The 288,358-nt window shown below is 37.3% G+C and overlaps 14 protein-coding genes and 2 long non-coding RNA genes across 27 annotated transcripts in view; 3 read left to right on the top strand and 13 right to left on the bottom strand.

Annotated features, from left to right (window-relative positions):
- LOC141436871 (uncharacterized) overlaps positions 1 to 144 on the bottom strand; it is a 6,529-nt gene extending 6,385 nt beyond the window's left edge. The window contains exon 1 of the mRNA XM_074099964.1: positions 28 to 144. The gene's annotated coding sequence lies outside the window, so the exon portion shown is untranslated. The remainder of the gene's footprint in view (positions 1 to 27) is intronic.
- Positions 145 to 818: 674 nt separating this feature from the next.
- On the bottom strand, positions 819 to 5,304 carry LOC141436763 (uncharacterized). 2 transcript variants are annotated; one of them, XM_074099798.1, is made up of 6 exons: positions 5,057 to 5,304; positions 4,616 to 4,707; positions 4,209 to 4,333; positions 2,845 to 2,982; positions 1,727 to 1,808; positions 819 to 1,304 (listed from the first exon to the last, which is right to left on the bottom strand). In XM_074099798.1, exons 2-6 carry the CDS (start codon positions 4,663 to 4,665, stop codon positions 1,154 to 1,156), a joined length of 546 nt encoding a protein of 181 aa, XP_073955899.1. In that variant the 5' UTR covers positions 4,666 to 4,707; positions 5,057 to 5,304; the 3' UTR covers positions 819 to 1,153. The 2 variants fall into 2 exon arrangements, with proteins under 2 accessions (XP_073955899.1, XP_073955900.1); XM_074099799.1 differs by having other exon boundaries at positions 5,130 to 5,304.
- A 12,240-nt stretch (positions 5,305 to 17,544) lies between these two features.
- LOC141436931 (uncharacterized) lies at positions 17,545 to 29,911 on the bottom strand. Its single transcript, XM_074100065.1, has 10 exons — positions 29,677 to 29,911; positions 29,269 to 29,366; positions 28,394 to 28,579; positions 26,886 to 27,000; positions 26,520 to 26,592; positions 25,485 to 25,632; positions 21,880 to 22,015; positions 21,331 to 21,483; positions 20,251 to 20,411; positions 17,545 to 19,526 (listed from the first exon to the last, which is right to left on the bottom strand). The coding sequence occupies exons 1-10, from the start codon at positions 29,764 to 29,766 to the stop codon at positions 19,346 to 19,348; spliced, it is 1,341 nt and encodes a 446-aa protein (XP_073956166.1). The 5' UTR covers positions 29,767 to 29,911; the 3' UTR covers positions 17,545 to 19,345.
- A 1,453-nt stretch (positions 29,912 to 31,364) lies between these two features.
- Positions 31,365 to 46,414, bottom strand: LOC141437226 (uncharacterized). Its single transcript, XM_074100481.1, has 13 exons — positions 46,240 to 46,414; positions 45,654 to 46,103; positions 45,255 to 45,388; positions 42,917 to 43,041; positions 40,182 to 40,373; positions 39,371 to 39,485; positions 38,853 to 38,913; positions 37,395 to 37,506; positions 36,193 to 36,331; positions 35,386 to 35,514; positions 34,259 to 34,419; positions 32,796 to 32,935; positions 31,365 to 31,764 (listed from the first exon to the last, which is right to left on the bottom strand). Exons 1-13 carry the CDS (start codon positions 46,346 to 46,348, stop codon positions 31,424 to 31,426), a joined length of 2,208 nt encoding a protein of 735 aa, XP_073956582.1. The 5' UTR covers positions 46,349 to 46,414; the 3' UTR covers positions 31,365 to 31,423.
- A 29-nt stretch (positions 46,415 to 46,443) lies between these two features.
- Positions 46,444 to 54,020, top strand: LOC141436909 (uncharacterized). Its single transcript, XM_074100027.1, has 11 exons — positions 46,444 to 46,628; positions 46,704 to 46,771; positions 47,117 to 47,226; positions 47,306 to 47,539; positions 48,638 to 48,752; positions 48,910 to 48,967; positions 49,938 to 50,061; positions 50,134 to 50,269; positions 50,963 to 51,109; positions 52,273 to 52,418; positions 52,585 to 54,020. The coding sequence occupies exons 1-11, from the start codon at positions 46,523 to 46,525 to the stop codon at positions 53,963 to 53,965; spliced, it is 2,625 nt and encodes an 874-aa protein (XP_073956128.1). The 5' UTR covers positions 46,444 to 46,522; the 3' UTR covers positions 53,966 to 54,020.
- Positions 54,021 to 57,197: 3,177 nt separating this feature from the next.
- LOC141437225 (uncharacterized) lies at positions 57,198 to 73,627 on the bottom strand. Its single transcript, XM_074100480.1, has 7 exons — positions 73,532 to 73,627; positions 66,511 to 66,625; positions 66,077 to 66,244; positions 65,389 to 65,513; positions 64,567 to 64,704; positions 58,571 to 58,758; positions 57,198 to 57,500 (listed from the first exon to the last, which is right to left on the bottom strand). The coding sequence occupies exons 3-7, from the start codon at positions 66,124 to 66,126 to the stop codon at positions 57,198 to 57,200; spliced, it is 804 nt and encodes a 267-aa protein (XP_073956581.1). The 5' UTR covers positions 66,127 to 66,244; positions 66,511 to 66,625; positions 73,532 to 73,627.
- Positions 73,628 to 77,606: 3,979 nt separating this feature from the next.
- Positions 77,607 to 200,427, top strand: LOC141437335 (uncharacterized). The gene is made up of 4 exons (XM_074100620.1): positions 77,607 to 77,763; positions 154,434 to 154,668; positions 196,634 to 196,852; positions 198,444 to 200,427. The coding sequence occupies exons 2-4, from the start codon at positions 154,540 to 154,542 to the stop codon at positions 199,548 to 199,550; spliced, it is 1,455 nt and encodes a 484-aa protein (XP_073956721.1). The 5' UTR covers positions 77,607 to 77,763; positions 154,434 to 154,539; the 3' UTR covers positions 199,551 to 200,427.
- LOC141436955 (uncharacterized) lies at positions 170,818 to 178,628 on the bottom strand. Of its 5 annotated transcripts, none has more exons than XM_074100105.1 (8): positions 178,534 to 178,628; positions 176,302 to 176,402; positions 175,022 to 175,146; positions 174,640 to 174,759; positions 173,258 to 173,442; positions 172,532 to 172,651; positions 172,013 to 172,458; positions 170,818 to 171,678 (listed from the first exon to the last, which is right to left on the bottom strand). In XM_074100105.1, the coding sequence occupies exons 2-8, from the start codon at positions 176,349 to 176,351 to the stop codon at positions 171,438 to 171,440; spliced, it is 1,287 nt and encodes a 428-aa protein (XP_073956206.1). In that variant the 5' UTR covers positions 176,352 to 176,402; positions 178,534 to 178,628; the 3' UTR covers positions 170,818 to 171,437. The 5 variants fall into 5 exon arrangements, with proteins under 5 accessions (XP_073956206.1, XP_073956202.1, XP_073956205.1 ...); XM_074100101.1 differs by lacking the exon at positions 178,534 to 178,628 and adding an exon at positions 178,362 to 178,523; XM_074100104.1 differs by lacking the exon at positions 178,534 to 178,628 and adding an exon at positions 177,942 to 178,027.
- A 24,799-nt stretch (positions 200,428 to 225,226) lies between the features above and the next one.
- Positions 225,227 to 230,259, bottom strand: LOC141437272 (uncharacterized). The gene is made up of 5 exons (XR_012452370.1): positions 230,169 to 230,259; positions 229,191 to 229,335; positions 227,676 to 227,927; positions 226,300 to 226,443; positions 225,227 to 225,594 (listed from the first exon to the last, which is right to left on the bottom strand). It is a non-coding gene; the product is annotated as an uncharacterized lncRNA (long non-coding RNA).
- Positions 230,260 to 231,861: 1,602 nt separating this feature from the next.
- Positions 231,862 to 236,346, bottom strand: LOC141436963 (uncharacterized). Of its 4 annotated transcripts, none has more exons than XR_012452350.1 (3): positions 236,109 to 236,346; positions 235,853 to 236,028; positions 231,862 to 232,487 (listed from the first exon to the last, which is right to left on the bottom strand). XR_012452350.1 is itself a non-coding variant. In XM_074100111.1 (3 exons), exons 1-3 carry the CDS (start codon positions 236,159 to 236,161, stop codon positions 231,886 to 231,888), a joined length of 786 nt encoding a protein of 261 aa, XP_073956212.1. In that variant the 5' UTR covers positions 236,162 to 236,346; the 3' UTR covers positions 231,862 to 231,885. The 4 variants fall into 4 exon arrangements, 2 of the variants coding, with proteins under 2 accessions (XP_073956212.1, XP_073956213.1); XM_074100111.1 differs by having other exon boundaries at positions 235,898 to 236,028; XM_074100112.1 differs by having other exon boundaries at positions 235,905 to 236,028.
- Positions 236,347 to 241,318: 4,972 nt separating this feature from the next.
- LOC141437223 (uncharacterized) lies at positions 241,319 to 243,497 on the bottom strand. Its single transcript, XM_074100479.1, has 3 exons — positions 243,284 to 243,497; positions 243,069 to 243,199; positions 241,319 to 241,920 (listed from the first exon to the last, which is right to left on the bottom strand). The coding sequence occupies exons 1-3, from the start codon at positions 243,334 to 243,336 to the stop codon at positions 241,319 to 241,321; spliced, it is 786 nt and encodes a 261-aa protein (XP_073956580.1). The 5' UTR covers positions 243,337 to 243,497.
- A 1,852-nt stretch (positions 243,498 to 245,349) lies between these two features.
- Positions 245,350 to 248,677, bottom strand: LOC141437222 (uncharacterized). Its single transcript, XM_074100478.1, has 3 exons — positions 248,456 to 248,677; positions 247,336 to 247,466; positions 245,350 to 245,984 (listed from the first exon to the last, which is right to left on the bottom strand). Exons 1-3 carry the CDS (start codon positions 248,506 to 248,508, stop codon positions 245,350 to 245,352), a joined length of 819 nt encoding a protein of 272 aa, XP_073956579.1. The 5' UTR covers positions 248,509 to 248,677.
- Positions 248,678 to 253,022: 4,345 nt separating this feature from the next.
- Positions 253,023 to 259,096, bottom strand: LOC141437334 (uncharacterized). 2 transcript variants are annotated; one of them, XR_012452377.1, is made up of 4 exons: positions 258,821 to 259,096; positions 256,705 to 256,808; positions 254,180 to 254,286; positions 253,023 to 253,230 (listed from the first exon to the last, which is right to left on the bottom strand). It is a non-coding gene; the product is annotated as an uncharacterized lncRNA (long non-coding RNA). The 2 variants fall into 2 exon arrangements; XR_012452376.1 differs by having other exon boundaries at positions 256,671 to 256,808; positions 258,821 to 259,095.
- A 1,295-nt stretch (positions 259,097 to 260,391) lies between these two features.
- On the bottom strand, positions 260,392 to 263,547 carry LOC141436946 (uncharacterized). The gene is made up of 3 exons (XM_074100091.1): positions 263,377 to 263,547; positions 262,248 to 262,378; positions 260,392 to 261,024 (listed from the first exon to the last, which is right to left on the bottom strand). Exons 1-3 carry the CDS (start codon positions 263,427 to 263,429, stop codon positions 260,432 to 260,434), a joined length of 777 nt encoding a protein of 258 aa, XP_073956192.1. The 5' UTR covers positions 263,430 to 263,547; the 3' UTR covers positions 260,392 to 260,431.
- Positions 262,049 to 273,677, top strand: LOC141436948 (uncharacterized). Of its 3 annotated transcripts, none has more exons than XM_074100094.1 (3): positions 262,049 to 262,111; positions 272,828 to 272,958; positions 273,389 to 273,677. In XM_074100094.1, exons 1-3 carry the CDS (start codon positions 262,065 to 262,067, stop codon positions 273,598 to 273,600), a joined length of 390 nt encoding a protein of 129 aa, XP_073956195.1. In that variant the 5' UTR covers positions 262,049 to 262,064; the 3' UTR covers positions 273,601 to 273,677. The 3 variants fall into 3 exon arrangements, with proteins under 3 accessions (XP_073956195.1, XP_073956194.1, XP_073956196.1); XM_074100093.1 differs by lacking the exon at positions 262,049 to 262,111 and adding an exon at positions 271,070 to 271,192; XM_074100095.1 differs by lacking the exon at positions 262,049 to 262,111 and adding an exon at positions 271,745 to 271,895.
- Positions 267,594 to 270,793, bottom strand: LOC141436947 (uncharacterized). Its single transcript, XM_074100092.1, has 3 exons — positions 270,597 to 270,793; positions 268,698 to 268,828; positions 267,594 to 267,861 (listed from the first exon to the last, which is right to left on the bottom strand). The coding sequence occupies exons 1-3, from the start codon at positions 270,683 to 270,685 to the stop codon at positions 267,629 to 267,631; spliced, it is 453 nt and encodes a 150-aa protein (XP_073956193.1). The 5' UTR covers positions 270,686 to 270,793; the 3' UTR covers positions 267,594 to 267,628.
- Positions 273,678 to 288,358: the final 14,681 nt, after the last annotated feature.

Raw genomic sequence — 288,358 nt, 5'->3', positions numbered from 1 at the left:
TAGTTAGCAAACATTGGCTGAGCTCACCTTTAAAACACGTAAAATAATGATATAAATAAACACAAATACCAATTCGCTGTAAATAAGAAGCAACAACGCTTATGTACACACAATATTGCTATTGTCTAATCTGATGTCTTCTGATTCATGTCTGATTCCTTCAAATAAAATTGATACTGGCAGCTGCGACAAGTTTTTCTAAAAAGGTAGGGAATAGTAGGGTCGCCTGCAAAGAGTATATTGAACCTAGTATAAAAATAGTATTGTACAACAAGAGCATAAAACGAACCATTTTACCTGAGGCGTTCATATAATCACCCAAGCCGGTACGGCGAGGGTAGATAGACACGTCGAGGGAAAAATGGGTTTAATGCTCGAGTTTTACACTCTGCTTTTCACTTCGATTTAGAGAAAATTAAATACCAACAGGGCAAACAAATTTGTTTACCTACTATGTATCCAATATGTATCTTTTATTTTTCATGCATTGCTATAATTATAAACTTTTAGTTTGCAAGGTTTTATTCATTTATTTTGATTGATTTGATTGATTTTTAGTTTTACAACATAAAATAAAAATTATTAAAAAAGTTTCTACATATTTTTTTTATAATTTTTGATTTATATAAAAATAAAAATCGATCAAAAAGAATAAAATAAATAAATAAAACTAAAAGTGCTAAAAATATATGATTTTTTTGATCGATTTTTATCGATCGTGTCTGACAAACGTTAGACAATCGGCCTCTGTTATACCTACGTCTTCCTGGACTTCGTGGTTATCATATCAATGTATTCCGTGAGATAAAAGACCGTACTAAAACATTTTCTTTATTTCAGGCTATAAAAAACCAATAAATAACGATGTATAAATAAAACAATCGTATAAAAATAAGTATAAAAATAAAGTTGTACACAAAAACATCACTTATTAACCCGGTTGAGGTATCTAAAACAGTCATGTTGGCTATAATTTATAACTGTATCTATTACTGTATTCTATAGATATTTTTTTTTAAGAGCAATAGTGAAGTGTCGACCTGTATGATGAATGACGTAACAGTAATTCCTTCAAGAAAATCATACTCTATACTACATAGTAAGATAGAGACTACAGCGATTCACTTAGGCAAACATGTTTATCATTGTTTTTTCATCCAGTAATAACAGGGAAAGCCAGAAAATCTTTGATTGGTCTCAGGAACGGTTCGACAGTTGTAATGTTCTTGGAGCGACGGAATCGTCCAATTAGTTGTTCGGCCAGTTTCTTTTCGTGGGGCATCAAAGTGGGCTGCGCTGGCGGTCTGTAAGGATTAAGATTCCTTGTCAGTTGTCACACTGGTGATTTGCGGACGAGTTACCGTGGGCTATACCATTATCAGCTCCTCCGGGACCACAATGAGTAGATTTAACGTAGCTCTACCCTTTACTACTACCTTCCTGTGTAGAAACGTTAACGTAGAACGTAGAAGTTGAAAGCGAGGAGAGCGCGTAACGATTTCGCCGCGAGAACGTAACGTTTCGTCACAACTGCGTGACGACTTCGCAAAGGATTTCGCCATGAGCGCGCAGCGAATTTGTACCGCGCTCGCTACGAAATTAGAATTTCGTAGGGAACTACTTAGCCTACGACCGCAGAATATATTGCTACGATCACCCTACGACCTATTGTGGCGGTGACAGCTAATAATGCGTCTAAGTTTATAGGTAAGAATGCAGCACGAACCTTTCAGTTTCCAAAACTACAATTGGAGTTTGTTTTTGTTCTAAAAATATCTTCTCTTCCTGATTTCTGTTGCGGTAAACCTCTGAAAAAATGGGGTCAATTATAAAATATATTTGTTTAAAATTGCATAGGTAGTAAATTTATCCTACCTGCTCATATAATAAATGCGAAAGTTTGTGAATAATAATGTGAGTGTTGTTAGGTAAGTACCTACGGTCACGAGCGTTGATTTGGGACCCATTTTGTGAAAAAATCCTTTGAATTGTCATATAAAATGACAGATATTCGATTTTAAGTGGGTCCCAAATTAACGCTCGGGATTTGCGCTTTGGATGAAATTTGGATTAGGTAGCTGGAATAATACATGGGCTACTTTTTATCCCGTTATGTCCACGGGAGGTACCCGTGTTTCAACATGGATGTTAAGTCTCAAAATCTTAAGATTTCCGCAAAATCAAGAGACATGAATTTTTGTATGGGACGATAGTCTACAGTTCATTCCCATATTCCATGGGAATGGGATAAAATCTAGAAATTTTAATCGTTGGGTTTAAATTATAGAGTCATGCAATTTGGCACTGTTATTTTTAATGCCAATTCAGTGAAAACCACGACGTAATTTTTGGAAATTCATGCTAGAACGGCTCGAAGAACTTGGATGCAATTTGGTAAGTATGTAGGTAGCTAGACGTTTGAAATGACACATAGGCTACTATTTATCCCGATATTCCCACGGGATCAGGATAAATCCTAAAAAATTCAACCGCTCGGATTACTTAGAGATTATTAGGCGTGTTTTATGTGCTTAGTTAACCCTTAATAAAAAGTTAGAGGCGATATAGCGACCACATGCATTGAGTTGGAAATTGAAACTTATTGACTTCACAATACGTCACAATTTCTATTGTAATTATTGAAAATACTTTAAAAATATCCTTTGTGAGGTAGTATGCTCCAATAAATGAGGCCTTATTAAGAGTTAATGAAACACACGATGTAATTTTTGGGGTTTCCCATGTGAATATAGAAAAACTGGAGTTCAGTCCAATTGCCGGATTTAATGGTTTAAGTGTGCAAAACCGCGGGTAAATTCTAGTGTTAAAGTAAAGTGTAGGTACCGAGTATAGGTTTCGGGGGGTGGTCCACTGCAGATCTGTTTACTGCGACCAATCTGACCACCGGTTTAGACTCCATCTCGTCCGGGCCGTCGCCACCGGACCGCCTTTTATTAGGCGACGGTGTAGATCTAGACACCACTAGAAAAAAAAGTACAGATTATAGTGAATAATGTATTTCCACTGGAAAAGTCGGACCTCAATCGGAATATGACGGCAGACGAATTATCAATGAATTATTATATTAAGTAAATGAGTGACTTTCATACCCAACAATATTGGAACTTTATTCATCATCATCATCATCATTAGCCGGAAGACGTCCACTGCTGAACAAAGGCCTTCCCCTTAGAACGCCACAAAGAACGACAACTCGCCACTTACATCCACCTAGTGGGAGGCCTGACAACAGCTCGTTTTTCGGTTCGCGGTCGCCACTCGAGAACTTTTCTCCCCCAACGGTTATCTGTCCAGTGCTGGCCCGCCCAATGCCATATTTTTACAGCTCAGTCGGTGACTTTAGACAGTTCTTCGACCAATTTCCGTCTCCGGATTCCATCGCGCAAAGAAACTCCAAGCATAGCTCTCTCCATATAGTATATTTAGGTCGTTGCGTGACCATGAGCCTCATCTCCAAGAACTTTACGTAGATAGGTTAGGTACCTATTATTTAGTGTCCAATCTCAAATTGAAAAAGCACGACAAATACGACTTTTTTCGATAAAATACGATGGAAATCATTAAGTAGGGTAAATCGTCAATTTTTTATTATTTCACTGGATGGCTTTACTGGCCATCTTTCAATAACTGACCACCTTGCACTAAAAATGAATTTGAATTCTGGTCACTTATAAACAGAGTTAATTTTTAGTAGGTATAAGGTGTCAATTACTCCAACTTATACTAAAATTAATTCTGGTACCATCAGCCAAATAAGTGGTCTATCAATTTTTAAACAAGTGAATATGTCCCTAAAGTCGAACTTTCAAGTTGACAGACACGTCTATTGGCATTATTGTTTTATGACATGCAAACGATTATCAACTTTAGGGTGGTAGACCACATATTAGGCTGATGGTAGGTACCTATGAATAGAATTCATTTTTAGTATAAAGTAGCCAGTTATTGAAAGGTGACCAGTAATTGTCAATTTACCCTATGTTTATACACTACACTTATGTTAAAGTCCCATCGGAACATTTTCGCACAAAGTTAAATATCGTCACTACTTTAAAAAAAACCCGTACCTCAAAATAGATAATTTTCTGAGTGAACTTTATGAACATTGTGTCAAGGTTCAATTTTGTTAACATATTGATTTTAGATACGAGATTTTTTCAAAGTAGTGACGATAAATTGGCACTTACTGGCAAATGAAGCGAGTTCTTTCTGTGCATAATGATAACCTACTGAAATACCGTAGACCATCAAAATTAGGATTGTGAACATTAACAGCATTAATAGAAAAGCGCAGCAAGTCCATGTTAGAACCCTGAAATAAAGAAGTGTGTACTATCTTGATGACTTTTTGAATAGTATTACCTAATCCAGAGCCCTTAGTGTAAGTTTTCGGTTACAAAATACGTCTCGATCGCGTTCGCGTTATAATCTCGATTTGTATGCAAACACCAACAGCGTCTCTAGCGGAACGTTTGCGATGTTCGTGTTTCCATACAAATACACATTGAGACGTATTTTGTAACCGAAAACTTACACTAAGTGTACTGAATGTTCATATAAAAGTTAGTACTATGATAAAATATTTTTTTCATACCTTTCCATGCAAAACGTGAGAGTGCAGAATATAGACTGTATCATACCCATTTTTCAAGATAGTTATTAGGTACTATGAAGTTGCAAATATGTCTGTAAAAAAATATATATATATATATCTTTGAATTTTCAAAAATGAACAAAAATATTTAATAGAATAACATGGCCAGAGGCGTATTTAGAGATTTAGGGCCTCGGGCCAGCGGTGCTACTACGAAATTCGAAGTTCGTATCGTACCGTCGTCCCTCTCAACTCAATAATAGCGTTAGCGGGATAGCACGATAGATATATAGGTAGAGGGGCAGTTAGCTTTGCCGCCGCGACATTAAAAAACCTGCAATAGGTGGCTTCACCGCCCTTCGCAGCCTGCTGCCCCGGGCCATTGCCCTCTTTGGCCTAGGGTAAATGCCCAGCTAGGTAATGCTTAATATAAATATTTACCTTTGTCACTCTTCCAATCGGTAGTTGTGAAACTGAGCAAGTCCTAGGGGCAGCGTGCAGCAACTTCACTCACCATTTAGAATTTCTTACGACTATAAAATAAGGCTAGCCAGCAATAGACCCGCTAAGACCTCATGTATAAATAAAAACTAGGCCAAATTCGATAGTAGTCACATGAAGCAACAAATTAAAGTAAAAATATACTTGTACATCTAACCGGGGCAAAGTGTGAATGTATTTTGACAGTGTCAATCAGTAAAAAGAATTTGATGCTTGTCTATGCAACTTGTGTGAATGACTATGAATAACATAAATGAAAACTTCAACCAAACCCCTGCATCAACATATAAAAGTTAAACAAGTCCAGATGTCATGGTCATCATGTTTAAATATGATAATATGACAGTTTTGTATGAACCAGCACGTAGTAAGTTGTTGTGGTATTACGGTGGCCAGGATAGAAACATAAAGATAAAATTAGATAACCATGTTAAAAGGACAAGAGAAAACCCACTTAGATCTACTTAAATTTACTCAGGTTGGAGTGTGGGTGGGCAGGTACTTACTTAATAATTGTATTTACAGTCACCATCAAAAGTATCACACTTTGTCGTTTTAACACATTTGTCAAATTTGTATTTTAATCAAAGGTGTTAAGTACGTTGCGGTAAATCGAGTTACAAAAATACAGGTATTTTTATGCTGAACCAAAATCAACACACATTTAGTGAGACATCTCGGAACTCCCGCGCAGTTTCAGCATGTACCATTCATTTCAATTCCGTACTCATTCGCCAGCTCGATTGCACATAATTAATCCATTCGACCCCGGATTCAACCCAGCAAGAGGATTCGAGGATCTTGGATGAAAGGAACGCAATCGGCAAGAGCCACCGACAGCAGCACAGTGATTTGGTGAGGCGAACCAACCTAGTTACCGCGACCGTGTTCAATATTAGTTGTGAACCGTATTAAAAAAAAAAAAAAAAAAAAAACATTCTTTCAAAAAAGTCATTTTTGCGTCTGCCTGCCATTGACTTCCAGGACTGGTTGCCAATCCAGTATCCGAGTCATCCACAGGTACAGCCGAGCACTGTGGTACCATTTAAGCATATTTACTGTGAGTAACTTTGATTCCTACCTACTTTAAAATGACCCAAAGTGATAGCCCAGGCCATTTATTTAATTCCGAATTAAAAAATGAAGACGAGATATTGCGAGAACTTATTAAAAAACGAGGTTCTATTAAAGGTAGATTAACTAAATTTAAAAAATATATCGAGTCATTTCAAGGTCAGTCGTTGTCCGCTAATCAAAGCGCAGAAATAAAGCTTCGCATGCATGCTGTGATGAGCCTTTATGCTGAATTTAATAAGATTCAAAACAGAATAGAAGAAGTTCTTCCAGAAACACAATTAAGCATCCAGCTTGATATTCGTGATGGCATTGAAACAGAGTATTACAGCATGATGGCTCAAACGCAGTGTATGGTGATGAGTGATACTAGCAGTGCTAATCCACCCGTTAATCAAGTGTTGCAAAACGTTAAGTTACCAACGATATCGCTACCTCCTTCGACGGCGCATATGAGCACTGGCTTAGAGTTCCGAGACACTTATTTATCACTAGTACACAACAGCAAAGAAATCACAATTCAAAAATTTCACTACCTCAAATCATCACTAAAAGGCATGCAAAATTAGTTATTGATTCGCTTGAGTTCTCGACTGATAACTATGACATTGCGTGGGAATTGTTGCTTACTAGATATAACAACAGCAGGTTGCTTGTTCACAATCATTTAAAGTCCTTGTTTTCCATACAATCACTGCCTAGGGAATCACCAGTACTGATTAGAAAACTTATAGATACGGTCTTAAAAAATATACGCGCACTTAAAGTTCTCGGTGAGCCTACAGACTCATGGGACACCCTTATTATTTATATGGTCGTATCTAAGCTTGATTTAGCCACCGAGCGCGAATGGGAGCAACAAAAGGGTTCACTGTTATCGAAATCAGCTGATTCAAAACTTAAACTAGACGATTTATTTAACTATTTGCGAGACAGGGCAGACGTACTAGATACTTTGAACGTTACGCACAGTAGGATCACACACGAACATAAAAAAAATACTAATAACGCGCAGTCTTTTTCGAAGATTCACTGTAATTTTGTAACCGAAAAACAAAACGCTAAAGCACCGCAAAACGCTAAGCGACACTTTAAATTGTGTTCAATGTGTGCCGCTAAACATCCGTTATATTCATGCCAGTTATTCCTAAACTTGAACCTGCACGATAGAATAAAATTTGTTGCCGATAAACAACTGTGCGAAAATTGTTTACGAGTAGGACACACCGCAAACATGTGTAGGTACGGACCTTGTAGGAAATGCGACAAGAAGCACAACTCGATTATTCATCGCGACGAACCTGATACGAATATTCAGGATAATCGTAGTTGTGACTCTGATTTATCTAACAATAAGTCCGCGCTTAATCAATCTCAGGCACATACTGGCGGCCCTAGTGGCTATACAATAACAACTCATGCTCAAATAGAATCGAATCCGGTAATTACATTTAAAGACGTCCAATGCGCGCAGTCGTCAGCGATGCAACCGGTTTTGTTATCAACTGCAGTAGTCGAAATTGCTGACAGTGCTGGATTCTATCATAAAGCCCGCGCTATACTAGACAGCGGAAGCGAACGCTGCATTATAACTCAATCGCTTTGCGATAAATTAAATACGCATTTATTACAGTCCACCCAGCGAATAAAGGGCGTCGGAGGTTCTGTATCACAATGTACGCGAACTTGTGATATTAAAATTAAATCTATAATTGGCACTTATAATTCGCGCATTAAGTGTCTCGTATTGCCGCATATAACCTCCGCGTTACCTTCTGTTGCTATGCTAAGCGAGCAATTCCGTATACCGCACGGAATTTCTTTGGCAGATCCTAATTTCTATGAAAGTCAACCGATAGACCTACTGTTAGGTGCAGATATATTTTGGGATTTGCTGTTAGATGGAAAAGTACGTTTAAGTAACGGCCCGATCCTTCAAAATACGCAACTAGGATGGATTATATCTGGTCCTTTACATAATAATAAAAAGACCGGGAAAAATATTCATTGCAATTTTATGCGAACTATAGACGAGCAGGTTTCTGTAGACGAACAATTACGTAAATTTTGGGAGCTTGAAGACTTGCCAAATAGCCACCAGCCAAGCGAGTTATCGCGCAGTGAGGACGAGCGCCTTTGTGAACGCATGTTTCTACAATCCACAAAGCGGCTCGACGATGGTCGTTTCTGTGTGCACATTCCTTTTAAACACTCTCCTAGCAACTTAGGTGATACGCGTAAACAAGCCGAACGGCGTTTCTTCGCTTTAGAAAAACGATTAGAACGCCTCCCAAATTATAAAAAAATGTATAGTGATTTTATAAAAGAATATTGCACTTTAGGACATATGGTATGCATTGATAATAATAATTACGGAACCCCTCATTATTTTATACCGCATCACGGGGTATTTCGTGAACACTCTGCCACTACTCCTTTACGTGTTGTGTTCGACGCCAGCATGCCATCTTCGTCAGGGCAATCGCTTAACGATCTACAACTTATAGGGCCGCCAATACAGGGTGATTTGTTATCAATCTTGTTGCGCTTTCGAGAAAGTAGGTACGTTGCTTGTGCGGATATAGAGAAGATGTACCGCCAAGTACTAGTAAATGAGCAACAACGAGATTTACAGTTAATTTTGTGGCGTGACAATATCACCGATCCGTTGCGCGTTTATAAATTAAATACCGTGACGTATGGTACCGCCTCTGCGCCTTATTTAAGTTGTCGATGCCTAAAGCAATTAGCGCAAGAATGCAGTGACCTTGAGGTAGCTCGCATAATTAGGGAGGATTTTTACGTTGATGACCTAATTTGTGGTCACTCTAGTAAAGATGAATTAAAACAAATTTGCCGTAAGATTTCTAAAATATTGCAGGCAGGCTGTTTTCCATTGCGTAAATGGATATTTAATTTTGATTTTGGCGAATTTAAAACGACCATCGACGCTAAAAAGGATTTATCATTAGGTGATAATATTCATAATAAAACATTAGGGCTTGGCTGGCATAACCGCGATGATGACTTATTTTATTGTACTAAAATTAAGATGGAGTCGAAACCGATTACTAAACGTATCATATTATCGGGGTCATCCCAAATTTTCGATCCGCTTGGACTATTAAGCCCGACTATTATGATTGCAAAAGTATTGTTGCAAAAACTTTGGCTTTTGAAGTTGGACTGGGACGAACCAGTACCAAATAACATCGCGCAGGTTTGGAATCGCTTCGTCCAAAGTCTGGACAACCTTCATGTAGTTCGTGTACCGCGGCTAGTGGTGGGTGACAACCCTAAGCACCTGGAACTACATATCTTTACCGATAGCTCTCTGACTGCATATGGGGCATGCGCTTACATCCGATCTATTGATAATGATGACGTCGTAACCGTTAGATTGTTATGTTCCAAGGGAAAAGTCGCACCAATTAAACCGGTCAGTATCCCAAGATTGGAATTGTGCGGCGCTGTAGTAGGAGCTCGACTATACAGTAAAATTATTAATTCATCGCGCAGTAATTTCACCAAAGTCTTATTTTGGACAGATTCGACAATAGTTTTAGGTTGGCTGCGCATGCCTCCTAATTTGCTTAAAACTTTTGTTCAGAATAGGACAGCGGAGATTCACGAGTTGACAAAAAATAATCCATGGCGTCACGTGCGGAGTGAATGTAACCCGGCTGATTTTATATCGCGAGGACAGAATCTTGACGCCCTTTATGCCTCAAAGTTATGGTGGAATGGGCCGCAATTCTTATTAGATAGTAATTTAGACTTTTGTACCGACTCAACATTCAACAGCGACGTAGAATTACCTGAATTAAAATCGAGTACTACGCGCGGTTTACTATCTCGTCAAGAATCTGAAAACTGGTTTCCATTCGATCGATTTTCGCAGTATAATCGCATGAAGCGTGCCGCGGCATTTGTGTTAAGATTTGTTTATAACGCGCGTAACAAACTAAACAAGCGCACCGGTGCACTGAGCGTTGGCGAATTAAATGAGTCCGAGTTGTTACTCGCTAAGATGGCGCAGTATGAGTCATATAAAGACGTACATGAATCTTTATCTAAAAAGCGATCAGTAAAGGGTAAACATGCTAGTTTGACAAAATTAAATTTATTTCTAGATAATAAAAACCTGATAAGAGTGGGAGGGCGTTTAGAAAATAGTATTCATTTTAGTTATGAGAAAAAACACCCTCTTTTAATTTCCGCTAAACATCATTTTGCACTGTTACTATTTCGTTACGAGCATTTGCGATTATTGCACGCGCCGCCACAACTATTGTTATTTCGAATCAGGGAGGCCTGGTGGCCCGTAGGAGCGAGGGACCTGGCGCGGCAGGTCGTGCACGCCTGCGTCACGTGCAAGCGGCTGCGCAGCGAGACTCTGACGCCTATCATGGGCAACCTGCCCCAGGAACGCCTGGAGCCAGGTTATCCGTTTCTTTTTTGTGGCGTCGATTATGCGGGTCCAGTGCTCATATTAAACCGTAAAGGAAAGGGCGCAAAAACAGTTAAGTCGTATATTTGTTTATTTATATGTTTTGCAACACGCGCGGTTCATTTAGAGTTGGTCAGTGACCTCACTTCTGATGCTTATTTACTTGCTTTGAAGCGATTTATCTCACGTCGAGGAAAACCAGCAAAGATTTTCAGCGACAACGGAAAAAACTTTGTTGGGCTAAAAAATGACTTCGATAAATTTATTTCTAGTATTTCAGGTGATATTAAACATTACGCAATATCTCAAAATATCGAATTTCAAATGAATCCGCCTTATGCAAGCCATTTCGGGGGATATCATGAGTCAGGGATCAAATCCTGTAAACACCACTTGCGACGAGTGGTAGGCAACGCACATTTGACTTTTGAAGAGCTCAGTACAGCTTTAACTCAGATTGAAGCCGTTCTGAACTCCAGGCCGTTAACGGCAATGTCAACGGATCCGAATGATTTTTTACCATTGAGCCCGGCGCATTTCTTGGTTGGCCGTCCATTAACTTCACCTGTGTGTGCTGACCTGCAACATGTTCCTGAACACCGCCTCACGCGCTATCAAAGAGTAGAACAGATCCGCCAACACTTTTGGACTCGCTGGTCGAGGGAGTACGTGCCGGAGCTGCAATCAAGATCCAAGTGGAGGTTCCAGACAGATGATCTCAAAGAAAATATGCTTGTCATCATCAAAGAAGACCATTTGCCGCCACTTAAATGGAGCTTAGGACGCATAATTAAAACTTATACGGGCAAAGACGGCGTCTCAAGAGTAGCCGACATTAGGACGTCTACAGGCACAGTGAGACGCGCATTCTCGAAGATATGTCCTCTTCTTCAAGCCGACGATGAACAACTACATTAATACCTACTGTTCAATTGGAAAGCAGGCATTCCAAGGCCGGGAGTATGTCTATGCAACTTGTGTGAATGACTGTACACAATGATACGCAAAAATGCATATTGCAACAAGCGACGCCTACCGTACACATATCACGACATCGGGAACCAATCAGCTTCAATATCACGTCATTTCTGGCTGCTCTGATTGGTCAAGACTCTCGGCGAGAGGGGTGCGCACCACCGCTCGGCATTCGCCTTTACCTTACAGCGCCGATGCGCACGCATTTTTAATACCTTTTCTTTTTACTTTTAAAAAGCTCTGTAAATTTATATCGAGTTAGAATTAAACTATATTGTCCTGAAAAAAACAAGCTCACTTATTGCTGCTAACCCGCCTGCAAGCCGAACCCATTCATCCAGCTCTACGCCGCAACAATGCTTGTTGCAGGCCAGTGTTAATAAAATATAAATAACATAAAAATTGAAAACTTCTGACCAAGGGCACCCTCAACATATAAAAGTTAAACAAGTCCAGATGTCATGGTCATCATGTTTAAATATGATAATACTAGATGAAAACCCGGCTTCGCTCGGGTAAAATGTACTCATAATAAATATGTTTAAAAAACATTTTTTGCCAGTGTAAAGACTGTTGTACTTATCAAAAAATCTGACGTATATTCCCAGCCTTAATATTATCACAAACGTACTTTCACAGCTAACCTACGTATCGGTATTTCACTATTATAGTAGATATTTCTCCTAAATCTTATTTGCCCAAATAACTATGATGTCTCTGTCTCATAATCAAAGAAATTAGACCTACAATCTGTACGATCGATCTGATGAAAATCGACGAATCGTACCGTGTGTGGGGCCCTTAAGAGGTCACAATGGAGAACGAAATGCAAACCTCTGACACCTGTGACACGTGATGACGTGACACTAACGCCACTTTGATGTGATGACTTTGATTGACATGTTTACTTCGCAACGCCATTATATACTTAGTAATTTATTCAAGTTTATATTGAAAATACTCGATAATCCGAATTTTCCGCCTACAAGTTGTCGACTCGGATTGACTAATTTTTTACGCTCTTCAATTTGATGTGCATTTCGTTCGAGTCTACCGTACCCCTTGACGAAATTATTAATATAGACTAGATGAAAACCCGGCTTCGCTCGGGTAAAATGTAGACTCATAATAATATGTTTGAAAAAATTTTTTGCCAGTAAAGACTGTCGTACTTATCGAAAAATCTGACGTATATTCCCAGCCTTAATTATTATCACAAACACTTTAACGGCTAACCTACGTATCGGTATTTCACCAGTAGATATTTCTCCTAAATCTTATTTGCCCAAATAACTACGTAGTCAGTCCCAAAGTTCTGTCACAAATGAAAATAATGATAAAAACAAAAGTACCAATCAGTTTTTAATAAATTATATACCAATTTAAAGTACATTTAATAAAAAAATAAATTTAAGTACTTAAAATTATTCAAAATGACTTCCTTTGTTTTTAATACAGGCCCTTAATCGGCGCAGCCAGTCGTCTATCGCAGCACGCACCATTTTCATGTCTATTTCAGCGACTGCTTTTCTTAAAGATGACTTCAGGCTCTCCAAATTTTTATGGGGTTTAGCACAGACCTTCCCCTATAAGACCTGCCAAATTTAAAAGTCCAGAGGATTAAGGTTCGGACTGGAGGAAGGCCAATCTTCGTGTCTTATAAAGTCGATTTTTTGACGGCCAAACCAGGCTTGAGTGGTCTTGGCTTTGTGTGCTGGCGCAGAATCCTGCTGGAACACAAAATTATGACCTGAAAATAGCGTGTTGGACAGATCTTTGACATGCTTATCCAAAACCGTCTCTTGGTACACTTCCGCACTGATTTTGACCCCTTTTTCGCAAAAATGAACCTCAGTTGGCCCGTAATAAGATCAGAGAATACTCTTCAGAGCTCCTAGCGTACACTCTATCATTATGTTTATTGTACTTCTCTTCAATATCGAAAATCTTTTCGTCTGTAAAGAGGATATCACGGTGTCGATTTTTCGCGTACCGCTTTAACAACTTCCGGGATCTTTTAAACCTTATTGTTTTTAGACGGGCATTAAGTAAGTGCCCTCTCTATTTTTTGTATGCTCGCAGACTAAGATCTTCGTTTAAAACCTTTTTGACGGTTTTTCTACTGACACCCATCTGCAAAGCCATCAACTTCTGTTTTCGGACAGGATTTCTTGCTATGCGTGCCTTGATCGCTTTGATCACTGCTGGTGTTTGTACGGAGCGAGGCCGGCCAATTCTTTTCTTGTCCTCAACACTGGAGACTTCATTGTACCTGTCAATCGTACGGTACACAAACCTAAGCGTTATATTTACATTTTTGAGCAACTTGAAAATGGTACTTGGCGAGTGCCCACAGCGGTGCAATGCTAAAACAGCTATTCGGTTTTCTTTCAACGTCCACTCCATCGTGAGAAATTGCAGCGAATGACTGTTTATTGTTTTAAAATAATTGACAAACATTCAAAAATGGAATTCAATCAAATTTTCTTAAAATCATGTTTTAAATTTAAAAATAATGTGCCAGTGACAGAACTTTGGGACCGACTACGTATGTCTGTCTCATAATCAAAGAAATTAGACCTAAAGGGCCCCATATAAGGTACGATCCGTCTGTACGATCGATCTGATGAAAATCGACGAATCGTACCGTGTGTGGGGCCCTTAAAAGGTCACAATGGAGAACGAAATGCAAACCTGTGACACGTGATGACGTGACACTCACGCCACTTTGATGTGATGACTTTGACATGTTTACTTCGCAACGCCATTATATATACTCAGTAATTAATTCCATTTTTTATTGAAAATACTCGCTAAATCCGAATTTTCTACCTACAAGTTGTCGACTCGGAACAAACGTCAACAACTGAAGATAGTTATAGTTGAAGGTAGTTGGTGATAGTTTTGAGTTTTGATAAGATCCATTCAAGTTTTCCGGCAAGACGTTTCGTTTTACACAGTCACATGAGTCACAGTTCTTTGTAATGGATACTTTTTTGGCGTGACGCACGCGATGTGTTGAAGGCGAGCCGTATCTAAGAGCTAGCTAGTATGAAACGGAACGTTTATTAACTACCCAAGATGGCGACTGCGGTTTGTTTGTCAGTGCCATTAGAATTTAACGAAATTCTCCATAATCCGAATTTTGCGGATATATGTTGTCGACTCGGATCGACTAATTTTTTACGCTCTTCAATTTGATGTGCATTTCGTTCGAGTCTACCGTACCCCTGGACGAAATTATTAATATAGATGACAGTTTTGTATGAACCAGCACGTAGTAAGTTGTTGTGGTATTACGGAATTACGCAAGGTGGCCAGGATAGAAACATAAAGATAAAATTAGATAACCATGTTAAAAGGACAAGAGAAAACCCACTTAGATCTACTTAAATTTACTCAGATTGGAGTGTGTAGGTGGGTAGGTACTTACTTAATAATTGTATTGTACAGTCACCATCAAAAGTATCACTTTTTTACTTTGTCGTTTTAACACATTTGTCAAATTTGTATGGTTTAATCAAAGGTGTTAAGTACGTTGCGGTAAATCGACAATGTACAAAAATATGCAGGTATTTTTTATGCTGACCGTACCAATTACTCGTATCAACACACATTTAGTGAGACATCTCGGAACTCCCTCATAAAATTCAATTCCGTACTCATTTAGGTAAGGTGCTTTGGGGTAATTCTGTAAACGGGGTTTTTCCATTTATTTAAAATTTCTCCTAAACGTGTCGATGTTTAACCACTGGCAGCACTTAAATAGACGCCCTATTTACCGCTCCTCGCGTCTCTCCAGATGATGCGAGGCGCTGACATCGGTTGGACGTGCAATATATATTTTTTTGGGTCGAGTGCATTTTCGTGCCAAAAAATTAAATACGAAATAACCCCAACACCGCTATCTCTAAAACCTGATAAGTTACAAGATTGAACTATTAATGTTATGACAAATAATCGTTTTTTGCGAATGACTGTGTCAGTCTAAAAGGCCTAGATATAGTTTAAAAAAAATCCCGAATTACCCCTTTAGGGGTTATTCCAGTGAAGTGATTCCCAAAATAACCCCAGCTTACTTTAGTATGGTAATTGTCTGAGGTATTCAAACTTTCAACTTTTCAAGATTTAGATTTTTTTATTTGTGGTGTAAGGGGGCCAACCTCCATCTATGGACCCCAAGCCAACCTTACCTGCCCGTGGTGCACCCTGCCGTCTAACAGACTGGGCTCTGGCAGCTGGCTGATTGCGGCATAGCGCAGCCAAAATCGGCACAGTTAAGTCCCCGGGCCTCGGATGGGCTGCAGCATCGGCGGTGCAATAAACTGTGCCCTACGATCGCCAACTCGCATGCCCAGTGTGGAGATTATGGGCAAACTCCTACCCGAATGAAGCGCACGGCAAAGAGATGGCCCCCAGTTCCCGGTCGCCCCGCTATTCCTTGCCATAGTAGCGTTCATAGTAACGGCGGGGCAGAGGATGCTAAGAATCCCGGGCGATCCAAGGCTACCTAAATAAACTGACCCTGGCTACGTAGAACGGACGGACTTTTAGGACTCTTCTAGCGCAATTGGAAGTGGAGCTGGAGAACATAAGGTGGCATATTCAGGAGTTAAGTGAAGTACATAGAGAGGGAGAGGGCACCATCATCTTAGACTCGGGCCACCTTCTGTACTTCCGCGAGGATGATCAAACATCACAGGGTGGTGTACGGTTCCTTGTTAATAGGTCCCTCTCTAACAACATTAAAGAGATCTCCAGTGTGTCGAACAGGGTAGCGTACCTGATACTTTGGCTATCAAAACGATTTAAACGATGTAGCATGAAGTTTATTTAGTTGCTTGCATACTTGCTTCTTTGAAATGATTATGGTTCACGCGAGCGAAGCATGCTCACTTGCAAGCTTGCTTAAATGTTTGCTTGCATACTTGCTTGCTTGCATACTTGCTTGCAAGCTAGCTTAAATGATTGCTTAAATGCTTGCTAGCATGCTTGCTTGATTGCTTGCTTCATTGAAATATTTATGGTTCACGCGTGCGTAGCCGCGGGTAAAAGCTAGTTCAAAATATGAAAGTGACATGGCATTTCTAATTGTTTTATATACTTACTAGTATATTCCCGCGGCTTCACTCCTCTCCCCCTGTTCTGCTATTCGGGGCGGAGACAAACTCTACAATCCACACATCAAAGATCATAATAATCTGTCCAGCTGTTCTCGAGTAATAAATGGTGTAACTAATCCAGCTTTGTTCTATAATGTATGTAGATTTAATATTCCTTTGCGGCAAATTTTGAGAACCACATTGCGGTTGTGGGGTTATTTCGGAATACAGAGATTGAAAAAATCTGTAACTATGGATATTACTAACGAAATAAAAAATAAAAATGAATGGGGTAATTTCAGCCTAAAAAGAAATATGAACCTTGATCCAAATTATAATAAAGTCCACCTTTCAATAACACGCATAATAACCCCGCTATATTCCGAAATAGCCCCTGTGCAAAAAAAATAAGTAACTAGTTTTTGAATACCAATATTTCCATAAATCGATCATATTTTAAAAACTTTTTTATATAGTATATAAGATCGATTAGTGGAAACGACAGAAATATCCTAAGACTTCAAATATAATGTACCAACTCGGAGTAATTAACGAAATTACAAACGTCATGTCAACTCATCAAAAATCCACGTGGAATTACCCCAAAGCACCTTACTAATAATGCTTCAGCTCGATTGCACATAATAATATATTGAGCGCAGTGGTGTTATTTGTTTACCGTAAGATGTTAACACATGGCAACAATTTAGGATGTCACGTAGTCTCCCCTTCATTTATTTCTAATATTTTATCCTGTGAATGTGAGATTTGGGCGTTACAATGCTTACACTTACTGTGCAATAAAACAAAATATTACTAAACTTCGTACTTATTTATTATTCAACAATGTGTAAATTACAACAGTCTTCAAAAGGTTAAGGCACTCACAACCTATAAATACAAAATATTTTTTATGAAATAAATAAGTTCTTCGATTTTGACTTTTCACATTCTTTAGGATAACAACAATGAAAAAAGGAGGGTTTTCTTCGAGCGCTAGTATTGTAAGATAAGATAAGATAAGATAATATATTCATAACATCACAATAAGAGTGATTTTTTACGAAATATAAATTCAGGGTGTTCATACTTTGTTGGAATTAAATTACAGACTCAAGGTAGGTATGGACAACCTCAATTAAATAAGATTTATTAAAAAAATGTCAATGAGTTATATTAACATAATAATAATAACAATTGTAAGTAAAAGATAATATCAAAGAATATCAGCGTAGAAATAACTACATAAAATATGTTGGTAATACACAGAAACTACAAAAATAGGATTAAAGTGTTTAGCTAGATCGTCAATTCCTCCTAAAACATTTTTTACAATAATTTACATTATTTATAATTACCGAATTAAATATATGCTTTAGTAAAATATATTATTTTACATACAATAAATACACTCTGGACTGCATAAAATTGAGCTTAATATTAAAATTATGTAAATGTTAGGTTACAATGAGTAAACTTACAGCGTGTCTCACTGCGGCAGTCAAGTCAGAGCAGTACAATATGTAGCTTTTGCGCTTAATTGGGACCGTGCACGACGACAGCGCCACATGGCAGTGGCAATTATGGGCATTATATTTTATTGTCGAACGAGAAATAAGTAAACATCAAAATAATTTCAATGATATCATTGATATCTTATAATATTAATCTATATAAAGCAGCGTTTCCACCAATAACGTGCGGGGATGTGTCGCGAGGGATGTGTGTTTCAATAAACAACAGGAACGCTTCATTTACACATCCTCGCACAGCACATCTCTGGTGGAAACGCTGCTTTACACAATACGGTATTTGACTATTTTGTATATGTTTTATAAATATAATAAATATATATAAAACTACACAATGCCTGTTATCGAATAGAAAAACAATTTTTAAACTACCTTTACAAATAACAAAGGTTTGAAATTCAAGATTAGGCAGAGAAAGACATACTGGCATGTGACGTCACACGCCAGTACCGCCATACTTGCTGCACATCACCCACGAAATTCTTCTTGCAGCAATTATCCACCTACATATTTCATTGTTTTTGTTTAAACCATATTTTTGGAAATCTGTAGAATTTGCAGTCACTATTATTGTTAGTGTTTCTACAATTCATAACAACACTTCCAGTTTTACCATATTTATCTTAAAAACAACCAATGTTTACAATAAACTACGAACAATTACTTTGCTCACCCGCGACTTTCGCTTTTTATTTGCGGATAAGCAAAGTAATAGTTTATAGTTCATTGTCATGGACCTCCGCAAAGTAACGCCTGATTCAATAAATTAATCGATGTTTACTGCAAAACCAAAAAATCTGACAGTTCACGGCAGCACCATTGGTTTTGCTTTTAGGCTTAAGTCGCGTTTTCACTTAGTGTTCGGAACAGTTCTGAGCGAGCAATCGTTCGTTCGTTCGGTACATGGAAACAGATGTTTGCTTTTTACATTTTTTTAAGCGTACATCGGCAGAACAGCAAACATTTGCTCAAAACAAAATGTTTGTTTAGAGTCTAAGTGAAAACGCGGCTTTAGCGAGCGCTGTGATCGTTTCAGCTCCACCCGCTTTGCACGGTTCCAACAGTCTACTCGACTCCTAGATTTAGTGGTCCATGGTCACTGGGCATGGAGCATGTCCCAGAGCGGTAACTCGGCCAGCGCCGTGTGCAGTTCGTGCTGCAGCTGGGCGGCCACCGCGGGCGCCGCGTGCTGGGCGGCCGCGCCGCGCGCCCACGCCGCCGCCTCCCGCGCCACGCCCGACAGCGGGCCCAGCCCTGTCACGTGCAGGTCCATACCCCTGCGAAAACCAATCAAACACAATAAGTTTTGTTCAAAATTTCATTTTTAACACAAGTTTTTTTTGCCGACTGTACTTTTTGTTGACTACATTTGCATTGTCATCTAAACTACATTTTTAGCCACATTTAAAGTCGATGCTGTTAACCATTGAGGAGTTCCCTCCTGCGGAGTCGATCCCGGCTGGAACACAAGGATGTCACGACCAGATTATTGTATTGTCACTAGATTTAACGGCCAACACTATGCTGAGCTGGGACCGCTTCGCGAGTTCGCATATTGTTGTTTTTTCGTTCTTTAATGTATTTTTATTATGTTTTGTGCGAATAGCGAATAAATATTTCTATTTCTATTTCTATTTATGAGTGAGCCAAATTTCAAGTCAATCCGACCACTGGAAGTGACCCACTTCCAGGATCAGCTCGTTGCTGCCGCAGCCCGCCGCCAGCCGCCCGCTGCACGACGCGCCCCGCGCCTTGATGCGGTCTCGCAGTAGCCCCCCAGTGGCCAGCCAGCCTAGCCTGTGTACTCACTCCAGGGCCAGCACTCTCAGGTCGTCCAGCTGCGCGTAGGGCTCCCAGCGCGCGAGCCCCACGGTGAGCGCCAGCCGCAGCTCGTTGCCGCCGCAGCCCGCCGCCAGCCGCCCGCTGCACGACGCGCCCCGCGCCTTGATGCGGTCTCGCAGTAGCCCCCCAGTGGCCAGCCAGCCTAGCCTGTGTACTCACTCCAGGGCCAGCACTCTCAGGTCGTCCAGCTGCGCGTAGGGCTCCCAGCGCGCGAGCCCCACGGTGAGCGCCAGCCGCAGCTCGTTGCCGCCGCAGCCCGCCGCCAGCCGCCCGCTGCACGACGCGCCCAGCGCCTTGATGCGGTACTCATCGTAGCCGAGCTGAACAAAAGTTTTATTCTACGACTGTGCTTCCACCAAAGATGTGCGAGGATGTGTTGCGAGTAAGTTATTAATTTACCTATCCTCGCACAGCACAGCTCTAGTGGAAACAGCTGAGCGGAACGAGGAACCTTTTATCATACGCCTCATCCAACGTTATGCAAATACTACGACACCCTTGGGGCCTTTATTCATATAACATTGTACACGGTAATTATTATTTAATATATGCATAGGATATACTAGGACATATAAACATGTGCCTGAACTAGGATTCCCTGTGTTTCAGGCTAAATAGATCAAAATGTTTATCTTAATTATTCACAACGCAGAATTTAATACAATTAGGTTCATAATAGTGTAATTTACTAGTTATTATGAACCTAATTGTATTAAATTCTGCGTTGTGAATAATTAAGATAAACATTTTGATCTATTTAGCCTGAAACACAGGGAATCCTAGTTCACTAATAGTAGTGATACGACTAGGTATTTTACTTAGCAATAGCGATTTAAATAAATCTATGATAAACGTTATTTCACAACAGTCAATAACTTCTCTGTATCTTCATATGACATGTTTTGTAGGGCTGTTCGGAGTGCTCTCTAGCATTTAACATAGCTAAGCGGATAAAAATCTAGCTTAGAATAGAGAAACAATAAAAATATAAAGGAATGTTTATTTTTATTCGACTGCGCGACGCAAAAAACGGTAATGTGTTTACAGCCTATGTACAAGTATGTAGCTGGTTAGTGAGTGCACTGCGGCTGGCCTTTATTAATCCATTGGTTTCGTGGCTTCACAGTAGTGGACAGCAGAGATCATTTTCAATATGCAGTTTGTTTGCGCGAGATTATGACCGATTTTAATAAGAAGTTTAAAAAACTTAATTCTACATATTTGTTTTCAAGAAGTAACCTGTAGGTCTTTGATGGCCACGGTGACGCTGAAGCTGGTCCGCATCGGGTCGGGCCGCGAGACACTGACGTCACACACTCTGTTCACGGTCGCTAGGTTCTTTACCCAGCCCGCGTCGGTTTCAAACCGCCCGATGAACGATGTTGACCCTATCTGAGTAAAAAAAATGGAACATAAAGTATCTTATGGCTTAACCAGGTTTTTGCGTAATAGAATAACAAACATCCACACATAGAATACTAACATATTAAACTTTCTCATTTATAGCATTAGTAATACTAAAACAAGTAAACAGCAAGTATCTATTGTCTTTGGCAATTAAAGCGACTCAACCCAAAAGCTTGAATTCTTTTTAAACAGACTCTGCACTGAGTCAGATCTGCCTGGCCCTATACTGCGAAGTGCAAAATTCGAACTTCGTATCTTGCCGTCTCGCTGACGTTTATATTATTTAATACGAGAGTGAGAGGAACGGCACGCGCAGAGGGCGGCGGCGAACTTCGATTTACGTAGTAGCCCCCCAGCAGTGGAAGGTGGGGTGGGAGTTACCTTGTGCATGAATGTGGCGTGGAGCGGCGGCAGCTCCAGCACCTCGCGTCGCGTCTGCAGCAGCGTGCGCCGCATGTTGATGAGGACCATGTCTATCACCTTATTCCCATTCGCCGCCAGCTTGCTCACCATTTCACTGGAAATGTCGAGTTATAGTTAAGCTCTTGGGGCTGCCCCGATTCTTCAGCGCATCGGGGATATTCGCGCAAGCTCGTACAGCCACCTTCATTAATATACTGAGCGGAAAAAAATCTGGCCCTCAAATGTATGCAGAATCGGTAATTTTGTATGAAGGGTGGGCCAAATTTTGTGCCGCTACGTATATCTGCCTCAGCGGATCGTGTAAAAATATCTGGCACGTCCTACCGGCTTTAGAAATAGAGTCGGATCAGATATTTATGCACGCTTTGTTGTGTAAGATTACGTGCTGGTGACTGTACGGACGACTTTTATGTTAACTATAGCAAGAATCGCCTCGCTGCTTTGCAGAGTGCCAGCTCCAACCACATCCTGACCACTGTAATGGGCAGGTATAGCTCACTTATCACGAAGCCCTTCAAGCATGTGATGACCGTGTGAGATTTTAGTAACTTTTAATACAGTCGCGTTCATAAACTTGCGCTTGCTTCTAAGCCGTTAACAATAGAGTCGTGTTCAGATATTATTGATCAAATTTTTGCTCACAAGTTTATAAACTCGACTGTAGCAGTAAAACCTAATTGACTTTAGTTAATAAGTTTTGTAAATTAAAAATTATGGACCTCTTAGTAGTCTGAAATAAAATTCTTATATTATTATTGCTAAGACAGTGTTGGAGAACTGATTTTTAGGACTCAGGCTCACAATCGCAATTCTCATAAAACGATTTAGGTACTGTTATTGAGTACAAATGGAAAATCGGCAACTCGAATTGATACGTCCAAGCAGAAAAATTACAATTTGAAATAACTACAACAAGCAGAAAAATTACGATTTCAAATAACAATAAATACTACACAACAATAAGGAAAACTGTTCAATTATTCCATTCAACAAAAAAAAGCAAAGCGTAAAATAAAGCAAAGTAGTAAAGTAGTTTTTAAACAAGATAACCTTCAATTAAGTAGCTAACTTCATCAAATTACAAGTATATCGGCCAGAAGCGACCTAAAACAAGTTACCAGTTCGCAAGTTACCAATTTGGCTGATTGAATAAATTATTGACGCTCAATTAACCACTTAATTGTACTCATAATGGACCGCTATTGTTTCAGACCACCCTTTTTGGTGGGCAACATTTCTGATATAATTAAAAACTTATCAGTAGACGTCCAAATGTGTATAGTACAGTCACCAGCACCAATATCTGACACCACAAAGCGTGCATAAATATCTGATTTACGTTACGACTCTATTTCTAGGGCTGGTAGAATGTGTCAGATATTTTGGCACGCTCCACTGTGGCAGATATCAATGCAGATTGGAAACATTTTTAACTTTTCTTTTAAAGTTAGGGAAGTTATTATTATAAACTAGCTTTTGCCCGCGACTTCGTCCGCGTGGAATAATAAAAGTTTGGAAAGTATTTAATTTATTTAGGATAACTATTCTGCCAATAATAACACATAGAAACTTCCACAGTTTACTGAAAATAAACTATTTGAATACATTGCTATAAATATAAACTATTTATTTTTGTTCTTCCGTCCATCCATACATCCATGTTCTTTGGTAAAACAAAAATATTTTGCGAGTAGCCACATTTTAGCAATATGACGTGTATTATACACTTACAACACAAAAGGACTCATTATTATTCTTCATACTGAACTCTTGACACCTTACGTCCTTTATTGTAAGCTAGGAGGGTAGGATTATAATTAACTAAGGCATTTTTACTAAGCATAGCGACACATATTTTCGATAAACATACTTATAGTAAATTTGTTTGGAATTCCTTAAAAACTATCATCCCCATATTTTCAAGTAGGTAAATAGGTCGAAATTTGAAAAGCGCCGGAAAAAATGTTTTTTAGGCTCCGTAGCTCAAGAGGAAAAAATAGAACCCTTATAGGATCACCTTGCTTACCGTCCTTCCGTCTGTCTGTCAAGATCCTCTATCTCGTAAACGCGCGGAGTATCGGTATCGAATTGAGATTATTTGAGATTAAAACCCTAAACTCAGGTCAATAGTCCCGAAAGCTGTGAAAAAATGAAACTTCTAAGTCAAGGCAATCAAAAGCTACAGTCATTAAAATGTGTGTCCATACAAATCGCCTTAACAGAAGAAGTTATAGAGCACTTCCGGCTGTCCTAGGAACTTGGTTTTTTTTTTCCATAAAGGTAGCTTGCTATAGCACAATAAATAAGAAAAATCTGAAAATCATAATTTTTCATGTCTGACTGTCTAAAGTCAATAAGCCATCTATAATGACCCCACATTGCGTACATTTTGCTATGAGTTTAAAGGGCACTGCATCATCTCCTCTGCTAACATGCCCTCGCCGGTAAAATTTTCAAAAACGCTTGAACAAATGTCTATTTATTTCTTATAATGTCCAAATGCCAAGTTTCACAAACCATCAATTTATCTTCAACAATGACGATCTTCCATATAAAGTCTGCAATACCCCTGGTGTTGCAGATGTTTATGGGCGGTAGTGATCTCTTACCATCAGGAGACCCACTTGCTCGTTTGCCATCCAGTCGAATTAAAAAAAAAGTTTCATCACCTATTTCACCCCCGCACAGGAAGAATTTTAAAAAACGCGCGAACAAATATCTATTTATCTCTTATAACGTGCCCAAATGCCAAGTTTCATAAAGAACCATCGATTTATATTCGATAATAACGACCTTCCATATAAACTTTTATCCCCTCACAGGTAGAATTTTCAAAAAATCTCAAACAAATATCGATTTATTTCTTATTAAGGGCCTAAATACCAAATTTCATCGTTTTATCTTCGACGGCGACGAACTTTCACCATATTAACTTTCATCCCCTATTTCAACCCCTTAAAGCCTTTTTTTCGCGATAAAAGATAGCCTATGTTCTTTCCCAAGGTCTATTCTATCTCTGTACCAAATTTCATCAAAATCGGTTCAGCGGTTTAGGCGTGAAAGCGTAACAGACAGACAGACAGACAGACAGACAGACAGAGTTACTTTCGCATTTATAATATTAGTATGGATTATTGTTTAGTCGCAGCTACGCACTCTTACCATTATAAAAGCAGTAGTTGAATCGAAATTTCGGAATTTTATAATTTCCATGGGATATCTCTATAATTTACATCGTGGATGAAATCGATCGAGCTTAAATTCTTCAAAAATTGGCCACTTGGCAACCCAGGCGGTTGAATTTTCATTTTTGGCGCTATGCGCAGCTAACTCGCTGCCCGCTAGCAGCGATATCAGTGCGCGCTCGCCTTAGTTTCAACTCGTCTGCAAATTGCCAGTGTGATAAGGGCCTGATAGCGACGACAGGCAGCGGCAGGAACAGCTCCCTGCGAGCTCACCTGTAAGCCTCCAGCAGACTGGGGTTGCAGCCCACCAGCTCTGACACGTTAGCAGTCTGCCGCAGCAGCGCAAACAGAGGCAGGGACAGTTCCCTGCGAGCTCACCTGTAAGCCTCCAGCAGACTGGGGTTGCAGCCCACCAGCTCGGACACGCTGGCAGTCTGCCGCAGCGCGCGCGCCAACTGCCGCTGCAGTCTCTGCCGCAGAAGCGCGAACAGCGGTAGCGATACCGCCGCCGACAAAGGCAGATCATCTGATAGCAACAACTGCTAATTATAGGTGCAATCATTAAATAACATTATAAATCTGTTAAAAAATACCTTGTTAAGTTTCTTGTCGTTTTTTTTCAACAGAGGTTTTTCCGAACCGAAATAAACCTAAAATAAGCAACTTAAAAGTTTTTTTAACATACTAATGTATGTATATTACAACAATTTCTGTAAATTTTTATCACAAAACGTAGGTAATATCAAGGTTAGACAGAGATTTCAAATAAAAGCACCAATGGTATTTCGACCATTGTAGTTTTGGGTAGTCAACCGCGTCATTACTAAGTACCTACTTTCTTTTTCCACCAGTTTAGTTACTTTTACAAAATGTTACATTCCGTGGAAGTAGGTTGACTTTTAATACCGTGTTAGTGAGTAAGTAGATAATCGTGGCCTTCTGTATGACAATGAAGCAATTTGCCTTTATTGTTATCACTAAAAGAAGCTACACCTGTTATCTGTTCTGACATTAACCTACCTATTTATTAACAAATACTTAGCGTTGTTATACATAGCAAAGGTCAATAAACAATTAAAAGTTTCCAGAATATTCAAAAATTTAAAAATCGAAGCAAAAATCCTTTCTTATTTTACGTTTCGGGCATGTTTGTAAAGCTTAGTTTAGACCTGCAAGAAAAAATAAAAAGTCGCACAAGGAAATGTTAAATATAGACATGTTTTGTATTAAAACGCCAAGAAGATTCTGGAAATTATAGTTTTTTTAAGTCAGCAGATTAATTGTTTCGAACAATTCAAAAGAATACTTATGCGACGATTGGGTACATACATAAGTTTCTCAAAATTCAGATGTTATCGACACAATGTATAAACGGTGCTTTTAAAAAAAATAATACTTTATATGATAAAATACCTATGTGTTTCGCCAATTGTTCTGTGGTGATAAATTCGTATCCTCCGTTTTTTTGCGGCGAAGGCCACGACAGCTGCAACAAGACAACAATAGTTACTTTCTCCACAGCAAGAAACACCGCCAGACACCGACATTTACTGCTTACGTATGTTCTTGAAAACATTATTATTTTTTATGCGACTTTAATTAGAAAATTTATTTTGTGCCGGGTATAAGAAAAAGGAATAGACAAGAAAAAAATCAGCACAACTTTACGTACACGTTTTTTTAATTTATTGTAAGATCTTCCTGCTCAACTTTAGGAGACAAAATAAAATAAAGATCGTGGGTGGTGGGGTGTGGTTCATGGGTAAAGCTTATTCTCACCTTGATAAGGACTTCATCGTGTGTGAACTCTGTCCCGGGGTTGATATACGAGAAGGCATCGTCGTCCAGCGTCAGGCCGACGCTCACATCGGCCGTCACGTTCGACAACGATATGCTATAAATATATACTTCTATTTGCTTATCGTATAGTTATCTACCAGCACCAATATCTGACACAACAAAGCGCGTATAAAATATCTGATAGATACAACTCTATTTGTAGGGCCGGTAGGATGGGTCAGATATTTATCTTTGCACACTAAGCTGTGGCAGATATTACCTACTGCTCTCCACGGGTGCAACTTTGAAAAAAAGAGGGGGAAAAAACAAAGATAATTTACAGGCAAAGGCAAATTTCACACTTTGCACCTTACTTTCCCCAAAACTATACCCGCACAGAGCTAGCTCGCGACGCTAGTTATATATGTCGCAGGGAAATGGCCAAAACCAATTGAACAAATCTCTAAGGGACATGACCAAATCACGCAGGATGTTAAAATGGCGTTTAGTGGAATGGCGAAATCAGCCAATTAAGATAATTCGTTTTTTCATTTCACCTGATTTGTTGAGTGATTTAATAAAATTCCTGAAACACGTCAGTGAGTTGACGAAAGGAACTTGCAAAGTTACTTGTTATATCGTTTTACTTTTTTCTCTAAAATACTTAGGCAATGCATTGCAATGTATTATGTTTAATGAGAATATTCTACATTGTTATTAAATAGTTGAAAATTGTTGTTGTTTTCGATATACTGCTCTAAATTACCTGCTCCCGTAATTAGCACAGACCTATAATTATTAAATAGCATAAATACATTTAAAATGTTTGAGACATTTGGCATCAAGTTTTAATCATGTTAAATTTTTTTTTTTAATGAATTCAAAGAAAGATAATTGTATGACAGTTATAACAAAAATCAACTTCAAGGTGCTGCCACACAGATAGTATTTTACCTCAAATTTTTATGTGACCAAAAGGGCAGTTTAACCACTCAATTTTCCAAATTGGTTCATAAATCACAGTTCTGAGGTATCAAACATAAAAAATGTATAGCAGAATTGAGAAAATCTTCTTTTTTTCAAGTAGGTTAAAGCATACAAATTAAATAATGACACCACTTTTTATAAAATCGCCAATTTTTCCATAAAAAATATTTGAATATACAAACAATTTTGTGTGAAAAATTATCTCCTGTTTAATCTAAGTATATAATAAATAAACTAGCTCATGCCCGCGACTTCGTCTGCGCGGATCTGGGTTATCGCGTGGGCGCTCTCTACCGGAATAAAAGGTATTCTATGCTAATAATCCTTGGAGTTCAAACTATCTCTATACCAAATTTCATTAAAATCGGTTCAGTGGTTACGACATAAAAGTGCCACCAACAGACAGACAGACAGAGTTACTTTCGCATTTATATATTAGTAGGGAAGTAGGGACTAGTATTGATTTACCATCACACTTTTTTGCTCACTAAAAATATATAATTGAACAAAAATCAACTCACACTAAATGTCCCTCTGACAAGACTGGGACAAGGTTATAAAGGTTCTCGTTGAATGCACTGTACAGGCCTTTGACATTGACATCCCCAAGAGAACACCGCAGGCTCAGCATCATAGACTTGAGATCCAGAGACACACCTTGCATGTGGAATGTTGGTGCTTTCATCAGCTCCAGTGCTGTTAAATTGCTGAAAAATACATCTTGATTATTTGAGATAAAGAGTAAAAGATAAAAAGTAAACTTCATAAGTCCTGACTTTTTTTAACATGCAAGGACTTATGAGGTTATACTATTTTGTAAGTTTAAATGTCTACAACTTTTTGATATTTATTTTTATCTTGTTATTATAACTTGTAAGTACATTGTTGTTGTTGATTAGAACAAAACATTTCAAACAGTAATGTACTTTAGTCAAGTGTGGCAGAAAACACCTCTTATTACGCTTGACATTAATAATGTCAGTAGTATATACAAAAAAGGTTGGTGTTTGATCACACTAAGAGTGAACTTTGGTGGGCCCTAAGAAGTGGCAGAAAATTAAAAGGACACCATTATAGGCATAGACAAACAACTATTTTCTTTTATGGAAAATTACTACACCTAACCTGAACCAAAGTAATCTCTAAAGTATAAAAGTATATTGAAAATACAAACTGAAATATAGATGCACAGAAATACCAGAAAAATAAGACCAGCACTGGGAATCGAACCCAGGTTCTCGGTATTCCGTACTGCATGCTATACCGCTACACCACTGCTGGTCAAACCGTAAAAGTAATAATTTGGAATTGAAATAAAAAATACAAAAAGATTCCAGAAAACCAATCTTACAAAAGTAAAGTTTAAAGTAATCTTATTAGACAACAACTAACTCACACTTGTGTGTTCTTAGCAAAGTATGAAGTATCTTCCAATGTATCTCGTATGATCTGTTCGCCATTTTTCGACTGTTGCAACAGTACATTTGTGAAGCTCTGAAATAAATTATACCGCATAGAAATAGATACAGGTGGGGAACAATAAATTTTCCACCTGGGTTAGAAAGAAATGACGTGTAACTTATATTGACTTTAATACGGGGCTTCCTTTAATTTTTCAAGTCATAAACATGTAATAGGATTATAAACAGAGGCATTACATAGAAGTGGCAGTATTAAAATTGAAAAACACATAAAATGATTACGTCTACATTTAAGAAAGGAGACAAGGGCCTATATATATATGGTGAAGCCAAAAGAAGCAGTAGTAAACCAACTATTGGTACAAATAATTTAAGATATTTACTCTTTTGATAACATTCTGCAGGTCAGGTTGAACTTTTGTCAGTAAATCGTCCAGTTCCTTTGCGATATCCACGGTTTCTTCTTCTGCCATTTTGTCGTGTACATGCCCCTATTTCTTGTGTCACATACGATTTATTAGATAAATAATAAATAATATTTTCATCGTCGAGAGTTTAGAAACATATTGTACGTTTGACTGAGGTGGATTGACACTACGTACGTTGACTTGACAGTAACTTGTTGAGTTGTCAGTGTCAGCTGGCTGTCACTGAATGGAATGTCATAATTTCGTTTTGTTCGTTGGCTACGCGTAAATCTAAATAATTAAGGGGCTGTTTGACCATCCATTGATTAGTGTTAACTGACGGTTAAATGTGATGACGTCTCCGTCTATTCGAACAAAACAAATCGAGACGGCATCACATTTAACCGTCAGTTAGCACTAATCAATGAATGGTGAAACCGCCCCTTAATCTTGCATTTAAACTGAGTAATAAAAACTTTGTAAATATAAAGGTAAAACGTACAAAACGTTGACTGTTTTAGGGAATTTTTATTTTTATTTTGTTTTTGTTTGTGCTTGCGACGCGTGTAAGCGCAAAAGTAGAGTTGAAATTAAATGCGAGCATTATTTTCTAGACACTGTCATCTTTTTGAATGAAAGTGTTTGAACACGGCAACAACTTTGTTTGAAACCGATTGCCACTAAGCATAAAAATTGAAGTTGAATGTTTTGAAAATAATTAACAAAAAAAAATACAAACATTGGAACATAGATCCTCCTCCTTTTTTGAAGTCAGTTAATAATTAGTTCCTCTTCCAGCCAATTTGTATTTTTTATTGTTGGCCTACTACTTAGTCCGACTCTACTCCTTTCCATCTAGGAAGAGAAAAATAGGGCATTACCTTAGGCCCTTATCTTATTATTGATTGGAGATTAAAGAAAGTGAAGGAAATTCTCATACCTACACCGCAAAAGAACTAAAACCTTTATTTAGTAGAACAAAGCGATCAACCAACTTAGAAAAGTAAAACACCCCGACTTTTTAATTTTAAAGTTCAATATCTCAAAAACGGCTGAACAGATTTGGATGAAACTAGTCACCGCAAGGAAACTTGCTTTCAGGTAAAAAACGCATCGAAGTCGGTTTAGTCGGTCCATCCGTTTAATAGCTACGATGCCACAGATAGACAGACATTGGCATTACATTTATAGCACCGACCTTTTGTGTCGGCGTTTAAAAATATAACTGGGTAGTTTTACGAGCTTTCCAACCGCTATTAGTTTCCTGTCGCTATATTGAAGAAATGAGAGACCGTAAGCAAGAAATTTTATTGAATTGTAATATTGTACCTCATGCACACCATTCGTTTTATAAAATCTTTCCATTCTACTTGACTCATTTCTTCAGTATAAGCGACAGGAAACCGATAGCGGTTCAAACGCTCGTAGAACTACCCAATTATTTATATCTTAGGTAGAAAATTTAAGTAGCTACTTAAATTTTTATAAGTAACCTACTTAAATTTTTTCGTGATTGTAATATTTCTCGCTCTCGGTAATAAAATTATTATCACTCAATCAATTTGAAAATCCTCAAGTTTTAAGGTGGTAGGTGGGTGTTTACCAAGTAATACCAAGTAGCTGTTCTTATTGATGTAACTAAAACGGTAAAATAAAACGAGCAATTATTGATGGTATTCCTTACAAGATATTTTATTTGCTGAATCAAAAATCAAATTAAATGCTACCCAGTTCTTCTTTCACCTTTATTCAGTCTGGTTAACGAAAATTTCTGGTTTATTTCAAGTTTCATTTTTTCACTTTTTTTATCCTCGTCTTTTGCAGGAAACTCCAATTCTATACTTTCTTTTTTGTCAACAACGTAATCTTCAGGTATATTCTGTGCTGCTGTGTAATCTGCTGCCTGCTTATCGTCATTATCAGTTGCATCAGTGACCTGTTCAGGTTCAGAATTAGTGACATCGCCACCATCATCTGCTGGTCCATTCTCATTTTTAGACTCAACTGATTCGGAATCGTCAATGGTTTTGTATTTCGGATCATCTTTACCAATTAGATGCGTATCTTGAGACAAAATAAAATTAAGTTAATATACTTAGGTACACGAAACATATACGTTACGTAAAACGAAAATAGAAATATATTAGCCAAAGTTTACACGTAGGTAGTCATCAGATTACTTCTTAGTTAGGCACAGTTGCCTACAAAGAGATCGATACGGCTAAAATTACAATAACCTAACCTACTTAACTTATAATAGTTGAAAAACCTCCCGTTGTCATTTCAAAGTTCAATATCACAAAAACGGCTGACCATGAAACATAGCCAAGGACCGCCGCAGGAAAACTCGCTTTCACATAAAAAAACCGCATCGGAATCGGTTCATCCTTTCGAGAGCTACGATGCCGCAGATAGACAGCAGACAGACAGACATTGGCGGTAAACTTATAACACCCCACTTTTTGCGCGGATGATTAATATCACCCCTTTTTTTGCATCGGAGTTTAAAAAGCCTGATACCAAATACCGTACCTATTAACAGAAAAATTACTGATTTACGATAAAATACTTTCAGAACGCATTCATTAATTTTATATTTAAAACACATTTTTATATTAATCTCATGAAATAATTAACAATATATGGTAAACGTTCGAGTGCTCGTCACTGTCCCAATAGTTGGCATCTTCAATCTTATGTCAAGAGCACTCGGACGTTTACCTTAGGTAAGAACATTAATTCTGAGAAGTAACTCTACTCGGGATTTCGGTGATTGTCCAGAGAGTAGAAACAAGTTGTATAGCCAGCCCGACGCTGAATATTCAGTAGGTATGCAGTATTTACTTTTTTTACAAAAAAAATGCACTGTTGGGGTGTAGCAAATTTTAAATTAATTAACTATATACCTACATAATATATTATGCCACGTTAAACAAATTTATTTTTTAGGAAGACGTTTACATATTAACTAACACTTGTAATTAATGATAAGTAAGGTACACCTGTTCGTAACACATGTGCGGCAATAAATTATTTCATTTCATTTCGTTAGCTATATCCAAATTAAACTAAATATAAGTAAAGAAAATACTCACGACAACGGGCCAAGGAGTCGAGTTGCTGCATGTAGTGCATCAGTGTACTGCTCATAATTGACGAGATTTGGTTTTCCAGGATGTGTTTATACTTCGCTATATACCTGTTGGCAGGCCCTTCCACCACCAGCGACCGTGCTCTGCAAATTATCCAAATGTCTTATAATTATAATCATCATAATTATAATAACGAACTAAAACAGCTTTGCTCACCCACGACCTTAATGATAGCTACGTTTATGTAAGAAATGTATTCATGCAGTTTCTCCACCTCCACACTGTAAGAACACACAAATCACACAAACCCATCTATCACCACCACCACACTAACTGACGCGTTTCGAACTCAACCAGAGCTCATCTTCAGAGCAACAGCTGTTAGACTCGATATTAGTCTATGTAAACGTAACTAATCATAAGGTCGCGGGTGACCAAAGTATTTGTTCCTTGCTATGGACCTCCGCCAAGTAGGTAACGCCTGATTTAATAAATTGTCTTATAATAAGTTCATGGGTTATCATTCAAGATCCACATACTTTTTTTTGGGATTAATGGTCCTTTTGCTTTCGTTTACTTGTTTTTGGGTTTTTTAATTTTTGAGATATTTATGCTTAGCTATCCATTTCACATTTTTACTGATTCCGGGTTCTAGTGGCCGTTGTGTTTAATGTTGACTTTTTTATATGACAGGGGGAAAACGAGCAAGGCGGATGACCTGATGAAAAGCAATCACCGCTAAACATGGATACCTATTAAAATCGGTCCATCCGTTTGGGAGTTACGATGCCACAGACAAACAAACAGACATTGGTGTCGAACTTATAACACCCCTCTTTTTGCGTCAGGGTTAAAAATGTGTTAAATTTGAGTGCGCGCGTGCGTAGACCTCGTGTTCGCTAAAACAGGCCCTATGCCACGAAGTGCAAAACTCGAACTTCGTATGTTGCCGTCCCGCTGACGCTTATGTCATTTAATACGCGAGTGAAAGGGATGGTGCGATACGAACTTCGATTTGCGAGTTTCGTAGTAGCCCATCAGCTCAGCGCAATACTTAGATAGCCTGTGCCTTTTAATCCTTTAATTCCCACAAGATCGGGACATGATCCCAAAATTTCAGTTGCTTGGGTTAGAGATGTGAAATTTGACGTGGGTGTTTTTGCAACGTTGATGAAAACATCGATCCACGTTATTTTTGCGAAATTCCGGAATTCTTATAACTGCTAGATCTTAGAACGATTTTCGCGTGCAAAGTCGCGGGGGGAAGACTAGTTGTCCAACTCAGATCACAAATCTAACGTTACCTGCATTAGATCGAAGCCTAGCCCTATACGAAGTGCAAAATTCGAACTTCATATCTTGCCGTCCCGCTGACGCTTTTATTATTTAATACGAGAGTGAGAGGGACGGTACGATACGAACTTCGATTTTCGAATTTCAGAGTAGCCTCCCTGTGGTGGTCATACTTATCGAAGGGTGCCATCAAAACGTAATGCATGTCGAGGGTAGGAGAGTCCCTCACTGTCTTGAGGGCCAGGCGGGCAGTCAGCTCGTCTACATCCAGGACCAGCATCCCGAAGAGCGGCGGCAGTCCAGTACGAAGAAACATGTTGTATTTATATTCCACCTGTGAAACAGTTTCGCTTACATTTTTTTTTATTATGAGATTTTTATTTTTTATTAATAGTAGTATTACGAGCAAGCGGGTCATCTGATGTGAAATGATCACCACTACCCATGAGTATCAACTTCTCAAGGAGAGGCATTGGTCCGTTGCCAGCCTTTTAAGAAAGTATAAGCCCTTTTCTTGAAACCCCGATTTCATAGTTGTCCGAAAAAATTGCTGACGGAAGTTGACTCCACAATTTCACTGGACTTGGCAGAAAGTGCCGAAGGAAACGCATAGTGGTAGACCGCCATTCATCGAGATGGTGTCGATGACATTTTCGAAAGGTACGGAGGTCAAGGAAGGATTCAATGGGGATCAACAAAAGACTAACCTAAGCACCCCGCAGAGCCTAACGGGAGAATGCATGCCTCTCCCGGCTTTCCAGCAAATGGCTGTAGCAAAAATACTTGAGTAGATAAGAAAGCCCTCGAACCCTCTCCTCCTCGTAGAAAGCTCCACGGAGTTGGGGACGTCTAACAGTCACCCATAATCCATAATGGATTATTCCGGACCGCACTCCCCCATCTCCTATAAAGCACCTCATATAGCATTTTAAAACTAAAAAGAAATAATAAACAGCAAGGACCTAGTGACTTTCGCCCTTACTTAACCCCCCCCCCCTAAAATGGTCAGAACCTAGAATTTATGCAGGTTTGATAATAAGCGTGATGCTTTTGACTTTGTGGATATCCATCTGCCACGTCTGATTCTATAAGTTATCTATTTCTTTCAAGCCACCTTTTCTGCAAGCGACTTTTTTCACCTTCCATCTTGCTTTCTGCCAAGTTTCTTGCCGCGCATTCTTCTTGGCAATGATGGTCTTTCCGAAAGCGCTGGTAGTTTAAAAAAGTGACATGTAAGAGAACCCTTTGTAGCGTACGTCCTGAATAAAAGTTTTGATTTTATTTTTCATTTTTTTAATACCTTCAGGGTGCTGAAGCCCACTATAGTATCGAGGTGGCGAACATTTGCTCTGTCAAGTTTTCCTGTTGTCACGGAGCGTCGGAAAATAGTGTCCAAACCACGGATGATGCCGTCATACAGTGTTATCTCCTAAATTACAGAGAAAGGAAACATGTAATGGGGTCAAGTAGGTAAAAGTCCGTTAGGTACAGTCGCGCGCGAAGGATTGTTCAGTCACTTAATACTATTCTTAATTTAGCTGTGCAATAAATAAAATAAAAACCGTTTATTTCAGACGATGAGAACCATATTATGATAGTTATAAAGGTACTGGTAAGGTATGGTAATGCTACTCTGGTTTATTAATCACAATATTTACTACAAATAGGTACCTATGTATAACTTGGCTAAATTATGAACTGTGGCGAGTGGCTCAACCATCCCGGTTCGCCATGGTACCTAGATGATCAAAGTTGCCTTAAAAGCATTTATGTGCTTTGCTAAGCGTTGCAAAGGCTAGACGAGATTGACAGTCATCGCCAAGCATGCTTGTCATGTATCAACGCTCATGTTATCTCAATCGCTCATGTATTTAGTTTAAGTATGCTTGAAAAAAAGGCAAAATAACATATTTTTTATCAAGCATTAACAATTACACAGTTTGCTTGTCGAGACATCAAACTTCTGTCTAAGCGGTCAAAATTTGTCGTAGGTACCTATAAACTTTTAGGGCACTGTGTGAAAGTTAAGTGAACACTATAATGTGTGTTTGAATATGGACAAAAATAGTACATAATTGGGTGCGGATTGTAAAGAGACACAACATACCATTTCATTGACGCTGTATATCTTGAAGTCAGGGATCATGATGCTGGAAGAGTTCACTTGCCTCAACCGTTTACGCACTCCCTTTATGACGCTGTCTGCGAAACGATTTCTAATCATTGTCTTCGCGTTTTCATACGCTCTGTAGAAAAACAGCTCTATTTACTTTAAGTAATCTACTAACTATTAACTACACGTTTAATTTACATTAGCCATGTAATATTTATATTTTTGGTCACCCTATGAAATACAGGGTAGATAAAAATAGGGTAGGCAGAAAATTCGAAGTCGATTTATTCAACTCCGTTCAATACACGGAGTCACTTAAACGTATCCGTTAGAAAATACTGAGATACAGTATGTATATAGGTATACTGTATGTACAGTACAGTACAAGATACAGTGGTAACTTAAATAGTGAATATACGAGTATGTACTATCTTAAACAAAAGGTGGGTAATCAATCAATTTTGTTGATAAATAAATAAATAGTCGGGACACTTGACACCAATTGACCTAGTCCCAAACTTAACGAAGCTATGGGTACTACGTAGGCAACGGATAAACATACTTATATAGATAAATACATACGTTTATATCATTTTAAATACGCAAGACCCGAGAACAAACATTCGTATTATTCATACAAATATCTGCCCCAGCCGGGAATCGAACCCGGGACCTCAAGCTTCGTAGTCAGGTTCGCTAACCACTTGGCCATCCGGTCGTCAAAAATGTCGGTCGTTCGGTGATGCTCACGTTTATTTAGTTTTAAAATTCGGAATTCATTAAAAATGGCTTAGCTTTCGCCGTCTTCTTCAGTGGCGAGTGGCGTTACTCAGGTAAGCGGGAGTCCCGGTAGTGTGGCGCGTTGAGCGGACAGATGACGCGGTTAACTTAGGCGCGGTTATTAGTAAATCCATACTATATATATTTACTATACTATATTATATTAATATTATAAATGCGAAAGTGTGTTTGTATGTTTGTGTGTTTGTCCATCTTTCAAGCCGTAACGGAGCGACGGATCAACGTGATTTTTGGCATAGAGATAGTTTATGGGTCCGAGAGTGACATAGGCTACTTTTTATCCCGGAAAAATGCACAGTTCCCGAGGGAACAGCGCGCGATAACCGAATATCACGCGGGCGGAACCGCGGGCAAAAGCTAGTACATTAATATAAAAGTAAAATTAACTAACTCACTGATTTTGTGAATTCACACCAGTTCCAGGCAAATCGAAGTAAATAAGGAAGTCATTGAAATAGTCCTTCAGCCAATGGTCCAGGTCGTTCTGCATCCTTAGTAGATACGGATCTGGTCAAAACAATGATACATAACATATTATATACTTATGCGTCATCATCATTATCATTATCCTCATTTTATATTGTACGTCCAACTTCTGGCAAGGCTTGAAATGGGTTCAAAAGATTTAGTACCGGTATGTTCCGTCTCGTGCATACATTTATTTTACTTGGGATGTATAATGTAAGTTCAAGATTTGATTGGGCCAGATTTTACGTCCAGACTAGACTATAATATAAAAGTGAACCGCCAGTACGAGACGAAAAAAACGAGACAGAGCAGGATGGCGCTCTACAACACCATTTTGACACGTTTCTCCCAAACAACGCATTATTTCTCTGGAATTTTAAAGCAATTCGATTCTTTGATTCCCAAGGGGGAATCGCGAAAAACTTTAGAAAATATGATATTGGTTGTGTACATTTTGTATATTAAGCAAAATAAAATCACAAGTTCAAGGCAAAAACGTGCGATCTATTATCTATGCCAGTGTTGCCATTCAGGGAAAGAGAAACCTATTCATTATCCTGCATTGCAGTCTGTAAAGCTCTTTACCCATTCATTGCCGCGCGCCAGATTACGCTGGGCTTAGAGTCACGAAATTTGGTATGTAGATAATTGGAAGTCTGAAATAACAGATATGCTACTTTTATTCCAATATTCCACGGGATAGTTGTTCTTAACACAACACCTTAATGAAGATTACGATATAAATTTTGGGATTTCCCACAGGAATTTTGTAAAATCCCGGAATTTCAACTGTAACTACCAGATGGAATAGTTTACGCGTGCGAAGCCGCGGTTAAACTCTAGTAATATTATATTAGCCTATGTTTCTTTTCTAAACTTTGGTTTGTTGGTAAAAACTACCCAAATCAAATAATGAACATTGCATTCCAAGTGAAATAAATGCGTTGTGTAAATAATTGTACCTATTGTATTGTATAACTCTTTACTGTAACATAAAACATATGAAAATTACAGTTGACAAGAGATAGAGATGTACAAAGGCGAACTTATCCCTTAAAGGGGTCTCTTTCAGTTAGCCTTTGAACCTTTGAATTGTCTGTTTAAAAATAATTAATATTAGATATTAAGTAATAAATATTGTGGTAAGTATAGTATCGAGAAACAAGAAATTGTTATCTAAATTAATTTTAGAATGTTGCATGTTCTTGTAAATAAAATTTTAGAATTTTCTACACATCATATATATGTAGTCTTAATATTAGTGGCTCTCACTTCATATTTATGTTTATTATTATTATCATAATCACGTCATGCGTACGAAACGCGACGTCCGCCAAGTAGCAATGACTATAGACATGTTTTATTACATGCTCGTTTGTACTTACATATATTTGGTATATCTAATTTAACAGTCGTCATTGAAGCCGTGTTGTTTTCTTTCATATACTGAAAAAGACGAAATATTAAACGGCGCAAAAACGCGTATACAAGGTGTTTTAAATGTATCTGGAATATTTAAGCAGCTTGTTGAGTTTTCTCACTCAAAACTCCTGGAAAAGTCATAGGGATTTTTGATTTAAATCACCATCATCATCAGCTCGAAGACTTCGACTGCTGAACAAAGAGGAAGGCCCCTTAGAACACCACAATGAATGACAACTCATTACTTGCATACATACTGACATACAGCATATGTTTCGGCATATGTACGCAGTTCCAAAAATGGGTTTAAATTCGCAAATAAAACACTAGTCTGAAACCGCTCTACAGCGGTTCATTATTTCCATACGTAATCAAATCCGTGAGTGATAGTAGTCAGAGTACCAATTTACCCCGAACCAAATTGGGAATAATATGATAGTTATGAAACTATGTTTAGATAATTAGATGTTTAACGAATTACGCGCATAAGTATTCTCCGAGGCATCAGTTCCGAGATCACGTGCTCGACGTACAGTCTATCGTCGATTAAGCGATACCTGCCCTCCACGTTGTACTCGACGTCCTTTAGCAAGAACCTGTAAAGACATCATACTGTATATGACAGAGAGCAAGAATAAGCAGTACGATAGGTTATAACGTAATAACAACAAGGGACTACAGGAAATTTTGGCGAAGCACAATAAAATATAGTTTTTCGTAGAAATACTATGAAATACTACTTATAAGTACATACTATTTTTGCCAGCGCTATAAACAATACATTGATACGGGATCCTCGAAGAGCGAGTTAGAATGAGGGCTATCGTTTTTTGTCTTTCTAGATGGCGCCACTGTTGCGTGAGGTTTTTAAGTGTGGCTTTCAAAGTCTGTTATTATGGGCGTGAAAACAAAGTTTAAATAAAAATCATATTTAATACACCTTTAAACCGTACCATAAAAATATAGAGCAACCACGTGTTACGTAGTCGCGTTTTGTACGGAAAAAAGGGAGGACAAAAGTTTCCGAAAGACAAAACTGTCTCAAAACACAGACATTTATTGCCCCGTAACGCATAATTAGCATAATTAATTTCAGGTAATGAAAAATATTCACAAAATCATTCTAATTATAAATAAACCCGCGTAGCTCACCCAAAAACTATGAGATTTGACATTTCGGAGACCTCACGCTACACTAGCGCCTCTAGCGGCGAATTCATACGCGATAGCCCTCATTGGACTGGGCTGGCATATTTACATTATACTCGTATTATACACTTCTCTAAACTTACTCGAGTTCTCCGTATGTTGGAGTATAGTATAACGTGGAAGGCGAGCTGTAGGTGATGGCACGTTCATAGTCTCCCATCAGATGAAGGTCGTTGAGGGAGAAGCGTAGCGTCACCAACATGTTGCTCAGATCGTTTTGAAGGAAGTTGATGCGGAAATGCGTGTTGTTACGAAGCTTCATGCGGTGGAAAAACCTAAAAAGTCAATCAGGCATTATATTCATGAAGGTCCCTGAATCAAAACATATCATACAAAGATGTGACCCCCGTGGCGTGCAGTGCAGAGCCTACCCTCATGGCAGCGCTAGAGTACTGCTGGTGCTAGCGGGTGCGTGCGAGTGAAGCTACTGGCGCTGCCTGCCCTCACTGCACGCCACAGTGACCTATACCCTTAGTGTAAGTTTTCGGTTACAAAATACGTCTCGATCGCGTTCGCGTTAAAATCTCAATTTGTATGGAAACACGAACATCGCAAACGTTCCGCTAGAGGCGCTGTTCGTGTTTCCATATACATTGTTTTTTTTTCTCGCATTCAAAGTGAAAAGTAGAGTGTTTAACGCGACACTAAACAACCATAATGACACTCGAACTATAGCCACCTTCGCTCTGCTCGGGTGGCTAAACATCTCGTGTCATTATGGCTTGTTTCAGTCCCTTGTTGAACAATCTACTATTTTATTATCAGAAGGAGGAAAAAGAGAATACGGGTCAGTCATCTGATGGCGTGGTCTAATAAGTACTTATATTGCAAATGCGAAGATTGTAAATGAACAGGTATTTATTATCAACCCACGGCGTTTCATAATGAATTCCCTTGTCAAGAAAATGTGGCAATAACTTTTTCTCTGAAAAGGTTCTACAGTGGATCACGCACGACTCAGTTTCTTCGACAGCACCTAATTGCCTTTAGGCTACTTACTTAAGAGGCCTGCATGACTGGAATGTAATGGCTTGACCCAATTTTTTATCGCTCATCATAGGCATTCCTGCGCGCGCCTAATTTCGTCCGCCGGGTTTGATTGCCTACCATTTACGTTAACGAGATTACTATTGAATCCTATGAATGCTTTAGGTTTTAACGAATTGAGTAGTAGGCTATACATAGTTCACTGAAGAAGAATTTCAGCAATAAGAATATTGCGGCAAAAAGAATAAAGTTTTACAAGGGTAGAGTAGTATCTTTTGTAATTACATGATTACAGAATGCGGGCTAGCGCCAACAGCATCTTAAATGTGCTGGAGACAGGGTGGACTGTCTTTATATAGGCAACAATTTTATTTTAAATAAAAAATGTATATAAAACACTTTAGTTACAGAATTAAGTATCGCTCCCCCACACTCTGTTTTTATTTTATAGTAGCTTTTGCCCGCGACTCTGTCTGTGAAGAATTCGTTTATCACTCCCCGCGGGAATTGTGCGATTTTCCCGGATAAAACTATCCTTTGTTATTTCCAGGATATACAATTATCTTCATAGGTCTTCTAAATTGGTTCAGCAGTTTAAGCGTGACGAGGCGACATACAGTCAGAGTTGCCTGCGCATTTATAATATTAGTTTTTTTATTAATTGAAATAAATTTCACTGATCTATCGTTTTTTTTACCAAACACATTTAAACTGCCTCAAAACTTAACAACTCTTTGTAAAAATTGTACTAAGAGGTTTTCCTATTTCCCCATTCGATGTATACTCTTTCAAATAATTATTTGAGACAGGAACGAAGACCCTTACTAAAGTATTAATGACCACACAGATATTCATTTCGATTCTTGTTCGCAGCATTACTTGTAAATGAATTTGAATAAAGACGTTATCTGTCTCGGGGCCATTTCCGTCCCGAAAAAAGGTTTCTTATGACCGAGACCTCTCGCTCTCAACCTTATCTTGTTTCAATTGGGGGGCGATGTTGCTATCGATTAGTGTTACACAAAATATGGCCCACGCATTAACATTTACAATACCATTTTGGTGGACCATCAGACCAAACAAAAATAGATATGGAATAATTACGTAACGCGAACATTGCAAGTTATTATAAAAGCTTGACAAAGTCTTAAATAACGTCCAAATAATTATATTAAATATTATATGGTATTAACTAGCGATACGCGCCGGTTTGGCACGGACACAATTAACTGAAACTTACAGCGGCTTTAAGATCGCTGGTGAGCAAAGTAATTGTTTCAGTTTTTTTTTAGTTTTTTTGTATTTGTTGTCAGTTTATTGCAATACGGTATTTGACAACTCCTGATTTTGCCATATCTTAATATTATTATGCAAATATAGATACACAGATAGTGTTTAGCGAAGAGAAAATATAAATCGGTTGAAAATTGGATTTATAGTGATTTTTTGAAAAATCTATATACCTGTCTTTTTCTCAAACGCTTTTCTCTATGCAGCAAGTATGGCGGTACTGGCGTGTGACGTCACATGCCAGTATGTCTTTCTCTGTCTAATCTTGAAGTATCAAACCTTTATAACTTTGTTATTTGGAAAGGTAGTTTAAAAATTATTTTTCTATTCGATAACAGGCATTGTGTAGTTTTAATTTATAAAACATATACAAAATAGTCAAATACCGTATTGCAGAATGAATTTGAGAGGCTATTTGCTGTACGTTAGCTTAAAAGTTTTTAGTTTCTATTCGTAGAATTACTCTCAAATACTCTCTATTTATTTATGCAGATAAGTGTTTTAGATTGATGCTTATATTTGTATCCTTTTCAGATCTTACAGGACAGATTGAGGCATCCGCAACATGCAGTGACCACCGAGGTTGAGCCCGGCCGGGATCAAGTTAGAGTCGCCGCCGAAGTTCTGCAGCGCGCGCTCCGCTATCGCCCTTGTATTTAACATCGCCTGTATAATTATTAACATAATTTTAATAACATAAAAAGAGCAAGCAGGTTACTTGGTGGTAAAGTCCAACACACTCCAGACGACGGGTCCGGGTCGGAAGAGGGCCCGCGACGGGCGTATTTACATAGCGGTATATGGACGACATCATACCGATGGCGGGCGCGGGTCGTGTATCGCGCTGCCTCTTTTCAAAGGATGCCGCGTGCGACGGTTTTCGAAATTTGTTTCGTGTTTATATCGAAGCGCTGATCCGACCCGTACCCCTACCATGAGTTTACAGTGACCGTACTCGATAGCGACGGCGTAAATTATTTGTAGAGGCGCTGTACAATTCTCCATACAAATAATTTACGCCGTCGCTATTGAGTACGGTCACTGTAAACCCATGGTAGTGGTACCGGGTAATTATTTGAGGTGTAAGATAAATGTTACAGAAATATAAACACACATTTTGATGTGGTCTGTTTTATTTTTAACATAAGGATATGTACCGATAAGATGCTTTATATTATAAGAGATCGATAAAGTTTATTTTGGTTAAAAAAAGCAAAAATCCAATTTTAACGGTAACGAAAATGAGCACCGAGACCACGAAAAAGAACATTTTGTTTATTTTAAAATCTTATAATTGTACTATTTGAATGAAAATCCGATCATAATGAGAAAAAGAATAAGCATTATTTAATTAATCAGGTATCAACAGAAATAGACAATCGATATCTATATAAAAAAATAATTAAAACTTGACCACGAAAATGACGACTACAAATTGTCATTTTTGTAACCTTTTAAATACTATCTAGAAATTATTTAATTAAAGTAAGATTAATAACTTCAACTCACAAACCAAAACAGCTTTCAATACCTTCCCCCCGTGGTCTACGGTAGACCCGAACGAAATTATGTTACAACGAAACAACACAACAAAATGCTCCTCTAAATGACGAAGTTTTTTTTTAATATTTAGATATATACATTTCACACGTATATTCAGGGCAAAATAATTCTTGAACCTCTCGCCAGTTAACAAAATTGGCGTCGCACTGGTCATAATTCCTATAACCACACCTGGAGCAAATGTTGTTGACGGTCAACCATTCTTCATTTAAATCAATTAAATCAATAACGGCATAACCGGTTACACTGTAAAAAGCAGAAAATTCTATAAAAAGTGTTCTGTATTTTTTCTACTTGTAGGGAAATCATCTTTTCGTGTCTTTAATCAGTTTCGTAACCCATAGGACCACGAAATGATGACCACGAAATTGAAAAGTTCTTACTTTCGCGGCTCTGCAGTAAATATCCTATAGGTTTGAAGCAAATGAAATCAATATTGAATAACTTAACTGCAAATCACACAGCACCAGTAAAACATTATATTTATTTACCCAATACTCACCAAGTCGCAACCGTAACGAAAATGACGCTCGATCTTTGACGCAAATCTAACTTGAACCTTTATTACATTAATTATAGATAAATAATTATGGCTTGCGATAAACATATACGTCATATTTACGCAGTCTTATTTTCAAAGTTGCTTATAGTTAAAAAAAAATTTACAGGAGGTTTGACCTCTTTTTTTGTTTAAAATATTACTTAATAAGTTGGCTACGAAAATGACGGTGTATTTTGGAACAACGGGAAATGTAGAAAAAAATAGTCTTATCAATGTTAATTTTTTTATGTTGCATGAATGGTATATCAATTATGAACATTCAATCCATTTTTAAACAGCAAGTTTTTCTATACCTTGTATTTTTTACAATACTACAAAGTAGTTAATCCGAATGACCACGTAACTGACTTTTTGCAGAAAAATTTAAATTGTGGAAAAAAAGATAAAATAGAATAAAATGTATTTACCACAAGTTTCAGTGATAATATCTTAAGCAACTTAAAAACAATAAACGATATATTTCTAATTTTATAACTGAAAAATTTGAGTCTGAACACAATTGAACCTCTCGAAATAATAACCCTAACCGCTCTGTGTGAATACTGCACGCGGTTCACGCACGGAAGCCTCCCGACCGGCACAGCTCTCTGTGTGACCCATATAACCAGTAATAACTCCAAGTATTCTGAAATATCTTCTAATTGCGCATGCGCCCTACCATAGCTATAGTTATAGGTGACATTGTATGTAACAAAACTATGGTTTGTGATCATTATTCTAATTTATTCATTATCTTCTTTTATAGGTCCTTTACTACAAGGGTCATCTGAATTAGAACTTCGTAGTAGCCCCCAGGACGGACTAAGGGCATATCGGCTTCGAGTGCCAAGCACGCGACTATGCATATCGGCTCGGCTAGTAATTTACGTAGCTTTAGCAAGAACTTTACTAACGGAAAACGATTCCAATTCTTATTTCCATTCAAAAACGTGCTCCAGAACGTTCCATTCGAACATAATCCAAACGAAATATTTTTTTTCGGTATTATCTGCTTCGTACTACTAGGTACTTCGTACTAATAGGTACCGAAGCTGTTGAGGTTGAGGACTAACTTTAATCAGGTAATACCTATTTTGCGCGGCGAACTTAACTTGAGAATAGGCTATATGACAATAAATATCTTTAAACCTAAACCAAGTAAGTAATGACTTACCATCTAACTTGTCCATTTTTATGAAATGCGCATGTGCTTCTATCGGGAACCAGCAATTGCCTGTTCTTTCGCGATTCACCTTTTCGTCATCTGCTACATGGTTCTCTTCATCTTCTGATACGATAGCACCTTCTGCTGATTTCCCATCTTTTTTTTCTATATCTGGTGCAGATAATTCACCATCGTTGTCCATTTTGTCCGGTACAGATTCATTTTCTAATACGGTAGCACCTTCTGCTGATTTCCCATCTTTTTTATCTATTTCTGGTGCAGATGATTCACCATCTTTGTCCATTTTGTCAGGTACAGGTGATTCATCTTCTAATACGGTAGCACCTTCTGCTGATTTCCCATCTTTGTCTGTTGCATTTTGTGTCATTGTGTCTTTATCTCCTTTATCTACACTTTCTACCTCTGAAAGTAAAACTGGCTTCCCTTGAACAGTATTATCTAAAAAAAAATAACTTATTGAACACTAACTATTAGTATGTTCTATTTTTCTAAATCGGTTTAGATTAGTCTTAGTCTAGACTTAGTCTCTTTTAGTTTATACTTAGTCAGCAAGTACCTTATGAAATTAACATACCAGTGTCATCAATTCGCCTGTGTAAATATTTACATTGAACTAAATGTATGCAACTAAAAATAAAAATCCAAAACTTAACATTTCTGTACTTCATGGCTGTTTCGAACATTATTTCTTTTCCAAATCGAAAAGCTGTGTTGAATATCCTATTACTTCTTATCGAAAATTGATTGTAAAAATATTTCCCGAACTCAAAGTAATTAACTTCGCCTCGTTATCAAATGTGTAGTTTATTTTGAATATCCGATTATTTTGAGACATGTCAGAATAAAGTAACTTAATCATGGTGAAAATTCTGGAATCGTTCTTAGTAACAGTGTTTTTAGTAATAATTGAAATTTACTGTTCAAAACCCATAGGAAATATATTATCAGAATATTATGAAAGCGGTTTGTTTGACTTCTTTAGTAATAAGCTAGTGATTTTTACAAATGATATATTAACTAAACATATAAAATTTTCAGATACAATAAAGTCATTTAAAGAAGAATGGGTGAAATATAAAAAACCTTTTGAGAATGCAATAATGACGGTAATTATTGAACGGCAGTGAAATCTTCTTATTTTATCATTTTGTACAAATTAATACCTACAAGCAATTATTGTTTTAAAAAGTGTCAAAACGTTACTATATGGCTTAGATATGTTATTACACAAATTATACAGTCGCTAAATAATTTGATAAAAACGTTTGCACGTGAACCTCGTGATATGATTGTTTTTTTTATCGAGTCTCCAAATGTACTTATTATGTAGTTATTACCTTGCATATATCCTACTGCTCAATTATAACCTATCTATGTACTAATGGATAACTACCAGGTATTTCTAGATACGGGTTTCAACTCATATTTTGTTTTACATTTATTAATTTCAGAACATCAAGGAAAACTATGGCGCCAAGAGTATGAACATCTACATAAAACATGCTCGGCATACTCTTAAAATCACAAGAGGATTTTATCTTTCTGACAACATTGTACATGTGTTAGTGAACTCTATTTTGTCAATTTTTACTACACTGAAACTTGATTGCAAATATAATGAAGTATGTTGGAAATTGCAGTCTTTTCTCCGACATGATACTGAGGGATTGGCCAAACTTGATCATGCCAGAAGTCTCTTTGTCGCTGCCTGGCAACTTGGTAAAGGTTGAGGCAACTGTTGGGAAGATGTTTGTGGACACAGTTTACAGAATGATGAGGAATGAGTCAGCTGTGTTGTACTCCGAAGCTGAGCTTGACGAGGCAAAACATTCGCCTTTCAGTCTCCAACAGGTTCAGTCTACGGGGAAGTTGACGTGAGTTCTATATTATGAGGGGTGTTTTTATGCTTCGCCTTGCATAAGCACGGGTCAACTATCACAGCTCAATCAAAAGGGTTGGCCAACTTAACTTAATACTGTGCCTTTTGTAATACTACGATTTCTGTTGTAGGGAAGTCTGTTTTCTTGAACGTCGAAACAAAATATTGTTAAATACAAGGCTTCAATTTCTTGCCTGCCACTTCTCTACTAATTTAACCTAAAATCATAAAACGTATAGCAGAAGATACAAATGATAGACATGATAGTACATGTATAGTGCCCGGCCGCTAAGAAGTCAGTCCTGACACATTGCACAACTATGAAGTTCCTGATTATTGTTAATGTCAACCATTTAAAACAATGCTATACTTACTACTCTGTCGCACGCAACAAGTAAGCATTACATGTTTGTCTATGATTCATATTGTTTATATTTAGAAACTTCATAGTTGTGCGTTGTACAGTCATCAGCACCAATATCTGACACAACAAGCGTACATAAATATCTGATACGACTCTATTTCTAGGGCCGGAAGGACGTGCCAGATATTTTTGCACGCTCCGCTGTGGCAGATATTAATGCTGGTGACTGTACAATGTGGATTGACTTATTAGCGGCCGGGCACTTGTAGTAACGTCCGCTTTCCCTTATAGTACAGGACTTACGTCATCGAGTACCACAAAGGGATAGTTATAGGCTTACTCACCCCAAAGTTACGTAAAAATCACCAAGTCTGCTCAACTTCCATTGGCTGGGTTGATAGGTATATTCATACGGTTTTTTTTGGTTAAAATTACTCGAAGGTACACTTCGTCGCAGTACCCGAACGCGGATAGCACCCAGCGGTTGACCAGACAATAGAGAGTTGAGTATAATAATTCAATTTATTTGGGAAGAAAACTTTCAAATATTGTGTTATAAAAGGATTATTATTAATTCTATTTAATATGCATTGGGCATATTAAATAGAACTAAATTTTTCTTCTCGAGTAAATCGAATTAAGTACATATATCAAACGTAGCATTATACCAGATTTTACAGTTACATCTCTAAGCTGCATACTTTTGCTACATATATTTAACTTTTTCAGCATAATTGCTGAAGACTGTTTTCTATCAGGATTTTCTATAGTGACATTTTTTGGGAATTCAGTGTCCCTGGGGCACAGTTCGTTCCGTCTCGTCGACTGCAAGTTCACTGTGGAGGTAATTGGTGATATATTTTTAATTTTATTTTTACTTTACCGAGGAAAACCACAGGAAAACACACAGCTACAATCATACATATAGTTAATAGATGCAATAAATAATGATAAATGTTAATGAGTGAAGTAGGATTTCAATTTATTCTTTTTCGCCACAGATATCTTCTGATGTTGGAACTCCGCCTGTAATAGCGCCATATTTTCCTAAAGGGCCAGGTATAATCGTATTTTTAACTTGAAATAGTTTATTGTAAAGTTGAAACTTTTCATCATCAGATTCATCAAGTTCTCTGCAAAGAATTATAGGTGCCTATTATGTCCGGCCGCCGACATTCTGCGTATTCTTCCATTCCTGCAACATAAGTCAGAGCATCAGCCCACTATCGCTACTATGTGGAAGGGACTTTTAGCACTTCGTTTACTAATACTGCCTTCTTAAGGCAAAAGGCGGTATCTTAAAAAAAACTGAGTTTCGTGTGGTAAAAGGCATTTAGTCCTTGTCAAGCGGGCGGCCTGTCAACACTGCGGACGCGGCGGCCATACTGCTATTTTCATTCTGAAATTAGCTTCGAGTGCGTTGGTTGGGTATTCGCGTGTTCGCGGGTATTCTGTTTTATACAGTAAATCATCATCCCAGCCTATACACGTCCCACTGCTGGGCACAGGCCTCCTCTCAGAACAAGAGACAGTAAATAATTATTTAAAATGGTTATTTTTCGGTAAAAGTAATGAGCGGCCCGAATTTGTAATGTAACTAACTTTTTTATATAAGTTGTCGGCATATAGACTGTAAACCGTATCATACTCGTAACTCGTAATAGCACCATCCCCGTTCAAAAACATGCAAAGGATATTTTATTGTGAATTACTATGAATTGCAGACAAAGCACGGTTCGACATATAGTGCACATACTAAGTACCTAATATGCGACGTTGCTTGGCGGTTGCAGGTAGCGGCACACATTAGTACACCGTCGCTAAATCCAAATTTGTCCATCTGTGGACGTTAGAATGGGGACACCTATGGTGTGCCACTCCGTTTAGTAGTTCCTACTGCTCGACGGTGTACAAATGCATATGATCCCTGAGTGAAGACAGTAATTATTTTGTCTGTGCTGAGACGGTTACGGTGATGGTATGGTACGCTGTAGTGAGCAAACACTTTAAAAAAGTTATTTATTAACAGGCAAGCAGATCGAGAGTCTCTTGTCACAGCCAATTCACGACGAGATGGTGCAGAACCTTCAAGGAGCTATATACAGTTACATCAACACATCTGTCGTCTTTGGCAAAGAGCTGCCTAAATATAAGTACGGATGTGGAATTTAATGCATTTCTGTTACATTTTATTTGAACTTAACCAACTTTGATCAATCGTACAGATTCAACCAGCAAAAATTGTTTAAGAAAACTTCGAACTATATGAGCAGTCTTTGCGATAAGTTGAACAGCTTGACATTAAAATCACAAAAAGGCACCATAGCACTGAACGATTTCGAGGATCATATGGAAAAGAAGGTACCTGTGTAGGGCGATTATTCGAGCGTTTCAATCGTCTCATTTTTCTGGATACTTTTCCGTTAAAAAATACCGAATATTTTGATACAGTTTTTTAGTTATCTGGTAGAAATACAGGAACTTAATTCGTAAAATTTTGACCAAAGTGAACAAAAAATTAGGCGGTCAAAACGTTCGAATAATCGCCATGTAATAGTTTTAAACTCATCATCATCATCACCAGCCGGAAGACGTCCACTGCTGAACAAAGGCCTCCCCCTTAGAATGCCACAATGAACTACAACTCGCCACTTACATCCACCGGTTGCCCGCAACTCCCACGATGTTGTCAGTCCACCTAGCGGGAGGTCTGCCAACGCTCGTTTTAAATTATTCACCGTAAATTGCATTGCACATACGTATATTTTTTACGGGATATCTTTTTAGACCGCGATAAAGTTTAATAAGCTTTGTATATTTCGAAGAACGAAAGTAGGTACCTTTACTTTGATTGTATTTCTCTCTATACTTTTTCTTTTTTTTATATCTTTTAGTTCTCTTTTGGTATCGGTACAGTAAAGTTCGAGTGCTTTCTTGCACACATAGTATGGCTTTAAAACTTTTGAAATAGTGTGAGCTACTAGTAGCTAGCGACGGTGTTTATTCTCACGCAACGATCGCGTGAACGATAGACTAATTAAAAACATATTTCAGACTGACGAAAAACAATCGACAACTTACATCTCGCTGAAAGAATTGAAGTTGTATGGACTGGATAGTGCGTACGCGTCGCGCGATGGCGGCTCGTTTGAAGCTTCTCAGCTCAGTATAGCCGATTGCATCCGATTCCACTCTTTGCAGGTACTAATATACAGAACTAACAATCAAAAGTATACCTGATGTTATCGTGTGCATAGATATATCCTACTAATATCATAAATGTGAAAGTTTGTGAAGATGTTTGGATGTTTGTTACTCAATCACGCAGTAACAGCTAAACGGATTTACATGAAACTTGGCATACAGATAGACAAAGACCTGTATTCAGACATAAGATACTTGATATCCCGGTAATGTATTCCCGTGGGATAATATTTTAAGTTTAAACAAGAATAGAGGGCACTGTCCGAGAACGGTGACCAACGGTGACGTACCGTACTTCTCAAGGTGTCGTGTTTACTTCGTTTGCAATCTAAATAGGACATTTATTTATTGCGTTGCCATGGTAACAAGAATCGTGTAAGTAAACCAACACTCTCATCTATGAAGTAAACGGTGGGTTAAGGCTAGTTTATATAATATATTAAAAGAGGTAGCAGAGGTAAGAGGTAGGTTCTAGAAAATGTCTTGATAGTTGTGAATTATTAGTTGATATTTTGCCTCTAAATTACTATCATTCCGAGTTTAAGAATTGTTTGTTTAACTTTTACAGATATAGAACGAAAACAAACATCAAGGGGGTGCCTATACACGAATCATATTGTTTATAGCTGTACTTTAATCTAATACCTTTAAACGAGCAATTCTTGTATATATATTTCGAGGATCTCGGAAATCTCTCGAAATTTGGCATGTAGGGGTTTTCGGGGATGAAAAATTGATCTAGCTTGGTCTTATCTCTGGGAAAACGCTTGTTATCGAGTTTTAGCCCGAGCAAAGCTCGGTCGCCCAGGTACTGAACTTAAATAGGTACAGTAGTTATCAGCACCGATATCTGACACAACAAACGTGCATAAATATCAGATACAACTGAATATCTACGGCCGGTCGAACGTTTCAGATATATTTGCATGCTCCGCCCTGTGGCAGATATTAATGCAGGTGACTGTACTTAGACCCGAGTGGCTGTCAGGTGCAGCATCTAAATATTAGATTAAAAGATATATCTTAACGTATCGCGTTCGCGTCCAAACGTATGAAAACGATTTTTTAGCCCATCTAGATTATCATTAACCACAATTAATAAGTATGATACAAAAGCAAACAAGGAAACCATTTAGTTTCAATAATTTACTCCATTTCAGGTGAGAGGCATAGCTTCCTATGACAACGGAACCCAATACACGCATAACTTTGCTGTGGAATTAGCAGACCTTACAGTAAATATCGTAGTTAATATAGAAAAAAGGGGGTCTAATTCAGTTCATAAATTTGATGTTGTTTTCGGAAGGTAAGCATTTTAAAAGTTAATTTTAGTAATTAATTAATTTGTCTAATGATAATAATAATATAAACAATAGGTATCTTTTATCTTACATTAAATACGATACACATACTTAAATACTAATTTGCAGATAAGTTACTTATAAGAGATGTTTTGATGTTTTATTTTCAAGGACTTTTGATTTTTCTATTTTACCATGGGAGACCGGTAGTCATGAGAGACTTTGGTATCAAGCGCTTGTAAGCGGGTATATAATTAGTGAAGTCCCAGCACGCATTACAGAACATTTATCAGGCGTGCTGACTCCTGCAGCAAACGACGATGAAGAGGACTTGAAATTAAATGAGAAAAACTCGCAGTCTGAGGAAAAAATAAAAAAAGTTAAAATACCAAACGATGACGATGTTAATACTGATGTAGCTAAGGAAGAGTTTCCTGTAAAATCAATAGAGGAACCAAATGCTCGAAGCGAGAATGAAAATGAAAATCAACCCTCAGGCAACCCAGCTGATACGACATTAGACAGTAATACATCAGCCGAATCAAAAGAAAAATTATCAAATAAAACTCAGGAAAGTGATATTGGAGTTATGGTTACAGCTCCTGAAGCTCTTCTTGTGAGTGACTATATAACAGATAAACAAGGTTTGGCTGGTGGTAAGGCAGATGCCATTTTAGATTCTGATTTTTTCTCTGACGAAAAAGGAAAAAAGACATTATTCTCTGGTATTGAGGCTGAAGAAACCAATAAAGAAAATTTGGCTGGTGATAAGACGGATGACGTTTTAGATAAAGACTTTTTTTCTGATAACGAAAGAAAAAAACCTTTATTCTCTGGTATTGAGGCTGAAGAAACAAATAAAGAAAATTTGGCTGGTGATAAGACAGATGACGTTTTAGACAAAGACTTTTTTTCTGATAATGAAGGAAAAAAACCTTTATTCTCTGGTATTGAGGCTGAAGAAACAAATAAAGAAAATTTGGCTGGTGATAAGACAGATGATGTTTTAGATAAAAATTTATTTTCTGATGGTGAAGGAAAAATAGCTTTCTTCTCTGATGATGATAAAAAGTTCATCTCTGATGGTGATGGACAGAAACATTTTGTTAAATCTGAAAATGATGAGGAGAAAGATTCTGTCAAATCAGAGGACAACGTAAATAATAATTCTGAAACGACAAACAATAAAGAAGACAAACACATTTATATATTTGCGTCGTCTGAAAACGGCAGAGATAAAGATGATGATATTTCGGAACAAGCAGATCAGCAGTCTGTACCTATTGAAAGAACTGGTAAAAACAATCATGGAACCGCGCAGAATGAGACCGTGAACAGGAAAAGGCCAACAAAAAAAATACACAAGCTCAACAAAAAAGAAAAAAATAACCTAAAAATGACGTTAAGAAGGAATCCAAGGGCTAATACAACTACAGTACACCGTCGAATGATAACAACGCAGAGCGTTAAACATCTTCAGGCATCCAGACATCACAATAAAACAAGGTCCCTTCAAAATGAGGTGCACATGTCGGACAACGAAATACGTTGAAACTGAAATACTTGGTGATTACTTATGGATTAATAAATATAATTTTATTGCCTTATTTTCATATTATTTCACCGACTTCGACTCAAAACAAAAGAGGTCTGTATTTTTAGGGTTCTGTAGTCAACTAGGAACCCTTATAGTTTCGCCATGTCTGTCCGTCTGTCTGTCTGTCTGTCCGCGGCTATGCTCATAGACCTAGAAAGCTGTAATCACGCCTTTGAAGGCACGAGATGCTAAACAACTTTACAGCCGAGCGAAACACACAATTTTTCACCTCAAGACAGCGAGAAAAATGTAGATGGAAGAAAATAAATTGAACACTCTCATAAATCAGTTTCAGGTTATGCTAGCTAGCTTATGCTTACAATATAAATACATACAAAAAATGTCATTAATGACTACATACATGATCAGGATAGGTAATCGAAACGAAAGATCGGTTTTCTTTTTCATTTGAATCTTCAGGAAAACGAAGTAAGCCGACGAGTCCCGAGGGACATTATTTATATATTTATTGACATAAAAGAAATACAATCATAATATATAATATATATATATATATATAATATATATATATATATATATATATATATATATATATATATATAATTATATATTTATATATATATATATATATATATATAAATGCGAAAGTAACTCTGTCTGTCTGTCTGTCTGTCTGTCTGTTACCCTTTCACGTCGAAACCACTGAACCGATTTTGATGAAATTTGGTATATAGGTAGTTTGAACCCCAAGGATCGACATAGGATACCTTTTATTCCGGTAGAGGGCGCCACCGCGCGATAACCTAGATCCGCGCAGACGTAGTCGCGGGCATAAGCTAGTTTATTATAAATTGTCTTTAATATGCCATGAATAATAAATTATTTATATACTTGGCATCGTTAAACCACATCACGCATTGATATTCTAGTTGTACTGTACGATATACAAATTATTATTTTATTGTGTACGTTCTGTCTTAGGTCTCTAGGTTGGCAACGCATCTGCAGCACCAGGGGGGTGTTGCAGATGTTTATGGGCGGTGGTGATCTTTTACCATCAGGAGACCCACTTGCTCGTTTGCCATCCAGTCGAATAAAAGAAATGTCAACCCCACCCTGGATTCGAACTCGAGACCTCCAATCATCATCTACTTAAAATATTTCAAATGTGATACGGATACAATAAATCATCAATTTTTTTCAAAAGGTTTTATTATTATTAAAGAAACATATTATTCAAAATACGCCGTAACTGGACAGACCACATTTGTGATAGTGCAGAATCAATAGAAACTCATCATGAGTTTTTTCTTCGTAAAGGTTATTACTTATCTATTATTAAGAAACATATTAACTTAAAAATAGCCATGCGAAAGCTGGAATCGACACACATTTGTGAAGAAGATGAGTATGCAATTCATGAATTCGACAAATATGAAATGATGTCGGCGGATTTTCAATTAGTTTATTGGAATAGAGACCACTCGTCGTTCGTCACCAACGAGATGTGGATGAGTTCATTCAGAGTGGATGAAGCTGGGGCCTATGAGCGTATTCCTTTCGCCCAGTGCCGACAACGGACTATATACTTTGTCATTCAAAATTCAAATGCATTATGACACTTTATGTTGTAAAATTCACATTCAAATACAACTAACTAATACACCATACATGGCATGACGAATTATTAAAAATTGGATAAACTTTTAAAATTCACTATAATTATAGTACAAAATTTCCAATCCAAATGGATGTATGGCAAACGAGCAAGTGGGTTTTTAAGAGATCAAATAAATTCTGCTTTTTAGATTGCGACAAATAGCACAGTGAAACAATTTTTCCATGTTTTTCATATTAAAAATTGATTTTTTAAAATTTAGATGAATTGATTTAGTTTTTATAACATTAAAGATTATGATACGAAGTTTTGGCGAATGATTACCTCGGTCTAGAGAAGATTTTAATCGTTAGAGCATAGCGTTTTAGGAGTACTAAACGAGGATTTACGAGATGAGAAGTGACCTTTTTTTGATGTGCGTTTCAATACTACCCTTCCTAAAGGCGTCAAAAAACGTAGTCTCTCCAGTTCTGTCCTTGTAAAGGTTTTTCTGAAAGATCTCCCATTATAAATTTCGATGACACACTATCATGACTTAAATTAATACCTACTTAGTTACTAATGTAAAATGTTTAAAAAGCAGCGAAATTATCCACTGAATGAAAACAATGAGGGTTTTGTGACAGACCACTTGGCACTTGTATCGTGAGGTCTATATTTGCGTCACGTTCGTGATTAGCAGAGATCGGAATTTTCGCGGCATTTTTGATCTGTCATAGTGACTTCTCACTTATCGACTTCCGATATTCAATATCGATATATCGATACGATACCCAACATGTTCAAAAAGATTAAAAGTAGAGGTCAACAATAGACGGTTTTCTCTTTGAAGAACGATCCCTTCCTTTCTTTCCTTCCTTTTTTATCTTTTGAGCAGTCGAAAATGTGAACAATGAATAGTTAAGAATTTCTAATTTAATAATTCAATTTCATATTTAAAGTCTGTTGTAGTGCTAATAAGTGTTCCATTAGTGTCTTTATAAAAGATATTAAGATTATTATTTCACGATAATAATCATTATCGTATCATATTAAATGATATTGTGACGGATAACTCACGTCTTAAATCTAGATTAGCTCGACATGTTTCGGGTTATTTCGTAGCCCTTCTTCTCAGGAGCACGCGACTCGGCGGCGACGAAGAGCGGTGGCGCGCAGTGCGCGTGTCGCGTGCTCCTAAGAAGAAGGGCTACGAAATAGCCCGAAACATGTCAAGCTAAACTCGATTTAAGACGTGAGTTATCCGTTACAATAAGAGTATCATTTAATATGAGTGAAAATTATCGATATCATTTAGGTAGATTCGATAAGTGAGAAGTCACTATGACAGATCAAAAATGCCGTGTAAATTCCGATCTCTGGTGATTAGCTAAATAATTAAATGAGCCAATCGCAAGCAAGACGAACGGATCTCTCGATACGACCGCCATCTAAATCAAAGCCAACGAAACGAGATAAATTTTATTATGTGATGAGACAAAAAGGACAGAAGTATACTATTAATGACGTATCAGATAAAGATGAAGTATCGTTGGCTTCGCTTTAGCGATATTTCACCTGTCAAAAAACCTTCATTGATAATCACCTTTTTTGAAACCGGATAAAAACTCACGGAGCCTGTTTCCGATCAGCGATAGCGCTTAGTTCAGGTTGGGGCACGGTGGCCCTGTAGTCGTCTTCGTACGTCGATCTCTCTGGCACATTGGATACTCTGTAGAAGAACTCGTCGTGCTCCCTCACACCTTCCAGAGGCCGAAGGTGGCTGGGAGTGCTGCTGGCGTCTGTATCCACGGGCTCGAATTTCCTCATTATGATTTCTGAAGATCCCGACTTCCACACTGTCGTTTGGATAAATGGAGGAGGTGATGCGGTTATACGCCGTTTCGGTGGTGAAGTGAGAAGGTAGTACCCCTGTAGAGTTAGAAAATGTGTAGGAAAATATTACGCTTATAAAACTTGAGTGTATCTTTTAAACGAGAAGGAGAATGAAAATAACAACTAATTGACCAGTCGTAAATGTCAGCTCAGATAAGTCTGGACAATCAGATTTTTTCATTGAAATTCAATTATTTTCGTAATTCCTTCATCTTTACGGATTTTAAAATATTTTTTTAATAATTTTTACCTATGGCTTTGGGTCAACAAGATACTTATAAGGAGACAATTTGAAGACTGTAGCTTAAACCACATATTGGCTGTAAAATCTGTGTGATAGACCGACAGACGGATGGGCACGTGATTGACAGAAATAGGGTTCTGTTTTGACCCTTAGGGTATGGAACATCATCATCATATTAGCCATAGGACGTCCAATGTAGAACATAGGCCGAGTTGCATCGGTTGGAAGCGGCCTGCAGCCACCGTGAACCCGAAGCTTTAACCAGGTCATCCGTACGCCGTGCTTGCCGATCCGCAGTTTCTATTCGAGAACTTTTCGGTCCCCATCTGTCCGTACTATACAGGGTGGAAAGTTGACATGGGGCAGCAACTGGGTTAAGACACTAACAATAGTTAAAATGTTCGGTTTTTAGTTCTCTACATACTGTTTAATTTTCTTTAAACATAAAGGATTCATATTCGTAAAAAAACAACATGCGAAAGTTTCACTTTGTAAATTAGTACCCTACAAACTGTATGGAAAAAGTTTTCTATGATTTGTGGGTGTTCTAGTACTCTAACCTTAGTTGGTATCAAAGAGTGTTTTAATCCTTGATAGAAATGGGACCCATTGGCATAAAAAAAGTCAAATCTGTCGATTTCTCGCTGACTGTACATTTTATCAAAAATCTGTGAATGTCGATTGTCATCACTCAAAAAGTTAGTAAATGTCTCCTACGAGCATTTTCGCGTAGCAGCAAGAGCTCTAGTAGCTGACCTTGCTGCCCCATCTCAAGTTTCCACCCTCTATGGCCAAAATTGTAAAGCTAATTGGCACAAACATAATTAAACAAATACATAAAAAATAATGAGAGGTAACTTACAGCCCCGGGCGTTGGCATCTCGGCTTGTATGTCTTGTTCGTACGCCCCGGGCTGGTCGGCGTACTTGGTTAGTTTTTCGGCGTATTGCTGTGTGTCTTTGGCTTTGCTCCACGACCTGCCCAGCGGCTTGGGCCTGCTCCGTAGCACGTTCTGGTTGGCCTCGGCGGTCCCATTCACCGCTGAATTGTCTGTAAAGAATAGCGTTTTACGTTTTTGGAAGCGCGTGTATACGCGTACAGGCCCTATACTACGAAGTGCAAAATTCGAACTTCGTGTCTTGCCGTCCCGCTGACGCTAATATTATTTAGTACGAGAGAGAGTGAGACGGTACGATACGAACGTCGATTTTCGAATTTCGTAGTAGCCCACCCAGGTGCGGTTGTATTTTCTTCGAGCGTTGACGCGAGCGGTAACATGTCCTATCAGACTAGACTAGCGTTTTACAGGCGCGTATAATATCTTTCATGAAAGCACGAGTAAGTGCGCGTGTATATAGGTGCGAATGGCGAAACGGTCACGCAAAAAACGCTAGTCTGCCGTCTAACCGTCCACATTGAAACGTATATAAATTTTTTGCAGGTGGTAGGACCTTGTGCAAGGTCCGCCCGGATTGCTACCACCATCTTGTTCGCTAATCCTGCAGTGCTTGAACTGGTGTTTCGGCGTGGATAGTAAGACAGCCGGTGAAATTACTGACACGTGAGGTATCCCATCTTAGGCCTCTAGGTTGGCAACGCGTTATCTCTTATGTTAGATTATATAGAATACTCAGTAGTTTTAAGTAACCTTTGTAAACCAGTATGTCATGAATTTATGTTCATACGTTCCAATATTTTTCTCACAATAAAGTTAATAAATGAAATACTGGTTATTTTGACAATAATGTAAAAGGAATGAAGTTAATTTAATATTTCTTTAATTTACACATCGTTGATATTATTATAAAAATAATTAATTGAATATTTGTTTAAATAACTTGCTTATATTAACTAAATGAGAGAACTGTCAAGGCAGAGCTCCCTTGGCGGGAGTTGAAGAAAGACGAGGTTCATTTTGTAATTCTTACTTGAAAAATAATAATGCCATGTTAATGTATGTATGCAGTTTTATTTAACTAGAAGAGAGTTTTCACTTACAAAGCGTTCGACTCGGTGAAGTGGCCAACGTTGTGGAAAACACTACTGGACATGGGCACAACACAACACCTCGTGCACCTGCTCAGGGAGGTCTACGAGGGAGGTACAGCTTCAGTGCGGATAGATGACCTCATCTCGGATAGCTTTCATCCCAGTGCAGGCGTGCGACAGGGATGCATAATATCACCTTTACTTTTTAATATCTACACCGAACTTTTGATGCGAATTACGCTTGAGAATTGGACTGATGGTGTGGCGATTGGCGGATATAAGATTGCGAACTTGCGATACGCAGATGACACAACCTTGTTTGCGAGTAGTGCTGAGCTTATGGAGGAATTACTTCTCAAAATGGAGCACGTAAGCCTTACGTTTGGATTGAGGATAAACCGTTCCAAGACCAAGGTTATGATCGTGGATCACGTCAATGATAATTCGCCTGAAATCACACAGATTGCGAACTGCGACGTGGTTCAGACTTACATATACATATCTTGGGGCTTTGATTTTAAACACGCCGGCGGCTGCGTGGATTATGTGAAACAACGTTTGGCCATTACCAGAACTGCAATGGAGAAGTTAAGGAAAGTGTGGAGGAATCGCAACATTAACAAAGCCACCAAAGTCAGGCTCGTGCTAACACCGATATTCCCCATTTTTCTTTACGCGGCAGAGACTTGGACAATGCGCGAATTAAAGGAGTAAAGTGGATGCTCTAGAGATGTGGTGCTGGAGGGGTGAACCAGGTCGCGCGGCAAATCACCTATGCGCTGGACTGATCAAGTGAAGGCCGCTGTAGGAAATGGCGTATCTGACTGTGCCAGACAGTCTGCCAACAGAAGGAGAGCTGTGTCCGCCTCTACCACCGACGCGGACGCCTCAACGTGACCACGACCGCTCTGTCAAGAGCAAGAGCGACACTGTAAAGAAGAAGAAGACTGATGCATGTCATTTACATATTTGTGTGAAGTTTATTCAAATAGTATACACAGATATTTTTATTTACTCACATAATCCATTCGTGCCACCTCATGTGAATCGTTTTGTACTCACGTTACTATATTACTTGTACATAGTGTGTATACACAGAGTATGTATACAAAGAGTAAAGTATTCTAAAAAAATGAAATAGTTGTTGACCCTCCTATATTGGATATTTGTGGGGCTTTGTGGAGGAACCGGGGTTTATTCTCGGATGCCCTCTCCTAAATCCGGTCCTGAAATCAGGTCTCGCCCCACTCCTTGTAATATGATGATGTCACATAGATTTCATGTGGCTAATTCTACAGCTCTCCGTTTTGATGTATGCGGTATCTAATTGACGGATGACAATTAGTAACGCAGCCTTAGTACATTGTGGAAAAGCAGCCGAACAGTTGGTAGTCTGAAAGGTCGAGTGGGATACATTCAATATGATAGAGGATAGAATTATGATGCAAGGACAGTTAAAGCTTCAGGACCAATTTTTGAAATCACCTCTTTCTAATATCATCATCATCATCATCCCAGCCTATACACGTCCCACTGCTGGGCACAGGCCTCTTCTCAGAACAAGAGGGCTTGGGCCATAGTTCCCACGCGGGCCCAGTGCGGATTGGGAACTTCACACACACCATTGAATTGCTTCGCAGGTTTGTGCAGGTTTCCTCACGATGTTTTCCGTCACCTCAAAGCTCGTGGTAAATTTCAAATGTAACTCCGCACATGAATTTCGAAAAACTCAGAGGTGCGAGCCGGGGTTTGAACCCAGGACCCTCTGCTTGAGAGGCGATAGGTCAAACCACTAGGCCACCACGGCTTCTAATATCATAAAATGATGAAAATTTAGGATCTACCTACTTTATTTGCTATAAGCTCAATGGACAATGGTCGAAATATTTCGACTAATTTTTTATAGAATACATTTTACTCAGAAATGCTACGCGGGATCGATTGATTCTAAAATAAACCTAAACCAATCTGTAGATTATACGATAAAAAAGTTCCGCCTCCGAAAATTGCGTTATATTACATAAAACATTTACATACATTTTGACCAGGGATATAATATTTTAGGGTGCTGCGGACGGGATTCGAACAGTACCTACTCGTGCTTAAAATCTAGCTAGACCATACCGGAGAATCCGACGAACCATCCGAAAATCGTGATCGCTTGCATAAATCAATAGTGGTCTTTGATGCCATCTATCGCAACTATCACGAGTTATGATAGGTACCTACGATTGAAATTGGTTGGAACGGCGTAATAAATGGTGTACCTCATCTATATTTCCAATACTATTTGTTTTACCAAAAATAATAAAAAAAGAGAAGTTTTTAAAGCTAAGTACATATTTGAAATCCTTTCGAATACATGTTGTAGGGTCGGTTGTTCTAGATGACAATACAGTCGGCAAGTGTGAGTTTATGAATGGATTATCATTTATCTACATAACAAAGGTTTTCTCTTCCAGTTCTTTTTGTTATATCAAAATTTCGGAGTAGACTATGAAATATGCGAATCACAAATAGACCCTACGCTACGAAGTTTATAACGTTGGAAACTTGCTGCATTTTAATTTTGACTTGCTAATTATCATGTATTAAAACTTGGTCCCCTTTTTTGTCTTTTTTCGTGTAACTAGATTATATTAAACTAGAGAAAAATTAGAAATGCCACTATGTCCCATACAAAAAATTCTACTCCGTCACATTTTGTCTACTGACCTACAGACGCTTACGCGTATCGGTAATTTGTTACTTAACTAGACCTAATTTAGTACGAGTTAGGAAAAGTTTAAGAGCAGATGCGGTTTATTAACTAGTGTTCGATCAAAGTTTCGGTTTGGATTTCGGCCTGTTTCGGTATAATCATGATATGCTGAAGATTCGGTTTCAGCCTAAAAATAACTGAACCTTTCGGCCACTTACAGAAACTTACAGCATTGCACGTGCGGATCACATTGACATGAGATTTGCATATTTTGAAATCAAAAAGTACCTGTATATTAATATATATTATGACGTTGTCAGCCTCAGTTTAGTAAAGAAAAAAGATTTACAAAATTTTACTCAGTTTTCCCACAATTTCACATTTTAACCGACTTCAAAAAAAAAGGAGGAGGTAATTCGGTTGTATTATTTGTTTATGTTTGTTACCTCAGAACTCCGACATTTATGAAATGATTTGAATTTTTTTATCGTTAGGAACAGTGGTTAGGAATAGATTCAATTAGGTCCCATAAGCACCAAATCAGGATCTGATGATTGGATCCTAAGGAAATCGAGGGAACTCTTCAAATATTGTAGGGACACCTACAGTAATTTGGATATATTCCATAGTAGCTCGTGCATATTGCTCTTGAAAATAATTATTTACTGAAGTGGAACTGATGATGAAGACCACGTTCGCCCAACGGAGCTACCACTTAAATAACAAATAGGCACTTCACGGGTTGAGTTTCAATTACTTTAACACAGTTGCTAAGCAATTTATGCTCATCGTAATGGGTATGGTAAAATGAAATGGGCGGTGAGGTGAAGCACCAGGACTTCTAAATAATGAACGTCTCTGCATTGGAAAAAGCAATCATTCGTAAAAGGTGACGAGGAGTTGACATTAAACTATTGTATCTTAGATTATTTACACTAAAAAGTGAAAAAAAAAAACAATTATAACCCAAAATTTAACCGACTACAAAAAACCATGAAAATAATTTTCTACCAGTACGAAGCCGGTGCCTCGGCACAAGCCAGCAGGAGTGATTGAGGTAGACGACTATAAGCCCACTTCTGTTGGCTCGTGGATTGTTTTCCATCAGGTGATTCACCTGCTCGTTTGCCCTATCATATAAAAAAAGTCAAACGTGAACCCAATAACGTGGCTTTCCGTTCGAGTTTTCCTTGACAAGAAACCGGTTCAAACCGGTCCAAAGAATTGGTTCGAAACATGTCGGGCATAGCTCGGTTATTAACCCGTTTATCCTTATTAATTTATAATTGTGTCTGCGTCTCATGGTAGTTTGAATTCAAAGATTAACCATTTATATTCAACGTCAATGTGGGAAGTCTTAGGAAAGTTATTTGTTAGTACGCCAGCTAGACGCACACACACACACATATACACTCGTCGTATTTTTCTACATATAAAAGGGCAAAAGGTTTTTGCTTACAATAAAAGGATCGACGTCCCCATCTCAACCGGATGAGTTCTAAAAAGGAGTTCGAACGTTCGTAAGTTATTCTTTTTAACTTTCTACCTTGAGCTATGACTTACGAGTTGGCTATTTCAGTGTACTTAACCATCCCGCCGTTTTTTTATTGAAAAATACTTTTATAAAATAAGTAACAACACGTAGCAAATAAATTATGGTGTGACGTAGTCAGTTATATAGTTATACATATATGCAAGGTGTAACTATTTAAGGTTTACTTTTTATACTAAAAACGGTACCGATGTTAAATCCAGTATGTGACCTTAATCTCCTGTTGTGGCAACAGTTAATACTGGAATTAATGTAATATTTTAAATAAATAAATAAAAAGCACATGTCCATAGTTATGTAAATTGTCCATTGTCTAAAATGTCTATTAGTATGTAAAATCGCGTGCGTGCCTGCGTTCGTGACGGCGTGCGTGCGTGCGTGTGTGCGATGTAGTTTTTGAGAATTCCCACGGGAATTTTTGTTTTTTACTTCTTCAATCTAGAATGCTGCACAGATTTCGATGAACTTGAACATCTGGAATAATACATACCTACGCTACTTTTTATCTCGATATTCCCACGGGAATTTTGTAAAATCCCAAAATTTTAATTCAACTTCTGTATTTATTTACGCGAGCAAAGCCGCAGGTAAATAATAGTTAATCCATAATCCTTACCGTCTCCTTCAAAGCCGTCGTTCTGACGACGCAGCGATGCATGAGCGGAACCACCAGATGTGTCCGGCGCTGTGTCCCCTCCCGATAATGGGTTCTTTCCAAATTGGCCGCGACGCATGTATACAGTCACATCCGACTCTGCGAATAAACATCCATTTATGTAAACTGTTGGTTCTGAAACTGAGAGTAAAGGTAAACGTCCATTGATCCGCATCGTACGCTTCGGACGTATCGGATTCGTTGCTTTGAAAGAAGGAAAGAAAACATTTATTTGTATAGAAATGTGCGATCCGTACCTACGGTGCGGGTCAGTGGACGCACTTGTAAGACTCTACACAAATAATACTACAGTCCGTTTGATGCGATACGTCCGAAGCATACGTTGCGAATCAGTGGACGCTGATACGATGCGAATCAGTGGACGCGGTGGTGCGTATGAATTGTAACCACAACGCACGAGCCGAGCGAGCGACGCAAGCGTTCCACGGCAGCGGCCGGCGAAGTGCCAGAAACGATATGGCGGCGTTTCATGATATGCCAGGAATTTCATGATCTGCCTAAACGTCACTAGGGAAATCGTTAAACGGTGAGTTTTGAACGATATGGTGGATGTCCCTTAGCCAATTCATGAAATGCGCCATTTCATGATATGCCTAGGAATTTCGTGATCCGGCGGATTTTACTATCGGCCGCCGACAGATATATGTAAATCGGAAGTTGATAAGTGAGAAGTCATTATGACAGCTCAAAAGTGCCCCGAAAATTCCGGCCTATGTTGGTATGGAATTTGGAAAAGATAGTAAATAAAAAAATGGTACTGACTGCCAAAGGTGAGCCACTCCGCCATGCAGTAGTTGTAGCCGTACGCTACCCCGGCGCCGCAGGCGATCACCATGCCTAAGCATATTATGCATCCCAACCAGCAGGTCAGAAGAAATGTTATCCCCCTGAAAACAAAAATGTGGTCTGACAAATGAGTTCTAGTTGAGAAGTCGTGAAGCGCCGGCGTTAGAAAGATGTCCTCCCACTCTTTCCGTGGGCGCCGTAGAAACCGACCGAAATATAATACCAGAACATGGACAGCAGCGTCTTCTTGACAACCTTACATCCTATAGTACGCTCGCCAACGCGCTTGCTATACTATGTTACTTAACGTTGACGTTTCATGTGTTAGGTACCTGTTTTTTTACATCTCATAATTTAGTGATGTGCCACAACCGGTGATCAACGAAAAGTTTTGGTCGGTAGGTATGTACCTATGTATAAAATGTCTTAAGTAGATAGCTGGATGTCTGAAATAACACATAGGCTACTTTTATTCCAATATTCCCACGGGATCTTAACACAACACCCCAATGAAGATTACGATATAAATTTTGGGATTTCCCACAGGAATTTTGTAAAATCCTGGAATTTCAACTGTAACTACTACCAGATAGTTTACGCGTGCGAAGCCGCGGGTAAACTCTAGTATATAATAATTAGGATTAATATCTTCGGATTCATTTACCTTTGAAAGAAATCTAGTACCCAACCGAAGCAGCTGCAAATGTAGCACATGCCAGCACGAAGGCTCTAACATGGGTCTTCAAAAGTCGCTTAAGTAGTAAATTATCTTGTTTCTTTATTTGCAGTTAAACCGTTTGTGCAAGTCGTGTTAAAAGCATGAACAGGGGGCCTGAAAGAAAAGAAAACAGTTTTAACTTCCCTTATACTATGGACAGACACAAGCTCTAGCAGTTTTTGGTGGATATGTACGTTATAAAATCATACTTTTAATGAGTGACCCAGAAGACATTGTCATGAACTCATGAGCCATGACCCACTTTTAAGTGCAGCTCGTTGCCATCGCAATGTCTCTTGGGTCATTAATTAAAAGTATGATTTACTTATTCCATGGATGCATTTTTAATACGTGTTTATTTTGTTATAGCCATTAATTACCTGTAAATTCTTTGCGTCCCGCGGGTATAGCTAGTACCACTAGAGTTCAGGTCACGCACACAACGGTGTACTGCCTTTTCGGCGAAATACAGCCTTGGCCAAAAGTATTAGCACCCTATAAAAAATATTAACCTTATTATTAAAAATTAATTATCTATTTAATATGCCCAAAAAAAAGAGAACTTACGCGTACAAATGCCATTGGTGAATATACACAACAAAGTAAGTTCTCTTTTATATTTTTTTGCAAGCAGCAAAAACGATTATATTTTACTGGCTTATGTGTTCAAGTTCGATGCAAGCAAACCAGAACCGATTTAAAAAAAAGGGTTTATTTTTTTTTATTACAGTTTTTGTTTTATTGCGAACCAGCAAACCAGCATGCCATTTATTGTGTATAAAACTACTTATGTGTATTTACTAATAATGTTTAAATGTTATATACAATTTGGATGCTTTTGGCCAAGGTTGTATGTTTAGCCAAATTTCACTTAGCAACCAACCTATCGCCGCAGTTTCTTTTGGTAAACCGATCGTTGGCATTGGAACTTTATTTCGCACCATTTTATATTGCAAAATTTTACTTCATCACACTTTCATGCGGCAAATAATTATGTAGCAAATGATTGGCTTAGGCAAATATCGAATAACCTTTGTCCAATTTTATACATTGCATTTATTTATTGTCACTCATGAGCGAGCGAAGCGAGCGAGCAAGACGGGACTTGGATAGGTCAGGTTCAGAAGGCTAAGTTAGCCGTTGACGTTATGTATTTTTTTGTAACAAAACAAACGGAAAAAAATAATGGCGTGCTTGCTTGTTTGCTTAAGGTATGTCAATAAATTGGTACATTTGACGAAAACATAAATGACATCCTAAAAAAATCCCAATTAATAATTTGCATAGTAATAATTTATCAAATCATTACTTGGGAAATGATATCAGGGCAGACGTTGAGTTGGGAAATAACATTTCGCCTAAATAAAAATATGGCATACATAATTTGGGAGCTAATAATAATTTGCTACATAATTTTCGCTGAAACATTTTCGCAGGTAAATTAATTAGTAGGTAAAGTAATTACTAACATAGCTTTTAAGTGAAAATTTACTAACGCTTATTATAGACTCTCTCTGCAATAAACTGTTTTTTTACCCACAAGAACATTGTCATGACAGTGGGATTTTGGCATTCACTCATTCATATTTAATTTATTCTCCTTTTATGCAATCAATTATTCATGTAGCTCTGTGCGTAATTATTCAGTTGAACTCTCGTGGCATGCCCGGGATAAAGAATAGGCAATAATATATTCGAAAAGTGCAGTTTACATCAAAAAAAAAAGTGTGTAAGTAATTCCAGAGATGACCTTAGAGACGAACTAGGTAAGTTTAGATATGTCTATACATATTGTAAAGTACTAGCTGTTACCCGCGACTCCGTCCGCGTCGAATTCGTTATCGCTATCTCGCGGGAACTATGCAATTTTCCGGGATAAAAACGATCCAATTTCCTTCCCGGGACTCAAACTTCTGTACACCGAACTTCATATAAATCGGTGCACACTTTTAAACTTTCCCATTTATAATATTAGTGGGGTCTGAGAACAACGACGCTAAGGTTACGTTTCCACGGAGCGAGAGAAATGAAGCAAAGCCTTACAGAATCAACCAATCATAACATATTATAATTATATTCATCATCATATCAGCTGCAGGATCCATTGTTGGACATAGGCCCCCACTTGGGGGGGGGGGGACTCGCCCTGCTCGGGAAGTGGGTTAGCAAGTGCAGTAGGTATAGGAAGTAAAGGTTGCCATGTAGACGATGTTCCCCATTTTCTGGTATTATTCCTCAGACGATTTCTATGGCGCCCATATGGAGGAGACGGGGGAAAAACGGAAAAACATTCTAGCGCCGCCGCCCCACGGCAAAATTATTATCTACTTAATTGAAATCCACACCATAAGATCACATTACCAGGAAAGTGGGGAGAGATGTAGATTTCAACTGTTTTTTTCAGGGTCGTAAAAATTAAACCACTATAGGATCACTTTGTTGTCCGTCCGTCTGACTGACAAAACCCTTTTTCTCACGGATTGTTGTAAAATAAACCTAACTTAATCTGCACTTTGCCACAGAATAAATAATAGTAACTTTACATGTCAAAAAGATATTATATCAAACGATCATTATGTAAGTTTACATCTAGTGTTCTTTTAAACTTTTGTTTTTACAAGTTCCCATTTCGAAACAAACTAGAACATACCTACACTTACTGGTAGTGGTCCTCGCAATATTTAGTCAAAACTAGCAGTTAGTTCGCGATTTTAATGTATTACGAGTATATGCATGGCTATTTTACTTTACTTGGTGTATAAAGGAGGCTCAAGTTATTTGCGAGCATTGAAACAAATGAGTTACGCTCGTGCCCGTAGGCTCAGTTCTCTGAGACCGACAAAAACCTGTCAAGTCCGAATCGAACCTCATGGAAGTAGAGATTCCGTACTCAAGTTCAAATGATACTTCTTACTGTTATATCAAAGGTTGTAGTAAGTATAAAAAAGTGACATGTAAAAGAACCCTTTGCGGCCTAGCTGCAGAATAAACGTTTGTTTTTTTTTTAATTGTAAAAGTTGCCTAGATATCGCTCGGAAGCGATAAAGTCGCGTATTGTTTTACTTTATAATTAACCCTATGTGCCGAATTTCTGTATTGCTTTACTATTTGCCGTTCAACAAAGAGGGTCAGGTGAATTCGTCTACGCTGAATAGTCTCTTAACAACAGACATTGTCTTATAGTCCTTAATTTTTCAGAATGTAACAAGCAAACACAACGTAAATAGAGTGGAGATGATGATAAACATGGGCATTTTATCGTATGTATTTTGACCATTTTGAAAAACGTACTACAGGAATTTTAATTGTTATTTCTTTCAACTATTATATATTCTGATTGTATAGATTCTGAACATTGTGAACTTAGTCATTTTAATTGTATGTATTTCGACCAATATGAAAAACATGCTTTACTTTAACCATTATATTTTAAATTTTTTGGTATTTCAACTGTATGTATTTCAACCAATATATATATTTTTAAATTTAAAAATATTTATATAATTTATATTTAGGTAGTAGGACCTTGTGCAAGGTCCGCCCGGATTGCTACCACCATCTTGCTCGCTAATTCTGCCGTGAAGCAACAGTGCTTGCACTGTTGTGTTTCAGCGTGGAGAGTAAGACAGCCGTTGAAATTACTGGCACGTGAGGTATCCCATCTTAGGCCTCTAGGTTGGCAACGCGTCTGCATTACCCAGACTGGTGTTGCAGATGTTTATGGGCGGTGGTGATCTCTTACCATCAGGAGACCCACTTGCTCGTTTGCCATCCAGTCGAATAAAATAATAATAATAATAATGCATACCCGAATTTCAGCACCTGGTTCATTCATGCCAATTTGCCTACGGAACGCTAAACATCCACCTGAATCATTCATGAGCCCGCCATTGTGGCCGGCAGCGGACTCATTTTGTATGCACTCGGTTTGGTGACAAATGGTCGAAACATAAAACTGTGGCCTTTGTTAATTGTTCAAGAGTGGCTTGGCCGTGTAATATACCATGTCGGAATTAAACATAAAAATTTTCGGGTCGAATATAATAAGGATTTGGCAAACTATGCTGAGAAATATTATGGTGCGTCTACACCAATTGACCTAGTGCCAAACCAACCAAAGCTTGCACCTAATATGGGTACATACTAAAATACATAGAATGTTCTGACCACAGGTGCAGATATACAGGTACACAGGGTGTAATTTAAATCGTCATCCAAAATTAGTGTTTCCTGCCCAGTGAGTGCTGGACAATATAATGCATTGACCCATTTTTTGAAAATAGCCTGAAAAAAATTGCTTTTTTCTGGTGACACTCTTTCCCGGCCCGGATAACACCGACATGGAAATACCAGCCCTGTTAAGATTGGTTTTTTGGAATCTTTTTGTATTTTTTATTTCAATTCCAAATTTTTACTTTTACGGTCATCCCGTAAAACCTAAATTGAAAATACAAACTGAAATATAGATGCACAGAAAAATAAGACCATCACTGGGAATCGAACCCAGGTCCTCGGTAATCCGTACCGCGTGCTATACCGCTACACCACTGATGGTGGTTTTGACCATGGTGGTTTTGACCATCAGTGGTGTTGCGGTATAGCACGCGGTACGGATTACCGAGGACCTGGGTTCGATTCCCAGTGATGGTCTTATTTTTCTGTTTTTTCTGTGCATCTATATTTCAGTTTGTATTTTCAATTTAGGTTTTACCAGCCCTGTTTTTTGTGTACCCGCCCATAGAAACTGACAGGAGCTTCTATGGGCGTGTACACGAAAACAAGGTCGATATTTCCATCCCGGTATTATCCGGGCCGGAAAAGAGTGTCACCCCTTTTTTCCATACATTGTTCGACTTAAATGTATAGTTAAGTCAATGTATCATCCCAGCCTATATACGCCCAGGCACAGGCCTCCTCTCAGAACAAGAGGGCTTGGACCATAGATCCCACGCGGGCCCAGTGCGGATTGGGAACTTCACACGCACCATTGAATTGCTTCGCAGGTCTGTGAAGGTTTCCTCACGATGTTTTCCTTCACCGCAAAGCTCGTGGTAAATTTAATAATAATAATAATAAAATCATTTATTGCCACAGAAAATAAGACAGGTTACACAATCAAATAAAAAAAACATAAGCAGGTGGCAATGGCTCAGGCTCAGCATAAGCTGCGAGCAAAGGAAACTTGCAGCGCTGATTTTCAGCCTGCGCCCGTCCCACAGCGTAACAAGTTTACTCTAGAGCCGGGTAAGGCTGCATTGTTGCTAGCATATTTTTGTCACATGTAATTTCAAATGTAATTCCGCACATGAATTTCGAAAAACTCAGAGGTGCAAGCCGGGGTTTGAACCCACGACCCTCTGCTTGAGAGGCGATAGGTCAAACCACTAGGCGACCACGGCAGTCAATGTATGGAAAAACTTGATCCGACAAATTTCAACAAATGGGTCAATATTTTAAAAATGGCATGGGGACACCTGATGATAATTAAGTCGCCACCACAACCTATGGACACCAGTAGCACAAAATAATTGTAGATGCGTGTTGCCAGCCTATTGCTAAGATAAAATACCTTTATTTATTGAATCAACGCGCTACTTTGCGGAGGTCCATTTCAAAGAACTCAAACAATTACTTTGCTCACCCGCGACCTTATGATAGCTACGTTTATGCAAGAAATGTGTGTTCATGCAGTTCCTCCTCCTCCACACAGTAAGAACACACGCAAATCACACAAAACCAACTATCACCACCACCACACTACATTGACGCGTTTCGAACTCAACCTCCAATCCCAAATAAAGTAAATCACCAAGTACCCACTTAATTTTCTCAAACGAACTACTATTAGTAGACAAACATTAGTGGTCCGTAAAGGCCACATTATAAAGCGAATTACAGCGTGCTCCTGGCAATTAGTGGTCAAACACTTCCAACCATCTGTTTCTGCAGCGAACACAAATTAAGAAAACCCTAAGAGCATCCACGAGGAGTCCGAGTTCAATTAAGTTACTGCAACTTCCCGCATAACTGCGATACTACCCGCTAGCTAGAGTTAGGTACAGTGTAAAACCAGTAAGTAATCTACAAACAATGTGCTGAATCTATGTACATTTGCAACTGCACCCGTTTGCTCTTAAATTTGAAACCAGTGGCCGTATTGTCGAGCGTGCATCAGATCAAAATATTATTCAATATCCCTTTCTACCTTCATTTGAAACCGTTTGAGAGAAAGAAATGGTCATATGTAATAAATAATACAGGTGGGTATTCACCGGTATTGTTCTGTCTCACGCAGTCGGTCGTGTATAATGTATATTACTAGAAGTATTTCTAAAACCAGTACTGACGAGCCTAATAACTACAACCTATATACCCACTACGCGTCGAACATCATAATCAAGGATTATGGTAGCCACCACCACACCATTGTACCTACCATACCATAGTATGGTATGGTTTGTAGGTAGTTGACTCCGTGACACTTCTGGTTTCTATTCTATAATAATATAATAAACTTTATTGTACTTATAACTCTCTATGTATTTATATACTTTTTTTAAATCATCATAGGATCGTAATGTTTGTAATACAATAAATTCTTAAAAATGTTAGCATTAACTCTTCGCGCACCTCTTGTGCATCGTGGCGTAGAATCAATCCACCCCAGCCACCACAAATATCCCTGACGTGCTGCTGAACCGAGGTAAAGATTCATATTAAATACATACGTAGGACATGTTGCCTTCATATAAATTCATACAAACCAGTAGTGCCGTGATAGGTGAAATATTATAATATTATTAATAAATAAAATAAAAAAAAAATCTACTATTGCTTGAAATAATGTTACAAAAGGTCTTAATCATTGATAGCTGTTGCTAGATATAAATAATAAATATCTTGGGAAATTCCAAAATAAGTAAAGCTTGTACATGGATACTAGACAACGGATGTACATACTTATATAGATAAATATTATAATTAAATACATATTAAACATCCAAGACCCGAAAACAAACATTCGTTTTATTCATACAAATATCTGCCCGGCCGGGGATCGAACTCGAGACCTCAAGCTTCGTAGTCAGGTTCTCTAACCAGTTGGCTATCTGGTCGTAGAATATAGTTGAGTATAACTTGTACCTTTAGCGTGAGATAGAAACCCTCCTGTGTATGTAGTGACTGGATACGGATAGCGCGCGCTTACACAAGTTACGTAGAATGTGGCGCGTTGTTTGACGATTGCTTATTAGATTTATACTGTGGTCTACAGGTAAAGCTAAATAAAGTACAGTAAATATAGTTTACGGGATACTTCCCGACTTTTGTTACTTAGATAATTAGAGAATTTTGATTAATTTACGGCACAAATTTATTTTAAATATAAAAGTAAGTACGTACCGTGTTCAAATGCTTTCATCGCATTTAAAATATTACAATCTAAAATACATTAACAGATAAATTGCTATGAATTAGTTTACCAACACAGTATTTTGTGAGCACGATATGTCAAAAATTTGATGTTTAAGTCAAAGCATAGAGCAAGAAGAATGTTGTTTTTAAAACAATAACTATCAACCTCATTCTTGTCTGGTGCAAATATGGTTACCGTGGTGTTAACAATTTTGAATTGGAATCTCTATATCTTTAAACGAAAAAATTTAGTTCTTGTATATAGGTATATTTAATTGCATATATTTTAATTGCTTTCAAAAATTTTATACGCATTATGATATAGGTAATGTAATGTAAGTGTATTATCTCCGGACGACGGAAATCTTCAACAGCTAATTTATGTGATATGCAACATCAACTTCTAACTTGGCACACATGTAGTTTGGATGACAATGTAAGGACAGGCATCCAAAGGACAGACAACAAAAAGCATACACTGAGCGAAAAAACTTTCGCTAAAAATATTTTTAAAAGAACAACTTACTCGCAACTCTATTTCATAGATTTTCTACAAGTTGCAGGTGGTAGGACCTTGTGCAAGATCCGCCCGGATTGCTACCACCATCTTGCTCGCTAATCCTGCCGTGAAGCAGCAGTGCTTGCACTGTTGTGTTTCGGCGTGGAGAGTAAGACAGCCGGTGAAATTACTGGCACTTTAGGTATCCCATCTTAGGCCTCTAGGTTGGCAACGCATCTGCAATCCCCCTGGTGCAGGTGTCTATGGGCGGTGGTGATCTCTTACCATCAGGAGACCCACTTGCTCGTTTGCCTTCCAGTAGAATAAAAAAAGTAAACGTTTTTTTATTTTCTAACAGTTATTTACGAGGGAAAGGTAACTTATGGAAAAACAAATCACGATCTAAGACGGCCACCTGCCATTCTAGATGTGTATTATATACATATTTATGGCTAGATCACACTTTGCCGAGACAAGGCGCGAGAGAGTGCACCAGCCTCGTTTTATATGGCTGCTTTTTTTCCTTTTTTCGTGGCTGTGGAGCCACATTGAAATTTTGAGTTGATTGAGTCGCATTGAAATTCAGGGTTTTTTTAATTATCACGGGAATTAATAAAAAATTTCATTTACTTTGTATGAAGAACAACCGAACAAAATTTCATCTCTACACTTAACGATTTTTACGTAAAATTTTGGTATTATACACGGATCCCACGACAAATCAAAAACTTAAATATACATTTATTGGGCCAGAAAAGTACCCTACATATGTCTTTTCCAGACGTCTAGCTACGTACATACCAAGTTTCATTCAAATCAGTCTAGGCATTTTAGCGTGAAGGAGTGACAAATACATAGGTAGGTAGGTACACTCACGCATACACGTCCGCACACACACACTCACAAACTTCAAAATGTATAAAATTAGCAGGACTAGCTATTACATTATTGAGTTTCTTGCCGGATTCTTCTCAACAGAGGTTTTTCCGAACCGGTGGTAGATTATTTTTGACATTCATAAGTGCTTGTTATAGCCTAAATTTAATAAAGATATTTTGACTTGACTTTGACTTTGACCCGTGCGCTCACGTAAATCACTAGGTCTGGCAGTTGTTTTGAAATTTCAGGATTTTCCTAAATTCCTATTGGAAACCCGGACTGTGGTTTTCATTTACTTTGCATGAAAAGGCTACCAATTGTGGAAAGAAATTTACTCGACGAAAAATATATTCCCCTTAATTAATAATAAGTAAGTAAGTAAGTAAATTGTTAATAATAAGTAAGTAGACCAGTAAAACATTTCAGCTCTACTTCATTTTGTCAACAAAAATTACATCGAAAATTTAATTTTGGGCTTTAGCAAATAGGTAAATACGGTCAAGGACTCTAATTAATGAGCCACCATGGAGCCTTTTTAAACGAATTTCCTTGTTACTTAATGCGATATCATTATGACGTTTACTGTGAAATGGTTCCAAGGTGGCACTTGTATTAAAGTCCTTGAGCGAACCTACGTCGATTTTTACCCGACTACCCGTTCTGAGAATTTATTGAACCGGTCACAATTTTGAATGGGCGTCGACTGTTGAATTTAAAGTTACTTAACAGATGCACCTACAGTATCAATAATAAATATATAATAATAATTTGTAGATGCAAGTACATAGATACCTACTACACTCTCTCGCGTACTCCATGGACATGTTTGATGAGGGTGTGATCAAGCCATTAATACGGCCTTTTGGGAGTTCCGTTTGCCATCCATGCCGGAATTCGATTCGTGCCCTGTGGGAGCTACTAACAAATTCGAAAATCGAAGTTCGTATCGTACCATCTCACTATCGTATTAAATAATATTGTCATCAGCGGGACGGCAAAATACGAAGTTCGAATTTTGCACTTCGTAGTATGTGTTTGGACCGATTTTTGAAATCACACCCGTGAAAATACCTGTCTGCGTCTGTCTGCGGGTAAGCTCAGAGACCGTTAGTACTAGAAAGCTGTAATTTGACATGAATAATAATATACATATCAGTCACGCCGACAAAGTGGTACAATAAAAAAAAGTCAACATTTTTTTTTAGGGTACTGTACTAACCTCTTGTGTCCGTTGATTCGATGCTGGCAGCATAGTTCCGTTTTTGAATAATAATATGGAACGGACGCAAGGGGGTTAAACAGAAGACTTGTATCCGAGCTGCCAACGTAGCATGTTGATTGGAAATACACATGAAAATATCCTAAGGAAGTGTTTTTAATTGCTTAATAACTTAATAGGGCAATAATAGAATAGTGGACCGTCCGTCCACTACAGTACCTCCCATAGAAGTAAACTGGGGTTGATTTTTTTTTCTCGAGACACCCTATATCGTGGGGTATCGTTGGATAGGTCTTTCTGTAAACAAAACGATTCTTCGATTAATCGATCTTAGATCGCCATCTCTAATTCACTTGTTGTGAGCGTTCTAGCGAATGTTACATAACAGGAAACAGCTCATAAAATAAAGGTGCGGCCAAACCACTGCTTAAAAAACGGTGACGGCACGGAATCGCAGTGTCGCATCGTATGCGCACCGTTTTTTTGCATGCTTTCCACACCACTGCTTAAAATACGTAAACGGTGCGGAATCACAGTGACGTGCCGTAAGCGTCACGACTTTTGTTCGGTAAAGACCTGAAGTTTACGACACTTCACTGCGATTCCGTATTTTAAGCAGCGGCGTGGATAGCATGCGATTAAAATTCTGCGCATACGGCGCGTCACTGCGATTCTGGGCCGTCACCGTTTTTTAAGCAGCGGTTTGGTCGCACCTTAAACAGGAGCGTTTCTAGCGAACATTAGAATGTTACGCTTAGGTGCTCGCTAGAGCCAGCAGTCAGCAAAACGGTGGTAATTTTTTTTCGAGCATTTGGTCTAGCATCCATCATCATATATAGTATCATCGTGAAAACAAAATATACAAAATTAAAAATAGGTAGATTTCATAGAGCCGAACCAGAGTGGTTTATAGACCAATCATATTCGTTGAAATTCACATCTCGATTCGACTCAGTCCTTTAGTAATGATTGTGACAAGGTGATATGGCAATTTTTCATAGGTATCTCTATTTTCCTTTGCTTTAATAAATGCTTATCTTTAGTTTCTTCTTGATTAAAAAATGAGCACGAAAGTTGTCTTGTCTGTCACCAACTTCTGTAGAATATCAGCGTAACGTAGCACAGCCCCTTTTGCAGTCCAAAAAAAATTTTTTTTTAATTGTAATTTTCTTACTTAAAAGCTGCAAGTCATTTAATTCTACCAACACCTACAAGCAGCAAAGATAACGTGTACTACAATTTGCCACACATTCAATATTCTCACATTCATAAAAAGCGTGATCTTATCCATTCAAATTAGTTTCATTTGTGTTTATCACATTATCATAAAAAAGAAAAAGCTTATTTTCACGAAATCACGTGCGCTAGAAAAACGCGAGTGCTACGGCTGGCAGGTAAGAATGTTAATGGGCGATTTTAGAGAAATGAGTGGTGTCTACAGACGTTCAGTCGAACGCTAACCGGAGCGCAGGGCGCCCGTCCGCCCGCCCTGCATCAGTACCGCGAACATGTGATTCTACAGTCAAAACTTTCACAGAAAAAAACTTTCCAAAAGTGTCTTGACTACAGTGACTTGCGTGTTGTTTTTCTAGTCTGTGATTGACCCACACGGATTTTCTTAAGGTATGTTATTTATCGCCATCTTTATTATAAAATAGTAAACATTCCAGCTGAAACTCTCGGCGATCGGCGACAGACGAATTGGTTGGACACACACGTGCGGTGACAGTATAAATTTAATGTTATTGTTGTGGAACATTGTCAAAGCAAATGTCAAAACAACTTTCTTTGTGGGCATGAATATTGATGAATGGCATGAGATATGCGTGCTCCAAATTCATCAACTATCCAATGAGGTTCTTCTCTGTATCTGAAAAGTAAAATGTATCTACAGTAGTTATAAGTACTTAATTTAAAAACGTTTCTGGTTTGTTATTCCATGATAATTTGGTACGAATTGTTTTTAATTATTTTGATAACTTTTCAGGACACAGTTATGCTTGGTAATTACTGATACAGATAGTCATTATTTTCTTAACTACGAAATTGTAGGTTTGTTTTTCTAGAATAAAATTTTGTGAAGTTAATCATGGGGTCCTCAAGTAATAAATTGAGAGTTTAGTTACAAATCGGTGAGTTATTTACCTTGTCAATGTGTGCAAGTTCTTTGAGAGTTTTCAACAATCATAACAAATATTGGGCTCGGTAAGATGTTAATTAATAAGGTAAAACTAGGTGTTCATTCATGATGTTTTCAATCAAAAACAAACTTTAATATTTTTATTCATCGTTCTTTTCCGTTGGTCTTGTAAACCTACGCATCACAGAGAGGAGAAAGTGCATAGACTGAATTCAAATTCTAAATTAGTCCTTTATTCGTTAATTATGGATTTAACATATTAACGAGAGGAACCCTATAAGTATTTGCCTTCGGTGTGATGTTTCCTGCCGCTTAATTTCTAGTTTTACTACATTATGTATGATTTGTATGTATGGGTTATCTTCAAGAATACCTAAATAATAAAATACCCGTGAGCGGATCCGCTTTAGGTATCACAAAAGGTTCGTTGACTTAGTGGAATAGAATTTGCGCTGGAATCGGACCACATGCGGCCGAAAACGTCTTTTCTTGAGGACAGACCGAACGAACATTTGGGGTTTGTAAACTTATAATAACTATTGCAGTGGCGGCGTAGGGTAGGTTGGCACCCTGGGCGTTTCTTTATGTAAGTAGCTAGGTACACATCTCTCATCATCTCTGCATACATGTATTTTCTGTACTGCTTATATGTGTATTGTAGTTCAGATTAAAGAGTTTATATTAGTCTTTGCTAATTGTAAGAACAGGTAGTTATTGATAATGTCTTTATAGAGGGAGATTTTGTGCGCCTTTTTGTGGGCTTGGCTGGCATCCGTGTCGGACCGCCCCTCCGCTCCCTCATTACGCCGCCACTGAACTATTGCATCACACGGGACTTATCACGTTTAACGGAATGGGCACTAATTACCTGGAAGTTTCGACCACATTGTAGGTAGAGATTTTTTACAGCGTGTTAAACAAGACAGAGTAGGTAAGAGATCTTCGCATAATCGAAATAACCATTCAGCATTAGGTTTTCACGCTTTTTATGATTGCAAAAAAAGTAGTCTTCGACTGTACTGCCACAGGTATTCGGAAATTCTAAAGATAAGCTTTTTAAATTAAATTAAATGAAACAAAAAAAACTTTATTGCCACTTAAAATTAGATACTGATAAAAATACAACAATAAATATAATGTTTCAGATGGTTTCATGAAAAATTTAAGAAAACTTAATAAATGGATCTATGAAAAAGTAATATATGTAATCCACATGTAACATCACTTTTGAAAAGAAAAAGTTATCACTTCTGGTCGACAGCAACCGCACGCTTTGATATAAAGTAAAACATAATTTTTGGTGCTCAAACTGTCATACAAAACACGGCAAATGCGAGTAATATAACGCGACACCCGCATTGATGACATCGCAAAGAGATTGCTTTTATTATGCATCAAAGGGCGTAAAATTCATATCGCCGCCTACGAGCGCCTGAATAGCCCTCACGGTACACGTACGAATTCCTGAATTAATTATAACATTTGTTACGGAACCGGCCGTGTTGCCAGTATAAACCATGAAAATCCGCATGCTTAGTTTGACGGTCGTTAAAGTCAGCTTATGGGTAACGTATGGGGTATGGCTGCGAAGCGTTTCAATCAACGCCGTGTCTTTTGCGCCAGCAAAATTGATGAATATGTCCATGAGCTAAACTCCCCTACAGGTGCATGTGGTTACCTTAGTGCCAAGGTATTTGGTTTTAGTTTCTGGTTATATATTCATCAATTTCGGTAGACATGGCAATTAAATATTGGAAGAGTCTGCATTTCGCTAATAGACTCACTGCTGTGGGGGAGCTAAATGTCTGAGGTGTAGCTGCTTGCGCCATGCATTGTATCCACCGACACCGACATTTTTCAACGGGTGACTTTTGAAAGAAAGTCCGTTATTTTTACAGCTTTGTCAAGCATTACTTATGCAAAATGTAAACGTATTTATCCGATGTAGGTTCTTACTGTATCTATTTAAAAATATTTGATTTTTAATTGAGTTAATTCAAAGTTGATAAGGACAACTACATCACAACTAGAATTATATACAGTTTTCGGCTAGTCGAATCGTAGTATACGTTTTTGGATGTATCTTTAGATCATACGTATTTAAAAAAATACTTTAATTTAGATCACAAGTTAGCAAGTCTTACAAACTAGTGTTAGTCGATATTAAATATTTAACATAGATGTCATATTATTGTTAATTATTGTCTTTATTTATTTCCATTCTTAGTTATTATTGTTTTTATCTTTATTTATTTTCTTTCTTAGTTTAGGTTTTTATAATAATTCTAAAAATAAAATACAAAAAAGTACAAACAAGATAAAAAGTACTATAAAAACTTACTAGTCTGCCGCTGATAGCGGGGCAGGGCCCAGTAAGCTACCGGTGGTCAGAGCCATAGAGTGAGGAACCACCGGACGATGCGTGCCGTGTTCAGAAGTACCGCCTTCTGTGTCTGTATTGTTATTATTATTATTCCAGACTTGTACATACACATGCATGCACAATGTCTATCACACATATATATGTAATAGCCAACTACATTTCTCCAGAAAGGTTATTTATTTATTTATTTATTTCACTGTAAAGTCATGTACATTACAAAAGGATGTTACAGTTAGGTACAAAAGTCAGTTCATGACGCCCTGCAAGGGCACACACAAACAGACAGACCGACAGTCAATTATAAATCATACATTTTTAAACAATAGCCGTTGGTAAATTCCATAGATGTTCCGGTTTTTTCGTATACATGACAACTCTACACAATAATCGTATAATTGTCTATTTAAGTCCATGCTCATGTTAATTTGCTGTGTAGATCTGAATAGGATTCTTTCCACAATTGTATAATATACGTTTAACTTATGTAGGTGTAAGTACAGAGTCAAGTGAAACTTATGTTTACTTATTTATGTTTTAAGGAGAAACATACGAAATTCATGAGTATTTTTAGGGTTCCGTACCTAAAAGGAAAAAACGGAACCCTTATAGGATCTCTTTTTGTCCGTCTATCTGTCTATCAGTCTGTCTTTCTGTCAAGACTCTTTTTCTCGGGAACTGCTTCGGGGCTGCTTCACGGCAGGATTAGCGAGCATGATGGTGGTAGCAATCCGGGCCCTTGCCTTTGCTTTGTCCTGTTTAGGTATATTTTATACCAAAGGCTGCTATTTACGCTTAAACTACCTACTAATAATTCTGAAGCAATCTTAGCCGCTATAATTTTTCATGTAAATTTGATATATTTACTACCATTCTGAATTTTTTCAAATTTTTCCACCCAACAATTTAGATTTTAGAGGGGGGGGGGGGACGCTCGATTTCAATGAAAATTTGCACTTTAAAGTTGAATATTTCGCAAATAGATACTGAATAGAAAAATTGTCTTAGCAACCCCCCCAATGGTTTTAAAAATGCCTATCTAACGGTACCCACAATATAGGTTTAGTCGAGAAAAAAAAACTTTTTAACTTTTTTTTATTGTACCGCTTTGCCGGCGTGACTGAAATGTATATTCATGTCAAATTAGAGCTTTCTAGTACTAACGGTCTCTGAGATTACCTGCGGACAGACAGACGGACAGACATGGCAAAACTATAAGGGTTCCTAGTTGACTGCGGAACCCTATTAAGATTACTTTGCTCACCCGCCTTACGATAGCTACGTCTATGCAACAAAATTGTGTGTTCATGCAGTTTTTCCACTCTGTAGGAACACACACAATCGCACAAATCGTAAGGTCAGGGTGAGCAAAGTGATTGTCTATAGTTCATCAGCTAAAATACACAAACACACACAAACATTACGCCCGTATTCCCGAATGCGGTAGGCAGAGCACACGAAACGTTACCACTTTTAGCAATTTTAGGGTTATGACTTTGACAATGGAACAGGTGAACAGGACAAAAGTGACAGGTTGCTAGCCTGTCGCCTACGGTATACCTTAACCTATATCCTCAGTCGCCTCTTACGACATCCACGGAAGAAATGGAGAGGTGTAATAACACCACACGGGCACATCTGCTAAAATATTACGGATAAATAAAAAAACTGCGTTAAAGCTTAAACAAAGAGTACGGCAACTTTTCATTGTAATCAAGATCCTTTTGTGTACACAAACACAGGTGAGGTTGTTAATAAGAACATTCTTCTATTCATGAAACTCTGAACTAGCCAAGTTCCTTGGAAACGAGAACGCGTTGAAATGCCTTTAACATTCTTGGTGCATAGTTTCAATTTTGCGAAGAATGCCAAAGGTGAATTGAGTGAGAAACGGTATTCAGAAAATTTTAGATTACATCCGTCGGGGAAACGAAGTTAACTACTCTATAAAATAATTTCTATTCAACTTTTTGAAGTTTAAATTTAAATGCCCTTGGGAAAATAAGGAGGAGAAGAAACTTGTTAAAACCAATACGGAAATGTGTGCGAATTCCATTATTTCTTTTCGCGTTGTTTTGTTTTGTTTTAAGTTTAACGAAAAATAATTAAATTTACGTAACGTTACGTTTTATACAAATTATTCTGTACTAGTCCTTACACGCGGCTTCGCACACGTTAACCATTAGATCCAGCAGCTGAATAAAAACTTAACGGGAATTCCCAAATATTAAATCGTGGTTTTCATTGACGTTACATTAAAAAAATCATGTCAAATTTCATGACTCTAAGTCCAGCGGTTGTTGTTTCGAGATTTTATCGCTATCCCGTGGGAATATTGGAATAAAAAGAAGCCTATGTTTTATTTCAGATGTCCAGCTATCTACATACCAAATTTCATCCAAATCCGTCCAGCCGTTTCAGCGTGAAAGAGTTTATTTATTTATTTACTAAATCTCATAATTAACACTGGAGTAACAAACATACTCACTCACTCACAAACTTTCACATTTATAATATTAGTAGGAAGTAGGTATAATTACTTAAATATTTTAAGACCATTTATTTAAACTTAAAAATAATGATTAAACTTGTTTCTTACGTTTTGACACTACTTAGGTACTTTGTTCTTTAGGGGGCATTCATTATTGTCTAAGTTATTAACGTAACGTTATTTCGGCAATTTTTCAACCCCGCTTCCCCTCTTGGTGAGATATCGTGAGGTTTGGTTCAGCCCCTCTCCCCCAAATCCCGTGTGAGATTTTGCAAAATACAATATTTCTATTATAGAGCTACTGTCTTAGGTACTTTGCGGCATTTGGAATCAGGCACAGTTTAGTGGAGAAACATGATTTGGGTACCTACTTAATTTTACTACCCAGTTTTTTTGCAATACACATTGGTTTTTTGCTGAACCATCAGGAGACTCACTTGCTCGTTTGCCATCCAGACGAATAAATTTTTTAGTAATTTTTGTTAAAACCCCCTCCCCCCCAGCCCCCAGCCTAAAAACTCACGTAGTTAATGGATTACGTGTTTGAAATTCTCACCATCGAAATCCAGATTGATCGAAGTATGACGACGTAGCAGGTTGTGAAGTAACGTCACAATATTAAGATGGATGTTTATAACAATAAGGAATTCCTGTTTATCCATATAGCACTGCTCTAACATTAATCTGACATTAACGAGCAGGCTAACGTAAATTAGTTCACAATTTTTTTCTGAATTTGGTGGAAGATCTATAAAACATGCTAAGGTAACGACGCCTATTACCGTGGTACTTAAGGAAGTTTTCAAATGAGTCAAAAAAATTAAGGGTATCAAAGCTTCTTTACAAACGAGAATAGTTTTGATATTTAAGATCGATTACTTATTGAAATTTCTGTGTCGTAACTTTTTCGGCTCGTTTTATTTATTAAGTAGTGTTTGATAATATAATTATTGAAATCAAAATACCCAAATCTTCTATTACCGTGGTAATGGACAGGCTTTGATTCTATTACCGCGAATTGAGGTTTTATTACCGAGGGTATAAAAAACATCCATTTCCTACCATCGGTAATAGGAGCCCGACTCATGATTTGGAACTTAATACCGAGGGATTAAAAAAATGTATAATGGCTTTGGTTCTGTATATTATATTGTACACCAAGTTTTTTTTGAGGAAACTAAATAAAAAACTAATATATGATTCAAATAATGTATCCAGCCCACTATATGTTTTTATGCTTATGCCACGAGTAATATTATGAGTTATTAATGCTGAGTAAGTCACAACTTTAACAGAAAAATAAAATGTCACTCGGTAATAGATAATTCTTTAAGAAGCTATCACCGACCCAAATAAAATTGAATGGGTCGGTAATAGATTCAAATACATTCTATTACCGAGGGTTATGCGATCATACCATCGTTAATTGGCTTTATTTGGTGTATTGTAAAATCTAATTCCGACCTATAAAAACAATAGGACAGAGCTGTGTTTGCATTACAAATCAAAAATACTTATTACAACCTTGGTATATAACCAAAATTACATAACTGGTAAGTAAATATAAAATTGTATCGCAATATTTAAACAACTTGGCCAAATAACGCTTTCTATAGAAACTATAAATTCAGTGTACTGAAGTTTTTGTTCAAAATTAAGAGTTAGTTAATACTTTTCATACCACGGAAATTGTTTTTTAAAAGCGTGAATAGATCAAGATTGGAATAACTATAACAAATTATATAAAGGATTATTTATAACAAAAATAAAGCATGAAGAACCAAAATCACTTCTCATTATGAGAGGAGGCCTGTGCTCTGCAGTGGGACGCATATAGGCTGAGATGGTGATGAAGCAAAATCACCACTTTAGCTATTACCAAGGTATACCACGGTATAACAATCCACAGTTAAAAATGGCGCTTATCGCAGCTGTATTTTATTTTCCATTTTAATCGTATTTCCGGGCCAAAAAATATACAAATAGTACTCAGAACTCGTACAAAAAAGTATAAAAACAACATTAGTTCAATTGCCATAACTATTATGTAAAACACTAAATAAGATTCGAGTCCGCTTGTATGTTGTGTCACGCGTTCGTATGACAAATCCTCTTCCAACGGTACCGTTTCGGAAATTGATGAATTGCCGAGATCTTTCATTTATTCACAAGCGCTCATAGATCCGCGTGTTAACTAAATAAGCTTTAATCGATTTAATTGATTATAAAATGCGTATTTTAAATTGCCGCGGTGATGGCCGCCGATTTCGATACCGCCGGTAATAGGCGCCGTTACCTTATTAGGTCAAATAAATGATGATTGTTACAAGTAAACAGTGTTTTATATTGATACTCAAACTCAATGTATACTTACAAAAATTAATTACATGAGGTTAATATAATACTAAAATACTTACTTAAAATAACTAAACTATTTTTAATTTACTTACTTATATATCGCCGCATGATCGTAAAATCCGTAAGATCATAAAATACCATGCCATGAAACGCTGCCATTGACTAGTTAACACCTGCCGTATTATTTCTCATTGTTAAAGGATTCACCTGTTTATGGTATTAACCGAAAGCCTATAAGCCCGAAATCTATAATCCCAAATATTAATATACTAGCTATTGCTCGCGATTCCGTCTGCATAGAATTAATTTATGGCTATCCCGCGGGTATTATGCATTATTCCGGGATGAAAATTAGCCTATGTCCTTTCCTGGGACTCCAACTATCTCTATACCAAATTTCGTATAAATCGGTTCAGCAGTTGAAGTGTGAAATGTAACAAACAGACAAACAGGCAGACAGTTACTTTCACATTTATAATATTATATAGTAGGAATGATTATTTACATTTGATTGCCCAACAGCGTAAATCTAATTAATCTGCCAGTTATATTATCAGACAACATTGGACATGTTTTTTGTTTGTTAATAAAAACAAAAAAATATATTAAAATATAGCCAGATAAAGTTTGTACCGTCGCGGGCCCCTATTTCGGAACTTTGATTTAAGAGTTTGATTGATAAAAGAAAAGATACGTGTCTCATGGGCATTTTCACAAAAAAGTGTACCTACCCTTTCTTTTTTTACCCGACTGCCCGAAGGAGGGTTATGTTTTTTTTTAATTTTGTAAATAATATGGTTTTCCTACTCAGAATCAAAAACACAATCGATTCAGATAGTTAAAAAGCAAGTCCCACAAAAAGATTAAATTTTGTGATTATTTTCAAACACTCAGTATGGGCGTCATAAAACTGACTCAGAAAAATTTGTATGAAAAAATTAAATACATTATGAACGGGCTGGTTAAATCATTTCCCAAAAATCGTCATTTCATAGCAGCAAAAATTCCATTCGCATATTTTTCTATTATTAATTTACACCAGACGTATTTGTTCCTTACATGATTTTTCCATTTGCAGATTTTCCTAAATGCTTTTTTCCAAATAAATACATATGCTTTTTTACTGAAGCTTATTTTCACAATCGCGTTTTTTCCCAATTTTCGAGACAGAAACATAGGTAGGTCAAGGTTATGTTAAAAGCATATTGGAAAAAAAAGCATTTGCATCTGCATCTGCGAATGGATAAATCATGTAAGGAATAAATACGTCTGGTGTAAATTAAGAATAGGAAAAAATGCGACTGGAAATTTTGCTACTAGAAAATTACGATTTTGGGCAAATGATATTTCAATATATTATATACCAATCATATTTTTTTTACCCAGTAAACTACCCTATTGGATAGTTCATACACCACTCTTCTGGTTGATTCCTCTATGAACAGCTGTAACGTAGCCTAAAAATTACGCTATTCCAAGGTCAACCGTCACGAGTAAAGGTTGTAAAACCGTAATTGTATTTTCCCATTCCATAAGCTCTAGATTTCTAAATGATAATAAAAAGGGGTGATGCCATCGATACGGTTATTTTTGTACAGTTCGACCTTCAGACGATATAATGAGGGAAATGTATTGATTGATTTACCGTTTCCTGCCTCACTTTATAGGTGCTTTCATAAATTTTAAGGTAAACTGTATATGATAAAGCTCGCACGTACTGCTTGATCATCTTAACTCGTATATGTTTACTTTTAGTCATATAAAAATAAATATATTTTGAATAAAACATTAGATAAGGTAAACGTCTGATTAATGGGCACTGTACCAGTAGTTGCCATCTTTATATTATGTTATTAGCGACAGAGGTGTCAACTATTGGGTATCAGAATGTCGAACATCGGGATACTGTTAATACCTTATACCTATTAATTCGCTGAATGAATTTTGTGAGTAAAAGGGACATTATCTCGAGTACCGACTGATAAGTACGACTGATTTTTTTTCTATGTCTCTTTCTAACCATACAAATAAGATAGAGAGTAAATCAATGATATATGAAAAATCGTGCTAATATCGTCGTAAAGAGTGTAGTGTTATCACATTCAATGATTATCTATACGTAGTCCATTCATAGTTTCATACACCTACACACAATATGGACCTGATAGTATTAGGCATGATGGCACTAGACTAGAGCTTTAACTATCCGTTATATATATATAATTTTAAGACATTTATACGAGCTATTTTTGTATATTTCGATGCAAGCTTTTGCCCGCGACTTCGTCCGCGTGGAATAGTAACTTTGGGAAGTATTTAATTTATTTAGGATACCTATTCTGCCAATAATAGTACATAGAAAATTCTACGGTTTACCGAAAATAACCTATTTTAATACATTGCTATAAATATAAACTAATTTTTTTTGTTCTTCCATCCATCCATCCATCCGATGTTCTTTGGTAAAACATAGATAAATATTTTCCGGGTAGCCACATTTTAACAATACGACGTGTATTCTACCCTGCTAACACAAAGGGACTAATTCTTCACAGTGAACTCTTGACACCTTACGTCCTTTATTGTAAGTTAGGAGGGTAGGATTATAATTAAGACGGCATTTTTACTAAGCACAGTTACACATATTTCCGATAAATATACTTATAGTAAATTTGTTTGGAACTTTCATCTTCATATTTTCAAGTAAATAGGTCGATATTTGAAAAGCGCCGGAACAAATATTTTTTAGGGTTACTTTGCTGTCCGTCCGTCCGTCTGACTGTCAAGACCCTTTATCTCGTAAACGCGCGGACTATGTATCGAGTTGAAATTAAAACCGTAAACTCAGGTCAATAGTCCCGAAAGCTGAGAAAAAAATCAAACCTCTAAGTCAAGGCAATCAAAAGCTACAGTCATTAAAAAGGTGTTTTCATACAAATCGCGTTAACAGAAAAAGTTATAGGATGTTTTCTATGTAAATAAGCCATCTAAAATTACCCCACATTGCGTACATTTTGCTTATGAGCTTAGAAGGCTCTGCGAACACTGCTACTATCCCCTCGCAGGTAAAATTTTCAAAAACGCTTGAACAAATATCTATTTATTTCTTATTACAGTTATCACGTGCTCAAATGGCAAGTTTCATAAAGAACCATCGATATATCTTCGACAATGACGATCTTCCATATAAACTTTCATCCCCTATTTCACCCCCTCACAGAAAGAATTTTAAAAAACGTACGAACAAATATCTATATCTATTTCTTATCACGTGCCGAAATGGCAAGTTTAATAAACATTTATCGATTTATCTTCGATAATGACGACCTTCCATATAAACTTTCATCCCCTATTACATCCCCTCACAGGTCAAATTTTCAAAAAAGCTCAAACAAATATCGACTTATTTCTTATTAAGTGCCTAAATGCCAAGTTTCATAGTTTTATCTTGGACAGCGACGAACTTGCACCATATAAACTTTCATCCCCTATTTCAACCCCTTAAAGCCTCTTTTTCGCAATAAAAGATAGCCTATGTTCTTTCCCAAGGTCTATTCTATCTCTGTACTAAATTTCATCAAAATCGGTTCAGTGGTTTAGGCGTGAAAGCGTAAACAGACAGACGGAGCTACTTTCGCAGTTATAATATTAATTATAAATATATAAATATATATATATATATAATAATGTATATTAAATAGAGTATAGTATGGATAAGAAGGTTACGGTTATGAACAATCAATCTAGTGTACTTTTGTAAAGTCCATTCTTCCCTAACACGATTTTACTTGTTATTCCTGCCGCAAAGCAGCAGTGCTTGTGCTATGTTCCGACATGGAGAGGGTGACAGCCGTAAAAATGATTAGTAGGTACATGAGGTTTTCTTTCTTAGCACTCAATGCTGGAAACATCTGCAATCCTCTGGTAGCGGTCGGTGTTGCTTACTTGCCAACCGGAAACCGGTTTATTTTTAAAACTGGTTAAGGCTTCATTTTGAGTTAGTTTTTGGGAACGGTTTCAGGGAATGAAACTTGCTAACCGGTTAAAGAGCAGTTTCCATGTGTATTTAGGGCTGGTGGGATTGAACTTCCGTGATCCACGAATACGGGATAGGTTTGTTATGTTCAGATATTTTGTATTTCATTTAGTTGATTGCCACAACAGTCGCGGTCACTAAGAGCCTTTTCTGATTATCCGATCCGATATCTGTATTGGACGCCGATACCGATATTGGGGCAAATACAATGTACGGAATATGATCCGATATTGGATCGGATAATCAGAAAACGCTCTTAGTGTATCAAGAAACCTGTAAGTGATGTATTCCCAAATCAATACGTTCGAACGAAACGTAGGTTTAATCGAAATAAATGCCGGTAACTTGTAACTGGTTACGAGCCCTGCCGGCGATTACGTGGAAAACGCACCTGGGTGTGTTTGCCCCGTGATCGCCCCTTTATTTAAAAAAAATACTGCACATAGCGATATCCTAACAAGGGATTGGTTAAATGGGAGAACTAAATTTACGCTAGAACTATGGTCCGGTTTACGTTATAAATTCATTAGGTCTCTTGTCAAAGTATCGACTTGAACCTGTTCAACAATTTCTTACCTTTATTTTTAGTGACAATCGACTTTATTATACTGACGCGGTTAGAATCCTAGAATAGTTAAGTGGAACACTTTATTGAAAGGTAGTGTAAAAATAATTTGTACTCGTATCTTCAATTTGTGAAATTCCTGTAAACATCATAGGAAACTTCGAGTTCTTATATGACTGACGAAAGATTAAAATAGTTTCCTGTTAGTTATAATGAAATATTTTAGTAACCAAAATATGAGTATTAACCAGTACTTAAAAGGATATAGCCAAAATTTATCCACTGCTGGGGTAAACGTACGAGTGCTCGTCACTGTTTCAATAGTTGTTATCTTAAAATTGACGTCATTAGCAATAAAAATTCAAATGATTTATTCAGTAAATAGGCCGCAATGGGCACTTTTACACGTCATTTTTTTAAACTACCAGCGCTTTCGGAAAGACCATCATTGCCAAGAAGAATGCGCCGCAAGAAACTTGGCAGAAAGTCATAAAAATATAATTATAAAAATATTATAAAAATTATAAAAATATAATTACAAATAAAATACTTAAAAACTATACTATACAATTAAAGAAAAAAAATACAAAAAATAATAATAAAAGAAATACAGGGATGTATGGGGTCCCTTAGTTACAATACTAAGCACTAACTAGATCTAAACTATATCTACGTTCAGTGGAAGTGTAGAATGCTTCCACCGTCATAAATTTTAAAATAATAATAACAATAATTTAGTTCTGAAATATACATTTCAGGTCAAGTAACCATTAGCTTCCTTAATCCAAAGCTTTTGGATTTCGAAGGCAAGTTCACGTCTGCCGCCCCCAAAGTTAGCTCACAATAGAACACAGCAGGGTGTCATCTATTGGGCATTAGCGTGTCGAGCATTCGGACTTTTACCTTATGCGAAACAGTAAAAGAGCTACTTACTCAAATAAGCAATTTAAAACAAAGGAATGGAACGTCAACTACAAAGTACTGCATGAAACAGAGCCGCAAAACCGACGTGCTTTTACAAACAGAATTCGTATTCGTGATACGAGCTTTGGGTAAAAGAGTGGGTAAACTTTTTCTTCACTGTTTTTACAAGTTTTCCGAATAATTTCCCTGAGTAAGCATGTAAAATCAATTGGAATAAAAATTCCAACTCAGAATAAACCTCGGTCGCGACAAGTTTTTAGATCGAATGAAATATGAACAAAACTGACATTAGATAGTAAATTGACAACTGACAGTTAACATCGTTTTTTATCTTTTTTGATGTGCAATGTTGTGCGAAGGCTTGGTGCTTATCTGCCATTAAATTTTAGCAATGTCACTTCGATCACGTAGAAATATTTCCAGTAAACTATAGGAAATAAAAATAAGTGTTGCAGTTGTTCAACATTTAAGATGACGTTTATCGAAAGAAAAAACACTTCTTCCAAACTTTGCTTCGGAAATTGTAAAAAAGGCCTAATGCCAAAAATATTATCATTGGTATTAACTGGTTATCTTTGCAATGATAAAGAAAGTATTTTGCAAGTTGTATCCTCCAATTTTGAAAGATACGTTTACAAAGAAAGTTCATTCTACCAAACCATAAATAAAACACACATACAGGCTTTTCTGCATCAAAACGACAAATATACGTCGTACGGTCATACCTACATCAATACACGGCACGATACGTGGAGTGTACGAGAATTTGGGGCTCTCTCATATGTCAATGACACGCAAGTTTGCCTCACTAACCTTGGTGCGTTTACATCGATTGCCGTGAAGGCAAACGTGAGTTGCCAGAATCAATTCTTGAAATCTTGAAATGCTTGAAAATTAGTTAGGTAAAAGTACGAGAGCTCGACACGCTTATGTCCAATAGATGGGACTGCTGTCACCGCTATTATTGCTAATGACATAAAATTAAAGATGACAACCATTGGGACAGTGACGAACACTCGTACGTTTACCTTATGACATAAAATAGGAAAATAGGGAGCATCCATTAAATTACGTGAGCCAATTCTGGTGGTTTTTCGACTCTCTCCCCTCGCCTTGGTGAGACGGTGAGATGCCCTAAGATTTTGCTCGACTTTGCCCTAAGGTTTTCTCATAACGCATATTTTTAATGTAAACAACGTGAGTACATAATTGATACTGAGACAGCTACATGATTTTATTTTGTTATGAAAATACAGCCCATCGGTCATGGTAAATATCCATGGTAGCTGAATTCCATTATGTACAGTTTTGTAAGAAAAACCAGACGAAGTCTAGAAATTTCATGAAAAGTGAAAAACGAGTTTTTCCCTTGGCCTGGCAATAGCGAACAAAAGTTCTATAATAACTTATATTACTCGGTAGTTTTTCCGGAAATCGCTTCAAGTTTTGTAGCGCTTGAAAAGAGCTATGTTTCTTTTTACGAGCAGAATGTTTACTATAGCCTATTTTCATTCCTTAGAAGATGGTTTAATGACATCAAATTTAAGTGGTTATACGAAAAAAATAGAGTTTAAAAGGTAAAAAGAATTTCAATTATATTACATTAAGGGACTTTGAATCTACAGTACAATACCATACAATGACTTTTTCTTGAAGACCAATACATATTAAGCAGTACAGAAAACATAGGTAAGTATATAGAGATTTTCTAAGGTAAGCATCAGAGCGATCTCGTCCAGGCAACCTTTACAATAGACAGACGTAAGGATTAGCTTATAGCAGGTGGTGCAATTTACACTAGATAAGAGAAAACAATACTATCTTGAACAAAATTGTGGCTATAATAACTATCACGTTTCTATCTTTAATTTTTAGACCTTACTGGAAAAGCTTTGTCTCAAATGTTTATGGTTTGCATAAAACATTAATTATGTAAATCTTAACCAACCTTAGACCAAAATTGCTATCTGACATTAAAAGAAGCCTTAAAAGACTCTTTACATAATTATAACGTCAACAATTAAGAAATATCGTCCATAAAATCAATGTAACGAGTTTGGTTGGCGGCCTTAATAAATACAAAAAATAAAGCTTCCGTGTATTTCTTGATGAGTTTTATGACAATAGCACGGTGATTTAGATAAAAGCCATTTCTATTAAAATACCATCTATCTTTTTATTTTAGGTCTCAAGGAGACCGTCATGTTGATGATCATAAAGGTTTGAAGCCGTGGTAGGTATATGTATAGTCTAATGGTTTGATTTATGGAGTCTAGTTTTCTGCATGAAGAATTGTGGATTCGAACCGAAGTTTTTCATGATTCATGTGCGAAATTACATATAAAAAAATATTTTAAATTTAACACGATCTATTTTTTTTTTAGGGTAGGCATGCTTTTCGTTTACTCCCATTTAAATTTAAACTAAAAATATTAAAATTAGTTAAGGGATGGTAAGATATGTAATAACATTATGATAGGTTCTCAAAAAATATTATTTACGGTCCTATGTAGTTTCTTAGAGGGTTTTTGTTTGAAGCTAACATTTTTCAGAGAGTAAGTATATAGTTGGCTTTAGTTTTTAATCTTATCCAGCTTGGTTAGAATTCACGAGTTGCTCGAAGCACGATCGGCCGTGAGCCATTTGAGCTATAAAATATGTATGGATCCGACCTCGACAACGGGCTACTTGTCGTTGTGAGGGTTGTTACTTGTTCCTAAAATATGTTTATGCTCTGAGAAACTCTTTAGTAGTGTCTGTTAATTGAACATTTTGCCACATACCTACTTACCTACGAAAAAAAACATCTTTGAGTTTTGTTCTACCCATCGTATTTTTTGATATTCAATTTTCCTAATTTCAACGGTCATTTTACAATTTTGGTAAATCTTTTAGTAGCTGTTGGGTTTCAAAAACGTGCCAAATAATATAAAGTTACGTTTTCAAAGAGTTGGTCGAGTTCAAAAATTATATACTACGTTTCTAGGGGCGAATAAATAGACAACGACCTTCGAGCTTACCACAGTGATCGATCAGTGATCACATTTTTTGGCGAGGTTCAAAAATTTTCAATTGAATCACTGTACAAAACAAATGTAAATGTATCGCCATTCTCCAAACACAACATTGTCCAAACATGTTTGCTATCTCTTATTGACAGCGTCATAAACCCGTACTGCGAATTGCAGGAGGTACAGTCGAGGAAACTGAACCACGTACCAGGGTGGGTACCTTTGTGCTAGTAATGTCATGTTGACATCCCAAACATTTGCCAAAAAAATCATAGCGAAATTGATTATGAAAAGGATCCATCGTGGTACGTGATTCAGTTTCCCTGTCTGTACTTATTACGCGGAAACGATTCAAAAGTGCATGGACAGTAAAATGTATCGCTTTGCTTCGATGCTAACCTTTAAAAAAGTTCGTATTAGGTATTGTCCGTTTTTTCGGTGGCCTTGGATAATATATATACTTTGCATGTGGCTTTGCCCCGTCGGGAAATGTTCTATCATAGTTTTTAAAGGTTTTTCTGGCAACCCTACACTAGAGTAAACTTCCCTATTGTACAGCTTATCGACTGTCAATCGCCGGGTGTATTGAAAGAAGCGGTACTTAGCGAACTTTCCCGATATCGACAAAACGCGTGTTCACAGGGCTTTTTCTGTACCATGACTTGCATTGTTTTTAAACCAACAGAGTCGAATAGGCTTTAGGAGTTTTATTGTTCTATTGGTTGCATGGCTGGCTAGTCTTTTAGCAATATTAGAGCACAAACTAGATATATTTTGCATTGAAATTAAGTCTGGTATTACTGGGTTTCACAACTGTATTTTTACTAAAAATACATGATAGGTATCGTTTAGCGTTGAACCTTAGTAACCATTTTCTAGTTTTAGTTATATTTCCCTAGTGGAGTTGAATTAGTACGATAGGTGAACTGTTTTTTTGTTTTTTTTTTAATTTTCGTCTCCCTCAAAGAAAGTATTAGAAGTCGGTCTTATTAAATAACGAACTAAGGAGCAAAAGATCTAAAAACTAGTTCGCGTAGTTCGTCTGCAAGAGTGCTCTAACGAATTCGTTCGCGAACTACACAAGCCTACCTGATCCTAATGTTGTCCACTGATTCAACCATTTGTATTCATCCTGGTTTCAACGCTCTTTCAATCCCGAGGGCTCCCCAGGGAATCTGTTTTTCATGCGGATCCCAATTGGAGGGCACCGGTAGGGACTTCATTAAGACTAAACACCATTACTTAAATCATCATTGCTTGTTTTTTCAATTGTTGCTGTTCACTTACTTTTTTCTGAAGATATACTGAGCGGCAAAAAACCTAGCCCTCATACTCGTTATGTATGCAGTAATAGGTAATTTTCAGTGGGCGGACGACGGATACAATTTACGTCAATTTACGTCATGTCGAACAATATAACAACGTTATATAGATATGACTAACAATGAGGGCTATCGTGAATGAATTCGCCGCTAGAGGCGCTAGTGTAGCGTGAGGTCTCCGAAATGTCAAATCTCATAGTTTTTGGGGAGCTACGCGGGTTTATTTAGAATTAGAATAATTTTGTGAATATTTTGCAATATCTGTAATTAATTATGGCAAATATGCGTTCCGGGGCAATGAATGTCTGTGTTTTGAGACAGTTTTGTCTTTCGGAAACCTTTGTCCTCCCTTTTTTCCGAACAAAACGGGGACTATGCAACACTGTGGTATGCTCGATATTTATATGGTACGGTTTTAAGGTGTATTAAATATGATTTTAATCTAAACTTTGTTTCCACGCCCGTAATAACAGACTTTCAAAACCATACTTAAAAACCTCACGCAACAGTGCGCCATCTAGTGAGACAAAAAACGATAGCCCTCATTGGTTTAAAAAGAGAACATAGTTGAAAAATAGTTGGATAATTTTATTGTTGTAGTAAATAATCGTATTTTTTTCTATATTACATATTTTCAGTGCATTCCTTTTACAGTTCACTATCTACTTATGTAGGGGAAAATTACCTCTTTACATCTACAGATGTAAGTGGTACGTATTTGTAGAGTGATACTTCACCATTATTAGGAAGATTATCACCATCACCCAAATTTCTATACATTTTTACACAAAAATATTAATAGAAGTTTAATAAAAGTCTTATCCGTCTTATGCTTTCGTCACCATATTGCATACCATTGCCAAATTTTGTGCCACTGAGTATACATTATATCTGACATAGGTATTGTGGTGAGCAGAAGTCAAATTTTAATGATAGGTATACCAACCAAATAGTATGTCCGTCCGCTATTCATGTAAAACTTCTCATACGAAATACCTACACGAGATAGAATGTAATTGGCACTAAGAGCTTCATTTAACTTTGAAATCAACGGCGATCAAACAAGACTTTTTAATTTTAATATAAAATTTAAGTTTGACCATGAAAAATTAAGATTTTCAGACCTTTTTTTCTTATAGTGAAAATACCACAAATAGGACTTATCACGCCAAACACACTTACTTGTTACGAACATATGTATGGAAATAACTTTTTAATGACAGTAAGTATATTCTTTATTTTGGATAAATTTGGATAGATGGACGGATGACCTGTAGGGCAATCTAAGTTCGTATCGTACCGTCCCTCTCACTCTCGTATTAAATAATATAAGCTTCAGCGGGACGGCAGGATACGAATTTCGAATTTTGCACTACGTAGTATAGGGCCTGGTTAAAGTCGCGGGTTCAGGGTGGATGCAAGCCGCTTCCGACCGAGGCAACTGGAGTTCTATGGGGGAGGCCTATGTCAGTGGACGTCCAACGGCTGAGATGATGATGATGAATTATTATGTTTTACAGGGGATCGCCAAAGTTCGCATACTCTTCGCTAGTCATACCGTAATTTGTGCCCGAATCATCGTTTGTCATATTTTTTTTCCTACTGAGACCTTACAGTTTTCTGAAATTTTTAAATGGCTATCCTATAGCCAACTATAGGTTAGGTTAGGTTTATTTTATATCAATTCTGAACATTTTAAGTATTTAAGATGGCTAGTTATTACTTAAAATAGTATTTGACGATTTACCCGATTTTTCCTTGATTTGTCTATTTTTTTTGCCTGATTTCAGTTTGTCTAACAATTTTTACTATAATGAATTGTTTATCTAGTCATTTTGTATAATTTCACTATTCATAACATAATTATTATTTTGTCTAAATTTCATTTTTCCTAAATTATTTTTTCTCTTGTTTTGTGAAACTTATTATACTTATTGTGGTTCTTATTTTAACTAATCATTGCTTAGCCGAATAATGTTTTTACTAAGATTAGAACTTGGACCAGTAAAGTTGGTTAGGTTAGGTTAGAACTGCCAACACAACAGCGCGCAAGCCGAGCGAGCGTAGACAGCGTGCCGCGGTAGCGGCTGGCGAAACGCCAGAACCGGACTTATATTAGACGTATAATTTTAGACGAAAAATAGTTATGTCTGTCAAACAGTATACGAAATAATTTTATACAAAATGAAATTTAGGTAAAATGAGCCATTAGGTTAAGTAGGTAATATTAGTTTATCTAAAATTTGTCAAACCGTAAATAGGCAAAAAGTTGTTAGGCAAAACAAGGAACAGCCGATTTACCCTAATCAATGACTTTACTGTTTATTTTGCAGTAATTCTAAGGCGTACACAAAACACCTCCATCAAGCCTCGTATTTGTTGCGTATTCAATGAAAATGCTACTACGCTCTGTCGCTCATAATAAATCCGCATGTAAAAATAATGGTGTATTTCAGAAACACCATCATTTTTATGGAATTAGTGATTAAGACATATTTTGGCGCCCAGACGGCCATTAGGGTCGTGCCCGTTGAACTATTAATATGCTAGTTCTGTTAAATTGACCCAGTCGCATTCGTTAGCGAACTCTATAAAAGCTGCGCGTCCACTGCAATGGAATCGAACCGTACGGAGCGAACGGATTTGTTGCTTTGTATAGATTTCTATGGTATTGCGTGCACTGGAACGGCATTTCTGCGCCATAGAAATCTATATAAAGCAACAAATCCGTCCGCTCCGTACGGCGCCTACGCTCCGATTCCGATGCAGTAGACGCACAGCTTAAAGCGCAATGCAGAAATGCCCACTGCCTTAAATTAAATCAGAAAGGCTTTTATAATTGACGATTATACTCTTGAAAATATCCAGTGAAAAATCTTTGATTTTAATTTGAACATGCTCAATCATATTAGGGAGAGCGAGCGAGGGAGACAGAGAGACAGTAATTTATTTACACATATTTGATACACAGGGTTAAGAAGGGAAACATCAAATAGTGTAAATAGGGCCCAACTCTGCATAGTGTTGCGGCAAGCCGCAACGCTGGTTTTCAGTGGGGCATTACTGTAATCTATTTAATATTTGCTATTCTTTGTAGAGGGATAGACAGGCAATGCAAGTAAACTCAAAACATTTCACGCCCCGACGGCAAAACTGTGCTTCCAATGATTATGTTGTTAATACAACTCGACTTGAAGCGAAATTGTGTTCGAAATTCACGGTATGTTTTTAGTCTAGTTATAATGCCTTAGCTTTTAAAACAATAGATACAAATTTGTGCCAGATGATACAACTCGCTTCAATTTCACTTTCATTTTAAGTATGATCAATTGATTCCACTTCACATATTTATGAGTTAAACTATAGTGTATAAAATTACATATTAATAAGTTAAAGTGCTCCTTGTGAGGACGAATGAAACAATAAAATAATCAAAATGCATCTAAAGATTCTCCGCGACCTATCAACTTTGCGACACTTCTTTCTTTATTAGACCCTCCCATGACAAAATTTTTAATTAAATTTATACAATGCCACAACATCAAGTTGTAAGTAGTAACCGCAGCATGCTATTTATTATGAGTTTCCTTTTCACTTTTTCCCTTTATGTTAGCATGCTTAACACGCCAGCCATTTCCCTGATTTAAAAATAATAATAATTGTAATCGTCTTTGTTGTCTGTGTGCCGTCCATAACATTATGTTATTTGTTTTAGGTTCCCGTCTGATCCTCCCCCAAAAATCAAAATTTTCATAAACCGAACAGCCTCCTCATGTGTGTAATGTCTCTACGTCGACATTGGCAAAATACGTCTTGCTAAAACGGCAAGAGTGAAAGCCACGAAAAAAAACAAAATGCATTCATTTCGTCATTAATTTTGGAAGAAACAGCAAACGGTGATATTTATATTTTTCTCATTATTCGTTCTGTGGGTGTACCTCTCCGATAAACCGGCTTAAAATTGATTTCGTATGGCGTAGGTTTTTATTACGTCAGAATAAGTACGGAAAATCTGACACGCTCGATTTTCAGTCTCTATTTATTATGTAGTCTGTTGAAAATGAATTATCTCCATGACGAAAATGATGTTTTACTCTGAAAATTATGTTTTTGTTTTAATGATGTGTTACTCGTATTCCGAGGTGATATTTCACAATTTTTGCTTGATTCCATAGTGAGCCGGTTGCACGGCAACAGCGCGAAGGGATCGCCCGTGCGTACCGGAAAAATACCGGTATTTTACGACTGTTTGATGTTAGCTTTTGTTTTATGTCCGGAGAAGCTTGTGCAAATGCACCCCGAAATGTTTCCAACTGTGCGGAAACAAGATGGAAGCAAATAGAGTTATATAACATTTATATATATTCATCATTTTAGAGTGGGTTATTTTATTGCAGAACCTTGAAGCAAGGACTTATAATGTTTAGCTTAGAGTTTCTAATATCAATATTTCATCTAATAGATTGATACATTTTGCGAGTGTAGATATAACTATAATATTTAAATACAAGACATACCAAATCAAACAGAAATCCAATTGGTCCTAAAGTACTGGTATAAATATTTGCAATGTAAGTATACATATATAACAATCAGTTAAAAAGACGGCCGAGGGACCTACTAATGTGAGAGTGGGCAGCAGTACAAAAATCTCACGATAATTCCAAAAAAATGTATGACGCCAAACTCTTGACTTTTAAAACAGGACGATCTTAAGAAATCAGCTGTATTTTTTATGACACCCAATATTGATTTAAAAGCCATTGTTTCGAAACCAAATTGTTCGACGCAAAAATGCTAAATTAACTTGACTCATTGACTCATCAACACCCACCTTTGTACTTAAAAAGTTGTTTTTTTCCACAGTGTTGTTGACGTAAACAAGGACTAAGAAAGGAGGACTCTATTTCTGGGGCCGCTAGGACGTGTCAGATATTTTTGCACGCATCGCTGTGGTAGATATTATCTTATTAATGTAGGAAGGTACATTCAGGACATCATTCTCCAGCTTATAAGTATACGTCTCACCGATGGGCACAGGCCTCCTCTCAGTATAAGGAAGCTTGGGTTATAGTACCTATAGTGCCTACGCGGGTCCGGTGCTGTAGGACTACTACGAAATTCGGCGAAAATCGAAGTTCGTATCGTTCCGTCCCTCTGACACTTATACTATTTAATACGAGAGCGAGAGGGACGGTAGGTAAGATACGAACTTTGATTTTCGAACTTCGGAGTAGGCCCTCTGATTGACAACCTCGCACACGTTTTCTCACGAAATTATTGTTTACTTTTAGCGTAACGCTTGGTAATTTTCAAATGTAATTTGGTAGGTTAATTAAACGTAATTAATACTAATTTTAAATTAAACTAACATGATTGCCCGCGACTTCGTCTGCGTAAAAGTCCTATGTCGCTATTCTGCGGAAACTATGCAATTTTCCGGGACTCAAACTATCTGTATATTGAATTTCATCCAAATCGGTTCAGCGGTTTAGACGTGATGAGGTAACAATGAAACAAACAAACAGACTGATAAACTCGCATTTATAATATTAGTGAAAAGTGGGATTGAAATTATTGTTTAAGCTCTACGTTGCTTGTTACACACCAATTTATCTAGACAAACTGCTAATTTACTACACCCTTTAACTCACCGCGGCTAAGATATTACAGGGCAGGCACAACTTTGTGTTACCCGGCTGCTTGCCTATCTTGCTGTTCCTCAGTGGTTGATTTACAAGCACACTACAGTTACCAGTAAATACTAATTATAAGCAACAGCCTAAAGTTCCCAGTTACCTCTATAGTTACCTATATAGTAAGAAGGGACGGCCTAGACCAAGGCATTAATAGTTAAAAGTTTAAAACTGGTTCAGCCTGTTCTCAAACTTCCCTGTTAAAGTTTCTAGACGACAGCGAACCCTACCCCCCCTCCCTCCCCAAAGAAAGTAATAAAACTGGCTGTTGGAAAAACTAAGTTATTAGATATAATGTATATTATTTATTTCAATAAAAGGTAACAAATATTGGTGAGAATCGTCTTGCCAACGACAAACTGAAACAAACAACAGCAAATAACAAACAAATAAGTAACAAATTTGGAGTGAAAAAAACAAAAAGCCCAAAAACAAATCTTAATCATCTTGCCAGTCTTGCAGCTACCATCACGTAAACCTTGTCGCGAACCCCCTACCGTCGAATAGCGAACCCCTAGGGGTTCGCGTACCCCACTTTGGGAAACCCTGCTCTAGCCAGTTATAGTGTTAGGGGGCGTTCATGTAATACCTAACGCAATTTTTGGAGATTTTTGACTTTCCTCCTCCCTCCTATGTAACGCACCGTAACATTTTTCTTTACCGTCGATCTATGTGCTTGTCTGTGCAAAATTCAAATATAATTTCGGCCATAAGAGGTAATAGGTGAAACTAGGCTAACACGCGAGAAGCCGTGGTGGCATAGTGGTTTGACCTATAGCCTCTCAAGCTGAGGGTCGTGGGTTCAAACCTCGGCTCGCACCTCTGAGTTTTTCGAAGTTCATGTGCGGAATTACATTTGAAATTTACCACAAGCTTTGCGGTGAAGGAAAACATCGTGAGGAAACCTGCACAAACCTGCGAAGCAATTCAATGGTGTGTGTGACGTTCCCAATCCGCACTGGGCCCGCGTGGGAACTATGGCCCAAGCCCTCTTGTTCTGAGAGGAGGCCTGTGCCCAGCAGTGGGACGTATATAGGCTGGGATGATGATGAGGCTAACACGGCTATTACCACACAAAGCCTCTTACTTCATTTCCTTCAGAGCTTAGTGTTTTCCAAATCAAATCCACTCAACCCAGCGCTGTATATTGCACATGCTGTCACAGAAAATACTGCAACATATTTTTAACACGCTACCGTCCTTGGCTTTACCGCACCCGAGTCTAGTCACTAACGATACTTTACATTGATCTACATGCTATAATAGAACTCTTGCGCGAACTTATAAAACCAGCCAAGTACGGCTTGGACTCTTTCTCAAAAGAATTCATACCTCCGTACAGTCGCCATAAGATATGAGTCGCTTAACTTCAAACACGGGTAAATCCAATTGTGTCATTTTTTAGGTTTTGGTATTAAATAAAAGGGTAAACAACTAGTTTTGTTACAATTTTATCGGTTAAGTACCTATAATTCCGTTTGTTTTTTGACAAAAATACAGTCAAAATCATAATATTTTATCAAAATCAGATAAATTTATATGACAGTTTTTTTCCAATGTAGGTAGGTACGTCCATCCAAGCCAATAAGCGATTTTATTTTCTTTTTTTAAGAGTTTCGTTTTCAAATCCAGAATCCAGGTCGTTTAAATCAAAATTATACTAATCCACACTCAGTTTTTTCAAAAACAGATAAATTACAATCGATTATATCAAATGAATTAAAATTCAATCATCATTTTAGTTTTTGTAAAGAATGGATGGTTTTAATGCTGAATTTGCCGAACAGGATCGCTTTATTTAATGCTTTAAGCCGTAGGTGATAAAAAAACACTGGCTTTCATATCACCGAATTAACGTTATTATCCCTTTGTCCCAAATTGTTATAGTGGATTTATATTACCTGAGTTTGAAGTTAAGCGACTCATATTTCGGAGTCAAAAATATGCGGCACATGCACTATTATTAAGGTGTTTAGCCGAGCGAGCGCCAAGTTCGAGTAAAACTTGTCCGTTTCAGTAGGGCTACTACGAAACTCGAAGTTAGTGTCGTGTGGTCCCTCTGACACTTATACTATTTAATACGAGAGCGAGAGGGACCGCACGACACGAACTTCGAGTTCCGTGTTCGTAGTAGCCCTGCAGCTTGGGGTAGAAATGCTTTCGTATTCGTTCAGCTGTCAGTAGTTTATTTAACTTATCATTTCTTAATTTCGAGCAAAAGTGACGAAAAAAAACACAACAATCTTTTATGTGATACTACAGCCGTTACCCGCGATTCTATCCGCGAAGAATTTTGTTATCGGTATCCCGCGGGAACTATGCAATTTTCCCGGATAAAAAACTATCCTATGTCCTTCCCTGAGACTTAAACTGTCTTTATACCGAATTTCATCCAAATCAGTTCAGCGCTTTAGACGTGATGAAGTACCTAACAAACAAACAAACAGACTTACAAACTTTCCCATTTCCCATTGAAAGTAAAAGATGTATTTAATTATTCACACCCATTAAAGCACACTTGGCGTTATTTTGCATGCCAAAGCAATTTGACAGCAACTGTTCAAATTAGAAATTACTTCATTCACCAATAGAAGAACTTGAAGCAGCTGCTAATAGCACCCAGTGTTTATGTGCGACGTGTTTATTATCCTAATCACTTAGCAGTACGTGACTGTTAGCGGAACATAAAGTCTTTGAAGCGTGAACTTGATGAAGGGCCTTCACAAACGCGTAATCACATTTTCACCTACAACCTCACAAGCTCACTTGCTTTTCAATCCTGTCAGTATCCTGTCGCATATTGAGGAAATATGTCGTGTGCCTGCCAACGCTTAAGTAATGTAGCCCATTGTTCATTAAAATATGCCATAGGATTGCTAATAAGTAGGTATCGAAATGGTAGTAAACTTACCGAAATGCAGTAGTAAAATGCGAAACTAAATACTTTCAGCATTTTAGGGTATCATATGCATCATACTGGAAGTTACTCAAGTCAAATCAAATAGGTAAAGTCAGTATTTTAGCCACAAGGTCGGGCGAGTTTTTTCGCTTGTATATTGTTCGTTAAATTTTACGAACTCATTTTACATATGAGAGTAAATGCTGGCCACGCCACAAGTATACGAATTTGTTCGTACGCTACCCCTTAGGTATACTAGGTGGGGTATTAGGAAGTAAGATGAATGATGACTGATAATATTGTATCCTATCAGGAGGCACTGTGGTACGTCAAACATAGGGATTGTTCGACATACCTCCCGAATTTATTTCAACTTTGATAATACTTATTGTAATTTTGGCTCTACAATATTATGACAGTAGCCCTTTTAATAAATTTAAATACACACACAAGTTCAAGTTCTTATTGAGTCGTCAAGTATAGATCTTTTTAGCATTATCAATATTGTATTAGACATTTAAAATATACTAAATTTCTGTATCAAAAGAGAGATTCCTCTTAAAAATGTAATAAAATGTGCGCAGAAACGTGGAATAAACGGCTTTGAAATTGAACTGTTCATAAGATCCAATAAAATGTATATTGTTGAGCTTCCAGAGAAAAAGTTAAGGTACTGGAGTGTATCGGTGTTAAATAAAACGACAAAGACATATTGCGTGAATAATTTAACAAATTTAATATTTATAAAATTGAATCTTGAAAGAGATCATGCAATATAGATCCTATGATTTTACTTTCTTAATTTCGGGAAAATATGAGACTATCAATTTAAGTTAATATCGTCTGGCCCGTTTGTTTTTGGGTGGAAGGCCACGTATAAAGTGAAAGTGGTGAGATAGGTCAATCACGGTCAGTTTTATGTAAAAAAAGTCCAGTTATTATATATATCCAGCCTTATCCCTTGCCGCTTGTCGGCACATAAGTTAAATTCACGCAAACATAAAATATAGCAAATAAGTAAAAGTAAAGTAAAGTAAGTATTTATAAGTTTCAGAACTTTCCGACTTCTGTGAAGAGAATCTATAGTAACATTATTATGGTGACAGGTTTTCCTGTCAACAAAACTAAAATTTTCCTTTTTTAAGTAATGTAAATGCAATTATGTCTGTTCATAATTTTAGTAAATACCTAGGGTATAAACATGTGCAGGAAATATTAAACTGTTGATGTTTCTAATATTTATATAGATTTCGCTTAGTAAAGATGTATAGTTCGATTTTTTGTAAAAAAAATCAACTTAAAAAGTTTTTTTGGAATAAGGCATGGAACAATCCGGGTTTAGGATGAGTTTGCGAATAACTTGGTAATATTGAATGTACGCCGCATAAAATTATCTCGACTGAGTCATGTTGTGAATGTCATATAAAAATTAAAAAAATAAGTAAAAAATTTTTTTAAAACAAGGTTTTATTTATGCTCTAAAAAAGAAAAAGAAAATTACGTGTACCAAACCACAAACCACAAAAAAAGTCTGTTAGATCTAACCTAAATTGCACCGTTTGGGCCTAAATAAACATTAAACATAAAAAACTTAACATGAAACTACCGTGAGACTCACTCATATTAAATATAATGACCCGGATAACTCACGTCTTAAATCGAGTTTAGCTCGACATGTTTCGGGCTAATCCGTAGCCCTTCGTCTTCGGAGCAACGCGACTCAGCAGCTGCTGCAACACGCGCACTGCGCGCCGCCGCTCTGCTCGCGCGACTACCCGACGAAACTGACACCGGCACACAACTACCCGCGTTTTCATCATCATTACAACTGTCAAATGTAGGGTAGCACGCAACACTAACAACATCGCTCTGTTAAGGTACGTTCACACACACCGATGACGCAGCACGAGTATTTAACACCGTTTTCCAACTCGGAGGTACCGTCCAACCACTATCCCGGTTGAAATTCGGCCGACGACTAATCTCGATGGCTTCACGCACTTACCGCGGAATGAAAAAATTCTCTCTCGCCAGTACAGATACCTTATCAAATCTGATATAGTGCATCGAATCCGAGTCCATTGAGTGCTCGGCCACAGCAGACCCCTTGTCGTCCTGTTTTCTCATACTGCGTATGTTGTGGAAACGTTTCGTCCAGTCTCTCCAATATAGCTCTTGCCACAGGCACAGGGAATCATATATACCCCGGGACCACTCAGGGGCTCCTTATCCTTCGGCGAACGTACCAACTCTGTCTGAGCTGCATGTGAGGACGGAAAATCGACTTGATGCTATATCTTCGGCGTAACAAGTGTCCGATTTTATCCGTCACCCATTTTATAAACGCGGGTAGTTGTGTGCCGGTGTCAGTTTCGTCGGGTAGTCGCGCGAGCAGAGCGGCGGCGCGCAGTGCGCGTGTTGCAGCAGCTGCTGAGTCGCGTTGCTCCGAAGACGAAGGGCTACGGATTAGCCCGAAACATGTCGAGCTAAACTCGATTTAAGACGTGAGTTATCCGGGTCAATATATTAATATGAGTGAGTCTCACGATAGTTTCATGTTTAAGCAAAGCTTGTACTATGGATTCTAGGCAACGGAAAAACATAGTTATATAGATAAATACATACTTAAATACAGATTGAACATCCAAGGCCCAAGAACAAACATTCGTATTATTCATCCAAATATCTGCCCCGGCCGGGAATCGAACCCGGAACCTCAAGCTTCGTAGTCAGGTTCTCTAACCACTTGGCTACCCGGTCGTAAACATACATACATGTATACATACATACATAAAATCACGCCTCTCCCAACGGGGTAGGCAGAGCTACATCCTTCCACTTGCTACGATTCATACTTCACTCATACTCATACTCGATTCATAGGGTTTCATACTCCTGCTATATCTACTTACTTTTTATTATTTTGTGTTGTCCGTTCGTCCGTCCGTCCACTGTTAAGCTTAGAGACTCTTAGTGCTAGAAAGTTTTGTATTTTCATGGATATACATCTATCTAATCTATCTATTTCTCTGTATATATAATACATGATAATACCTTATATATATATAATATAATCAGAGTCTCGGAAACGGCTCCAACGATTTCGGTGAAATTCGGTATGTACCTAGGGGTTTTAGAAAAATCGATCTAGCTTGGTCTTATCTCTTCTCTACTTTCGGTCTTTCACGGTTCTGTATGGGTTCTGTATGTACTCTTATAATGTTTTGTGTCATCTGTTTATAATGATTTCGTGCGGTAACTATGACAAAGATTTTCATCTCATCCGTGAAGTGACAGTGAATGAAAATTAGAGCAATAGCAGGTCATTGCGGACATTGCGGTCTCCGTCTTGTAATCTACGCCTGGACGGCGGCCAAAGGCGATTGGGGCTATTCGTTCTGTACGTTAACAGAGGATTCCAAATTAATGCTGATTACATTACCAAATGTAACCGATCTGTATGTACTCGTACTTATAATTAAACTGTATACTTGGTTGGTCTATGTCTATTCACGTCTCTTTTTTTAGGGTTCCGTTCCGTAAAATATTTTAATTTTTTTGACCTGCCTCATCGAGTGGGGTTTGTTTAGAATTCGCCAAGTGGAATAAAGGAATGGAATGATACAAAGGAATGAAAAGCTTTTTACATAATTTTGTAACACAGTTTTATTTTTTACTTTGTATCTATGAACTAGAAATTTAGTTATAGATAATGTGTATAATTTCGTAAATTTTACAAAGAAATACTGGTATTAATAAATCATATTTTTTCTTAAAAAAAAGTTGATTACAATAGTTATTTATTTAAAAAATCTATCTTTCTTTTTTGTTGACGTTCTTGAAATAATACAATAATCCCACACTTCATGCAACATGTGGAATACACGAATGCAACATTTAGGGGCTGTTTCACCATCCATTGGTTAGTGTTAACTGACGGTTAAATATGATACCGTCTCTATTTGTTTAGTTCGAATAGACGGAGACGGCATCAAATTTAACCGTCAGTTAGCACTAATCAATGGATGGTGAAACAGCCCCTTAGAGTTAATTGTTTCAGGCGTTACTTTGTTAAGGGCGCAATACAAGTTAGTGATTAGAACTAGGTACAATATTTTTATTATTTTCGAACTTTTTTACTTTAATCATGTGCCCGTCGATGATGTATGTATGTACTATCAGCCAAATATGTGGTCTACCACCCTAAAGTTGATAATCGTTTGCATGTCATAAAACAATAATGTCAAAAGACGTGTCTGTCAACTTGAAAGTTCGACTTTAGCGTCATATTCATAAGATAGGATCTTGTTTAAAAATTGATAGAGCACTTATTTGGCTGATGGTACATCGAAGTCTGTATTGAATCTTAGTTCACTAGGTACCATTGACAATACTGATTGATTGATTGTAACGATAAAATTTTCGAGTCATATTAAATATAATGACCCGGATAACTCACGTCTTAAATCGAGTTTAGCTCGTTAAGCAGTGCGCGTGTTGCAGCGGCCGCTGAGTCGCGTTGCTCCGAAGACGAAGGGCTACGGATTAGCCCGAAACATGTCGAGCTAAACTCGATTTAAGGCGTGAGTTATCCGGGTCATTATATTTAATATGAGTGAGTCTCACGGTAGTTTCATGTTCAAAATTTTCGAGTATTTTTTTTGTTATACCTATTTATTCACACATACTTGATATTAAAATGTTTCATCAATATCATATCTCCAAGCTTCAGCGTCCACATCTGTGCCCTATTCAGGACCATTGAGCAGTGTATTGAATGACACAGGATCACTGGACGATCGCTATATCCCTCGTTGCTATCATCCATTAAAGCCCCTATAATTGACATTAGCTATTTGCTACGGCTCAACTAGATTTCAAAAAGATTCCCACTGCATTAAAAGATACAAGGTGTTAATTAAATAACTGAAAACCAGAAAGTAGTGTGCTCAGAATCGAGAGTAGAATCGATTACACTATGTTTTAAATCAGTTTGTGTCTGTGTTTTTAAATCCCTTTTTAGGGTTCCGTAGTCAACTAGGAACCCTTATAGTTTCGCCATGTCTGTCGTCTGTCTGTCTGTCCGCGGGTAAGCTCAGAGACCGTTAGTACTAGAAAGCTGTAATTTGACATGAATATACATATCAGTCACGCCGACAAAGTGGTACAATAAAAAAAGTAAAAAAAAATTTTTTAGTGTACCTACTACCTCCCATAGACGTAAAGTGGGGGTGTTTTTTTTTCTCGACCCTATATTGTGGGGTATCGTTGGATAGGTCTTTGAAAACCATTGGGGGGTTGGTAAGACAATTTTTCTATTCAGTGATGTGTTTGCGAAATATTCAACTTTTAAGTGCAAATTTTCATTGAAATCGAGCGTCCCCCCTAAAATCTTGGGTGGAAAAATTAAAAAGAAATCAGAATGGTAGTAAATATATCAAATTTACAAGGAAAATTATAGCGGCTAAGATTGCTTGAGAATTATTAGTAGTTTAAGAGTAAATAGCAGCCTAAGGTATAAAATATACCTAAACTTGGAAGATTCAGTCCACAATACGAATTCCTTAGAAAAATATTATTAGATTGTAAGACACACTCTTGGCCGGTTTTTTTATTATGCTAATTGTGCCCAGTCTAAATGGTAGCAATGCATACGCCGATTGAATGTATTAGCGAGCTTATCCTAAGGTGAGCTTGCATACTATTTTGATACTATTTAGATATTTTAATACTGGCTGTTTTGGTGTCAGTTTGATTTTCTTCTGAAACCGGCGAAGCGCAACTGACAAGTACAAATTACGGGGGTAGAGTTAGAAATGAAGTAGAATTACTGACTAAGCTTCTGTTTTTTAAATAATGAAGGTATTCAAAAATAAGTGCAATCAACTAACTTATGAAAAATATTTTGGGCTGTCTGGAGGTTTTAGTTATTTAGTTAACACCGTGTATACATTTGGTTTAAACTTAATTACTTAATTAATCTTGTTATTGTTTTGGATGGGACAGTTTAGCTCAGCCATACTCAACCTTATTTCTAACTGGGCCACAAATGTGTCGTAGTAATGAACAGAACCCGGAATTTTAAGTAAAAAGTTAAGTGTGGCGCTCTAAGGGGCAGGTCTTTTTCCAGCAGTAGACGTCTTCCGGCTGATGATGATGATGAGCCCTCATAGAAGCTTTGGTGGGCCGAATGCGGCCCGCAGGCCGTAGGTTGAGTATAGCTGGTTTAGCTCGAATAACTTAACGGTTAATTTCACGATTCAAAACCTGCATCGAAACCAATTAAATAAGCTATTAGCAGAGCGCTTTTGGTTGCACAGGTTGCACTTACAATTAACATAAAACCATCATGTACCGTGGCTCTTTAATATTGGGCTAAAGCTTTAGGTAAGGTTTTCTGCTGTAGGTAAGATTTATTTCCTTTTTTGGCGCCAGTACGGAGCATCGAGTCCGTTCGATTTGCTGTTAGATTGGAAACTGGGGCTGTTTGTTTTTGATTTACGAGACGAGGTACCTTCATACTCGTAGATAGAGAGAAGGTGTAACCCAACCAAAACAGTTATTTGAATTTAACATGAAAATTGTACATGATTCTGAACTAATTGTATTTTACATATGTCAGTTCGAACTTTATTTTACCTGAGGTAAAAATTAAACCTTCGCACATTAATATTTCACGATATTAACTATAAATAACTGATTCGAGGACACGTTGAGAAAAATCACCGTATTCATGGAATAACGAACAACTAGGTTCGATTCGTAGCCCCAGCTATACTATTTTTGGATTTTCAATGGGTTCTAGTTACAGTATAATTAAAAACATACTGGTCGAAGTTTGGGTTTTCTCTGCTTCGAGGGGTAGCAAACTTGAGCATTTGGTATTTATTTCAGCTTGATAACTCCACGCATTCCGGAGGAAAAATGGTCTATGGACAGACAGACAGATGGACAACACAGTGGTTCTATAAGAGTTCCCTTTGTCTTCGTTTTCAGGCATGGAACACTATAAAACAAATCACACTTGAAATTTTCTACATGTTGTGCCACGGAATAAATTGTAAGCTTTTCTTATTTCATTGCTAGTGTCCCACAGGTACTAACATCTAGCCAGCGGGCTGTGACCTCTTGCACGTGCCAGGTATTATTCAGGCTATTTGACGTGCATTTTAATGATGCGTCCCAGAGGTGAGATTTGCGTACTTCCAGGAGGACGTGTTGTTGCGTTACGAGCTTTGAACTACGAGTTTCATCTTAAAAATAAAATGATACTGTCACAATAACGTCTTTGAATAGGTTGTAGTAAGTTCGTCAACCTTAAAATAATCAGGAGGACCATTTTTTGAAACCATATAAGTAAAAGTATCCTTCAAAAATTTAGTGTTAGCATATACACCGCTTCTTAAAAATTCGGACGCGTTAATGCAGTGTCGCGATTCATGCTTCTCGTTTTCATTAACCCCTGACGCAAAAAGAGGGGTGTTATAGGTTTAACGTGTGTCTGACCAATGTCTGTCTGTCTGTCAGTGGCATCGTAGCTCTCAAACGATATACGAATATTAATGCATTTTTTTCAAGTGGTTCTTAGCTACGTTTCGTTGTAATCGGCTTAGACATTTTTGAGTTATTAAACTTTGAAAAAACAACGTTTTTAACTTTTCTAAGTCGGCTAGTTTATCGCATAACATCCACACTGCTGTTCAAAAAACGATGACAAACCGTAAATCAATGCGTTGTTTATACACCAGCTGCACGTTTCCATCATTACGTTTACGATGCTTCAGCGTTTTTTGAGCAGCATCGTGGACTGCAAACATTAAAATCGTGACGCATCATGCACGTCCTTGCGTCAACGGTGCTTCACTGTATTTTGACTACCAGAGAGTGCTCAATCCTCTTCCTTGCCTTTGTTAAATTAACGCAGTCCACTAATCCACTTTAATTCGCAACAATCTGATATCATATTTTTACACAGACACTGCGGAACATTTATCCGTGTATTTAAAATGCATTTTTCAATTAGCTCTATTTACCGTGCAGACACGTTTCAAGCGATAATCCTTTTATACGGATCCCACGAATATACATGACTAATGGAATATTAAATTGTTGGAATATTCGCCCATCGGCACCGTTTCAAAACCAGGCGCATTCAAAAGGGGATTATACCGTGTGTTTGTATAGTCGGTCGCAGAAGTAACAAACAAAGTAGTAAACTGGGACAGTGACCAGCAGGGCTAATACGAAACTCGAAGTTCGTGTCGTGCGGTCCCTCTGACACTTATACTATTTAATACGAGAGCGAGAGGGACCGCACGACACGAACTTCGAGTTTCGTAGTAGCCCTGCAGCACTTGGACGTTTCCCATACTGGTATTCAAAATACAGTCATCAATACATCTTACTATATTTGACTCCGGTTTGTTTTCTACAATTTCAAATTTCAGAACATTGACTAATGTTATTAATTGATTTTACATCTGGCCTTATTTTTTATTTGGGAAAAATCGAAAGAAAAATGTATGTTTTAGTGTTTTTTTTTTAATGTTTGTTTTATCACAACATAAGGAAGGGCAAGAATCATTTTAATAGTTAGTTTAGATACAAAACTAGATATTTTTTTAACTGAGAATTTTTGCTTACTGTATTTAAAGACCCCAAACGTATGTATTTCGTCCAAATTAGCGAAAATAATTGGAGCAATCAACAGTATATAAAATGAAGTTATAGCGAGCACCAGTTCGTTGTTCTGGAATTGCAGGTGCAGCGGAATTGGGGTTGCAGGTGGACCTGGTGCACCTTAATCCTGTTGTGTTTCGGCGTGGAGAGCAAGACAGCCGGTGAAATTACTAGCACTTGAGGTATCCCATCTTAGGCCTCTAGGTTGGCAACGCATCTGAAATCCCCCTGGTGTTGCAGGTGTCTATGGGCGGTGGTGATCTCTTACCATCAGGAGACCCACTTGCTCGTTTGCCATCCAGTCGATAAAAAAAAAACGATGTTACAGGAAACAAAAAGAGAGAAAAAACATACAATGAAACCTCCCCTTTTTTGAAGTCGGTTGAAAATTAAGGTATGCATAGGTTCTCGTAGCACAACGCATAGTTTCCGTATTTCAAAAAACAATCGGTAAATTGGCGGAAGTTTTAAAAGAAACCACGGATTCTTTCGTATTTCAGCTTCTCTCTAAATTGCGTCACATTGTTATTAATGGCAATCCGCATCTAATTACACTCAGCGGGGCTTGATTTCATCACAAATTCTAGTCGTCATTATATCGAAATTACGAGTAATTTAGCGAGTTAATAAACAATTCATAAGTCATTACAATCTTGACTTGTTTGTTACACTTCCCGCACACTACGCTTTCCATTATTAAAATCGTACGTTCATATTATTATGATACCTATTTACCACAGAAATAATAATATTGGGAATAGAAATCACAGGAATATTTATTCAGATTCAATCTGCATTAAAGTAAATTCCTCATAAAAATTGTTTATTGCAGAGATTAGGGTTCAAAAATGATTAAACACCTATAAAAGATTAGTTTTTTTTAGATACTTACATGCTTTTACTGATGATGCTAGTTAGTCTTCAAACCAAACGAATAAATAAAAAAATGGTGTGAAAAAAAATTTACAAAGTTTTATTCGATTTATTGCCAGTTAATCTAATCACATTACAATTAAGGTGAAGCTGAATGTAGCATTCCGATGTTAGCGACCGCGACCGGCGACTCCGACGCACATACGCGACCAGCTCGTGTGTCCCACTGCCTAACTTAGTATTAATTAATTCTGAAGCACTGAAGGATGCTCGCTTGCATCCAATTTATGTGTAGAATTATGAGTATGGTCCTTGTATGGTCGTTACTATGTGTGGTTTATTAAGGATTGGCATTATAGCACTTACGAAACGCCAGTGTTGCCATGCGTGGCGCGCTTGACAGAGCTTGAGATCTGGACGCGGGAAAAGCGATCGTCAATTGTCAGTTTGTAAAAGAAGTCTGGCCCGAGTCGACAGTCTCAGGAACTGTTACGCGTTTCTTTATTATTTAGCTAGGCTTTTCCTTAAGTTATTGTGAATCGTTATGATAGCAGCATTTCTAAGATTTCAGTGAACGAGTGTCGTATTGTTTTGGTTTTATCTTGACCACAATTAGTGGACTTTTGTTAGTTCTTCAAAATAGTTTCATTCTCTGCTCGAATCCCACTTGTTATGCCCACATTGATCATGTTACGGTCGGATCCCGGCTCTCTAAGTCCTATCTTACGACATATGTATATCAGTGGGTTGCACGACCTGGTCGCGGTCGCGTGTCGTGATCGCCAACATCGGAATGATAACATGGCTGTTAAACGTTTTACTACTGTCTCAAAACAATTGACGTTTACCTAATGAATTCAGCAAAAACAGTCTGAACATTCGTCATTTATTCGTCGGTATTCTTTGATTATTTGCCCAAATTCTATTCCGAATGTTGACAAGCCTTCTCTGGAGTCGTTATTTGATTTTCTCATTCCAGTGATTTGTCGTCTACAAGTTAAGCGTGTGTTTACTCCTGGGGGATCCAAAAGCTGAATAACCAGTTTTTATGTGCCCCTATTAACCTCGTTATGGGTCATTATTCCAGCTTTCGTGGACACATTTTTCCATAAATGGCAATAGTTATTTGTGCAACAAGAGAGCAAAGTTAATTTTTGTTGCGAGTGTTGATTTTGAATGCCGAGTAAGCGAAGGATTCTATAATTGAATCACGAGCGTGAGCGAGTGATTCTAGGTTAGAATCCTAAGAGCAGCAAGGGATTCAAACACACTTGATGCAAAAAACTTTGGTCTCGTGTGACACATACAATTTTTCACCTCAGCAGCGAGAACATAATTTAAATGTTACAAGAATAAAACCACATATACCTACCTGTTTATAAAACAAACAATTTTTTTAAATATAATCGGATTATTAAGAAACAGATATAATAATCACATTTAAAACCATAAAAAAGTGTCCAGTAGGTACAATACAAATCTCATACTCATAACATGCATTGTAATTTAAACTTACAACTTCTTGTAAAATATGCCATACTTATTTTTTAATACTGCAAAAAGCCTTATCTTGCGGTCATTAAAAAGGTTGAACAATAAACGTATAATTTATAATAAATGTTATTAAACCCTTAAATATGATTTTATTAAGATTTCTATTACAGATTTGTTACACATTCATTCAATTTAACAAATATTTATTCCAACTGTAGAGGCAGTATACGGAAATTCTTTCATAAAAAAAAGACAAGAGAAGCGGCTTTTGTGCAACGAGGTTGCATACTTTATTAAAAGATCGGGAAAGTTTACATTTTGGAAATATTTCGTTGTCATGTAATTTATAAGTATCGATATATTTTTCATCATCATCATCATCATCATCATCAGCCTATGTTCGTCCACTGCTGGACATAGGCCTCTCCCATGGCACGCCACTGAGCACGATCCTCGGCTACTCTCATCCAGCTCTTGCCAGCCGCCCTGCGAAGATCATCGCTCCACCGAGTCTGAGGACGTCCTACGCTACGTTTGCCGATCCGTGGTCTCCACTCAAGAACTCGTCTACCCCAACGGTTATCGGTTCTTCGGGTTATATGGCCGGCCCATTGCCACTTCAGCGTGCTAATGCGCTGGGCTATGTCGATAACTTTGGTTCTCTGTCGGATCACTTCGTTACGAATTCTATCTTTCAGAGAAACTCCGAGCATAGCCCTTTCCATAGCACGTTGAGCAACTTTAAATTTGTGGACCAGCCCTAACGTGAGCGTCCATGTTTCAGCACCGTATGTCATGACGGGTAGGACGCACTGATTGAAGACTTTCGTCTTTAGACTCTGTGGAATTGGTGATGCGAAGACTTGACGCAGTTTCCCATACGCTGCCCATCCCAACTGTATTCTCCTGTTGGCCTCTTTCTCGAAGTTGTTTTTACCTAATTGCATAGTTTGCCCGAGGTAAACATACTCCTTAACCACTTCGAGAACACTGCCTTGAACTGCAATTGGTTCCGGACTTACATGCTCATTGAACATAACCTTGGTTTTATCCAGGTTCATCCGAAGACCAACGCGTTGAGAAGAATCAGCTAGGCCATTCAGCATATGTTGCAAATCTTGCAGCGTTTCGGCCACGATGACGATATCATCTGCAAATCGCAAGTGTGAAAGGTACTCGCCATTTATGTTAATGCCGCGCCCCTTCCAGTCCAGCGTCTTGAACACATCCTCCAATGCATTTGTGAACAATTTGGGGGATATAACGTCCCCTTGTCTCACACCACGATGCAAGGGGATAGGTTCAGACTGCCGGTTCTGGACTTGCACGGCCATAGTTGCGGCGTTGTAAAGACCTCTCAACACTTGGATGTATCGCCAATCGACTTGGCATCGCTGCAAAGATTCCAGAACAGACCAGATCTCGATCGAGTCAAAGGCCTTTTCATAGTCCACAAAAGCTAAGCACAGGGGCCGATTATACTCTTCGGTCTTCTGTATAATCTGCCGCACTGTATGGATGTGGTCTATGGTGCTGTATCCCGATCGAAACCCGGCCTGTTCGGGGGGCTGGAACTCGTCGAGCCTTCGCGCAAGACGGTTCGTGATGACTCTCGAAAACAGCTTATAGACGTGACTTAAGAGTGAAATGGGTCGGTAATTCTTCAAAAGAGTTTTATCACCCTTTTTGAAAAACAACACGACAACACTCCTACTCCACGCCTCTGGAGTTCTCCCATCAAAAAGAACAGTATTAAAAATATTCCGGAGCTCCTTCATTATAGGTTTACCACCAGATTTCAGGAGCTCAGTCGTAATACCGTCTTCTCCAGGGGCTTTTCCATTTTTAAGCTGTTTAAGAGCCATCGCGATTTCGTTCAGGCTGACTTCTGGCAAGTCTTCCGTAAAGTGGCGTGTTAATGTAGCTCTGGACTCCTCATTTCCGGGATCAGGTTGAGATGCATGCAAAGCGTATAACTGGCTGTAGAAGTTTTCAATTTCCGAAAGAATCTCAGGCCTGGAAGAAACGACTACTCCATCCGTAGTGGTCAACTTCGTCAGATAGCTTCTCCCAAGAGACTTGACAAACACTTTTGATCCCCGATTTTGCTCGATCGCTCGTTCTATTGAACGAGTGTTGGAGCATCGGAGATCGTATCGTACAAGTTTGCTAATTCTCTTATTTAGAGCCTGTCGTTCTGACAAAGTAGCTGGTGGGTGTTCACGTCGTTCCTCCATGAGCCTGAGTGTTTCCTCCGAAAACTTCGACTTCTTGCCTTTACGCTGCAATTCGCAAAATCTCACACCTTCCTCCCTGAGGATTCCGACTACATTCTCGAGGGCCTGGTCAATGTCAGCGCTATTTGTGGTTTCCACGGCAGCGAATCGGTATATTTCGATCGATATATTTTTAATACCATAAATTTAATTTAAGATTTTAATCAACACATTTGATCCTATATCTCGCTTTTTTCGTGTTGAAGTGAAATGACAGATCAAAGTAAAGTTCAAATATTTGGAATTCAGTGAGTAGACCCAACACTGTACTTAGTATTTAAAAAAAAAAAAAAAAAAAAGTTACTTTATCTCACGGAGTGAGCAAAATGCGATTTTGCTCACTGATTTCTCATAGCAAAACCTGCCTGTTTGAGGTGCTGAGGTGAAAAAGAATTTAATACAATTTCCAGTTATATATGATAGAAAGAAGTACAGGAATAACTCGTAAAGAATGTGACCCTTATGTGAGCTGAGGGCTGAGACCTCATGAACCTGGTATAGTTTAAAACCACCATGGCTCTGCCATCTTGAAAAATTACCAAAACTGAATCGATATGAAATCTATAATATTTATTATTCATTGTACTCGCTTCCAAAATTTTATAAGAATCGGTTGAGAAATGCGACTTGTAGAGGATACAGATAGCCGGACAGTCGGACAGACTACGAAAGCATTTTTGCCCAAACTGAAAAGGAGACTGAATAATAACATAAAAGTATTCCTTGAGGGTTGCAGAGTTTTACATTTTAGTTTTAAAATAGTTGTATCTCCGTATTTATACTAATTAGAGACTTTAAATTTGACATACAAGTAGGGAATTATAATAACAATAAAATACTTTTGATTTTTTACAGAAATCCCGAGGGATAAAAAGTAAAGAGGATAAAAAGAGGATAAAAGTAAACGAGAACGCTCTACGCGCTTTAACTCAAAAACGGTTGAATATTTAAAAACGGTATCTGGAACGCTAAAATGTACCTATACATAAATTAAAGCTTACATTCGTAATATTATGCAAATGTCAACTCCACAAGAAGTGAGAGATTAACAAAAACCAAGATTAATAATAATAGTTATTAATTATTATTTGTAATAATGTCACGAATAAATGTTTTTTCTTTCTTTCTTCTTTCTTTTACACGCACACGAGATCCTGAGTGACTTTTGAGACGAATTTAAGAATGTCATAATAAAGGTAAACGCGTTAGCCTCTTACCTATTTGTCATTCTGAGTTTAATTCAATTAAATTGCTACATGCGATTTAATTAATTATCCTTACGTAGGTATTACTTATATAAATCCCGTGGCTACCTTACCTACCAAAAAAGTATACTCGCATTGCCATATAAAATGTCCCAGTGGCATAGAATCTGCACATGAGATTGTTTCTCTCAACGCTTAGCGAAGTGAGTGAATAGTGACAGAATATTTTTGTCTAGAGCGTGGCACGCTGCGTGTAGCGTGTAGTATGTAGAAATAGCTCTAGGTAAGTATCTATCGACACCAGCTGCCAGCTGAACGGGATAAAATTAGATTTTAATAGCGTTTTTACACAAAATCTGTCGTTCTTTGTCGCAGCCAGGTCACTGTGTTATTAAATATCCGCGAAACTAAACTCAAGGTCGTTTCACGCATTAATAAGTATCGTAAAATTTAGCCAACGAAATAGATTTCATTACGGATGCGGAATATAACGATCTTTTACGTGTTTTTATTTATACATCAAAAACAAACATCTCAACTTAGTAGCAAGTTCTAAGATAATGTGATTATCTTGTACTTGATGGATTGTATCAAACTTCGTTATACGTTTCAAGTAAGTGAAAAAAGGAATTAGTAAGTTGGAATGATAAAAGTTTCATTGTTTAAAAGAGAATGAAAATAATTTCATTTCCACAAATAGATTTTGCTGAGAAAGTTTCTTAGTACTTTAGTTCAATGTAAGCAGACATTTTAAATCTCCATCACTTTTTTATGTAAATCTTTTTTTCATCAAATAAAATTGGCAACTAAATTTACAAACAAAAGATAAGAATAATATAAATATAATGGCTTAAAAATTACATTTTTAGCACAAACTTAATTGCTGACAGTATGTATATCTATTGTTTCACAGAATTTCATTGCACTTTATTATTGCACTTTCAGCGGAGCTCTGCACACGTACGGTCAAGGAAACTATACTAAAGTCATGTTGACATCCCATACATCTGCCAAAGAAATCATAGCGAATATGAATATGAAAAGGTTCCATCCTATACGTGATTCAGTTTCATTGACTGTACCTACTAAATTTCAAATTAGTGCACGAACAGAATTTAGTAGGTAAATAAAACTGGTAAAAATATGAAATCTTATGAGTGACGACAAATTTCAATTATCACTTTTTGAAAGTCATCTGTAGCTTTATAGGTACTTGACATTGAGCAGATGATGACATTTTTAATTGAGTTACTGCAGTACGTTATTTAAGCGAACGTCCCCTGGAAAAATAGACTCAATTAATAATACCAAGGCTTTCGAGGTTTCGTAACAAATAAAATTGCCGTTACGTCTTTTATGAAGCGGCTGTTTGCAGTAAATTATTGGAGATTGCTAGGAGACGAAGCTTGTCTTGATTCCCAATTAATTGAATATGGGAAGAAAATCTGAAGACGTTTCTATAGGCGATCTTAAATCATTTGTTAAGAAGCTTCCGGCTTCTGCTTCGACAATGAGATTATATTATACTTATGGACCGGTTTTCCCCGGGAATTGAAAGCGATAAGTATTAATTTATTATCGAGTTATACCCACGTTTACCCAGAATTTGAAGAAAATTGTATTCGACATTAAAAATCATTTTAGAAAAAACCTATGTTAGTGTTAAATTATACCTTCGAATAGTGGCTAAAGGCCGTAGTTCATTTGTTTTTCTGTGCAGCGTTATGTCTAGAGAACAGTACCTGAACAGAACAACATACATTAATGAAGCCGACTTTGATGTATGACGCTCGCTAAAGTCCGTAAAGCCGCAATAGTCGGCACCACCACTTCAATAGTTATTTACAATAAACCGAGCACAGCCGCACCAATATTATGTATGTCCGCCGAGAGTTTTTTTTTAGTGTCGCTGATTGCCGCCTCTTTAACGAGCTAAGACGCGCGGCAAAGGACTGGCGCCAATCAGCCACCGATAACAAAGAGGATGATAATTCAAAAAATTGTTCTTCATGCACATTTAGTGTTTGCCAAAAAGTGGATTTACTTAGCGGAAAGCGCTTCGACAGCTTAATCAATATTTAGGCTGCGTTACATGAATGTGTTTGTCATTAACCAATAGAAACGTTTCATTTACCTATCCTCACTTTGTGCAGCTCTAGTGCAAACAGCTCGGCGGAGCGAGAATAGGGAAATGAAGCGTTTATTGGTTCACGACAAACGCATTCCTGGAAACGCATGCGCGCACATCTCTGGTGGAAACGCAGCTAACTAAACTGTACCTTAAATCGCGCTTAGTAGAATCCATTTAAAATAATAGGAGCTTTTTGGAATCAGCTTGCAGTGCCAGTAAATATTTCCTGACCGTTACTATTTAGAGATCTCCAAAAAAACAAGCTTACTTTTCGCGAAGAGCCGGCAACGCGTCCGTAATTCAACTTATGTTAGGGCCTTATCACACTTGCGAGTTACGAGCGTGTTTTCTATATATATATCAGTCGCGGCGAACTCGTTGCGTGATCGCCTTCATACAAAATACGCTCGCTACTCGCAAGTGTGATAAGGGCCTTAAGGAAGTCCATGGCCGGTGGTGACTGCTTTCCATCAGGCAACCCGCCTGTTTGTTTTCCGTCTATCGTATAAAAAAACGTGGCTTAAGTAAAACATCTGTGTATCATAATCCGAATCTTATTTCATTTTGTATGATTACGATTCATCTTTAACCTTTACAAAAGTTTATAAAAGGCTAAAACTCATCCACTCGTAAACAAATTTGCTCCATAATTGAATAACTGAAAATACAAATAATAATTTATTTATCAAATTTACTTACAGCGTCATAGCACTTCGCTCTAAGGTCCACCCTACCTACCTACTTCCGTATTAGGTTACTGTAGGGTAGTGGTACTGATGGAACCGAAATAAATCTCGCTCTTTTTTCTTTCCTTTCATATTTTCACAACAAAACTACGGGATACGAATATATTATAAGCAGAATATATTACATAAGCACGTCTGAGTTTTTTCGGAAGTTATGTACGAAATTACCTACATTAGACATGTACCATGAGCTTTACAGTGGAGGAAAAAGTCCTGAAGAAACCTACATACACATGCGAGGAGACTCAATGCTTTGTGCGAAGTTCCCAATCCGCACTGAGCCCGCGTGAGGTCTCATTCTGAGAGAACCGTACCCTACAGTGGGACGTATGTAGATGCTAAGGAGAATAAGGACTTTCGCAATCAGTGTTGGAATTCACGTTGAAGTGCCATCAGGGAATTTTATTAGAGTGCCCGGTCGAAACTGGCTGGGAACTGCCGGCATTTATTAGACAGTTACTGAATTTCAATAAGAATTATTGTCCTTCTTTATTCTATTTACGTCGAGCAATCTGCATGTTTGATTATTTTGGAAATTTAAATTAAAAAAATAAAATATAAATATCATGTGACACTTGACACCAATTGACCTAGTCCCAAACTAAGCAAAGCTTGTACTATGGACACTAGGCAACGGATAAACATACTTATATAGATAAATACATACTTAAATACATATTAAACATCCAAGACCCGAGAACAAACATTCGTATTATTGATACAAATAACTGCCCCGGCCGGGATTCGAACCCGGGACCCGGGAAATTCTACGTATTAGTTAAGGAATGAGAGGAATCTCTGGAATGTTTATTATTTGCAAACCTACAAAAACTAGAGGTTCTGTTTAATTTGGATGTAGCCATGCGTTTACGCACTGAGTACGAGTACATACAGAGTACGAGTACGTTTGCGTACCAGAGTAGCTAGTGTTTGGGTTTTGGTGAGTTTCGGCGTCAGAATTTGAGTTTCGGTTTCGGCACTAAAGCCGAAACTAGGACCGTAGCCGAACTAGATTCGTGGGTTATCGTGCGATGTTTAGGAGCAATTAGCGTCGTGGAAAAGCTCCGCCACTCGCATATCTGCCAATTTTTTGTGGCTACGCTGTTATTGTCTAAAAATGGTTTAAATAATAAAACATAATACAATACAAATACTTTACAATACAGACAAAAACGCATACGATTTTTGACTTTATTTTACCGACGAAACTCAAGTGGCCGCCTTATTTTCTTTTGGCTATTATTAACCACACCATACTGACGCGTTTCGAACTCAACCCAGAGCTCATCTTCAGAGTTACACAACCGTACACCATGCTACCAGTTGTTAACAACAGCATATTTTGCATAAGCTTAGCTATCGTAAGGTCGCGGGTGAGCAAGGAAATTATTTAAGTTAATTTAACTACTATACATAGTTATGTAGAATCGATACTTATTATTTTAGAGTTACCAAACTATCAACTTAGCGATTGCCATGACGCAAGTTTAGAAATGTACACCCTCAAATGCTATTTTGATTTCGGTTTCGGTTTCGTCCTAAACTGAAACACGAAATTCGGTTTCTGTGTCCTCGCAAATAGTAGTTCCGTATGTCTTGACACACTGTAAAGGCAATGCAATGCAAATTCACTCAACGTTAACATGACATTTGACATTAACATGATATCGCCGTAAATGTGGATGTCTAGTTAGTTAGCGAGCTATAGGTAGAGTCATTCACGATGACGCGTGCCATGGTTCTTATTACAATGTCAGTAATGTCTATTTTGTCAAAGTCACGCGTCTTCGTGAATGGCACTAGGTATAAACATACCTAGTACCATAGTAGTCTAACAACTGGTAGCATGGTGTACAGTTGTGTTACTCTGAAGATGAGCTCTGTTTGAGTTCGAAACGCGTCAGTGTGATGTGGTGGTGGTGATAGATGGGTTTGTGCGATTTGTGTGTGTTCTTACAGTGTGGAGGTGGAGGAACTGCATGACCACGCATATTTTGCATAAGCTCAGCTATCGTAAGGGGGTGAGCAAGGAAATTCTTTTAGTTCATTGATATGGACCTCCGCAAAGTAACGCCTGATTCAATAAATTATAAATATAGGTTGAAAAACATAACCCTCCTTCAGTCAATCCTTCAGTAAAAAAACATTGCATTGAGATGTAGTATTGGCTGGAAAAGCGAATTCAAAGAATAACATTGCGATGGGTGCTTCGTCGTATTACAATACAATACAATACAATAACTCTTTATTGCACACCAATACAGTAAACAGTACAGAGAACACAAGTATATACATAGAGATTTTCTAAGGTAAGCAATAGGTGGCCTTATCTCTTCCAGGCAACCTTTACAATGGACAGAAATAAGGAATACATTTTAGCATTTTAGCATTTTTTGGCCGTATTGTGAGTGTGAAACAAAAAGAATTAGCTGTTTTTAAATACAACGGGTTAAAGTAAATTTTATATCAACCTAAAACCAAACCAGACCAAGTTTACTCACTTAGTTGGAGTTGTGAGCAAAATGCTATTAAGTTTTAATCCCAACTTTTTAAACTTTTTCCAGTCTCTTCATCACTTGCCTTTTTGTCTTCCCATCCCTGACTTTGAAACCTGAAAAATACTCACGAACTTTGTCAGTTTCATGTTCTTTATAAGGATTTTATAAGAGTTTACTTTTTTTGTAAGGCGGTTCTGCACCAACCTTCGCAAACATCTCTGTCATGCCTGTGGACGAACATTTCGCTCTCAGTCAGCCACAAAAGACGTTATGCACAGACAACACGCCGAAATTCGTCTGTGGCAGACGCATATGCCTACTTTACACAAAAGTAATTCATTTTATCATCGTTTCCAATGCATCTCTTAAGCCTAGTTGAGACCTGCAAAAAAATCGTGCAAGTTACATTGCCGCGCTCCATTGACCACTAAACTCGTTCGGCTTACGGCCTCGCAATGTAACGCAACTTGCATGTTTTTTCTCGCACGTCTAAACAGGGCTTTACGTAATATTTGGAAAAATGACATCAACTCACATCCACTCAAAGGTCGGTAGAGATCCCTTAAAGGGATAAGTTAGCCTTTGTACATGTATCTCAATTGTATTTATTTATTTCTTTTGTACAATGAAGAGTTTACGTACAGCATGGACTGCAACAATTACAATAATTTAAAGGTAAAATTGACCTAAATTAGGATACTGTTATCAATATGAATCCTGTTACTGAATATGTAACTAAATAAGGAAGCGGGGGAAAAAGAAAAGAAAACAATATCCAAGATAATGATAATAAACAGCGGAATGTAAGGTGAATACGCTCATTTCAATAGTATGAGTACGTGATGATATTGTAGCGTAGGATTTAGTAAGTACCTTGGTATGTATTACCTACATGTTTTGTTTGTGTCTAGTCTACATGTCTCATGTTTCTTCATAATACATTATTGTCTTATACTTCTCAGAAAATTGTTTCGCGTAGATATTTTTTCGATTAGAGGATACAAAAATGATTGGAATATTGATGCCTTCTAGCCAGACTATTTATTCTGCAACAAGAACCAATTACAAGTTATGTTATATAGTTAGGGTACTTAAAAATATCTTACTTCTAATATATAAAATTCTCGGGTCAAAAATGTTTGTGACCAAACTCCTTTGAAACGGCTTGACCGATTTTTATGTTTTTTTTTGTGTATATTCGGTAGGTCTGAGAATAGGATGTAAACTATTTTTAATACTTCTACGCGGACGGAGTCGCAGGCAACAGCTAGTATTTATATAGAAATCAATTTCATAAGTTGCACTAGATTTGGTAACTCTACTTTTTCAGGTTACTTTGCGTCTTTATTTTCTTTACATTTTATTGCTTTGATCTCTGTTGTAACTAAGATGATTTATTGAATCAGGCGTTACTTTGCGGAGGTCCATGAACTAAAAAGGATTTCTTTGCTCACCCGCGACCTTAACTAAGATGGTTGCGATTCATTACCTCTGTAATTGAGACGTCAAGTAGATTACGAAAAGGAGCAAGATACTTCACTAGAACCCATTACATGCGGATCAATAGCAAAATGACTAAAAATGTATGCATATGTGGTTGCTAACCCAACCATAGTATTGTTACTTAAGACTCGAGCCATGGCCGACCTAGGTAAAGTTGACCGTTGAACTGGGAGGGTACACGCTACTTCTGATGGTTTTAAGATTTCAGCCACTCTTCTGTAAAGACTTAAAAACTATAAATTAACGAAGACAGAATATTGTCAGGATTAAACTTTAAACAATGAAGTACCTACCTACTTTGCTTAACCGCGACCAAAACGAGTCACGGGCGAGTAAAGTAATTGTTTGTAGTTCATTGATATGGACCTCCGCAAAGGAACGCCTGATTAAATTTATTGTCAGGATTAATAAGATGTAAGATGTATAGTAAGCCGTGGTGGCCTAGTGTAAGCCGTGGTGGCCTAGTGGTTTGACCCATCGCCTCTCAAGCAGAGGGTCGTGGGTTCAAACCCCGGCTCGCACCTCTGAGTTTTTCGAAATTCATGTGCGGAGTTACATTTGAAATTTACCACGAGCTTTGCGGTGAAGGAAAACATCGTGAGGAAACCTGCACAACCTACGAAGCAATTCAATGGTGTGTGTGAAGTTCCCAATCCGCACTGGGCCCGCGTGGGAACTATGGCCCAAGCCCTCTCATTCTGAGGGGAGGCCTGTGCCCTGCAGTGGGACGTATATAGGCTGGGCTGATGATGATGATACACGCGGAAAACCTTCAGTTAAGTACGCAAAACTTTGGCTTTTTGGCAACCAAAACAGGCCGACGCGGTTGCCAAAAGCCAAAGCTATGTTGACGGAAATTAGTCACTCAAAATGCCATTCAATTGCAGCCTTTTTGTTTTTGGTTGCAGCGTTCGATAGCAAGATACGTATATAATATGTTAGGTAAAATGGATTGCACGCTATACTCGTAGACAAACATGTTACAAATGTTAAGGTCCTTGCAGTAAAACGTCTTTAAAGAGTATAATTTGAAATGTATTGTATTCGCAAAAATACAATACTATGTTAACCACATGTTAAACCAGCCACAAAATATTAATGAAGACTTGATTATTAATATTTTGTGGATGGTTTAAAAAACTTAAAATTATTTAGTTCTATTAGTAATCTACACATTATAATAAATGACACGTCGATGTCTTTATTCTGAAAATATTTGAGGAAAGCTGTTTCAAATATGTTTTTTTAGAATTATTGTCAGTTTGTCGGTTTGTTTGTTTATTTGTCCGATCTGCGACGGTTGTCATTGTGACACTTGTTTCAAATGAAAACAAAGTAGTGGTAATACTGCGTGCTATTTTATTTTACAAGATAAAATATAAGTCGTACCTACTTTTTAATAACAAAAATATACGTACGCTGTATATAGATTCTAAGTATAAAAATAAGTGCATAAATAGTTTTGCACTAAGTCAAGTGCAATAAATACTCATAGTATAACAAAAAAGGCTCCACATCACGCTATCTAAATGACAATAAAGTTGAATGAAGTCATTAGCACTCCCTCGTTCATTTCTCACCTCGGTGAGGTCACGCAACTTCCTCGGCTAAAGGTGACAAAGAAGGTTAACTTTTTACTTATTTTATATATGTATCTCTCATAAGCTACCGTTTTAGAGTATTTCGAGCAGGTAGGATAAAAATAAAATTGGTCAAGTGCGAGTCGGAATAGTAAAATACACGAAGCAACTCCATATAATGGTTTAAAAACTTCAGTAATAAGTTTTTGTTAAAAATTGTAATACAAGCTTTTTTGCTGATTACTTTTCGCCCCTGGTTACCAAAGTACCTACTACTACAGGGCCACTCGCGTAGCTCTTAGCAACTGCTGGCTATCACCTTGACCGCCTAACAACGTATAGCAAGCAACCAAAAAACGCTGAAAAAAACACGTGTCTTGTATGTCGACCCCCTTTCATTTTTAACTTTATTTTTTATTTTTAGTGTTTGTTCTTTAGCGGCTAGACAGACAGACAGACAGCAGAGCCTCAGTAATAGGGCCCCGTTGGCGCCCTTTGGGTACGGAACCCTAAAATGATGGTCTTTCCAAAACGCTGGTAACTAGTATAAAGTGACATGTAAAAGAGCCCTTTGCGGCCTACTTATGGAATGAATGTTTGATGTTTTTTTTTGTTCTCAATTACAATACTCGTACAATACAATACAATATATCTTTGTTGCACACCAACACAGTAAGCAGTACAGAAAACAGAGGTATATACTTAGAGTTTTTTCTAAGGTAAGCAATAGGCGGCCTTATCGCTTCAGAGCGATCTCTTCCGAATACTTAACTTACAATACTTACTTACTTTCTTTCAATTACTTAACTACAATACATATCTAAACATTGCTTTGGCCTTTGGTATCCTCTGCGATCCACCTCGGCTTTGTATAGAAGGTGTTAAATATCTGAAACCTCAGACACCCCAAAAATATGTTTTCATTTTAAGTAATTTGATTGAATTTATTTTGGAATATATTCATTATTTTAAAAGATTATATTGGTGTGTTTTACTAAGTCAGTAATTCTACTTCATTTCTAACTCTACATTCATGATATGTATTTGTCAGTTGCGCTTTGACGTTTTTAGAAGAAAATCATACAGTGACAGTAAACCGGCCAGTATTAAATTATCAAAATCATATTCAACCTCGCTAAAATATTTAATTGGCGCCTGTTGCAGTCGTAACTTTTAGACTGGGCACAATAAAAAGGGGATATAAAAACACAAACACAACCTAATTTAAAACATAGTGTAATCGATTCTACTCTCGACTCTCAGCTAACTACTTTCTGGTTTTCAGTAATTTAATTAACACCTTGTATAACTTTGAAAAGTTCGTGACTTTCGTGAGGAAACCTGCACTAACCTGCGAAGCAATTCAATGGTGCGTGTGAAGTTCCCAATCCGCACTGGGCCCGCGTGGGATTTATGGCCCAAGCTCTCTTGTTCTGAGAGGAGGCCTGTGCCCAGCAGTGGGACGTATATAGGCTGGGACCACTTGTCTTTCAAAGTTATCCGAAAGACAAGTGGTGAAGAAATAAATAAAGTCTGTAATCAAATGCATTTGTTATGGTTCTGCATCAAAAAAAAAATGATTGTCATTCTTAACTTCGGGAAAAAGGGACGTCACAGTAATTCAGTGTAGTATTTTTGTTTTTCTTTCAGTTTTAAATAATTTTATAACTTAAGATATAATTATACTTTATGGTTCACTCTCACCCTGTTACCAGCCTGTCTGCAAGCAATCTTTTCATATTTATTTTACGATTCCGTGAGCTACCTGTGCAAAAATCAACTTTGGTTTACGAACGTATTCAGAATTTTCTTAATGTTTGTAGAAGAACAACAAACTGTCTCGACGTCAATGAAAAGGTCGCTGTTTACGTAAACCTTTATACCTACCTCGCCGCATTAAATATTGAAAATTTACTTGGGTTCACTTTTTTTTACGGTCGTAATCGTTGAATTGGTTCTTGCAGACGTGCAACAGAAACATGAAATAGCAAGCAGTTTTCTTCTGTTCCCTTTCGATCCATTTACGGAATTATTCAGTGAACTCTCTCCTTAAAGTTTGTTTATTAGTACGTGCATCTACCAATATTCGGCGTTGAACGTGTTGCCGAGACGTATTCTTCTTGGTTCATGTCTTTACACATCCATACTAATATTATAAATGCGAAAGTGTGTGTGTTTGTGTGATTGTATGTTTGTCCGTCTTACACGTCGAAACGGAGTGACGGATCGACGTGATTTTTGGCATATAGTTTATAGGCCAGAGAGTGACAAAGGCAAGGTACTTTTATCCCGGGAAAATGCACAGTTCCCGAGATAACCGAATTCCACGCGGGCGAAGCCGCGGGCAAAAGCTAGTTCTATAATTAAACCTAACAAACTTAAAAAACAAAACTCGTACATGATGAACGGTCTCTCAACATGTCACAGTTTTTTCCCTTGTTTATTGTTTACTCAAAAATGTTTTCCAAAAGAAATTTAAATTTTCGTCGTGCCTTATCGCAGACTCTGGGTACATAGCTAAGTAATTAATGAAGTTTCTTGAAACTTCTGGCGTAAGTTTGTTTACTGAGGGTTGCAATACATTGTGTGTTCTATGCACAAACCATAACACAGGAGTTGCCTTTAGCTTATCATTATCATTGTTACATTTTTGTGGGAAAACATAATGGCCATTTGATAGACTGTAAGCTTGTGGGGAGTATTTATGACACGAACTTTTATGATTATGGAATCTACAGATTGGTTTATGAACTACACAAGAGTGCGTGCCTGTGTGCGTGTGTGTGTGTGCGTGTGTGCATAGCCAGCTAAGAGGGCTAAGGTCAAATAACAATAAATAATAATGTGCCAGTAATTTTACCAGCTGCCTTACTCTCTACGCTGGAATACCACAGCGTATAGATGTGCAAGTTGCAGAAAGTTTTCAAAAAGTTGGAAAAGTTCTCGGAAATTTCTAGAATTTTTCACAACAAATATAGATAAACGTAAAAAAAATAGAGATCAAATTTAAGTAACGGAAAGTTTCAATCCATACAAAATTGTGAGAAGTTTTCCTATATGAAAAATTCCGCAATTTTGTAAAGTTTCCTTTGGCATATCAGCATAGAATAGATAATAGTGCAAGTACCACAGCGTAATTAATTACTTAATTGTTCCACGCTATGTTATTGTAAATTACCCGGCAGTAATTAGGGTTAAAAGTCAGGTTTATTATGATAAATGCGCGTGATAAAATGAAACCAACATCAAGCAATGAAAAATGGTAGAATCGTGTTATACCGGACAATCTCTAAGTGCTTGAAAGCTTCTTAAACGTGTGTCGGGTATAAATGGATTGATAAAATGCTTTGAGAGGGCAAAGTCAAATGTGACCGCCAGCCGTGCCCTTATGTCTGAGTGGAATCCCCAAAAGACAAACCCTATAGCTATGAGGAAACTATAGCCATGAGGAGGTTTTATAACATTATAATGTTTTTGGTCAGCCGTGGTGGCCGAGTGGTTTGACCTATGGCCTCTCAAGCAGACGATCGTGGGTTCAAACCCCGGCTCGCACCTCTGAGTTATATGAAATTCATGTGCGGAATTACATTTGGAGTTTACCGCGAGCTTTACGGTAAAGGAAAACATCGTGAGGAAACCTGCACAAACCTGCGAAGCAATTCAATGGTGTGTGTGAAATTCCCAATCCGCACTGGGCCCGCGTGGGAACTACGGCCCAAGCCCTCTCATTCTGAGAGGAGGCCTGTGCCCTGCAGTGGGACGTATATAGCCTGGGATGATGACGAATGTTTTAGGTGCATGTATATCATCGAACTTCTTATTTTTTCGATCAATTTTTTAGTTATACAAGCTCTCTCTGGCCTTCTTTTATGTCTCTGTCTTTCCATAGTTGGGCATGAAAGGGCTTCTACTATAGTTCTCACGAGGGCCCAGTGCGGATCGGGAACTTCACACACACACAGTATTAAGCCACTTCGCAGGTGTAACTGTGCGGGTATCCCCATGATGTTTTTCTTCACCTAAAAACTAATTTTAAGTATAATTTCGCATACAAATTCCTAAAAACTTAAAGTTCATAGAAGACACGTTACGTATCTGTTAAAAAAGAACATGTAGCTTTTGTGGGTTTCCGACTTAAAATAGACAGATAGACAGAATTCCGGACAGGACTAAACTGTAAGGTACACGTACTGTAGCTTTTAAATAAACAAATTCCATATAAATTTCAATAACGAAATGAAATTTTTGCTCTACGTTAATTAAATGTTTCGTACGGAATTTTTGCAAGCACTTCAACTATTCGGTCAGCGAAATGTTTTCGTGCTAGTCTTGAATACTATAAAGACTTATATACTCACTAGCTGGTCCCCGCGACTCTGTCCGCGTAGAATTCGTTTACTGCTATCCCGCGGGAACTATGCAATTTTCCGGGATAAAAACTATCATACGTCCTTCCCCGGGATTCAAACTATCTGAACACCAAATTTCAACTAAATCGGTTCCGGGGTTCAGATGTGATAAGGTAACAAACAGACTTACAAACTTTTGCATCATACTTAATATTATAAATGTGAAGGTTTGTGAAGATGTTTGGAGGTTTGGATTTTTGGATGATTGTTACTCAATCACGTCTAAACCGTTAAAATAGATGAAATTCGGTATACAGATAGTTTGAGTCCCAGGGAAAGACATAGGATAGTTTTTATCCCGGTAAATTGCAAAGTTCCCGCGGGATAGCGATAAACGAATATAGAGTCGCGGGCAACAGCTAGTTTATAATATTAGTAGCATCCGACAAAATACAATGGGATAAACATTATTTACCAGATCTGTAAACACCTCTCTGCCAATATTTCAGTTAGGTACCTACCTACGAGTATCGTTATAAGTACGTCTTAAACATTAATGTCTTCTTAACATTGGATTTAATGGTACTGTTCGATTTTTGCAGCAACAGTGTAAAAAATAATATATTAATTCAACGTAAGTAAACGATGTTTTTGAACTTTTTCTGAAGAATTCGTGATGCCAATGGTCCATTATTATGTAGTAGAGATGTCAAGAAACTCACAAAATATCAATACTTAACTAATCATACTGATACTTTTTAATTTTTATTAAGAGTCTATATTTATGGGTCATATTATGCAGAAATATGCGCCCTTCAAGTGTCCCAAAGTCAAAGTCAGAGTCAAAATATCTTTATTCAATTTAGGTTATAACAAGCACTTATGAATGTCAAAAAAAAATCTACCACCGGTTCGGAAAAACCTTTGTTGAGAAGAATCCGGCAAGAAACTCAACGAGGTATATTTTTTTTAAACAGGGTTATAATATTATTAAATGATATGTCAAAACTTCTTTGTCAAACTTTTACGTTACATTCAAAAACATTCATACTAAAATATAACTAAACTGAGATGAAAAGTTTGGGACATTTTTTTTGTATGAAGTTTGAATATACATAGAGACGATTCTTAGTACCTAACATAAGAAAAAATAATTATTTTCGAAAACAAAAACTAAAGGTGCATATTTTCTGCAAATGACACTTAGGAATGTAAAAAAAAAACTACCACCGGTTCGGAAAAGCCTCTGTTGAGAAGAATCCTTGCATTTTCTTGCAAGTCTAAGCTCGGCTTAACAGCCATGCACAAGAGTTGTTCAATCGAATGATTCCTTCAACCTCTTCACCTCCAGAGTCATCCAGTCGTGACAGCCAATGGAAGGCCTTACACGCCACGGTCATTTAGGCACTTGTCTCACCGCCAGCGAGGAAACGATTGGCTATCGACTATTTTCTCGCTCAAGAAACGAACAAAAGATATAAGATCCTGTGTCAGTAAAAGAGACACATATATTAATAGTTGATCGCTGGCTGTTCACACTGTCGGCGAGAACTCGCTCTTAAATCTTTTGTCGCAGCGACAAGAACTATAAAACTCGCTGAGCTATAGATACTCGCTCAGCGATGTCAGCTTGGCAACCGCCCCGCACGAGCGAGTCGAGTGGAGCGAGTAATAGCCCGTCGCACGCGAACACTCGCTTACAGCCGAGCGACAAAACTACACTCGCTTCTCGCTGCTCGCCCACTCGTTTCTAGTTACTCGCTCTACTCGCTTCTCGCTCATCGTCGGAGGTGGGACAAGTGCCTTATACATGACCAACATTCAACTCGAAATTAATCCTTCTGCAAAGGAATTAAAATCAAGTTGATTTGTCGCTGGTGTTTCTGTGTAGTACAGAGCACGACACTTCGTTTATTTTGTGGCGGTGAAGAGGTTAATATTTTATAATAATACGATGCATTCAACAATCAGTTTTATTCAATTATCGACATCAATCCAGACACATTTTTTTGACTACGTTACACAGGTAAAGTATTTAGATACTACTTACTACTAAAGAAAAAGTATCTCAAAATGTCTTGTATGTATTCGTATAGGAACATCCCTAGCTGTCGGGGTAATTTGTCGTTAATGGGACCGCCAGAGTGTCTGCTTGCACAGAAGGGCCTTTCTTATACTTTTTACACTGTTTAGAATTACTTAAGCTAATTTGAGCAGATAAAGTACACGGTTGGGGTAAAATACTTTGTTATTTATAAAATACAAGTTCATGTTTGTAGTTAATATCATTATAATCCTAGGAATATTATAAATCCGAAAGTTTGTAAGCCTGTTTCTTTGTTGGCTTACCACGTTTAAATCGCTAAACCAATTTAGATTAAATTCGGTATAAGGTATAGTTTAAGTCTCGGGGAAGAAGATACGATAGTTTTTATCCTGGAAAACTGCATAGTTCCCGCGGGAAAGCTATAAACGAATTCTACGCAGACGGAGTTGCGGGCAACAGCTAGTAAATTATAAATTTTATCTAAAATATATTAGTCATCATCAAAATAACAGATAAGGGTATGTATTTGTACTCCCGTATCCCTAACTATGAATAATGCTGCAACTTTAAATGTAGTTAGACCGTCTGAAAGGGATTTTAAAATTTAATTTTTTTTGCAGCTTGCGAAGTGTGCTTGTCGACGCTCGGAGAAAATTGTTTTTCGTTCACTGCGACGTTGCAGCCGTGAAACCATAAAATATAATAGTCGAGGCCTTACTGTAATGATGGCCAAAAAGTACATAATATAATATAATATATTGCTTAGGTACCTCAGAAAGTCTTTGTGTATATACCTGTTTTATGTACTGCTTGCTATATCCCAGCCTATATATGTTCCACTGCTGGGCACAGGTCTCCTCTCAGAAAGAGAGGGCTTGGGCTGCATTTACCACGCTGGCCCAGTGCCGTTTGGGAACTTCACACACATCATTGATTTACTTCGCAGGTTTGTGCAGGTTTCCTCACGATGTTTTCCTTCACCGCAAAACTCGTGGTAAATTTAAAATGTAATTTCACACATGAATTTCGAAAACTTAGAGGTGCGAGCCGGGGTTTGAACCCACGATCCTCTGCACATTGACATGACATTTTTAATGTCCATCTATAAATTGGACACATGTGTACAGTACGATTATTTGGAGTTAACACTTGACAGATGGGCGTCTTCAGTCAATTCTCAACTTTGACGTCATACAAATAAAATAGTTTTTACATAATCTGTAAACGTGGGTAGCGGTATACTAAAAATGGCTTTACTTGTATGACGTCAAAGTTGAAAATTGACTGAAGGGACGCCCATCTGTCAAGTGTTAACTCGAATTGATCAAACTGTAACCCTTTCTACGAAGTCTACGGGTATCTACGTAGTTCTACAGGTGACGCGTAGAACTGCTACGAAATAATATAAGTTGTAGTAACTTTCCATCGTATTTTATCTTATACTGCTCTCTCAATTAGTTTCTTTTATTAAATAGCTGGCAAACGACCATACGGGCCACAGCATTATTAGGACTGCGGGAGCATTGTCGGCCTAAAAAGGGGGGAGTGGGATTAAAGAGGTGGGGTTAGTTTAGACACCAGGGTGTCGTATATTTAGACTAATCACCCTACATCTCATGTTATAACTATTAACAATGTAACTTTTTGTCAATAAACATTATTATTATTATTATTAAAGAAGGAGGGAGGAAGGAAGGGGGAGGGGAGGGGAGTTGGGCCTCCGGATCTCCCACTCACCATACAAATTCGACTTTTCCCGATGGAAATACATTATGTACTATTATTGTACATTGTTTCAGCCACGATTTATATTTTGGGATTCACTCAAGGCCGAATATTTGTATAATAGTCCAAAGGCTTTTTATGGTTTCATACCTCAAGAGAAAAAAACTAAAACGGAACCCTTATCGGGATCACTTTGTTGTTCATCTGTCAAGCAAGACCTTTTTTTCAGAAATGCATAGACGTACCAAGCTGAAAATAATACGAAATATTCAGGTCTGCTATACCATGAATCAGTAAAAATAAATCAAACTTCTAAGTCAACGAAACCAACAGATTCAGTCTTTAAAAAACGTTTTTCCATACAAAATACCGTAACCGAAAACCTTTCTAAATTTTTATAATTTGTAGTTTAATTAAATTATTTTTGATATTTCAAGATTGATGGTTTTTCTTTTACTTTATATTTCAATTCGAGTTGTCTTTTAATTTCATATTAACTATGGTTTTAATATTATATTAATTTCACATAATAATATGTCGAAATCATAATAAAAGCAGTCAAGGAGAATTTCGACACCGCAACAGAACAGACATGGCGAAGCCCAACGAAAATTGATCGTTGTCTTAAAACAGGGTTTCTCAAACTTATGGCTCCACGTACCCCTGTTAAAGTTTCTAGACGACAGCGAACCCCTACCAATAAAATACCCTGCCCTTCAATAAAAGGTAACAAATATAGGTAAGAATCGTCTTGCCAACGAAAATACAAACTGAAACAAACAACAAGAAATAACAAACAAATAAGTAACAAAGGAGTTGAAATAAAAAATACAAAAAGACTCCAAAAACCAATCTTAATCATCTTGCCAGTCTTACAGTCACCATCACGTAAACCTTGTCGCGAACCCCCTACCGTCGAATAGCGAACCCCTAGGGGTTCGCGTACCCCACTTTGAGAAACCCTGTCTTAAAATAATGGAATATTTAATCCTCGTCTGATGAAATAAATAATCCTTCCGGAGTCGAATCATTTGGCGGCGCAGGAGCTGAAAAAGATCCTTCTGTGCATGTAATCAAGATCAAGTCATTCCAACAATTGTATGATGAAATTTTTAGGGTTCCGAACTGAAGGATGATAAACGGAATCCTATTGATATCGTTACACTGTCTGTCTGTTTGTTACAGGGCTATGGTGGCTATAACGCAAGAACCGCCATCTATGAATACACAGCTGAAATTTATGCATGTAATGTGTATTTTTATGGCCGCTAGAACTAAAACTTGTAAATGAACTAAAATATTTTTTTCCTCACCCTCGACCTTACGATAGCTAAGTTTATGCAAAAATGCGTGTTCATGCAGTTTCTCCACCTCCACACTGTAAGAATACACATAAATCACACAAACCTATCTATCACACCACCAAACTACACTGACGTGTTTCAAACTCAACCAGAGCTCGTCTTCAGAGCAACACAACCGTACAAAAAACAAAAACAAAATTAAAAATTAAGGGGTAGCTAACCATATATATGTAAAATGACTCCAATCTGCGTAAATTTTACTTAAAAGCTTTGCTCAGTACCACTACCATGAGTTTACAGTGACCGTACTCGATAGCGACGGCGTAAATTATTTGTAGAGGCGCTGTATACAAATAATTTACGCCGTCGCTATCGAGTACGGTCACTGTAAACTCATGGTAGTGGTACTGGTACATAGATGTCGATGCATTGAGCATTCTCAACAACAGCCGTTTATATTAAAGTGTATATTTAACATACGAATATTGGAAGTTCAGTAAAACATTATAAAAGGGGAGTCTGGTACTCGTATAGTATTACGTCGACCTCAAATACACTACTTTTACTAAAATAACCTACGCTTACTCACAGGTATTTAACCTTTTGCAAATGTGAAACTTAAATTGAAAAGCTTATCTTAATTCAGCATTTAACCAAACGTGGGTGTTCTTTTATGAGGGCTGCCTGCCTACGGTATGTAATTTAAAAAGTCATAGTAGTAGTGTGACCGCAACTGGTATTTGCTACAGACACCGACAGAGATGAAAGAACAACACTGGGAAAACATAGAACTAAGAAATAGCCTATTCCCTAAGCCTATATTCCTAACAGCCTACATGATGAATTTCATCCAAATCCGTCCCGTCGTTTCAGAGTGAAAGAGTTACATTAACATGATTAACACATACATATAGGTACTCACAAACGTTCACGTCTAAGCTAATACTAGCAAGGTATAGTGTTTTAACAAAAAAGAATATGTTCCGCTACACCTTACAATTAAATTAATACGTGGTACTCGTACGTATACGAGTACGTACAAACAGTACAGTAAACACAGTAGTACAGTAAACACAGTAGAGTAAATACACGTTTTTATTCTCGTGAGGATCAGCTTGTGTAAATTATGTAGAGTATTTCGACTGTGCAGTTACTTTAGCGGACTGTACAGAAGACGGAGCGAAGGCGAGACCATCTATCTGAATAGTTTACATTAGCTTGTACCCTCACGTATGGGATCACGTATTGGATGTAAAATTTATAGCACAGCGTATGTATGCAAACTCTTTATTGTACAAAATAAATAGTGAGTTTTCAAAAGTGTTTACATACTGAGACGAATAAAGTTTTTAATGTTTTATTACTGTAAATTTATTTCAAACGTATATTTTAACAATAATTGGCCATAAACGGTACAGTGGCTACAAATGGTACTTCTGCCCTAGCTCATGATAAATTTTTAGTGTGATAGTCTGGGCTCAGACCGACCCTTTAAATATTTGTTAGCTGGAAGATTACCTCTTACGTTGAAACTAGTTACTCAACCTATTGTGAAAATTCTTATACTAATATAAAAACTATCCCTAGTCGTCATAGAACAAGAGGACCAAACCGGTGTAAACATCTCTTTACTCTAATGAGAACCCCAAGGCTCTAAACAACACGCTGAGTTGGGTCTGTTTAAATATTTGCTAAATAATAAAACGTAATAAAATGTCGAGCCCAGCTATTTTTAACCCCCGACGCAAAAGGAAGGGTGTTATAAGTTTGACCGCTATGTGTGTGTCTGTCTGTCTGTCTGTCTGTAGGTCTTAAACGGGTGAACCGATTTGAATGCGGTTTTTTTATTTGAAATCAGGTTTTCTAGCGATTTTGCCCCCGTCAATCCGGTGTTTGCCAATAACTTCTGCTGAGTGATACTTGTAACCAATAATTGTTTTTTTCCGCTAACCCAAAAATTAAGAAACGAACCCTACTTTTTATTAAAACTAACACCTACTAATGTTCCGGTGACGTCCATTACTGGATACTACTGTGCTTAACATGCCCATGATTAGTGCCGTCACTCTATGTAGAGAATATCTAGAGTTGGGATGTTTGGTGGCAATTTCGAACAGAGTGCAATGGAGTCGTTATTATAGATATTTTTATGATTGAATGAATGAATGATGCATAAGAATTTGAACAAAAAATGTGTTGTTTAAATTGTCATGGAATGAAATGTCTTGTATAATAGTAGAGAATATTGAAAAGAAAATAAGACAACATGTTTTTTTTAAACTTTGAAAAAAGTATGTAGGGAAAATATGATATCCTTATAAATCAAACAATGCCTGATGCCAAAAAATACGCTACCCCATAACATTAGTTTCATTTCATTTCATTTCAATAAGTTACTTCCAATAGCTATTTAAAATTTACTTTAATAATAGCTATCAGTTAGCTTACAAAAAAAATGACAAGCAACATTACTTTTTACAAACATATGTATTAGTCATTTAATAACAATAAATTTTACCATACAATATTAATTGTTAATCGACTGTTAGTTCATACATTTTGACAAGTGAATGTATGTACTAACGTCCAATCACATATCACATTGTATGGTGAAATAGGTACTAATTATCCTATATTGTGAATGAGGTATTAGAGTAAACCAACAGGTTTTTGAAATATTGAAATATAAATTCCGGAATTCCCAAAACAACTATCAAAATCTTGTATGTTAGGATGAAAAAAAAGTAAAAAAACCTGTTAGCTTTGGAAAGTGGAAAACTGTTACTTCGATCGTGAAAACAGTTCGTGCTAAATTTTACATAAGTTAAGTTTCTACCATTCAGTCATTCATTCAATTATTAAAAAGTACATAACAACGACTCCTCTGCATTACTTGTCCAAAAATGCCACAAGAATCCTAACCCTAAATGAGTAAATAATGAGGTCGAAAAGTGGCTGCGCGACACAGAAGCCTAATAATTAGACATTACGTAATAATGTAACCGAATTAATAAATGTTGTTCTCATTAACAATATGCTTGTTTCAATTATCTACACATTTGTTTTCATTTGTGTGTTTTGTTCACAATGTGCTACAAATATGCAAACCAAAGGCACAATTATTACATTGGAAGGTTAATTAATATTTCTTGTACCTACAATATTTTGTAATGAAATTCATGTCGAATATTAACTATGTAAATACTCGTATTGCCGAATAGAGTGATATTAACTTGGTATATTATCTCGATGTTTTAGCTACATTGCAGCAGCCGTGGTCTTGAGTAGACCCAAGTATTAAAACAGATTGAGTCACTACCATTTATGCACGACATGTATCGGACTAATCCGTGACTCATTTTCAAGGTGAGCTCGAACGGAAAGCCAACCGCGAACTATTTACGTCACAGTGCTTTTGCTGCTCGGTTACACGTCACGGTCGTTGGCGGCGAAACCCGATGAGTAGACCCGTAGAAAGTTGTCCTGTGTGTGTTAATTTCCATTTATATCAACTATGTTACCTACGAATGAAAATTGCGATAGTTTAAAACAACACATATCGGACTATTATTATTATTATGTTTCTATTACTTTCTTTCTATATGATTACTTCATAATAATAATTACTATTATTATTAATCCTCGTTATCGATGTTATCGCCCATACGTCCCGGTCTTTTGGGGGGCTTGCGTGGGGATATGGATCCAACACGTAGAGGCCCCTTCGAGAAGTTTGCTATGGCTGTAGCCCTGCTGGAGCCTGTTCCTGATTATATCAATGAGATGATATGTCCATGCAGAGGTCCTAGCAGCCGTTTATTATTATTATTATTGTAAGCCTATTCTGTTTCACTACTGAGCAAAGGGCTCCCCACGATACTTCCATTGCTCTTTGTCCACTGCATACAAGGGCCAGCCCTTCAAGAAGTAGTCCAGTTTATTGATTATTGACTTGATTTCTAAAATTTTGTACATAATTATTTCATTTCATATATATATTTAATAAATTAAAACCTCACAGGCGCGGCGATTTGAGAACCTCTTCCTTTTTTCAAAGTTAATTAATAGCAAGCATTAATCAGATTTAGTCGTAATTAAACACTCGCTATGAACTCGCTCCATTCTTGTTTCAATCGGACATTAAAAATTTCAGAAGGTGTTTGCACTTTTAATAAAGCTGCTTCGAGTATAATAAAAACTTTACTTAACAATGAACTTATATAGAGTGAATGGCCCACGGAAATAAATATCTAAACAAAAATATACAAAAAAAAACATCGTGCCAATTAGCCTTGTTGTTTTCCCAAATATTACAGCTGTTGATGGAAAACAATAAGTTTGAGAAATTTTCGATATTTTTATAAATCACTAGGGATTTATAAATAACAGCATTGTCGAGGAAATTTAATATCCGGCGAATCATAAGCCAGTTATCGCTACAGATTGGATTAATACGCATAAACGATAAGTTTCATTTTTAAATTAATATGTAACTATTAAAAAAGTCGCTCATGAAGTTAAATACATTTGTAAAGTACAGTCGACCAAGAAATTGGTTTACCATCCTAAGATTTACATTACCATCATTTGCAGCGCTTAAAACGTCAAAGCCTATTTTCACTCACAAGTCAAATAAGGATAATCAAGCCTTAATGTTTTATTCCTGAGGAATTCCTGTATCGTGATCCCAATACGTTGGGAGAGAAATGCACCAGCCCTATAGTCATTGGTAATTTCGATTTTTTTTTTATCTGACCAAAAAGTTTGTGAGCGTCCGAACGGACCCAAAGTTTCAACAGCAAAAGCCGCAAATATGTAGTCTATAGAGATACCTGAATATTTGCGGCGTTTTGCTGTCTCAGCCTGCGCTGCTGCTCCGCCCGCCTTGGTAGATGAAGAGGCTAAATGGGACGGTGCAAGGGTATCCACACAAGTGGCAGCCCCATTTGCCAGGGAATAAGGGTTAATCCGTCGGGTCTCTTTCCATCATCGCGGGCAAGCCCGGGAGGTTCCAAAGTAGAAGGAACGTTTATGCTAGAAAGAGCCCGGCGGATTAAATCATTAAGGCAGGCGTGGCGAGACAGACGACCGGCACTTCTTCTACATGAGAGTCCGTGATGGCCCAGATGATCTACAGTTGCGCCGCAAAGACAAACATGGGGTACTAAAATATCTGCTCCTAAACGGAGGCCGAAGATAAGATAACCACCGAGTGGATGCCCACCAACTCGAAAAGGCGACCTGGCAGACCTAGGCGGCGATGGCGGGATGAACTTCTTCTTGAAGGCCTGGCCCTTGTATGCAGGGGACAGAGAGCAGTTGAAGTATTGGGGGGAGGCCTTTGCTCAGCAGTGGGACAGAATAGGCTAACAATAATAATAATAATAATAAATAATAATAAACGGAGGCCGACAGCCAACCTAAATGAATTGCTGTCAAGGAGGGTTGAGAAATTTTTAAATGGAAACGCTTGGAGCCAGAAACCAGACTCCTTCTCAGATCAGGCGAGCAAGCGAGCCTTCTCCGAGTTGGACAAACAGGTATCCAGGAGATAAGCGTGAACCTGGCGACAAACTGGGTCGTCCCATAGTTTTTGAACGTATTATGAATGTATTTTCAGGCTAAAAGGTAATGTAGAGCACAATTATTTTATATTCCCTTCCATACAATAATAGCAAGGTTAAATTTAGCTCTCACATCGAACTTGAATGGTAGGCCGAGGTCGCATCCACCGACTTAGCTCATAAAGTATGCAGTCTACCTTTTCAAGACCCTTTTCGATGTGTTTTAGAAATGCCGGGAAAGATAAACCCTTCTGGTACATGTTAATATAGTCAATAAATTGGAAAAAAAATAACACAAAATGTATTTAGTAAGTATTACGTTTTCACTTAAATGACTTGCAAGACACCTAGAGATTTCTAATGTGAGAAATTTTAGTAAAAGTAGCTATGTTGCTCGTAGCTTTGTTTGCAAAATTTTGTTTATTGCTATTCCATGGGACTTGTGCAGTTTTTCTGGATAAAAGTATTCTTTAATGTTTATCCAGGCTATAAACTATTTTTGTGATAAATGTGATCCAGATCTGCTGGTTCTTTTTACGTGATAGAGTAGCAAAAATCCCAGCATCTAAACATCAAAATATCTACATTTACAATCTTAATAAGATTTCTTAAGCTCTCAGAAATACTATGCGAAGTTTTTTATTTTAAATTAGTAGTTTATTCTATAAAAAAAGCCGTGGTGGCCTAGTGGTTTGACCTATCGCCTCTCAAGCAGAGGGTCGTGGGTTCAAACCCCGGCTCGCACCTCTGAGTTTTTCGAAATTCATGTGCGGAATTACATTTGATATTTACCACGAGCTTTGCGGTGAAGGCAAACATCGTGAGGAAACCTGCACAAACCTGCAAAGCAATTCAATGGTGCGTGTGAAGTTCCCAATCCGCACTGGGCCCGCGTGGGAACTATGGCCCAAGCCCTCTTGTTCTGAGAGGAGGCCTGTGCCCAGCAGTGGGACGTATATAGGCTGGGACGATGAGTTTATTCTATATATATATTTCAATTGCACAAATGTGATGGCTAGAAGCATTGTAACAGGTAAGCAATTTAGTTGTATGTATTTGCAGAGTTACTTTGTAGATAGTCGCTGCTAGTTATAGTACAAATGCTGCTTGACCGAGGCAGGCAGTAACATTCTCTTATAGAATATTAAATTTAAGTCTGTATACCCTTTTGCATTAGCCAGTTACGTGGGCTTGAATTGTCTAGAGAGTTAACTGTATTATTTCGTGTTTAACTGTTAATTCAGAGTTGTGTATCTAACATACAAAGTTATCTTTTTGGCGTACACAATAACAAAACTTAATCAGGGGCGCTTGAGCGGTATAACTGTATGACTACGATAAGTTAAGTGTTAAACTCGAGCGTCAACAGTGTTGAAATGGATAGAAGATAAGAAAATAAAATGTAATGTTCAGAATTCCTCGTAGACAGAAAGGGAGGGTTAGCACTGAATATTCATAGATACCTACAAATTCATACAGAACCCTTCGTCTTCTGGTTTACTGAAGGTATCCATTGGCAGCGGGGGTGACTTATCATCATTAGATGCTCTTTTTCTTTCCCCATATAATGTACAAAAAATATCCCAGGTGAAATTATTCATAAATTTCATCAACTCAAGTGGAATTGCGAATCACAATACAAACTCCCGGCAAGGCGAAGAAAAACTCGTAACCTAATTATAAACCAATTTATAGTAATGAAATCACAACAGCGGGAGACCACCTCCGACCTTCTACCGAGCCAAGTTTCAGTTGAAAAATATAACAAGAACCATAGCTTTTTATTTCAGCAAATTAAAATGTACCTGGCTTTTTAATTTTCAGGATTTAATTTGGCGGTACCAATTTTGGGGAGTAAGCAATAATATTCAGGCAAAGCCTTCATCGTAAGTACCATAACGTTTTTACAAGCTTTTATTTAGTTTCGCCTATCTCATTGTTTGTCTGTATGTCGGTAGTCAAAACTTGTTAGTTAAATTCGACCAACTTTCAGTAGTCGGATTGGCATACTTATGTAAATTGCGTGACAATACAATAATCTGGTAGTGATATCCTGGTGATCTGGCCAGGATCGTCTCCGCAGGGTGGAACTCTTCAACTTTTATTAAAAATATTTTTATTATATTATGTAACTAAAAAATTACGCTTTTCGCAACTTTTCCTTTATCTGTGCTATAAGACGTTGCTTTGTACCAAATTTCAAGATTCTGAGTTCACGGTAAGTTCCCTGTAAATTTTGATTCCCATGGGAGTGTCGAAAATTTGCAGCATAAACGGCTGTATTTTTTGATTGCGTTGGCTTAGAAGTTTGGTTTTTTCATATTTCTAAGGGACCGTAGACCTGAGTATTTGATATGAATTTCAGCTTGATACCTCAACGGGTTCCTGAGGAAAAGGGTCTTGACAGACAAACAGACAGACGGACACAAAGTGATCCTATAAGGATTCCGTTTTTTACTTTTGAGGTACGTAAACCTAAAAAAGTGGCCAATATTTTCTGATAATAATAACCTACGAAACTACCCAATTAAGAATAAGAATGATTAATTATCAATTAAAAAAATACTAAAAAAAACAAAAACATAATAATAAAAAATAAAATAAAAGTAAAATAATCAAATTCAGGTTTCATAATAAGTACCTATATTACTTGAAGAACTGATGGCAGTTGAGTGGTGGCGTCTGATGAAGATCATAGGAGTCCGAAGAATGTGGGCAGCATGGAATAAATCATTGTGTTGTTCAGTGGGGGAAGCATGATCAGCAGAGGACGTCTTTAGGTTTACGATGACGATAAAATAACAGTACGAACAACTAAACACGGAATCTATCTTTGGGATGGGTGACTTATGTAGCCTTAGCCTACTATTTTGACTTTCGCATATACGTTAGCTGAGCAAGTTAGCTTATTAGCGGTGTGTAACAAAAAAACGCAGAATTTTTTGAAAATAAAGCTTATAGGAGTAGCTATAATATTTTTTACAATCCATAAGCCGAATCACTTCATTTAGCATAATTTCATTTGCCATAGTTTTACTTTTCATAATAACGTTTGCCATAAAATATGGAACCGTGCTGTTTTCAGGAGTTTTTTAAGGATGTCTTGTAGGCTTTTTTAAATCTCGATTTAAGGCTTAAACTGACAGTTCTTGTATGGATCTGACAGGACTTAAGGCCACTTGAACCTAGATTAAAATGCCTGTAAGTGGACGTAAATGATATCTTATGAATGGATATTAAATTGTTAGTTTAATATCAATTCTTAAGAAAATACTGTTTGCAGAAATTTATTTCTTTATGGCAAATGAAACTTATGGAAAACGATACATTACGGGATATGAAATTCGAGCAAATATTAAAGAATCTCCTAACTATTGCACTAAATAACATACAACTTCATTTACCATTACTTGAAACCCCAGTGGAAATCAAAGTAAACTCGGAAGTAGAGCAGTAATATGGGACTAGTATATACGGGTTGATTTCTTGGTATATGTAGGTCATTAGGTTATTGATGGCTTTAATTAGAATCGATTATGTAACATTGAGTTTACTTTTAAGCAATTTTCAACTTTCCTTACTGTACTGTCGAACCTGCTGAGCCACCAAGTAACGAGTACTTTAAGTTTTAACCAATGTCAAGCCTATGTCAAGCAATATTGACCGGACGGCCAATGTGGACGACCGGATGGCCAAATGGTTAGGGAACCTGACTACGAAGCTTGAGGTCCCGGGTTGGATTCCCGGCTGGGGCTGATATTTGTATGAATATTACGAATGTTTGTTCTCGGGTCTTGTATGTTTAATATGTATTTAAGTATTATTATATTAATCTATATAAGCATTAAGATTGGTTTTTGGAATCTTTTTGTATTTTTTATTTCAATTCCAAATTATTTGTTACTTTTACGGTCATCCCGTAAAACCTATATCGATTCCCAGCGCTGTTCTTATTTTTCTGGTTTTTCTGTGCATCTATATTTCAGTTTGTATTTTCGCTATATAAGTATGTTTATCCGGTGCCTTGTATCCATAGTGCATAAGCTTTGCTTAATTTGAGACTAGGTCAATTGGTATCAAATATTTTTTTTTATCAAGCATAGTAAACAAAACAAGACTAGGCAACTGATAATTCAAATAAGCTTAATAAGTTATTCAATTAAATACGAACTTTATTTAGGACAGTACTATTTAATTTAGTTGACTGTACTTGTAATGGCATGCGATGGGATCGGGTACAACTCGACTACCAATATTAGAAAACAACTTGTGTATTTATCTCTCTGGTACAACATACTTAATATTTATGACAAGGTAAATAAAAGCTTATAAAAAGTTGTCTAATAAAAATAAAAAATCCTTGATGAGAAATAAGGAAGAAAAAAATTAAAACATTGCGCTAATTTGGTAGGTAATTTTTCGACTAATTTCGGTTGGAGAGGCAAAAGAGGCATGGATCTCTATGTTCCATTCCACAAACTGATCGAGTGTCTAAGGGATTATGCGACGCTTTGCTTGAAATAGGTTAGAACGCTTCCTGAATTTCAATGATGGCCATATATTTTGTGATATAAACTCTGATTCTGGCATTCAAATTGAAAATCTGACATTTCTTGTATTCAACGACGGTGTAGCGTAGCTAAGAGGATGATGAATAAGTTTGTTCCCCTCTACAAGTATACTCGTAAGTAGGTAGGTATGTAGGATAATCATTACCCAAGTACTTATACCTAGTCTTATGGCTAGCAAATCGTAATTTCAAAAAGTGTCTACATTTTTTTCACGGCAAGCAGGTAGTCTAAACTGTTTCAAAAGTAAAATTTATTTTTATTAACAGTTGCATCCATGAACAAGCTAAAACAGCGCTGAAATAATTCAAATACATCGCCACAATTTCATAAACAAAATTTGCGATGCATGTGCCACGGAATGTTTATTTATTTATGGTCTGCAATTAGTAGAATATGTTAGTGTTTTTATATTAACCTATCAGCGTTTTTTTGTCGGAGGAGGTCCGACGTTATTATACGCCACAATATAAAATATAAACATTAGTAATACTTCTGAGCTAGATATGCGTTTTGTTGTTCAATCTTAAAATAAACAAATACCTACTACGAGTATGACTTTCTTTAATTTATTGAATCAGGCGTTACTTTGCGGAGGTCCATATCAATGAACTAAAATAATTTCCTTGCTCACCCGCGACCTTACGATAGCTAAGCTTATGCAAAATATGCGTGTTCATGCAGTTCCTCCACCTCCACACTGTAAGAACACACACAAATCACACAAACCCATCTATCACCACCACCACACTACACTGACGCGTTTCGAACTCAAACAGAGCTCATCTTCAGAGTGACACAACCGTACACCATGCTACCAGTTGTTAGACTAACGAACCACAACCGCCGTTTTAACTTGTCACTGTAACTCCCCAAGTACCCACATACGTTTTATGAAACAAAACAAAACTACCCACAAATTATTAATATTTTTTTTTAACCGTCCTTCAAAACTACCTTGATTTTTTATTTATTTACTGTCAAGGCATGTTTTATTAACTACCATTGCTGAAATTAGATCCAAGCCGTAGCAAGGGAGATGAAACTAAATTTACCTGCTCATTAATAATAGACCCCATACTGTTGTATCTAATTATCTCCATGCATTCTAAAACATCGAGACGAAACCCCTTGCCACAATAATGTAACACTTCATACGAATCGGAGTCCGATAAAGAATGATTTAGTTCCAACAAATGTTTGGCAAAATTCGACTTATCAGGATGCTCAGATAATAATGCTAATTTTTCAGATTTTAATGCTAGATTTAAAGAGCATGTTTCGGCATATAGGAATGAGCATCCTGATAAGTCGAATTTTGCCAAACATTTGTTGGAACTAAATCATTCTTTATCGGACTCCGATTCGTATGAAGTGTTACATTATTGTGGCAAGGGGTTTCGTCTCGATGTTTTAGAATGCATGGAGATAATTAGATACAACAGTATGGGGTCTATTATTAATGAGCAGGTAAATTTAGTTTCATCTCCCTTGCTACGGCTTGGATCTAATTTCAGCAATGGTAGTTAATAAAACATGCCTTGACAGTAAATAAATAAAAAAATCAAGGTAGTTTTGAAGGACGGTTAAAAAAAAATTATTAATAATTTGTGGGTAGTTTTGTTTTGTTTCATAAAACGTATGTGGGTACTTGGGGAGTTACAGTGACAAGTTAAAACGGTGGTTGTGGTTCGTTATCTAACAACTGGTAGCATGGTGTACGGTTGTGTCACTCTGAAGATGAGCTCTGTTTGAGTTCGAAACGCGTCAGTGTAGTGTGGTGGTGGTGATAGATGGGTTTGTGTGATTTGTGTGTGTTCTTACAGTGTGGAGGTGGAGGAACTGCATGAACACGCATATTTTGCATAAGCTTAGCTATCGTAAGGTCGCGGGTGAGCAAGGAAATTATTTTAGTTCATTTATGACTTTCTTTACAGAGAGCCTGAACTACACTTTAAGGTTACCTGTTTCGCCGTAACTCATTTTTATTGACCTTCGGCCAGTATCGACTCCGCCGTAAATAGCTGACATGCCGTTTGTAATGGGGAATTGATTGAACCACTTTACTAGTATCATATAAAACTGATACAAATACATCAATACTAAGACGCCCAGTGACTGAGCAGAATTCGGCCACCTTCGCTTTCAATATAAAATTTGAAAGATAATAGCGGGCTAGAATAACAAAGAAATTCCAATGGAGGAAAGGTTTATCCATTAAAAGTTGTGTGAAAACCTTTGTTATTAGTGAGTATTTTTGAAGTACCCAATCAGGGTTGCGATTTTGTGTTTATCTATACTCCGTTAAATTTAAGGTTTGAATTAACGGTCAAATTCTAACACACGTTTCTCGCTATTTCGAACACAAATGTATTAAAATACCTACATGTACATTTATTAACGGTATTTATTATGTTTTTACTATAGAAGATCACACAATTTTAAATACCATCGTTGTTTCATTTAAAAATGTGTGCAAATTCTACCGTCAAGTTTCAACTGTTAAAATAAATGGAGTATAGATTCTTTGGCGGGAAGGAAAATAATACTATCCTCGTGACATCGGTATTATTTTAACAAAGCGAAATATGACTCAACTCCCTTGGTGATTGCTAAGATATCGGTATTTTTTCCGATATTAGGTACAATTGCACGGTGGCTAGCAAGCTTATTATTTTATAACAAGGGATTGTTATGGAACGAAATTGTGTTTGTCCGACTGAGGGTGTTGTGGCTCGAGTTTCTTTCACATCCGTCATAATAATGTGGAGGTTCAGAAATAATATTGTCAACGAGCGACATTAGGCAGACAGGGCAAATATGTTTGCCCTATGTTAGATTTACGCTGTTTAATTTTCGGGTCTTCTTTTTTTAGTGAAGTAGTGTGGTACACGAGTAAGTGGGTAACCTGACGGTACTTGAGCGCCATCACCCCCAGACACTCAACAAACACCCACAACACTTAGGATTACCAATGCGTTGCCTGATTAGTGAGATATAACCTAACCAACAAAAAGATGGAAAGCTCTCGATTTTGTCACTTCAAAGTTCAATATCTCAAAAACGGCTAAACTGATTTTGATGAAATATATTTAAGAACTATCGCTAGAAAACCTGATAATCAAATAAAAAAAACATCATTCAAATCGGTATACCAGCTTAAGAGCTACGATGCCACAGACAGGCACACATAGCGGTCAAACTTAAAGTAGGTAAGTACCCCTCTTTTTGCGTTGGGGTTTAATTAAAAACATACCGAAAGTACAAACTGAAACATAGATGCACAGAAAAACCAGAAAAGAGACCAGCGCTGGGCATCGAACCCAGGTCCTCAGCATTCCGTGCCGCGTGCTATACCGCTACACCACCACTGGAAAGCAGTACAGACACGAATTTCTCCTATGCACCACATATCTCAGCTTGTTTGTTTCTTATTTAGTCAATTAAGCAGCGACACTAGCGACATCTATGCTGTAGCCTACATCGAAAAACTTTCAGCACTCCATTGGAACTAACCGCTCACCCGGACAAGAGATGTCGTTATTAACCAATCTTAATTAAAAACATACCTCATGTGCCAGTAATTACGCCGGCTGACGGGTCTGATGCCAGAAGAAGATCCACGAGTAAGGCGGTGGTAGCGATCCGGATGAACCTAAATTAGCGCTAAATGAATCCTCGGAGATCAAGTTAGCGGGAAGAAGCTGGTATCTAAATATGTATGTTTATCTGTTGTGTAGCAGATACAACCTTCGCTTAGTTTGGGTTTAGGTCAATTAGTGTAAATTGACCCAGGGTTTTTTTTAAATTAATTTCAGCACGGAAACCTATTCTACGTTTCTAATTAAATTATATCTAAAGTAACTAGTAGGTACTTTTTGAATCAGGGATTTCAGCGCTGAAGGGACCCAAATCATCGCGGAGTAACTTCAGAGAATCGACCTTTTTTTCTGCGACTAAGTTTTCAGTATCAACTTTTTAGGGTTCCGTACCTCAATCGGAAAAACGGAGCCTTTATAGGATCACTTTGTTGTCCATTCTTATGTGCGTCCGTCCGTCAATACCCTTTTTCTCAGGAACGCGTGGAGGTATCAAGCTGAAATTAATATCAAATACGCAGGTCGGTTTTCCCTTTGGGCAGTGAAGAAATCAAACTTAGATATATATCACAAAACACAAACAATATGAAGAAAAAAGTCCGAAATTCGTTTTTTTTGTTTGTCTGTCTACGTCAGTAACCATTTTATAATGACTATTATATACTCTGTTAACACTGAGTATTCATAGAATCATAAAGTACCTTCAAATTTGTACAGAACGTTACGTACGCGCGTGCGACAAACATTTGACCGGTTATTTAATAAGCACGGACACTTCTTTGAAAAGTAAATATTCTTCTTGCCTTTTTATTGGTTGAGTCGAAGTAATTCTATCAGTGAATTTATTGAGCGAATTCTTTACAAACATTAGGCTTTTGAAAAAGTTACTGAAAGATTGTAGGTAAGAGAGTTATTAAATGTATTCGTACTTCGAACTGTAAATAAATAGGCATCCTGACTCGAGTGGCTATATGAACGGCTTGGGTAAAATGGCTCGTTTTATGCTCTTGTTGAACAATCTACTATTAAATAAGTACTTACATACAGTTTAAAAAACTAACCTTATAAAACAGTTGGGAAATTAATCATCTGGGAAAAATATTTTCGCCCAAAAGTTAGAGAACCACATAAATAACTAAAGCGTGATGCCTATAAGTATATCTTAGATTTGCAAACACGTCTTGTCTCTACAATATAAGGCTCAAAAGGTTACCCGTCCTTCTCTTTAATCAAAACCATCGCCACCGCATTACCATAAAATATAAAATGAAACTACTGCAAATAGGGGAGTATTCCTTTACAACCGAGAAAGTAGTCATGAAATTCGAAAAACAAATTTATGTTTGTTAATACTAATGGTAAGCCTCACTTTGAGGAAAATCGCGTGCACGATCGTGCGTCTCAGGAATAATTTGTTGAATGCACGATCGTGCAACTTAGTAACACAACACAATTAAAAACACCAGTTTCTAATAAAATCAACATTTAGTACATTATTTTAATATATTTACTCTCGGGTATTGAAAACACCCCATTAGTATTATGCATATCAATAAGCTTAATAATTTCAACCCTACACTCATTTTCAATTCCATGTCATTGTTTTCACATGTAATAGTTGTTGTTAGTAGAAACACTCACATACTTTAAGAAATCGTCATTATAGTAGTTATTTTATTATGGTCGACAAGGTGTTTGGACAGGTTTAACAGCATGAAATTAGACGTGGGTAATCTCGACTCCGCGAAGGGATCTGACTCACTAAACCCACCTCCGGTGTCGGTACCGAATCCGATCCTGTTTACCATGACAAGTAAAACTTTTACTAAAAATCTAATAAATAATAAATAAATACCATGGAACACTTCACACTAATTGACTTAGTCCCAAACTAAGCAAAGCTTGTACTATGGATACTAGGCAACGGATAAACATACTTATATAGATAAATACATACTTACATATTGAACATCCAAGGCCCGAGAACAAACATTCGTATTATTCATACAAATATCTGCCCCGGCCGGGAATCGAACCCGGAACCTCAAGCTTCGTAGTCAGGTTCTCTAACCACTTGGCCATCCGGTCGTCAATCTACTAATATTCTTTACGTTTCGAGTAGTGCAAACAGCTAGTGACAAGTATAAGCTCATGTACCATATGATGCAGTGTCTTGTATCAAATTTCCTGAGTTTTTCCTAGGGTAGTTTTCCAGTTAAAAACAGTATTTTGATGATAAAAAGTGATGTTTATTAGGTACTTAAGGTAAGTAAAAGTTTAACTACTGCCTGGAGAAGAAGTATCACCTAAAAACAGGTTTCAGTTTAAAAAAGTGTCGTGTCTCAAGACCATTAAGCTGTAGATGACATGCAACTGGTCGCGTGCCGCGGCGTCGTCTGTTGCAGTATTGAAGGGATCATCGCGATGGTATTCATAAACACGTCTTTTTAGGTCAAATTATTGATGATATACTTACATGTTATTTTTACTTGGTATTTGTGTAGGAGGTTGTCCTTACATATAAAACGTGTTTCTATACTCTCTGAACATTGACCGAAATACCGAGTAAAGTTCGCTCCCAGGAATGTTCTAATATTGTAAATTATTTGATTTGATGAATATAAAAAAAATATATTTTCAAAATAAAATGAATAAAAGTACTAAATCGTAAATGTATCTACTTGTATTATGTATGTAAACTCATTATTGTATAAAATAAAATAAAAACACATTAAGTTGAACTTTGAGATGCTTGTACAAATATTAAATATAATGACCCGGATAACTCACGTCTTAAATCTAAGCGTGAGTGCGCGTGTTGCAGCAGCCGCTGAGTCGCGTTGCTCCGAAGACGAAGGGCTACGGATTAGCCCGAAACATGTCGAGCTAAACTCGATTTAAGACGTGAGTCATTATATTTAATATGAGTGAGTCTCACGGTAGTTTCATGTTCAAAATTGCAAATGCTTGTACAAACATGCGAACGGCGCTGGTCTTCCATTGGGACCATTTATAGTTGGTTCCATTTTAAAAATGTTTTGTACGGATGAGATGAGATTAAACTAAGAACTAAACTGAGATTGAAACAATGCCAAATACCATTATCCATATAATTACTTCTACGCCTGACGATTCCAGCAAAACCAGCTTCGTAATAACTATTTACAAACAAGATATTTCCATTATATCTAAGACGGAGTCTCGATATACGAAAGTATATTTGCCATAAAATTGCGCCCCGCCGCCCGACCGCCCCTTCGGCTAAAACGTATGACATTATTCGTAGTTGGGCAGGTAATAACTCTGATAGTGATCGATTCTGTTGTAAAATAGCGATAAAATTTTATTTCTGCAGTAGTAAATGAGGGTCGCGTATAGCTTTGCTTGTTTAGGTGCTGCAGGAATATTGTTGATGTGATTCGTGGTCAAGATAACACCAATTCTTCGAACATTCTTGTAATTTTAGCCTTAGTATTCCAGAAGATTAATTTTGGAATCACACAACTGGAAAATGCCATTCGAAAGTGGCGAAATGAGGGTTTTGTGACAGCTTGTTGGTGACCAATTTGTGAGGCCTGTTTGACAATTTTACCATTTTTAGGGTTACGGAGCCAAAATGGCATAAACGGAACCCTTGTAGTTTCGTCAAGTCCGTCTGTCTGTCTGTCTGTTTGTCCGTCCGTCCGTATGTCACAGGCATTTTACTCGAAAAATACAAGATGTATATCTTATGTATATGAATGAAATTTGGAGTACAGATATATTGTCAAAGCCGTTGTTTAGTTTTGTAGTTAAATTACAAAAATAAATATTTATAGGGGGCACTCCATAAACACGTAACAGAAATTGTTTTTTTTTTTAACTTGCATCAACGTGTGGCACATAGTTACACAGCTCTTTTGAAAAGATAGTAAGGTTTCTCAAATACTTATTTGATTAAGTGAAGATTTCCGGAAATAATCGCTCCCAAAGTAGCAAAAATTGATAGATCCCTTGATAGATCTTGTAAACGTTTGTACAAAAAATATGGAAACTTGATTTTTTCGTAATGGCTACGGAACCCTATCTTGAGCGTGTCCGACACGCTCTTGGCCGGTTTTTAAACCCATAACTTTTTATTCGTGGCTGATTTTTACCCCTAATTGCCTTGGACAACTTGTACTATTACTTATCCTGTGCTTCGACTTCTATACGAAGATTGTGCACTAAGTATCATAAAAAGTCATTTTATGTCATCTAGATCCAGCACGAGTAGGTATGATGTTACCAGCGTGAGAAATAATCATTATCACCATTTAATTTATCTTTAACAAATTTTATTTTATTCCAGAAGCGGAACAGAAGATGCGATGGAACGCAGCAGACGCAGTAAGGTGACCATCATGGGCCGGTTTGACCATCATGGCTGAGAGGGACGCATAGCGCTCCCCGCGGGAATGAACGAGACAGACACCCGCAGCGAGGAGGCGGTGGCAATGGCTTTGAGCGTGGCTGTCACCGTCATCTCCGCCATCGGACTACTGCTGAACGCTTATATACTGTTCGTTATAGTTATAACAAAACAGGTAAGGCAGGTTTTGCAGGTGGTAGGACCTTGTGCAAGGTCCGCCCGGATTGCTACCACTAATCCTCGCTAATCCTGCCGTAAAGCAGCAGTGCTTGCACTTTTGTGTTTCGGTGTGGAGAGTAAGACAGCCGCTGAAATTACTGGCACTTGAGGTATCCCATCTTAGGCCTCTAGTTTGGCAACGCATCAGCAATACCCCTGGTGTTGCAGATGTTTATGGGCGGTGGTGATCTCTTACCATCAGGAGACCCACTTGCTCGTTTGCCATTCAGTCGAATAAAAAAAAGGTAAATAAGTAAGATAATAATAAAATGTTTTCACAACATTATTGTGACAGCTTCCTTTTGAGGTACGGAGCACTAAAACAATCGTATTTTTGAAAAACTCACGAGCTTTCCGGCGGCGAATGCACTAGTCCCAAATCGCACTATTAGTCAATACACTCTAATTTCGAAAGCCCCGCTTCTCATAAGAAACTAGGCCCAAAACACCATATTTCCAAAAAGGCTCATTCTCGATTTACACGAGAACCATTGAGAACTAGTACCAAAATACACCTTTCCCAAAATACCCCAAATTGTGTTCACCTGTAGGTGGCGTAATACTTCATTCTCATAATGCATAGTTCTCAAAACACTAGTTCCAAAATACCCTAATTTTTTCCTTTTATTTTCGAATGACTCTTTGAAATTGCTTTCAAAACGTGCATTATTTAGATGCTTTTGAGGACGCGTTTTTACTAAAATAGATACCCTATTATTTCCCTAAAAGGACGTCAGTGCCGTCAAGATTTAGTGTTCTTTAAGTTAATCAATGACAAAGGGCATTTTTCTATTATAAACATTATTACGAAATCCTAAACTGAGCATGGCTCCACATTTTCTTGGCCAATTTTATTATATGTACTTAAAACATATTTATAACAACACCGTAGAAAACGGTATTCGTAAGGCAATGATATTATGATAGTTGAGACCTTAATCGAACGAAATAACGACTGACTTAAATGAAATACCTCAAAAGCATCTAAATAATGCACATTTTGAAAGCAATTTCAAAGAGTCATTCGAATATAAAAGAAAAAAAATTAGGGTATTTTGGAACTAGAGTGTTTTGAGAACTATGCATTATGAGAATGAAGTATTACGCCACCTACAGGTGAACACAATTTGGGGTATTTTGGGAAAGGTGTATTTTGGTACTAGTTCTCAATGGTTCTCGTGTAAATCGAGAATGAGCCTTTTTGGAAATATGGTGTTTTGGGCCTAGTTTCTTATGAGAAGCGGCGCTTTCGAAATTAGAGTGTATTGACTAATAGTGCGTTTTGGGACTAGTGCATTCGCCGCCGGAAAGAAAGTTTGATATACTTACTACCATCCTGATTTTTTTCAAATTTTTCCACCCACCGGCTTAGATTTTAGAAGGGGGAGAGACGCTCGATTTTCATGAAAATTTGCACTTTCAAGTTGAATATTACGCAAAAAAAATCACTGAATCGAAAAATCGTCTTAGCAAACCCCTAATGGTTTTAAAAGACCTATCATATCCCACATTATAGGGTTGGATGAGAAAAAAAATCACCCCCACTTTAAGTCCATGGGAGGTACCCTAAAAAAATTTTTTTAATTTTTTTATTGTACCATTTTGTCGGCATAGTTTACATATATATCCGTGCAAAATTACAGCTTTCTAGCATTGATAGTCCCTGAGCAAAGCCGCGGACGCACAGACAGACAGATATGGCGAAACTATAAGGGTACCGTTTTTGCCATTTTGGCTCCGGAACCCTAAAAAAGTAACCAGCTACTTTTGATGCTGACCGTTCCAGCATATCGGACTAATTTGTTGGGGCATCTGCAATGGGACGTTCACGCTCCTTTATCATCAACTCATATCCTACTAATGTTTATAGACAGACATTTAAAAGTCATCTCTTTTTATTTCAACATAATTTTTAAAGACCGTCTGTGTTCGTTTTTTACTGAATGAAACTCGTCATCTTTTGGTTGTAAGAGAAATTAATGAAATTTTTAATCTCGGGGCAAGGGACCCATTGGACGGTTTTTATATTAAGCTACTAGATTTTACCCGCGGCTTCGCACAAGTAAATTATTCGATCTGGTACAATTGAAATTCCGGGATTTTACTAAATTCCCCTTGGGATTCCCAAAATGTATATCATAGTATTCATTAAGGTTGTGTTAAGAACAACTGTCCAGAATTTTAAGACTCTAAAGCCAGCGGTTGAAATTTCAAGATTTTATTCCTATCCCGTGAGAATATCGGGATAAAAAGCAGCCTCTGTGTTATTCCAGACGTGCAGCTACCTAAATACCAAATTCCATGACTCTGAGACCGGCGGTTCTTATATCAAGATTTTATCCCTATCCCGTGGGAATATCGGGATAAAAAGTAGCCTATGTGTTATTTCAAATGTCCAGCTATCCATATACCAAATTTCATACAAATCCGCCAAGCCGTTTTAGCGTGAAGGAGTAACAAACACATACACACACACACACATATGCTAACTTTCGCATTTATAATATTATAGTAGGATTATTTAATTTCATAGTCGATAAGACACGAATTAAGTAAAATTTAATCAAAGTTAACGCAAACAAAGACAATGAGCGGGAATAAGCGAGTGGAGTGAATAGCGTCCGTCTGTTACTGACTTGCTATAATGTTCACTGAACTTTGCTTTTAGAAATGGTCTGAAAGTTACATGAAGGGTTCATTTACTAGACGGACATTTAGTTTGAGAACCAGACTTTCTGTTTTGTTAGGGGCTGGTAGACTACCTAGTTTAATTTCAGTTCTAGGAGTGTAAAATTTCCCGCGAGTCCGGAAACTGCTTTGTACAGTCAGCAGCAAAGATATGAATATAGCCAAAGTGCCAAAAATATGTATTAAAAAAAAATGCCAATTTTCGCCACAGAAAAAAATATACAATTAAAAATAAGACAACCAGGACTCAGACTATTCAGCACTTTATTGCCTGAACATTAAGGTCGTGTATACATACATATTTTTGGCAGTTTGGCTGTATTCATATCTTTGTTGCTGACTGTACCTACGACTCGTGCTACGATCGGATAGGCTAGTCTAGTTAAAGAACCAGACTATGAGACTAGAGGTCTCGGGTTCGAACCCCGTCAAGGCAGATATAACAGATTCTTGAGTGTCGAATATTAAATATCTGTTTAAGCATGTTTACACATTTAACAGAGAGATTTAATTATGATCCCTAATATTAGTCGCTTAAATTTAGTCTATCTTTCTGTCTTTACTATTGAGGGTGAAATAAAATCTATAGTTAAAAGTAAGCAAGTATAATAAGTTTGTATATTTGAAATAAAAAGTGACATGTATGTAAAGGTTTAATTGAGTTATAGGTACTTATACCCAAGAATTAAAGCATGGCGGTCTGAACTTTGTAAATGATATAATAATCTAATATCTCCATTTCTGACACTTCCCTTTGCCCATCAATTATCTAAAGGAGTTAATTAAATTACATCAAACTCATTCAGGTACCAAGAAATTAAAACAACTTTATAGTGGTTTTGAAACTCGCTCGTAACCATCATTTAAAGTTACAAGTTCTATTTCAAGCATTGTTTGTCGAGAGAGTGGAAACAGCGACTTTTCAACTGTTGTATACTCGTAATTCATTATTAAAAGGTTAACTTTGTACAAAAACATGAGAATTCAAAGGACTCGCTTCTAGTTTTTATTTTACGTCAAATAATGAATGGAAAAACGTTAGAGTTAGTTGCATTACTTTCTTCAAAAACTAGACAGTGTTCAACGCTGTAAAAATAATCAGAAGCTTTCACACATAACTAACATGATATTATTGGGGTCCATATCGCCTCGCTATGAAAGTCGCCTTGAAAGTCCGACTGTACCTAATGATCGTTTGAGAAAACTCTTTTTCTCTGAATTTAATAATTATTCAGAATAGCCTAAAACTCGAAAACGCTCATTTTCCCCGAGATAACACCAAACTAAATCGATTGTTCGCCCCTGAAAAGCCCAAAATAGCAAATTTCATCGAAATAGATCCGTTTTCGAGATCCCCGAAACAAATAAGCGAGAATTCCTCGTTCATTGTATTCTGCGAAATATAAGATTTTTAATCTCTTCACTAATTGTCATAGGTAATGTTGTATTACGTATGTAATGCTGATTCAAGCTATTTTTAACTTAAAATTGTTGTCGAAAATTGTATTCTGCCCATTATCAGTTATCAACAATTTTTGCATAATTTCATTTCGCTGAATAGTCATGCATGTCTAGACGCATCAAAAGTTATCGTTTTATTTCCTAACCTTACGCTTACCATAACTTTACGTTTTTTCTCTTTTTATTAGGTCACTTTTTAAAATACTATTTTTCGAGTAGGAAGTCGAATGTTTTATTTTGAGTACTCTATACATTTCGCGGCTTAAACGTTTACCAAATGTTTCATATTCATAACATAAACGTGAGATTATTTTATACCGCTCCCTACAAATATTAAAAAAGTCGTTTAACATAAGATTAAAATTAAACGTAAAAAAGGTTTTTCTTAATGGTATAGCGTATTGAATACTCTCTACAGTTCGTCATTTTGACACGCGTCCAAATGTTCATATGACTATAACAATAACAATGATGGATCATTTCATTAGTGAAACTCGTAAATAGCTCGCTTACTAATTAAATCTGCGCTCACTTATGTGAATTTTCATGCATTTAGATGCCACAGCATTCGATAATTTGCTAATGGTTACCACCAATTGCTTTGTGGTTTGACCTAGGGGCCTCTCAAGCAGAAAGTCGTGAGTTTGGACTCACATCTCTGAGTTTTTTTAGAATTTATATGCGAAATTACATTTGAAATTTACTAAACTCACTAAGACACTCAATGTGAACTATTCAGTTGCCTAAGACCGAATCCATCTTATTTAGATTCGCTCGGGCCAATTTCCTAAGGGTATACTGAAAGCGTTTTCAACAGTTCCACTAGATTTTATGGATACTTCGTATTCAATACCCGCCAGCTGAGAACCGAGATAATATTGACAATCGCAGTGGCATAAACAAAACACCTTTGTTTCAGTTTGTTTTACTCTCGTTTTACTGCTGGAGTAAAGACGATCGACGTGGTCGATGGAAGTTTCACAGTCAATCAGAGGTGGATAGAGATTCAGCATCCCCAAAATATATACAAATTTATCAGTAAAACAATAAATCCAGCAGTTGGGTCGAATAATATGAGATTTTGCTAAATTATAACGTTTTCATTAACGTTGTATCACCAACCGTGTCAAATTTCACGATTCTAAACCCAACGGTTGAGATTTCAAGATTTTAGCTCGATCTCGTGAGAACATCGGAATAAATTAGCTAGATTTGTTATTCTAGACGTCCATCTATCTACATACCCATCTACCTTCGTCCAGCGGTTTTAGCGGAAAAGAGTAACAACATGTTATACTTACACACAATAGTCACAAGCTTTCCCATTTGCAATATTAGTAGGATTACTAACAATAATACATGACAACAGTTGATTCTGTATTACAAAAAAATATATTATTAGCATTTTTTATATTAACATGTCATATGTTAAAATTACAAAAGTTGCATCATTTTTCCAGAGATCGGTAGCTATAATATTTGTATCTCAAAGCTTAACTAAGCTTATTTGTGCTTTACTCTTCGTAAGCTCACCGGCCAGAGCTTTTATTATTCATATCATTTTCCTGTTAGGTACTTCAAATAATATCTTGAACTGAGTTGTACGATTGTTCAGTTTTAGGTTTTAGATTTTTGCTCTTAGTTAAAATTTCAATTTTGCATTAAGTACAATCACGGACAGCTAAATAATAATAATAGGTTATCTGTCTTGCGAGGAAATACTATTCTCAAATGTATAATTTGCCAAAAACTGTTTCATTTCCCAACTCACGATTTTCTCTGAAACCATTTTGTTTTCATAAAATAAACGTAACCTACGGCGTTCTGTAAAACCATATGAAAATACACTGGGCCGCATTCTTTTTGGTAATGATGGTCTTTCCTAGGACGCTGATAGTATAAAATAAAACCGGCCAAGAGCGTGTCGTATACACCCGTGATAGGGTTCCGTAGCCATTACGAAAAAATCAAGTAATATTTTTCTAAGGATTTCGTATTGTATTTGTGTACGGAATCTTCAAGTTTAGGTATATTTTATACCTTAGGCTAACTTAATTTATGGTGTTATTCTTAAACTACTAATAATTCTCAAGCAATCTTAGCCGTTATAATTTTCCTTGTAAATTTGACATACTTATTACTATCCTGAATTTTTTCAAAATTTTCCACTCAACAGTTTAAATTTTACAGGGGATTTGCACTTTAAAGTTGAAAATGTCGCAAACAGATCACTGAATCGGAAAATCGTCTTGGCAACTCCCCATTGGTTTTAAAAGACCTATCCAACGATACTTACCCCACTCTATAGGTTTAGTTGAAAAAAAAAACTCACCCATACTTTACGTCTATGGGAGGTGGGTACCCTAAAAATTTTTTTTTTATTTCACCTCTTTGTCGTCGATTAATAAGTATAATATATTCATGCCAAATCAAATTGCACCTTTCTAGTACTAACGGTCTCTGAGCTTAGCCGCGGGCAGACAGACAGACAGACGGACGGACTGACATGGCGAAACTACAAGGGTTCCTAGTTGACTACGGAACTTTGTAGTTTGTACCTACTCACGGAATAAACGAATTGATATTGATTTTGAATATTGGTCAAGCAGCTGTGAATCTTTTCGCTTCAAAACGACGATATTTTTTTAGAATATCATTATACATTTTAATTTTTTATTGATTTACTTTTACTCTGCAATTACTTAGAAACATGACCAGTGTTTTTTTTTCATACAGATTAAATGTAATTTTCAACGTATGCAATTTTATTATACAATACAATACTAAGTTGACGGCATGTTAATTTTCATTTTGTGGAAATGTCATTTTTGCAAATGTCAAATTATTTAAAAGCCCCCTTATTATGAGACAGCGATAATATCGCCATGTCCGAACACTGATTTAATGATTACACTTTGGGGATCAACAAATTATGTAAGTTCAAGTTATGTGACAATGTTACAAATATACAAAAGTAGCTCAGTTATGGGAGTAAAATCAAACCTCGCATTCAAAGTAAGAGGCAACCTGTACCTATCATAAAATTTGCAATGAATGTATTTGTTGTGTTGTACACCTATTTACCTAATAAATTGAAGACCCGTTCGCAATGATTTCGAGGGTTTCATCGGAACTTGTTTAATTAAAGCAAATAGGTTCTTAGCAAGTTTAATTAGTTTTGACGAATATCTGAAGTCAGTCCCTTAGTACGACAATCTGTGAAACTCATTTAAGGTTGAAAAACATACTTTTTATGGATTCCCTGTAATAACCTTATAGTGACATTATCAACTTTTTTTTTTCATTTGAAATTCTTAAGTTCTCATTAAAAACCGATAATGCAAATTTTCTACGAAGATAACTTTCTTCTACATATTTTTGAAAACAATGAAATTAAAGCGTTTGTGAATGTTATTCCAATCGTGTATTATTCTTGATACTGATTGTCGAATATGCTACAAAATCAAGCTGAATAAAATATGCTGTATCTATGCATAAACAAATAAGTACACACAAATTCCAGTGTTTGATAAAATGTTTAAGTACTGCAATCTCACTATAACAAAAAAATTGCATAAGTAAATTTATACTTATCCAGCGGACGGTAAATAATAGTACCAAATTCCTTCAGATTAGTGCTAGAGTAGCGAGTGTCTGAAATAATTTAGCAGATATATCCTAAAATAAACGCTGTGGGAAAACGTGAACGGTGATTGAATTTACGTGATCTGTTAAAAGCATTATTGAGTGATTTTACTGTGATTATCCTTATAACTTTAGTAAAGCCCGCATCTAATTTTTATCATAATACATGTAAACTTATTGCAAGTCAAGAAAAATTTATATTTTCTTTGACGGATGTACTAAGCTCTACTCTGGGCCTTACGAGGGTATACATTTCAGTATATGTATAAAGTACTCTGTGGGTATACAGTCTGTTCAGAATAGGAATGGACAGAAGGAAAATAGGCTCTTTATAGTGCACGCTTTAGGAAGTCATTTAATAAATTGAATTTTTTAGTGTACAGTCCAAACTTAATTCTAATTAAAATATCGAATACATAAATATTACTTTCATATATTCATTAACTAGCTGTTGTCCGCGACTCCGTTCACGTAGAATTCGTTTATTGCTATCCCGTGGGAACTATGCAATTTACCGGGATAAAATGTATTCTATGTCTTTCCCCGGGACTTGTACTATCTGTATACCGAATTTCATGTAAATCGGTTCAGCGGTTAACACGTGAAGAGGTAGGTAACAAAAAAACATACAGACTTATAACACTTCGCATTTATAATAAATACATATTATATTAGTGAGATTAACTGTGCAATTTTTAATATCATAATTTAAAAAAAATAAAAAAACGAATTCAATTTTGTTAAAACTAGAAATGTCTTCCTATAAAATACCTAAAGAGGCAGAGGTAAACAACTTCTGTAAGAAACGAAACGTTTATAATATTATTACTTACCTCAAGAAATATTCTCTACATTATTTATAGTTTTTAACCACCAGTTTGGATCTAAATGTGACCTATAATCATATACAAATAGTTAACTTTTTACAACAAAAGCACTGCACCAAATTTGATTAAATTTGGAATGGAAAAAAGCTTGAACTCCATAGCAGGAACTACGAGTAGAATATTTTTAAACAGGGAATGAGAGTGGAGTGGATGAGTCCACAAAACACAGTTATTAAATGTATAAATGTAGCAAGTTACGTATTAATATTGTGTTGTTTTGTAAGTAAATAACGTATTTATCTACTTACAAAATAAACAAGATGATGACTTCATCTTATTACTTCTTTTATTCATCATCATCATCATTATTATTACGACTTCACAAAAAATGTTTAGAACCCCTTCTTCTCTGACCTTCTAGAGTCCAATGTTATCTTGAATGAACTATAGCTTCATTTAACCTATCCTATTAACACATTTTGACGGACACTTTTGCATACGAGTAGGTACGTGAAAACTACCTTCCATAAATTTTACACAATTGACATAGGTAAGTATTATACCTTACGTTTCATTTCAGTAAAAGCGTGTCGCAGGCGACCTTTCATAAATTCACATCATATTATAACGTGACATTCAAAAGGTCCCCGACGTCACTCGTAAGAACTGAAGTGGCTTTGACACCGTGTTCATTATTATGATTATATTATTATGATTATTGATTACAGTATTTGACAACTTAATTTGATTTATAAATCTAAGTTTGTCATTGTGTGAAAACGAACGAAAAAACAATTAAAAGAAAAATATTGTTTGAAATCACGAACTGTGCTGTACGAAAAATAATGTGTACAAATCTGAATAACAATATCTAGGCCATCTTACATACACTTGGCATTAGAGCACCAGCGCAAAATTCGCGATCGAGGATTATTTAAATATCCCAAGATGTGATCTGTTTCATAAAATTTAATTTGGGACCCACTTAGAGTTGATTATCTGTCATTTTGTATAAAATTTTCAAGGTTTTGTTGGTCATATTACCTAATGATTGTTACGTACGGAGCCCAAATCTTTTGAACAATCCAAACAAGAGCACTTTACCCATTATTCCCACAAGTGGGCACCTGACAGGGTGATTAGGCTCGCACATGCGCTATCTTGTCCATCTTACAAGACAGTACCTACCTGTGCCCATCTCCGCCAATCTTGCGTCGAGTGGCTTTAACTACTTAGGCTAGTTTTACAGTGAGAGATATCGAGTGAGACGCGATGAAATGTGATACCAAGTGTATCTGTGCAACTACTCTAGCAGGTATCCATTGGCAGGACAAATCCGAGTAGCTTAAAATACCGCCGCGACATTCTTTAGTTTTTCTTAAATAACTTAAAGTGATATAAAATTGAAAAATAAAACGTATGATGTCATCATATATTTGTTGTTAGCATCTTTTGGTGAACAAAGCTTTATTTAAAAAAAAAAAATTGCACATAGAACACCGGCGCCAAATTTCTGGTCCTAAATCCTAGCGATTGAGATTTCGAGATTTAAGCCTAAACATGTGTTTCAGATCTCCAGCTATCTACATTATCTACCAAATTTCATCTTAAACAACCATTTTAACGTGAAGAAGTAACAAACATAGGTATACACAAACTTTCGCATTTGTAACATTAGTAGGGTACTGATCCGTTCCTACAACATGGACATGAGAGTCTCCATAAGAGTTAATATCTACTATGTATCCCTTCTTTACATCATTAAGCGGCTTACGGTTACGGCGTTTTAGAGCCCATTGTAGACCACCTATCTCGCGGGAATTTCATGAAACCTGTCCTTATTTCTTGTTTTAGATACAACATTAAAGGAATAACTACCAAAATTTCAGCGTCTAAGGTGTTGGGGTTGAGTGTTGATGAGTCGACACATTAATTAATTACCTAGGCCGCCTGTTGCTTACCTTGTAATTTTCTGTCTGTGTACCTGTTTTCTGTAAGTATTGCTTACAATTGTGGTGTAGAATAAAGATTCATTGTGTTGTAATTATTAAAAGGTATAAGGTATTGAATGTCCTCTTATCCTCCTACACAGGCTGTTATAAGTGTTATAATTATAATAAACGTTTATTGCAGACCAGGGTTCATAGAACATAGAAGGGTTATATAGCGTTATATAACACATATAACCAGAGCCCGGAATTTTCACGGCATTTTTGATCTGTCATAGTGACTTCTCACTTATCGAATCTACCTAAATGATATCGATAATGATATTATCGTAAAATAATAATCGTAATAATAATAATCGTACTATCTTGTACACTCACCGGGGTTCAGCTGAAAACCAGCTCTGCAGCTCTGGTTACAGGGCTACGGCACATGCTGAGCTGAGTCCTTTTGGCATCACACTACAGCACAATGTCTCTTATTTTCCTCTCTTCTCCTATTTATGTTTTTACTGTGTTTTTGTTGTGATGTAGTGTGTTTTTCTTGTCAATAAATTTTGTGAGTTTGAGTTTGAGTTTGTTTTACAAAAACACTAATGGAACACTTATAAGCACTACAACAGACTTTAAATATGAAATTGAATTATTAAATTCGAAATTGTTAACTATTCATTGTTTTCATTGCATAATCCATATTATGTCTATTTCACATTTTCGACTGCACAAAAGTTAATTGGAAGAGAACGTACTTTAAAGATAAAACCGAGAGACTTCTACTTTTAATCTTTTTTAACATGTTGTGTATCGATATATCGATATTGAATATCGAAAGTATTCTCAAGTCACTATGACAGATGAATAATGCCGCAAATTTCCGGGCTCTGCTTATAACAGCCTGTGTGGGAGCACCATAACAATGAGTAAAAGTTCTCTACAAATATCCAACTTAGAAAACTTGTGAAATCCCCGACATTGTCACTTAAGAGTTCAATATCTCAAAACTTGCAAACCCGATTCTAGTAAAACATAGCTACTTGTTACCATTGCAAGAAAATTTGCTATTACGTAAAAAAACCGCATCGAAATAAGTCCATCCGTTGTAGAGCTACGATGCCACAGACAGACAAACAGAAAGACATGGGTGTCAAACTTAATAGCTACATAAAAAAAACCGGGCAAGAGCGTGTCGGACACGCTCAAGATAGGGTTCCGTAGCCACTCCGAAAAAATCAAGTTGATAATATTTTTCTAAGGATTTCGTATTGCGTACAGAATCTTCCAAGTTTAGGTATGTTTTATACCTTAGGCTGCTATTTACTCTTAAACTACTACTAATTCTCAAGCAATCTTGGCTGTTACAATTTTCCTTGTAAATTTGATATACTTACTAAATTTGATATCCTGAATTTTCCCAAATTTTTCCACCGAACAGTTTAGATTTTAATGAAAAAATTTAGTTCAATATTTCGCTAACGGATCACCGAATCGGAAAATCGTCTTGGCAACCCCCAATGATTTTAAAAAACCTATCCAACGATACCCCACACTATAGGCCCTAGTATAGTATAGGGTTAGTCGAGAAAAAAAATCACCCCCACTTTACGTGAGGAAGTACCCTATTTTATTTTTATTTTACCATATTTTCGGCGTGTCTGATATACAGACAGACAGACAGAGAGACAGACGGACAGACATGGTGAAGATATAAGGGTTCCTAGTTGACTACGGAACCCTAAAAACAGAGTTCGTTTGGCCACACACTGTAGCAACATACAACTTGGATAATTGGATTTAAACAAGTTTTTCTTGTTTCCAATTTTTGTCTGCCAACTGCAGTGGCAGTGGCATCCATTCACTTGTTCAAATATTCGTAGATAATCAAATTAACCCTGGATACCGTTTGTGAATTTTGCTCAACTTTGGACACACTGAATGAAAAAACATCATCTGAATAAGGTATTTCTTGTCTTTTCCCGTATTATGTATGAAAACCCTTTATTGTTCAATAATAGAAAAACACAATTCACAAACGTTGAAATATATGTCAAAGCGAATTTTTCCTATAAGGGATCTCTACCAAATAAATTTTGAGTGGATTTAGTTGACTGACTAGGTTTCAATGAAGCAGGCTTAAATCTAAAGTATTGTATTCAAAAATATCTTTCCAAAAGTCACAAAAACAGATTTAAAACTTATTAGAGACAAAAGATTTAACAATCTTACAACAAAGGAAACTTGTATAAACCCACAGAATGTAATCAGATAGGAGAATAAAACGAAGGTAAGTGGTGCAATGGGAAATGTGAGTGAACCCTCATGTTTCTATGTCCAGTGATTTTCTTTTCTTTCAAAGTTACCAGCGTTTTGTGGAAATGGCAATCACCGAATATCTGGAAAAAAAAATGTTGCATCCCAATTGAGGCTTGTAGTTGTATCCAAACCAAAACAAATATCTCAGCGGTAGCTGCACAAGCCCAAAAACAAATTGGCCATGTCAGCACAACCGGTAATTCCGCAAAGCTGGCGGCCTGCAAATATTGAGATAACAAGTCCACTGCGCCATGCCGACATTAACCCAGACCACCCCAGACTAAGGCGTAAGGGCCATTCCAGGACTGTAATGAAACAATTTCAGGGTTAAAAGATTAAAAAATTTAGACTGTCATAATATTATCTAAATTCTTCATCATAAACACCGAAATTGTTAATTATGCGTTCCAAAATATCTCAAGGTGCACTTAGCATTTGACTATATGCAGTCATGTAAAGAAATTGTATTGGAAGAACAAAATAGGTAGGAATTCAAGTTTTTAGGTAAGAAATAAAATAGTTATACAGTACACATTTTTGTTAGTGTGATATTTAGTTGTAAATTAAACAAATACTTGAAAATTGCGGTAATATTATGCTGCATTTAATTTTCTCGTATTTCTTATATCTAGTACTTTTGGAAACTATAGGTCTATAATAGTGTGACTGTTTGTTTCACAATAAATAAATATGAGTACAGCCACCTGCATTAATATCTGTCACGTCGTATCAGATATTTACTGACGCTTCGTAGTGTCAGATATTGGAGCTAGTTACTGTACCTAGACAATTCCAATGTTTAATGGTGATTATATAAAACGCCATCAGATCGTAACAGACCACGCTTATACCATAATAACACGGTAATTTTCGGTCTCTGATAGTCTCTATCAATTTCAATCAAAGATGTGACTTTGTTGAACACGAAACTACCGTGAGGCTCACTCATATTAAATGAAAGTTAAAGCGGACTCACGTCTTAAATCGAGTTAAGCTAATTCGTGGCCCTTTTTCTAAGATCCAAAGATGTGACGTCATCTAAAATAAAACTTTCTTTGCAAGTGTTCATTCTGACTCAGACTCGCTCAGTGACGAAAATATTCCTGAATTATTTTATGAGCTCTTGTATAAGAACTCCATGGTCACAGTAATTATTAAGTTGTTATGTGAGCAAAAGACTCCGTGTCGAAAATAAAATATTAACTTGCATCAGTGTCGTTTTTCACCTATTTTTTTTTGTCGAAACAATACCGGCAAAGTTTTTTTTCAGCTGACTACCTATACTTAGTTAATAGTTATATTGAGAGAATAACTACACGCGGTTTTATTTATGTGCCTAAGCTATGCAGTGTATCTTTAATGCGTCTTCGTTAATGTCTTAAATAACGGTAAGTAACCTGACAAGCCTCATTTGTTATGAAACGTTCGCGCAGGCAAATTTTCGTACTCCCCTTCGCGTAGAAATTAATTGAAGTAACTTAGTAATTAAGCGAACTAATGTTTCAAGGTTGGCTGCACTTTTTGCAAGGCTATAAACTTTAAAAGATCCATGTCTCGGGGTCTTAAGACTAAAGTCATTACCTACTGTTAGAGTTTATCTCCGCTTTTATTAGTTTGAACCAAGACAAATTACGACAGCTGATGACTGGAGATATGATTAATTACCTATGTTATTTTATAAGAACGAAGAAGAGGCATTTTTTAAACCGTATGTAAGAGAGACAATAATAAAAAAAACAGTAAAACAGTACCCCAGTAGATTTATTGTAATTGTACTCGTATTTTTTAACCGACTACAAAAAAGGAGGAGGTTCTATTTCCTGTTTTTTTATGTATGTTCACCGTTTACTCAGCCAATTGTGGACCGATTTTCAAAATTCTTTTTTTTATTCAATAGAGTATTTTTTTGAGGTAGTCCCATTGTCACCAAGTCAAGATCTGATGATGGGATCCTAGGGAAATCGAGGGTAAACCTCAAATTTTATAGGCACACTTATGACGATTTTGACATTTTTAGCATAAAGATAAGCATTTACATTCAGAAAGTATCATTTGGTGAACTGGAACTGATGAAGAAGACCGTAGATGACCATATGGAACTCGACAAAGCTAAGTTAGCTCGCTTGTCTATAAACGATCATGATTAATATACCTAGATAAGCGACTAAGAAGAAGCGTAAGTTAATGAATCTTTCGAACTGATCTGATGCTGATGCCGGAAGGTACGCAACGGAACTCTGTTATAAAACGTATTTGGGTTGTTTGGGCTTAATGGAATCGTTGTAAGATGTACTTTGGCTACGAAACACTAAAAAGTGAGAAATAAAGAAAAATTTGAACAAAAAAGTAAAACCGACTCCAAAAAAATAAATAAAAAATGGAACCGACTTCAAAAACCTTGAAAAATTTTTTCTAGGTACCTACTAGCTCGAAGTCGGTGACTCAGCACGATCCAGCAGGAGAGATTGAAACCCATAGTATGTAGGTGAGGTAGACGACTATTGTTCCACTCCTGCTGGCTCGTTATTCTTTTTATTTCTTTGGAGTCAGTTTTACTTTTTTGATAAAAAAATTCTTTATTGCACCCGTAAACTACCTTCACATGGTACAGTGGTACAGTCAAGTGCAAAGATATCGACACGGCCAAAGTAACAAAAATATTTATACTCGACTTTATGCAGTTAACATTAAGGACGTGTATACAATTTTTTGTAACTTTGGCCGTGTCGATATCTTTGCAGTTGACTGTACCAACATTTTTTTTAATATAATCAAATTTTGCAATTCGATATTTTAACTCATTTCCAATGCCGCGAGGTCTGCTCATGTGCCCACCACTCTGGATGGCAAACACGGCCTGTACGATCCCATTAGAGCCTGGCGGTGGCAGCTAAGGTGAGATAAATAGTCAATACTTTGAAAAAAATCTCGTATCTAAAATCAATATTTAAACAAAATTGAACCTTGACATAATGTTCATAAAGTTCACTAAGAAAAATTATCTATTTTGAGGTACGAGTAGTGCCGAAATGTTATTCATATATTGGAAGAGAAAATTAAGCAATTAAGCAAACAATTATTTTAATACAAATTTTACTGTAGTAACTATTTACTACAAGCAATACCCCATGTTAATAGCGAACAGCATTGGTGAATAAACATTAATTTAATTGGTAAACGGAAATGCAGAGAGTGAACTGTTGTTATTCCAGATAATGAGCATGCCTCTACATATACTCGTAAACTGTGCAATTTCCAGTTACGTAATTGCAAACAAATATTCTAGTATGAAACAAAAATATTAACGTATTCGTGGGTGAAACAACAGACAATTTAGCTCTAACAAATAGCGTAATGTAGAAATTTGCAGCTGCATTTGTAGCAAAAGGCATTAATTTTGCAGACAGTAAACAAGAAGTAAAAGAAAACAAGTTGTAGATTCGACTTCTAATATTCACGATGAACAATGTACATTACACAACATTCATTACAGTTTATACAAAACGAGACAACTGACAAACAAACATATACATGAGAAACAATATTTATTGTACAAGAGTAAAGCCACTCAGGGGTGGGGTGTGATATAATATTAAAGATTGTCGAAGTTTCCTCAGATTTCTTATTGCTAAAGTTTCACTTTTGTCAAGTGTATTGTCGTCTATTGGTTTCGCAGCTAATACTGTTTCCAATATACTTATTTATTAAATTACTTCTGTCTTTAACGTTACCAATATTTTCTGATCACACTGATTTTGATTTATGATCGTTGGAATTGGTAGATTTGATTTGGTTAGACATAATTATCTCTTCTTCCGTTTCCTTGAGCATGTTTTTTCACATGAGCTTTAGTTTTCGTTTACGGTTTTTGTGTTTTTAAGAATTTTATTTTGTGGATCATTAATAAAATTTACGGTCATCATCGATTCTGTAGCAACCTCTCTAGAATTGGAAGTTGTATTATCCACCGAATCCTGTATTTTGGAATCAAATGCAGCAATTCTTTTCCTTCGAACAGGTGCTCCTTTAAACTCCTCTTCGTAATCATCCTCATCCGGTTTTCTTCTTGGAAAATCATCGGCCTTAAGACTGAAAGTGAAGAAACCCTAATATAGTTGGTTATATGATATTATCGAAATAAAGAAATAGTTATTAATAACATTTTTATTAATATAGGTATCCCTATTGGTATACAAGAATTCATTAAAATCTATTTTTTTGTGTTTAGGTGGAAGTGAAAAGTGACGTACAATGCAGTAAAATACAAAACCTATGAACTGCTAAGCTCTAAAAAGTATGTAATCGTGTCTCTTTTGAAAGTATCATTAAGACGTGCGTGGACATACATAATATTTTGGAGACTTTAGCTGCAGTATATACCAAAAATTTACGTGTGAGAATATATTTATGCAAGAATGGGTACCTTGGTTCATCATATTGGTTAATCAAAAGACGCTGCTTGTATTTGTCGAGATCTTCTTTGAACGCTTTGACTGCTTTAGGAGTTTCTCTGTTTGGTGGTGTCCTCGACATCGCCGGACCTATTCGCTCATCGGTTCGCTTTGGTGTCTGCATTGCCGGAGAAGTGGATGGCCTTATGGGACTTGGTACTGGTGTCGGTGGCCGAGGCGGGAACGACGGTGGATGACCAAACTCATAATCCGCATCGTTGCTATCAAAGAAATTCATATTTTTTGTGTACTTTGGGATAGCACCTTTGGGCCACCCAGAAAGATCCATCCGAGGTACAGCGTCTCTTATAGGGTTGCTTGGCATAACTATGTCGTTCCTATCAATGTGAAATTTTCTCCCGGACAGCAAATCATTCATAAACTGGATTTTTTTATCGTATTGATCTGTTGTAAGTGGCTGAAATAAGTTGTTATAATATGAATTATACTCTGTATGAATTATAAAGAAAAGTTTTATAATAAAGTGTTACATTTTTATTTATTTCTTGATATCTTTTGACATCTGGTAGCAGTCCTGCTTTTCTGGCATTAACAACGGCTTGCATGGCTTTCATTTGATCCAATGATCCAGGAGGGAAGTTTGATATCAGCTGTAATGAAAATTAAAATTATTTTTCCATTACCTATCACTAATATCAATTTGATAAAATAGTGCCAAATGAATACTTTGATATTGACCAATGGAAAGCCTCAAAATCCGAGATTAACTCGACAAAATATAGTACAGTTGAGGTCAAAGATATATACACTTTAGTACCTCGTCGCTGTCACTTCATGTTTGAACTTTTTAATATTTTCAGAAGGCATTAAATTATTTATTTAGTGACAAGGTACTAAAGTGTAAAGATAATTAACCTCGACTAGACTGTACATTATAAAGTCAATCTGGACAGTCAGTGACAATTAATGCATCTCTTTTTTGCGTTCTTATTGTTAATGAGCATTAAAACGCATTATTTGTAATATAATTTTTTATGATTGGTTTTTTGGAGTCTTTTGTATTTTTTATTTCCACTCCAAACTTGTTACTTATACGGTCATCCCGTTGTATTTTCGTTATAATTTTTAGTTTTGTGAGAATTTGATTTTTTATGCGTTCAGAGCATCCATGAAAAAGGGTTGAAATCTCAAAGATATCTAAGTAAGTAAGTGTGTACGTATGAGTAGTTAGTGGAATCAGCCTAAAGTTTCCTTACTTCTTCCATCTTTGCCGCTTCTTTGTAGGCCGTGGTTGTAGTAGGAGGTATGCGCGGAGGTTTCGCAGTCAGCTTCAGGAGTGAGTTCTCGAACCTGTTCTGAGAGTCAGATTCGACGATGGAGTCGTCCAGACGACGGGCAGATTTAATAGGTTGGGCACTATTGTCTGCTGAATCTGACCTTACTGCAACAATTAAGAATATATAAACAGGAGTACGACTCACTGCGCAGCATGCTGTTAATACTAGCTTTGGTCGTCGAAAAATTGTTTATCGTTGCGAAAAGGGCATTCACGTTTATGTTCGATTCTTACTGTCTCCATACCAAATTTTATTGAAACGGTGTGCAAACAAACAAGTAAATCACACTATCTCCATACCAAATTTTATTTAAATGGGTGCAAACAAACAAGTAAATCAACTTAATTTAACATTTCCAATCGATTTTTTTTTGCTAAAAATTGGCTGTTTATCCATTTCATAATGCAAATAGGGAATATCTCTGCAATTTTCTGCCGTCAGAGTGCAGCACAAACATAAACAGTTTTTCGAGTAGGTATCTTAAATGTCCGTAGGATACCATAATATCATATTATTTTAATAACATTTTTGGTAATATAGCTCTATCGTTACTGGCGATGTAAATATCATGTTATTTTGTTAATAATAAATATTTCATGATTTCTATAAGTACTAATACTCTTTGGTCATGATCCGTCATGGCGACAAAATATTTTTCCACTACACTGCTCGAAAATGTGGTCATAGATAACCTCAATCCAATACCCAAAACTGCCTATATACATTTCACAGCCGACTCATTCATGGCTCGCAAAACACGATAACAATGTAACACATTACTTGTGACATTACGAAAACAGGTCGTATCAATATATGTATTTCATAATACGATACGACTTTTTAGAATATAATTTCTGAATTTCATTCCTGGCGTGCTGGCGTGCGGGAGGGGTGACACTATTTTTATTTTCTTGCAGTGATCGTGAAAAGCATAATGTTTAGTCTCGGCCAAAAGTGATGAACTCGTATTATTATAACTCGTAACCTAACTCGTTCATCTATTGCTTACTTTCGTGCCTCTACAACAATGTACTATAGCTTTAGCAAAATGAAGAGAACTATTTAAAGAGAGCTGATGCTGTCATGGCAGTTTGCGCTAGTGTCGCCCCTGAGCAGAGCTTTGCGTAATATTCCCTAATATTGAAGAGTTATCAAATATTATATTGTTATTTTTATTATATTGTTTATTTAGAATCAATTGTCCCATGATATTTATTTATTTATCTATATAATCCTTAATCGACGACTATAGCCTCTCTGTCAAGCATAAGGTGGCTTAGAAGAAGACAATATCGACTTACAATTTGTCTCTGCTCCAGAGCCAGGAGCTGCTGGTCCACCCCCCATTCTTCGCGCTTCCCCCTCCTCGGCAATCTCATCGTCGAACACACCCCGTTTGATGAACACGGAGACGTTGGTTTCTGAAAACAGTAATAAGTGAGTTTTAAGCGACTTAGAAAGGTTTATGACAAAAATAATTGGGTACCTACCAATCAGAATTTTTTGAATTCTTTTAGATTTAAGTTTTGTTGGTGATGAACTGTTATATAAATAATAGGTATGTTTTTTTTAGATTCTATTTAAATGTTTAAATAACTGGAAAATATACTATAATTAGGAAAAAGTTTTTATTTTCTTTTCGTGCTTTTGGATCCTTAGAGAATATCGAGACGTGAAACGTACCTTTAAGGTCAATGTATTCAGCCAACGAGTAGTTGTATCCTAAGGCAATGCCAGAGGTACAGGCAGTGAGGATGAGACAGCAGATAGCTGAGCTCACGCAGCAGGACATTATAAACACCCAGACCCTAAAGATAACAAAAAGATAATGATGATACGACTGAAGACAGCAAAATATAACATAGACGCAGCTAAGAGCCAGTACAGATGGACTGTATATATCAGCTCCAACGTAACCGCAACTGCCGACTGTCTATACATTTTAATCGCAGCTACCGTGCAGTTTCGTGCAGTTATGCCGGCTGCAATGGAACTGCACTGAAAAATGTATGGGCAACCGGTGGCTGACGTTATGTTGCAGTTGGAATGTAGTCTATTCTTTACTGGGCATAAGGCTTTTGCCTAGCAATGAGGTCCAGGCTAAATATGTCACATAAACATAAATATTTACATTGTCAGAATCTAGTCCCACCGGTATCACAAGGCGAGTTAAAATTCGTCACTTTGCCTTAATGTGCCAAAAGAAGACTGCCAAAAAAAAATACCAAAGCCCCAAAATCGATTAAAATCAATCATGATAATGGCTACGTAGAGCTTCTTAAACAGGTCATAAATACCATGTCATTTGTTTTTGAGAAATCATTCCCCATTATCATATAAAAACAAAAAAAAAACAAACAGAATACAAATCATAGTGAATGTAAAGCTTTTTAAAGAAATCTTTGTATTAAATCCCAGGTCTACATAAAATTACCAAAAAATAGGAACATAAACTTCAACTTCAACTTTTTTGCTTAGTGGCAATCGTTCGCTTTTGGTTAGCGTCCATTACTGCCAAGAAAATAAAATAAATAAAAATCAGAAAATGATAAATATATGTACCCACAATGACATTGTTGTAGTTTAGAAAGTAGATATATTATGATGCCTAAATGCGAACATTGCAAGTTAAATAAAAGCTTGTAAAAGGGTACCAAAACAGAGTCTCTAGCCTCATGTAACGTGGAAGGAAATGACAACCTTATAAATTTATTCATTTAAGGAGAACCAACAGCTAAAAACACAATATATGTAGTAGGAATAGCAACACAGAGTCAAAGTGAGTGCTTTTTATAAGGGAAAGAATAAAGACACAAAGCGTACATGTGTTTGTGTGTGTGTCTGTTGCTCGTAGGTCTGTGGTGTGTGTGTATGCTGGAGCCACGCTCGGAGCATGTTTCTCGCTTGTTTTGTGAGCATATACCGTATCTTTACTTATAATTATTAAATCATTGTGTGCTCACCTTTGAATAGAATCGACGAGCCATCCAAAAATCGTAAACAGGCAGCACATTGTGATCTACACACACATGGCTTTAGGCCCTACTAATACCTACAACTGGATCTGCAATGAAACAATTTTGCATGAAAAATACAAATAGGTATCAAAAATATGATGTTCGCACGTGATTTCGTGACTGATCTCTAAACAATCTCTGACTGTATCTTGTGTCTTTCAAACATTAAATTCTTAATAATAATTTTCTCAAGCTCAAGATGTGGGAAATAATGTCAATATTTATCGACAACTTAATAGACAGGCTGTACAGTTTCTTAAAAGAACATAACTTCTTACATACTTTACAATAATCCTCGAGTTTGGAAAACATCTAAATTTCTTAGTTACTTACGTGGAGAGTTATTCGGTCAAAGAGCCTTTATCAAACTCCTAGCATAGCAACTGTTCGCGAGCGCTTTGTGAAGAATAACTTACAATTTTGGTGGAATAGCGAGCCTTCATCTCATCTCGGTCCCTGAGATTGTGTGAGGGTTCATCACAGAGAATTTGTAGTCACACTACCGCTAAATTAACTACATTTATGCATATTTATATCATGTCAGGAACACGCTCATTGAGAGGCACACATGTCAGCGTTGGCAGTACAATGACATTGTAGCATAGACTAATCGTAGACTAATTAGATTTCGAGTTTCACAGGCATTTTAGGGATGCTTTTAATTTAATTAAAAGAAGGTTTGACGATGTTAAGATGCTATGGATTATGTCGGAAATAAATTATTATTATTATGATTAAATTATTATTAAAGCTCGTTGTCAGTTTACAGTGTGATACAAAGATCTTAGGAACTAACGAGGCTTTCTTGCAGAACTTTAAACGTTTCGCCGTTTGTATCGTTTCGCTGATTGTATCTTTTGTTCGTGGTTTTTACTTTGAATTTCGAGATCAAAGCACAAAATAAAGCTAATAATTATAATTTAATAATATAAATAAAATAAAGCGCCCTCGTGCAGCTTTGACTGTGACTTTATTACCAACGACCACCCATAATCATACGAAAAGTTTGGTGGAACTTGTTTTAGTTTTAATGTTAATTTGGAGGAATATAATAAAAAAAATGTTCCTCTAACCTCCCTCCACAAAAAGTTTCAAGCACTGTAATTGTCTTGTAATTGTAATGGAAAGATCAGCTAAAAACCGCTTCTGTCATGTACCTTTATTTTGTGGCGTCAATTAATCCGCTAATATGTTTAGCTCCGCTCCGTGAAGCCACAGTAGCTGGGAGTGCAATGAAACTCGCTAGTTGTACAAATTTTCTCGGTAGTGTAAGTGATACCTTATATATCCCCACAAAACCGAGGTAGTCAAAGCGTATATTTTAAATTAAATATGTATTTTAATTTTCACTTCACGTGATGTCATTTAATTTGGTTTCGCTTCTTCGACATCTACCTTAATCTGCTCCTGTACCCATCGGCGGCCTTCACCATCAACAGATAAAGTATAATATATGGTCAGTTACCTACACTTTAGTGAAATGGAACTGTTACTTCTTTCAACAATTTGAGAAAACAACCACGCTGAAGATAACCTCAAACGAGCTGGTAAAATAACGAGTTGCGAGTTGAACTGGGAACATTTACCAAACGTGTTTACGAGTGTTTTCTTGAGAATAGCACAAGTTTCCCACATTAGGCACCGGGTGCTTCTCTTCGTGGACTCCGACTCGTTGACACACATTTGTGCAAACTTTTACAGCTGACCGACTCACTTCACTCGTGAGTATTATGTTTCCTAGAAAATATGCGTGGTAGGGTTTTAAAATCTCGTTAAAGTGAAAATAAGTGCTATTCTGACTAGTAATATTTAATTTCACTTAAAACGTGTCCAGGCCTTTGTCAAGCTAAATGCGGGTGTAAACAAAAAATATAATTAGCTAAGTGGTAGACTGAACAGGAAAAGCTTATTTTTTTGTATAAGATCTAAGCGGTATTTAAAAAAATCTCCGAAGAAAATATTTGACTGACTATAAAGAGATTAAATCGTTAAAGTGTGCGGGTTACCTTATAGCTCTATGTTACTTCTATCGTTGCTCTCAGAACTGCTCTTTACCGTCCCTCTTTCATTAAACTCTAATTTCTATGTTTATTAATATACAGTCCAAGTCACCAGGTTGTAAAGATTTTGAAGAATTAACATATTTTTGTTTTATGAAAAAAAAAATTATTAACTCACATTCTAATTATAATTTAACTGAACTTTATTGACACGCACTATAATAAATTAACTCTTACTGCAATGACCGTTATTAACTCATTACTGCACTAAAGTGATGTAAGCATCAATAGCACTACGTTCATGATATGACCTGTGTTAACACTGTTTTGTTTAAATCACATGACTGTCCATATAAAGGATTGTATTGTTTTATTTGTTAGGAACGATATCATTGGATCTTCAATATACTTATTTCATGTTTATGTTTATTCTTCAAGTTAGATCCATTCGGGTGTTATCATCCATCGTTTGACGATCGATAAGGTTAGTAGAAAAGATACCGACTTCATTGAGCCCAATGAAACCCTGTCCGTGATATCCGCATGGTTTGCTGCCAATAATTTGTTACTAAATCCTAAGAAAACTAAATGTATTAAATTCTCGTTGATAAATTCATCTAGCTCGAATTCAGTTTCTAATATAAAGTTAAATGGTCAAACTATTGAATTTGTAAAATCAACAGTATTTTTAGGAATAATGCTCGATTCTAAACTACAGTGGAGACCTCACGTCACAGCAATCGCGGGTAGATTGAGCTCTGCTGCTTTTGCAGTTTGGAAAATACGGCAGCTAACCGATGTGGCGACGGCACGGTTGGTGTATTTTGCTTACTTTAATAGCATTATTTCGTACGGCCTTATTTTATGGGGATCTGCTGCAGACATTGAGTCAATTTTTTACAAAAGAGAGCAATTAGAGCAATTTATAATTTGAAGACGCGTGAATCTTTAAGATCTTTTTTTAAGGAAACAGATATCCTAACCCTGCCGTCGCTTTATGTTTTTGAAATAATCATGTATGTTAGGAAGAACATATGTGATTTTCCCACTGACGTCGATAAGCCAAAGGCTACTAGAAACACAGGGAAGCTTAAAGTTCCATCTTACAGACTGGTTAAAACCAAAAAGTCGTTTCTGGGAAATTGCATACGTTTTTATAATAAAATTCCAAAAAATATTATAAACTAGCTTTTACCCGCGGCTTCGCACGCGTAAACTATTCGGTGTGGTAGCTGCAATTGAAATTTTCGGGATTTTACAAAATTCCCCTGGAAATTTCCAATATTTATATCGTGGTCTTCATTGAGGTTGTGTTGTGAATAACTGTACAAAATTCAAGACTCTAAACCCAGTGCTGAAGTTTCAAAATTTTTCCCTATCCAAATTCAAATGCAAAATTCAAATTCAAATCATTTACTCAGTAAATAGGCCGCAATGGGCACTTTTACACGTCATTTTTTATACTACCAGCGCTTTCGGAAAGACCATCATTGCCAAGAAGAATGCGTCGCAAGAAACTTGGCAGAAAGTCATTTTTTCAAAATAAAATAATTACAAATAAAATACTTAAAAACTACAGTATACAATTAAAGAAAAAAATACGAAATAATAATAATAATAATACAGGGATGTATGGGGTCCCTTAGTTACAAAACTATACCGTGGGAATATCGGGATAAAAAGTAGCGTACTTATGTGTTATTCCAGACATACGGCTACCTACATCCAAATTTCATGCCTCTAAGCCTAGCGGTTGTTATTTCGACATTTTATCCCTAGGTATTCCGTGGGAATATCGGGTCAAAAAGTCGCTTATGTGTTATTCCAGACGTCTAGCTACCTACATACCAAATTTCATGACTCTAAGCCCAGCGGTTATTATTTCAAGATTTTATCCCTATCCCGGGGGAATATCGGGATAAAAAGTAGCCTATGTGTTATTCCGAGTCCAGCTACCTACATACCAAATTTCATGACTCTAAGCCCAGCGGTTATTATTTCAAGATTTTATCTCTAGGTATCCCGTGGGAATATCGGGCCAAAAAGTCACCTATCTGTTATTCCAGACGTTCAACTACCTACATACCAAATTTCATGACTCTAAGCCCAGCGGTTATTATTTCAAGGTTTTATCCCTATCCCGGGGGAATATCGGGATAAAAAGTAGCCTATGTGTTATTCCAGAGGTCCAGCTACCTACATACTAAATTTCATGGCTCTTAGCCCTACGGTTGTTATTTCAAGATTTTATCCCTAGGTATCCCGTGGGAATATCGGGTCAAAAAGTCACCTATCTGTTATTCCAGACGTCCAACTACCTACATACCAAATTTCATGACTCTAAGCCCAGAGGTTGTTATTTCGAGATTTTATCCCTATCCCGTGGGAATACCGGGATAAAAAGTATCCTATGTTTTAATCCAGGTTATAAACTAACTTTTCGCCAAATTTCATCCAAATCCGTCCAGCCATTTTAGCGTGAAGAGTAACAAACATACTCACTCACTCACTCACTCACTCACACAAACTTTCGCATTTATAATATTAGTAGGATGAAACGGATACGAAATTCAGATCTATTTATTGTCAAGAAGACATTAATATCTAAGGCGTATTATAAAGTTAATGATTATATCATGGACAGGGATATTTGGAAATAATTCCGATCCGCATTAGCGATCCCTTCAAATAGCGAACCTACTGTGTTAAAAATAAAGTTGTGTTAAATACTTGTGATGTATACATATCATTTAATAATATTGTAAATCTGTTTAAAAAAAAATATATATACCTCGTTGAGTTTCTTGCCGGATTCTTCTCAGCAGAGGTTTTTCCGAACCGGTGGTAGATTTTTTTTGACATTCATAAGTGCTTGTTATAGCCTAAATTGAATAAAGATATTTTGACTTTGACTTTGACTTTGATACCATATCGGTGGCAGAATGGATTGTTCGCCGTCGACCGATAATTTGCGACACTACACCACGGCGTTACCTACCATACCATAGGTAGATCGATTGATGTGGTGTAGTAAGTAACAACTTTACTGAAGATCGGCGGTATTTTTTTAACCCTTTATAAAATAGAGCAAGACTTTTTTTCGAGCCAATCTTTTTCACAATCTATCCAATATACGAGCGAGTACGCCACAGCAGCAGCGGTAAAGGGCCACGACCAAATTAAGTTATAAAAATATGCAATTGTTCGATTAAACAAAGGTATGTGGTTACGAGTATAGTCTTCGGGTTTGTAGGCTTTCGGTCGAATGTACTTTCGATCACGTACACATTCGGTGTTTCAATATTCGTACTTTTATTCAAAAGGTTGAGAATTCAGTCTTTTGAACTTTAGTACTTATGATGCTTCACAAACGTATTGAGACGCATTACGTAGTTTAAGGTACTTGTCTTTTCAATAATTCTATTTGCAAAAATGATGAAACTTTTTTCTCTTACTAAGACAGTGTAATAAATAAGCAAGACAACATGACGTAAATACATTACCTAAGCAACGTACCGCCAAACATCTGTTGTCCTTTGTAATACGTAACAGAGTTAAGGTCACATGAGCTGGGTGCCGTACACAGTGTACACGCGGTTAATAAATTAGATAGGCTTTCATTAAGGTCAAACGAAAAAGTCTGAGAAGTCTGAGAGGAGGCCTGTGCCCAGCAGTAGGACGTATATAGGCTGGGATGATGGTGATGATGAAACGAAAATGTATTAGAAAAATAATCTACGCCATAGTCACATTTTATTTCCCACCTCAACTTGTCGCCACTTGATATAGTCGTTAGTACATTATTGTTTGTTTGAGATAGTTAAAAGCTGCTTATTGCAATGAGTATAATCCTCTTTATTCGTAATCCCGTATGAAGGCGGTAGGACCTTGTGCAAGGTCCGCCCGGATTGCTACCACCATCCTCTTTCCGGTGCATTCGACAGTAAACTCAAAATACACCAAAACTCAATCATCATCATCATCTCAGCCTATATACGTCCCACTGCTGGGCACAGGCCTCCTCTCAGAACAAGAGGGCTTGGGCCATAGTTCCCACGCGGGCCCAGTGCGGATTGGGAACTTCACACGCACCATTGAATTGCTTCGCAGGTTTGTGCAGGTTTCCTCACGATGTTTTCCTTCACCGCAAAGCTCGTGGTAAATTTCAAATGTAATTCCGCACATGAATTTCGAAAAACTCAGAAGTGCAAGCCGGGGTTTGACACGACCCTCTGCTTAAGAGGCGATAGGTCAAACCACTAGGCCACCACGGCTTACCTGTACTCAATACGACCAATACTCAATACGACCCAATATCTAAAAAAAACTATTCTCATAACGAATGAAACCCAAATTAACTTTTTACCAAAATGAACCGTTCTCGATTTGCAGTTTTCTCAATATGGGCCAATTTCAAATGGATTGGAGCTTATAAAAGCCGATACACAGAAGGCTCCATTCCCAAAATACCCTAAATTTGAAATTGCAGAACACCCTTAATGATTCATTCACAAAACGGCCTGTTCCCAAAATACACTAAATTCTCGATTTTTATACCAAAGCCTTTTTAATGGAATAAAACCTCGTGTAAACATAACTGCCACTACAGATGCTACCTTAACATTGGCCATTTAAAAATGAAGTGTCAATACGAACCAAAGATACGAACATAAAAGGAATCGATGTCATTATTTATTGCTCGCTAATCCTGCCGTGAAGCAGCAGTGCTTGCACTGTTGTGTTTCGGCGTGGAGAGTAAGACAGCCGGTGAAATTACTGGCACTTGAGGTATTCCATCTTAGGCCTCTAGGGTGGCAACGCATCTGCAATACCCCTGGTGTTGCAGATGTTCATGGGCGGTGGTGATCTCTTACCAACAGGAGACCCACTTGCTCGTTTGCCATCCAGTCGAATAAAAAAAAGAAAAGGACGAAAAATCTTAAAAAATGTTTTAGTTATTACAATTACCTACCCCAGGTGCCTACCTGCCTAGGTGGGTACCTGCATGTTATATTTGAATCGAATATATAAATCCCTTTAATATATAAATACATATTCTGAAAAAAAACCTCCTTAGTAGACCTCTATGATCTTCAAGGAATATGTGTGCCAAATTGCAAGTCTCTGGCTCCATTAGCTTCAGTTGCAGCAGTGGTCAGGACATGTTCTAAACAATATATAAAAATCATAACTGACAGTTCGTTTGCCATATTAGCGATTTTTAGTGTACTAAAGCACCGGTCTGTTTTTTTAGCAGTTACAAAATTCAACTGCAAAGCTATTGAAAAATCCAAAGAATTCTTTCCGCTTCACAAGATTGAGAACCATCAATTCTTTCTATTCAAGTCCCTATGAGCAATCTCGAAGTAAATACCTACAGACAAAAGAAAATCTGTAATAGCCAAGTTGTTTGTTTGGATAAAGAGCAAAACAATGGGAACAACGCTCGAATGGAGTATTATGGAGTGTTTTATAATGAAGAAATCATACTTGAATATTTAATAAATAAAATATCACGGGACAATTCATACCAATGAGGGCTATCGTTTTTGTCTCACTAGATGGCGCAATGTTGCGTGAGGTTTTTAAGTGTGGCTTTCAGACTCTGTTATTACGGGCGTTAAAACAAAATTTAGATTAAAATCATATTTAAAACACCTTAAAACCGTACCATAAAAATATCTAGCAACCACAGTGTTGCTTAGTCCCGTTTTGTTCGGAAAAAAAAGGGAGACAAAAGTTTCCAAAAGACCAAAACTGTCTCAAAACACAGACATTCATTGCCCCGTAACGCATAATTGCCATAATTAATTCAGGTAATGCAAATATTCACAAAAAAAATCTAATTACAAATAAACCCGCGTAGCTCACCCAAAAACTATGAGATTTCACATTTCGGAGACCTCACGCTACACTAGCGCCTCTAGCGGCGAATTCATTCGTGATAGCCCTCATTGACCTAGTCCCAAAGTAAGCTTAGCAAAGCTTGTGTTATGGGTATTAAGCAACGGATAAATGTAATTATATAGAATACTAAAATACTTGATACTTGGTGTTTATAAGATGTTGTGAGGTTCAATGATTAGGTCAACCGATTTGTAATTTGTCACGTTCGTTCGCCTGAATAAATTATATCAAAGCTAGAGTGAGCACACAACAGCTCCAAATAACGGATGTTAAATACGATTGGTCGCGGGAATCACATATACTTTGCGGAATAAAAACTATGATATATCCTATGTTTTTGATATATCTTATGATATATCCTGTACCAAATGTCATTGTTAAACGTGAAAGCGTAAACAAGAAACAAACGTACTCACATTTATAATTTTAGTAAGGATTGTACCTTTATGGGTATTTGAAGGGGCGAGAAGGGGAAATGGAAAACGCGTACCTGGTTCGATGTACGGTGGCTGCAAGGTGTTATGGCTGCCGGTCTTACGCACTCCTCTTCTGCTCTTCAGCGTTGAACGCGCTAGCAAACGCGTACCGTAATGATAATGAATTAGGATTAGCTCGAAACCGTGGGCGAATGGCGGGATGGAGAAACGCTCTCGACATCGACCGACTCGAACCCTGTCGTTGGCTGAACTGACAGAGTGACAGTTCTTGACGTTTGTAGGCCTTTTTATGCCTACCTGCGTTTTCCAAGGATAGGGAGTATGAAGGATTCGAGGGTAGGTGACATGAACAGATAAGTTTACAAACAATACCGAACATAACCGCCCCAAAGAGCTACCGAGCTCTTTAGATGATTTCACGATAGATGATTTTGAAGTACTAGATGATTTGAAGCGAAATTCTTAAAAACTAATGGTTAAAGCTAAGTTGATTTTCTACTCGCGCCTTTTAATTGTCTAAGCTTGGTAAGGGGCAGACCTTAGCGACAGATCGTACGCATGTACCGGTACTAGTCCTGAGCTCTACTACACGAACTACGCCGTCTGCACCTGGACGGAGCTTGGATACTCGCGCCTTACGCCATTGAAGAGGTGGCAAATTATCCTCTTTCACGAGAACGAGGTCTCCTATTTTAAGGTTTGGCACGTTCTTGCACCACTTTGCGCGTTGCTGCAAATTGTGCAAGTATTCAAGCTGCCATCGGCGCCAAAAATGTTGTGATATCTGTTGAACGAGCTGCCAACGATTGAGCCGTGAGATTGGGGTGTGATCGAAATCGTATTCAGGCAGGCTCACCAATGGATGTCCGATAATGAAATGGCCAGGCGTCAGTGTTTCAAGATCGTTTGGATCGTTCGATGTTGGACACAGAGGCCTGGAATTGAGTACTGCCTCGACCTTGGCGAAGATTGTGGTCAATTCTTCGAAGGTGAGTACTTGTTCCCCGAGGGTACGCTTCAGGAGAAGCTTGGCTGACTTGACAGAAGCCTCCCATAGGCCGCCCATGTGAGGCGCGTACGGTGGGTTCATGTGCCATTTCACGCTGACCTTTGCCAGTGCTTCTGTCAGATCGTGTTGATGTTGGCGAAGAAAAACATCCACCTCGTTGAGATGGCGCCTAGCCCCTTGAAAATTCTTCCCGCAATCCGTGTAGACGTCGGATACCATGCCTCGCCTGGAAACGAATCGGTCAAAGGAAGCCATGAATGCATTCGTGGTCAAGTCAGATGTTACCTCTAGGTGGACCGCCTTGACAGCGAGGCACACGAAGACGCAGAGGTAGGCCTTAACCACCTTGGACTTACGCTGGTTAGAAGTCCTTATGCTGAATGGACCCGCAAAATCAATACCGACTCGGATGAATGGGCGTGCCTCGCGTACACGACTTGGTGGAAGATTTCCCATGAAGGGCTCCAGAGGTTTGGCCTTTAAGCGCTGACAACGTTGACACATAAAGACGCGGTGTCGAACGACACGACGCGCTGAGAGAATCCAATAACGTTGATGAAGAATGTTGATGAGTTCATTAGCTCCTACATGCAGGTAGAGCTGATGAAAGTAGTCGATGATGAGATTCGTCAGGTGGTGTCGCTTCGGCAGGAGAAGCGGATGCTTGGCGTCGTAGGACAGGTTGGAGTGCCGAAGTCTACCGCCGACGCGCAGCAAGCCTGATGAATCTATGAAGGGATGTAGACGAGCAAAATGGGTTCGCAGAGCACGATTTTCACGAACAGACTTTATTTGATCGGCGAATGATTCCTCTTGCGTCAACCTGATTGCTCTCTGCAATGCAGCGTTCAACTCCGAAGTGTTTAGAGGACCTGATCTTTTGTAGATGGGATGACGAGAGTTATAAAGAAAGCGCATCGTCCACGCTAACACGCGCTGGAGCCTGGACAAGGAGCTGTAGCGGTTGATGAGAGAGGAGGTTGGCTGGTTGTCTCCTGCGTTGATGACCTGGAATGATGACGAAGCTGCTCCTTTAAGTCCCGGTAAGTTATCACATGCCGGTCGACACTGTGATGGCCAGTCCGCAGAATCCTCCTTCAACCACGATGGCGACCACCATAGGCTGTGGTTCACTAAGTCCTGTGGTAACAATCCTCTGCTCGCACAATCCGCGGGATTAAGTCCGGAAGGCACATAGCGCCAAACGATGGATGGCACAAGGCCTTGGACCTGAGAAACCCTATTTGCCTCGAACGTTTGTAGCTTATGAGGCGGAGTACGGAGCCATGCTAAAACGATGCTAGAGTCGCACCAAGCAATCGTATCCGCTATGGTGATCCTGCGCCCCAACACCAGTGTAACGTGTCCGAGTAGGCGAGCGAGAAGCACGGCTCCTGACAGCTCGAGCCTGGGAATGGTGAGTTTCTGCTTGATTGGTGCGACTCTAGACTTGGCTAAAAGTAAATGTACTCCTATATCCCCGTTAGAGTCGACCACCCTGAGGTAAACGACGGCAGCATAGCCGTTTTCCGAAGCGTCACTAAAACCTACGAGCTCATAGCGCGCCGGTTGAGTACCTAGTATAAACCTAGGTATCCTTGGTATACTTAGGAGATGGAATCCATCCAAAAAGGCATCCCACGATTGGGTCGCTTCGGCAGGAAGTGGATCATCCCATGAAAGATCGAACGCCCATAGACGTTGCATGATAACCTTGGCGTAAAATGTAATGGGAGCTAGATAACCACAAGGATCGTAGAGCCGGGCTATGTTGGACAAGATATCACGTTTTGTGTGGCACTTCCCGAGGTTTGATACGCGATACACGAAGCTGTCCGTGCTGGAACTCCACTCGACTCCTAATATTTTAAAAATGTTATCCTCGTTTTCAAACCGAAACGGTGTTTCGAGGTGATCAGTGGGATAATCATTCAGTAACTCCGGGCTGTTGCTGGCCCACTTCCTCAACTGAAAGCCTCCTTGAGCTAGCACCGTCACTATTTGCTGTTGAAGCGCTCTTGCAGATTCCACATCACCGCTACCGCTGATGACGTCATCGACGAAGGTGTCCTCGCTTAGTACACGTGCAGCCTCCGGATGCAATTCCTTGTTAAGGGTTGCGAGCTCATGGATGACGCGCATGGCCAGATACGCTGCGCTTGACACGCCGTAGGTAACGGTTGTTAGCTCAAATTGTTGTAACGGTTTGTCTGGGGATTCACGCCAGTATATGGTCTGGTATTTGCAGTCTTCATCGTGCATTCTCACCTGCCGGTACATCTGCTTGATATCGCAAGTGAAAACGACAGCGTGTGTCCTGAATCGTAGAATTATATCCTCAATATTCTGTTGAAGTTTGGGACCCGACATCAAAACCTGATTCAGTGACACACCTGAACTGCTAGCCGCTGACGCGTCGAATACCGCGCGGAGCTTCGTGGTACTACTACTCTCTTTAAGTACCCCGTGATGTGGAATGAAGTATCTGTCACTTGACGGTAGGCCCGATGCAGGCCGCATATGACCAGCCTGAAGATAGTCAGCCATGAATGCGACATACATTTTTTCCAGCCTCGGATCCTTGATTAGCTTGCGCTCTAGGTTGTGGAACCTTTTGAGCGCGTTGTTGCGTGTTTCACCCAAAGGTTTGCACTCTGTTTGAAATGGCAACCTCACGATGAATCTTCCCGTCTTGTCACGTTTGTGGGTCTCTACGAAGTGCTTCTCGCACTTTAGATCTTCTGGATCTTGAATTAATTTTGAAGGAGCTTCTTCTGTCTCCCAAAATTTGGTAAGAGTCGCATCTAAGTTGGTAGAGCAATGTAGAGCCACAATATGGTTAGTAGAGATAGAAGCCATGGGAGCTGCACCCATCAGTACCCAACCGAAAATGGAAGAATAAGCCGTTGGTAGTCCTTCTCCTAGTTTTAGTTTCCTACCATCAAAGATTTCCTCGTAGAGATCCACACCAATAAGTAGGTCAATGGGGCCTGGAATTAAACATTTGGAATCCGCAAGCGAGATATCCCTACACGCGTCCATTACCTGAGGAGAAACCTTAACGCTGGGGAGACTTCCTGTGATGCGCTTGAGAACAACCGCAGTTGTCACCAGGGCAGGCTGAGCTGTATCCAGTAGAGAGCTTATTGAACACTCTATGCTACCGCTGGTGTGTTGAGGATTTAAACCTCCCAATCCTACAAGAAGGCCAGAAGTAGAACGTCGAAAACGCAACTTCTGAGCTAAATTCTCAGTTATGATGGATACCTGAGACCCGCAATCCAATAGAGCTCTTGCAGTATGCAAATGCCCATTGATATCCTGCAGACCGACCAAAGCCGTGCCTAACATCATAGTAGATTCATTGCGAATACCATGAATGTGGAGAGGTTGAGCTGAAGAACTCAAGGTTGTAAGAGCAGCTTCAGGATGACCAGGCTTTGGCGACTGACCAGGCTCCGACGATTTGGTTTCATGCACGGCATGATTCTTGAGTTGATTATCAACCTTATCTGTGTGAAGTTTTGAATGGTGACGACCATTGCATATTTGACACCTACTTTTAGACATACACTTATTCACTGAATGTGTCCGTAGACAGTTGAAACATAGATGCTGCTGAGTGACAAACTCCCTGCGTTGAATTGGAGTCATATTATTGAATTTGTCGCAAGTATACAGAACATGTTCTCCGTTGCAGCATATGCACCTTGAAGTGTTGACAGTAAATGATACCTTGGACATATTGCCCTGAACCACAGCTGCCGCTACCTTTGTACCACTGACAGTTTCCAACACCCGAAGATGAGTGTCCAAAAAATTTAAAAGATTCTCAAATGTCGGAATGGTATTAGGTGTGCCGCTGTATTTTGTTTCAAATTTACCCCGCAGCTCTAAAGGGAGCTTCCGCAAAACAATATGCAACATTATAAAACTCCATGCCTTAACGTCAAACTGTAGCGCTTCCAATGCCTGTGAGTTTTCCTTTAGTGTATTGACAAATCTGCGTAAATTGCTTTGACTTTGTTGAATACTTAATGATAGGATAGCTTCTAGGTGCTTGTCCGCTATCAGCCTTTTGTTTTGATATCTATCCCTCAAAAGTTTGTAAGCAATATTGTAGTTATCATGAGAAAGCTCTAAATGCCTAATTAAAGTCAAGGGTTCCTTCTCTAAAACACTAAGCAAATAATGCATTTTTTGAATAGACGAAAGGTCAGTATTGTTATGAATGAGACTATCATACATAGCGATAAAGTTTGGCCATTCAGTGTACACACCGGAAAAATGGGATAATGTAATTTTAGGTAAACAGACTTGATTTGACCTTGAAAGACATGGTTGTGTTAAAATGGATTCTTGCAACACTTGAACCGAATAATACATTTCATAGAAGTTGTTAAACAATCCGTCAATGTTTTTACGCACATTTATATCGTCACATTTCGACATAAAACCATTGTAAGCCTCCTGAAAACGATCGCGAACAATATTGATATCGTTATATCTAGCCTTAAAACTCGCTACGCGTATTGGATCCCTTTCAGATATGCCGCTAAGTTCTGTCGCCAAGATGTACAACGAATTCATAAAATTGCCCTGAACATTCATTGAAACCATGTTAGTTTTCTGTTGTGAATCATCCAAAGAACCTGTAGGAACATTGCAAGCATCGCTTTTATTTCCTCCCATTGTTGATTAATTCGATGTAAACAAATTATTAATGACGATAAACTGAACAAGCTAACTAGGTTATGCCCCAATTGACAATTGTGACAACTGACGTACGAAACGTCAGTGTTGCTAGTGTTAATTAAAATAAGGCCTCCTATACACTGCCCAACTAAATGATTGACAAGTTGGACCGATATGTCAAACTGCAGGAAGGATGACTAGGAGTTAGAATTACCGGTTTTGTCTATGGTATTGGAGCGAACGAAAATCTACCTCCAAGTGGAAAAGTAACAAGTTAGAAATATTAATTGAAAAAACTAATATTTGGAAGATGATGTCACCCTGGATTGGGAAAATATAAAGAAAAGGGACCGTAAAGGGAAATATTCGGGGTGAAGGACCAAAAATTATGAAGGGGCGAGAAGGGGAAATGGAAAACGCGTACCTGGTTCGATGTACGGTGGCTGCAAGGTGTTATGGCTGCCGGTCTTACGCACTCCTCTTCTGCTCTTCAGCGTTGAACGCGCTAGCAAACGCGTACCGTAATGATAATGAATTAGGATTAGCTCGAAACCGTGGGCGAATGGCGGGATGGAGAAACGCTCTCGACATCGACCGACTCGAACCCTGTCGTTGGCTGAACTGACAGAGTGACAGTTCTTGACGTTTGTAGGCCTTTTATGCCTACCTGCGTTTTCCAAGGATAGGGAGTATGAAGGATTCGAGGGTAGGTGACATGAACAGATAAGTTTACAAACAATACCGAACAGGTATACTTACATACATGTGCCAAATGAAGTTAACCCGTATTGGAAGTTGGGCAAATTTCAATTGGAATTTAATGCAAGTTTTTTGGTAATCATACTTTGTACTGATACTGTAGAATTTTGTCCTCTAATAATAATATGGATAACAAATTTCAAGTCAATCCAACCATCGTAAGTGGGTGAAATTCAATTCAACTTCCAAGGTTGAATCTTAATATAATAACAACAAACAAATAAACATTGAAAGTGAAATAAAAGAAAGATTTTTTTAAGTCATTGGCTATTTCTGAAGTCAGCAAAGTAGCCTAACCTAAGGCAAAGCCTAAGGCACATCAACGTCAAGTAACTGATTGTGAAGTTTACAAGGTGAAAGGTTGTAATTCCACTAACATTATAAATACGATTTTTGTAAGTCTGTTTGTTTCACATCTTAGTATCTTTTCGGATCTGTGGTGATCTCTTACCATCAGGAGACCCACTTGCTCGTTTTCCATCCAGTCGAAAAAAAAAGTAAGCCTCTGAACTGATTTAGATGAAATTAGGTATACAAATAGTTTGAGTGCTGGGGAAGGACATGGGATAGTTTTATTTAAAATTGCATAGTTCCCGCGGGATAGCGATAAACAAATTCTACGCAGATGGAGTCGTTGGCAACAGGCTATCTATTTTATTAATAAACTAATTATTTTTTCTGTCCATCCTACTCTGCTAAGAAAGTATTTAGGTATACACGGGTATACAACAACTTGTTGCCAGGAAGTCGTTGTGCTCTGCGCCGGGGCAGCAATATCCGCTTTCTGCACGCTATTGTTCATTAAAGCAGAATTACTTGCATTCTTTGTTTTCAATTATACTTGTATTGAATCGAAAACAAACAGAAAACAGCAGAAAATTAAGCTAGGGCTGGGACCCAATCTATAAATGCGTGGCTTATTGTGTTATCGGTCTAGTCAGCCACCAAAGACGTTGTGCACAGGCAATACGCCAAAATTCATCTGGAACAGAAGCATAGGCCTGATGATGATGATGATGAATGTGTTAAAAAAACGCGTGCGGACGATTTTTAGAAACAGTGATTCGTTTGAAAAAAAGTCTAAATTTTTGTTAGAAAATCACTTATGATTTATATTTATGATTTCTTTGTTATTCTTTATCTGCACTTTTTATTTTTTAAATGCAACACTATGCAATTAATCAATAAGCAATTATAACAAAAATAATCTATTTAGTCGAAAAACACGCCCATATCAATAATTTAATATTTTTTGTTAAAGTGGAGCGTATCTAAAGCTAAACTATTTTGAAATTTTTGAAAAAAACATGTTGGGTGTAAATATATCGAATTAACAACGAAAACTATTATGGATATGTTTGCTTGAGAATTACTAATAGTTTAAGAAAAAAGCAGCCTAACTTATCTAAAAATCCTTAGTGGCAGATATTAAGACAACCATCTGTTAAAAATAAGGTATGCAAGTATATTTTCGTAACGGCTACGGAACTCTATCCTCGGCGTGGCCGACACGCTCTTGGCATGAAAAAAAATTCAATCGAGGAACCCGTTGTAATAAGATTCGTTATGTATTGGAATAAAAATTCAAAATTCAAATTCAAATGATTTATTCAGTAAATAGGCCGCAATGGGCACTTTTACACGTCATTTTTTTAAACTACCAGCGCTTTCGGAAAGACCATCATTGCCAAGAAGAATGCGCCGCAAGAAACTTGGCAGAAAGTCATTTTTTCATAAAAATATAATTACAAATAAAATACTTAAAAACTATAATTATACAATTAAAGAAAAAAAATACAAAAAATAATAATAAAAGAAATACAGGGATGTATGGGGTAATAATATTAATATTGAGCGCTGATCTATTAGACCTTTGTATTTTAGTTCTGCTGAAGCTTGAAAGGCGTTCGTGTTTTTATGACACACAGATGCCATAAAATATTTTACTACAGTACATAAAAGCATCAATTTGCGATTACTCCGCATATTGCGGTTTGTTTAGAAATGTTTGAATATAAATTCTGTTAATATTGCGAAACAGAAATCCTGCTAGAGTAGGTGGTAGATATTAAATATGAATACCCTAATGAAAAAGGTTAGGTAGGTTCTCGAATGTAATTCACATTTTCCAACACATTTTACTGACATTTATACAAACCAATTTTTTCATTTCGTATTAATTCAGTTTTTAGGGTTCCTTATTTCAAATATCATGTGTCAAGCTATCTGTCTGGCCACGACATAGCTAAGAAACTTCAGCTAAACGTCCGCGCGTGGCAACCTCGCGTGTGAGGCGATGCGGTGACGCTGACGCTACAGAATTGATGTAGTGAGCCATACAAATCCATAATGAAGAGTTCTGACCGCTCGAGGCGAGGCGGTGCTGGTCGGGTGACGGGTGGCTGTAATGAGCTGTTACCTTTATGGGTAACCGGTGGATACAAGTGGCAAGTTGGCGTTCATAGTGGGGTTCTAAGGGAAGGCCTTTGTTCAACAGGGGACGTCTTCCGGCTCATGATAATACCTACTTAAGCCCCATTTAGACAATGCGAGAACTCGCATGCAAGTTTCATTACATTGCAGTATTTTTTTTACTCGGAATAAGAAATTAATAATTTGCGATTGAGATTCTTTATGCGCGAGAAAGCTGCCGGCGCGAGGGTTGCCTGTTGTCTCCCTTAACCTATTGCTGAGCTCCCTGTGTAGCTCCAGCGCACCCTTACCCCAAGGACCAAGAGTCTCGACGCCGAAAGCAAAGAAATGATATTGGGCGCCGAGACAGCTATATTTTGTGTCCTTGAGGCGTTCCCGGGCGTCTGCCGCCGCCCCCGCACGTTTGGTAATTGCTGGTAGGTAGGACGCCGCCAGGGTATCTATACAGGTAGCGTCCCACACCAGCGCACGGCCAGTCTTCCAGGGTATCAACGACATTCCGTCAGGGCACTTGCCATCGCTCCGTACAATCTGGGGCTCTAGAGCAGCGGGAACGTTGGCACTATTTATTTCATCAACTGAATTCATTTTCCCTTAATAGTCTGCGATGTAATGCAACTTGCAAGTTCCTGCATGGTGTAAATGGGGCTTTACAATAACCTTACCAACATAGAAAAGTTCAAAAGTCATTCACGATGACGCGTGCCGTGGCTCTTATTACAATTTCATAATGTCTAATTTTGTCAAAATCACGCGTCTTCATGGATGGCACTAGATATAATGTCAATAACAGCTGAATCGATTTTTGACAAACATAGCAAACTCGCTTTCAAGTAAAAGAAATCGCATCGAAATCCAATAAGACTAAGCAAAGCTTGTAGCATGGATACTAGGATACTATACTAGACCACGCATAAACATGCATAAATACATATTAAACGTCCAACCCGCTGAGACCAAACTTTCGTATTATTCAATATATTATCTGCCCCGGCCAGGTATCGAACCCGGTACCTCAAGCTACACTAACACTAACACACACACACACATTCACACACCCACTCCCACACCCACACACACACACACACACACACACACACACACACACACACACACACACACAAATACGCACACGCGCCTGCACGCACACACATACACACACACCCTTTTTCTATTTATTTTTTATCAGTATGTTAAGTATATTGTGGCATTGGTAGTATCTAATTAGGAAGGTTTAATTCTGTTTCTTCTGAACTACCTCTGTACCTATTAAGAACACTGTAATTCGTTTTTTGTTTGGAATACCAACTCGTCAGGGCGCCCAAGATACAGGCACTGCCTAGTTTGGGGCCCGCTGACACTGTATTTTATGTTACACTGTTTCTAATCAATAAAATTTTCATTTCATTTCATATGTCGTAGCTATGATGACACAGACAAACAGATGTTGACGCTTATAGTTTTTGCGTTAAAAATAGAGTTACATTTCTGGGCTGTCGTATCGGTCGTTTACATATAGGGGGTTTTATAGTCACTAACAGATGGAGAAGTTGTTGAAATATCGATAAGTAAAAAGTTGCTAGCCGGACCCAAAGGGTTGATCCTATTCGACTAGATTATAATAATCTAGACATCGAATCCAGACGTCAAATAAACTTACCTTACTACATAACAAAGATACGAGTAAGTCCTTCAACCTACCTTCTTATATTACTTTTAGACTACAAATAAATTAAATAAGTACTGTAGAAGAGGGTTTGATAGTACCGTAATATCACGACGCTAAGGTATTGAGTGACGTGACCTCATAAAAGGGTCTGTTATTGATGACCCAGGCACATTTGGTCAAGCCATCAATAAAATCGCACATAATTTAATACTTTCTTGAAAAAACAACATTTTGATACCAGCAGCGTGTGAAATCATCAGAAAACCCTGTAATAACTGTAATATCAAACGCATTATAGTATACTTACAACTTCTTCTACACCGAGTAAGTATTTATTGATTTCCGTTAACTTAGTTCATTGAAAGTTTTTTTTGTTTCTCCATACATAACTTAACGAATGACACTGACGTGACACATGGGTAACAGTGACATCATAAAATCTCACTTTTATAACCTTGTTCTGCCAAATATGATATGTGAATTAAAAAGGACACAAATTAACGACCATACAATATTTTACTATGTATAATTATTTATTTTGCCTCTAGTATCTCGAAAAAAATATTTCGCGGCAAAAAAACAGGAGAGCCCTTCTTTTTTCTGCAAAAGTAAACACTTAAGTGTCCCTACATACGCATTTCCCGAAAAAATTTTTTTTTTGTTTTTTATGTTTTCTCTTAGGGATCCCCTTCAATCGCATAATTTTTTTAGACTATTATTGTTTCGCATAATTGATTTGGCATAATTTGTATTGGCATAATAGTACTGTAGCATAGTAATACTTTCGCCTACTACTTTTTTGGCATACTAAGCTATTAGAATAATTTCAGTTGGACTAATTTGTATTAGACTAATACACATTATGCATATTATTGTTTGGGCTATTGATTATTTGTTATAAATGAACAACAAAATATTAGGTTAGGTTAGACCACATTAGGTACATTAGGTTAGGTTAGGTTAGTATGATATCCAGGCGCGAAGCGCCCAAGCAACGTAGAAATAGGAGGTCCGCTTGGTGGACCTCCGTCGACCTCGCCTTAGTTCCTAAATATATATTAACACAAAACTAACCTTTTCTCGTAGTGCATCAGGCTCATGACTGTGGTGATGCACTTTGTAATGATGCAAATTTATTATTATGACTTTTTGTATTTATGCTATTTGAGGTTAGTCTTCTAATCTGCTTTATAATTTTATGCGTAAAAAAATATGCGTAATGATGAGTACGCACATCGCTAATTCGGCTAAAAGCAATTATGCGTAACCGTAATATTACAAATAATTTAATGCCATCCAATAGAAAACCGTTCTGTTATAGTTAACGGAAATCAAAATTAACGCGGTGTATCTTTACCTTTTTTTCTAGCCAGCTACAGCATCATCAGTGCTGCTTCTTCATCTGGGCGTCGTGGGTTTGATGGCGAGTGGTGCGGCACTTTGCGGCGGCAGTGGCGCCTGCGCTTGCAGCGCTTTGCTGCACGCGCTGCACCCGCTGCAGCTGTGGACTGTGTGTGGCCTGCACGCCGACCGCGCCGCTGCAATCGCTGCGCCGTTGCATTACGCTGCGATCGTGTCTGCCAAGAAGGTCAGTGACCTTAGAACAGCTTCTTTATTGTGCTGTAGCTGTGGACTGTGTATGACTTGCAGCACGCCGATCGCGCCGCTGCTATCGCTGCACCTTTTCATTACGCTGCGGTCGTTTCTGCTAAGAAGGCACAGGCCTAAAAACAGCTTCGTCAGTGGAGCTGCAGCAATGAACTGGATGAAGCCTGCTCATCACGCCATAGAACTACTAAAAAGAGAAATAGATAGCTATGTCATCATTTGTATTTCCTTCAAGAACCAATGTCGCCACTGTTTGTTTTTACAGTCTGTACCAGTGAGCTGTAATCTTTTTTGACAAATATCAAGAGTAAGACAGCCGGTGAAATGACTGGCACGCGAGGTATCCCATCTTAGGCCTCTAGGTTGGCAACGCGTCTGCAATACCCCTGGTGTTGGCAACACCAAGCAAATATAAGCAAGTTGTCCTTTTTACCCATTCATTCATTTCCGCATCCATGGTGTAAAGTCATTCATTCACGCTCTAACTCTCTCTCCGTTCATCTATGGAAACGTGTAATTGTGCTATCAAAGAAATAAAATTCTATTTTATTAGAATCAGTGATTTTTATTATATTATTAGGGAAACAAAAAGACGCACCTCCCAACACCTGGTGTTGCAGATTTTCATGGGCGGTGGTGATCTCTTATCATCAGAAGACACATTTGCTCGTTTGCCATCCAGTCAAATAAAAAAAAACCCTTTTGACATACTCGTAGTTCAGTGGCACTCTGGTTGTTCTTAGTAGTTACCAGGGGTCGGACAAAAAGTGCCGATACGTCAAACCACTTATAGGATGATTTCAAATAGTATTTTTGATTTTCATAAACAATTATCACTTATCATTTATCAACCTCTTTATTAAACGATATGGAATTTATTTTATTCACTGAATTCCATTGATTTATTTACGATTATTTTGTTACTTCATTAATGCTACTTTGTTACTACATGTCACACGGAAACTTTTAAATAAAAAAATCGTCTTGTGTGCAAGATTACGTAATTTTTACGTCATCCGCACTTTTTGTCTGACCCTTGGCAGTTACATAATTTAAAAAAATACAGCTTTCAGCTAACAACAGCTTTGGTTTACTTTAGGAACTGTTATGCGCCTGCCCTTTTATTACAATTTTTTACACTAAATTAAACGACTGTCGGTGGTAGGTAACACCAATAAAAGTAACTAAGTTATTCTTCAAAGAAAGGTAAAAGATATAATCCAACAAGTCATGGCTAACGATTTGGACATGAATAGAATAATACGGAACGAGGCGCATAGTTCAATTTGCCAGTTGCTGCTGTCATAGCTCACAAAGTAGGTCACTGAGTTGGCTATTTCAAAAGCGAACTAATTTTAATTAGGTACTCCGACATTCTTCCAAGCACAATTATAAACTTATACTGAATCGATTAATTAACGTACTACAATAAAAGTTCACTTTGATTTTTTTACTGTACTTACTTTTAACAACCCAAATCTCTTAGGTCAGATCAAAATAAATTCATTGATGATTCAAGATGGTAAATTGCTACTTAGGTATTGACTCGTTAATACCAATAATTGTTTCAGGTGCTAATAAGCGTCGCAAGCGGCTGGGTGGCCATGGCGGCACTGCTGGCCCCGCTGGCCACGGCGCAGCCCCCGCTGGTGTTTAACAGGGGCTTCGGCGGCTGCGCGCCTGACTGCGGCGCCGGCCCCGCCGCCTTGAGCTTCTGCCTCGTATACGCTATACTAACTCTAATACTGCCGGTCTTACTTGTCATTCTCTGCAGCCTAAAAATCCTTCGCATAGCGCGATATCATCGACACAGGATCGCAGCGGCCATATACGAAGTTACGCTCTCAGCGCAAGTGACCGTCACACATCAGCGCAATCCCTTCTCGACCCCCCCACCGCCGCGACGCCGAGCGCTCTCCGCGATCCTGCAACCTCTCGGCTCTTTAGCTATACTGTACTTCCCGTACTACTGTGTTCTTATATGGCCAGCTATTGCTATACCGCCGCAGCCAGTAGCCGCTATCTCTGCGGCACTGCTCGCGGCGGCCCCACCGGTCAACAGCATTTTATACGGTATACTTAGTCGACCGCTCCGAGATTCTCTTCGAAATTACCGACGGAAAAGAATGACGAAAAGCGAAGTTACACAAGAGATTCAAGCGAGAACCCCGAGCGCGTGTGGGTCGCGGCGGCCGTCGCTTTCGGCCGGGTCGGGGTGCATCCGGCCACCGACGACGAGGCGGCTGTCCGACGCAGCGGCCATGGGAGCGCGTGGGTCGGAGCGGCCGGCTCAGCGCGCGGCATCGTGCAACATGCTCCAGGATTCTCAGAACGAGGAGCTGTCGCGGCCGCGTGTGTCGGCGATTCCCATAATCCGGGCGCCGCCGCACGTGGTGTTGGGGCGGGCTCTGGGGCTAGAGGAGAGTGTAGCGCGCGAACGGCGCCGGAAGCGCTCGCCGCGTATCACGGTAACGCGGGCGATGTCCGACGAGAGCGAGTCGCCGACGCGACGGCCGCTGTGCCGGCAGCAGTCGCGCTCGAGCGGCGCGCTGCTGGGCGGCGCCGGCTGCTCGCCCGCGCTCTCCGAAAACGGCAACCTAGACCGCCCGGCCGACGAGCAGCTGCTGCTATCCTGGCCTCAGCACCAGCCGCACGTCAACACTCACGACGCTTTATAAATGGGTATTAACTTAAATAGGATATTATAGATGTGCGTATAAAGACAATAACTTGAGTCATGCTTCGGTGTTTAAAGATATTGTTTTTAGTCGCTTTTACCGGACCGTCTCTTCTCGACCCTCCCGACCAAACTGTGACCAAATATGCAAGTTTCCTATGACTATTTATTAGGTATCGTATCGTAGCGGTAATGATTTCTTCTACAGGGTTCCTCCATATCGTTAGCTTTACTACTGAAGTATTACTTTAGTGTGTATTTCTAAAGATTTTATTTTTGAAATATTCCATAGGTTTAGATTTAATGAGATTATTGAATTTATTTTTGTCTCTTTCGTGTTTTGGAATCTGGTGTATTTAAAGTACTCAGAAGATCGTGTCGTATGTATGTCTGTGTAGGCTTTGCCGCGCTTACTCGCCGCGCCGTCCATCTCGCCACGTAAGTTGATTATATATGTTAGACTCGCTTCTCTTCACGTACGGGTACTACTTTGTCACTTTGCTCATGCCTTCAAATAGATTTATCTAGCAAACTTGTTGGAGAATACGTATTTTGGAGTATATTGAAAATGTTAGATCCATCGAAGTGAAACTTTATTACTTTGTAACGTTCACAATTTCGAAGGATGGTGGCGAAATCTCAATGTCAATATTTTAATATGCGACAGAAAGTATATTTTATCTGTAAAGTAGAACTAAATAGCGAATATAATGTATGTTGGTGAAATATTTTAATATCGTTATGTAATGATAAATGTTTGGCGTAGATATAAAATATCATCGGTAATTCTAGTCAAAGAGCTGTTGTTTTACGATATCTGTGTTAATTTATAATGTAAAGCTAAGTCAATAAGTGAATAAACACAAGAAATAACCTTATTTTGTCTTTTATCTTTGTCTTCCTTCAAAAATAGGTACCTAGGCCACGGATATATTATTTATTTATTTGAAATTACAGCATTACAGTTAAAACTCATGAGCTGTAAATTTCAGATTATAAATGTAGTGGAGGTGCGTTATCTATCTAATTAAAGTTATCCAAGCGAAAGCTACGAATATCGGATATATCAGAAGCTGCAATAAAAAGATATCTCTATTCAGGCATAATGCTAGGCTAGGGTACTGGTGTCAAAAAAATTAAGTTAAAATTCAATATAATAATAATAATAATATAAAATTCACCGTTCATATCGCTATAAACTAGCATAATAAAGTAACATTGGATACCATGGACTCACAATACCATAGTATAAAACAAGTAAGTAATCTACGCTCAAGCGTATCCGTCTACCCTTTGCTATTGATGTACTAGGTAGTAGTAGATAGGTAAGATGTGAAACCATAGAACTAATAATAAGAGAACTAGAAAGGCCATGTATGTTAAAAGCGCGAGGCGCCTATTGGCTCTGTGCACGACATCAGCGCCACCTAGCGTCCGGAACTTTGTTGGTTCTAAGGCTCTGACATAACGTTTTGAAATTTCATCGCAACTTTGTGACAAAAATCTAAAATATCACGTATTCATTTATAATACAAAATTACTGTGATATAGTAATTTGGGTGGACAAAGAGTTGTGATTTCATTTTTGGTCAATAAAATTAAATCATCATCATCCCAGCCTATAAACGTCCCACTGCAGGGCACAGGCCTCCCCTCAGAAAAAAAAATAAGGTAAGTAAAATTTGTACAAAAAGTGTGTTTTATTTTGGTTATGCCAGTGTTTGTTTACTTCATGTTTAGTTGTACTTTTACCGTAAAACAATAAAACAATAAATTTAAAAAATAAAAAAACCCGATTGCCTTGAAAAATACAAAAAAAAAGAAAACAAGTCTAGTGGCCTAGAACTCTGTATAGTAGCTAACTTAAAGTTAACAGTCGGGACCCATTAGGTACTAAGATTTTTTGAGCTGGTTAAGATTAAATGGGTCCCGACTATTGAACTTTAAGTTAGCTACTAAACAGAGTTCTAGCCCAAGGGACTTGTTTTCTTCTTTTGAGTATTTTTTAAGGCAGTCAGGTTTTTTTATTTTTTCAATTTATTGTTTTATTTTTATAACTGTTATAACCCATATATATTTAGAACGGGCTAATTATTAGCTTTTATTTGATACCCTCCTTGCCTTGATAGGTATGAATAATTTTTTTTGTTGAAATTTCACAATTTGGCACCCAAAAATCCGCCATTTTGATTTTTCAAGAATTTCATGGACCCAGTGTTACTCGCGTTGCCAAGACAAATCTAATGACGTACCATTTATCAAAATCGGTTAAGCCGTTGAGTAGTTACGAGATGACATAGGAATAGACATACATAAATACATACATACCTACATAAATAAGAGGCAAACACATAACCTAACCTTCCTTGAATAAAAACATGAAATCACACTTTCGCATTTTATAATTTTTTGTAAAGAAGGAATTACAGAATTAAGAGTACTGTGCAACTATAGAGTAAATTATTCATCTACCTACATCTTACATGTTACCCGAAAACACCTAGGAAGCCGTTGATTATTCGGCGAACAAATTAACTACTCGTAAAACCGGTGGACAGTAAATACAATCTGTATTTACAAAACCGACACCCGCCCAAATTGGCTACGTTCCTGTAATAAGGTCGTAAATTCTAGTTTTAACGTTCGAGCTGTCTTAATTCGCAAACGATTTACGTCAGATTGCTGGTTTAATACGGGTTTATGTCGATATATCCTGCCTGAGGGCGCAATGTATACATTGATAGTAACTAGTAGTTTTATATAGTGGTTTGAGTAACTTGTGGAGTTAAACCTAAAAATTACAATTAGCATTTGCAACATTTTGTTCAATTATACTTATCTATCAGAACATATAAGTGAGTAATGTCAAACCAGCCTCAAATCTCTGGTTAAGTAAATGTCTGCGACAATTAAGTACTAGCAATTAAGTCAAATAATAATATTTACGTTTTAACCAATAGTTATAACAACTGAACCATTTTTTCATTATATATAAAGTAGATGTTGTATGTGTACATAATGTATATATCAGTAGTAGTTATCTTAAAAAAAAAGATGTAAATTCTTGTATAAATTAGTAGACTGCACATAATAGCAAGACAAGATGCGTTTAAAAGGTTTCGACGGACAGAGTATAAAAAAAACAATCGACTTGATAACCCCTTCTTTCTTTTAAATGAAATCGGTTTGACTATATTTTTAGTTCAGTAGCATTTGAAATTTTCATAATAAAATATAATATTAGACAATAAACTCTTGGTTCTGCACTAAAAAGCGCCCTTGCGGTGCTCTTGAAAATATAATAAATTCGCAGATTAAAGTTACAAAAGTTATAAAAGCGTTTTAATATATTTTTCGTTTCATTTCATTTATGTTTCGCTTTATTTGCTCTGTTCTGGGAACCCTTCGCAAACAATCTCATACATTCCACTGGAATCGGCACAGAAAACCTTTTTAATATTTAAATCCTTTGACCGTCCCGCAGCTTGTTAAATGATAATGCGCACGTGTTTACTTGCAAATATAAAATCTCCATATTACATTAGTTTAACCGTTCCAATATAAAATTTTTAGTTGCTGCCTGGCCGCCAACGGTTAAAATGAGAAAATTAAATTTCCCAAGGGTTTTTGCCTTTAATAGGGGCCCCTATTAGTGTGCTATTTCATCCGCTCGGAGATTCCAAGATCGCGGTACGTCAGTGTAATGATACAAGTTTTGCATTCCATTTGTTCATGGTTGCTGTAGGTTTATTAACGACTAGCATATGTAGCAACCTGTCCAAGCTTCGCATAGGTATAATAAAGAATTAAAGAAAATCAGTGTAATTTCACATTTTCACCTCTATTTCTTCATAGTTATATCATGCGAAACCTTCCTTAAAATATAGCAAAAACCTGGGTGAATAAAATTAATCTTAAGTAAAACATAGCCGGAAATTCTTGGATTTTCAGCATGAGTAGAGAGTTAAAAGCTACAGGTAAAAAACTCAGAAAGGATTCTTCCTCGCACCTCAGCACAGCAGCTGCAGCAAGCGCATGCATGCGTTTAACGCTGCGTTTTTCGCATAAAACAACCAGGCACTTCAAGGAACTTAAGTCTCTTTTCCAATTTGGAACACCAACACTATGCATATGGATAAGTTGAAGAAGCACTGCGAGAATGTTGCTGCTGTTGATTCAAGGGCTGTTTCAAAGTTTTTTTTACCGAAGTAAGTATATTTTTTATGATTCGAAAGACAAATAATTTTTAAATGCTTTTTTGAACTTGCAACGTTCGTATGTGTATGTTATGGTTTCAAAAATTGAAAACTATGTGTCGACCATTTCTGATATCTGTTTGAGCTGAAATGGGGCATAGGTACTTGTATAAGTCGAGTGGCAATATAATAATCTAGTAGTCAAATTCTGGCAGTCTGAACAGGATCGTTTCCACAGGTCGAAACATTCAATGGTTAATGGCATCGAATTTAATATATAATGGCATGATATTTATGAGTGTATAACAATGAAAATACAGTCAACAAAAGGTAAAGGCCGTAAAAAAAGCATGCATTAAAATGAAAGTTTTAGTAAAAACTTATTTTTGCTCTGACTGCAAATCCTTGTCCTCCCTAGAAAACAGAAGTACAGGCGGCTGCAATCCCATGAACATTGATAAAGGTTTTAAGACTATGGTGTTTACTCGTAGGTAAATATTATAACTATGCGGCTATTGAGTCCAGAGCGAAAACGGCTGCTAAAAAACTTGGTGTCCTAATATAAGGTGAAGCGGTATTTCACACCAGGGCAGCTTTTTACTCTTTACAAAGTGCAGGCAAGATTGTGTATTGAATACTGCTGTCACCTTTGGGACAGTTCCGTCAATGAGGGCTATCGTTTTTTGTCTCACTAGATGGCGTACTGTTGCGTGAGGTTTTTAAGTATGGCTTTCAAAGTCTGTTATTACGGGCATGAAAACAAAGTTTAGATTAAAATAATATTTAATACACCTTAAAACCGTACCATAAAAATATCGAGCATGCCACAGTGTTCCATTGTCCCCGTTTTGTTCGGAAAAAAGGGAGGACAAAGGTTTTCGAAAGACAAAACTGTCTCAAAACACAGACATTCAATGCCCCGGAACGCATATTTGCCATAATTAATTTCAGATATTGCAAAAAAAATAAATCTAATTATAAATAAACCCGCGTAGCTCACCCAAAAACTATGAGATTTGACATTTCGGAGACCTCACGCTACACTAGCGCCTCTAGCGGCGAATTCATACGCGATAGTTCTCATAGTCAGTAAGCCGCGTTGGGTTCGGTGGATCACCGGGCCCGAAGGCTCTTTGGTGACATTCTGCTTATCTGGAACAGGCTGCAGAGCCTAGAGAATCGTTGTAGAGTTGCTTGTCTGTCTATTTTTTACCGGATACATTTTGGTGAGTTTGCACAGGAACCACATGATATAATTCCTCCATCTCCATTTTGCCAAGGGACTTCCAAGCAGGGGGAGCGTCTTCAACCTTATGTACACGTAGTTAGTGTTCCGTTGGCCCGCATGAAGCGGTTTGCTTCATCTTTCATAATGCGGACTCCTAAGGAATGGGATTCGCTCCCGTCGTCTGTATTTCCGGATATATAGGTTAGAGATGGGTAAATCCGGATCTGAAGATTCAAAAGAGTCAGATCCTCAAGCGGATCCGAATCCCTTAATGACTCCTTTCAAATCTTATCGTTTCCGGAGTTACTAACTCCGACCAAGTCCGGCCGGATCGAGCGGCTCGTGATCGCCGTCACACTCACTCGCTCCGCTTTCACTCTCGGCTAGGATCGGATCGGATCGGATCTTATTACGTTCGGTCGGGCGCTGAGTGAGCCGGTACCTACGTCGGTACTCGGACGGATTTCTCGCTCGGTTATATTGGAAATAAATGAGATAGAATTAAAACACAATATAATATGAACGGAGCGGGCGACGCATATTTAACACTGTTTTCAAGCTTCAAAACAGAAAACTAGTAGGTTCTTAAAGTAGCTCATAGTTCAAAAAATACAAAATTTTGAATTTTTCAACATTAAAAGGACGAAACGAATAAAAGCATCTCTCTAAACCTAACGATCGAATCGGTACTTCAGTTCAGTACCTTAACCTTGGTACCTACCGAACCGAGCCGGGCCGCATCGGCCATAGATAAATTAATAATCGCTCGAAAGAACCGGAGTCAATAAAGGAGTCGGATTCAATAAGCGGATTCGGTACCGACACCGGAGCTGGATCTAGTGAGTCAGATCACTTCGCGGAGTTGAGATTACCCATGTCTAATATAGGTACAATCTAGGGCTCTTCTAGGCTAGAGTGAATAGGCTGTTACTGAACCAGTGAGGTACACCTTTGGCCTCATCACGATAGGGATAGGAGTCAATCACGGTCAGTTTCATGTAAAAAGAATCCTTCTAACCCGTGCTGAATATTAACTCATATTGTATATAGGGTACGTATTACAGCGTGAACTTAATCCTGAAATTAAAGTGAACATAGGGTTCTTAACAAACTTACCGGAGCACAATGAAGTTTAATAGATTTCGGAAATAGAAGCAATATAAAGCCTCGACTGACCTAAAAGCCTACAGGCCGAGCCCGGCGTACAGTTTGCAACAAACGATTATCCACTCGGCTAGCCCGATTTACATAACTATTGGATTCGGTAATGTGAGTGAGAAAATGGTCTTCCACATCATTGGAACATGTTTACAACACTTCCATTATCGAATGTACAGGACAAAGAGGAGCTTTCCCTTTGGGTGGGTTTGAGTTTGAAACAGGTGTGTGATGTGTGTTCGTGAAGCTAAGTAAACTTGCTAAGGCTGCGTTTCTACCGGAGATGTGCGAGGATGTATTGCGAGGGAGCGAGTACCTACCTATAAGTAGATAAAGCGTTTCCATTGGTTCATGAGAAACAAATTCCTCCCAAAGCCATCCTCACACATCTCTGATTGATAGGCAAGGCCTTATTAATTATTGAAATCGTTTTGCCGAATATTTTTTGACCTATGGCATTGTTTGGTCGAATGATCGTTTGATATAATTTTTCTTCGATTGATATACTAGCACGGCCTAGTTTAGGGTAGGGTAAATCGAATTTTAACACACAATATTTGAGAACAAACATTCGTATTATTTATAAATAGGTACATACCATGCCAAGGGGATCGATTCTTAGATCTCAAGCATCATAGTCAGGTCCTATAATTACTGCGCTATCCGGTCGTCTCATAGATCGTTTTACATAATGAGTAACCATACAAATGTAATCACTGTTTGACAGAGTGCTAAAACAATTTTTAACTCCCGGCCCAAAAAGAGGGGTGTTATAAGTTTGGCGCCAGTTTTTGTTTTTGACATCATAGCTCTCAGGCAGTTGACTCACCGCCGGCGAGGAAACGATTGGCTATCGACTATTTTCTTGCTCAAGAAACGAACAAAAGATATAAGATTCTGTGTGAGTAAAAGAGACACATAATATTAATAGTTGATCGCTGACTGTTCACACTGCTACAGCGACAAGAGCTATAAAACTCGCTGAGCTAGCTATAGCTCAGCGATGTTAGCTTGGCGGCCGCCCCAGTCGAGCGAGTGGAGCGAGTAATCGCCCGTCGCACTCGAACACTCACTTACAGCAGAGCTACAAAGCTCGTTTCTAGTTACTCGCTTTACTCGTTTCTCGCTCATCATCGGAGGTGGGACAAGTGCCCAAGTGGCCAAGTGCAAACAGATGGACCAATTTCAATGCGGTTTTATAAGAAAGCAACTTTACCTTGTAGTGGTCCTTAGCTACATGTGTTTGATAAAAATCGGATCAGCTGTTTTGAGATATTGAATTTTGAAATGACAATGTCGGGGTACTTCTACTTTTATATGTATATGATACGTTATTAAACAAACTGCCGATGACTCTGTAGACTGTACGGCTATCAGAATGCCATTCTAATGCAAACAACAGCGGCACGACAGCACTTTAAAACCACCTGGCCATCGCATCTATAAATATTACCTCGCTATATTCATGCTATTTCGTTTGATCAGACATTTTGTTATGAATGCCTGCGGAGATGGATTCGAAATTATGCATTCGTGTAAACATTCGTCCTTAGTAAACTATAAATTGATAGTACCTATTCGTACACGTATAAGTTTACGGTTTGTTTACTGAAATTCGATCTCAAGCGATAGTTACCATGCCCTGGTTCATTTTACACATATTTTTTGAAGAAAGACTGCGATGAAATTAAATAAGCTACTAAGTTTTTTTTAACAAAAAAATACCAGATTTTTGTATAGTTGGTCAGGTTTTCCGGTGGTCCAGATGGTAGGGTAGGCATAACATAGATCGGGAATAGCCAAAGGTGGATCGTGTCTGAATCCCGTGGGTAGCTAGCCATTTTCATTTCCATTTTCATTCTCATCTAATCTTAGATTTCGTTGAGTTGGCTCAACTTTCATTGCTAATAAAAAAAACATAATTATTAATATGCTAAATAATATTTAAACATAATAGGCTAAATATAATATAATAATAATACATATAGTGTTAAATTTTGTTGAGTTAAGTGTTACAAAGAATAATTTTCTACCCCGATTATTGGAATTATTGAATTATGATTGGTTTTAGGAGTCTTTTTGTATTTTTTATTTCAACTCCAAATTTGTTACTTTTACGGGTGTCCCGTGAAACCATATCGAAAATTATAAATTATGGAATTATTGACTCCATAATGTAGTCACTATGATACAAGGAGCATAAAATATATGTATAATCTCACTATTGACTAATACATATGCCACGATTAACCTTGACTTATGGTCGTAACACCTAAACCATCACCGTATTAAAGTTTTCACAACGCCATGTACTGAATGAAATTAGATGTTTTTATAGCTCAATAACCATATTTATTTATGTGGGAAGGTATAGCACATCGTAAATCTATGGCTTTAACAGGTAGGGGGTAGGGTGCATTCCATCATGATAATGGAATATTTTTTTCTTTACGAGATTGTTTGTTCTGGTAATGACAGCAAGGTTGAATTGATGGATGTACCTAAGTGACCCAAAGAATATGGCTATGACAATAACAATAAATAATAATAATAGATACCTAACTAAACCGTTATTTCTCAGGAATATTACCTATCGTCACTAGTTACTAAAACAGAATCTTCTACCATGTCAACAATATAATCATCCCAGCCTATATACGTCCCACTGCTGGGCACAGGCCTCCTCTCAGAACAAGAGGGCTTGGGCCATAGTTCCCACGCGGGCCCAGTGCGGATTGGGAACTTCGCACGCACCATTGAATCGCTGCGCAGGTTTGTGCAGGTTTCCTCACGATGTTTTCCTTCACCGCAAAGCTCGTGGTAAATTTCAAACGTAATTCCGCACATGAATTTCGAAAAACTCAGAGGTGCGAGCCGGGGTTCGAACCCACGACCCTCTGCTTGAGAGGCGATAGGTCAAACCACTAGGCCACCACGGCTTCAACAATATAATATGCCGACGAAAATCATACGGAATAATTATACACGTTTTTTTACTTTTTTAATGACCTTTAATTTTTTTATGTATTAAGTTTGGGAATTAAAATCACATTCGTATGCAAGGTGTCCTTAAATTATTCCAGAATATTTTTCAGAGATAATACTTGGGTTGAGCCCTCTCATTGTGAGAGGAGGCCTGTGCCCAGCAGTGGGACATGTATAGGCTGGGATGATGATGATGATGATGATACTTGGGTTAGTTACTTTTAACTGCATTATGTAAATGTTTTTCAAGATTTTTTAATGTTCGATGCCAAAGTTTATACTCTTGTCGGGTCGGACGCGTGACTACAACTTCATCATCATCACCTGACTACGAAGCTTGAGGTCCCGGGTTTATTCCCGGCCGGGGCAGATATTTATATGAGTAACACGAGTGTTTGTTCTCGGGTGTTGGATGATTAATAATGTATTTTTTTTTTTAAAGGAATATTATATATTTCCAGAACAATACAGGTCCAACTATAAAAAAGGTATATTATGTACAATAAAATTAAATAAACTAAAACTATAATGTATTTAAGTATGTATTTATCTATATAAGTTTGTTTATCCGTTGCCTACTTAGTATAAATAGTACAAGCTTTGCTTAGTTTGGAACTAGGTTAATTGGTGACAAGTGTCCCAGATATTTATTTATTTATCATCCCAGCCTATATACGTCCCACTGCTCTTGCACTTGCACTTGCTCACTGAATTCACTATAATTTGAATTCAGTCAAACTACCAAACAACCTCTTGTAATATTCCGCAAGAATTCCAAGACAACCTGTGTACACGTGTATTTAAGTAAAAACTCATGGTTAGCACAGTAAAAGTACATACGGACTTTAATTAACTGAAAATAATTATATAAAATAATATTTAAAAACTTGGAACCGCGTTTTCTCTGTGGAAACTCCTTTCCGGTTTCATCTCTCCTAGCCTTTAAATAAGTGGGCCGCAATATCCGGCCCTTGCGGCGACTGTTCTCACAGGAACAGGCACGGGTTCCTTAAAGCATCTTCATCTTCATGTCATATTTATTTATAAATTTATTTCGCAAAAAAATACAGCATTACAGCAAAAAATACAACTAATGCGCTGCACAATTCAAATTATAAGTACACAAAAAAATACAAAACACACATTTGATGCCTAGAATTAGCTATCGTAAGCGGATGAGCAAAATAATTGTTTATATATATTATGAACTCAACACACAAGAAAATGACGGGATGCTGATGAGACAAAGTCGTAAATGCCTTATATTAATTGAAACTTTAGACAAAATCGCTCTGCGGCGTTACCATAGTCATCCCAGCGTATATACGTCCCACTGCTGGGCACAGGCCTTCTCAGAATGAGAGAGCTTGGGCCGTAGCTCCCACGCGGGCCCCGTGCGGATTGGGAACTTCACACACACCATTGAATTACTTCACGATTTGTGCAGGTTTCCTCACGATGTTTTCCTTCACCATAAGATCGTGGTAAGTTTCAAATGTAATTTCGCACATAAATTTCGAAAAACTCAGAGGCGTGAGCCAGAGTTTGAACCTACCATCTTTTAAAACCACTAAGCCAGCACGACTTACCATTGTATCGAAGAGCAAATAAAGCCAGTCAAAGCTGCTACGGTCAATACTCGTAGGGCTTTATATTGTCTCGCGAGGGCTTTCAACTGTCTGACTGGCCTGAACTCCGAACTCAATGACGTTTTCGCACCAATACATTTCAGAGTTGATAAAGTATTACTTATGTAAATAATGGACGAGCACTAGCAGTTAAATTGGTAAGGTAAATGTCCCAGTTTTCGTCTTGCTAATTCCCAATAGACCCTACCCTGCCTATCATCTATTGCAGTGAATTAAAGATGAATAAGCGACCGGACTCAGAATATTATAACGTATTATGCTACAAAAACCGGTTTTGTTCACTGAAATTGGACTCCGCAAATACGACAGTTAGCATGGCTTCATTTTAAAAGTTAATAAAGAAATGAACTTACGCGAAAGAAAGTGTATAGGTACAATTGAACCAACTGAATCGCAACCCACTGCAATGTGGAACCTTTTCGTAGAAAAAACATAGTGACATCGCTTTGCTTGACAAGGGTATTTATTATGATTGGTTTTTTGGAGTCTTTTTGTATTTTTTATTTCATCTCCAAATTTGTTACTTTTACGGGTATCCGTGAAAAACCAGAAAAAGAGACCAGCACTTGACTGGGAATTGAACCCAGGTCCTCAGCATTCCGTGCTGCGTGCTATAACTCCTACACCACTGCTGGACAGGAATCTAGACACGAATTTTTCCTATGCATACATATCTCAGGTTGCTTATTTCTACTTTGCTACTTAAGCAACAGCACTAGCGACATCTATGTTGCGTCGACAGACGTCACACTCTTTCGGAACCAACCGCTCACCCAGACAAGAGATGTCGCTACTAAGCAATCAAATTATAATTGATGTTTTGGAGTTTTTTTGTATTTTTTATTTCAACTCCAAATTTGTATGTATTATGACATTTACTGTGAGAACGATCTACGATGGGTCAAAAAATCAAATAGTTCGACTGTATGTAAATACACGGGTGCAACAACATACACTTACACGATGATAGAAGATGATGGATAAGTTCTGAATCCCAACTTTCACTCACAATCTCCTAATCCATATACTTATACTATATAATATTATAAATGCGAAAGTGTGTGTGTTTGTATGTTTGTCCGTTTTTCACGTCGAAACGAAGCAACGGATCGACGTGATTTTTAGCATAGAGATAGTTTATGAGCCAGAGAGTGACATAGGCTACTTTTTATCCCGTAAAAATACACAGTTTCCGTGGGAACAGCGCGCGATAACCGAATTCCAAGCGGGCTCCGATCAACGTTGATCGTAGCCCGCGGGCGAAGCCGCGGGCAAAAGCTAGTATAGATATAAATAGTTGCCAATCATGCCACTTTCGGTTTAAATAAATTTATTACTCTCAAGTTCCCAATCCGCACTGGGCCCGCGTGGGAACTATGGCCCAAGCCCTCTTGTTCTGAGAGGAGGCCTGTGCCCAGCAGTGGGACGTATATACGATGGGATGATGATGATGACTCTCAAAAGAAATTTACATTTCACTTAATGAGAAATCATGCATGTTAGTAGTGAACGTTATTGATTTACTTTGAAAGCTACAATGCTTTATATTTTTAAATTAAAGTACATAATATCTTGGAAATCATGCATGATGTGATGTACCATCAGCATTGGCATCTACTCGTATGTAGCTTATGGCACTGGACTGGCTGTTTGGAACAAAACGTGTGGCGCATAAATCATCCATATTACTTTGACACAACCCCTTTGAACAAATTTTGTGCGCCGTTTTTATGTAAGAAACATGCAGTCTATTATGTAGATGTACTTAACGTGTAGTAAAAAGTTAAAAAGTCTCTCTAATCTTTTGAATCGTGTAAATTAAATTAAATTGGGGGAACTTTAATTGATATCTTACGGCCTACTATATGCTGTAAATGTCTGTTCTATTGAACATGGAGTTAAATACGTGTCCATATTTTAGGAGTTTAAGTGGTACTGAATAAGTGATAGAGATAATAGTACTCCGGAAATAAGTAACGAAGGGCTGGCTTTCACTTTGTTGAGGTTACGTAAAAGTTAATTACTACACACGTGTAACCCTGGCTGCCATTGCGGAACCTTTCATTAATAATAATAAGAACCGGGATAGATATCAGGGTTCAGCTGAAAACCAGCGCTGCAGCTCGTTACAGGGCTACAGCACATGAATCAAGGACTCAAGACAAGGAATCAAGTCTAGTGGACTAGAACTCTGTTTAGTAGCTAACTTAAAGTTCAACAGTGGGGACCCATTCAAATCTTGACCAGCTCAAAAATTCTTAGTAGGTACCTTTTATTTTTTAAATTTATTGTTTTTTGTTGTGATGTACCTAGTGTGTTTTTTTATGTCATTAATTGCTGTAAGTTTCAGTTTGAGCAAAGGGATTGGGCATCAGAACTACGTGTGATCATCATCCCCAGCCTGCGCACTGGCCTCCTCTCACAATGAGAGGGCTCACTACGTGTACAATCGAATTCATAAACTTGTGAGCAAAAATTTGATCAAAAATATCTGAACACGCTTCTACGCCGTCAACAATAGAGTCGTGTTTAGATATTTTTGCTCACATTTATGAACTCGTCTGTACAGTCGAAGAAACTGAATCATATAACGTTTGCGCTACTAATGTTATATTGACATCTCATACTTTTGTCAAGGAAATCATAGTGAAATTGATCATTAAAAGGTTCTACCCCGGGTCATAGTTCAGTTTGTTCGACAGTACACGGTTTTATTCCACCGCTCTTTTCTTTGCTATCACACTTATCTTGTCAGCATAACTAAAAGCCACAAAAAGCGTTTTCCGCGTCCTTTTACACTCCTCACTTTTATACTCAGATAGAGCTAGAAATATAAATATTTATTTAGTTATTTAGAGACGCTAGGGAGAAAAATCACCAATAGGAAAACGGGATAAGCAAGACTAGCAAAATGAAGTCAGATATCCCATAAGTGTTTTTTATTCTCGTCTAGGCTTCGTACGTACAGTTCCAGTGAATGTGGTATGATATGCGATATTGGCAAAGAAGAAATATTTTTGTGCTACTAACTAACCAATAAACTATACACAATTACTTTGCTCACCTGCGACCAAAGTACCTAAATTGTTTATAAATAGTTTACTAATATGGACCTCTACAAAGTACGCCTCCACACGCCTATTTCAATAAAGTTTTAAGGTACATTTAGAAACATCTAGGTAGGTAAAACCACACAGTGCAGGTACTACAACCAAATCTAACAGTGCGTAACCAAATATAACGTGCGTTTAGCAAACATTAGAGTAACTTCGAGCTGGCGCGTGCTCGTAAAAGGAAAATAATGAAAATGTTACGGGCTAATGTGCCGTAACTCTCCATTAGTTGGATAGAGCCGAGGTTGCAAGTGAGAGGCCCCGCTATTGAGAGGTGTAATTATGTCACTAAAGACTGAACTGAATGTGTATACCTACCCTTGTTTATGTCGCCAGGAAAAGATTTAACTAAATAAATCAATGTAAATAAGAATTAATCAAGAAATGTGGGATTGGGTCAGGGTTAAAATAGGTAAGTAAGTGCGGAGACCTCAACTGACTGATATACCAAGGCCCAGCAAATTTATATAAAAATTAACAAACTCTAAGTAAAAAAAAAAAAAACATAAAATAATAAAAGCGAAAATTGACTGAAGTCTGTTAAATTAATTAAAAAGTATTTAATTTGCTACCACATTTATAAATTTAAATATGCTTCTGTGCTCGCTTTCTACTGATCTATTTGAAATCGGTGCTTTAGCCAGAGGTAGCAGGAGAGGGCCCAGCCATTTACTTTACCTAGTTATAGTCACCTGCATTAAGTAAGGAGAGCCTCATCCAGCACCTTCCCGCCACTATGAACTCGGACCACCTTATCTCCTGTCTGCCAACCTTTCTTCGCCCGGTTCTGAGTCTCCACTCCATCACGGCCTTCCCCGATCTCCCACTCCTTCGGCATATGTGTCCAGACCACTTCCACTTCCTTTGGGTGATATCGGTGAGCCTTTGCCGTCTCCGGATCTCCGTATTTCAGAATCTGTCTCGAAGAGATATGCACAGCATCGTCCGCTCGATCGCCCATTACAAAAAAACACTTTGACTTAAATTATTTTTTACATTTTTAAATTATTTTTGTGTTTTTTTGGAGACAGTTTATTTAACATTAACTTATTCGTTTTCATTTCCAGAAAACCCTCTTGCGTCATCACTTGTGACAATTTCCATCAACACCGTTAGAAGGACAAACAACGACGTTTTAGAAATAGGGTTTTATTGGTAGGTACTCTTGCCCCCTAAAACGGAAAAGTAAGAAAATTATACACGATGAGTTTTCTATACTCACACCCACACCGCTAGATCCTCATAACTTAAGGCTCGTAGAAGGCAATCATTACACAATTATGGTTACTTACACACGGAAGCCCCCCTCAATTAGTGTGTACATTTAGGGGTATCGGGTTACCTAGGGAGTCGATAAAAATGCTCCTTTACCTGCTACTGAGCTACAGAATTATGCGGTTGATAAAATCAAAATTTATCGATAAAATGTAAAATGAATATGTATTTTGAAGTGGATCAAATAAAGAGCATTTTCAAGCTTACCTATGTAGTTTTATTAACAGAATAATACAAGATAAGTACTGACAAGTTAAAACTCGAAATCCATGTATGACAAAGGACTGATTGACCCATTTTAACCCCCGACGCAAAAAGAGGGGTGTCATAAGTTTGACCGCTATTTTGTGTCTGTCTGTGGCACCGTAGCTCTTAAACGGGTAGAGCGATTTGAATGCGGTTTTTTTTATATAAAATCAAGTTTTGTAGCAATGATTCTTGGACATGTTTCATCAAAATAAAGATTTTTTATTATTATTATTTTTATTATTAAAATCGGTTTAGCCGTTTTTTTTAGATATTGAACTTTGAGATGACAAAGTCGGGGGTCTTCCAACTTTTTGTTGGTTAGGTTATTGTTAGAACTTTTATTTAACTTACACACAATATCACTTCTCGTTAGCATTTCCGGATCGGTATAACTAGGGGATCTTATATTATAACCTAATCTAATGCAATGAAATGTTGCAACCTAATTCAATAATTTTGTATTTTTTTTCATTAATTATATACTATAGTTTTTAAGTATTTTATTTGTAATTATTATTATTATGAAAAAATGACTTTGCCAAGTTTCTTGCGGCGCATTCTTCTTGGCAATGATGGTCGTTCCGAAAGCGCTGGTAGTTTAAAAAATGACGTGTAAAACTGCCCCTTGCGGCCTATTTACTGAATACTTAAATGATTTGAATTTTGAATTAGAATTTTGAATTTTTTGCAATGTTCGATGAATGGTATCGACGTTTCTCAAAAGTAAGCCGTTTCTCGTAAATTAAATGGGATTTGATTCCCGTTGGTGAATTGTTGCTGGAGTTTGTTCATTGTTCATTTAATATTGAAGATTGGAGGCGTCTCGTCGTAGCCAATCGGGCTTGAAAGCGCCCTAGGGCCCTGACCTTTTCTCGGGAGAAATTATCACCAACAAGACTTCGTTATTTATATTTACTTAGCTAGAAAACTTGAGATCGACTTTAAAAGGATCAATAGGTACGTGTATGTATGATGGGTAAGGTATGGCGGTATATATATTATAGCTTGCCTCTGACGTCACAATATTAAACATAAGTAAGTAGACAGAGCAATATACTGACGTAGTAAAAAAAATTATAACAAAAAATTTAACCGACTACAAAAACCATGAAAATATTTTTTTATCAGTCTGAAGTCGGTCGGTGCCTCAGCACGAGCCAGCAGGAGTGGACTGGACCTATAGTTATCTACCTCACCTACGCACTTTATATTGCACTCGCACTTCAATCAGTCCTGCTGGCTCGTGCTGAGGCACCGAGCGACTTTAGACTGATAGAAAATTATTTTCATGGTTTTTTGTAGTCGGTTCAATTTTTTGTTATAAAATTAATTTTTTCACGCTTTTTAGTGTAGGTAAATAATTATGATTGGTTTCTTGGAGTCTTTTTGTATTTTTATTTCAACTCCAAGTTTGTTACCTCAGAACTCCGTCATTTACGAACCGATTTGGATTTATTTTTTTCGTTAATGCTTTCAATTACCTAATGTCCCATAAGCACCAAATCAGGATCTGATAATTGGATCCTAAGGAAATCAAGGGAACTCTTCAAATATTGTAGGAACGCCTATAGTAATTTCGATATATTTAGGAGAAACTCAAGCATTTGCTCTTGAAAATCATTATTTGGTGAAGTGGAACTGATGATGAAGACCAAATTTGACCAATGGAGCGACTACTCAATAACAAGTACTTCACGGGGTGAATTTCAATTACTTTAACGCAGTTGCTAAGCAATTTAAATGTGAAATGGAACGGGTGATAAAGCACCAGGACTCCTCAATAATGAACGTCTCTGCATCGGAAAAAGCAATTTTTCGTAAAAGGTTATGAGCAGATGACATTTAACTATTGTATCTTAGATCTTTTACACTAAAAAGGGAGAAAAAAATGTATCACAAAAATAGAACCGACTACAAAAACCATGAAAATAATTTTCTACCAGTTCGAAGTCGGTGCCTCAGCACGAGTAGTTTGTAGGTGAGGTAGACGATTATAGGCCCACTCCTGCTGGCTCGTGCTGAGGCACCAACTTCAGACTCGTAGAAAATTATTTTCATGGTTTTTTTGTAGTCGGTTCTATTTTTTGTTATTTTTTTTTTTGCATTGTATTAACATCTTAAATTGTACCTCAAAAGGTCTCGTTTCATGGCCGTGGCACAACAAAATATCGCACTAAAGGTCACAATTCAAAATCAAAATTAACGAAGTGAAAAAAAAGGCTAAAATGTAAGGTTAAATATTTCGGAAATACAAACTACTTCTAAGTACATAGTTTTGCTGAGGTTAAAATTTAACTAAGGTGTCCTCATAAGATATCCTACCACGATCCACGTCAGGATAACCCCTGCTTCCAGGATACTCGGTATATTCACAGCCTAAACAAGTTCAGTTAAAACTTAACGCGAACAGCGAGCTATAAAAGTGTCTGTTCTGAATTAATAAGCCAAGTACCTATTATCATAATTAAACAACAATTAACCTAAACAAACTCCACTGACCTACATAATTGGAAGACACATTTTGCGTAAAAACGCTTTAAATTACATTGCGCCGTGTCGAAGTTAGTTAAAAAGGGACATTTAACAAAGTGTACGGAGCTTAATTAAAATTGGTAGAAAGGCCGGCTTATTTCATAATAGCGTGGGCTTTGAGCTCTGTTCGTGGTGACACCTGCCCGCTTTTCTACGCTTTGAAACGTGTACGTTCGTACAAAAAAAAGCCTGTGAAAAGCGGGCTCAGTGGAGCGCTGGTAGAAATGACCACACCAAGCGACTCTGTATTTAAGTGGAAACAAAAAGTGAAACCTAAAGTTGGACCGTTGAGGCATAGTTAACTATACAAAACAATTGACTGCAAATAGGGAATATAGAGCCGTGGTGGCCTAGTGGTTTGACCTATCGCCTCTCAAGCAGAGGGTCGTGGGTTCGAACCCCGGCTCGCACCTCTGAGTTTTTCGAAATTCATGTGCGGAATTACATTTGAAATTTACCACGAGCTTTGCGGTGAAGGAAAACATTGTGAGGAAGCGAAGCGATTCAATGGTGCGTGCGAAGTTCCTAATCCGCACTGGGCCCGCGTGGGAACTATGGCCCAAGCCCTCTTGTTCTGAGAGGAGGCCTGTGCCCAGCAGTGGGACGTATATAGGCTGGGATGATGAGGGAATATTAGGCAAAGCTCTGGGCAACACTAGCACAATCCGCCATGACAACGTCAGTTCTGTTTATAATTTGTCGCGATGACGGATCATGACATATTTATTAGTAACAAAATAACATCGACATCTATGTACCTTACGGCACTAGACTGGCTGTTTGGAACAAAACACGCGGCGCATCAATCATCAATATTACTTTGACACAACCGCTGTCACGGACGTCAACAGACTATAGTGAACTGTTCACAAAACCGCGCTGTGAACTGTTTTTGTGCGCCATTTTGATGTAAGAAACATGCAGTCTAGTACATAGATGTCAATGCAACATGATATTTATATCGATAAATAGTAACAGTAGAGTTATATTTTCAAAAAAAATATATTGAAATAATATATTATTATTTATGACACCTACGGACATTTAATAGTTTACTGTAGAGGCCGGAAAGTAGGCCCGTTACGCTCGGCCGTCTATATCTGCTTGGCCGGCAACCCCACGTTCCGGCTGAGGCTTGTATAGTGCGTTACATGACATGAAATAAAAAATAGTAGATTGATAACCAAGGGTGGAAAGTGACCCATTTCACCCGAGATATTTCTGGCGCTCAAACGAAGTGAAAGCGCCAATAGTTCGAGGAGAAATGGGTAATTTCACCCGAGTTAGACACTCTACTTTTCATTTCGACTGTGAGGAATGTAAAATACCAAAAAAAAATGAGAATAATAATAAATTTAATAAACTTATATCCAACCTCCGAAGGTATACCTTTTTTTTACCTTCATTGAGGTTGAGGTTGTGTTGTGAATAACTATACAAAATTCAAGACTCTAAACCCAGTGCTGAAATTTCAAACTTTTTTCCTATCCAAATTCAAATTCAAAATTCAAATTCAAATCATTTATTCAGTAAATAGGCCGCAATGGGCACTTTTACACGTCATTTTTTAAACTACAAGCGCTTTCGGAAAGACCATCATTCCCAAGAAGAATGCGCCGCAAGAACCTTGGCAGAAAGTCATTTTTTCAAAATAAAATAATTACGCATCTGCAATACCCCTCATGTTGCAGATGTTTATGGGCGGTGGTGATCTCTTACCATCAGGAGACCCACTTGCTCGTTTGCCATCCAGTCAAATAAATAAAAAACTACAGTATACAATTAAAGAAAAAAATACAAAATAATAATAATACAGGGATGTATGGGGTCCCTTAGTTACAAAACTATCCCGTGGGAATATCGGGATAAAAAGTAGCGTATGTGTTACCTATTCCAGACGCCCAGCTACCTTCATACTAAATTTCATGGCTTTAAGCCCAGCGGTTGTTATTTCAAGATTTTATACCTAGGTATCCCGTGAGCATATCGGGTCAAAAAGTCGCTTATGTGCTATTCCAGACGTCCAACTACCTACATATCAAATTTCATGACTTTAAGCTCAGCGGTTATTATTTCAAGATTTTATCCCTATCCCGTGGGAATATCGGGGTAAAAAATAGCCTATGTGTTATTCCAGACGTCCAACTACCTACATACCAAATTTCATGACTCTAAGCCCAGCGGTTGTTATTTCGAGATTTTATCCCTATCCCGTGGGAATATCGGGATAAAAATTATCCTATGTTTTAATCCAGGTTATAAACTAAATTTTTGCCAAATTAGATAACAATCCTGTAAAGTTGATAATTTCTTAGAAAATTGTGCTATGTATGTCAAACGATTATTACGTATTTTGTCCATTATTATTTTCAAACTTTATGCCTTGTCTTAGTTTATATTGCAGCGTAACAAAGTAACGCTCAACTGCGTTTTAATTATAATTTAATATGCATAATCTCATACCTGGAAGCTCAGTTTCATAAGTCCTACCGAAGTTTTGTGAATTAAAACCATTTTCCTTCATAATTTCCTTTGGAGGAAACACGTTCGGGAAATCTGTAAATGAGGCGTTATTTCCTGTTTTTATTCTAAGATCTCAGATTTACAGGAAAAACTTAATATCCTGTGATTTGTAAAAAGATTTATACAAAAAAAGTGAATAATGGTTTTCCATAGTATTTTATCGGAAAATAGTAGATTGTACAACGAGAGCATAAACCGAACCGAGCCATTTTAACCGAGACGTTCATATAGCCACCCGAGCCGGTGCGGCAAGGGTGGATAGACACGTCGAGGGGGCAATTGGTTTAATGCTCGTGTTTTACACTCTGCTTTACACTTGGATTGAAAGGAAACTAAATAGCAACAGTAGAATGAATAACAATTGTTCACTTAGTAGTAGGTACCTACTTTTATTCTTCATGCATTGCTATAAAATTATAATTTTTTCGTTTTTTGTTAATTTATTTTGATTGATTGTTTTATATAAATTAAAAATGATTAAAAAAATATAAAGAAACTTTTTTCTTAATTTGATTGCTTAATAACGATACCTATCTCTTGTCGATAAATCTTAGAAACTTTTTTGTTTGTAGCTGTTGATCCCTGATTGCCTTGGTCTTAGACGAATATTTTACTTTGTGCAATAGAGCATAAAAAGTCATTTTATATCGCCTAGATCCAGCATAAATTCGAAGCTTACGAGCATGAGAAGTGAAAATTATATTTACCGTGCTCTCTCAATTATATTCAATACCCATCGTACAACCATTTTGACATTCGATACTAAATAATAAAGTTCCAAAAATGGATATTTTCATATCTAAAACTCGTATCTCAAATCAATACTCCAACAAAATTGAACCTTGACTTAATAATCATAAAGTGCATACAGAAAAATTATCCATTTTGAGATACAAGTTTTTTTTAAGTAGTGACGAAATACATTAAGCACTACCTATAATCGGCAGAGGTTTTTTTCTGAACAAACCCCCGTTTTTTAAATTCACAGCAAAGGGTTTCAGGGGCACATATTAATCTGGTCAACTCTTCGGGGAAGCCAAAGGATTAGCATTTAAATTTAACTCGTGTTCGGAAAATTGGGAATTAGACCCGGAATGATATTAATTGTTAAGTCACACAAATTGGACGGGAATTTTAAGCCTTTTTTAAAGAGCCGATACGAGTCAGCTTTTATTAGTGATAAAAAAACCGGCCAAGTGCGAGTCGGAGTCGCGCACGTAGGGTTCCGTACCATCTATACAACATTCATTAGACATTAGTAAAAAACGGCAAACAATCCCGTTTGTTGTATGGGAGCCCCCTTTAAATATTTGTTTTTTTTTAGTATTCGTTGTCATAGCGACCACAGTTATACATAATGAGTGAAAATTTCAACTGTCTAACTACCTATCACGGTTCATGAGATGCAGCCCGTTACGATACAGACGTTTTGGGTACGGTACCCTAAAAATGTTTGCGATTGGAGAAATTGGTATTTATAAAACGGTTCACTAATATGTTGCATAAAATCGAATCTCATAATTTCGTTTCTCATAACAACCTTGAGCAGAATCATCATATCACTGAATTACTTTTCCCATATATTTTCTCTCATACTATAATTTCTCGTAATTTTGTAAAGCAGAATATTAACATCACATAATGTCGATGAGAATAATATTTATATGTTTGAATAGTTGCTACGCAGAAAGACTTATCTCATAATATTACTTTGCATAAGGATAATAAAAGCAGAATAAAATTTTAGTAAACATTCCTTGCAATTTAATTAGTTAGAAAGAACTAAATAAAGAAACAAAATACATTTTTTCACTAAACAAGACACAAAAATATGTGTCATAACGGTTGTGAATCTGACACTGGCTCAGTATAATTAAATTAAATTAAAATTCATTTATTTCAAGTACAGACTAAAATCTAACTAAAAAATAATAATAATAATAACACACACTTACATACAAGTACAGTCGAGGGCACAACACATAATATACAGCGTCAAGCATACACATCGATCTTATGGTTAATGGCATAACAGTTAGGCGTGTAAAGATATTCCCAAGGCCTAGGTAACGTACATATACTTATTTAAGCCCTCGACTGCACCTAATAACATTATAAATTAAATAAAATCACCTACTATAAGGCCGCAATGGTTAACACATTGTCAACCATCATCTGTTTCTCAATGTGTCAACCACTGTGCCGCCGGGTGCGTGAACTCCACAACAAAATGTAATATACGGACAATACTTGCTCGCAATCATCGCCAGGACACTGTTGGAGCTGCCGCGCACCCGCCGCACGCCCCGCAAACATCCCTGATGCACTGGAGTATCGCGGCAGCCCGCATTATATATTGCCAGCCAGTTATTATATTGTACTTGTAGGGCCACAGGCAGCAGGTGTAAAATGTTGAGCTTAAAGGCTCTGAATAGGGTCACCTTACTTTCTCTAGAGCACCGAGCTAACCTGCGTGCGATCATTATTCGCTCTGATCGACAAAGCCCTACGCTCCCGTTCTATATAAGAATCGTCTCTGAGGTCGGTCGTAACTATATGACCCAGATATTTGTACTGGTATACCCTTTCTAGGGCAACCTTGTTGAGTCTGATAGGTGGTATTACAGATGGTATTTTAGACTCGACCCCAAACACTATGAACTGACTTTTTTACATTATATTTGAGTCCGTGTGAGAGTGCGTAATCCTCACACACTTTAAGCAACCTCCTGATGACACAGACTGACATACTCAGCAGATCCATGTCATCAGCGTAGCTCAAATTATTTACATTAACTCCGTTAACGTGACAGCCAACATGCATGCTGCTGAGTGAGACGATCAGTTCATTCATGTATAGGTTGAAGAGCGATGGCGAGCTTAGCCCCCCTTGCCTCACCCCACACTCCAACCTATACGATTAAAATATTGTACCTGCCCAATTGCCCATCTCACATTGTTGATCTGGTTTCCATACCAATTCCGAAATATACCTATAAGGTCAGGAGCCAAGTTAATTCCCTCTAGTTTTTCCAAAGTATCGTAGGAAACCAGATCAAAAGCTTTTGACAAATCAAGTTAACATGCACAGACTGGCGTTTTCCTGTCAACTCATTCTAATGTGTATACTGCAATCTGATCCTTTGTTCTCTCCCCCCATATTGCGTGATTAGTGTTATTAAGCGGTGCAATAGTCACCCTAGGTGTTAATAAATCTATATTACATTCCACTATGAGGGGAAAGTGGTCAGACCAGACCACGTCACACTTAACATGTATATTACTAACAGACCTTATAGCCGATGGGGTCACAATAGTGGTCCAGCCAGCGTCTCGACCCGTGCGCCTCACTGATATAAGTGTAGGTATCAGAAGGAAGTCCTAATCTGCTTATATCTACGCACATCCAGCTCTGTTCATCACAATAGTTACTTAGTTCAGTGAAAAATATCTCACCCGAATGCGCGATAAAGTCTCCTAAGATATAAACCGATTCCACTCCAGATTCTTCCATAATTTATGTAATCGATTATGTCATTTTCATTAGTGTCCTAGTGTATTTTTGATAGAAAGATTGGAATCAGCCTCTCGGCCGCTTTGCACTAGCTGTTGATATCACAAGTCGCCGTTCTCACCTGTCCAATAATGCTGAAGCGTTAAAACACCCCAGCGTTGTTTTAATTGTAGGTACTTCTATATTAACCTAACTTTTATTAGCAGCAGTAAGCTTTCTGGCGCTTCGTCGGCCGCTGCCGCGACACGCTCGCTTCGCTCGCTCGGCTCGCGCGCTGTTGTGGTCGCAGTTCTAACATAACCCGACCTACTACTATGTAGCTGCTGTTCTGTTCTGGCGCTTTGCCTGCTGCTGTTACAGCACGCTTACTTTGCTGGCCTTACTTTAACCTTAACCCATTCTTATGATAGCTGTTAGTTCCTTTAACTATGTCATTAAGCCATGTTCAAGTCGGCGCTATTTAAAATTCCGTGAAAATACAATAGTCCAAACTAGTATTTTGCTATGCCATTATGCCATATAAAATCGGCAATACTAATGTTCTGCTGATAATTATGCAAAGTTATGATTATGCAAAAGTATCATTCGGCTAAAAAAAATTAAGAGATAGGTACCTGTTATGCGAAGTGTATTTCGGAGAATCGATATTATGCAAGATAAAGGGAACCCTTATAAAACGTATATTGTTATTGTTACTATAACCAAAAGTTGTGTTGTCTAACGCGCTGACGTTCGCGATTGTATTCACCATCTCTTTCTACACTTCTTGTCTTACCTATATACCCATACCGTATGACAGAAAGAAATGGTGAAAACGATTGTGATGCCAAGTGTGTATGTTAGACAATGAGGGTGTACGTTTCAAAATCTAAATTTAAGATGGTTTTAAGTATTATTTTCCTGTGGGACGGTTTTAGGTAGGTTCCATTAATATATTATTATTATATCAGAGTAAAAATTAAGCATCTCTGAATTCTTACAAACCCATTCTAATCCAGTGTACACTACAATTCCACGTTCCAATTTCCACTTTGACACTCGGATCGTAAAGGTAAATTAGAAACAAATTAAGAAAAAATACTATTTGTTTTGTTTTTTATCATTAAGCTTTTTACCTTGTTGAATATACAAAACCGGATTAGATGTTGTCGCGGCCATGATCAAATCTTGATTTCAATCATTTCAAGAATTGCAGAGTGTCAGAGTGGAGATAATCGTACTGTAACTGTATTAGGTTCGAATAAAACAAAATTGCTATCAAAATAACAAATATATTTACATACAAAACTGAAATCAGCTCTACAAAATAGAAACATAACATCAAAATGTGAACAATAGCTTCTTGCACGCTTATAAAATAGAATTCGCGTGTAATATAGGTAATAGCCTTAGACCATAATCTTTTTATAATTTTGGTTTATACAGATTTATAATTATAATCTGAACCAACAGCTGGCTCACTCTTCTAAAATTGACTTAATTGTATGAAATCTGTTTGACCGATTTACAAAACCGGTATGGATCATTATTATTCTTAAAATTAATATTTTTCAGTCCGGCATTAATCTGATAAAATTCTTATTCGTTCCTGTAATATTATTGTCTTACATGACATGGCACCATCTGAAAAATAGACGTAATTGGTTAAACTAACCTCTCAGTTTCAGTGGTTTCAGGTAAGATCTTCACTATTTTAATTAATTTATTGATTCACCGTGCTGTCAATCGCGTAAATAATGTTTTCAACAATTTTTACCATCTAAACAGCAGCTTATGATGGTGACTGTTCAATATTTCTGATAAACTAACTCACGAGGTCACGAGATAATGACGAGAAGACGTACATACTATTGTTTTTTAACCCATTTATGCGCCAAGTCAAGTAAAAGATAACCGCAAATAAGTTTTGGGTAAAAGATTCATTTGTAATAAAACTTTTTTGCTGACTGTACTTTTTGTTGACTAAATTTCAAGTCGATGCCATTAATCGTTGAAGAGTTCCGTCCTGCGGATACGATTCTGGCCGGAGTACCAGGATGTCACTACCAGATTATTGTATTGTCACGCAATTTACATAAGTATAACAAATTTCAAGACAATCCGACTACTAGAAGTGGGTCAAATTTAACTTGCAAGATTTGACCCGCACATACATAGATATACCTAGTGCCATCCACGAAGACGCGTGATTTTGTCAAAATTAGACATTAATGACACTAATAAGAAAAACGGTACGCGTCAACGGGAATGACTACTTATACATACATTAAACATTAATTAAACGTACATTGCATGTTAGATAAAAGCTTTAAAAAACAGTATACGCACCCAGACTTCATGCATTCTCACTACCAAATCCAGAGTTCAGGAAAAATTTCGAATAACGCATAAAAACAGAACGTAATGAAGATAACTAGCAGCAGCAGCGAAATACAGCAACAACAGCTCGTGCAACCGTAAAATAGGTATATACTGAAACCAAGGCAAAAACATTTCTCAATGACATTTATACTCACTTATACAAAAAAAAACAACCTACTTTCAATCATTTCGTCATATCTGTCTGTTTTATCCGTAGTGCAAATAGCCATTTAATGACTTATAGAGGAGTAATTTATTGAATCAGGCGTTACTTTGCGGAGGTCCATATCAATGAACTAAAATAATTACCTTGCTCACCCGCCACCTTACGATAGCTAAGCTTAAGCAAAATATGCGTGTTCATGCAGTTCCTCCACCTTTACACTGTAAGAACACACACAAATCACACAAACCCATCTATCACCACCACCACACTACACTGAACTCAAGTACAAGTACTCAACTTATATAAAAATCAAGGTAGTTTTGAAGGACGGTTAAAAAATTGATTAATAATTTGTGGGTAGTTTTGTTTTGTTTCATAAAACGTATGTGGGTACTTGGGGAGTTACAGTGACAAGTTAAAACGGTAGTTGTGGTTCGTTAGTCTAACAACTGGTAGCATGGTGTACGGTTGTGTCACTCTGAAGATGAGCTCTGGTTGAGTTCGAAACGCGTCAGTGTAGTGTGGTGGTGGTGATAGATTTGTTTGTGTGATTTGTGTGTGTTCTTACAGTGTGGAGGTGGAGGAACTGCATGAACACGCATATTTTGCATAAGCTTAGCTATCGTAAGGTCGCGGGTGAGCAAGGAAATTATTTTAGTTCATTATAGAGGAGTGTCCTTGGAGTAGTGGAAAGAAAGCAAGATTATCTTGTATATATGTTTATTGTCGCTGAATACTAGTCACAAGAATGTACCTACCTACCACCGGCAAGTGACTACTGGGAACCCGGTCCGCCCACCTTAGACAAATAAATAAATATCATGGGACACTTGAGACCAATTGACCTAGTCCCAAACTAAGCAAAGCTTTTACTATACTAGGCAACGGATAAACATACTTATATAGATAAATACATATTAAACATCCAAGACCTGAAAACAAACATTCGTATTATCCATATATCTGCCCCGGTCGGGAATCGAACCCAGGACCTCAAGCTTCGTAATCAGGTTATATAACCAATTGGCCATCCGGTCGTCAAATTACGTGTTTCACGAAATCACGCGTTTTTTTCCATATACCGAAGGATTTTTATATTAAATACCCGTGATGAACGGAGAGACATGACGAAACTATAAGATCACCAATTAAATGCCAAGAACATGGGTCATCTAACCTGTTACTTTGACTCTGAACGACTGTACATGACCCATTAACATCGCGCATCAAGCAGCTTGAGCAGAAACTAATGTCTTTGCAATCGGTATACGACTCGGGTCTCAGATGATCGCATGTCGGCGGATACATTTTTTAAGGCAAAGCGTTGGGCCACTGCGATTGAATTCCTTTATAAATTACTATCATTATGAACGTCAAGATCACGAGGTATAAAAAACAACATGCGAATACTGCTGGTATCGATAGACAACTGAAAGAAACAATATTTCTTTACAATTTTATATTTGATGAGCTTTTCAATACCTATATGTTACAGAAGAATGGCGTAGAGTTAACTTTTTCAAATCAGAGCCCAAATCGTATCAAATTCAGACACCCAAAGATTGTATTGTCCCTTGGGTCCCAGCGATCACATTAGTCATCTCTTTCAACCTATAATATCTAAACGTTTCCGAGAAAGAAAATAATGATAAGCCATTGTGATTCAGTGCGTTAGTCAATAATTTACGAATGGGTCGAGACGCATACAGGCTGTCACTGCGAGCAAAAGTCTGGGGATACATATCAACACTTGCAGTGCAATGCAATGTCACGCTGTACTCAAAAGGGAGGAAAAGAGCTGGTTGATATATTAAAGTAGGTATGTGGGGCACCGTTAAAATGTACAATACTAAGGCTGCATGTCCACCAGAGATGTGCGAGGATGTGTTGCGAAGAATGTGTTTTCGTATAGCACAGCTCTAGTGGAAACAGCTAAGTGGAGCGAGGATAGATAAATTAAGTTTCTATTGGTTCAACAAAAACACATTTCACATCCTCGCACATCTCTGGTGGGAACGCATTATTACCTTAATACTTACTTAATGATATCTAAATATAAAATCACAGATCCGGTCAAAAAAATATAAAAAAAATACATTTTGTTATATCTTTTATTTATTTTTTTAAAAACATCGGGCTAAGTTATAGAACTAACCAGTATAATTAATTACCCAATTGCTTATTAAACACTAATCGTACTTTTGCCTCATGAACTTTCTTAGGCGAAACAAAACCCAATTAGCCCTTTCGTCAAGTCTGTGTGTTTTGTGCTTAGATATCTCATAAAAAAGCATTGTTCAAGTTTGTAACGTACCCCAAATACCTACCTACCTACACTAGAAACGTCTACCAGCTTTTGGACCATTTGTAGGAATTTCCAGTATTGTGTTGTAGTGCGACTGCCACGAGTAAAATGGAATATAATTTATCTAGCGACGTGCACTACCTATGCGTGTTCATTTCTTGAGAATATCAGGGCTTTCTCAGTAAAAACCAAATTTTATCCTGAGATTGCATTTAAAACAGATGTAGTTCTATAGATTGCGATGTTAGCATGCTATTGTTTTTCCCGTGGACAGTACATAACCCATAAAACCAGTTTGATCAAAGTGTGGTAAACGTTATTTACGTACCTAATAAAAAAAGGAACACACGGTGACCAAACGATTATATGGGAATTTAATCAAATCACCTGTAAATTATGTATCGTAATTATTCAAGGTAAAGCTTGGTCCCATGTTTCTCGCATCGCATGGTAGATTAAAACTCCTAAGAATACCATTATCATTATGAGTATACAACAACAACACTTCACACAGAGAAGTACCACGGTCGGGCTGAAAGAAAGAACGTTATTTTATGAAATTAAATTAAAATAGACTTTCAGCCGTAGTAAAACTTAAAAACCTGTTCTAACGTCCAAGCATTGCACTCTAACTCCGATTTTAAGTAGACACCTGTATTAGAACATCTGTCCAATTCAGAGGAGGTGGTCCTCAGAGCAAAATGTCCTCGTTGAAAAACGACCGTCCGCAATTTAAAAGGGTACTCTTTGTACAGAGCAAAGTGTCCCTTATTATCAAACGACCACAATTTAAATGGTCACGAGAGCAAAACGTCCGCAATTTAGAAGGTACCCCAATTCAGAGGAGGTGGTCCTCAGAGCAAAATGTCCTTATAGGCATTTAGTCCCCCTAACCATAATGTCCGTTTAACCAAAATGATCACAGGGAAGATAGGCCAAGCAACAAGTTGACCGCAAAGAAAAAAGCCATTAAAGCAAATCGTCATTAATTAAAAATGTCATGAAAGCAAGACGTCCTTAACGCATCAGGACCTATTTTTACACGTTAGTACGAGTAAGTAGGTATATAGAGTGCAATAAAATCTATTAAAATTAAAAATAAATAATAAATAAATAATAAATAAAATATAAAACCTATTAGAATTTAAATCTAATTAGGTGAGTACCTTCTAAATTGCGGACGTTTTGCTCTCGTGACCATTTAAATTGTGGTCGTTTGATAATAAGGGACACTTTGCTCTGTACAAAGAGTACCCTTTTAAATTGCGGACGTTTTGCTCCCATGACTTACTACCTTACGGTCGTTTTTTCAACGAGGACATTTTGCTCTGAGGACCACCTCCTCTGAATTGAATAAATCATTACCACATGATCGATTTCTTATCAAATATCCACTGGTTTTTAATTCTTCACTGAAGTCGTAACAACCACATTGTCATAAAAATAGTGTACCAAAATAAACAGCAAGTCAAAGGAACTAGTCAAGATGACATTAGCCGTGATTGTTTATGGTTCTTGTTCAAAAACAATATACTATTTTTTTAGAGCCGCGGATTCATCACACATGTCCGAAAAAAAAGCGGTTTGTGGGGGAAAATGTACCAATAGGAAAGTAGCGCTGAGGAAATGTTATTGGTAGGTAAATTTCCTCGCAAAAAGTTCCGCTTTTTCGTCCATCTCTGATGGATGCACGGATGCACAGCCGTATAATATTAACGTGTTGCTGTTTTTATCCAATTTATAGAAAGTGTAAGCAAGTCGATTTAATCAAAATTCTTTTATAAACACCCAATGGATCAAATCAATAACACATTTATCTATAACTAGAAATTACCCACGGCTTCGCACGCGTAAACTATTCGATCTGGTAGTTACCATTGAAATTCCGGGATTTTACAAAATTGCCCTGGGTAATCCCAAAATTTATATCGTGATCTTCATTGAGGTTGTGTTAAAAACAACTGTCCAAAATTTCAAGACTCTAAAGTCAGCGGTCAAAATTTCAAGATTTTATTACTATCCCGTGGGAATATCGGGATAAAAAGTAACTTTTGTGTTATTCTAGAAGTCCAGCTACCTCAAAGCCTACCCATATACCAAATTAAATGTCTCTAACTAAGCCCAGCAGTTGTTATTTGAAAAAAAGAACGAAAAACATTTATTCGTGACATTTAACAAAACAAAGAAAAAGAAAAAAGGAAACCAAGAAAAATTTTGTCACGAAATGGTCCCAACTCAGCATGATGTCAACCTTGCGGCCGACGCTGGTCTTCCGTTGGAACCATTTAGATGAGTTAAAAGTATACATCAACAATGAGCTCGACAACTAAAACAATTTCGAGATTTTATCCCTATCCTGTAGGAATATCGGGATAAAAAGGAGCCTATGTGTTATTCCAGACGTCCCTACCTATATACCAAATTTCATGACACTAAGCCCAGAGGTTTTTATTTCAAGATTTTATCCCTTATCCCGTGGGAATATCGGGATAAAAAGTAGCCTATATGTTAATCCATGGTATATAATATTACCTGTATGCGTAATTTAATGGACATCCGTTCAGTAGTTTTTGATCCACATACAAACTTTTGCGTTTATTGGGATTAATGGGAACGTGGGATTCGTGTCTTTTAACTAGACGTCTAATCACTTTTGCCACCAAAATTCACTTGGCTTCAATATTTTCATTTGAAAAATCTGACATTATTTTTTAAATGAAACCTAATGAAACATATGGCGGGCCTACTCCCAAATTCGAAAATCGAAGTTTGTGTCGTTTCGTCCCTCTGACGCTTTTATACGTGTAAGAGGATCGGTACGACACGAACTTCGATTTTCGTTTTTCGGAGTAGGCCCTCAGGTTTGCCGTTGTCCATCAATGCACACGCGGCGGTCGTGCGAAGTCGATACGCAGCAAGTTAAACCGCAAACGGATGGACCATAGAAATAGTAAAAAGGGATAGACGGACGGACGGCTACAGCGAAACTATAAGGGTTCCTTGTAGGATTACGGAATAGAAACTAGAGGAAAAGAAACCATTATTACTTAAACACGTCTATTTAAATATTAAAATACAAATGTTAATTAGTATTTACGTGAACAGCAAAGGTTTTGTTCGCGCGCTGTAATCTCGACAGCCATTTCACCAACTGGTCTTGATACATCTTGGTCTTTAAAACAAATGGAGCGGATTTGTCATGTGTCTTCGTAACATTGACAACTATTGGTTCTAAATTATTCGTTGCATTAACTTCACTATTATTGAACGCTATACTTGCTTGATCTGTGATATTAAACTTGTATTTAGAATTGTTTCCACTGTTATATATTGGCATATTTGTAGTGGACTCGTTCTGTGGTACCACAGTGCCATTTAATCTTCGTTCGTCTTGGTCTTTGGAAAAGTACAAATCTTGCAGGTTATTGCCAAAAAATGGATCAGACGGTCTATCCTTTACATAAGCCGGAAGCTCTTCAATTGGGGACCGATGTGGTAAGTCATCTGGCGATTCGTGTACGACTTCGAAAATTTCAGGCTCTTGTACCTCACTTTGGGTCCTGACTCTGTGACTATGCCACCTACGTTTAAGCTCATTCTTATGTCCAGAGTTCCTGGTAGTTGGTTTGTAGTGACCAGGGCCAAGGTAGTTTGTAGGGCGGGTCTTCTTATAAGCCCCGGCAACTATAACAAAAAAAATATATAGAAAGAAGTATCTCCACTGATTGGCTATATGAATGCAGTCTGCAGTTAATAATCAAATAAATGCTGTACTGCTAAGATTCAGTTTTCTCTTTTCAAACTTAAATACATTTATTTTTAAAAATGACTACAAATTTAAATAGACAACCTAAAACAATATACACCGTGTTATTTTTGATAACATAAGATTACATAAGATAACTTAACTTTTTGACAATCTACAGGTCAAATGAAGTAAATTTCTCTAAGATACTATTGCCTAACTCCTACTGTTTAAAAGATAATCAAAATTAACTATTAGCAGTAAGACAGAGTAAATGTCCTTAATTTATGACGTTTTACAAAGTCTATAAATAATCCGTCTTTAATCCACACATACATAGCAAAAAAAAGTTAAACGTGTGGGTTTTTTGATGTCTCTTTTATGTGTCCACGTCCATGTCACTTGTCAGGTTTGTTTATTTTACATTTCGAATATTAACATACAATGGATCATTAAACGAGATTCGCGCTGTCATCGTTCATCCACCATTACCTCTCATATTTCGTTTTCTAGATTTTTTTTACCGTACAACGGCAAAAACTACTAGACACTGGCAAAATTGTCCTCCAATGGACAGAGCCATATTTTTTTTTAAAGAAACAGCAACAACATACAATGACTGCTTGATGACTGCTATACAACAACCTGTCACTATTGTACCTTTTTTTGACAAACTTTAAACCTAAAATTGATAAAAGTGGCTCCGAAGCGGTAACGTTTCGTGTGCTCTGCCCACCCCATTTGGGAATACAGGCGTGATGTTTGTGTGTTGTGTGTGTATGACTGCTATTACCTACTTATCCTCCTGGGGTTCAAAGTGATATACTAGGACATATTGTTAACAATAGAACTTATATCTTTTGAAAAAGGAATAACTTGTCATTTCCTCTGTATCATTCTTTACAAAAAATAAATTCAACTTTATCTATGAGACATTAAGTTTTAAAAGTTTTTGTTGTATGGTGGGTCGCATGAGGTTATAGCATGAGAAAAGAAAATCTCAATTCGACGAAAAAGTTAATAATTATGGTTTATGTCAATCCAATTTATAGAAAGGGTAAACAAAGATGCCATTAACCCGACCACAGACATTTAATGAAGTGAAAACCGAGAATATAGATGTGAAGCCGGTTAAAAAACCTAACGAAGGGCGAGTGCGGCGAGCGAGGCTGCTAACCTAACCCGACCGGGTCGGATCCGCTCCGACTAGATCGATCTCGCTCGCTGCGCTCGCTCGATCCGCGGGTTATTAACGATTTTATAACCAAGCGGTTAAAAATGCATTTTTGGTTATTAACTGTTATTTAATCGCATTTTATGCTTATTACGGTTAAATTCCCACATGACATGTGCTCCGTAATTGTCATGTATTTCGGAATAAAGTACCTTTAAATAGTTTATAATATGGCTCAAAGTGTAATATACATGATGTGGATGTACTTTCTAAATAAATAAATAAATAAATAAATTCCACCGCCAGAAACCGCTAGCGGCCTGAAATGTGTATCGCGAGTTGCGCGATGATGCCAGCTTCAACTTGCGGCAAAGGGGCGGGCGGCGGGGTTACGAAGTGGCGTGTGCCCAGCTGAGACACTGCTGGCGATCGCGGCCAGTATAGCAAGAAGGAGCGAGTAAGGCAGCCACAGACTACTCAGATAACTGACGTTCAGACGGGTAACTTCCATAGAAAAAAACCGCCATATGCTATCTCGCTCACACATTCGCTCTGTCTATTCTATACTTAGTAATGTCACTTTAAATATGATTTACTAACTTTTACCCGCGGCTTCGCTCGCGCAAACTATTCGGTCTGGTAGTTGCAATTGAAATTTTCAGGATTTTATAAAATTCCCTTGGAAATTTCCAAAATTTATATCGTGGTCTTCATTGAGGTTGTGTTGTGAACAAATGTACAACATTAAGCCTATGTGTTATTCCAGAGGTTCAGCTACCTACATATCAAATTTTATGAGACTAAACCCAGCGGTTATTATTTCGAGATTTTATCCCTATCCTGTGGAAATATCGGGATAAAAAGTATTCTAAATATATTTTAATCCAGGTTATAAACTAACTTTTGTCAAATTTCATCCAAATCCGTCCAGCCGTTTCAGCGTGAAGAAGTAACAAACATACTCACTCACTTACTCACTCACAAACTTTCGCATTTATAATATTAGTAGGAAGTAGGATAAAATCTAAAATGAAATCTTTATCCATCGGATACCGATTTTTCACTTCACCTAGAAGTTGACTACACAAGAAAAAACATATTACCCTTTTTCATTGTCGCAGTCGGATAATTAACCGTTAATAACTGCATTTTAACGGTAGCTAACCATAATTTTGGGTAATTAACGGTAGCTAACGGGTTTTTTACAACTATAACCTAGAATCTATTGCAAAATAATTAATCTGTTCAGTAAATAGATTAATTTATTAATTTACAAAATCAAAATATTTTTGTCCATTTTATTATTTGCACACACTGTTTAATCAATTATAAAAGCAGTAACTATTTTTTAATTTTAAGGTAAATGAGTAATAATCGCATATTCAATCGAGTCTATGCTACTACAGATTGTACGTCACGAGTTTTATTCAAGAAATAACGTCGGACTTTGACGGAGATTTTTCAAATTAAAATTAAATATTGAAATCAAGTGATTTTTTGTGAAAAAAGTGATTAGACGTCAAGATAAGACATGAATTATAGATAAATGTGTTATTGATTCGATCCAGTGGGTGTTTATACAAGAAGTTTGATGAAATCAGTTTGATTACACTTCCCATAAATTGGATTGGCATAACGTGTAGGTTTTAATTTTTTAAATTTTTTCATACTAGCAGTTTAGCTTTTTGGGGGGCGGACGCTCGAATTAAATGAAAATGTGCTCTTTAAAGTTAATTATTTCGCAAACAGATCACAGAATCGAAAAACCGTCTTCGCAACGCCCCAATAATTATTTATAAAAGAACTATCCAACGATACCTCACACAAGTGTTCGACTATATAAAAAATCAACCCCACCTTACGTCTATGGGCGGTACCCAAAGAATTTTTTTATTTTTCAAATTTTTTGCTACCACTTAGTTGTCGGCGTAGTTGCTACATTATATCCGTGCAAAATTACAGCTGTCTAAACTATACTGCTAACTAATAGTCTCTGAGCAAAGCCGCGGACGGACAGACGGACTAACAGACAGACAGAATGGTGAAACTACTGTTCCATTTTTGCCATTTTGGCTACCTAGGGAGCCGCAAAAAAACGCTGTAACGGGTAGGTACGTTATTTGAAATTACCTAATAGAAAACAGGAAGTTTGTAGTCACAATAAAAATATCTTACTATATACATGTCTAGTTTTTGTGTCCACGTAGGAGTAATTGTAACCAAGCCCGATACCAAATGCAAGCATGCAAATCATACAAATAATTGAGCAGGAGATCAGACATGTGAACGATAAAAACATCGCAAACCTGAAATGGAAGAGACCAACGATTTAGACTAATGTGTACACGGACCTCTAAAGTACTTTTAAAAGGAATTCATTACTTACTTCTCGGAGAAATATATGACGTTGGACATTATACCGCCTAGGCAGTTACCCATTTTGTTTAGTTTTTTTTATTTCACTTTAAAACTAAAAATAAAATGATATTTATAGGTATAACTAAAGATAAAATGGTAAAATATTAGCAAGATATAGATTATAAAGAAAATAATAGAGATTCAAAATTCCAAATATCTATAAAAACGTGTACATTCAATATAACAGTAGCAATGCATGCAATGTGATGAAAAATCATCCATTGTCAACGTCAAAGCCAACAAAAACAAGAATATACGATGAGGTTAAATACAATTCTCTTTAGACGGCAAAACCTTGAAAAGATAGAATAGGTAGCTTTAGTGAATTTCTTGTGAACCTTATAGTCTAAGATCTGAGTACCTATAAAACGATTTTTCTGAGCTGGTCAATGGATGAAAATATTTTTATATTAAATTAAATATGTTAATAATAGTAGATTATTCAATAAGGGACTGAAACAAGCCATAATGACACGAGATATTTAGTCTCGCGTTAAACACTAATTTTCACTTTGAATGCGAGGAAAAAAACGACGTTCTGTTCAAAATTACAATATTACTTTTTAAAAACGTACGTTCAATACGACTTAAGGAAATCTGTTCAAAAAAGTGACGCTTTAATTATATTCTTGGATATTTAGCCAAGGTTCAAAATTGTAAAAAAATGTAGAAAAAAAATATTTTCTCAATTCGACGAAAAAGTTAACACTTAATTAGGTTTGAATTTTTTCAAATTTTTTAAACTAACAGTAGCTTTTAGGGGGGCGGACGCTTGAATTAAATGAAAATTTGCACTTTTATTATATTCTTTACGCTTTAGTTATATTCTTGGATATTTATCCAAGTTTCAAAATTTGATTCGTTTCTTAACTTTTATTACACTTTAAAGTTTATTCAAAGAAGCAATGTAAAGCAAAATAGTTGATGTTTGTAGCGTGACAGGCGACGTCAGTTGTGTTCTAGGATGGCGTACATTGATTGCAGTATTTGTTTTTTATGAAAAAAGGAAAATCTATAGACTCCATTATATTTAAAAGACGATCAACTAATGTTGTTTAGTTTGACGAGTACGATCTATGTTTTAATTATTTGGTTGTATTACAGGCCACACCCGGTATAGCTCTGGATAAGGAGATGTGGAAGTCAAGAGGAGAGGCCTTTGCCCAACAGTGGGACACAGTTATGGGCTTATATAATATATTAATTAACATATTTAATTTGATATAAAATGCTTTTCATTCACTAACCAGTTCGGTGAAGGTCGTTTCATACTCGGATCCTGTACTATTTTCAAAAAATTAAATAATTAAGCAAGCAAACGAACCCGTAACTTTCAAGCAAGCCTGCAACTGGGTAAGTATGCAACGTTTGTAGCCAAGCAAGTGCACCGCGGTAGCAGCCAGCGAGTGCCAGAACCGAATTGCTAGCGTCGGGACTGGGTTGCAGTCACCCAACGGCTGGTGTTATCGCTGCGGGCGGTACACGCGACGATGAGATGAGAAGGTGGGGTGGGAATATGGGCAACAGACTTACGTGAGATAAGCTGACGTCGAGATGAGCTGATGAAAGTCCTTTCTCTGAGGATTGAGCTGGATTGTCGTAACTGCAGTGTTCACTGTCACAACTACTTGGTTGAACCGGCCGGTGCGTGGGAGCGATCGAACAAGCGAAGCGAATGCACTGTCATTGTCATTTATATGGTTTACTAATGTTTTGGCGAAAATTATTTAGCAAATTATTAACTCCCAAACTATTTATCCCATATTTTTATTTAGGCGAAATTTCATTTCCCAACTCAACATTGCGCACTGATATCATTTCCCAACTAATGATTTGATAAATGATTATTATGCAAATTATTACCTGGGATTTTTTTAAGATGTCATTTGTGTTTTCGTCAAATGCGTTGATTGGCATTCCTTCATTTAGCAAGCAAACAAGCAAGCAAGCCAAAGATTTTTTTCCGTTCTGTTACAAAAAAAACCTAACATCGAAGGCTAAAGCCTTAGCCTTAGCCTTCTGAACCTAACCTATCAAAGTCGCTTCTGCCTAGTCTCGTCTTGCTCGCTCGCTTCGCTCGCTCACCGCCACATAATTTAACATTTATTATTTTTATTTATATATCATGACTGATATACCTACCTACCTTATGTGTAAAAATTGGCTAAATGTTATTTGACTATATTTGTTATTTGCCTTAGCCAATCATTTGCTACATAATTGTTTGCCACATAAAAGTGTGATGAAGTAAAATTTTGCAATATAAAAATGTTGCGAAATAAGAAAAATGCGAAGCAAAGTTATCCCAAGGATTGGTTTGCCAAATGAAACTTTGGCGAAAGGTTGGTTGCTAAGTGAAATTTGGCGAAAAATATTTCGCCGAAAAGGCAGTACACCCATTTATATGTCTTCCCGCGCCGCGTTTCGAGAGATATGGTTGGGAGTGAGTGAGCGGAATGATTGAAACGATTTAATGTTAAACGTAGCGCTTGGTGGGAACAGCCTGAAATCGGATCGGATTATAAAGAATTTTACAATCTTTAAACGATATTAAAAGCATGTAAACCGTTTTTAACCGACTTCAAAAAAAAGGAGAAGGTTATCAATTCGGTTGTATTTTTTTTTATTTTTTACTGTTTGTTCCCTCAGAACTCCGTCATTTATAAACCGATTTGATTTTTTTTTAGTTCGTCTAGGAATGCTTTCAATTAGGTCCCATAAGCAGCAAATTAGGATCTGATGATCGGATCTTAAGGAAACCGAGGGAACTCTTCAAATATTGTAGGAAAGCCTATGGTAATTTCGATATATTTAGGAGTAACTCGTGCATTTGCTATTGAAAATCATCATTTGCTGAAGTGAAACTGATGATGAAGACCACAGTTGACCATCGGAGTAGTAACTCCGATGGTCAACTGTGGTCTTCATCATCAGTTTCACTGAGTTGAGTAGTAACTCAATAACAAGTATTTCACGGGTTGAATTTTAATTTCTTTGACACAGTTGCTAAGCAATTTATGCTCCTCGTAATGCATATGGTAAAACGGGCGGTGATCCGAAGCACCAGGACTCCTCAATAAGGAACGTCTCCGCATCGGAAAAAGCAATCGTTCGTAAAAGGTGACGAGCAGTTGATATTAAACTATTGTATCTTATATTATTTACACCAAAAAGCGTGAAAAAAAGTATTATAACAAAAAATTGAACCGAGTACAATAAACCATGAAAATAATTTTCTACCAGTCTGAAGTCGGTCGGTGCCTCAGCACGAGCCAGCAGGAGTGATTGAAGCCCAATATAAAGTGCGTAATTGAGGTAGATGACTATACTATATGAGGTAGACTCCTGCTGGCTCGTGCTGAGGCACCGACCAACTTCAGACTGATAGAAAATTATTTTCATGGTTTTTTGTAGTCGGTTAAATTTTTTGTTTTTTTTTTTTAAAGTCTATTTTAACCAAGGCCGACAGTCAATATGGTTACCGCCTGTTGCAAATAAGCCGCAACACTTGAAACTTTGCTAATAAAAACAATCAGAGGCCGTATTGCCTAACGTTTCTGGTGCTCGCGAACGCAATCAAATGACAATTTTTGTATGCAATATCTGTCATTTGATTCCGATCGCGAGCGCCAGAAACGAACTCGTGTGCATTGATCATTACACACTCAGCTTCATTACCGCGCTCGCCTACGGCTCGCACTTACAATCATAATAATAATAATTTATTTATTTGTAAATAAGCATGTTACAGTTCACTATACAATAATTAGGTTTGTACATGGGAGTCATTATAGAGTAATCAGAAATTCTGTCCCCTAAACTAGGCATAAAATACCTGTATCTTAGGGGCAAAATGATTTCTCCGATTTCGAACATCTTAACCCTTTACCAGGCGAAGGGATATATTCCTCCCACATCTTATATCGGTTACCGTAGTCAGGTTTTAACTCCAAACCTCCTACAAAATATTTTGTCGATCCCTGAAAATAGTATTTTATTATCTTCATTCACAACACGCTTCTAAATCGCGTAATATATCTTTGGCAGCCGTTTAGATTCACTTGAACTCTAATTTCAGTAAACTACGGAGAAATTGGAACACTTTCCTTAATTTCTATGAAACAGAAGTACATAGATCGAACAATTTTTTGATATTTTATAGATTTTGAGTGTTGAAAGGTAATGTAATCTTAAACATTGCAAAATATTCATGCATTTTTGTGTATGACCAAAATTAGGATGTGGGTTAACATTATCCCATGGCCTTATTAGAGTTTAATTGTGCGGGAGCTATTCTTCCCATGGCCCGGTAAATTGTCTTGTCGTGTCATAAAAACTCGTGTAAGTAATGAAACTGTTTTTGTGTTCAACGAATTCATGTACATAGCTGTAAAATCTCCTTTTAAAGACTTTCCCTGAAGAATAGGATGTGGGAGGAATATATCCCTTCGCCTGATCAAGAATATAATAAGACAAAATCCAGTATGACAGTTAATTACTTAGACAGGCGTTGGGATAACCGTAACCCACATTTTTATTTCTGGTTTAAAGGAACATCTCTGACTTTCGTAAATACATTTTTTACAAGGCGTTAAATACGGTTGTAACAGTATATAAAGTACGTATGAAGACACGCTAGTTCTAAGGGGCCTGGTAAAGGGTTAAATACAATGTTAGGACAAAATGCCAGTACAATAACTTTCTTTAGTACAATGAAAAGCAATTATAGTAACAAGGTATGAATTGGCTTAACCAATAGCAATCATGCTCGTGTGTAATGACCAACTTAGCACACTTGTATCATAATGTACTATTACAGCTGTACAGCACTAACCGCCTAACTACTTAATCTTAAGCTCCGTATCGACTTCGCACAGCAAAGCATATGCATATATTGGCATATAATAATATATACTATAATATTGGCTCACGCGGAAGTCGCGCATTATTACCGTGTTGCGCGGGAGGCAACTCAAACAAAACATAGGTTTGCTGCGGTCGAACAATGCCCACGCGGCGGCCACGCGAAGTCAATACTCAGCTTAAGTTAAGCCGCAAACGAATAGATGGACGGCTACAGCGAAACTAAAGAAGTTAATTCCTTGTAGGACTACGGAATTCTAAAAAAATAAACTGCTATTACTTAAACATGTCTATTTAAATATTAAAATATAAAAGTTAATTAGTAGTAACGTAAACAGCAAAGGTTTTGTTCGCGCGCTGTAATCTTGACAGCCATTTCACCAACTGGTTTTGATACATCTTGGTGTTTAAAACAAATGGAGCGGATTTGTCATGTGTCTTCGTAACATTGACAACTATTGGTTCTAAATTACTCGTTGCATTAACTTCACTATTATTGAACGCTATACTTGCTTGATCTGTGATATTAAACTTGTATTTAGAATTGTTTCCACTGTTATATATTGGCATATTTGTAGTGGACTCGTTCTGTGGTACCACAGTGCCATTTAATCTTCGTTCGTCTTGGTCTTTGGAAAAGTACAAATCTTGCAGGTTATTGCCAAAAAATGGATCAGACGGTCTATCCTTTACATAAGCCGGAAGCTCTTCAATTGGGGACCGATGTGGTAAGTCATCTGGCGATTCGTGTACGACTTCGAAAATTTCAGGCTCTTGTACCTCACTTTGGGTCCTGACTCTGTGACTATGCCACCTACGTTTTAGCTCATTCTTATGTCCAGAGTTCTTGGTAGTTGGTTTGAAGTGACCAGGGCCAAGGTAGTTTGTAGGGCGGGTCTTCTTATAAGCCCCGGCAACTATAAGAAAAAAATTATATAGAAAGAATTATCTCCACTGATTGGCTATATGAATGCAGCCTGCAGTTAATAATCAATTAAATGCTGTACTGCTAACGGGGGGACGTTCGAATTCAATGAAAATTTGCACTTTAGTTGAATATTTCGTAAACAGATCACTGAATAGAAAAATTATCTAAGCAACCCCCCCAATGGTTTTAAAAGACCTATCCAACGATGTAGGGTTAAAAAAAATCACCCCCACTTTACGTCTATGGCAGGTACCCTAAAAAAAATGTTTTTACTTTTTTTTATTGTACCACTGTATGTATATTCATGTCAGCTTTCTAGTACTAACGGTCTCTAAGCTTACCCGCGGACAGACAGACGGACAGACATGGCTAAACTATTAGGGTTCCTAGTTGACTACGGAACCCTAAAAAGGGAAACATGTGGATTTTTTGACGTCGTCTTATATGTCACGTTAATGTCACTTGTCAAGTTTGTTTGTTTTACAATTTGACTATTTTAACATACAATGACTAGCTATTGATCTACCTACTTCATCATATCAGCCATAGGACGTCCACTGTTGGACATAAACCTCCAGTTCCTCGGTTGGAAGCGGCTGGCATCCACCGTGAACCCGCGACTTTAAAACCAGGTCATACGTCCATCTCGGTGGTGGACGTCTTACGCTGCGCTTACCGATCCGCGGTCTCCACGATTTTTCTTGCAAGTTTAAATTTGCCTTAAGAGTTGATTTTTTTTTATTAATCTGATTGGCTACCCTCAACGCACGTCACTATATTAAGGGTTTATATGTATATGGTAGGGGTACATTAAAGGGTGCAAGGATTCTCCCTATAATAATAATAACATGGTTTTCTGACGCACTTGAGTTAATCGCACAACCCTCTCTTGGGCTCCCCTACTTCTACATTATCCGTGAAAAATTACAGCTTTTATAGCACTAATAGTCTCTGAGCAAAGCCGCGGACGGACAGACGGACTAACAGACAGACAGAATGGTGAAACTATAACGGTTCCATTTTTGCCATTTTGGCTACCTAGGGAGCCGTAAAAAAACGCTGTAACAGGTAGGTACGTTATTTGAAATTACCTAATAGAAAATAGGAAGTTTGTAGTCACAATAAAAAATATCTTACCATATGTATGCTTAGTTTTGAAATCCACGTAGGAGTAATTGTAACCAAGCCCGATACCAAATGCAAGCATGCAAATCATACAAACAATTGAGCAGGAGATCAGACATGTGAACGATAAAAACATCGCAAACCTGAAATGGAAGAGACCAACGATTTAGACTAATGTGTACCTACACGGACCTCTAAAGTACTTTTAAAAGGAATTCATTACTTACTTCTCGGAGAAATATATGACGTTGGACATTATACCGCCTATGCAGTTACCCATTTTGTTTAGTTTTTTTTATTTTATTTCACTTTAAAACTAAAAATAAAATTATATAGGTTTAACTAAAGATAAAATAATAAAATCTTAGCAAGATATAGATTATAAAGCAAATAATAGAGATTCAAAATTCCAAATATCTATAAAAACGTGTACATTCAATATAACAGTAGCAATGTGATGAAAAATCATCCATTGTCAACGTCTAAGCCAACAAGAAGAGAATAGACAAACAAGATTAATATACAAGGAGGTTAAATACAATTCTCCGTAGACGACAAAATCTTGAAAACAGAATTGATTTCTTTGTGAACCTTTTCAAAAAATTAAATAATCAAGCAAGCAAGCGAACCTGTTAGCTTTCAAGGAAGCATGCAAGCAAGCATGCAACGTTTGTAGCGAAGCGAGCGTGCCGTGGTAGAAGCCAGCGAGTACCAGAACCGAATTGCTGGCGCCGCGACTTGGTTGTAGTCTTAACGCATTCACTGCCACCTGGCTTCCACAGGGGCCACCAACGCACATTTGCGTTCAAGATGTATGATTAATTATGACAGCGGCACTGGGTGAAGTTCCGAAAACGCATATATGCGTCGGTGGCAGTGAATGCGTTAATAATAATAATAAATCCATTTATTTCGGACAACTTGGCCCATACAATAAATACCTTACAGACTAACATACTCGTACATATAAGCGACGATGAGACGAGAATGTGGGAATATGGACAACGGACTAGGTCCATATCGACTCTCATAAAATTCTTATTCATTTATTTTACTACCGATTTGTGTTCATAATAATCACTCTTCATATTTATATAACAAAAAATTGAACCGACTACAAAAAAACCATGAAAATAATTTTCTACCAGTCTAAAGTCGGTCGGTGCCTCAGCACGAGCTAGCAGGAACACTTTATATTGGGCTTCAATCACTCCTGCTGGCTCGTGCTGAGGCACCGACCGACTTCAGACTGGTAGAAAATTATTTGAGGCTTTTTAGTGTAAATAATCTAAGATACAATAATTTAATACTCTCTCTTCACTTTTTACGAGAGATTGCTTTTTCCGATGCAGAGACGTTGATTATTGAGGAGTCCTGGTGCTTCACCACCCGTTTTACCAGCCGTTCCCGTTTTACGAGGAGCATAAATTGCTTAGCAACTGTGTCAAAGTAATTAAAATTTAACCCATGAAATACTTGTTATTGAGTAGTAACTCCGATGGTCAACTGTGGTCTTCATCATCAGTTCCACTTCACCAAATGATGATTTACAAGAGCAAATGCACGAGTTACTACTAAATATTTCCAATTTACTATCGGTGTCCCTACAACATTTGAAGATTTCCCTCGATTTCCTTAAGATCCAGTCATCAGATCCTGATTTGGTGCTTATGGGACCTAGTTGAAGACATTCCTAGAAGAATGCAAAAAAAATCAAATCGGTTCATAAATGACGGAGTTCTGAGGTAACAAACATAAAAAAACATACAACCGTATTGATAACATCCTCCTTTTTTGAAGTCGGTTAAAAATACGAACGTTTAAAGGCGGGATTTCGGGAAATTCAACTTGAAGAAAACAAAACCGCACCTGAAAGGCTACTACGAAAGTCAAAAATCGAAGTTCGTATCGTACCGTCCCTCTCGCTCTCATATTAAATAATATTAGCGTCAGCGGGACGGTACGATACGAACTTCGATTTTCGAATTTCGTAGTAACCCCTCTGTGCGCACATACACGCGCTTTGAAAAACGAGCTTATACGCGCGTATAAAACTCTACCTACTCTGAAACCGCCCCATGCAAAATTGACAGGTTTCAAGCACTAAATAAATATTTACCCTAATTAAATTTTCAAGCACTAGGTAACTAACACAAGTCTCTAGGCTAAACTGTGAACGGACGGACGAACGGTTCTGACAACACCATAAAAGTTCTACGTAGGACTACGGAACCTTAAAAAAAATACTTTTTTACTGCTTAAAAATATCTATATTAATATTAAAATATAAAAGCTAATTAGTAACAACGTGAACAGCAAAGGTTTTGTTCGAGTCCTGTAGTCTCGAAAGCCATTTCATCAACTGGTTTTTATACATCACGGTCTTTAAAACAAATGGAGGAGCTGCTTCTCGTGTCTTCGTAACATTGACATTTATTAGCCTGAAATCTTTGCGGTGTTTTATTTCATCAATTACGGTATTGTTGGACGCTTTACTTGTTTGATCTCTGAGGCTAAAGTTGTCGTATTTAGTGTTATTTCCAACATAGTATACTGCCGTATCTGTGGTTGAATTGTCTTGTGGTGTAACAGTGATATTAAATCTTAGTGTCAATGTTGGTGTGGAAAAGTATAAATTTCTCAGGTTATCGTTAAACCCTTGCAAGAATGGCTTCGGCCGTGTAACAACCGGAATCATCTCAACATTCTCAACGGCGGAATGGTATGGTAAGTCATCTCGCGATTCATCTACGAATTCGACAACTTTTGGCTCTTGTGCCTCACTTTGCATCTGGGATCTTGGAGCGTGCCACCTACGTTTTCCTGGTTTATTAGGGGGGTTGACGGGCAAACCGCCCCTTTTAGTTGGCTTGTAGTGACCAGGGCCAATGTAGTTCGTAGGGCGGGTCTTCTTAAAAGATTCAGCAACTAAAAGAAAAAAAATATGTAGAAATAAGCTGCACTGCAGCACTGCAATAATGTACAGTAAATATCTTCACTGTAGATGATTGCAACCTACAGTTAATCAAGAAATTACTACCACAGATATTCAGCTTTTTCTTTTCATATAGGTATAACCCTTTTCTTGGTATTGTATCATATAAGATACATAATTTTAAATGGGTTGTAATTAGTTATCTTTTCTGCCTTCCAATTTATTTATTTATTTTTTTAATGCAATTCACAAGTCAATAAGTACCTACAATATAGCACTAACATTATGAAACCCGGAAGGGCGCAGCATTTTTAAGAGAGAGAGAGTTTTCAAAACAATAAATTGGTATCTTAGTATTGAATGAAAGTTGTGGCAATAATACAAAATCAAAATAGAAAAGAATAATTAAAAAACAATATTAATAATTGTAGTGTTAATAGTAAATGTTATGCTATAGGTATGTTAGGACGATTTAATATTAGTATCATAATGTCATATAGTCTTATCTTAAACGATGTGTTATATTTTCCTTGCTTTTTTTTTGTGTATATTATTTTATTATTTTCCACATCGATCTTGTAATATTGTTAGATACTTGTATTTCTTTTATATCAATCTGCTGTTCCAATACATAGTAATCAATATTGTAGTAAGCTTATTTATTTCTACTGCCGCTATATTCAACGGACATATCCATAATATATTTCCTTATGGAGTAGTCTATCTCTTTGTGTAGTGGTATGCAAGCGCCCCCTCCGACGTAGTTGGTCCGGCAGTATGACGATTTAATTACTTGTCTACTGAATAAAAATTTTTAAGCGCCTAAGTATATAGTTTTACTGTTGTATATGTATAAATTACTAAAAAAAAAGACCACAGACCATTGATTTTTATGACATAAATCACTAAGTCAAATTTTCATAACAAAAAATAAACCGAGCGACCGCTCTAAATTAAACAAATTTCAAACCTTAATTTAATGAACTATCGCACATACATATATAAAATAAAATATATATATATTGGACACACAATTTCAAAGTAAAACGACATCGTTTAGTTTTATTTTATTTCATTGATGTATTTCGTTGACTTTTAATGTACTTAATGTTAATCCAATTGAATAAAAAACACAACTTAGTTGTCTTTAAGTTTGAATAACAACCACGTACTTAATAGTTTTATCGTAGCAGCGTATCACATCACTATAGTTTCAGGCAGCATGAAAACAGCATGTGACTCTAGAGGAACGTATTTTTAAAGGAACAGCTGGCAGTTAATAGTACAAAGCAGGAAGTTTACAGACGCACTAAAAAGATCAAATGTGAATAAAAAATGTCTTACTATATATATGCTTAGTTTTGAAATCCACGTAGGAGTAATTGTAACCAAGCCCAATACCAAATGCAAGCATGGAAATCATACAAATAATTGAGCAGGAGATCAGACATGTGAACGATAAAAACATCGAAAACCTGAAATGGAAGAGACCAATGATTCAGACTAATGTGTACAATTATCAGCACCAATATCTGACGCAACGAATCATGCATAAATATCTGGTACGACTCTATCTTCACAGCGGCGTGTGGAAAAATATCTGAGACGTCCTAACGTCTCAGATATTAATGCACACGCCGCTGTGGCAGATATTCGTATTAATGCAGGTGACTGTACACGGACCTCAACCTCCCAATAAAATGATGACGGAGTTTCAGTCGCAACAGACCAAATTTCACCTCAATCGTGAAGAGGTAACAGATAGACAGACAGAATAACTTCCGCATATAATATTAATATTTTCAGACAGATGGAGTTACTTTCACACTTATAGATAATGTTAGTACAAACTTATTAGTTATGACAAAAGTAACTATGCTAGAAGTGAGAATGGGGATTGAGTAAAAATATTCGACTGAGAACTGGCTCAGTGGGAGCCAAATTAATTAGTTTATATTTGTACCATTTTCCAATCTTCACATTTTTTACACACCACTACTTCTAGTACCTAGATATAGTCGAGGGCATAATAATAATAATAATAAATTCATTTATTTCGGGCAACTTGGCCCATACAATAAATACCTTACAGACTAACATACATATTTATAATCAATAATATTTAAAACTAATTTAGTGACTAAACGGCGTGACCCCGTGAGTCACCGTCCCCGACGTCGCTATCATCTGCGGCATGGTGCCCCGGAACCGCCGGAACACGACATAAATATCTATACAGCTATAGCATTATACACCGTCTATGTACTCTTATGGTTAGTGGCATCGTGGCATGAAGGTGTATAGATATTTTTGACGTCTTGGGAATGTACCTTTTAATATTTATGCCCTTTATGCCCTTCACTGTATCTACTCAATTAAGTACAAAATATTTTTTGCGTTTCATTTTCATCACGTCAAACAAAAATGGTTTCAAAGTTCTTTTAGATAAGAATCCATAACTTACTTTTCGGAAAAATATATCACGTTGGACATTATACCACCTATGCAGTTACCCATTTTGATTAGTTTTTTACTTCACTTTATTACTAAAAAAAACTAAATAATAAAATCTAAGTGAGATTATAGCAAATAATAGATTTTCAAAATTATAGATATCTATAGAATCATGTACATAACATATAACAATTAATAATAGCAATGCGATGAGATGAAACACCATCCATTGTCAAAGTCAAAGCTAACAAAAAAAAAAGCTTCGACACTTCATGGACACTTCTGAGCTTAGACTTGAAGAATGTACAATAACGAGGAAGGTTGTAGAAATATCCGTAGATGGCAAAATCTAGTTAATACTTTTCACCTATGATGAGTTCTGTGACGTTTCAAGTTTGAAAGTTTCAGAGATGTACCATTTATCGAGTGAACTATCGATTTTTCTACGAGTTATGTGCCTATTTTTGGAGAAGTTGCATTATATTAAAATAAAAATAAACAGTTTTCTGCCCACCGGGACACCGTTTTCTCGTTCTCGCTCAAAATAATCCCTCAAACTAATTACAAACTCCCGACTCTAGGAGTTCAAAACTGTCTTTTTAGACCGTTTCGGCATTTTGGCAAAAAATAACAACAAACCTAACGAGAAACAGTAACAAAAGTCAACAACAATAATAAAAGAAATGAATATTAACAAAATACAATGCAAAGAAAATGCAATGAAGACTCAACTCACATACAAGGCAGACTCTCAGCGGCAGGAATCTTGCAAGTTTTGTTTAAAAATTCATTATATCTAAATGTTCATTGTTATTGAAACCCGGCAATTGCCGAATTTGCCGATAATGTTTTGTCACGTCACTACTCTGTTCCGTTTTACACATTGCGTCATTTAGAAAAATAAATATTTTTCTATCGTATTCGATGGAGACTATTGAATGGACACTGATATTGCTATATATATTTAAAATGTACAGTTTTAAATTTTTATGATTATTTTGCTTCAAACTAGAAATTATTTTTAAAAAATATTTTGCGAACATAGTATGCGTAATTGGGAAAATTTTCAAGTGTCCCAGAACTCATCATAGGTGAAAAATACAATAGTGCCATCCACGAAGACGCATGATTTTGTCTAAATTAGCCATTAATTACATTGTAATAAGAACCTCGGCACGCGTCATCGTAAATGGCTCTACCTATACAGTAATAAAGATCTCACCACCCAAAGGATTAGCTAAATAATTATTGAATCAGGCGTTATTTTGCGGAGGCCCACATTAATGAACTGAAACAATAACTTTGTAATACTATGTATGTATGAGTATATATGTATGTAAATAAAATAATTTATTGTACATAAAACATAAAATAATACAAAAAGAAAACAACAAAAGGGATAAAAGGGATATTTTCAAACCTAAACTGGGAAGCAAAACTCAAAGATAGGCGAACAACAATTAGTATGACATATATATAAGTATATATATATATGTAATATATAATTACTTTAAAATAAAAGTTAATATCATTTATTCATAAAATCACTACAATACAAATAAAATAAATATACACTACTGATATATAATATAATATAGTACTGGTTTTGATAAAGGTAGGTACTAAGACTAATCCATTGAACTGAAATAATTAATTAGGTACTTTTCCCACTCGCGACCTTTTTTTTTAATATCCGATGCACATCCACTTCTTGGTGTCGGGGGCTGACGGAATTCGGGATTTTCGAGAATACTAGCGAAATCTTTGCTCAGAAGGAACATGCACAGTTGAAGAGCTAAAATTCAGGGGTGACCACAAGTCATACAAGTTAGGCGTACCCGCTGTTAACTTTGAAAAGTGCATGTCCGTGGACGTCTGGCCAGAAAGTGCTCTTACAACAATGTGTTTTTTTTTCGAAGACAAAGTGGTAAATAGCATCACCGATAAATCTAGAAGCATGTCGCCAAGTCATTCTGTGATTAACATAATCTATCAAAATGTCAGAGGCCTCAACACAAAACTTAAGCACTCCAAAGTTAACCTTGCTGTACTTGCATGTGATGTCGTCGCCGTTATTGAGTCGTGGTTGACTCCTTACCAGTAAATGATGCTGAACTTTACTGTTGTGTTATGGCTGGAGCGTGGTACGCTGTGATCGCGCTACCGGCAGGCATAGCGGAGGCGTGTTGCTCGCTGCGCCGTCAACACGAACTGGAGACCGCTGAGGGGGAGGACCTACTATGGACATCCTTTACGGTGGATGGGATCAACATTCACATGTGTGTCGTGTATATCCTCGAATGTTTCTGATGATGTCTACATGCGCAGAGTGTAATCCGTTATCGACTCTCTTAATGTGTCGTTTTAATTGTCGGTGACTTAAATCTATTCTAATTCCTAAGTACTCGTCTGTTAATTAATATCTTAAGTTATTACTGTAATTTTAACAAATTATGCTCGTCGTAATTCATTTAATTAATTAGTTCTTAGAATATATTAGAATAATTTAACAAAATGACATGTAATAATGATATTACCAATAAAAAAAGTATGAGTATGAGTAAGAGTAAGGTGAAGTGGAACGGTTGGTGAAGCACCAGGATTCCTCAATAATGGACGTCTCTGCTTCGTAAAACGCAATCTTTCGTTAAAAGTGACGAGCAGTTGACATTGAACTATTGTATCTACCTATAGGCCCAAATGAGTCAGACGACTTTGGTACTTTACGCGCATCTTGGAAGCCAACTGGCACTACTTTTCCCCCAGTTAAAACGCCTGGCAATTTTGTATTCGAATTAAATACATAATTCGCTATAATATCACATCAAACGCTGAGTTCTATAAATTGCGCGCCTTCAATTGATTTTAGGACCCCCTTCTTGCCCATCCACTCTCGCACCCACCGCTGAAGAGCTGCCAGGCGCTCGGATCAATTAACAATGATACTTTTCATCACACTTGCTCGTAAACAGTGTCGTAACATGCAGGCTACCTTGGTTGCAACCCCCCAAATAAAGCCCTCGACCTTAATGTGCTTGTCATGAAACCCGTGGTCGGTAAATGAGTCATTGCCCGCACTAATTTTCTTGTCATGGAGCCCAAGGTCGGTAAATGAGTCAATGTGCGTACTGTACTACTGATGCTGATGCGCGCGCTGGCCTACACGGACCGCACGTCAGGCGCGTGCTGCGGGATAGGAGGGGTAGGGCGGCGCTACCAAGAGCGCAGCCTAAGGTATCGCCAATATTTGGTAAAATTATATATTTTTTTAGAAATATAAAATTTTACTCGCAAATGTGATGAAAAACATTGTATGTCGCACGGGCGGTAGGTACTAGAATTACGAACATCTACTCATTAAAGCCCTCAGTCTTCGACTTCGGGCTTCTAATAGACTCTCGTTCGTAATTCCTTATTTACCGCCGTTAAGACACAATGTACTATTACTAGCGCGGGCTACCTGGACGCGCATTGCATTGCACGGTGTCGCTGAGAGGAAACCCATTCCTGGACAACCAGTGGGCGGCGCGGAGTCACCTCACGCGCACCCATTACGCGAACACATAATGACTACGAGAATTCGTGTTTTTTAGCAGGTATGTCCACTCTTCTGGGAGAGACGCATATACTTACCCTCGGTTTTCCCGAACAAAGCTGGATGCATCAGGGGCTGTTTGTAATGTTCATGTGTGTAGATTTTACATTTATTATTCCACTAAAATCATTCCAGTAGGTAGCTTGACACAGCGCTGTTTGATTGATCCTACTCGTATTTTAACTTGACTGCGGCCCTACATTTTCATGCTACTGAATTTATTTTTCTGGAAAACTGCTGATATGTCAGTTATGGCTTACGGTACGATAGACACTAGTATGAAAATAAAAACAAAAGAACAGTACAAAAGCAAAATAGCTGCTTTATCAGTCTTGTGAAGGCAACTGTGTACAGTCAACGTCATAAATAAGTGATCACTTTTGTACTTTGACACTTTAACGTCGTGTTTGAAAAGCCATACGAACACGAGTGAAAGCGACAAGGTATAGAAATAACCACTTATTTATGACGTTGACTGTACCTATCGGTGCTTATCTGTGTAAGTGAAAAGGGAGAAAAATTATCTCAACAATTCAGCAGCTACTGAACTAAATATCTCAAACAAACATTGTAGCCATCCTACTTCTTACCTACTCTACTTACTTCCTACTAATATAAAATGTGAAAGTCTGCGAGCATGTTTGGATATTTGGAGGTTTGGATGTTTGGATGTTTGTTACTCAATCACGTCTAAACCGCTGAACCAATTTAGATGAAATTCGGTATACAGATATTTTGACTCCCGGGCACAGCTCCCGGGGAAGGACATAGGATAGTTTTTATCCCGGAAAGTTGCATAGTTCCCGCGGGTTAGCGATAAACGAATACCAACTACGCGGACAGAGTCGCGGGCAACAGCTAGTAGGTAAGTACATACTTCTGAAGGAGTATTTAACTTAAGGTATCTTTAAATAGAAAATTCTAAAAGAGTACCTACTTAAGAGCGTTGAATTAATACCAGTTATTGTTAAAATAGCATCGATTTAATAAATAGTAAGTAAAATAATCCAGAAACCTCGTCTTTTAACAGTTTTGACATCATTATCGTAAATACAGCCACTGACTACCTTAAATAGTTTTTTCTAAGCAGATGTTATTTCTTCGGTCATTTTATTCCATCAAACGTTCAAATCCTTCTCTCAAACTAAAGGAAAAATTTGTAAGCTGTGAAAAATTTGGTGACGGTGACGCTGTAAAATATAAGTCTTATTAGTATATAGTATAGTTGGCGAGCCCATGAGGGGATTCTGGTATATACTAAAACGCAGCAGATTAACATATGGGGCATGGGGAATACAGGTAGTACCACGAGAGTTGAAGTGAATGATTACACACACAGCTAACATGTCATGTTATGACAGCAGGTTTTTGACATTTACTCATTCATTTCATTCATTCTCCTTTTTTGCAATCAGTTCTTTTTGTGGCTGTGTGTGTAACCATTCACTTCAACTTTCGTGGTACTATCTATACCTTGATTACCTTGCGCCCTGCTTAGTGATCACCATCATCATATCAGACGTAGAATGTCCACTGCTGGACATAGGATTTCCACTTTTGGACACAGGCTTTCCCCTAATCATCTTGGCCTATAAATACGTCCCACTGCTGGGTACAAACCTCTCAAGACAAAACGGCTTGGGCCGCAGTTCTCACGCGGGCCTATTGCGGATTGTGAACTTCAGACACACCATTGAATTTCTTCGCACGTGTGTGCAGGTTTCTTCAGAATGGTTTCCTTCCCCGTGAAGCTTATGAAAAATTTGATAAGTACCTACATAGTTTTGCACATAACTAATTGCGAAAAACTCAGAGGTGCAAGTATATGCTCGAACCCACGACCCCTGCTTGAGATGCCATAAGTCAAATCAATAGACTACCATGACTTACGCGTCTTGTTGAGTACGTAATATTTCAGCTGGTGGTAGGGTTAACTTGACTAAACGCCAAACTTGACTAAATGCAATAAACTTTGACTTTTAATGCATCAATAACATAATTGCGCCAAATACTTACTTATGCTGATGGAAAAACTTTAAAGGGGTGATCAGTTCAGTCATGTTAACTCAACCATGTGCTGATTCTGAATCAATTTTTAAACTACCATGCTTGTAAGGGAATTAAACATTTGAGTCTTACTTTGACCCGTAAACGCTCCTGCTTTAAACAAACACAAGGAGAGTAGTCCACAAATAAATAAAAACAGCAAGCAGCAAGCTCCGACAAGGTAAGAACAAAAGCAGCAACTGGAAAGCGATTTAGGGGCTGTTTCACCATCCATTGATTAGTGTTAACTGACGGTTAAATGCTCTATTTGTTTTGTTCGAATAGACAGAGACAGCATCACATTTAACTGTCAGTTAACACTAATCAATGGATGGTGAAACAGCCCCTTAGTAGTAATATAAAGAAAAGTTATATTCTGTATTATTTATACTAAGAAATAAACAGAGTGGTGGAATCATCTCTCCAATTGAGAGAGCACTTATAAAACTAGCTGCCCTCCTCGACTTCGCATGTTTGTGCAGTCGAGGAAACGGAGTCACGTATCAGGGTGGAACTTTGTGCTGCTAATGTCATATTGCATCTCATACATCTGCCCATCTCACACATAGCAAAATTGATTAGGAAAAGATTCTACCTTGGTATGCGACGCGATTAAGTTTCCCGACTATACAATTAGCCAAATAGATGCAGCCGATCGTTGCTCTGATACTGAATACCGTTCAACAATTTATATGTACAGGGTGTCTCATTTATATCAGTCAGTATGGGAAAGTCTGAAACTATAAGACATATTACGAAGATCTGTTCTTAGGAATCATGTCATCGATTTAGTAACAAGAAAAACATTCAAACATTTAAAAAAAACTTGTTCTCAGTACGAAACTTATATTATTAAATGTTACAATGATACACGATACCTAGAATGACTAAAATGCATTGTTTTCATACTCTCTAATAATGTAAGTTTTTTTTTTCAAAACGTCCGGGTTCGATTCCCGAGTTGAGAACATTTTTTTTAAATGTATGAATGCAGTTTTTTAGGGTTGCGTAGTCAAAGCCTTATAGTTTCGCCATGTCTGCCCGTCTGTCTGTCTGTCTGTCCGTCCACAGCTAAGCTCAGAGACCTTTATTACTGACAGAGGTAAAATAAAAAACTAAAAAAAAAATTTTGTTTACCACCCATAGACGTAAAGTGGTGGTGTTTTTTTTCCTCGACTAACCCTATAGTGTGGGGTATCGTTGGATAGGTCTTTTAAAACCATTTTTCAAGATCGATTCAGTGATATGTTTGCGAAATATTCAACTTTAAAGTGAAAATGTTCATTAAAATCGAGCGTCCTCCCCCCTGCTAAGATCTAAACTGTTGGGTGGAAAAATTGGAATAAATTCAGGATAGTAGTATGTATATCAAGTTTACAAGGAAAATTATAACGGCTAAGATTGCTTGAGAATTATTAGTAGTTTAAGAGTAAATAGCAGCCTTAGTATATTAGCCTTATTCTTTTACCATCCGATTTTATAATCGAACCTACCCACAGTGTTAAACACAAAGATATGCAGCAAGTGTAAAGGGTTGGGCTGTAAAGCAGCGCTGTGTGCATGCGCACTTTTGTGTGCGTCCACAGCATACGCTGAGCCCCAATCCATTTATCACACTTAATTAGCACTTAGTTATGTTATAGTTTTAAGTTTAACGTGGAAAATATCTTCCGTTTTTTAATAATATCATATCTGTTGCTCTAAGTGTGTTAAAAAAGGCTTATTCTATTCTATTCTATTCTTAGGTATAAAATATACCTAAACTTGGAAGATTCCGTACACAATACGAAATGCTTAGAAAAATATTACTTGATTCTTTCGTAATGGCTACGGAACCCTATCTTGGGCGTGTCCGACACGCTCTTGGCCGGTTTTTTCTTGTTATTTAAATCGATGACATGGTTCCTAAGAATAGATCTTCGTATGTCTTATAGTTTCAGACTTTCCCATACTGACCGATCTAAATGAGCCACCCTGTATATAAATAGATTGTCTCCAATCAAATATCTCTCACTACTGAGCCAAAGTCAATAGACAAGTTTTTTCACAGCGAAGTGCAAACATCGCTCAATCTTATTAAAAAAAAAGTTAAATGTTATTTAAGCTTGCTTTTGAAGGTTTCTCACAAAAAATATGCTTAAAATCCTGCTATTATCTTCAAAGTAATAAAAAGGTATACATGTGGGAATTCTCTAAATGGGTGCGACTCTGCCCTACGGGTAACTTGTGCCCAGCAGTGAGTTAACTAAAACCTCATTCTCATTTTATCTGTCGTGTTGTGTCGTGATGCATCAGAACGGTGTCGGTTTCATACATTTTATATGGTTGCGTTCACATTTATCTGATGCAGTGTGTGTTATAACGGCTTGTGTTGTGCCGCATCAAAGCTACAGAGGGAGAGAGAGAGAGACAGAGATCATCACAACACAACACGACAGATAAAATGTGAATGCCGCTTAAGGCTGGATTATAATAATAAAAAAACTAGACACAATTCAGCGGAATCATCATGAATGAGGTAAAGTATGTATTCAAATTTTTGATGATACCCCATTGAATAAACTCTTAGTGCGTATGCACCTACCTTCGTCTTTTTTATATGATAACGTCCTTCTTACCATCAACCGATATCGTCATCCTTTTTCTTTAAATTAACGCAAATACTACGAGCGTGAACACTGTCAGCGCAATACAAACAGGAATAAAAATCTTGCAGAAGATGCTGAAATAAATAATTATTATACTACAGTTATATACTTTTACTACAGTTTTGGAGTATTCTTTGGAGATTAGTGTCCCTCCCCCCTCCGAATTTCTGACCACAAAAGCAACTGATAGGGCCTGGACACATGTCGCCGGTACGGTGCCGTCTACGGTGTCACGGCGCGGCGCCTTCAAACGGCGTCGTGCCGAAACACGGTGCCGCGTACGGTGCCGTACACGGCGCCGCGAACGGCGTCGTACCACGGCGCGGTGCCGTGTACGACGCCGTGCACGGTGCATCGAGTTTAACTAGTTTACGTTTTGCTGCTGAACGCATAACACGCAAGTAAATAGTGGAGTATGGATTCACCCAATATCTTCGTTTCTGTTCTTCATTCGTCGTCTTAGCAGTAGGAGCAGGAGAATACGTTTTTCTTGGTCCATGTCAAGGCAAAAACTGTATACTTGTATATATTTAAAACGACAATTGTTTTGTATATTTGAACCGATGGTTGTACTTGCGTGTTATGCGTTCAGCAGCAAAACGAAAACTAGTTAAACTACCAAGCGATGCACCGTGCACGGCGTCGTACACGGCATGGTACGACGCCGTTCTGTACGGCACCGTACGCGGCACCGTGTTTCGGCACGACGCCGTTTGACGCACCGCGCCGTGACACCGTAGACGGCACCGTACCGGCGACATGTGTCCAGGCCCTTAAGGTCAGTCATATGTAAGTATTGTAGTCTAAGATCCTTATAACACATGTTAGGAGTCAGAAAGTGGTCAGCAGATTTTGCAAATTAAAACCTCGTTAGAGTTCAGTCTTGCTGAAAGTATTTTTTTTTCAATTCAGATCTTATTTTGAAATGACACCCATTTGAATTTTTCAGTCACTATTAGGTTATGTTATATGCAAAAACTCTGCTTTGGAGAAGAAACAAAATAGAAAATAGATAGAACATTTTGGTAACTTGGGTAGCTTTTCAGCCCGAAATATCCTGTGGTTATCCCACATAAATAAACAAATTTCTACACAGGCAACATCGCGAAAACTAGTAATTTAAGCATGAATTACCATTTTTTTAATGCTGCTGTCTAGTTGGATATCTAGTCTATCTATCCAAGTAGCTTCATTGAAAGAAATAAGTTTTTGGTAACAAAATTTTTAATACAAGCTTTTTTGCTGATTATATTTTTTTCGACTTTAGTAGCATTGTCACCCAAACTACATTTTCATACCAAATTTCAAGTCGCTGACATAAACCGTTGAAGAGTTCCGACCTGCGAGACGATCCTGGCCGGACTTTACATAAGTATGACAAATTTCAAGTCAATCTGACTACTGGAAGTTGGTCGAATTTAATTTGCAAGATTTGACTACATACAGACGACGGGACAGGTGAAACTAAATAATAATAACTAAAGATGGATACTAATGCTTAACTAAATGCTTTCTGACTTCTACTGCGTATGATTGAATAGGATGTTTTTTTAACACCTTCTCAGATATAGAATTAATTGTTTACTTTTAGCCAAGTAAAATGCGTATTCCATTTGGTTACGTTTTGTATAGTACCTGAATCTAGGTAGTACCTACAAGCTTAAAGCATGTTCCAGACGTTTGTAAGCCACCGTCCCAACAGGGTGACCTTGTTGCCATCTATGTAAACTGCAGTTGTAAGCCAAATTATAAGATTATAACATGCCCATCAGACGGCGACGGGTGCGTGCTTCCAACTGCAACTCAACTGATTCGCAAGCGTGTTAGCTGTAAACCGATTGTATTTCGAATCCGTGGTTGTAATTCAAGTTCCAACCAAGGTCCCTTCTATGGAAACGCTGGTTTTTAACCGTCTGCAAGGTGCTTTATTTAGAATTTCATTGGTGTCAATAATCCCAACACATTTAAATTTACTGCCACCAACTTCAACCAGCCTGACTAATCTGTTTACCCCACTGCTGAGCCTAACCCATGAGAGAATAAACCCATTTAGATGTGTTTCCTGTTCTTAAACTATAAAACTTACCACATGATAAGGGTTCAGATTCGTCCGGTGACATGTTTAAATTGGAATAAAAACATTATTTGTAAAGTTTACGTTCAAAATTATTTCACAGACAGGTTAAATCGATATGATGTCAACAAAGGATGTCAAGAAGTGGACAGAGGTTGGAAGTGACGTTTGTTGATATTATGTTATCTGTTGCGCTCTATTTGGCTCTATCTAAAAGAAATTTAATGAAAATTGGATCCTTCATCTTCTTTTCATCTTAGGTTGCGCGGTTGCTAATCGACATCTATATTATTATTATTTTTTTTACTAAGTATTGTTTTTTTTATATTAAATATGGCTCTGTCCATTGGAGGACAATTTTGCCAGTGTCTAGTAAGTTTTGCCCTGAGGTTTTGCCGTTGTACAGTAAAAAAATGTAGAAAACGAAATATGAGAGGTATACCTAGTGCCATTCATGAAGACACGTGATTTTGACAAAATTAGGCATCAATGACATTGTAATAAGAACCACGGCACGCGTCGTCGTGAATGACTCTAGGTACCTATAATGGTAATGGTGGATGTGGCAGAGCGCACAGACTACTAAGTGGTGCACACTAAGCAGATGCGATAATATTTTATCTGCGTATGAAAAATTTAATTATCTGAAATCTTTTCTGAAACTATCACACACACACACGCACGCACGCACGCACGCACGCACGCACGCACGCAGGCAGGCAGGCAGGCAGGCAGGCAGGCACGTAGGCAGACAGGCAGGCAGGCAGGCAGGCAGGCAGACAGGCAGGCAGGTAGGCAGGCAGGCAGGCAGGCAGGCAGGCAGGCAGGCACGCACGCACGCACGCACGCACGCACGCACGCACACACACACACACACACGCACGCACACACACACACACACGCACGCAAAACTCGTTGCAAAAAAGTTGCATTACATTGCGACGCTCGATTGACTACTACAAACTCGTTGCCTTTACAGCCTCGCAATGTAATGCAAGTTGCACGATTTTTCTTGCCAGTCTAAACCTAACCTCAGCTCTTTACTTTCAGGCTGTGCTTTCAGGCAAGGAATATTACGCGAAGCTCTGTGCAGGGGGGGGTCATCTTTTTAAGATCTACACATTTAAGATACCTGCTCAAAAAACTGTTTACGGTATGTGACAGTGCTGCACTCTGACGGCAGAAAATTGCAGTAATATGCAAAGTAGGGAATTGTACCTCTATCTATAGAACAAATTATCACTCTATAGTACTTGACAAAGCCGATTCTAGACGCGTATGAAATGTCAAACCAATCTCCTACGTATACTGGTACAAGTGCAGTATCATAAGAGAGCTATAATCATAGGAGAGCTGTTCAAAGGTTCCTAAAACCTGTAACTTACTCATTTGATGATATAACTTTTCAATATTTTGGATTGGTTCTAAAGAAAATATACAGGACACCTTTCGGACACAAACACTTAAAGTTTTATACGAGGTGTCTCTAGCTCACATAATATTTATTTGTTATCTCTCATTCCGAGGTTAGATCTCTTGAATTGCTTATGTGACTAAATTACTAGCATTAAAAGTCATCAGTTATCTTACCAATCACACGTATAATTATAATAAAGCGTAACACTAAAGGGTTATAACTTGAACGCTAAATTTAGTTTTCTTCTTTCGCAATATTTTTAGAAAGCCAAGTAACTGCCTCAGACTCATTATAGTCTTTGAGATTGACGAATTGTCTACATTCGTTACCTTTTTAATATCGACTCGTATTGCCTCAGGACCAGAATATTCTTCCGTGGTATTTATATGATGAAGTTTATTTGATGATTTATTCGCAATATCACCGTTTGCTTCAGTTTCATTTTTAACACTTAGACTAGGCGTGCTAACATTAAAATTATTAAACTTCCTAACGTATCTATGTCCTCCTGTTGGCAATAAAGTTCTGAAACCTTTAAAATACAAGTCAGTCAAAGCTGGTCCGGCAAAGGGATCGGGAAGTCTCATCCGCGGCGCAACTTCAGCTTTCATCAATCCCATCGCGTTTTCAGTAGGTACATCTTCTGGAGGATATTTTATAACTTCAATAGTTTCAGGCTCTTCTGAAACCCGGTATACTACTTTTTGTGTCAGCCGGTTTGAATTATTCTGGGTTGTCGGCTTGAAGTAGCCAGGACCATAATAGCCGGTTGGGCGGGTCTTCTTCATCATTCCTGCCACTATAACAAAAAATATTTCTATTGTTAATTTTAGCCATTTAGTGACCACAAATCACTTATTACGGAAGTTGTCTTAAGTAACTCGGAAATATTTCAATTCAAGCCCTGCCCATACAATTTTCTAAACAAAATCGTATGTGGCAATATGGCCCAAAGTATAAATTGAATCATAAAAATTTGATTCAAACGGCAAAACAAAACCAATGTTACTAGAGCCCTGCTCCTAAGCAAAATGGACGCAGTGTGGGGGTCATTTTATATTGGTTAGTTGGGACTAATTTACGTAGCGACGTGTGCGCACTTCCATACTAACCCGCGGAGACAAAAGGTGCTCGTGCGCGCATACCCTTTTTATTATTTATTGCTGTAGTAAGCGAGCAAGCTTGCTAGTTTGTTTGAGTCTAACATCTGGTAGCATGGTGTACGGTTGTGTTGCTTTGAAGATCAGCTCTGGTTGAGTTCGAAACGCGTCAGTGTAGTGTGGTGGTGATAGATGGGTTTGTTTGATTTGTGTGTGTTCTTACAGTGTGGAGGTGGACGAACTGCATAAACACGCATATCTTGTATAAACTTAGCTATCATAAGGTCGAGAGTGAGTAAAGAAATTATTTTAGTTCAAGCTTGCTTGCTCAAAATACTGGAAAAAAAATTGAAAGTTATCGAATGCTTCGTCTGAAGCGTATTTCTACACTCCATTTTTTCGGATAAAAATGAATAAAGAATATGAATGAATGAAGTGGGGGCAAATAATCATAGTACTTTTACATAATACCTTACAATCATTCTCAGAATTTAGTAGGTACATACCTACATTCCCACAAACTCACAAACGCTTAGCACTCGCACAAGCACACATTTTCCAAGAACGATGTGGCCTCTGCCCAGCATGTAGGTAGGTACGTAGGTATATATGTACATATTATACTGATTACTGTGTGTTTTTTGCCGACAGCTTTGACGATGAACTCGTAAGAGGGTACTCGGGGAGGATTTAGTGTGGTATGTTTACTTTATGATAGTCGGGCCTTTGTAACGTACTTATGTATCGTTTAATGTGGAAGTGGAGGAGTGCGGGTCTGCATAAATGGTACGTAAAATGTGTCGCACAGACGTCCCTACCCTGCTGTGCATGCAATTGAGAAGCTAAGTAAAAATGTTGTAGTTGTGATATTTATGATATGAGACTCCACAAAGTGACGCCGGACTCAATCAATCATACTCACCATATGTGTGTCTAGTTTTGTGGTCAACGTAGGAGTAATTGTAGCCAAGTCCGATGCCAAAACACAGCATACATACTAAGCACAGTATGACGCACGTTACCAAGGAACAAATCGAAAACCACATCGAGAATCTGAAATGCATTCGATAAAATAGGTAACATAGTCGGGTGAAAGTAGCAGATCGCTTTTTATACTTTGTAATATTAACATAGGGATAAAACACTAATTTGTGATAAAGAAAACAAAAACCTATTCATAATTTTATCTGTAGGTACGTAGCCCACGGTGCATGAGCTCGACGTGCACTGGCCATTTTTCTTCAGATAGCGTACTTTATAAAGAACAAATTAGCACTGTACTTTACAAAGCTCAAATTATTAATTGAATAGTAGACCATTCTGGGCAAAGTTGTCACTATGCATAATTAATAATAATAAATAATAATTTTATAATATATTCAAGATATTGGCGTGAAGTCACTAATGCTTATATTCGTTTAAGGTACCCACTGAATGCGATAGCAAACCCAGGTAGACTTATACCCCCTTATTCATAAAACTTAACAAGCCTATGTTAACAAACAAATGCTTTGTCCCTTTCTAACAAATACAAATGTCGAAGTGACAGATAAGGACAAACGAATTTTAGCGGCATTTTAACCAAAATAGGTTTGATTGTCGTTTATGAATAAGGGGGATAGCATTTACAGTTTTCGTCAACATATGCAATATTCGCTTTGGATCCACATACTTTGCCCAAAGGCGAATAACGAATAATTATTATTATTCATTTTATTTATCATCGTTCTAAGTTTAGGTTTTTACAATAATTTTATAAAGTAAAGTAAGTACAAAAAAGTACAAACAAAATAAAAAATATTATAAAAACCTAACCTAGTTTGCCGCCGATAGCAGGGCAGCGCCCAAGCTACCGGTGGTCAGGGCTGCAAAGTGAGGAACCTCCGGACAATGCGTGCCGTGTCTTCGCTATTAGACCGTTTGCCGAAATAACTATTTATTTATATTTATTATTATTATTAAACGAATAAACTGCCAACGATCTACGACGTAAGCCCTCGCAACGGCTAAAACTGTCGTCTTATAAATGGCTGAGAAAATTATAGACTTACTTCTCGGACATGTATATTACATTGGACATTAACTTCCCGATACAGTTACCCATTGTTTATCGTTTAAGTTATTCCCTTCAATAAAAAATCAGTAAAATCTTAAATACAAATAAATATTATCGAAAAATAACAATCCTTTACAAGAAAATAAACATCGGAAAATAAATGTTGTCGAAAATACACAATATGAAAATAAATATTCAAAATTATAAAAATATCATTACAAAACGATAAACTACTAACAATGTCAATAAGAAGGGGTGACAGTGACACTCCTTCCCGGCCCGGATAATATCGACCCTGTTGTTGTGTATGCGTCCATAGAAACTACGTGTAGTTTTGCAGGTGGTAGGATTGCTACCACCACCTTGCTCGCTAATCCTGCCGTGAAGCAGCAGTGCTTGCACTGTTGTGTTTCGGCGTGGAGAGTAAGACAGCCGGTGAAATTACTGGCACGTGAGGTATCCCATCTTAGGCCTCTAGGTCGGCAATGCATCTGCAATCCCCCTGGTGTTGCAGATGTCTATGGATGGTAGTGATCAGGAAATCCACTTCCTCGTTTGCCATCCAGTCCAATAAAAAAAAAAGACTGACATGAGCTTATATGGACATACGTGTACAGTCAAGGGCAAAGATATCGACACGGCCAAAGTTGCAAAAATATGTATACACGGCCTTAATGTTAAGTAAATAAAGTCGTGTATACATATTTTTGCAACTTTGGCTGTGTCGATATCTTTGCCCTTGACTGTACACAAAAACAGGGTCGGTACCTATCTCCATGTCGGTATTATCCGGGTCAGGAAAGAGTGTCACCAAATATAAAGAATTGTCAACGTCATTCATTATTAAGAAGGTGCTTTTATTAAAAAAAAAAATAGAAGCGTCTTTGAACTGAAACTCCAAAAGTTTACATTTCAGTGTCTTTGATCTTCACCATCATCGAAATTCATCATATCAGTGGAGTCGTAGGACATCCACAATTTAACATATTATTATAGGCCTCCCTCATATGAGGGAGGTATATACCTCCAGTTACTTCGGTTGGAAGAGGCCTGCATCCACCGTGAACCTGCGGGTTCAGGTCATTCGTCCATTTCGTTGGTGGTCGTGTGGCCGTCTTACGCTGCACTTGCCGATCCACAGGCTCCATTCGAGAACTTTTCGACCCCAACGGCCATCTTTTCTCCGTGCTGTAACTATGACCTGCCCTTTGCCACTTCAATGAACTAATTCGCTTGACTATGTCGCTAACCCTCGATCTTCTTTCGATCTTCGCTAAACGTTAAATATCGTATCTGCCCTGATAAGTATGCCAGAAAGCCGCTAAGTCACCTTAGCGGCCCTTTCAGTAGGTAAGTATTATATATTTTATCTACACCCATATAGTAAATCCTCAATTATGCGTTCAAAAACCATAGGTAATGACCAGCATTACGACATTGGGTTCTATTATGAACACGGCTGTATCGTAATGGAGCTCGTGGGGCAGACATACCTACCTAGTTCTTGTTAATGCAGGTCATTCTCAATGGTTCTTGAACACATGATAGAGGATTTAATATATGGATATAGATAAAATATTTTATGCAACTGTACGTAATTAAGCCTTAAAACACTCTACGTCTCGTTTCATAAACCCACACTCGTGTTTTAAGGACCCCTATTACGATACAGTTGCATAAAATACTATTTGAACTGTCCAAGGAATTTGACGTCGACCCAATCGGGAGATTTTTCTCTATCTTCTTTAGGTTCTGTAAGCATTAAGGCCGTTATTTAAATGCAAAAATTTTCGGATTGTCAGAAGCAAAAAAGCAGTTTAGAAACAATACTTAAATATAAAAACGTTAAAGCATTTTAAGGCCGACTGACGAATTTATCTCCAAAAATATTTTTGTTTTTATACTACAGAAGAACGCGGCTAAATAACTTTGCTTACTACTATGGCGGTTTTCATTATTTAACTGTTTTGATTAGTTAGTAGCTCCAGTTGTGCAAGCATAAAAGCGGCAAACCTAAGAAACTACCTAAAAATATCGCAAAAGTCTTTTAACTACTTTTATGCGTATTATTTCATCATTGTTAATTTGCTGTTTGTGCTACAAAAAAAGGCAGTGACGGCCTTTTATCGTAGGTATCCAAATAAAACATTTACTCCAAAATTAAGCTTATAGGCGGGTACTTCGCTATACTTCTTAAAAAGGCCGCTAAAGTATATCATCGATCGTCGACTAATACTCGTTACTCGTACTTGCTCGTTTGCCATCCAGTCAAATAAAAAAAAATAAAAAAATACTAACCTCAAAAGCGGTTAAGTTACTTAGCGGCTTGCTTTGTCCATTTAGTGTATTTACGTGTGTGTCATGTCGGATTCATAAAAGCGGTTAAGTTATTAAACTGCCCTTTTTCGTTCGTCTTCAAAATATAAATAGCAATAAATTTACTAAGAAATTCATAGGAGAGAAGGTATAAAATACATCCCTTATACTATATTTTATATTATTGTATCTTGTGAAGTTAATATGCTACTATAAAATAGAAATCTCAGTTTTTTCAAAGTATATAACATATTTAAATAAAACTTTTCCGTAGGTAGGTCCTAAATAAAATTTGCTATCAGGATCAAATATCATAGTTACTCTATCTAGCATACAACTCTAGAAATAACATTCGAACGGTTTTTGCCGCTTTTCTCGAAAGTTTCATTTTTCACTTACGGCCTTTTCTCATACCAGGGCAGATCTGATCTATAATTGAGATATAGAATTAAGATTAATAAGTGAGTTTCAGGTTGTTTATCGCATTTAGTGCATTGTACTGATATTATAAACGTTTGCTGACTCTCACTCAATGTTTTGAGTACATACACATATACACCGTGCTATTTTTCATTTCCGTTAACTTTAAGAGAACATCCAACATATTTAATGATGTTAGTTTCTCTAAAACAACAGCGGACTGACTCTTACTGTTTAAAAGATAATCAATAATTAGGATAATTAATTATGCGTGGTAAAACAGTGTTAACCCTTAAATTGACAAAATTTTAAGTATTTTAAAGTTCATGATTCAAACCTCATCGTTACACTATAGTCCAAAAAATTCTACATTAAATAAAAATACAAAAAGATAGTCTTGAATGATGGGACTCGTGTTGGCAAACTGCCAATTTAAGGGTTAAAGAAGTTTATGAAGCTTTTTTAAAGTAAGTGTTTTTGATCCAACTTACATATATTTAACAAAACGAGGTTAAAACTTTAAAGGTTAGAACCAAATGACGAAAAGTCTAATTAAAAAAGTAAGTTTCTAAATTCGCGCAATATAGATACAATATTCTGAAAATATATTTTCGTACAGAACTTATGAAAATATAAACCAACCATAACCAGCTGTACATTATTAGTACCTATGAAGTATATGTTCATATAGGGCCTCCATTAATTTGCGCGGCGGGCTGTTTCAATAGAGCAGAGACCCGCCTCACGCAGCGCTGCTCTACACCGTGTTTTTTTTTTGATAACCATTAACTTCGGCAGACGGCTCAGTTCATTGATATGAACTACTGGATAGCTAACTTTTTCGTCAAATTGAAGAAAAAAAAATGTTTTTCTTCGAAAAAAATATTTTTTCATGCATTATAATAGTTTCACAGTCATTGCTAATAGTTCAATTATAAAATAAACACACTTGACAAGTGACATTGACGTGACACATAAGAGAGACATCAAAAAATTCACATGTATAACTTTTTGGATTCGCGTTGTCATCGTTCATCCACCATTACGTCTCGTACTTATTTCGTTTTCTAGATTTTTTTTACCGTTACAACAGCAAAACCTACTAGACACTGGCAAAATTGTCCTCCAATGGACAGAGCCATATTTTTCTAAAAAATATCAACACCAACTTTCTTTTGCTAAATATGTGCGAGTTAAAAACGGATTAGTTATGGACATTGAAAAAACGTCATAAATTAAAGACCTTTACTCTGTTTTTCTGCTAATAATTAATTATCTTAACTCTTGATTATCTTTTAAACTGTAAGTTAGACCACTAGTGCCTTAGAGAAATTAACTTCATTTGACCTGTAGGTTGTCTCCTTTAAGTTAATGGATATCAAAAATAACACAGTGTATAATATTAGAGGACATGAAACAAGCACACCGAGCAAGTTAGTGGAGGCCCTTAGTTTTTCCAAAAATAAAACAGTGAAATATTGTGTGCGCTTTATTAACTTCCACTTTCAGGATCACGTTGAAAGTATTTCTAAAGTGATGTTTTTCTTTGACCGCCTTATTTTCTGTAAGAGCATAGTGATGTTCGCCCTTGACCATACGGGGACAACCATCGTCGCCATAAGAGGGTAGTCTTCTGTCACCATCTTCCTGGTTGCTGCTCTGACTTCTGGAAACACCGGGTTCTCCATGAGGTCTGGTTCAGCTAATCTTCTGAATCTCGCCTCTGGCAATTCTTTTTTGGCATCTGTGAACGATACAAAGAAATTCAGATATCGGCATTTGCAAGGTGGTATCCATTTTGAAAAAAAAAGGACCGTTACAGATGGACTGCATTCTAATTGCAACCGTCAACTGCCTATACATTTTAATCGCAGCTAGGGCCCAGTTCACATTTAGTTTTCGCATCGGCATTTGGGCATTTGTGTATTTCTCAAAAAGTTTTGACATCCGTAATTTCTTGACGTCAGGAAAAGTCACGAAATTTTGTGAGGAAAAAGTCGTAATTTTGTAACTACATCGAAATTTTCTATTGGATCCAACAATTAAGATTAAGTATCTGACTTTTTGACACCTTTTAAGGTTTTGTGTATCCTCCTAAGCCCTGTAATTTTTTAACAAACTTAGCGTTTAAGACCTAGATGTTGACCTGCTTTGTTATTTTGGATTTTATTTAAAAATCTTAGAATTCTCTATTAAATGAACAATTTTTACTTTTTGAAATACATTCAGCCGTTATTCTTAGTGTTAATTATTCCTTCATAAAGTACACGAGGACTTAGGAGGATATATTTAAACACACATTACTTATTTTTTGTGTTGAAATAGCGTCAGGAAATATATTTTTTTAAACAGGTGAACCACTGAAAATGGAAAACTTTTTGAGAAATAGTTGGCAGTTACGTTCCATTTGTACTGCCATTCAGTACAAATGGAAAATCTAAAAGCTGTGTTTATTTTCCTAGCTCAGAAAAATAGCTACAAGATGAGGCTTTGAAACCACGATTCTTTGCGTGAGTAACCATAGGGTTAATCACCGCCTGGTGTCTCGTCTTTTTAGGCCGTCATCAATATTTGATTTACCTTGACTAGGGTTTGCTTTGAAGTCAACGAAGCAGTAGTTGTAGCCGAGGCCGACACCAATGCCGAGTGTCACTACGTATGTGAGTAGGAAACACGTGATCACCCCTGTCATTGCGCAGCATTGTGCGAACCTGAACAAGAAACGACAATAATCAGCGACCACGGAAATGCGACACGGAGCCCAAATCCCCCCCATTTTTAACAAACGAAAAAAATGGAGGAGGTTCTCAAGTCGACACGTATATTTTTTCTTATTATACCTAATTGTTTTTTTTTGTTTCTTTTTTATCTGTATTGTTTTCTTGGCATAAATAAAATTTATATATAAACCGACAAGTAAAATTGTTTTACTTGTCGGTTTTGTTTGTGTTTTTTTTTTTATTTGGAACAGGCCCTTGCCATCTGGCAAATGGACATACAAAAAAATTAGCAAAGAGAAACCTACAAATAAAAGAGAAGGAAAGTTAAGAAGTGAAGAAATACATATTTTTATCTACACCCATATAGTAGGTAAATCCTCCATTATGCGTCCAAAAACCATAGATAATGAGTTAATGACCAGCATTACGACATTGGATTCTATTATGAACACGACTATTCATTACGATACAGAAGTATCGTAATAAGATTTCATACATCATTTACAGCACCAGGTCGTCACGCGCGCAACGGGCGCAGCTCGTGGGGCAGACACACCTAGTGACACACTAGTGAGTTAATGACGTGTAAAAGTGCCCATTGCGGCCTATTTACTGAATAAATCATTTAAATTTGAATTTTGAATTTAGTTCTTGTAAATCCAGGTCATTCCAATGGTTCTTGAACACATGATAGAGGATTTAATATATGGATCTAGATAAAATATTGTATGCAACTGTACGTAATTAGGCCTTAAAACACTCATGTGACCCTATACTACGCCTATAATGCTACGCCTCGTTTTATAAAACAACACTCGTGTTTTAAGGAGCCCTATTACGATGCAGTGGCATAAATAACTAATCTTTACTAGAAGTGTGTGCAGTTCGACTTGCATAAATATAAATAGGTAGCTAGAGCCCCCGCACATTGAGCCACTAGTAACGACCACATTAGAACGACTAGGTATACCTAGTCCCATTATAGTGGCCACCACAAGCTGCGGATGCGTTTGTCCATACATTTCGTATAGAAGGGTTTCTCAAAGTGGGGTACGCGAACCCCTAGGGGTTCGCTATTCGACGGTAGGGGGTTCGCGACAAGGCTTACGTGATGGTGGCTGCAAGACTGGCAAGATGATTAAGGTTGGTTTTTGGAGTCTTTTGTATTTTTTATTTCAACTCCAAATTTGTTACTTATGTGTTTGTTATTTGTTGTTGTTTGTTTTAGTTTGTATTTTCGTTGGCAAGACGATTCTTACCTATATTTGTTACCTTTTATTGAAATAAATTATATACATTATATTATCATGATGATTGAAATAAAAATAAACTTGGTTTCTCCAACAGCCAGTTTTATTACTTTCTTTGGGGGGAGGTAGGGGTTCGCTGTCGTCTAGAAACTTTAACAGGGGTACGTGGAGCCATAAGTTTGAGAAACCCTGTTGTATAGCATCGGCGCACACCAAGTGTATAGCATCGGCGCACACCAAGTGTTTGAGTGGCCGCGTCGTCCGAGCCATAAGCTGCAGGAGTCGGCCGCGCTCGCTACTTGTGGCCGCGTTTTGTCGTTCGACTCGCGCGCTCACAGTTGATTTAGGTAGGTATTTTAGTGTCAATAGTGGCAACCACTGGTGGCGGCGTGCAGTGGTCTGACTGAACCACTGGTGGTCGCGAATAGTGGCTGGCACTAATGGCCATAATGTGCGGGGGCTCAAAAAGCTTGTGAAAAGGTAGATAAAGTTATTCAAAGGGAACGAACCGCTCAAATGCGAAAACTATCTGTGACGCACAGGCACTGCACAACGCACCGCATCCACACCCGCCACAATGGCCACAGTTACAGCACATTATATACAAAAAAATGTAAAATAAAAAATATCAAAAACATAAAATAAAAATATAAAAAAAAGTATATTTTTATCAAAAAACTACATTTGATTGATGATGTAAATCATGCAAAACAAATTGTAAATAAATATAAATGACATTAGGTATAACAAATGTCATAGAGTAAAATCGAATGGGACAGAACTTGTATGGAGTCCAAAACAATATTGTTCAACACTTTACCTGCGATATATTGAAATAAACAAGACATTCCTCTAAATTGCACACAAAATAAATATTTTATTTTATTTTATTTTGCTTAAATTAATTACAGCTTTGTTTCGTAAATGAAAACTGGCTGCAATCATTTTGTTTATACTCAACATAGAAATTCAAATCTGTCATTCCTGTTTGGAACTCTTTTTTATATTTTTATTTTTTATATTTTACATATACACCATTTTTGATGTTGAACATAATGGGCTACAGTATATTAGAAGAGGAGAAAGTGCCCAATTTTCTAAAGGAGTGAGTTTTACATACTCATACAGTAGATCCGCATCGGGGTGACTTTCTATAATTAGGATTTATTCTGATAGTTTTAGAATTCTCATTATACTCCTTGAAAACTTTGAACGGGACATGTGTTCTGAAGAAAATGATTGTTTGATAGGTTTCTACAACTCATGCAGTCACCCAGTTTACGACTCTAGTTTACGAAACTTATAGTTGGATGCGAAACTAAGGCCCCTGTTAAAGTTGTTGTTGAACATTGTTGTTGTTTTGCGGTTGTACTTTGTTTTAGTAAAAAGTGAAAATAAAACACTGTAAAATTGAAATCTGACATAGGGGTAAGTACTTAGCCTCACTCAATGGCAATCTCTTCTTGCTCCATTTAGTGGTCAGATTACTATCAGTCATTATCATTATAACGTACTGGATATACCTTGGATATACTAGAACCTGGGTAATATCATGACATGACTTGCGTACTTCTCAAAATTTACCTTTTTATGACTTCAGCAAGACGTATTTTGTCAATGTCAAAGGGGCGTACAGACATCATACGAAACCTTTATTAGACTTGTTTGTACTTAAATCGTTCGTTCCGCCACCAATGCTCAATGCTATAAGATTTTCTGATCAAGCTGATCACTGCGAATTTTGATTTCAGCATGTAATACTAGTAACAAATGGAATTTCAACCGAAATTGAAGTCCGCACTGAGCAGGTATCTTCTGTTGGCTGCATCATTGCTTTCTATTAAACGCAATCGCAGCTACTTGCTTTATGTGTGGTGTTATAGTTTTCAAAGTAGTGCCTTTTCTCATGACAGTGTCCTCTGCTCCTCATTCTGTTACCGTTTTATGCATGATCTTGTTTACATTCAAATAGATAGATACCTATGTTTTGGATCAGATGTGGTTTGCATCTGATTCGAAAGCACCAGTTAGGTATACATTATTCATCAGATTTACTACTCTTTAGATCATTAATATACCAGATGTGTTCTTCAGTCGATCCAGTTTTTACCAGGTTTTTTTTTCGTCTAATAATTTATAAATAACCTACCACTTTATTTAGAAGCAATTAAACTAACAACGGATTTGAAAAAAGGAAATCTGACAGTAAGCGACTCGTAGGAATGGAGAACGCATCTGGTTAATAAATAATTTTATGATCGATGGCGATAATAGTAATCGGATGCAAATCGCGTTTGAACAAAAATATAACTATTTGACGATATCGTGATAATCTCTAAAATAGAATTAAGTAGTATTCACAAGCAAAACGATCATGTCAGCAGCCTTAGAGGCCTTATTGTCTAACGCACTCGGAACCGCAATCGTTCTTACTACTTCTTTCTGTCACACGGTGTAAGATGAGGGTAAAAAGAGATGGTGAATGCGATCGCGAGCGTCCAGCCGTTTTTTTTTTGCTTTTTTTTCGAGGGAGGTGGCGAATGCTCATAGGATACTGCCGAGCCTAGTCCCGCCGTTAGGCAATACAGCCACAGCTTAGGTCCTCGTACAATTTCATGTTTTTTGCTATTCCTTAGTGCCGTTATTTACAAACGTCGTGCCGTCAGATGGCAAAATACGAAAGCGCCTTGTGCTAAGCATGCCTTGAAGTAGCATTGAGTTAGGTCTCGTCTGTTCACAGCAAGCCAAGATGGGTGACGTGCATAGCGTTCGCCGTGGCAATGCTCATAATCACAGCGGTGGCCGTCACAACCGGCGTCTTCATCGGATACACCTACTGCTACCTCGAGCATCGGTCAGAAGCATTAAAAGGTGACTAGTCACTTTGATAGAGTTTGATTTAGATGTTTTAGTATTTTCGTCGGTGGCTCGAGTCTAATGCTGGTAACAGCAGTAGGTACGGCAAAAAACGTAAAAACATATACGTTACCAAGCCGTCAAAAATATCTATACACCTTTATGCCACTAAACATAAGGTCGATGTCGATTTTGACGCTATTGGCTGTATATTTTTGCATTTGACTGTACGAACTCTTTGACTAAATTCCAACTCCAAACGATGAAAGTGATTGAATATATATGTAGGTAGGTACTTAGATTAAGAAAAATATAAAATGCCCTTCTTGCAATAAATGATTGATTGATTGATTGATTGCATGTAACAGTAACGAGTCCAAAGTTTTATGTACGAGTAATAGCAACGAGAGTATCTCAGGTTAAATTGCTATCCCAATCTTCACAGGAAACATATCACACCCGCGCAATGTGCAAATTGTGAGGATTCCTATGCCGGAACAGCCAACTCCATACAACAAGACAATCAACGGTGCACTATCGTCCAACTATATCATCTCCAAAATCCTACGGATCAGTGGCGTTCTTGTTGATGGGGAAATTCCTGCCCCACGGAGTGACCCTGACGAAGAACTCGATTCCACAAATTCTCTGAGGTAGATTTAGTTTGTTTGATATTGTGTTTGTCTGGCAAAATGTAACTTATCTTCCTACTCGTGCCTTTTATAAACTTTTAGGAATCGAAATGAGTTTCCTTTATTTCGTAATATTGTTGCGACACATTGCTTAGCTTGCAATATGGCTAACACGCGCTTGCTAAGTATACTTACACTATATAGCAATGCCGTCAGTAGGTATGCCGAAGGATTCCTTGCCATGCCGTGCCGATAGTGGGCGCCGGGCCTAAATGGATTCATGTTGCAAAGCCGGGTCTCCATTGCTCACACGGCAGCCGTTTCTCCATTGCTCACACGGCAGCCGTTTTCGGTGCGATTTTGAGCCCTGTGCCTGTCTCAAACAAAATCGCACCTCTATTGCAACAACGACGTAAATGCAATTTTTTCAAATAAATTAATGTGAAACGCTGCAATATTAGTATCGCAGCGTTTCGCATCATTAAGTATTTTTTTTGAACAAAATGCATTTATTTACGTCGTTGTTGCAATAGAGGTGTGAAATCATGCCTCATGCGGTTACAAGCGAGACCCGGCTCAAGACCATCATTTAACAACCCTAAAGAACCAGCAAAAGACTATAAAGTCTAATTAGGTTCAGATTTTTTAAGACGTTTGTCATTATTCTCTCAGCAAGTTTTATTTAAAGGTCTCTACCCACTACACCGTATCATAGCATGACCGTAATAGGAACGTGTCAGACAAAAATAATACAGATTGTTCAACTCAGTTGTGCGCGCGGCCCTATGTGTGGGTAAACCTTGTACAAAGCGATAAGAACACGTCTTGCTCGGACGACGACTGCCGCGTTGTATATTTACAAGCGCACGCACACATAGGGCCGCGCGCACAACTGAGTTGAACTATCTGTAATACGAGTATACTCAGCGGCACAAAATTTGGCCCACCCTTCATACAAAATTGCCGATTTTACATACATTGGAGGGCCAGATTTTTTGCCGGTCAGTATGTATTCTTTGTATTGAAAAGTATGAGACTGCCCAGTATTTAGCACGTTTCTTAACCAACCGTCGCTGTCGCGTGCCATGCACGGAGCGTCACAAAAGGTGCTGACACACTTCTTGGGTATATGACACGCTGTTGACATGTTTATTCATTTATTTCATTGCACTTTGTCCACGTCACCTTAGGTCTTGGTTAAGGGCATAGCAATATTAGAAATATGTATGTATATTGTTGCTATACTTAGTCAGTGTAGCGTTACATGCCTCACATCACCTGATACTTTCCTATTACGATCATGGTATGCTACGGTGTAGTGGCTAGAGACCTTAAAGCGACGATATTCAAAGTTGTGATTTTATAAAAACGAAAGACTACTGGTACAGTCGATTTCATAAACTTGTGAGCAAAAATTTGATTAAAAATATCTGAACACGCTTCTACGTCGTTTATAGTCGTGTTCAAAAAATTTTGATTAAATTTTTGCTCACAAGTTTATGAACTCGACTGTACCTACTGAGTTTTGTTTGATCGAAAATGTTGCTATAGAGAATATTGAACTCAAAAGATCAAAAAGCTTAAATGCTTGGCCAGTTCTATTAATAAACGGTATCTAGGCCCGTGGACGAACATGTCGCTCTCGCATCGGTCTAGTCAGCCACCAAAGGCGTACCCAAGCAACATGCCAAAATTCTTCTGGAATAGACGCGTAGGCCTGATGACAGATGTGCAAGTTGCAGAGTTTCGAAAAAGTTGGGAAAGCTCTCGGATGTTTCTGGAAATTGTCACAAGAAATATAGGAAATTTAAATTTACGAAACAGAAAGTTTCAATCCCCATACAAAACTGTGCGAAGTTTAAGAAATTTTCCTATATATGAAAAATTCCGCGATTTTGGAAAGTTTCCTTTGGCACATCAGTAGGCCTGATTGATGCAAGTAGGATAGTTTAGTTCACATAAAATGCACTTAAATTGTCTTTGATCATTTTGATCAAGTATTAAAGTTTAATTATTTCGTCCATCTCTTAACAAAGAACCGGTTGTTCGTTAGTATCTGAGCGTTGTCGGGCTCGCATCCATTAGAGCTGTTCAGAGTAGCAGTAGCTAGCATTGTGAAGGTGTGTCGGGCGGGGGAGTATCGGAGCGATTCTAGGTAGGATACATTATCAAAATGTGAAACGGTATGAAAGTTTCCACTAAAGATTGTAGGGAAGCTGAGTAGCGATGATTTGCAAAACTTTAATACTGTTTTAATTTAGTAGATTCTTTTTTAGATACGTGCACTTCTTAGTTTGTTCCCCGATTTTGAGGGAAGAATATTTTTTCTAGTACATTGCTGCATGCTGGTATTTATTTTAAATGAGATGGTTTGGGTGGCAAGCAAGCATATTGGTCACCTGATGACAAGTGAGCACCATCTCATAATAATAGTGATATAGACACTCGTAACACCATAGGATTGCAGGAGTATTGCCAGCCTTGAACGAGTAAAATGGAAGGGAATCTTAACTCTAGTGTGCCGGCCATTTCACCGGCTATATTATCGTAGATATTATCAAATGTCAGCAAACAAACTATATTGGTGGATATATTTTCTTGCGCATCGTTGTCACCTTGTACAGCTTCGGTGGATACACAGCCTTGCGTAATACTTATTCAGACGAAGCAACAAGTTCAAGGATAATAGATGTGCCGAATCATTCTCTATATGGGAACTTCAATTAGACAACAACGATGCGTAAGCGCATGTAAGTACCTAGGTGGTATTTTGATGACCAACTAATACCTAAATAATGTATTTTTTTCTGGAAATTCCAGAATATAACCCCAGAGTTATCTTAGTTGATATCGCTAAGAAGGATATGTTTTTTTGGCCTCAGTAGTCTCTCGCCCGCCACTGCAAACTGACATACGTGGGCGTTTTCAGAAAAAGTTTTTGAAACGACTTTTTTTTTGATTTGGATGAAATTTCGTTTCCTACTCAGAATCAGGAGCACTTTCGATTGTAATAGGAGAAAAATAGTGTCCCAGGTTTTTCATATAATTTTGTGTTATCCAACACGACTGAACCTACAACAATTTGATTCTAATTTTTAATGAAAGTTTGTAAAGCATGAACTTGTAAAACATGAATGAAAATTTATTTTAGTTCCTGGGTGGCACTTACCCTGCTTCGCTGGTTTTAAGACTCGAAAACAAGCGTTTTCAAATAAATAAGACCAAACTAGATCAATTGTTTGCGCGTGAAACCGATTTCCTCGTTTAAATTAAATAAAATATTATTTATTTCGGACAGCATCCATAACCCACACTAAAAAACCGGCCAAGAGCGTGTCGGACACGGCCAAAATAGGGTTCCGTAGCCATTACGAAAAAAATAAGTAATATTTTTCTAAGGATTTCGTATTTTATACGGAATCTTCCAAGTTCAGGTATATTTTATACCTTAGGCTGCTATATTATCAAGCAAACTTAGCCGTTATAGTTTTCCTTGAAAGTTTGATAAACTTACTACGATCCTGAATTATTTCAAATTTTTCCACCTACCGGTTTAGATTTCAGAGGGGGGGGGGATGCTCGATTTTAATGAAAATTTGCACTTTAAAATTGAATATTTTGCAAACGAATCACTGAATCAAAAAATCATTTTAGCAACCCCCTAATGATTTTAAAAAACCTATCCAACGATACCCCACATTACAAGTTTGGATAAGGAAAAAAAATCACCCCCACTTTACGTCTATGGGAGGTACAAAAAAAATTTTTTTTTGAAATTTTTATTATACCATTTTATCGGCATAGTTTACATACATATTCGTGCAGAATTACAGCTTTCTAGCATTGATAGTCCCTGAGCAAAGCCGCGGACGGACGGACAGACAGACAGACAGACATGGCGAAACTATAAGGGTTCCGTTTTTGCCATTTTGGCTCCGGAACCTTAATAATTTTTATTATTATTGTAACATGTATATTTATTTAAGGTATCTAAGGTTAGTTGTTTTGTTGTTAATTTCATGTGTTTTTGATAGGGGTTAGGGGGTTACTAATACAAAAAAAATATATTTAATTATTTAATATAGTGTTAATGCTTATACTAATAAGTACATTTACCTAATCTACACCGGGTTTTTTTCTTCGTTAACTTCTTTATTGATACCTATGAACTATTTTTCGTTAAATTGAAAAAAAATAAACTTTTTCGAGAATACAAATCTTTTTTTCATGCACATAATAGACAGGTAGCTTCACAGTCATTGTACATAGTTGTTGTTGTTTCTTTAAAAAAATATGGTTCTGTCCATTGGAGGACAATTTTGCCAGTGTCTAGTAGTTTTTGCCGTTGTACAGTAAAAAAGTTCTGGAAAACGAAATATGAGAGGTAATGGTGGATGAACGATGACAGCGCGAATCTCATCGCGTATTTGGTTATAACTTTAACTGTAGCGTATATAGGGTTTCACAATATTGCACTAACTTCTTCTTAAAATTATAAGTCGTTATCATTGGCATCATAAAGATAAGCTGACGTTTAAACGGATATTTTTATACTAAGTTGCTTTTACAGTAATTCAGGTTGTGATTTAAGCAGCGTTTCCACTAATAATGTGGGAGGATGTGTTGCGAGGAATGTTTTTCTTAACCGACTTCAAAAAAGGAGGAGGTTATCTATTCAGTTGTATTTTTTTTTAATGTTTGTTACCTCAGTACTCCGTCATTTATGAACCGATTTGAAATTTTTTTCTGAAACTTCTTAGGCTCAGGCCTGAAATGTCTGTTTTCCTAAAATGTACAATTCTCAAAACGTCTGCGTTTTCACAATGTTAAAACTTCTATTTTGTCAGCTTTCTCAAAATGTCTGCTATTTAAAATGTGTACAATCTGAGGAAGTCGTCTTTTCATAATGTTTACATTACTATAATATTAGCATTACCTTAATTTCTGCTTTCCCGTTATGTTCACTTTTTTAAATAGGCTTTAGTCTTGTTACGTTTGTTTTCCCATAATGTCTGCTTATTTTCAAATCAAATTTTTAAATGTAAAAGGTTTAATTGCTTGCATACTTACTCTTTGATAACATAAATATCTATACCTAATATAAAATTACTGGCATTCAAGACAACATTAATGACGTTTAGATGAAATTTGAAGACCATGATTGGAGACATTTTGGGAATAAGACTTTTCTGGAATGCCAACGTTATACGAAAGCGGATATTTTGAGGTTGCAGACATTTTGAGAATAAGCGCATTCTGAAAAGCGAACATATATACAAAAACTGTCATTCTTGGAGACAGGCAATTTTAAATAGCTGACATTTTGAGACGCTGACATTATGCAAAAGACGTGTTGACATTCTGAAAAGCAGATTTTTGCGAAAAATACATTTTAGGAAAATGGATATTTCAGGCCTGAGCCACTTCTTGGCGAATCCTCCGAGTATACCAAACTTTAAGCACACTGAAAGGTAACAAAAGCATTACCTCCTAACCTAAAACTTACTACGCGGCAGAGGATGTTCCCTCGCCGCATTGTACGACTAATAATTAATTAATATAAAGTCAGTAAATTTTTATCATTTTGTAATTTGATTCCCAATGCAGGTATTTTTATACGTTGAAGAAAAGAACTTTATTCGAAAGACATAAAGCACGTTTTTGAATGGGAAATCGATTATACCTTTACACATGATCTGCGATAACAATGTGCTTGATACTCACATTGGCGAACAATAGGCAATGGGCGCCGCGGAATTAAACAAATCCATGGTAAGCATGAACATTTAGTGCGATGGTTCCTTCCATGTAGGTTTTTTTCATCCAACCGATGATGTATATTAAATTTTTATAAAATTTTATAACAAAAAAAATAACCGACTACAAAAAGCCATGGAAATAATTAACTATTTACCAGTCTGAAGTTGGAAGCACGAGCCAGCAGGAGTGGACCTATCTAGGCGTCTACCTCACCTGTATATCCACTCCTGCTGGCTCGTGCTTATTTTCATGCTTTTTTGTAGTCGGCTAAATTTTTTGTTATAAATGTAATGTGTAATGTGTGTATTTTGCTCCCGAGTTGGAAAACAGCATTAAATACTCATGCTGCGTCCTCGGTTGGTGTGAACGTTCCTTTACAGAGTGATGTTGGTAGTGTTATGTGCTCACCGATCATTACACACCCGACGAAACTAACACCGGCGCACAACTACCCGCATTTTCATCATCATTTTTGTTGCCACTGTCAAATGTGGGGTAGCACACATGACACAACACTAACAACATCACTCTGTAAAGGCACGTTCACACCAACCGATGACGCAGCACGAGTATTTAATACTGTTTTCCAACTCGGGGAAAATACACACATAACGGGTGTGTAATGATCGGTATAACAACATTTGATATAATTTCAAAGGATAGGTGCTTCACAAAACTTTTTTTTTAAATAAACCTAACCTAACCCAAAGTACATCAAATCGTACTAATAACAATAGAAATAAGTTTGGTTTTTAAGATAAATTGCATTATATCAAATAAAGATTATATCAATTGTAGCATTATATCAATTGTTGTTATATCCTTCCTTACGCACTGAGCTTCGTCGGGTAGTCGCGTGAGCAGAGCGGCGGTGCGTAGCGTAGTGCGCGTGTCGCGGCAGCCGCCGAGTCGCGTTGCTCCTAGGAAGAATTGCTACGAATTAGCCCGAAACAAGTCGGGTTAAACTCTATTTAAGACGTGAGTTATCCGTTACAATATCATTTAATTTGAGTGAGTCTCACGGTTGTTTCATGTTTAAAATAGCTATTCATGTTTTCAATGCTGCACATACTTCGCGGCAATCGCGGCACACCTGAAAGTGTACGCGGCACACTGGTTGAAAACGTCTGAGCCAGGAGATGCAGACTCGAACCCCGTTGGGTGAACCTAAAAAGTTTTTCTTTAAAAATAATCATCAATAGCCCAGAACCCAGCTTAAACACACATGCCTAAACTTATGTAATATTTCACGGGAGAGCAAGAAACAGCGTTCAGTCGCGTATCATGTAGTATCACACGTACCTACATAAGTAGGCAGATTCCTATTGAAACCTATTCATAACTTGTCTATTCATGTCTATTCAAACTTATTTGAATAGAAACCAGTACCTTAGTAAGTTTAGTCTAATGAATATCTAAGAAATCTTCAATAGTTGAATCCTTGAGCAATAGATCTAGACAATAGTTGTAACGATTACGGGTTATGTTATGATGGCATTTTTATGATTATCTCATTTATATCAATATAAATTTATGCCTATTAAAAATGAAATTTACGCCTGGTATTACTATTTTTTAATGATTTTTACGGTTCCTTATTTAATATGGAAAAACGGATTTTCTTCTCAGGAGCGGGCAAAAGTATCGAGTTACAAAAATAATATAATATCAAGGACTGGTTTCTTGGAACAAGAAAAAATAAGTCTTACGTCAACGTGATCAAAGAATATAATTTTCGAATGCGTATTTCATTAAACGCCGCAAATATAAAAACCAAAATTGTGTTTAAGGCGGCTTAATAAAATTGGGCAACGGTCCTGTAATACAAGTACCAATAGGGTTTTTTTTTTAAATAATTTATTCCTATTCCTAGTCAGAACAACATGTATTTTTTTTCTAGCTTTTCTCACGTCTTCACTCGCATTAGAAATAGCTTCACGAGAAACATATAAAAATACTAGCTATTGCCCGCGACTCCGTCTGCGTAGAAGTATGAAAAATAGATTACGTCCCCATTATCTCAGACCTACCGAATATGCACAAAAAAAAACATTAATATCGGTCAAGCCGTTTCGGATGAGTTTGTTTACAAAACACTGTGACACGAGAAATTTAATATTAGAGATAAAACCATAGTACCTATGCCTGAAAAAGGGTTACATGCATAAACATAACATGTTTAAAGCACAACGTTCCTCGGACAACGCCATCTATCTATTGCTGACGTTTTCTTAATAGACGAGATACTTTAACGTTCTTGGACAGCGCCCTCTATTCTTGTTAAAAATTAAAATATACTGAGCGGCACAAAATCTGGCCCACACATGTACAGTCAAGGGCTAAGATATCGACACGGCCAAAATTGCAAAAATATGTATACACGGCCTTAATGTTAAGTGCGTAGTCGTGTATACATATTTTTGTAACTTTGGCCGTGTCGATATCTTTGCCCTTGACTGTATGCAGAAACAGGTAATTTTGTACGAAGAGTGGGCCAAATTTTGTGCTTCTGAGTAGGTATATTATGCAGATAGCATGAATTAGTAACAGACATCCGGACATCTTGATAAACTTTCTCATCTATTTCTCATTTATAATATTACTGGGATTTTTGCGATTGACAAAATTATACAAATTAGAGTTTTATAATAATGTCTTAAAACGTTCTTGCATATTTATGTAAATCCCTATGCTTAATATTATCACAAACGTACTCGTCACAAGCTTACCTACGTATCGGTATTATTCTCTAGTAGATATTTCTCCTAAATCTTATTTGCCCAAATAACTATGATGTCTCTGTCTCATAATCAAAGAAATTAGAACTAAAGGGCCCCATATACGGTACGATTCGTCTGTACGATCGATCTGATGAAAATCGACGAATCGTACCGTGTGTGGGGCCCAGGTCACAATGGAGATCAAAATGCAAACCTGTGACACGTGATGACGTGACACTAACGCCACTTTGATGTGATGACTTTGATTGACATTCGCAACGCCATTATATACTTAGTAATTTATTCAAGTTTATATTGAAAATACTCGATAATCCGAATTTTCCGCCTGCAAGTTGTCGACTCGGATTGACTATTTTTTTACGCTCTTCAATTTGATGTGCATTTCGTTCTAGTCTACCGTACCCCTTGACGAAATCTATATAAATAAAAATGAATCGTAAAATGTGTTGCTAAGCGCAAAACTCGGGAACCACTGGTCCGATTTCGCTAACTCTTTTTTTGTTGTGTTCGTTACTGCCTGGAGAAGGTTTTTATAGAAGAAAATACAGAAAAAATACAACGGGGGCGAAGCCGCGGGCAACAGCTAGTTATTAATATAGATTCTTATATTAAAATAGTTCTTTTATTCAAGCGTGAGTAATATTATAAAGTAGATAAGTAGCTATATCCTATTTCTGTTTCGGTTATGAATATACATTATTAAAATTAACAAGCGTGTTTGAAAATAATACACATTAAACTTATAACGCTGTTATAATATATCTTATCGATAAAACCGTTTTAGTTGTGAATTTTATGTTCCAAAACTAATCTATATTTCAAGATGAAATCGAAAGTAACATCTCAAAAACCTCATCGCCTCAGTGGCTATAAAAGTCTCGACATAGGAACTCGTTTCAACTTTTTTTTCTTATCCCGCTGAACCCTAAAAGGATGAGTATAAAAAGTTCTACAAACTAGTGCCCGATCCCGCGCCAGCGCCGATTCGTTTCATTGCGCGCTGCCCGCCGCGCCGACGCACTCCATATTCCATCCCATTAATCAATCAAATTAAAAAATAAACCCAATTCAATTCCTCGCTAAAGTCTCAATTAAAATTTATTCTCAGTTAAATTTTCTGTAGATTGAGGAGTGTTGTGTGATCAAAGGGAAAGTTTTGTGATCCCAGTGATATAATGAACTGTGGTTGTATGTGGCCTTCGAACTGTTAATTTGATGTGGGTTGTGTACACGTGAATGTTACGACTGATAAGGAAAAAGGTAAGCATTTTGCTGTACGTTTTCTTTAATGATTAAGAAATTTAATTTATGTCAAATGTTTGGTTATATTCTTTTTATTTCAAAAATAGAGTATCTCTACTTAGGCTGTACTTACTTACTGTACATACTTCTAAGTAAAGATCTAAGATTTTCGTTCAAATTTTCATTAGTGATTATTTTGTTTGAAAAAATTATAAGTAAATGCTTAAAGTTGCTTCTCTAAAATTTAAAAGTTAATATAAGACAATACAATACAATACAATAACTCTTTATTGCACACCAACACAGTAAGCAGTACAGAAAACAGAGGTATATACATAGAGAAATAATATAGGTAATAAGTTATAATATTAATTTTAATCTATTAGCTACTTTGTTCACTTTTGTCTCATTTAAATTGCGATCATAATATGAATGATTATTCATAGTAATGAACTTAAACACAGCAATAGTTTTTCCTAAACAATAAAATGAACAAGTAGGCATTAGGTAGTAAATTAAAAAAAAGTATTTTTGTGTTTTTGTTTCGATTTAATGCTGCACCTTAATATCATTGTGTAAGTTTTTTACACAATATCGTTACTAACGTACGCTAATTTAAATGGTTAGATGCTTGTAAGCATAATTCATGTATTAAAATCATCTTATGTATTGTATAATGTACTATCCCTCCTATTGTCTCAACTAGCCGGGCCACTAACGGTAGAACCGACTACAAAAAAAAATACGAGTATAACATAAATTTCTCATTATCGATTTAAAATTCTTATATATTTATTTCGGAGATTCGAAAACAGCTCTAACAATTTAGATGAAATTAACTATGTGAGGGTCTTCGAAGGCGAACAATCAATCTAATTTGGTATTATCTCTAGAAAACAGCACGTTACTAGCTTTTATTTAACGTGCCCTGTTAGGTAGTATGTTAGTACGAGTAAAAGGGTCAAATCTTGTAAGCTAAAGACGGAAGTGGTCGCGTTGACTTGTTCGGCATACTTGTGTAAATCTGGTGACAATAAAATAATCTGATAATGACATCCTTGTGGCCCTGCCAGGATTGTCTCCGCAGGAGGGAACTCCTGAATGCTTAATGGCATAGACTTCAAATTTCGTACAGAAATGTAGGTTAGGTGACAAGGCAAGGGTTTGACGACTGGACCGGATGGCCAAGTGGTTAGAGAGCCTGACTACGAAGCTTGAGGTCCCGGGTTCGATTCTAGGCCGTGGCAGATATTTGTATGAATAATACGAATGCTTGTTCTCGGGTCTTCGATTTTTAATATGTATTCAAGTATGTATATATCTATATAAGTATGTTTATCCTTTGCCTAGTATCCATATTACAAGCTTTGCTTAATTTGGGACTAGTTCAATTGGTATCAAGTGTCCCATGATAGGTATTTATTAATTTAAGTATAGCCACCGAAAAGTACAGTCATCAAAAACGGTTATATGATTTAAAAATGACATTTATAAAAAATCTTATTTTTAAATTATATCCAATAAGTTTTAGATAAGTACTTACAGTGAAATAAATACCCAAGGTGAAAAAAAACATCCTTTTTTTGCATATTCCTTTTAGCCCGAAAACATGACGGGCAGTTATCAATTTAGTCATGTTAATTGAATAGGCAATAGCCATTGATTTTGTTTGAATGTAACAAGTTTCGAGCTGAGTGAAGATGTGTGCTGGAAGTATTTTAAGTCATCATTTTCCCCATGGTACAAAGGTAAGCTAAAGGCTGTTATAGGCAACCTGTCATTTAAGTCACTAAAGTGATTTTGCAATCTGACTGACTTATCTGTGAATCGAAAAAGTTTTAACGTCGTTCGCATAAAGTGTAGTATTGCTTGATCTAATTAACAAATAAGTTGGCCAGTCTGTAAGTTAACGACTCAATTTCTGATTCCATTAGGTATGTTTTAATTGACACTGATGATGATGACAAGTGTGTGTATGATGTTGGCAGAGGTTGTTTACACTAACACTCAGGTTTTAGCGTTAAACTACATAAGTACCTAACTTATCTCTCTTACTCTCCGGTTCGCTTAACGAAAATGTTCACTCCTGGTCACTCGGTTATCATACTGTACAAACCCTTTAATGCAAGTTTCCTCATAGTGACAATACGCTCATAAATCATTTATAAGGTACTAGCTTTTTCCCGCGGCTTCGCCCGCGTGGAAGTCGGTATCGCGCGCTGATTCCTCGGGAACTGTGCATTTTTTTCCGGAATAAAAAGTAGCCTATGTCACTCTCTGGCAGATAACCTATCTCTATGCCAAACATCACGTCTATCCGTCGCTCCGTTTCGACGTGAAAGACGGACAAACATACATACAAACACACAAACGAAGTACGGATTTACGAAGTATGGATTTCGCACAAACTATTTCTTACAGGAAAAATCCTTTTTATAACTTCAAGGAAAACAACTAAATTCATTTAACGTATTCCAATTATATTTGACCTTAAAACAATGAATAATAACCACAAACAAGTTTATTCTTGACACCAGATCTTCAACTTTTTACTAGTTAGGAAAGAGCTCCAAAGCTTCTTCAACGTGCTAAAATAGTTGAATATCAAATAAAATAATTTAAAAGGACGCGTGTGAATGATAAAATAACTGTAATGAGAGTGATTGTGTAAATCCTGCAACAAGGTAAGATTTCATGTTATTCGATATGTGGAATTACTCATAAAACAAAAGGACCTATGGACGTGATTTAATGTAACGTACAGTTGAGTCATATGAGAGAATAATAAAAATCAGTCATAAGCAAGGCGGATACTCGCACACGCATTCATAAGTGCTTGTTATAGCCTAAATTGAATAAAGCTATTTTGACTTTCACTTTGACTTTGACTTTGACATAAATGCTAAAGCAATACTGATATTTTTTTAAATGCGTTCTCCAATATTTAGAGTACTTTACTTCCGAGTGCGGTTAACAAATTCCATCTTGTATACTTAGAAGCTGTAATTTTCTTTCAGTTAGTTTACCGGAAATTATTAAAATATTTTTCCAATTACGCAATTAATTTATTTTTTATAAGTTCCGTTCTGCATTGTAATGTCTTGCTCAATTTTCAACTACTTGAGTATAAAACTCATTTAATAAAGAGCTAGTTCTATTATCTCATACAAAAGAAAAGCTGCTTTATTTTTGATTTATTTTTAATTTTATTTGCTAAGTCAAAATGAAAATAAGCTTTTAGTACTAAACCCTTTGAACACAAGTCAATCGACCCGTTATTTGCGACTAAAGGATCCCCAGCAAAGACTGCATAAGTAAGTACATTTCCCTTGAAGGCTAGATGAATAAAATACATCTATTTAGCGTGCCGAACACGCCTCGATTCGTCTAGAGTCTAGAGTACTTTCAAGCTCTATTAGCCTGATATTTCCATTTTCACAACTAGCTTATTTATATTTGTCTGCTGTTTACTCATTTAAGCTGGTTCAGGCTAAAAAAAACTTGGCAATAACACTAACTACTAAGTCAACTTTTTTAAAATTGAGATTTTAATCTCAAAATGTAGCGCTCGCAAAGTACTACGTATGTCTTACCATTGAATTAAATAATCTGAAAACAAATTAAAATATACATTTTAACTATAAAAAAATGATAATCATAGTAATTGTTCGTGATGACTAACTTTCGAACCGCTGTAACTCAAAAAGTTGCTTAGGTGACATGTTTTAATTTTTTTTTATTGTTGTACCTTCTGTGTTAAAAAAGAACGTTACTATTTGTAATTCACCATGTGTTTTCGGTGAAAAAAATGGGAGTAGCCCACTATATTCTACAGATAAGTAAGATGTGTGTTATTTGCATTTTGCATGAGGCCTGTATGGGAATCCCAACCAAAAGGAGGACGCCTGCTCTAGTTATTGGGATTTTACGGCGATATAAATAGTTTGTACTTTTGTACTTTAATGGAGATAGACTCAGTCCATGGGAATTCCTGAAAATTACATCATAGGTAGACCTCATTTACGTTAAACATTATTGTTTTACTTTATTGCATAAATAACGAATTGTCAAATAGTCATATTGAATTGTACATTTTACATAATTATGAAAAGTAAACGAATGTGATAAAGTTAACGAGCTTCTTCCTATTCATCGTGATTGAGGCTAACCTAACCTATTTTTACCCGACTGCCCGAAGGAGGGTTATGTTTTCTATTCTAAATCTTAACTAGAACCTAATTATATCATGCCACCTGATCGTTAGATCAAATCTATATGCATTTTTTTTCATTATACAAAATGGCATTAACTATGCCCTAAGTTGTTATTTTAAATGAGCGTTGTGAATTTAACATTATGCTTTTGAAAAGTTAAGCACTTTGTTATTATGCTAAAGGTTTATTATAATTTGCACTGTTACCCGAAAAGTTGCTATAGTCACATTTTTTATACCTAATAAAAATAAAAATAAATTAAGTGCTCCTCCCATAGACGTAAAGTGGGGGTGTTTTTTTTTCTCATCCAACCCTATAGTGTGGGATACGATACGATTCAGTGATTTTTTTGCGAAATATTCAACTTGTAAAGAGCAAATTTTCATTAAAATCGAGCGTCCCCCCACCTCTAAAATCAAAACCGGTGGGTGGAAAAATTTGAAAAAATTCAGGATGGTAGTAAGTATATCATAGTTTCAAGGAAAACTATAACTGCTAAGTTTGCTTGAGAATTATTAGTAGTTTAAGAGTAAATAGCAGCCTAAGGTATAAAATATACCTAAACTCGGAAGATTCCGTATAAAAATATACGAAATCCTTAGAAAAATATTACTTAATTTTTTCGTAATGGCTACGGAACCCTATTTCGGGCGTGTACGACATGCTCTTGGCATATTGGCATTTTTGGATTGGATTGGCCTTATGGATAGTTCGATTCGCTATTTCTCCTCTCATACATGAAAGAAAGTCCCGTCCATTTACGGTAGCAAAGGTCAATTGACTGCTCGAATGCTCTAAATCCACGACATCGTCCCTTGTAATAACG

The sequence above is a fragment of the Choristoneura fumiferana genome, chromosome 17 (assembly GCF_025370935.1).
Source record: "Choristoneura fumiferana chromosome 17, NRCan_CFum_1, whole genome shotgun sequence".
Classification (NCBI taxonomy): domain Eukaryota; kingdom Metazoa; phylum Arthropoda; class Insecta; order Lepidoptera; family Tortricidae; genus Choristoneura; species Choristoneura fumiferana.
This window is presented reverse-complemented; position numbering and strand designations above follow the sequence as displayed.

Excerpts from the sequence above, each read along its gene's own strand:
- LOC141436763 (XM_074099798.1), bottom strand. The coding sequence starts at position 4,665 with ATGGGTATGATACAGTCTATATTCTGCACTCTCACGTTTTGCATGGAA. Across the intron at positions 1,809-2,844 it reads CCCCCCGAAACCTATACTCG|AGGTTTACCGCAACAGAAAT; the intron begins GTACCTACACTT and ends CCATTTTTTCAG. Across the intron at positions 1,305-1,726 it reads GTAGTTTTGGAAACTGAAAG|ACCGCCAGCGCAGCCCACTT; the intron begins GTTCGTGCTGCA and ends TAATCCTTACAG.
- LOC141436946 (XM_074100091.1), bottom strand. The coding sequence starts at position 263,429 with ATGGGTAACTGTATCGGGAAGTTAATGTCCAATGTAATATACATGTCC. Across the intron at positions 262,379-263,376 it reads GTAATATACATGTCCGAGAA|ATTCTCGATGTGGTTTTCGA; the intron begins GTAAGTCTATAA and ends AATGCATTTCAG. Across the intron at positions 261,025-262,247 it reads CAAAACTAGACACACATATG|TGGCAGGAATGATGAAGAAG; the intron begins GTGAGTATGATT and ends TTTTTGTTATAG.
- LOC141437222 (XM_074100478.1), bottom strand. The coding sequence starts at position 248,508 with ATGGGTAACTGCATAGGTGGTATAATGTCCAACGTGATATATTTTTCC. Across the intron at positions 247,467-248,455 it reads GTGATATATTTTTCCGAAAA|GTTTTCGATGTTTTTATCGT; the intron begins GTAAGTTATGGA and ends CTTCCATTTCAG. Across the intron at positions 245,985-247,335 it reads CAAAACTAAGCATATATATA|TTGCTGAATCTTTTAAGAAG; the intron begins GTAAGACATTTT and ends TTTTTCTTTTAG.
- LOC141437226 (XM_074100481.1), bottom strand. The coding sequence starts at position 46,348 with ATGTTCGAAACAGCCATGAAGTACAGAAATGTTAAGTTTTGGATTTTT. Across the intron at positions 37,507-38,852 it reads ATTAGATATACCAAATATAT|ATCCGTATCTACTAAGGATG; the intron begins GTAAGTACAAAC and ends TGTTTTGACCAG. Across the intron at positions 35,515-36,192 it reads TATACAGCGTCAATGAAATG|GAGATAACACTGTATGACGG; the intron begins GTATGTTGTGTC and ends TCTGTAATTTAG.
- LOC141436955 (XM_074100105.1), bottom strand. The coding sequence starts at position 176,351 with ATGTGCTGCCTGTTTACGATTTTTGGATGGCTCGTCGATTCTATTCAA. Across the intron at positions 172,459-172,531 it reads ATCAAGAAATAAATAAAAAT|CCACTTACAACAGATCAATA; the intron begins GTAACACTTTAT and ends AACTTATTTCAG. Across the intron at positions 171,679-172,012 it reads AACCAATATGATGAACCAAG|TCTTAAGGCCGATGATTTTC; the intron begins GTACCCATTCTT and ends CTTCACTTTCAG.
- LOC141436931 (XM_074100065.1), bottom strand. The coding sequence starts at position 29,766 with ATGGCAGAAGAAGAAACCGTGGATATCGCAAAGGAACTGGACGATTTA. Across the intron at positions 27,001-28,393 it reads TTGTCAGAGGGACATTTAGT|CATATCGTTGTCGAACGTGA; the intron begins GTGAGTTGATTT and ends ATATATTTATAG. Across the intron at positions 20,412-21,330 it reads TGGCCATCAAAGACCTACAG|CTCGGCTACGATGAGTACCG; the intron begins GTTACTTCTTGA and ends ACTTTTGTTCAG.
- LOC141437225 (XM_074100480.1), bottom strand. The coding sequence starts at position 66,126 with ATGTGCTACATTTGCAGCTGCTTCGGTTGGGTACTAGATTTCTTTCAA. Across the intron at positions 65,514-66,076 it reads GTACTAGATTTCTTTCAAAG|GGGGATAACATTTCTTCTGA; the intron begins GTAAATGAATCC and ends TTTTGTTTTCAG. Across the intron at positions 57,501-58,570 it reads AGATGCCAACGCCCGGGGCT|GGGTACTACCTTCTCACTTC; the intron begins GTAAGTTACCTC and ends CTAACTCTACAG.
- LOC141436909 (XM_074100027.1), top strand. The coding sequence starts at position 46,523 with ATGGTGAAAATTCTGGAATCGTTCTTAGTAACAGTGTTTTTAGTAATA. Across the intron at positions 48,753-48,909 it reads ACTGCAAGTTCACTGTGGAG|ATATCTTCTGATGTTGGAAC; the intron begins GTAATTGGTGAT and ends TTTTCGCCACAG. Across the intron at positions 48,968-49,937 it reads ATATTTTCCTAAAGGGCCAG|GCAAGCAGATCGAGAGTCTC; the intron begins GTATAATCGTAT and ends ATTTATTAACAG.
- LOC141436963 (XM_074100111.1), bottom strand. The coding sequence starts at position 236,161 with ATGGGTAACTGCCTAGGCGGTATAATGTCCAACGTCATATATTTCTCC. Across the intron at positions 236,029-236,108 it reads GTCATATATTTCTCCGAGAA|GTTTGCGATGTTTTTATCGT; the intron begins GTAAGTAATGAA and ends CTTCCATTTCAG. Across the intron at positions 232,488-235,897 it reads AAAAACTAGACATGTATATA|TTGCCGGGGCTTATAAGAAG; the intron begins GTAAGATATTTT and ends TTTTTGTTATAG.
- LOC141436948 (XM_074100093.1), top strand. The coding sequence starts at position 271,131 with ATGTTGAACATAATGGGCTACAGTATATTAGAAGAGGAGAAAGTGCCC. Across the intron at positions 271,193-272,827 it reads GTGCCCAATTTTCTAAAGGA|CAAGCCAAGATGGGTGACGT; the intron begins GTGAGTTTTACA and ends GTCTGTTCACAG. Across the intron at positions 272,959-273,388 it reads TCGGTCAGAAGCATTAAAAG|GAAACATATCACACCCGCGC; the intron begins GTGACTAGTCAC and ends CAATCTTCACAG.
- LOC141437223 (XM_074100479.1), bottom strand. The coding sequence starts at position 243,336 with ATGGGTAACTGCATAGGCGGTATAATGTCCAACGTCATATATTTCTCC. Across the intron at positions 243,200-243,283 it reads GTCATATATTTCTCCGAGAA|GTTTGCGATGTTTTTATCGT; the intron begins GTAAGTAATGAA and ends CTTCCATTTCAG. Across the intron at positions 241,921-243,068 it reads CAAAACTAAGCATACATATG|TTGCCGGGGCTTATAAGAAG; the intron begins GTAAGATATTTT and ends TTTTTCTTATAG.
- LOC141437335 (XM_074100620.1), top strand. The coding sequence starts at position 154,540 with ATGAACGAGACAGACACCCGCAGCGAGGAGGCGGTGGCAATGGCTTTG. Across the intron at positions 154,669-196,633 it reads TTATAGTTATAACAAAACAG|CCAGCTACAGCATCATCAGT; the intron begins GTAAGGCAGGTT and ends CTTTTTTTCTAG. Across the intron at positions 196,853-198,443 it reads CGATCGTGTCTGCCAAGAAG|GTGCTAATAAGCGTCGCAAG; the intron begins GTCAGTGACCTT and ends TAATTGTTTCAG.
- LOC141436947 (XM_074100092.1), bottom strand. The coding sequence starts at position 270,685 with ATGTGCTGTAACTGTGGCCATTGTGGCGGGTGTGGATGCGGTGCGTTG. Across the intron at positions 268,829-270,596 it reads ATAGTTTTCGCATTTGAGCG|GTTCGCACAATGCTGCGCAA; the intron begins GTTCGTTCCCTT and ends TTTCTTGTTCAG. Across the intron at positions 267,862-268,697 it reads CAAAGCAAACCCTAGTCAAG|ATGCCAAAAAAGAATTGCCA; the intron begins GTAAATCAAATA and ends TATCGTTCACAG.